Genomic DNA, 247,905 nt, shown 5'->3' with positions numbered 1-247,905 from the left:
GTTTTGTCAAGTATGTATTGGCATACAAAGATATAATAATATTGATATACATGATACTAGTAAAAGAGAAACATTAGGACGGAAGGCACTCTGGTGCCCTTATGCTTGCCCCATAGATAGATAGATAGATTTTGTTTTACTTATTTTTATTTATTTGTTTGTTTTGTCAAGTATGTATTGGTGGTATACAAAGATATAATAATGTTTATATACATGATACTAGTAAGAGAAACATTAGGACGGAAGGCACTCTGGGTGTCCTTATGCACACCCCAGATAGATAGATAGATAGATAGATAGATAGATAGATAGATAGATAGATAGATAGATAGATATTTTTTTTAATTTGTTTGTTTTGCCAAGTATGTATTGGTGGCATACAAAAATATAATACTATTTATATACAGTACATGATACTAGTAAAAGAGAAACATTAGGATGGAATGCACTCTGGTGCCCTTATGTACACCCCAGAGAGAGAGAGAGAGAGATAAAGGGCATGTTTGTTGTATAAGTTTAAATGCAGTTCTGTTCACTATGACACAAAAAAAGATGCCGAGACTTTAAAAACTACAGAAAAGAGGCTAAATTGTATGATGAACGGTTGAGAGAGCTAGGTATATCTAGATTCTAGCCTATCGAAGAGAAGATGGGTGGGGGACATGATAACTCTCTTTCAATACTTGAGGAGAAATTTTCTGGCAGTGAGAACTATTAATCAGTGTAATAATAGCTTGCCTCCTGGAAACCCCCATCACTGGAGGTTTTTAAAAATAAGACTAGACAACCATTTCACCGGAATGGTATCAACTAGTCTTCTCCCTTGAGCAAAGGCTGAACTAAAAAACCCTCCAGCCCTTTATTTCTGTTCTTAATTTTAAAAATGTGGTTTTGTTTGCAGAACAAAGGCATCACAAATTAGCTACCTGCAATTACATTTTATAGTGGTATGAGTTACATAGACTTATCCTGTGGGCTTAACAATTAAGTATGTTCTATAAACACAGTCCATTAAATTATGTAAAGGATGGTTAAGTTAGCCATTGGCTAGCATGAGGTATGAATACGATCATTGATTTTATAGAAACATAGAAGATTGACAGCAGAAAAAGACTTCATGGTCCATCTAGTCTGCCCCTCTACCATTTTCTGTATTTTATCTTAGGATGGATATATGTTTATCCCAGGCATGTTTAAATTCAGTTACTGTGGGTTTACCAACCATGTCTGCAGGAAGTTTGTTCCAAGCATCTACTACTCTTTCAGTAAAATAATATTTTCTCATGTTACTTCTAATATTTCCCCCAACTAACCTCAGATTGTGTCCCCTTGTTCTTGTGTTCACTTTCCTATTAAAAACACTTCTCTCCTGAACCTTATTTAACCCTTTAACAAATTTAAATGTTTCGATCATGTCCCCCCTTTCCCTTCTGTCCTCCAGACTATACAGATTGAGTTCATGAAGTCTTTCCTGATACGTTTTATGCTTAAGACCTTCCACCATTTTTGTAGTCCGTCTTTGGACCCGTTCAATTTTATCAATATCTTTTTGTAGATGAGGTCTCCAGAACATAAAAATGTTCAGCCATTTCTTATTTTACAAATTATCTACTTAGAGGTGTTTTAACAGACAATTATGCAAGGATGTGTGGCAACCCAGACTTAGGTACATGACCAGGAGTGACTTAAGTACACATCATGGTAGAGTTCATCTGTTCTCCAGTGAGTTCTTATAACATGCTAAATAATAAACCATATTTTCAAATGAATAAAGCTTGTTAAAGTTTCCAATAATCAAATGTAGAAAAACTCACTCTTTGGGGTCTTGAGATCTAGTAAATTACACCTATTATTTCAATTACAGCATTGGCTGATGGATGGGAAGAAAATATGATGATATTCATGTGTTGCTCAGTAGCCTTATTATTATGGCTATGAATCAGATTCCAGAGAACTTCTTAATTACTATGTTTGAATATTAGTAGCTCAGAGTCAGGTTGGTAGTTAGTTTGAGCAGTGAGCTTGGCAATTTGGTTGCAAATGTTTCGTCACCATCAGAGGAGACATCAGTGTGTTTTAAGTTGCTTGAATGAATGCACTGACGGTGAGGAAACATTTGCAACTAAATTGCCAAGCTTGGAGCTCAAACCAACAGCCTAATTTCATAATTAGTGGCTAAATTAATCTTGTTCTTGCCAGTTCTCTAACTGCTACAGCCCAAAATGGATAGCCATTATTATTTCTATTCAAACTTCTATGATCTGTCTTGATAATATTTTAATAATGTCTCACCACATCGCTTTTCTGTTAGAACTTTTCTATCTCAGCATTCTGGAGAATGAGAAGATGGGGGCAACCACATCCAGATGACCATGGATTGTTTTTTGAGGAAGTGGAGAAGCTACCCCAAAATGTTCAGATTGGTCTATAAGGGAGAAATGGAGCATTCTTGGAATGGAACTGATTAAGAATTTGCATATTCTTAATCACAGGAAACATTTGTTTCATAGATCTTTATTTTGGTTTTGTTTTATTTGTTTGTTTGTTTGTTTATTTATTTATTGGATTTGTATGCCGCCCCTCTCCGTATATTACACAATATAGTTAACACACAATAATGTGATTTGTTTACCATGTTATCATTATATTTGGACTCTGTTTTTGCAGTCAGTTATTCAGTAAACTACAGTTAAGTAAATAATTGCTTAGCATGAGTGTATGCACCTAGGAATGTGGCAACATTTCACTTACTTCTTGGCATAGTCTAGCTGGACTTTGAAATGAATTGTTATTGATTAATGTATCTCTCTCATTTTTGCTACTATCAAATTTATATTAAAGTTAAACATTACCCCTAAAGTTCAAGTAATATATTCTGTATTGTATTTTTAAAATAATTTATTTCCAGAAACTTAAATATTGCAACATAACCTATAACAAGTCTTGCTGAACCAGGGCAAAAGCATTTCAACTTGCTTCCAATAATATTACTTTTTTCAAATCCTGTGCATGTTTATTTGGAAGTAAGAATCACTTAATGTCATATATCTTATTTTTATGTGTAAACAAGAATAACTATCTGTAGCTTGTTCACCCTCCTGACTTGTTTAATGTAAATCCATTTTTTTAATTCCACTGCTGTTTCGGTAATAAGATTTTTTGTCATAATATTTCCACCACTGACTGAATATGTTTATGGAAATACTGGAAGAAAGTTCAAGTAATATATTCTGTATTGTATTTTTAAAATAATTTATTTCCAGAAACTTAAATATTGCAACATAACCTATAACAAGTCTTGCTGAACCAGGGCAAAAGCATTTCAACTTGCTTCCAATAATATTACTTTTTTCAAATCCTGTGCATGCTTATTTGGAAGTAAGAATCACTTAATGTCATATATCTTATGTGTAGACAAGAATAACTATGTAGCTTGTTCGGCCTCCTGACTTGTTTAATGTAAATCCTTTTTTTTAATTCCACTGCTGTTTCGGTAATAAGATTTTTTGTCATAATATTTCCACCATTGGCTGAATATGTTTATGGAAATACTACAAGAATCATAAAGGCAACTGGGATTTGGGCAGGTGTTGTTTGTTTGTTGTATTCTCAGTCTACCATCATAATTGCTGCATGCATTTGGCCCAAATCCATATCACTGAACTGTAGAGAAGCAAATCCCAGGTTGCCTTTCACATTATTACACCTTAGTAGCAGGGATGGGTTGCTACCAGTGCGATAGGCGACTGCACACCAGTAGTAGTTGCCAGATTGTGCAATTCCCTCCCCCCCCCCCCCCCATCTCTCCAGTGCCAATTTAAACAAATGGGTTTAACAATTGCTATGGAAAAGGCTGAAAAGTTATTTTCACTCACAGGTTACCTCAACATATGACTGTAAAGATAACTGGATTTTGGGTCCCAATTATTGTCATAAGTAAACGACTACCTGTAGTTAGGTTTCATTTTAATTCTTGGCAATAAATAAATAACTGGAAGTTCTAGAAATAAACTGGTATATCATACTCCTGGTTAATTTGTTTCCCAGTCCAATTACATTTTATATTTCCCACTTTGAAATTCCAGTCTCTATCACAAGCAACATAAACTTTTATATTCTGTCAATTTCAGATTAAACTTGATCATAATACTCATCAATCCCTCTTTCCTCTTTTGCATCAGTATTTGAAGTATTTGAAGCATAAGCTTCAATAATTGTCATATCAAAGGGTTTCTGAGAAGTCTGATATTAGTCACTGACTGTATGGTACCCAAATATTGAGTTTGCTATTTTTTTCTCAACTATGAAAGCAGTACCATTGCTTTTCTTTTCCAAGTAATACATAGAATGATCTTCTGACTGAAAGTATGTAATTTCAATTTATTTCAAATGACCAGAATATAATCTGTAATTTATTTCACCTTTCAGTGCTGAGGTTTCTCATGTCCGTGATTATAGTCCATGTTCCCACCACATAGAGCAGGGGTGTCAAACTCACATTGTTACAGCGACATCATGTAATGTATTGGCACTTTTTTCCTTTGTTAAACTGGGCATGGGTCCAGTGCATGACATATCTGGCCCTAACATAGAGTATAAAATAGACATATTTTAGGCACAAGAAGTCAGATTACTTGCTAATGTTAATCTGGCTACTATGGTTGCTTAAGCCAGTGTTTCCCAAACTTGGCAACTTGAAGATATTTGGACTTCAACTCCCAGAATTCCCCAGCCAGCGAATGCTGGCTGGGGGATTCTGGGAATTGAAGTCCATATATCTTCAAGTTGCCAAGGTTGGGAAACACTGGCTTAAGCAACTCAATAATTTTGCATATCATTTTAAATATTCAAGATTAAATATAGCTGCCAATTTGTATGTGTTGTGTGAACCCTGCTAGCCCACTGTGCAACCTAGTTTTGATTATTTCAGTAAAATATGATTCAACTGAGATAGATTAGCACGATCCACTATTTTTCAAGATAAAGATAGCATTATCACTTGAACTGATCAAACAAATTGCCTTGGGTCTTAAACACGATTAATTATCTGAGATGCTTAACTGTAAACCAGGATAAAAATGTTGATATATAATTTCTATGGAGATTCTCGGTAACCCAGGTCATAGTTGCTGTAAAGTCCCTGCACTTACATTGACGCCAAAACCCAAGCTGACTGCAAGCTGAGCCTACTTGGCTAAGACGTATGCAGCCAGCAAGTGGGAAAATGGGGCGTCGTGATTGGTTCCTGGCTTGACAGCTCGAATATAAAAGGAGCTGTCAACCAGCACGTTGCTGTTCTTTTTCTGCTGAAGTTGCCTGTGGTGCTGAAGTTTATGCAGATGATTTTGCAGAGTATGCACCACCACAGTGCCAGCTCACCCGGCTGCCAATGGCCTGGCTGAAATGGCAGTTAGGTCAGATAGAGGCTTTGGGCCGCCTGGGACAAGTCAGTTGGCACGATATGTGCAAATACTTCCTAGTGCAACATGCCACCTCGGGCCAGGCCACCAATTTAAGTCCTGTGGAATTACTAATGGGCTGCTGTCTCCGGACCCAACTGGATCATCTGCACCCCAACTATGATACTGGACAAACGCCCATTCCCAAATGATAGCACAAGGAATTTGCAGTAGGGGAGCTCAATTTTCACCCTTAACATAGGGTCAGGCCAACAATGGCTACCAGGCCACGTGACACATCTAACTGGGCCCTGCTATTATAGGGTTCAGCTCAATGACAGCTGGCTATAGTATAGTGCCAACATGTTAATCAATTGAGGTGACAAGTTCCCTGTAGCAAGTCATCTCTGCCGGACCAGGCCCAAGCATCCCTGGGAGTTTCCACCTGCTCCAAGCCCATTCTGGGCTATAACTGCAGCTTCCCTGCGATGAGGGCCCAAGGCCTTCCTTTCCTGATGACTCCACCATTCCAGTGCTGGCTAAGCCTCTGGACAATGCCTCAGTCAGGTTGCAGGGAGTTCCGGAGGACTCCATACCAACTCCTCCCTCTTCAGCTGCCAGTTCTGAACTGAAGCGGTCAGGGCAGAGGCGATGTTGACCTGCATACCTTGCCGACTATGCATGCGCCATCTGGGAAGTGAGGGGTATAAAATCCCGACTTATTATGTCAAAACCCAACCTGAGCCTGATTGGCTGTGTGCAGCTGGCAAGCGGGAAAATGGGACATCAGGATTGGTTCCCAGCTTGACAGCTCAACTATAAAAGGAGCTGTCAACCGGCACCGTTGTTTTCTTTTAGCTGAAGTTGCCTGTGGTGCTGAGGTTAAATAAACGTGTTGCTGGTTAGAAGAACCTTGTCTCGCCTCCATTCCTGTCAGCCCTGATTTCCCCTATGAAATAGTTGTCCCAAAGGTGCTCTCTTTCAAAAGGCAACAGGACTTTCCTGTTTTGCTAGAAGAGGTTTCACTTCTCAGCCAAGAAGCTTGTTCCCTTGTGACTGAATGATGGGAGAATAGATTCAGGTGACCCTGAGGGCAGAGATAAACCTCCAAGTTACCTCAACTGTTCTTAGAAAGGAGGCTGAGCGCAAGGAATACCAATCCTTCCATTCTCCACCATTCAATCAGAATGGAACAAGGTAGTTCACCAGTTCAAATCTCCCTAGGCTCAAGGTTGACTCAGCCTTCCATCCTTCTGCAGTGGGTAAAAGGAGGACCAGATTGTTGGCGGTGATATGCTGATTCTCAGTGCTTTTCAGCCTTTAGAGGGCTGTAAAGCACTGTGAAGCAGTATATAAGTCTAAGTGGGTTTTAGGTTTTTTTAGACTATTAATTTAAATTAATTGGATTTAGGATGTTATATACTTCTCAAAAAAATAAAGGGAACACACACATCCTAGATCTGAATGAAATATTCTCATTGAATATTTCATTTGCACAACTATTCCATTTGCACAATTGCACAACTACTCCATTTGCACAATTTCCTAACCTGGTACCTTGACCACTGGACCAAGCTGGCTCTCATTTTAACCTTCTTTTAACGAATATTCCTAACTCACAATAGACCATATGGTACCTACCACCTTATTATCAGTATTTGTATGTCTTAACATTTCTCTATCAATTTTTCCATCTTCATTAAACATTCTACCAAGATAGAAAAGAATAAATCTCTTTTTTTAACCACTTACAATGTCAGTGTTGCTCCCTAAGTGGACAGTTTAATTTATTTAAAGTTATATTGTTCTTTAAGTGTTCCCTTCATTTTTTGAGCAGTGTATATTGTTCCGTTACTTGTTGTAAGCCGCTCCAAGTCCGCAAAGAGGGGCATCATAAAATTCCAATTAATAAAATAAAATAAATAAAATATATAAGCGCTATGGCTATTGCTAAAACAAAAAAAAAGTCTTGCTGCCTTTTGAGAGAAAGCACCTTTGGCCGAATGTGGAATTCAAATGTCTCTTTTTATTTAGAAAAAGGCCGATTCGTCATGACTTTGCGCTTCTGATGTACCTTGATTACACAAGTTGTTGGCAATGCGGTGACATTTAAATTACTTAGCAACGCTGTTATTAAAATATTAGCAACATTTGATACCGGCGCAAAAGAACCACCTGAAGGAGGAAACGACACAGGGAAGAAAAAGCACAAAAAAAAGCTGCCCAGGCTGCCCCTTTATCACTCTCAATTTTAATCTGATGCTCTCCCGGACAACGAGCCAAGGTGAGCGCTGGGGAATAGAGCAAATCTGCAAAGTCATGCTGGCGCTGCAGGTCCCGGCAAGCAAAGGGCGGGAAGAGAGCGGGGAGGGAGGAGCCAACCGATAGGAATACTGTACCGGCTTTGCGTCACTTCTCTCGCGAGATTTGAACGGGTATAAAAATCAGGTAAGTCGCCCGTCTTCCTTCCTAGCTCGTACCGGTCGAGTCTTTAAAGAGGCAGCTCTCCGTTCGCTTTAGGTAAGAGGGTTGAGAGCCGGCGTGGCGACTGATTCGTTTTTTAAGCCGGGGCTGGATTTATGGCACAGCTCCTCCCCAAGCAGGTGGAGAGAGAGAGAGGGAAATCTATCTATCTATCATCTCTATCTCTCCCCCCTTCTATTCATCTCTCTCTATTTCCCTCCTTCTCTCTCCCTTTTTCTTTCTCTCACTCTTATCTCTTTCTCTCCCCATCTCTTTCTCCCTATCTCTCATCTATCTATCTATCTATCTATCTATCTATCTATCTATCTATCCATCCTCTCCTTCTCTTTTTCCTCTCCTCTCCCACCTCTCTCTCTTCTCTTTCTCCCTCCCTCTCTCTCCTCTCGCCCTTTGTTTCTCTCTCTCTGCCACCTTCTCTCTTTCTCTTCTCTTTCTCCGTCCCTATCTCTCTCTCCCCCTCTCTCTTTCTCTTCTCTTTCTCCCCCCCTCTCTCCCCTTCCCTCTCCTCTCGCCCTCTCTCTCCTCTCTCTTTCTCTTCTCTCTCCCTCCCTCTCTCTTTTTCCTTCCCTCTCTCTCTCTTCTCGCCCTTTGTTTCTTTCTCTCTCCCAACTTCTTTCTTTCTCTTCTCTTTCTCCGTCCCTCTCTCTCTCCTCTTTCTCCCTCTCTCTTTCTCCCTCCCTCTCTCTCCTCTCGCCCTTTGTTTCTCTCTCTCTCCCACCTCTCTTTCTCTTCTCTTTCTCCGTCCCCCCCTCTCTCTCCTTCCCTCTCCTCTCGCCCTCTCTCTCCTCTCTCTTTCTCTTCTCTCTCCCTCCCTCTCTTTCCTTCCCTCTCTCTCTCCTCTCGCCCTTTGTTTCTTTCTCTCTCCCAACTTCTTTCTTTCTCTTCTCTTTCTCCGTCCCTCTCTCTCTCCTCTTTCTCCCTCTCTCTTTCTCCCTCCCTCTCTCTCCTCTCGCCCTTTGTTTCTCTCTCTCTCCCACCTCTCTTTCTCCGTCCCTCTCTCTCCCCTCTCTCTTTCTCTTCTCTTTCTCCCTCCCTCCCCTCTCTCTCCTTCCCTCTCCTCTCGCCCTCTCTCTCCTCTCTCTCTTTTTCTTCTCTCTCCCTCCCTCTCTCTTTTTCCTTCCCTCTCTCTCTCCTCTCGCCCTTTGTTTCTTTCTCTCTCCCACCTTCTCCCTCTCTCTCCTCTCTTTGTCTTCTCTTCCTCCCTCTTTCTTTCTCCTTCCCTCTCTCTCTCCCACCTTCTCTCTTTCGCTTTCTCTCTCCCTCCCCCTCTCTCTTTCTCTATCGCAATGGGTTTAACTTCAGCTATTGAGTGAGTTGGAAGATTGTGCTGGCTTTCTCTTTTATCAGGTGCCTCCTGGCTTCACCTGGGCGGGGGCGGGAGAGAAATGCGGTTGAAACAACCGAAAGACGGTTACCTTGCATGACATGACATGGGGCATGGATTGCGCTGCCTTTTAAGATTATTCCATGAAGTTGCACCCCTCAAGCTTTTGCATTTTCTTGCAAAACGGCGCTGCGGTTGTAATCAGCTGAAGGCGACAAGAGGCTATTTAAACCAAGGAGTCCGTTAAAGGCGACTTTCCTTTGCAGAGAGGCGCTTTATTAAAGAGTTCCCTCGGGAATTGCTGGGCGTTTGGAACTACTGTTCGTGCCCTCACTGAAGATCCATAGCGGTGTGTTGTTTTCGATCTCGCCTCTTTCGCTCGGCGACATTTCAGCAATTCGGGAGGTTCAGCGCGTTGTGCAAGTTCGTCCGTGTTTGCCAGGTTAAGGGTAAAAAACGCGATTGTAAAGGCGGCGACCTTTGCAAAGGGTATTGGAGAGAAAAATGTCATTGAACTCCTTTGGAATTTGAGAGCGAAAATTCGCAACGGCCGTGGGGAGGGTGAAGGCCAGTTCATAAACTCACTTCCTCTTCCAGAGTTTCAATTTTCGGTAGTTACAAAATGGGAAATGAAATTGATTTCCCCTTTCTCCCCCAAGAGGAAACGCATCTAAACTTGGATTGTTTAAAGATTGCTTTAAAGATTTTTCTTTAAACTTGGTGGCTTTAATATTCGGGATTGTAATGGCTAGCTTGCACAAATGTACACTGATTTTTTTAAAAAAAAGATTAATTATACATTGGATTATGTCAAATTTATTTATTTATTATTTTTATTTATTTGGACTCCCAAAAGACTCTTGTTCTCTTGTATAGAACATTGAGACTTCTTATATATACTGCTCAAAAAAATAAAGTGAACACTGAAATAGATGCTAGATCTGAATGAATGAAATATTATCATTGAATACTTTGTTCTGTACAAAGTTGAATGTGCACAACAGCATGTGAAATTGATCAGTGTTGCTCCCTAAGTGGCCAGTTTAATTTCACAGAAGTTTGATTTACTTGGAGTTATATTGTGTTGTTTAAGTGTTCCTTTTATATTTTTGAGCAGTGTATATGTTACATAGATTTTCTTTCTGGGGGGTTGACAGGGTTCATTTTAGGTAAAGCTAATTTAGATTTAGTTGTGTTTTCTGTACTTGGTACAGATTATGACTTGAATATATAAATTGAATTGGTATTGGTATGGCAATCTTCAAATACTATTTCTCCATAATGCTTAGCTTTTATTGGGTTTCAAAATATGTGGTAAATATGCCAGGGTAGGGATTGCAAAATCTATGACTGTGTAAGATTAGCAGAAGGATGTACTGTATAAAGATTTTAGGAATTAAGCCAGCTAAAATATATAATTTCTTTGGTCATACTCTCATCCCAGTTGATGGTTGATAAATGTTGAAAACATGCTGTCCTATATTCAGGGAATCTGGGTATTGGTGATAAGTAAATTCTAACATGAATTGTTTTTAGTCTTAAGAACATTTTTTAAAGACATTAAATTTCAGCTTCTAAAATTTCTGAGGTTCTGAATAGCTTGGCCCACTGCATTATCAATGCTCTTTCAGGTGATATCTAGCAAAACATTTGCTAATAATTTCTCTCTCTCTTAAGCTTTAGTCACAATGTCCTCAGGAAATGCTTCCATTGGGAAACCAGCCCCAGACTTCAAAGCCACCGCAGTAATGCCAGATGGGCAATTCAAAGATATTAAACTTTCTGATTACAAAGGTAAGTCCAATTTATTTATTTATTTTATTTAATGCCGCCTTTCTCCTTAGACTCAGGGCAACTTACAACATGTTAACAATAGCACTTTTTAACAGAGCCAGCATATTGCCCCCATAATCTGGGTCCTCATTTTACCCACCTTGGAAGGCTGAGTCAACCTTGAGCCGGTAATGAGATTTGAACCACTGATCTACAGATCTACAGTCAGCTTCAGTGGCCTGCAGTACAGCACTCTACCTGCTGCGCCACCCCAGCTCTTGTTGGATTGGAGGAGATGTTGTTGTAGAACATTATGTACATAAATAGGGTTTTGGTCCAAAAACAGTATCTTTGCTTCTGAAATGTTCTGTTTCAAGGTTGCAAAAATACAATTTGAGCATCTCACAACTGGTTTGTACCAAAATGCATTATGCAAAATGCATTATTGTGTGGAACAATTTACATTATGAGAAATAAAACCATATATTTAGGATGTTAAAGTGGAAATTGGTGAGGTTTCCCCTTGAAGTCTAAATTAGCCAGATGAATATAGTAGGCAGTTTGCATATAAGTAACATGGAGGAAGTGGTGAATTTGTCTCACCAGTCAAATCATAATTGTAGCAATCTGTTGTTTTACATACATAAATCAGAGAGGGGGGGGGAGGAGAAAGAAAAAAGATATGGTTTACTTCATCTTGTCTACTATACTTGGTCTCAAGGCTGGATTTCAGGAGAGCATCTCTGAGAGCCAATATTCTACTGCCATTGGCAGGAAATGCAGAATCCCAAAAGCAAAACAAGCCAGTTCTCCTTTTACTTGACATTAATTGTGATTGGAAGGGCTGCTCAGTGTCAAAATGCTATGCTGATTACGACTCTGCCAAATGTTATTTGGCAGTGGCGAAACAAGAACTTGATGCTTCCAGGAATCTAATTGAAAGTGAAAGCCAACTAAATAAATCCAGATTAAGTTATCTGGCAACACTGTGGCCCTCAGCACATTAGGACAGAAATATGGCTTTAGAATTTAGTGGTTCTCAACCTTTCTAATGCCGCGACTCCTTAATACAGCCCCTCACATTGTGGTGACCCTCAACCATAAGTCTAGCGCCAATTCTCCCAATAGAGCTTTAAGCTAATTGGCAGGAAGGTCAGAGGGATTGGTCGGATTGTAAAAATATGTTCCAAGGTGCCAGAATAGAAGCTTTAGTTCCTAGCACCATGGAAAATTTGTCTTTTCCCATAGTCTTATGCAATGAAACAGTCATTTGACCCCCAAAGGGGTCCCACCCCTCAGGTTGAGTGAGAACCATTGCTTTAATTGTTTTTGAATGTTGAAATAACAGAATTGAAGTGTGTAGGGAGGCACTATATTAATAGCGCTTGCTTTGACTTAAGTAGTTGCTACAGCTGATAGCAGCTGAATTATTCTGGCAATTGATAAGTATGTAGCATAATTGGTTAGTGAAGGAATAATACACTACTTTATCTGGAGTTTGATATTTGAGTTGAAACTTGCATGCTTTTAAATATAGGCCCCTATTGTTTTATAGAGTTGTGTATGAAGTACCCACAAATATGGCTGATTAGCAGTAAGAACTTTTGATAATTATATAGCATTCTCAGTTGTAGGAGGTATCTTTTGTGCTGTTTAGCAATGTGTCAATCTGCAGAGATGCCATAAAATTGGTCTAATATTTGAATTTCGGAATACAGGATTTGGTACTAGGAATGTGCAAAAGCATCCCATGCATGCCTTTGGGTGATCTGTGGCTGACTTAAAATGCATGTTTAGGGAAGTTTTGGTCCAAATTATAACTGAAGTGAGGCTGTTTTTTTCTGATTAATACAATAATATAGTGCAGAAATTATTCAAGGTTAGTCAAAGTATAAAAACAGAACAAAGGACTTGAACAACCACTGAGTTTTGTTCTGGCTATGGCAAATCCAAAATGGTTTTGGCAGAACTTGTAGAATGCATTGGTTTGTTCTGGTTTCAAAACACTTTCAATTTTATGCACAGCCTTAGTAATTATATCTTGCTGTAACTCTACAAATGTGACTATGAAAAAACCGTTTCCATGCTATTGACTACTTTTTCCAACTTTTTCCTAGGGAAATATGTTGTATTATTCTTCTATCCACTTGATTTCACATTTGTCTGCCCCACTGAAATTATTTCATTCAGTGACCGTTCTGAGGAATTCAGGAAGATAAATTGTGAAGTGATTGGTGCTTCTGTTGATTCTCACTTTTGCCATCTAGCTTGGTAAGAATCTTTGGGCTTGGGGCTTTCATCCTGTGAAAGAGCTTTTTCTGATATTGGTAGAAACCTGCACATTTCTGTTTAAATCAAAACCTTTAGTGTGGTTTACACTTAATGAAAAGGTACAAGTGAAATGAACAACTGCCCTGAAGTGATTTCATCAGCAAGCTTTAACATTTCTGATATCATTTCATGTGAAATGACAATTCATATATAGAAAAGATGAAACCTAATTCCTGGTTAATAACTTGTAAAACTGGTAGGTGAAAAAGAAGCGAATCTCTGGATAACTGTCACAAACTTAGTTATGTGGTGTTTAAAGATTTTTAGAGTCTTAAAGCTTACACTAAATGGAGCCATTTTTTTTCTGTCACCTCAGCTCTAATAACGCCAAGGAACTGTTGAGTTTTTGTGGCAATTTATATTGCACAAGGGCAGTTGGATTGCACCACCAAAAAAGTTTCCACTGTATTCCTATAATGGGAACTGACATTTGGTAATCTGCAAAAGACTCAAACTAGGGAGGATAGTTTTGGATCTCTGCCACTTTGCAGTTGTTAAAGCTGCTAAAATACTTCACATTTGTGCTTCAGTTGTGATTGATCATTTTAAAAGTATTTATTTGAAAAACGATACCAAGTTTTGAATTATTTCTTGAACTTTCCTTAAAGGATCAACACTCCCAAAAAACAAGGTGGACTAGGCAGTATGCGCATTCCTCTGGTTTCTGACACAAAACGTCTAATTGCTAAGGATTATGGTGTACTAAAGGAGGATGAAGGCATTTCCTTCAGGTAATGTAACAATCTCCATTTAATTTATATTCTTCAAGCAGATAAGCGGATTTCCCCCTTCAGATATTTTTTTAAAAATTAAATTCACTCGCATTGAATTGTTGGTGTGTCAACAAAGATTTTGCTGATCATTGATAGTTCATGGCTTTAAGCTATCAATTTTTAAATGCAGTCATCATTAAGCCTGTTTTCAAGCCTACATTTACCTAGTTGCAATGAATCTGTACATTGTCATGTTCAGATAGGCCCTACTTAAAATAATTCTTGCTTTCCTTTGTAGGGAGAATTAGTTAAGTAAAGAATGTATGTAATGTTTGTAAAGAAGGAATGTAAACTAATTCCTTATAATATGTGGAAACTTTGCTCAGAGTTCTGTTTGTTTCAGCAGGGAAAAAAAAAAAATCAAAACTGGAAGAATGAGTTGGAGTTCTTCCTTAGGCATGAAAGCCAGCTAGGTGATTTGAGGCCAGTCATTGTTTTGGGATTATATGAAAAATGTGAGGCAAGAGTGTTAAATATGTACACATATGTATTGCTAAAGGCAGAGCAGAAATCTAATAAAACATGTTCTAATGTTTTTCATGGCTGGTTGAGTTGTAGTTACATTGCTGGGTTCAGTATAGCCTCTTTTTCAAATCCTTTATACAATGTGTGAAACTGAAATTTACTACTTTCCAACTCGGGAGATTGGTTCCCAATTTTGATTACTTTAAAGGGGAATTAGATACATTCTCAGAGGCTTCCCAGCAACCCCCCCAGCCCGGCTGTGACCTTTTAAAACAGCCGCGCGGCTTCCCAGCAGCCTCCCGAAGCCGAACGCCAAACCCGAACTTCCGCGTTCGGCGTTCGGAGGCTGCTGGAAAGCCCCCCAGCCCGGCTGTCACCTTTTAAAACAGCCGCGCGGCTTCCCAGCAGCCTCCGGACGCCAAACCCGGAAGTTCGGGTTTGGAGTTCGTAACACAAAAAAAGTTCGTAAGAAGAGGCAATTTTTTTCCGAACCCCGGGTTCGTATCTTGAGTTGTTCGTAAGACGAGGGGTTCATATCTTGAGGTACCACTGTATAGGATATTCGCGAAGTTCGAACCCATGAAAAGCGAGGGAACACTGTATATGTAAACTTGTCAAAGGCTTGATAAATCTTAGATGTAAAGTTGATACTTTTTGTCTTCTATTCAGTGGTTGTCCTGGCCAGTTTGAGGAAACAAAGAATGTCTATGATGCCTTTAGGATGTTTTATGGCCAAGCAGGGGCGGGATAGATGGGAAGTATCAACATTGGCTCAACCCTAATAAAACTGGGTGGCTGAGTTTTAGGGTCCCCCAGGTACATCTAATCACCATATCTAGTGATTTTTCCATCTTTCGGGACCTTTACACGTATATTACATGCCAGTTGTACCCTTTCCAAAATTGGGAGCAGTGCTCAAGGTCACTCATGCCATAGTTGCCTCCCAAGTGATATTCCAGTAGGCTTTAAATTGGGCTGCCCACGAAAAGCATTTTAAAACATGCACTTCAGAATACAGTAGCACAGAGTGAGTGTGTGTGTAAGTGAGTGCATTCGAATACACCTTGGTAACAGTGGTGCGTAACCTATGCTGCTCTCAGTAGACTTGCAGGTGCAATTTGGGGTGGATGGGGTAGTTATCACTTTTTAAAACCTACATGGCCTGCAGCCAAGTTACCTGGTGAAAGAATGTTGTCCGACAGGGATCCTAGAAACATGCTTTCTCTGTCATCGTGCCTGTCTCTATAGAAAAGCCTCACCCCAGCCCCAAGATACAGATGGTGCTGATTCTTTTGGCTTTTTAGGAAAGCTGTGAAAATTTGGCTTTTCCCCCGGGTGCATGCGGCCAGGATGTAAACAGTTCTGGCACAGGGTGTTTGATGGATGAATGTAAGTTTTAGATGATTCAATGTTTGCTATTTTAAATAGTGTTTGGATTATTATTTTTAAATTTGTTCTCTGCCTTCTAGGGTTGGGCTGCTATACAAGCTTGATGACTAATATTAGGCAAGGTTTATTGTCTAACCCAGTAACCTGGGGTAGGCAAAGTTGGCTCTTTTATGACTTGTGGACTTCAACTCCCAGAATTCCTGAGCCAATCATGCTAGCTTGGGAATTCTGGGAGCCAAAGTTCACATGTCATAGAAGAGCCAACCTTGCCTACCCCTGGTCTAGCCTATTGTTTATTATCTAATACTATTCAAGCTAAAGAATTTTGCAAGAAGCTAATGTTTCACATAGCATATGTAGGAAAGAGTGCCTTATATTTGATATTTGCTTTGACTTGCATTCTAAAAATAAATTCAGAGAAAGTTGAATTGGTGTTTGCACAACCTCTAACTTCTTTTGTTCCTTTTTTCTATTTTAGGGGCCTCTTTATCATTGATGATAAGGGAATCTTGCGCCAGATCACAATCAATGACCTGCCTGTTGGTCGTTCAGTTGATGAGACACTCAGGCTAGTTCAGGCTTTTCAGTTTACAGATAAAAACGGAGAAGGTGAGATTAGTTATACTTTTAAAAAATGTATTGGCCTCATAAACTGCCCCCCTCCAGTGGGCTCTAGCTCTAGCAGCATGCTAGAATTAGGAAAATTTTATACAAAACTTTATATTTGCCACATTATTATTATTATTATTATTATTATTATTATTATTATTATTATTATTATTTAGATTTGTATGCCGCCCCTCTCTGTAGACTCGGGGCGGCTTACAGCAATGATAAAAACAATATATAATAACAAATCTAATAGTTGGAATCTAAAATAACAATAATACATTTAAAAAGTCTAAAAAACAAGAAACCCCAATATATAAAAACATACATACAGTCATCATACACAAAAAACTACATAGGCAGGGGGAGATGTTTCAGTTCCCCCACACTTGACGGCAGACAGAGGTGGGTTTTAAGGAGCTTATGAAAGGCAAGGAGGGTGGGGGCAGTTCTAATCTCTGGAGGGAGCTGATTCCAGAGGGTCGGGGCCGCCACAGACAAGGCTCTTTCCCTGGGTCCTGGCAAACAACATTGTTTAATTGACGGGACCCGGAGGAGACCAACTCTGTGGGACCTTATATTGGTAAAGCAGGAAATGGGATGAATTGGTTGGCCAGAAGATGCACTGAGAGCCAGTTTGGTGTAGTGATTAGGATCAGGTTAGAAACTTTGACATTGAGTTCTAGTCCTGTCCTGCCTTAGGCATGAAGTCAGCTGGGTGAATGGAAAACTTTGCCAGGAAAACTCTGGTGAACTTGTCCAGGCAGTTCTTAAAAACTGGACATGATTGAACAGAAGGAAAAAAATGTAGTCTACATAGCAAAAAATATTTTTAGAGTTATGTAAATTCATAGATATAAATATTTTGAGAAATGTTAGCATTGTTTCCATACATTAAAAATAGATTGCAGCTGCCACCTGGATTGTATTTTCATGATTAAGATTAGTCTGATAAGGTTGGGTACATACATACATACATACATACATACATACATACATACATACATACATACAAATAATTGTCCTAAAAATGCGAGTTCCAAGTATAATTATAGATAAAGAAGTGAGACATCAGGATCTCTGGAACATTTAAAAAAATTATTTAAAACTATTAAGCTTTTGTCAGCCCCTACTGATTTCATCAGAATATAAAATCCCCATTGAAGAAATGCTTGCTTTTATGTAATGTCAATTCATCCTCAAAAGCATAACAGGCCCTCACCCTTTCTTCCCTCCTGTAATTAACTTTGTTGTTCCTGCCTTTGTCATGCTGACAGATGACAATGTGATTTCTGTTGCCTCCTTCCCCTTTGCGTATTGCCTTTCTCTCCCTGGGGGGGGGGGGTAAAGCAGTGCTATCAGGCCTTGCTTTGAAGGTACTTCTCCCTGCTTCCTCTCTCTGTTAGGCACACCCATTGCCTCCTCTAACATCCGTTTTGCCCATGATTTTGTGATAGGTCTGCATTGTTGTTGTTCTTCACACACCCCCACCGCACCTCTTTCATTCTGCTGCTCTTTTAGCGTGCTCTCTTGCACTTGGTTAGGGTTTATCACACCTCCATTGAGCCAATCTCTATGCCTAAAGAGGGGAATTTGCCCTCGGTCTCCATGCAGCCATAGTAATCAGTTCCCCTTAAGTCCTTCCTGGTGTCTTAATGCCTGGTATACTGGCGATATATCAATATACTGGCATACAAGTCCAATAAATAAATATGTCTATTGAGAGAGTTGTCATCAGAGAACCAGGCTTCTTTCAAGAGCCGGCCTCCTTTTGTTTCATCACAAACAATAACTTCAGTCAGAAACCCATGTTGCTGATTTTCAGCAGATGTGGTGAGAAAGGATTCTTGGAAGTCTCAAGAATGGATCTAGTATTGCACTCGTACCAGTTTATGAAAAGTGTAGTTTAGGAACGTAAGTGGTTATGACTTATTCAGTAACATAATTCAATCTAAATTCTATCATACTGAATCATGGGAAGCTATGATACTTAGAATACACAATTTAGTATTGCTAAAAATGTTCTAATTATTCTCGATTAGAACACATTTTTAGCTATACTAGATTGTATAGCGTAAGTATCATATGAAAGTTGCATTTTCTGGTCAGAATAACTCTTATTGGCCCAAATTACCCCATGCAACAGGGTTTTCCAAATCAATACAGTTCTAATACTGTAAATTGCAACTCTTCTTTTCCGCAAGATTTGGGGGTTTTGATCTAGTTATGAATGTGCAACTCATTTTTTTTAAAATATGAGCCAATAACTTAAAATGTATTTTTTTGTAGTGTGCCCAGCTGGATGGCAACCTGGAAGTGACACCATCAAGCCAGATGTCAAGCAGAGTAAAGAGTATTTCTCCAAACAGAAATAAGTGTAGTATTTTGTACAAAAAAAAGTATATTGTAACATATGACAGAGCAATCTTTGTCATTTCCTATTTAAAGAGTAGCCATGTTGTGAACAGATTGGTTTACTTCCTCATTTCATAAGTCTCTTATTTTGGATCGTGTGGATCTGAATACGTGGATTATTAGAGAATGACATATTTTGACTATCTAGCAGCCTATTAACCTTGGTCAAAGTAGACAATTTGCGCCTTGTACTCATGCACATAGCTGACCATTGTTAGCATATTCGTGACCGTCTCTGGTACCTGTGGAACAAATGGCTTTTCTTGTATTTTGTACTGTTATTAAACTTTTATGAAAAACTGGGGAAATGTATCAATTATTCTGGAAATAGAAACATACAAACAATTCTGATACAACATAGTCCTTGCTTATTAACTGCTGATTCAGCAACTTGGAACTTGCAATGGCATTGGAAACAGGGTTGCAAACAGTCCTTAAAATTGCTGGGGTTGCACCCTCCCAAATCACATGGTCGTAATACAAGAGCTTGGCAGTCAATTCACGTTTGCAATGACTGTAGCATCCTACCCTCTCAACTGCCTTTTGTGCCCTTTGCAGTTTGTGTCATACAAGCAAAGTCAATAGGAAAGCCTGCAGGAAGTTGCAAGTTGCTTGAGTTCCTCACCACAGCTGGTTATCAAGTGAGGAACTCAACCACCACAGTTGAGTTCCTCACTTGATAACCACATAGGTAAGACATGATCATGTGATGACACAATTATTTTGCTGCAAAGCAGCAAAGTTGCCAATCCCTCATTGCTACTAGTGAGGATTGCCTATATCAGTGATGGTGAACCTATGGCACGGGTGGCACGCGGAGCCATATCTGCTGGCACATGAACTGCTGCCGTAGCTCAGCTCCAATGTGCAAGTGCGTGTTGGCTGGCAGATTTTTGGCTCACACAGAGCCTCTGGGAGGGTGTTTTTGGATTCCAGAGAGCTGAGGGGGTATGGGAGAGGGCATTTTTACCCTTCCCCGGCTTCAGGGAAGCCTTTGGAGACTGAGAAGGGTGAAACATGAGCCTACTGGGCCTACCAGAAGTTGGGAAATGGACCATTTCCAACCTCCAGAAGGTGGGGAAAGCTGTTTTTGTCCTCCCCAGACACTGAATTATGGGTGTGGGTACTTGCACATGTGCGATAGCACATGCCCACGCTTTTTCAGCACCCAAGGAAAAAAAGGTTTGCCATCACTGGCCTATATGATTCTGATACCGGTTTTAAGATGCAATGCTCCTTCTTGCCAGTGGAGGGGGGAACAATACTTTATAAATACCCTATACGAATATCTGCTTACAGCCTGGACCTGTCCTTTCCTTTCTCATTCAGTCATCTATCAGCAGCTATTGTCACCTTAAAGCTAATGTCATTTCAAATATTATTTAATATGCACTATTTGATTAAATTTACATAATTTTCTCAGAGTTTTGTGTATACATGCAATACACTGAATTATTGTAGGTTGGATTATTACAGCGCATTACATATAAATGTGTCTGATTTGTGTCCTGTGTGTTGCAAGTATAACATTGGGCTTTAATCAATGTTGTATTAACTATTCTATCACTAGCAGTTTTCCCAACCATGTACTGTATTTTGTGCAATAATGATCTAGTGAGTAAGCATTGTATTTTAAAATTCTTTAAAAAAAGAAATATCCTAATACTATAATTTCAGTATCTTCAAGCCCAGGAATACAAAAATTATGTAGGATTATCCTGCCTTCAAAACTGCTTTGAACAGGCATGTAGAATAATACCAGAATTCTGCAAATACTGTAGTTTTTAAAATGACATTAAAGGCTATCTTGTACTTCAAAATAAAGATAACAAAGTACTGTATGGTGAGATTTTGATGTAATAGAACAAAGCAAACTTAACAAGGCTGGATTTATTTTGAGTGTTGAATAAAGTTTTATTTTGAATATTTATTCAAAGTAATTAAAGGAAATAGGGAAGAACAGGAAACTAAGCTATACGTAAAGGGAGAAATCACTGTTTTCTGACTCTTAAAGTTTCCCCTAGTTTCATAAATATAGTTGATAATTATATTTAAATAGCCAGGTCTCTTATATCCCACTAGTTTATCTCCAGAGCAATAGGGGAAAAAACCCAGTAAAATAAACCAAGAAAAATCTATGTTGTCACCGATTCACCATTCTAGGCCATAATATGGGTTGTATAGTTCTAATACTAGATAAACCCAGCTGTCTGTGACTCAGCTACTGTAAAACATGCCTTTTGGCAATGTGGGAACCCAGCCAAGTGAGCCTCATTAAAAACCATGATTAATACATAGTGATTTAGTGTGATGTTTGAAGCCTGTTATTCCTATCAGATTTTTTTTTTGAAACCTCTGCAGTTCATTGGATACATGACATGCGACTTGAATGACTATCAAGGCAATAGAAGTGCCTGCACCAGATCAGCCTTCTACAGTCTATTTCTTTCTAAATGCAGTGGACTGCAAAAATCCACAGTGGGTCTGACTGCCTTAAGCAGCAGCTATCTCCCTTGAGCTACTCCTCAATTCCTCTTTGTGTAGGAACAGAGTAATTTTGCTTACCTGGACTGCTTGACACAAAAGATGCTACTTGTTAATGTTCTGTCGGGCTCTCTGGTAGAATCCTCCCAAAAATTCACAGGTACAAATTTCAGACACACACACGTTTGTAAATTGAAAACAATGTTCGTTATAATGAAAATTCACTTAACCTAAGCCCTCTTTTGGTATAGCAAAGAGCACTCCTCTCCAAACAAACTGGTAATTTGTACAAGTCCCTTATCACTTCGGTGATACTTAGCTTGCAGCTGTGAGGCAATTCACAGTCCTTCTGTCACAAAGTGACACACACTTTGCTCTGGTTTAGTTTCAAAGCGGGGGAAAATCAGCACACAAAAGGTCAAAGTCAGTAAAGCAGTCACAACACAACGATCAGATAATCCTCCACATTGGCCAAACCCACAGGCTGCTCTTTATAGCAGCCTCACTAATTACCACAGCCCCACCCAACCATAGGTGGCCTCATTTTCTTTGATAATAATCTCTCAGTTGTTGTTGACTATGCATCGCTCTCCGCATGCGTGGCTGTATCATTAACTCTTGTTCTGAATCCAAGGAGGAACTAGATCATTGATCTCCTTCTGAGCTGTCTGCCACACTCTCCTCCTCCCTGTCACTCATGTCTTCTTGGTCAGAGGAGCCTTCATCAACAGATTCCACGGGGGGGGGGGGAACAGGCCTGCAGCATGTGGATGTCTCCCCCACATCCACAGTCCTTGGGGCAGGAGCTGGGCCAGAGCTAACCACAACACTTGTTAACATGAGTGGAGGTGGGACGATTTAATGCTTTGTCTAAGGCAGCTAAGTGCTTTGAAAAACTTAGCAAAAACTTACCTACTTACTCCAGCAGAATCCAAAGGACAGGTACAGAACTCTTAATAGGTGCAAGAGGGTGACTCATTGCTGAACTGTTAGAGATTAGGAAATTGGTTCCAACAAGGCAGCAGCCAATCCGGTCTTCTATCTCAATTGTTAGGGATACCAGTCCTCAGGCTAAGATATTCTGCTGATAAAAGTAGAAATTTCTCTAGGACAGGCTTAGCATCTCATATTTGTTCTGCAGAGAGGTGACTGACTACTACTGTCTGGTGAATTTCTAAGTTGTGAATGTAAGCACATCATGTTAGTACACGAACTATGGTTTACAACTCCTGTGGCTAAGACAAAATCATACATATTGAATTTCCTATTAGAAGAATCTGCATGCTTCTGAAAAAGGCAAGATTCTCAGACCACAGACACTTCTTAGCTGCTTGTTGATCTTGAACTTGGAAACCCTGCGAGTTAAACCACACTGAATAGTTCCAAGTTGAATTAACGAAGATAGAAGATTAAACACTGTTCAGAGATTTCTTCTCCTGAAATAATGTATAAGCCTTGTAAAGAAATAAAGGGCTTAAATGGTTTTTTCAAACACAAATTCTATGTGCATTTAACTTGCAAAAGAAAAGGCTAAGGGATGATGAAATCATGATTTACAAATATTTAAAAAGATGTCATATGCAGAAGGGGTGAATGTTCTTGTTGAAACAGAGCAGAACAAAGTCTTGGCATTTGGCTTAATTGCAGCTTCTGCTTATTCGTACTGTGCTTGTCTAGTTCTCATAATGAATTATTAGGGCATACTAATGCAATATCAGCTGGGTTTTCAGAGCTTGATGCTATTTTTGGTGAGAGGACAATTAGCCCAAGGCCTAAGAGAGGCCCAGAATCTGTAGCCTGAATTCTAGTTTGGAACTTTAATTATTACACCGCACTGTGTCCTTACAATACCTAGGAGCTCAAAATTAAAATGGAGATTCAAGTTGGACAGTAGGAATAATTTCTTCATGGTAAGATTTTTTAAAAATATATAACAATTACCGTAGCTTAGAATAGTGTTAGATTCCTCCTAACAGGCAATATTCAAATGGGGAGAGAACAACCATTATTATTTGTTAATCACTATATTAGGATTTGAGAGCCATTTACTTTTAGTGGTTATGGCAGCAGCTAGAAATGGGAGGCTGTGACTTGTAGTTTCATCTTGGTAATTGAAAGCATGCAGCCCTCCTTCAGTGGGTCAACCTTGGGGAAGGCATAGAGTGCCGTGATTGCCACATCAGAATGAAATGACAGAGAAAGTTTTCTCGATGAGACGACCTTGAATGCATCAATACCTCTCCTTTTAATTGTATATCACAGTTCTGACATGTGGTACAGAGTAACCAATTCGCGAACGCCACATACATTAAGCCATCCTCCAGCTACTATTCACTTTTGCACCTTATAAGGCAAGCTTCTCTTGTGGCTTCCCTTTAGGTAATAAACAAAAGCTACATTCCTTGCCTTTTCCCTGTTTTTTGTGTTAGCAAAGGAATGTCAGTAATGCATATCGTATATTTCCTTATATGGAAGTTTAGCTATAGGTTTTTCTTCATATTGCATACCAAGTCCATACATGGTCTGCAGCTTGCTTACTCAGCCTAGACTTTGCTGCCTTTCCATAGAGGAAGAATTAAAGTTTTATTCAGCACATAATTAGGCTTAAAACATCACTCTCCAGCAATATCTTATTCCTAAATTTCAGTGCTTATAAACCTATGATTACAACAGGTAATGAAGTCAACTGAACTGTGTTTAATGCTGCTACACAGCCAAAATAGTAAACAGCAGAATACTTTTCCAGCACATAAAGCAAAATCCAAACATTTGTCATGTTTAGACAGTTTGTGATCTTTGGAATTTCACTTATTCATGTTTAAATCAAATAAAAGTAGATACAAACTGAATTACTCTGGAATTCCTATCTGGATCCATCTCAGGAATCTGCTATATATCCAAGTCAGGTCCTTTAAGCTCAGCACTGTACATTAATAATTTTTTGTGTTGTGTTCTCAGCAGGAACCTGTTGCCAACATTGTCTTTTGATGCAATGGATTAGAACTTCCACATGAAAACCGTTGTATTATTAATTTGCTAGTGCCAAAGAGATAGTATTTGGTCAGGTATACAGAACCATTGGAAAAATTCTGATTTTTTTTTTCTTTTTTTCTATTCTGGGTTCTGGGTATGTTTTTCCTATGACAATAAATGAGGTTGAATGTGTATAATTTTAGAAGAGCTGTGCGTGCCTGTGTGTACATACACTTTATATAGTTGATAATGTATATTTTTGTGTGCCTGTATGTAATATGTATGTACATATATGGCATATATACATAGAAGTGAATAGTATATTTTGGATGCTCAGTAATAGTAAGGGAAATTGTATCTCTTTGAGGTGAGGAGCGGCCAGGCACCCTAACCCAAACCCTTGATGTGAGTGATGTCAAGTTGGCCACCTTTAAGCCAGTCACATGACCTTTAAGCCACCCCTGGTTACATGATCGTCAAGCCACTCCCGCCTGGTCACATGGCCAGCAAGCCACACTTTGGTGTGAAGAATGTGTGAATTCTTCAGACTACAAATGTAAACTTTGCAACTGTTTAGCTCGGGATCTTTATCTGGCAGAAGGAGTTGCATGTAGAATTCTTCTGTTTGACCTGGGAATATGCTTAGAGCAGATATTAGCATCAGGGATTGTCTAGATTCTCTGTGGATGGGATTCTCTGCAAAAATTGCAGTACTGTACAATGCTAACCTGTGATTCAGGTCTCCCATCTCCGTAAGGACAAACTCTTAGAATAGGTGCTTTCCCCTCTGACATTGCGGATAGTAAGATACGCAACTGAAGTGGTAGAAGACTCCCCCGCTCCCCTAATTTGGTATTTATAATTTAAACCAGATAAAAAGCTGGTTTAAAATTGAATTTGTTATGCCCCAATTGCGCTCTTAATGACATTCGTGGCCTTTAGCCAATTTCTAAGCCAATTTCTAAGCCTGCATAGACTCTGTCTATGTCATAAACTCTGCCTCTGAATGTACAGCAGTGTTAGGAGCCCTACTTGAAATAATTTTCTTCAGAAGCTATCTTGAACATTCTCAGGGGTTCCTCATAGTTGAGACCCTGCATTTAAATGCACTATATAGAAATGCTGTGAAAAAGTCTTGGCTTCAAAGTAGCTGGAATATTTGGGTTATTCTAGAGCAAAAGAGAGAGTGGACTGCTCCTGAGCTCCCCAGAGCACTCAAAGCAACCGGAGATATGTGAGTATGCTGTGACTTTCCTGAATAATGCAGCACAACTCTCAGGTATGTAAACAAGGGAAGTGTTCGATTACGTGTCCTTTGAAAGTCCAGTGACACTTTTTGAAGGCCTTGCAAAATGCATGTTTTAAGTATGTTTTCACATAGTTAATATGTGATAAGTGTTCTCTACATACATGTAGACTTTTAATGTAGTAATTAAAAAATACTGGCAACAAAATGAATCCTTTTTTAACTCCTTTACCAGCTGGCACTACATTTGAGAAATGCCAAATGATGGTACATCTCACTCTCAAAGGGATATATTTACAAAGTATATATACCGCTCAAAAAAAATAAAGAGAACACTCAAAGAACACATCCTAGATCTGAATGAATGAAATATTCTCATTGAATACTTTATTCTGTACAAAGTTGAATGTGCACAACAGCATGTGAAATTGACTGTCCATCCGTGTTGCTTCCTAAGTGGACAGTTTGATTTCACAGAAGTTTGATTTACTTGGAGTTATATTGTGTTGTTTAAGTGTTCCCTTTATTTTTTTGAGCAGAGTATAATCAAATCAGTAATTATCTATCTATTGCAGATGCTCTGCTGGTCCTCCCCCCCCCCCCCCCCAGTTAAGCTTGCCTGAGATCTACCAACAAATCTAAAAGAGTTGACATAGGTGACTGAGAACAAGTAGTCCTTGATTTATAACCATAACAGCTCCTGCCCATTATGGTTTCAAGTTGTGACAGTTATAAAGTTTTTGTGATCAGTTTTGCAGTGGTTGTTAACAAACCTATGGTTTGCTACGGCCCGGTTTTACCAAAAAACCGGAAGTAATCCTGGTTTTCCGCAAAAATATCATAAAATTGAAATTATATGGTGGTAGGAAGGTGCAAATGATGAATGCCCAAAATGTGGTTATGTGACCATGGAGGAAATGTCCTGGCCATTTTAACTTCGATACTGGATCATGTGTACGGCTCACAAAAAATCTCCAAGTAAATCAAACTTCTGTGAAATCAAATTGTCCACTTAGGAAGCAACACTGATTCAATCAATTTCACATGTTGAATCAATTTCACATGTTGTCAGCACATTTATTTTTGTATAGAATAAAGTGTTCAATGAGAATATTTCATTCATTCAGATCTAGGATGTGTTCTTTGAGTGTTTCCTTTATTTTTCTGAGCAGTGTATATTCCTGGGGAGACTCGTGATAAGCTAAGCTAAATAACTCGGTGTAAGTTGAGAGCTACCTATTTCTCAAGGAAATGGTAGAGTATTATTCCTTAACTGAACTCAAAGCAAACTCCCTGAGAAGCTGCCTGTTGAAATCTTCTCTCTTCTTCCATTGGGATGTTATTTCCTTCTAGCCAGACTAACAAGATTCCAATAAAGAAGTCTAGCTAGATGTTACTTATTGTATTACTTTAAACAGGCCCATTGAGCAGTATAGATAGTCCTCGACTTGTGACCACAATTGAGCACCAAAATTTATTTTGCTAAGAGATAAATTTGTTAAGTGAGTTTTGCCCCATTTTTACCACTTTTCTTGCCACGTTTGTTAAATCACTGCAGTTGTTAAGTTAGTAACCCAATTGTTAATTGAACCTGGCTTCCCCATTGACTTTGCTTGTCAGAAGGTTGCAAAAGGTGGATCGTATGACCTTGGGAACCACAGCGCCAGTCATAAATATGAATCAATTGCCAAGCATCTGAATTTTAATCACACGATCATGGGGATGCAGCAAAGGTCGTAAGTGTGAAAAATGGTCATAAGTTACTTTTTGGGTGAAACTTTCAACAGTCACTAAACAAACTCCGGTAAGTGGAGGACTACCTGCTCTGAAAGTTTATAGGGCACTGATAACTTTCATAATGGGGAAACCACTATCACATAACAACTGTGTTACTAACTTAACATTATCACAGAGCAACATCTGACTGAGACTATTGAAGCTCCAGTTGGGTATTTTTAAAAAAAATATTGCATCTCTTGTCCAATTTTAAACTTCAATCATCACATTTTCAGCTGGGATTTTGGATGCTTTGACCACAAACCAACTAATACGACTTTAGTAACCGAGTAGTTGATGCATGGAACTCACTACCAGACTCTGTAGCATCATCACCTAACCCCCAAAACTTTACCTTTAGCCTATCCACTGTTGATCTCTCCCAATTTCTAAGAGATCAGTAAGGGGCGTGCATAAGTGCACCAGAGTGCCTTCCGTCCCCTCCTAATGTTTCTCTTTTACTAGTATCATGTATATAAATATTATTATATCTTTGTATACCACCAAAACAAACAAATAAATAAAATAAATAAATCTTGAGGCAGTCAATCAGTCTAGCCAAACCCATAGGGTTTTGTGAAAATAAACCAGAGGGGGGAAACATTTATGTCAGCTTATTCTTAGGTCAGATATAGGTGTTTTTTTAAAAATGAAACAGCAATTTCTTCTGAGTGAACTGCTCAGAAGAAGTCAGTTAAAGGTTAAGCTTTTACAAATATTTTCTGATCATGTTAACCACAGTCAGATAAGTAAGGGTCTTTTGTGCAATTTGTTGGAAAGGCAAACAAGACATAAAGTGGGAAAGATCTAACGTGGAAGACTATCAGAAGATTTTGACAGGAACTCATGACATGGAATAATGTTTAAATTTGGTACCCGAAGCAAAAGTTGATTTTGTCATATTTATTTGTGCTCATGTTTTAAATAAAAGACTTTTCTTTAATTTATAATGCTTCTGATCCATAAAGATGGACAAAATGAAAATTTCAAATGCACAGATAGTTTATTTCCACCAGAATGCAGTATTATTTTTACTCAATACATGATGTATTCATTTTCATCACTTTTGCCAGTATGTTAATAAACTTTCTTCATCAGTTCATCTCACATATGTTCTGTCACTTATATGAGCTTCACTCCAAACCTTCTGACTACATAGAAGCAAATCATATTTCTGTAAACTCAGTTAATTACGTTTTATTCTCTTGATTCTGGCAAGAATCAAGGAACACCACCTAAATCACAATCCTCAAATCAGCCATCTAGGTCCATGGATATTAATTTGCCAATTTTATTTCCATTGCCCTCACTTAGTCTGTCACCCTTCCACAAACCCTAATTTTGATCCTCGACCCATCTTTCCATTTTAGCTACTTTCCTGAACAGTTTCAGGCTGCAGTGACTGCAATATTTAGGTTACACTGCATACTTCATTGAGTGCAGAAAAGTAGGAAATGTAAAGGTGGGGGATCAAAACTGATTTCCCAGCAGCAGAAGACTAAGTGCATACAGATGTAGACATTAGATCATCAATAGAAGAGGAAGAATATTTGTAGCTCAGAGTTGGACTGTGGTGTCCTTGATGTTCTCTCTGCTTTGAACTTTTCTTACAGATTTCATTACCAAATTGGGTAACATCACATGGGCTTCCAACTGCAGCCAGTGCTATCTAGGAACTTTATTAAATCAGATATCTATTAACTAATTAACCAATTAAACCACATGACCTGCAGGGGTCATAAATAAAATAGGGGCGGAGTCAACTGTCACCAACCTCATCTGAGCAACTCTCAGGCGAAAGCTCCTTGCGTGGGCGTAGGGGAGTGGCAAAATTACACCTGCCCCCTACCCCGTGCCACGCCCCCATGGCGTGTGGGATGGCTTGCCCCTGGTCTCTGGTAAGCCCCAGCCAGCGAGCCCCAGGAGCGACCCCCTCCCCCCATCCAAGCCGGTCAAGCCCTGTAATACGAGAAGGAGATCGCCCCTCACCTCACTAGAGGTGCCCCTAAAGGAGATCACACAGTTGCTGCGCAGTTCCAGTGTGCATGCACGCATCCGAGCGAGATTTTGCTTCTGCGCATGCACAGGAAGCAAACTCTCACGAGGAGACACATGTGAGCAAGATTTCGGCAATTTCTTTGCTTCCGCGCGCATGCCAGACACACGGAACTGTGCGTGCAGCTCAATTTTCGCTACCGGTGCAATGGCGTCAGTAGGAACCCCCTACTGGTGTGGCAGTGAGAAATACCAATCTGCACTTCCACAAAATAGTTTCTAAGAGACAATGTCTGAAACATCTAACTGTTCAACTTATGGGCTTGGCCCTTCCATTAAACCACTTGCGTTCAAGTTAATTATCAGTTACACAAGGCAAATATTAATTATAGATTAATATGATATTTGTCCCTCTGGAAATAATTTGGTATACTCTTACTGTGAGCAAACATGGAACCATTCCTTCCTGAGATGCGTAAATTTACACCTTTAGATTTTTTTTTTGCTTAATGATTTTCTAATGTAAGGTTTTGAGGTTCCTAACAGTTGAGAGTATTTCCATACTGTAGCCATTTAGTGAGATTCCCTTTTGTGGTGGTTAATGGAATGGTTGTGAGAATGGAGGGATGGTTGGGCTATGTTAATTCCCCCATGATGGGAATGGCTCTGGACTTGGTGTTTGAAGTTAGGCGCTTCTTGATTTTCCTTTTCAGGATGGCTTTTCAAAACATCCACTTTGTCTCCGGGAGCCTCAGTTGTCATCCCAGGAGTACTTGCTGTGTTATTCACCTGTGAAATAGCAATAAGGCTCTGATATATTATGAGATGGACTCAAGGTGAAACCAGATGGCACAGTTTAAGGGTGAAAGAAAATGACATACTGTAGAGAGAGAGAGAGCTATCGTGGGGTTACCTAGATTCGTGCACGTCCCTCCAACACTCCATGGCTTGCATTGGAGTTTCCGGTCGCAATTCAAAGTGTTGGTAATGATCTATAAAGCCCTACATGGCATCAGACCAGAATACCTCCGGAACTGTCTTGTGCCGCACGAATCCCAGCGGCCGATAAGGTCCCACAAAGTTGGCCTTCTCCAGGTCCCGTCGACTAAACAATGTTGTCTGGTGGGCCCCAGGGGAAGAGCCTTCCCTGTGGCGGCCCCGTTCCTCTGGAATCAACTCCCCCAGAGATCAGAACTGCCCCCACTCTCCTTGTCTATCGCAAATTGCTTTGTGTGTCCCTGATGCTAAAGTTATTCTTTCAGATCCTTCAGCTCAGTCCCTCCTATTATAGTTAAAGATACAATTCATAGTATCATAGAATCATAGAGTTGGAAGGGACCTCAAGGAGCATCGGGTCCAACCCCTTGCTCAATGCAGGATATATTAAACCATCCCAGAAAGATGACTGTCAAGTCTCTGTTTGAAGACCTCCAGTGAAGGCGAGCCCACCACCTCCTGTGGCAACTGTTCCACTGGTTTATCACCCTTACTGTTAGAAAGTTTTTTCTGATACCTAATCTAAATCTACTCCCTTGCAGTTTTATTCTATTGTTTCTAGTCCTTCCATGTGCTAATGAGAACAATGCTGATCCCTCTGCTCTGTGACAGCCCTTCAGATATTTGTAGACAGTTATCAAGTCTCCTCTCAGTCTTCTCCTTTGGAGACTAAACATCCCTAGATCCTTTAACCATTCCTCATAGGACATGGTTTCCAGACCATTCACCATCCTTGTAACTCGCCTTTGAACTTGCTCTAGTTTATCAATGTCCTTTTTAAATTGGGGCCCCCAGAACTGAACACAGTATTCCAAGTGTGGTCGTACCAAAGTACTGTAGAGAGGAATAATTACTTCACTTGAAAATGTTCTCATATACTGCAAAGAAAAACATGAAACACGCCTTCCCTTTTGCTGTATTTTTCCATTGCATAAAATGGAAAACTTGAAGAATTCTTAAGTATCAAAAAAAATAAGCTGAGCAAATAAGAAATGTCCTGCTTAAACGGGAGAGCGGCAGAAGGAGAGAAGACTTCAACTCTTACCTCTTGGCTGCTGTTCAGATAATACCAGGAACAATTGCCACAATAGTCTTTGTGGGATGTGTAGCGCACAGCTGCCTCAACATATGGTAAGTGCAGAAAACTATATGGCAGCTGGATGTGGAAAGTGAGCTTCCGGCACCTGCAGAGCCCAGAGGCCATGGAAGAAAAGGACAAGAGTCCCATTTCAGAACACTTGAGGCTCCATCCATCCATGAGCAGAATATAATTTGACCGAGCTGACATTTTTATCAATGAAAAGGTCAAGGAACACGCCTCTTGTCTTCTTCTCTCTACTATATATACATACCAGGGATGGAGAACCTTTTTTGGTTTGCATGTCAAAACGTGCGGGTATGCTAGTATGCGTGTACATGCCCACACCGCTTCCTTCAGTCTTTCACACATGTGTACCGCCCGCACAGGCCTTTCTGAAGCCTGGTAGGCAGTGATGGGTTCCGACCATGGTGGTCCAGGGTGCCGCACTGGTAGGAACATACTGATGCAATTTTTGGTGTTTTTTTCCTGGCGTCTCCACATTGGAAAAAGCCCTCTGGACCGCCCTCATCTTAATGTCTTTGTCTGAAGCACAGCTGAGAAGCTCCTTCTCAGTAGACGCCGCCCCCCCCCCCCCCCGCTGAAAATTGCATCAGTAGGTTCCAACTGGTGTAGCACTCTGGACTACACCGATAGGAACTCACCACTTCTGGTAGGTGAAAAAAAATGCCCAAATGGGAAAACCGGAAGTGCGTTTTTCTGAACTTCCGGTTTGTCCGTTGGGGGATTTTTTTTTGCCTCCGGGGCTTCAGGGAAGCTTCCTTGAACTGTCTGGAGGACGAAACAGCCTTTCCCAAGGCTGAAAATCAGCTGGCCATTGTGCGCATGCGTGCTGGAGCTGAAACATGGAAAAGTCTCCCATGCCCACCCATATGGTTCCGCGTTTCACCTGTGGCACACGTGCCATAGTTTGCCATCATGGCTCTATACATAGTTGTTTTGCTCTTAAGTTTTAGCCTAGGCCAGTGGTTCTCAACCTTTCTAATGCCATGACCCCTTAATGCCATGAGTTTGCGGAGAGGGGCGGCATATAAATCCAATAAACCTAATACTGTTCCTCATGTTGTGGTGACCCCCAACCATATATCTAGCGCCAATTCTCCCAACAGAGCTTTAAGCTGATTGGCAGGAAGGTCAGAGGGACACCCCCACTGTAAATGCCTGATTGGTCGGATTGTAAAAATATGTTCCAAGGCGCCAGAATAGAAGCTTTAGTTCCTAACACCATGAAAAATTTGTCTTTTCCCATGGTCTTAGGCGACCCCTGTGAAATGGTCATTCGACCCCCCAAAGGGGTCCCGACCCCCAGGTTGAGAACCACTGGCCTAGGCAGTTCCTTTTAGCCCCCACTGTAGAATTTGTATGGGATGACCAAGCTGAGCCTAAGGGAAGGGCCAAACCAGTAGTGAATTCTAAATCCCGTTGCTACCGGCACTGTATCCTCTAAGCTGCGCGCGTGCGCGCATACCCCAAAACAGAAAAAAAAAAAAACCAGCCCTCACCTGTTTTTATTAATAGTTATGTTTTTGGTTTTGCTGGTTGTTTTAGTTTTAATAGTAATGGATTTTGTTTTTTTTAATTATTAATTTCTTTTAATAAAAATGAGGGATTTTTTTCTTTTTATCTATCTATCTATCTATCTATCTTCCATCTATCTATCTATCTATCTATCTATCTATCTATCATCTATCTATCTATCTATCTATCTATCTATCTATCTATCTATCATCCATCTATCTAGCTAGCTATCATCTATCTATCTATCTATCTATCTATCTATCTATCTATCTATCTATCTTCCATCTATCTATCTATCTATCTATCTATCTATCATCTATCTATCTATCTATCTATCTATCTATCTATCTATCTATCATCCATCCATCCATCCATCCATCCATCTATCTATCTATCTATCTATGCCGCCCAGTCCCAAGTCCCAAGTCCCCAGGCCCAACACTATACTTTTCCGCCCACACCGAAAAAAAATTAGAGGGAACATTGGCTACCGGTTTGTACACTCGTGCGTGTGAGTGGACAGAGCCTCCTGCTGCTACTGGTTGGCAGAACTGGGCCAAACTGGGAGCTACCCACCACTGGGCCAAACGCATCACAGGTCTTGAATCTACATACCTGCAAGAAATCTAAGTCCAGCCCACCTTTTGAATGCCTTTTTATCTTACGCACATTTGCCTTGACTGCTAGTTGGTCAGATTCTTGTAAAGCACTTAAGTTTGCAAAGAATGTTTACATTCATTTGAACTGCCCGAATCTCCTGGGCTTGACAGAATCCAAGGGTGTTATAATCACGTTGGGCCTGCAAATCCACTTGAGTGGATTCTTCCCTGTGTCAAGTACCACCAACCTGTCATATATCAGAAAGTCATCCTTATTTCCCTGTAGAATTTGCCAGACATCAGGTTCCAAGATTTGTTGCTGGTAAACTGGAATGCCTTTGGGAGCATGTCGTTTGAGCTCCCAATACATCGCCCTGGAGGAAGGGGCCTTTTCATTCACAATCATGAAACTGACATTGGCTACGGCTACGCCATCGCCAGACAATTTCTCTCGCAAGCTGCCAAGGCTGTTTGTCAAAAGAGCAATAAATAACATTTAGGAAAGGACATGCCTAGTCACACACCCATCCCCCATCACTGATAATGGAAATTCAGATGTATTGGACAGCAATTCTCATCGTTTAGTTAGGAATAATGAGCATTGAAATCCAAGACCACTTGAGGCATTAGCTGCGGTGGTGCAGTGGATGGAATGCAGTACTGCAGCTACTTCTGCTGATCACCGGCTGCCAGCAGTTTGGCAGATCAAATCTCCCCAGGCTCAAGGTTGACTCAGCCTTCCATCCTTCCGAGGTGGGTAAAATGATGACCCAGATTGTTGGTGGCCACATGCTTATTCTATAAACCGCTTAGAGAGGGCTGTAAAGCACTGTGAAGCGGTACATAAGTCTAAATGCTATTGCTATTAGGAGGAAAAAAATCAGGAGATGTTTTTATAATTTGGGATAAAAATCTGTAGAGCAAGAGACACCACTTTATTTTATGTCTCATTAAATGGCCTGTTATTACAACTGAAAGATTTTAGAGATATCCAAATGCACATTATGCAGTACTGAAATGCATTAATTTAACTATATTTATTTATTTATTATTATTAATTAAATTTGTATGCTGCCCAACTCCCAAAGGACTATAGCCATTTTTCTTTGTATATCGCATATTATAGCCATGGGTTCATTTCATATCTCGCTAAACAGGAATTGATGGAGAACCGGTCTTTTCAATAGTTTAATGAATGCTGAGTTCATTTCAGTATTTTCTGCAGAAATCTCATTGCCCAACATGTGGTTTCTATTTAGGCCCCTGGTTCCCAACATGGGGCCCACGTCCTGCATGGGGGCAATTTCATTTTTAATGGGGGCAATTGGAACCTTGTTTAAACTTAGTTAATGGCCTTTTAGGCTTCCTCTGCGTGAGTAGTTCACTTTTTGAATTATATGTCATGGGGGGACGAAGGCCTCAGGATTTTAGAGATGCTTAGGTGGAGCATGGCCCAAAAAAGATTGGGAACCGCTGATTTAGGCACTTTATAGCTCTTGAAGCAAACAATCTGCTCTCTATGGGCAAGCAGTCACCTGGCTGCTTGCTTGAGACAGAACTGTCAGCTGGCCTTCAAAAGGACCACCACTGTCACCTGGCCCTCCATTCCAGCCATTGGTTCTATGCGATTTATCTTCCAGGGTGGCGCTGGTTGGCATATTCTGGTTTGGTTCTCAACCACAACCCCTTCGGCTACTGTAGCAGCAATCACGAGGCTCAGCAGCAAGGCTTTTGTGTTCGGGGGCAAGTAGCCCATCCCGACTACTTCCCTTTAGCCTACAAGAGAAGAAAGCAGACTTAAGGATATTTCCCAGAAAAATCACTTTCCATAGCCTACTTTGCATCACAGAAAATAAGCAATGTTGTCCCATGATGCAGTGGCATTGAGTCTTCAGTAATCTATTGAAGGTTGCAGCCTGGATGTTTGAGAGAAAGATTCCCACAGGCCTTCTATCTCATCTATAGCTTTTATCACTTCAGAGTTATCTCAAGTTAGCTGCTCTCTGCATTAAACCATTGAAACACTGAATGTTTTGCAAATCCCTAGTACATCTGTATCAACTCAGCATGATGTTCCCTTTTGGGCAGAAAAGGAAGAAGAAATAATATGCAAAAGAAATCAAAGACATGAGATAAAACAAAAGAAAATGAAATGTAGTTGTATCTAATTTATACCACGATATCTATTACACCTACTACGCCTAATGGAGAAAGGGAAAGAGACAGGGAGAGGAGTGCTAAAAGAATGGCATACAAAGGAGAGAAATGAACTCACACGGCCATACAAAAAAAGAGGTTTGAAAAAACATGGAGGAAAATTACATGGGTTGAGGGTAAAAGAAAATGGTGGTTGGATGTATCTGATAAGATCAACAAAAGCCTTCTCTGGAGCTTTTTTAAAGTAAAATTTTTATTGTGTTTTTTCATTTAACATGTTTCCATACTTTATGCATAACTGTGCTCATTTATTTTATTTATTTATTATTTATTTATTAGATTTGTATGCCGCCCCTCTCCGTAGACTCAGGGCGGCTAACAACAATAATGAACAGCATATAACAAATCTAATGTCAAAATAATTAAAAACCCTTATTTAAAAGCAAACATACACACAAACATACCATGCATAAATTGTATAGGCCTGGGGGGAAGGAATAGTTCAGTTCCCCCATCACCCCATGACGACAGAGGTGGGTTTTAAGGAGCTTACGAAAGGCAAGGAGTGTGGGGGCAATTCTGATCTCTGGAGGGAGCTGGTTCCAGAGGGTCAGGGTCACCACAGAGAAGGCTCTTCCCCTGGGTCCCGCCAGATGACATTGTTTAGTCAACGGGACCCAGAGAAGGCCAACTCTGTGGGACCTAACGGGTTGCTGAGATTAGTGTGGCAGAAGGCAGTCCCAGAGATATTCTGGTCCGATGCCACGAAGGGCTTTATATTTACCTATTACTTACATGCCTATTTTTTACATATCATTACATTCAAGTTTAAGAATATTTCATACATGATATTTACCTCTCTTTTCATTCAAATCCATATACAGTAGTGTATTCCCTATTTTTCAAGTATGCATTTTACTTCCTCTTATATTTTACCTCTGAAACTTTTTTCATTTGTTTCCATTAACATGCTGAAAAGCAAAATTTTGGCCTGCCAAAAAGCAGTGCTGCACTTCCCAATTTTTTATTATTTTCACTTGTATCCTTTCAATCAATAGCCGAGCTCCTGCGTTTGTCAGTTAAATTTATAAGTTACATTTCCATTGAGTGAAATGGCTGTTCAGAATTTCAGGGAATAACTCTAGGGCTCTAAGCAACAGACTTGGGTCCCACATGTTTAGCTTAATAGAAGTCCTGATTTCGTGAAATAAATAATAAATTAGGATATATCACAAATAATGGAAGTACCACCAAAGAGTGCAAATAAGAAACCCAATATTTATTTAGATGTTCTGTACCTAGAAAAGAGGCAATGTAGGAAGATAACGTTCTTTAGCTGAACCAGTTAATCCTCTTACTTTGGACAACTTAAACAATTTTCTTTGCCAATAGCCTTCTACTATCAGCCAGACATAATGTCTAGAGCATTATCTGCAGCTCTATTACAAATAGCAATGTTGACATACCCAGTAACCATTTACAGTGTTTTTCTTTTCCCACTTACCTGACACTATATAACCTGTCTGCAATACCCACCATTGGCCTAACATTCCTCATCCATTCAAACATGGTCTTTTCTCTCTTCCTGCGCTCAAGAAAACAGAAGGGCAGGATGCCATGCTCAGAAAATATGTAGGAAAAACCCTTCCTGCTGCAGGATTCAAAACCTGTTACACTCTTAACCATTGAGGGCACTTGATGGAAATCCCAAAGGTGCTTTACAAAAAGCAATTGGACTTTCTTAGGGAGTTTCCCCCCCCCCATTGAAAACGTTTTGCTTCTCATCCACGAAGCCAAAAACACTAAGAAAGCCCAGTTTCCTTTCGAAAAGTATCTTTGGGACAACCATAATTTGGATGATTGAGAATCTCTGTAAATGGTCTAACAGAAAGTGAAGGGGAATCAAAGTTTATTTTTATTTAATTTTGTCCAATACAGAATAATACACAATGAAGGTAGTAGAGGACACCTTCCAGGAAATGAAATTAGAGAAGGAATAGAAGAGAGAGTACAGTGTTCCCTCGATTTTCGCGGGGGATGCGTTCCGAGACCGCCCGCGAAAGTCGAATTTCCACGAAGTAGAGATGCGGAAGTAAATACACTATTTTTGGCTATGAACAGTATCACAAGCCTTCCCTTAACACTTTAAACCACTAAATTACAATTTCCCATTTCCTTAGCAACCATTTAGATTATTAAACACCATGTTTATTTATTAAAGTTTATTTTAAAAAAATATTTATTAAAGGTGGATGAAAGTTTGGTGATGACATATGACGTTATTGGGCGGGAAAAACCGCAGTATAGGGGAAAAAATGCGAAGTATTTTTTAATTAATATTTTTGAAAAACCGTGGTATAGACTTTTCGCGAAGTTTGAATGCACAAAAATCGTGGGAACACTGTATAGGATAAAATAAATCAATGAGAGAATAGGAGAAAGATAAAGGGATAGAAGAGAAGATACATGGGATATAGTAGAGACAATAGGACAGGGGTCGGAAGGCACTCTAGTGCACTTATGCAGTTGCGCTCTTCAGAAGTAAGTCAAGATGTTGACTAGGACATAGTTGTGCTTTTTTACTTCTTCATTTACATCCTCCTACCTACACCAATAGAAAATCCTTAATCATCTGCAGAAATTAAATTCCATATATAGAATTCCAAAGAAGGTCATACACTACCTTTTCCCTGATGAATCTTGCCGTTGTCCAGTTCTGTCCACTGAGAAACCTGGAGCTCTTCTGATGTTTGCTCTGATGGGTCTAATCTCCCAACTTTGCACTGACCCCTGGTGTAGGTTAATTTTCATCCCAGATCTCTCCACCCAGAAGGGGCTGGGATAAAGGAAATAGCTGGGGAAGAGCCAACTACAGGCGTGTCCCTGGAGATAGTCATAGGATTAGGCTTTGTACTTAACACTGCCTGCCTCCCAGCTGTACTTGTTTCTTTCCTATCAGGCTCATCACATACAAAAGTGAAAGAAACACTGTGCAGCACCAGGCAGTGTATGTGAGAAAATATAGCCTTGAAGGAGGGCAGCAACTACTTCCTAATATTTTCCAATATATGAAGAAAAATGTTAAGGCATGTTAACCAGTGTCCCTATGAAGCAAAGGAGGCACCTGTTATAAAAGTTTTAGAAAAGGCAGTTTGCCTAATGCAGTGCTTCTCAAATAGTGGGGTGGGGCCCCCTGGAGCGATGCCAGGGGAGGCGTGTGACCCCGGGGAACGTGGGGGGTTTTGCCGCAGGGAGTAGGGTTTTTTTGCACCGAACAATAGCACACAGCACAGAGGAGGAGATATGAAGAACTGATAACAAACCCTTAAGAGACACCATGGAAAAATATTTAACAGGGATGAAGAGAAAGGAGGAGAGAGACGGAGATAATGAGACAAATGTTAGTCTCCTAAAAGCTAAGACAAGGAAACGTGATGAAATCATTAAAATCTATTAAAGCTAGAGTCTCTGAAATTCTTTTTTCTTTTCTTTCTTTCTTTCTTTTTCTTTCTTTCTTTCTTTTTCTCTCTCTCTCTCTCTCTATCAAAACTTGTACAAGATAGCAGGTATTGGTATAAACATAAAAAAGCAAAGTAAGTACAGTACAGGTAAATTGGACAATAGGACAATAAGACAGGGACTCAAAAGATTTGTTTTGTTTTGGTAGAGCAAACTATGTGAACCCAGCACTATAGTCAATAATCAATACTTTATGGTTTAGTGCAGTGTGTGATTCCAGTCCAAAGATTGGTGCAGAGAATCATGCTGAACTGGCCTTAAAAGTTAGTTATTTTATTTTTCGGGTACTATTCAACTAAAGAACCATAATGTATAAATCAAATAAAGTGAATATTGCTTGTTGTTGGCATGCTCCACAACAAACTTGGCTATTAAATGCACAACACCATTTGCCTGCTCTATGTATAGATCTTTAATATACAGTACTTGCTTAAATCCCAAAGTATGTCATTCTAAATGATTTTAATATCATTGAAATAATTTATAGAGGAATATTATCATGTGAATAGAGCCATTGAAGAAGTGTGTGTTTTAGGGTCATCTTATTGGGGCTACTGGATACTAACTTCTGTAACCCATTCTGACTTCAGTCAGTTGAAGCTTTTGAATAAATAAAATCCCCACCACTAGTATTTGGGATTGGGAAATCCATCACTAAATGACACAGATTAAGGAGCAATATCACTGAACCATGTCAATTTATGATGACAGTTCTGGCAGTCCCAGTTTGTGATCATTAGGCAAATCCTGTGTAGTTGCCATTTGCAACTCCTGATAGCTTCCCCATTGACTCTGGTTGTTGAAAATTCAAATTTGGGAACAACTATAATCACTTTTCCCCAAGTGGGCTCGCTCAGTTCAGTGCACACTAGGGTCTCTCATCTGCAGACGAAATACCCATCGCCAGCATCCTATTATCTAGAAAGTGTTTGCTGTAAAAAGAGTCAAAAAAATCAAGAGTTGTTGTGGTTAGCTCTGGCCCAGCTCCTGCCCCAAGGAATGTGGAGGTGGATGTGGGGAAGACATCCACATGCCTGTTTTGCTCCCAGTAGAATCTGCCGACGAAGTCTCCTCTGACCAAGGAAGCGTGAGTGACAGGGAAGAGGGGAGTTTGGCAGACAGCCCAGGAGGAGATCAGTCATCTGTATCATCCCTGGATTCTGAATGAGAAATAATGAAACATCCACGCATGCGTAGAGTGATGAATAGGAGACAACAACTGAAGGATTATTACAAAAGAAAATGAGGCCACCTGTGGTTGGGTGGGGCTGCTGTAATTAGTGCTACAGATAAAAGTACAGCCTGGTGTTTTAGCCTCATGGCAGTTTATCTGATTCATTGTTTCGTCAAGATCGTAGTTTTTGCTGTTCAGGATTGTGTGTGTGGACTCTCAGGACTTTAGAATTGGACTCAATTTCCCAGTTATTGGGTGAGCAATTGGACTGCATTTAACCTGTGCCTTGTGTGTACCAGAAAATCCCTTTGACATTTAAAAAGGGAGCTGTTTCTGTTTTTCTGTTTATGAAAACTTTTGGGTTTTCCTTTTATCGTGTAGTGTGTGTCTTCCTGGACTAATTACCCTGTAATTACGGGCGGTGGAGACACGCCGGCAGAACAACAGTCAAAAGTAATAATGAGTGAAATGTATTAAGCAACAGCAGATCCAAAAGTGCCTTTAAAAATAAACGCTTAAAGGAGATTAGGGGGTCAGCATTATGTTACCACCAAGTCTCATAATCCAGAGATTTATGCAAGAAAGCAGGGACATCTGTTCTTAAGAGAACAACAGACTCATAGATTTATTTGTAAAATAATAGTGCTAATGTCCCAAAACACATTAAGTGATTTTTCTTATCACCGAAAATAAGTGATACCTATACTTTAAGATGCTTTAGGACTAGGATGTGAGGCCACAAAGAACATTTCTGACCTTTCCTTCATCTATGCATTTCAAAAATACAACCAGATATCTGATTTTTATTTTTTCCTGTTTCTGCCTTGTTCTACCAAGTTTACCAGTAAGTATATTCTGGTTTCTTCCCCAAACCTCCAAAACCTTTAACCTTAAAACTTTTAACCTGCCTACTGTTTGACCTCACCCCATTCCTAAGAGATCTATAAGAGGCGTGCATAAGCGCACTAACATGCAAACCTAATGTGCCGCCCCGAGTCCACGGGACGGGCAGCATAAAAGTCCAATAAATACATACATAAATAAATCCCTGTCCTAATGTTCCCATCAGTGGCGCAGCAGGTAGAGTGCAGTACTGCAGGCCACTGAAGCTGACTGTAGATGTCAGCACAGGAAATCTCATCACCGGCTCAAGGTTGACTCAGCCTTCCATCCTTCCGAGGTGGGTAAAATGAGGACCCAGATAAGGGGCGTACATAAGTGTACTGGTGTGCCTTTCGTCCCCTGTCCAATTGTCTTTCCTTTCTCTCACTTATAATATATATTTTATTTCTTTCATATATCCTCTCCTCTAAGTTCACTTTACCCTTATATATATTACTACATGTCTATTTTTCTTCCTATGTATTTGTGTATTGGACAAATGAATAAATTAATTAATTAATTAATTAATTGTGGGGGCAGTAGCCTGGCTCTGTTAAAAAGTGCTATTGCTAACATGTTGTAAGCCGCCCTGAGTCTAAGGAAAAGGGCGGCATAAAAATCAAATGAATGAATGAATGAATCTGTAGCAGGTTGCTACTGGTACGGTAAAGGATGGTAAACAGGTAGCGACCGCTGCATACACAGCTTTGGTTATCTTGCATGCGCGTCCCAGCATGTTTTTTTGCCTTTGCGCATGCTCATGAAGCAAAATTTTGCAAGGGGACGCATGCGTGTGTGAAATATTTTGCTTCCAGGCATGTGCGGAAGCAAAAAAAAAATCACCAAAATCTCACACACATGCGTCCCCCCACATGTTTGCTTCCTGCACATGCACATAAGCAAAAAAACGCTAGGACGCACCCACACCCAAAATTACCAAAGCTGTGTGCGTAGTGCACCAGTAGCAGCGGTGGTAGCAATCCACTCCTGGTTCCCCTGTACTCAAAATCATCTCGCGTGTACATATTTATTATTATAACCTTATATACGCTTGACAAAAGAATGAAATAAAATAAATTAAATAAATAAAAATTAAAAAATACTGTATGTATGTATTTATTTATTTATTTGATTTGTATGCCGCCCCTTTCTGAAGACTGGGGCGGCTCACAACAGTAATAAAAACAATATAGCAGTGGAACAAATCTAATATTAAAAAACATATAACCAAACAGCACATTCATACCAAACATAAAACAATGTATAAAAAAGCCTGGGGGAAAGGTGTCTCAACTCCCCCATGCCTGGCAGTAAAAGTGAGTCTTGAGTAGTTTACGAAAGATAGGGAGAGTGGGGGCAGTTCTAATCTCCAGGGCGGGGAGTTGGTTCCAGAGGGCCAGGGCCGCCACAGAGAAGGCTCTTCTCCTGGGGCCCGCCAAACGACATTGTTTAGTCAACAGGACCCGGAGAAGGCCAACTCTGTGGGACCTTATCGGTCGCTGGGATTCGTGTGGTAGCAGGCAGTTCCAGAGGTACTCTGGTCCAATGCCATGCAGGGCTTTAAAAGTCATGACCAACACTTTGAATTGTGACCGGAAACTGATCCGCAGCCAATGCAAGCCACTGAGTGTTGAAGAAACGTGGGCGAATCTTGTATTGTATTGCCCTTATTGGTGTGAGCCGCCCCGAGTCTTTGGAGAGGGGCGGCATACAAATCTAATAAGTAGTAGTAGTTATTATTATTATAATACTATTATTATTATATTATTATTATTAAATTATTAAATAAAATAAAAATAAAACAAGCCAGCCTCCTCCAAGAGAGAGTAGCTGCCTGCCTTGCCTCACACAGCGCCTCACGCTTTGTTTTCTAATTGAAATCTGAAAAGAAGCGGCGGATTAGGGGAGGAAGGCTTAGAGGGCAAGGCTCGAAGTAACCCCAGAGTACCGAATTCCTCTAAAACGTGGTGTAACTGCCTCGAGGCGCAATCTCATCCTCGAAGATCTTCCGCTTCCGTCCGTGCTGCGGGGTTGCTACAGGTCGGGTAAGTGGTGGAAAAGTTGACTGTTTTGCCGCGTTCGCCCCCCACCGCGGCCGTTATACTTTCAATTCCCGGCTGGCTGGAAGGAGAGAGAATTATAATGGCTGGACAAATCAGGCATTGGAAGCAGGTGAGAGAGGCGAGGGAGGGAGTGGATACAGGGAGTCTCTGCCGGGCGGGCAGCAGAGGGAATGAGCACGCGTTCAAGGGCGCCTGATGGGGAAGCGGCACGGAAAGAGGAAATTAAAAAAAAAGCATGAGGTGTTTTTTTTTTTTTTTTTAAAAGCAATTCTTGTTTCCCCCCCACGACTTAGAATGAGGAGTTGGAGGTGGAATGGTTTGAATAAAACAGGACTCTTAGATTTATTGCGGTGGGGGGGGGGCGAAAGGGGAGACCCCTCTCTCTTTTTTTGCAACTTGAGAAAACGTGTTTTTATTTTTAAGGGCAGGAGGTATTTTAAAAGGCAACGTGTTTTCATGTTATCTTTCACCTCTTCTACCGGTCTGTCTTCTAAGCCAGTGTTTCTCAACCTTGGCAACTTGAAGATATTTGGACTTCAACTCCCAGAATTCCCCAGCCAGCGAAGGCTGGCTAGTTGAATTCTGGGAGTTGAAGTCCAAATATCTTCACGTTGCCAAGGTTGGGAAACACTGTTCTAAGCAACCTGAAAGGCAACATGCTGGTCCAGAAAACTCATAGAATAGAATAGAATAGAATAGAATAGAATATTTTTAATAAAGTATTTTTATAATATAAAATATCCACACAGAACACAACATATAACAATGTGCTCAGTGTTTAAGTGCCCACAACCAGACAACATTCATACTCCTCCACCAAAATGGGGGCATATTTTGTATATACCATTTTAACTTGAGAGCAATATATCTAATTACATATTATAAAGTGATTCTAATTTATTCTTTATAGCTTGGTCTCGAATTCTACTGACCAGATATCCCCTCACCTTGTCCCATCATCCCATCAGTTCCTGCAGAGAATAAAATAGAATAGAATGGAATAGAATTCTTTATTTAATTCTTTATTTTCTTTGGCAACCTGTTGAAAGCAATTATTATTATTATTATTATTATTATTATTATTATTATTATTATTATTTAGATTTGTATGCCGCCCCTCTCCATAGACAATACTGTACTATGTTATCCATGGATATTTCAACCCCAACACAAACTGCTCCATTCAGCTGGGTAAACTAAACTGAGCATAATTTTAGCTCAGTGACTATTTTGTGGTTGTGTATAGCATATTCATTTTAGTCAGAGGTCCAAGTTTGCCACATATGTCATTATATTGGAAATGCCAAGATTTTGAATACGTAATTCCCAGATATTGAATTTTGTTCTTAACTTATTAAATGTTAGCTATTATTTAACCTAGTAAAAAAACTTGGGGTCCTCAAACTTTGCAACTTTAAGACTTGTGGGCTTCAACTCTTACAATTGTGGGAGTTGAATAGAATTCTTTATTGGCCAAGTGTGATTGGACACACAAGTAATTTGTCTTGTTGCATATGCTCTCAGTATCCATAAAAGAAAAAGATACATTTGTCAAGAATCATAAGGTACAACACTTAATGAGTGTCTCTTCTTTTTAAAGGGTCGGTTTGTATATATTTCTTACTTGTTTTCCTCAAACAGTCAAAGGAATGATAACTAAAGAAAGTAAACCAATGTCAAGTAACATTAACAATATTAATAAAAATCTTAAGGATACAAGCAACAAGTTAGTGTCATACAGTCATAAGTGGGAGGAAATGGATGATAGGAATGATGAGAAAAAACTAGTAGTAATAGAAGTACAGACTTAGTAAATAGTTTGACAGTGTTGAGGGAATTATTTGTTTAGCAGAGTGATGGCGTTCGGGAAAAAACTGTTCTTGGGTTTAGTTGTCTTGGTCTGCAGTGCTCTGTAGCGACGTTTTGAGGGTGGGAGTAAGATATTGATCCAGATTTTTTCTTTTTGTTTTGTAGATTTAATAGCCAAAAAGGATCTGTTGGAAATAACCAGCCACAAATTTCATAATGTCTGGTGTTCTGAAGCGGTTGTGTTACATTGGATTCCACGTTCTTCAGGGCCAACAGCTGGCCAATCACCTTGTGCAAAGATTTGGCTTTGAGCTGTTTGCTATACGAGAAGCAGAAAGGAAGAGGCAGCAGGCTTTCCGAAGAGGAGACGCCATTTTTGTTGTCAATGAAGAGCGGGAGCTGAGTGAGAAAAACTGTCCATCTTCAGATTTGCCTTCAGACTGCTCTAAGCACAAAAGGATCTTGTATGATGTGAACCTGCAGTACGGAGTCAGCACTGCTTCCAATATTTGCTTTGAGGTAGAGGATGTCCCTGGACTCTCCCGAAATCTACAAGAGAAAGGCTGCAACATCCTTATTCCTCCCACCATGGAAGCCGATGAAAATGGCTTCGTTACTTATTGTGTAGTGATGTCCATTGTGGGCAACGTCAGCCATACTTTTCTTGACCGATCCCACTATGGTGGCCCGTTCCTGCCCGGTTTCTGTGAAGTTTCCCCCAAGAAATTCCAGGAGAAAGAAACAGTACATTTTGACCACATCACCTATGCCTGTCTGCAAGGCAGCTCACAAGCCGTGCTGGGCTGGTACAAAACCTGTTTTGGTTTCCAGCGCTTCTTTATTCACCATCAAGATGATGCGGTGGAAGGCTTTCGAATTCAAGGGGAAAACATGGGCCTTCGTCTTACCGCCATGCGGTACGATGACGATCGACGGTCACCCTTTGTGCCCGACTGTAAATTTGTTCTGGCGGAGTCACTGCCAAGCCAAAAGATGGGCCAGGTGGACACTTTCTTACAGCAACACGAAGGAGCTGGTATCCAGCATGTGGCCCTTTATACCACAGACGTTGTAAGGACTGCGGCAGCCATGGCGAAGTCAGGAGTGAGTTTTTTCAAACCGCCCGTATCCTATTACGATGAGAAAAGCAAAGAGGAAGAGATGCAGCAAGTTGGGCAAGATCTTCAGCTCCTGAAAGACTACGGCATCCTTTTGGATGCAACAATAGGTGGCAAAGGGCAGGACAATAGCCCTAGCCTGCTTGAGGAGCGATACCTGATGCAGATCTTCACCAGACCTCTTTTTACAGAAGAGACCTTCTTCCTGGAACTCATTGAGCGCCACGGGGCTGCAGGTTTTGGTGAGGGAAATGTCCGGGCTCTTTGGAAATCTGTACAGGATTACATGGATCAGCAGCGAAGGCCCATTCTACTCGGGAACGAAGCCTGATGGAATGTCCTTTATCTTCTGCTCAGAGATGCATTGAGTTGTGAGATGGGCAGCAAATAAATTTGATAAATTATAGCTAAATAATATAGTGCTGCCTCAGATTTGCTACCATAGGATTAATGCCCATATTAGAATAAAGCATATGGACTGATTTGGCCCCTTCGGAGAGGGGCGGCATACAAATCCAAATAATAAATAAATAAATAAATAAATAAACTTGTATTTTGCATGGTCAACGCTGGTTTGGATTAAAGTGTGTCCAAGTGACCTGGAGACCATCTAATTAGGACCCATGCATATTTGATGGGAACTGAAACTTTACTGTAGCAACGTTGTGACAATAATATTGCACTTGAAAGCACATAGGTTTTTGCCTTGCTGGTTTAAGTACTGAATTGGTAATTGATCTTTCTTTAACGAAGTACAAAGGCCTTAAGGCAGGGGTAGGCAAAGTTGGCTCTTCTATGGCTTGTGGACCTCAACTCCCAGAATTCCTGACCCAATCATGCTAGCTCAGGAATTCTGGGAGTTGAAGTCCACATGTCATAGTAGAAGAGCCAACTTTGCCTACCTTTGGCCTAAGGGAATGGCTGTTATATTTTCCCTAGGAAGAGAGAAATGCTGTCTATATTAGAATAAAGTGACTGCTATCTACAGAACCCTCCTGAGTCTTTGGAACCATGGAATTCAAATCTGAAAAGGTGTAAGATTCCTGTTGCTTAATTACAGTAACTCTTAGTCAAGAAAGTTACTAACTTAGGTAAGAAAAAGTCCCAATGAAAACAACCAAGCTCTGAAGATACAAACTACTGGGGAAAAAATCAGTTCTCTCTGTTCTTACCAAATTTGTATCCCCCAAATTTGGTGTTAATGGACAAATAGAAGGCAAGAGTTATCTGTTAGCCATTCTCACATGAATCAGAACATCTTTTTAACTATCAGAACATGGAACCAAGGGAATCTTTATCATAGATCCAAGCATTTAGATACAGATGGAATGTAGCTATTGTGCTATTTACACTCCTAAAAAATGAAAAAAAACTGACTTAATCTTTATCTAATATGAAGAAGTGTGAATAAATGTTGTGATTCTCAAAATGTATTGCTAATAAATCTTAATATATTTCCAACATTGGCTCAATAGTTCTTTAGAAAGATTTACTAAGTTCATTTCTTCAAATGTTATTAGAAAGTATCCATAGTTTAATTAACTTAGTGGTTACTCCTATTAACAAAGTATTGGTAACATCCACTTACTGAATGCTACTGAAAGTGGTGGTGATGAAGTGATAACTGCTCTCTCTAGTATGTTTTGCTGCCTACAAATGTCTACCATACCTATTTCTTCTCCAAATATACAGTAGTTCTATTTGTTGGATGTTTTTGAATATATTGCCTTGGATAGCAGAGTCACGTTTCTCCTTGCTAGAAGAAGTGAAAAAAATCATCTTAAAAAAACAGACTGGATTATAACTCTGTACACTGTATTTTGATTTCAGAATTGGGGAAATTAATTCACTTTTCAACATCTCATTCTCATACATTTAATAAATTTTGGGAAAACAGTTAAAAATGGAAGCTAGTTAGTTTTTTAAAAAAAATAATCATTAAGGTTTTATTAGTGAAGCCACAGTTATAAAACAAGACATTTCAAGCATTAAAATAGTTGATAGGAAAATATCATGCAACACGAACTAGCGTGTAGGCAAACAATGATTATTCAGGTACGTGTTCCCAAAAGAAACTGGCTCTAAAAATTAATCCTTGTGCTGTTTTGCCACATTCTTTAAATGTTCCATATCCCAAAACTTCTGCTAGTTGGTAGCTTTTCTTTGGCCCAATTCGAATTGTGGTTGGGCATGCAATGTTAAGAGCAGTGCCTATTTAATAAGACATTTAGCAAATGAAAACATCACAGCATTATGCTTCAGTATCTCACACCATCCATGCTGGGTAGACGTTTGTCCCTAGAGGACCCTATTCACAAGCCCTTCCTCCCCCAAAAAAGATTGACCCAGATTTCACAATACTAGGAGCGCAAAGATGTACACGTCTCATGTTTTTTATATATTGTGCCTGAACTTGCCGTCAACTACTGAGACCAGTTCTAAGAAAGGAATGTAAAGAAAGCTGCTTTTTGGAAGAATTGCTCTGTTCTTCAGACTTTAATTGGCTGGTCCTGAGAGAGTCCCGTTTCTTCTTCTTCACAATCTGTACAATGATACACAGGTAGAGATTTAACAGGGAAGACCCTGTAAACAGTCCGCTATTTCATCCCCTCCTACCTATTTCTAGGCCACCTGTTTCTATGTTTGATTTCTAGGCCACCCTTCTCCGGAGATTCACAGCAGCTTACTACATAAAGATAAATACATAAAACAGTAGAAACGAAATATTAAGCTAGTTTAAAAACTAAATCCTTTAAACATGCTAAAATCAATTAACAAATCTAAAAACTCCTATTCATTAAAACCATTCAATCACATCCATCCCTATCTCTATCATAACATGGGCTGGGGCAGAGTGTCTATATGCAACAGCCCCAAGCCTGCCGACAAAGCATTCAGCATTTTTCAAAAGGCCGGGAGAGTGGAAGCAGTGTGAATCATTCTAAAGAGCCGGAGCAGAGATATAGGAATAGAAGAAAGGTATAGGAGATATAGAAGAGCAATAGGACAGGGGACGGAAGGCACTCTAGTGCACTTGTACTCGTCCCTTACTGACCATGTGATTAGTACCTTGGCCAACCACAAGTCAACTCACTGACCAATCCTGGGACTCACTTTAAAAATAGGCAAGAGAGTAAGAACAGGAAGTTAAACAAGGCATGAGCAAAAGCTGGTTGGTTCTATCAAAAGATAAACTCACTTGTGCATCATCGATTCCACAGCTCCATTTTTCAAAAACTCTGAAGACCTGAAAAAGAAGACAGAAATTAAATGTACTCAAATAAAGTCTAGGGCCATTTTAAATGTGGATAGTATGTGGCAATGTTCAGTCTATATACACTGCTCAAAAAAATAAAGGGAACACTTGAAGAACACAATATAACTCCAAGTAAATCAAACTTCTATGAAATCAAACTATCCACATAGGAGGAAGCAACACTGATTGACAATCAATTTCCCATGCTGTTGTGCACATTCAACAGAACAAAGTATTCAATGAGAATATTTCATTCATTCAGATCTAGGATGTGTTATTTGAGTGTTCCCTTTATTTTTTTGAGCAGTATATATAGTAAGATTGAAAAGGACAGGGGACTAAGAGCAAGTTCTGTTCTCAAGAACCCTGTACATCTGTTTCCATTTTAAAGATGCTCATATATTATAATTATGTATTACATTTGTATGCCGCCCCTCTCCGTAGACTCGGGGCGGCTCACAACAATAGTGGCAAAACAATATGTAATACAAATCTAATAATTTAAACTAAACCCCCATAATTTAAAAACATGCACACAACACACCATACATAAACAATATAGGCCTGGGGAAGTTATTTCAGTTTCCCCATTGTGCATGAATATATTGAGAAATCAGCTGAATGTTTACAATGGTTAGAAATCTTGACATACTCTACTGGAGAAAGTAGGGACATCTATGCGGCCCCAAGTTGTTACATTGACAGGCTTGAGTGTCTGCATAGAATTGGTGCTAATTCCACAGGGGGGGGGGGGGGGAGAGACAAGATGGCTTTTGTTTCTGTGTACCGAAATCTTCTATCAACATTCCTTGGAAGCACATTGTCTGAACAATGAAGCAAATGTTAAATGAAACAATTAACAATTTTTAAGACTGCATTCTGTCATAAATCTCACTGGATGTGTCCGGGCCAATCGGTATCTCAAGGGAGGAGGTTGAGATAGAAGAAAATGGACAACTGATTTTACGTAAGTTATAATCCAGTGTTTCCCAACCTTGGCAACTTGAAGATATCTGGACTTCAACTCCCAGAATTCCCCAGCCAGTGAATGCTGGCTGGGGAATTCTGGGAGTTGAAGTCCAGATATCTTTAAGTTGCCAAGGTTGGGAAACACTGTTGTAATTCAATTCAATTCAATTCAATTCAATTTATTACATTTGTATGCCGCCCCTCTCCGAAGACTCGGGGCGGCTGATAACAATAATAAAAACAATATTCCAGCGAAAATAAATCTAATATTAAAAAGCACATAAAACCCTATCATATTTTTAAAAAGCAAACAACATATACATACCCAAACATAAATATGAAAAAGCCTGGGGGAAAGGTGTCTCATCTCTCCCATGCCTGGCGGTATAGATGGGCCTTGAGTAATTTACGAAAGACAAGGAGTGTGGGGGCAGTTCTAATCTCCGGGGGGGAGTTGATTCCAGAGGGACGGGGCTGCCACAGAAAAAGCTCTTCCCCTGGGGCCCGCCAAACAACATTGTTTGGTCGACGGGACCTGAAGAAGGCCAACTCTGTGGGACCTTATCGGTCGCTGGGATTCGTGCGGTAGCAGGTGGTTCCGGAGTTACTCTGGTCCAATGCCATGCAGGGCTTTAAAGGTCATAACCAACACTTTGAATTGTGACCGGAAACTGATCGGCAGCCAATGCAGGCCATGGAGTGTTGCAGAAACGTGGGCGAATCTAGGAAGCCCCAAGATGGCTCTCGCGGCCGCGTTCTGCCCGATCTAAAGTTTCCGAACACTTTAATCCAGTGTTTTTCAACCGGTGTGCCGCGGCACACTGGTGTGCCGCGAGACATGATCAGGTGTGCCGCGACGCTCAGCTTCTGAGACCGGAAGCTGAGCTTTATTCTCCGCGCCCAGCTGGAGCTTCCCTGGCAGGGGCGGCAACAAATCTCCTTTGGGGTCCGGCGGGAGGGCACTGGCAGTGGGAACGGGAGGCTGCCAGCTGCAGCGGCCCCGGGCAATCGCCGGGGAATGGCGGCGGCAAGCAAGAACTCCAGGGCGGAGGCAACGGCAGCGCCCTGCCCAGCTGGAGCTTTCCTGGTGGGGGTGGCAACAATTGTCCTTTGCGGCCTGGCGGGAGGGCCCCAAATTTGTTCAATTTGTGCCAGCACACCCCAAAATGCCCCCGTGCACCCTTTTCCAGGGGTGCGCAGAGAGCCGCGGCCACCCGCCCGCCTGCCCGATTTCCCTCCGCGCGGCTGGGGACGCGGATCCACCGCCCTCACCAGTCCGATCTCCCTCCACCCGGCTGGGGAGGTGGATTCGCCGCCCCCGCCAGCCCGATTTCCCTCCGGTGGCTGGGGACGCGGATCCACCGCCCTCACCAGCCCGATCTCCGTCCACCCGGCTGGGGAGGTGGATTCGCCGCCCCCGCCAGCCCAATTTTCCTCCGCGCAGCTGGGGACACGGATCCACCGCTCTTGCCAGCCCAATCTCCCTCCACCCGGCTGGGGAGGTGGATTCGCCGCCCCCGCCAGCCCGATTTCCCTCCGGTGGCTGGGGACGCGGATCCACCGCCCTCACCAGCCCGATCTCCCTCCACCCGGCTGGGGAGGTGGATTCGCCGCCCCCGCCAGCCCAATTTTCCTCCGCGCGGCTGGGGACACGGATCCACCGCTCTTGCCAACCTGATCTCCCTCCACCCGGCTGGGGAGGTGGATTCGCCGCCCCCGCCAGCCCAATTTTCCTCCGCGCGGCTGGGGACACGGATCCACCGCTCTTGCCAACCTGATCTCCCTCCACCCGGCTGGGGAGGTGGATTCGCCACCCCCGCCAGCCCGATTTCCCTCCGCGCGGCTGAGGATGCAGATCTACCGCCCTCGCCAGCCTGATCTCCCTCCGTGGGGGGGGGGGGCGACGAACAGACGACCGGGGGATGTCCGTCCGTGTTAGGTGGTGCAGGGCAGGCACAGGCAACCCCAGGGGAGAACAAGGGAGGGAGAAAAAGGAAAGAGAGAGAAAGGGAGGGAGAGAAAATTGAATGAAGGAGGGAGAGAAAGAAAGAGTAAGAGGTAGAAAGGATAGAGAAAAAGGAAGAGAAAGGGGGAGAAAGGAAAGAGGGAGGAAGGGGGGAGAGAAAGAAGATATGAAGGAAGGAGAAAAAGAAAGAGAGATAGAAAGGAAAGAGGGAGAGAAAGGAATGAAAGAGAAAGGGGGAGAGAGAGAAAGAGAGATAGCAAGAGAGAGAGAGAGATAGCAAGAGAGAGAGAGATACAAGAGAGAGAGAGAGAGAGAGAAAGATAGCAAGAGAGAGAGAGCAAGGGGGGGAACGAGGGAGAAAGAAACACAGAGGGAGGGAAGGAGGGAGAGAGAAAGAGAGGAAGGAAGGGAGAAAGAAAGAAGGATGGAGAGAGAAAGGAAGGAAGGAAGAGAGAGAAAGAGGGAGGGAGAGAGAAATAGAGCGGAAGGGAGGAAGAGAGATTTTTTTGTCCAAACTTTTTTTACAACCCCCCCCCCCCCCTCAATGTTCCACAGGATTTTGAAAATATGAAAAATGTGCCGCGGCTCCAAAAAGGTTGGGAAACACTGCTTTAATCAGTCTCAGGTTGCTGCTGGTAAGAATATGAATGGCATACCGGTAGCGAAAGTTGAGCTGCGCATGCAGCTTCACTTCTGCTGTGGGTGCACGCATGCACAGGAAGCAAAATCTCACGAGGGGCTGAGCGCACATGCAAGATTTCAGTGGGCCTTTTTTTGCTTCCTCACATGCGCAGAAATCTTGCAAGTGCGCGCATATGCCTCCCCTTGCGACATTTTTCTTTTTCTACATGTGCAGAAGCAAAATCATGCTGGGATGCATGCGCGCCCACAGCAAAGGCAAAGCTGTATGCGCAGCGCACCGATAGTGGCCAAATTGGGAATCCCGCCCTGGTTGTAATGTATTCCTACAGGAAAAGCAAAATACAAATTTAACATATTTACCTACATACTGTTTCTTCACACATGAAGTTTGGAAACTTCAACTTGTCTAAAATGCAGCCGCGTGAGCAGTCTTGGGCCTTCCAAGAAATGCCCACATCTCACCATCACTCCGTGAACGGCATTGGCTACCAATTTGTTTCCGGGCATAATTCAAAGTGTTGGTTATGACCTATAAAGCCCTACATGGCATAGGACCAGATTATCTCCGAGACCGCCTTCTGCCGCACAAATTATTATTATTATTTATTAGATTTGTATGCCGCCCCTCTCCGTAGACTCGGGGCGGCTCACAGCAATAATAAAGACAATGTAAAACAAATCTAATAATTTAAAAAACACTAAAAACCCCATTATTAAGAGCAAACATACACACAAACATACCATGTATAAACTGTATAGGCCCGGGGGAGATGTCTCAATTCCCCCATGCCTGACGGCAGAGGTGGGTTTTAAGAAGTTTACGAAAGGCAAGGAGGGTGGGGGCAGTTTTAATCTCTGGGGGGAGCTGGTTACAGAGGGTCGGGGCCGCCACAGAGAAGGCACTTCCCCTGGGTCCCGCCAAACGACATTGTTTAGTCGACGGGACCTGGAGAAGGCCAACTCTGTGGGACCTAACCGGTCGCTGGGATTCGTGCGGCAGAAGACGGTCCCGGAGATATTCTGGTCCGATGCCATGAAGGGCTTTATAGGTCATAACCAACACTTTGAATTGTGACCAGAAACTGATCGGCAGCCAATCCCAGCGACAGGTGAGGTTCCACAGATTGTTGAATGATTGGTTTGATAGGTTTTCTTTTAATTGAATTTAATGGTTGTTTTAAATGTATTATTAATTGGATTCATATTATTGTTCTGTTTTTGTACAAGCTGTGAACCTCCCTGAGTCCTCGGAGAGGGGCGGCATACAAATCCAATTAAATAAATAAATAAATAAAATACAACTTTTTAGAGAAATGCAAAAAATCTACTATGAAAGTGTTTAAACCTCAGACTTTCAGTACCTTTTTCATAGCTGTGGAGATGGCTGAAATCTGAAATTCTGCTTTGGTCACCCATCGGCATGCTGGCAGTTCCACATTCCTATTCCAATTTTCCTCCCCATTGTCCACGTTCAAAAAATAGATCAAGTACGTTTGGCGGATGTGGGAGAAGATATGTAGAACCTAGGGAAGGAGTGGTGGATATGTGGATGGATCCTGCAACTCAATATTATGATGGGCAGAAGCAAGACACTGTATGGTAGAGATAGAAACTAAATAGAATACCCTATGAGACTAGACTAGACTTTCAATCCTGGGCCTAGAAATCCTAGAACTAAGACGCCTTAAACAAGATCTAAGTATTGCCCACAAGATCATACGCTGCAACGTCCTGCCTGTCGGCGACTACTTCAGCTTCAACCACAACAACACAAGAGCACACCACAGATTCAAGCTTAATATTAACCACTCCAAACTTGACTGTAAAAAAATATGATTTCAGTAACCAAGTTGTTGAAGAGTGGGACTCATTACCGGACTCCATAGTGTCATCCCCAAAACCACAACACTTTACCCTTAGATTATCTACGGTTGACCTCTCCAGATTCCTAAGAGGTCAGTAAGGGGCGAGTACAAGTGCACTAGAGTGCCTTCCGTCCCCTGCCCTATTGCTCTCCTATATCTCCTATACCTTTCTTCTATTCCTATATCTCTTCTTCTATTCTTTCATTGATATGTTCTATTACTATATCTTCTTTTCTATTATTTCTTAGATATATTTTACTATGAGTATCTCCTCTATAACCTTCATCATGTATTTTACTATGTGTATATAGATATATACCCACTAAAACCCTCATTGTGTATTGGATGAAATAAATAAATAAATAAAAATAAATAAATAAAATAAAATGCCCCAGGAACAGGAATCCTTGGAGTTTTCTTTTCTAACCTTTAGTCTTTCCTGCTTTGATACAAGGAGGTGCAGGGACTTGATATCTGGACATAGGAGCAAAGATGAAGAAAATATATTCTGCTGCATGGAACCATACTTTATAACAATTTGGAAAAGGCTAAAATTGAAATTAAGAACAACATTTTTGTAACCTTGCAAGTTTTAAAAGTCTTAGTGTTCTGCCGGGCTCTATGGTATGAGTCTCCCGAAAATTCAAGGGTACAAATTTCAGACACACACACACACACGCTTGAAAGTTCAAAAACAATGTTCTTTATCACAAAAATTCAAAAGAAACAAAGCACCCTTTTTGTATTGCAAAGAGCACTCGTCCCAAAACAACCTGGTAGTCTGTACAATTCCCTTAATCAGTCCTTAAGTACTTAGCTAGCAGCTGTGAAGGAAAGTCACAGCCCTCCTTCTTCCACAAAGTGAAACACACACACTTTGCTCTGCTTTGGTTTCAAAGTCGTGAAAAATCAACAAAGTCCGGAAACAGCAAGGCACCATCCTGAAGAACAACGATCAGATAATCTTCCACAATGGCCAAGCCAGCATGCTGCTATTTATATCAGCAGCTCTAATTGCTGGAGCCCCACCCAAACACAGGTGGCCTCTCTTATCTCCTGTAATATTTCTTCAATTGGTCTCTTCGATGCATAATTCTGTGCATGCGTGGGTCTAAAACTTCCTCATCCGAATCGACTGAAGATAATGGAGATTGGCTTCCTGGGCTGTGTGCCAAGCCCCCCTCTTCCAAGTCACCCCCACCTTCTTCGTCGTCCGAGGAAACTGCACTACCTGACTCTGTCGGCAATAAAACAGGCCTATGACATGTTGACGTTTCCCCTGCATCCACTTCCACATTCCTTGGGGCAGGAGGTGGGCCAGAGCCAACCACAACACTTAGTAAGACAATAAATGATACATTCTGCTGCCCGCATTTCTGGGGGAACTAATTTCATTGCTATGTAGCTATATCTGTTTGCAACCTTGGCTAATTTCAATATCCAACAACCCCGGATGTAGTAAATTCATCTTGGTTCCATACATCCTACTCTACAAAACTTTATTAAAATTGTAAATAGCAATAGAACTTCTAATGCTAATGCTACGCCAAAGTGAACTGGGCTGAAAATACAAGACACAGCAAAAACATGTGAGAAACCTCTTGGAAGACTGGCTAATGATGGTGGATTATAAAAGCATTCCCAATTCCTATCTGGGATCCAATTTACCTCTCCGACATATTGTAGTTGTCCCACTGCCAAGTCATTGCCAAGCGAGGCTTGGAGGTGATCGGCCAGGATCACTTTCTGTTGCTTTTCCTGCCCTGGATCAAGAAGAATGCTAGGAAACTCCCACAGTCCAGCTAGCAGACCTACGAGAAAATGTCCAATCAGTGCAATTTAATATTACATGTGTGAACTTGAACTTTCTGCTTCAAAAAATGAAAGCTATTGAAATGCTGCACGCTTCCAACTCGATTGTTATTTCTTAGTAAATAATAATAATAATAATAATAATAATAATAATGATAATAATGATGATAATAATAATAATAATAATAATAATTTATTAGACTTGTATGCCGCCCCTCTCTGAAGACTTGGAGCAATGTAGTTCTCTGTTAAAAGTAGTCTTTCCCTCCCTTAGATAAAGGGATTCAATAAATTTGGTTATTCAAACATTTTCTCAATGAGAGTCGAAAAACATGATATTAATCAAAAGATGTTGGGCCACCCCATTGGATAGTATCTGGAATGGACATACAAATAAATTGGCCCTTGGTTCAGACCTAAAGATGCTCACATATTTGTAGTTTCCTATTCAAAGTTACCAAGAGAAAATTGGTTTCTTTATCCTAAGAAAAGCCCCTAAAAACCTTCAGAGAAACAATCCTATCTGGTAATTTCCTTTTTTTAGATAGACACAATCAAGATCCAAATTTCTATAACTGCTACAGAACTAAAGCTGGAGATGTAGCCTTAGTTGACAAAGCTTAGCCTTCCTTAGTTTCTTCTTCAGCTGGTGGGTTACTTAGTCATTCATACATTCATTCATTCATTCACTCACTCCCAAATTTATATGCTGCTCTTCTCTTAATAGACTCAGGGTGGCTTACAGAATAAAATAGTACAATTTAAAATACTCCAGTAAAAAATAAAACAAGTAAAAATTTTAAAACCCCATATAAACAACAAACATTGGTACTTCTACTTAAGAACTTAATTCATTCCGTGACCAGGTTCTTAAGTAGAAAAGTTTGTAAGTAGAAGCAATTTTTCCCATAGGAATCAATGTAAAAGCAAATAATGTGCGCAAACCCATTAGGAAAGAAATAAAAGAAATCAAATTTGGGTGGGAGGAAGAGGAGGAGGAGAGTCGGTGCCGAAGGAAGAAGGTGAGGTAAAGGGAATCAAAAAAATCCAAAACTTTAAGGCTTAAAAAAAAAAAGAGGGACTCTGAGGTGGCGAGGAGGAGCACACGCCTTCCATATACCTGGCGCAAAGCTGCCTCCCATACACTGTGCCAGAGAGAGAAACCCAGGGGGAATGGCAGGAAACTGGCCGGGCCTTTATGCCGTTCTCAAATTTCTTGGGAAATTTTTCCAGGCTCGTGTTCTTAAGTAGAAAATGGTTCTTAAGAAGATGCAAAAAAATCTTGAACACCCGGTTCTTATCTAGAAAAGTTCGTAAATAGCGGCGTTCTTAGGTAGAGGCACCACTGTACAATCATCACACATTCATACTACTGGCCAGAGCAGGAACTTCCGCTCAATGGCCCCAGACTTGCTGACATAAGTGTGTTTTCAACGCCTTTTGAACGGTGAGGAGAGTGGGGTCAGTATGAATCTCTGGGGAGGAGTTGGTTCCAGAGGAGTGGAGCCGCAACAGAAAAGGATCTTCCCTGTGGTCCCGCCAGCCAACATTGCTTGGCCGATAAGTCCCAGAGAAAGCCTACTCTGTGCGACCTAATCGGTTGTTGGGACATGTGAGGCAGAAGACCTCACATGTCTCACCGTTCAAAAGGAGAAGACCTCACATGTCCCATAAATAATCTGGTCCTAAGCCATGTAGGGCTTGGCTTAGGACTCAGCTGGGTTACCTGAGCTGGTCCTCTTCACAAGAAAGAACTCTGGATCCCCATCACTGCCTCTCCTCTGCAGTACACATGTGGCTGTGTGTTCTATTCTGGGCTGCTTCTTGGTAGTCTTCCTTGGGAAATTAGTGACACCAAGGCTGGGTTCCCACGGTACTGAAGGAGGCAGGCAGAGGGAACAGCTCCCCAAGGCAGCAGCTGATAATGAGAAGGAAGCAGTAGGTGATCAGCCAAACTCTGAAATGCTGATGGTAGCAGGAGTAGCGCTTCATTATAATCTCTTTTCATGGACATCTAGGACAGGAAAGCTTGGCTTGGCAAGAAGAACCACAGTTCCTCTGACTCGGCCCATCCCATGGTGACAAAGTTTAACCAAACTCCCGCCCTCCCTTCCCGAGAAGGCCTAAATTAATAAACATAACAGAAGGCATTTAAAGTAGCAATATTAATATTAATTAATAAGTTTAATATTAAAAATATAGAGTTGAATTTAACAAGAATGTAATTTACATGTGTGGTATTTCTGCTTAGATCTGATTACAGTTAGGATTTTTTATATTTCTGTATTAGATAGACTTCTACGACAAGCGGAGCAATGGTAGCTCCTTAAATGTTTAGTGTTGTATGTCTTTGTTTGTCTTTTTAAAAATTCAATAAAAATAATTTTTTTTTAAAAAAAGTAGCAATATTAACAAGTGTAAAACGAGCATTACACAAAGAGGTTATTTTTTTATCCTTTTGACAATGACCTCCAGATCCCATGATTATGTTCAAAAATGAAAGCTGATTGTCCCCTGCAGCAAAGACAACCTTAGTTTAAAGATGAAAACTTTCCAAACAAGTCCAGCGATAGCGAACCTATGGCAAGGGTACCACAGGTGGCACGCAGAGCCATATCTACTGGCACGCAGGCTGTTGCCCTAGCTTAGCTCCAATGTGCATGTGTGTGCTGGCCAGCTGACTTTTGGCTCGCACAGAGGCTCTGGGAGGGTGTTATTGGCATCCAGGGAGTCTCCGGGGGGGATGCGGGACGGCGTTTTTATCCTTCCCTGGCGTCAGAGAATTTATTTATTTATTTATTTATTTATTGGATTTGTATGCCGCCCCACTCCGCAGACTTGGGGCGGCTAACAACAATGATAAAAACAACATGTAACAATCCAATTTAATAAAACAACTAAAAACCCTTATTATAAAAACCAAACATACACACAAACATACCATGCATAACTTGTAATGGCCTTGGGGAAGGGATATCTTAACTCTCCCATGCCTGGCGACAAAGGTGGGTCTTGAGTAATTTGCGAAAGACAAGGAGGGTGGGGACGTTCTAATCTCTGGGGGGAGTTAATTCCAGAGGGCCGGGGCCGCCACAGAGAAGGCTCTTCCCCTGGGGCCCGCCAAATGACATTGTTTGGTCGATGGGACCTGGAGAAGGCCAACTCTGTGGGACCTTATCGGCCGCTGGGATTCGTGCGGTAGAAGGTGGTTCCGGATGTATTCTGGCCCAATGCCATGTAGGGCTTTAAAGGTCATTACCAACACTTTGAATTGTGACCGGAAACCGATCGGCAGCCTTAGGAACCTGGGGAGGGAGAAATATGACCCTACTAGGCCCACCAGAAGTTGGGAAACAGGCCATTTCTGGCCTCCAGAGAGTCTCCGGGGATAGGGGGAGCTGTTTTCGCCCTTCCCTAGCATTGAATTATGAATGTGGGCATTCACACATGTGCGATAACCTATGTATGCTTTTTCGGCACCCAAGGAAAAAAAGGTTCAGCATCACTGCCCTATGACATGCCTATGACCACGGAGCCGTATCTGCCGGCATGTGAGCCACTGACCAACTCAGCTCCACTGCGCATGTGGGTGTGTCTCCTGATAGCCAAATGGTTTTTGGGTGACACGTGCATGCTATGTCCTCACTTCCTGGGGCCTGTGCCTTCCCCTATCTGTGGAGATTCCACCCCAGGGCTGTTTGGGCACAGAAGGCTTCACACCCCCCCAGCTCCATTTGGGGAAAGGAGGCTTCCCCCCTCCTAGCTCCATTTGGGGATGCGAGACCAAAACCAGGGGGGGATGGGACGGTGTCACGCGGGAATGCATGCAGGGGGCGGGACATGCAGGAGCAGCATTACATTATGGGTGTGGGTACTCGTGTACATGCAACACTGCGTGTGCGCACACTTTCGGCGCACGAGGGGGAAAAGGTTCGCCATCACTGGTAGTAGGCTGTTTGGAGGCACACCCCACATTCAAGCCACTTTTCCCCCACAGGGACATTGTGAAAGCCTTAATAATGAAAAGTAATGTGAAGACCAAAATACAATTTCTCTTGAGGGATTAAACGAGTTGATTTGGGAGCATGTTCACCATTCTGCCCTTCCTTCCTTCCCCTATACATCATCAGGACAACCTTATGTGGAAGAAGGTTAGTTGGGAATTAACCAGTGAAGAAGTTCGGAGAATCTTCCTCGCTTTTATCAAACTTTACTTCTCACTCTCAGTGTCAACAATCATCCTGGTAATAGGAATTCTTCATTAGCACTTACCACATTGCTCCATATCTAACACAGGGAGGCTTTGAGAAGCAGTTTTTCCTAACAGTCTCTTGGTGGAACTTAACTGATGCTTTTCCACCTGCAACGAATAAAGGTTTTTTGTACTGGGAAAAATGTTGGAAGAGTGTGAAGGAAACAATAGGGTGAGATGTGTTTGGAATGACACCAAGACCTGCCTATTTTAGGGTTCAATTAATCATGATTCCAAGTAAAGATTATGCCAAATGAAAAATTGGACTGCAAGGTTTGTTTGCCTTTCTTGTAAATTTTTTCGTAGTAAATAAATTTTAAAAACTCATGCACTCTCCAGAGGTGCAAATTTCAATTTTTAGAACTTTCAGGAGAAACATGGACGTCACAACTTCACAATCGATAGAAAAGCTGCTAGGGGTACAAGGAGCCATGGAAAGATAAATTCTCGGCATAACAAGACAAGATAGAAAGACCTGCAAATGGAATAGAGCAGTGTTTCCCAACCTTGGCTACTTGAAGATATTTGGACTTCAACTCCCAGAATTCCCCAGCCAGCGAACGCTGCCTGGGGAATTCTGGGAGTTGAAGTCCAGATATCTTCAAGTGGCCAAGGTTGGGAAACACTGGAATAGAGAACGAATGGAAGTATGAGATATCACCAAGAGAGTAAAAGAATTGATATGGAAATGATCTGGTCCAGTGCTGAAATCCAATTTTTAAAATTACAGGTTCTGTGGGTGTGGCCTGGTGGGCGTGGCTTAGTGGCCATGGCAGAGGAAGGATACTACAAAATCTTCATTCCCACCCCACTCCAGGGGAAGAATACTGCAAAAAAAATTGAATGTCACCCCTGCTGTAGTTTCTCTAAGCATCAAGATTCATATTATTATTATTTATTATTTATTGGATTTGTATGCCGCCCCTCTCCGCAGACTCGCGGCGGCTAACAACAATGATAAAAAACAATATGTAACAATCCAATTTAATAAGACAACCAAAAACCCTTATTATAAAAACCAAACATACACACAAACATATCATACATAACTTGTAATGACCTAGGGGAAGGAATATCCTAACTCCCCCATGCCTGGCGACAAAGGTGGGTCTTGAGTAATTTGCGAAAGACAAGGAGGGTGGGGGCCGTTCTAATCTCTGGGGGGAGTTGATTCCAGAGGGCCGGGGCCGCCACAGAGAAGGCTCTTCCCCTGGGGCCCGCCAAATGACATTGTTTGGTCGACGGGACCCGGAGAAGGCCAACTCTGTGGGACCTTATCGGCCACTGGGATTCGTGTGGTAGAAGGCGGTTCCGGATGTATTCTGGCCCAATGCCTTGTAGGGCTTTAAAGGTCATTACCAACATTTGAATTGTGACCAGAAACCGATCGGCAGCCAGTGCAGGCCGCGGAGTGTTGCAGAAACGTGGGCGAATCTAGGAAGCCCCATGATGGCCCTTGCGGCCGCATTCTGCACGATCTGAAGTTTCCAAACACTTTTCAAAGGTAGCCCCATGTAGAGAGCGTTGCAGTAATCGAACCTCGAGGTGATGAGGGCATGAGTGACTGTGAGCAATGACTCCCTGGCCAAATAGGGCCGCAACTGGTGCACCAGGCGAACCTGGGCAAACGCCCTCCTCGCCACAGACGAAAGATGATGTTACAATGTCAGCTGTGGATCGAGGAGGACGCCCAAGTTGCGGACCCTCTCTGAAGGGGGTCAATAGTTCTCCCCCCCAGGGTAATGGACGGACAGATGGAATTATCCTTATCTTATCTACTTGTCTTCTTGGAATCTTCATCTATTTCACATATCTATTTTAGTTTAAGATGCAAAGTCAGTGCACCCCACCCCACCCCACAAACAACAAAGCCTCCCTCATATCATTCTTGACAATCTGGGTGGAGCATTCAAACAAACAGGGTGTCCTTACTTGATGGAGAGCTCTGCAGTGCTGTTTCACTGGACATTCCATGCATAATGGGGTCTTGGGAGTACACACAGTTGCACCCAATTCCATCATTGCTTGATTAAAGTCACCTGGATGGCTCTGGTCAACCAGCGTATGGGCTAAAGACCTAAGAACAATAGCATTGTTATTCATTAATGCTATGTACCAATGATGGCTCCAACGTGCATGTGTGTGCCAGCCAGCTGATTTTTGGCTTGTGCATGTTGTGGTTAGCTCTGGCCCAGCTCCTGCCCCAAAGAATGTGCAGATGGATGTAGGAGAGACATCCACATGCCGCAGGCCTGTTTTGCTCCCGATGGAATCTGCCGATGAAGCCTCCTCTGACCAAGGCAGAATGAGTGACAGGGAAGAGGAGAGTTTGGCAGACAGCCCAGGAGGAGATAAATCATCTGTATCATCTTTGGATTCTGAACAAGAATTAATGACACATCCACGCATGCATAGAGTGATGCATAGGAGACAACAACTAAAGGATTATTACAAGAGAAAATGAGGCCAACTGTAGTTGGGTGGGGCTCCAGTAATTAGGGCTGCTGCTATAAATAGCATCGTGTGGGTTTGGCCGTTATGAAAGAGTATCTGATCGCAGTTCGTCAGGAATTCTGTGTTGCTGGTTTCTGGACTTTGTTGATTTTTCACGCCTTTGAAAACAAAGCAGAGCAACATGTGTGTGTGTGTGTGTGTGTGTGTGTGTGTGTGTCTCACTTCCTTGGAAGAAGGGGTGTGAAGTTTCTTCACAGCTGCTAGCTAAGTACTTAAGGACTGATTAAGGGAAATTGTACAGACTTCCCGGTTGTTTTGGGATGAGTGCTCTTTGCAATACAAAAAGAGTGCTTAGTTTATTTTGAATTTTGTGATAAAGAATATTGTTTTGAATTTTCAAACGTCTGTGTGTCTGAAATTTGTACCCTTGAATTTTCGGGAGGCTCCAACCAGAGAGCCCAGCAGAACAGTGCAGAGGCTCTGGAAGGGAGTTTTTGGCTTCCAGAGAGCTTCTGGGGGAATGGGGGAGGGCGTTTTTACTCTCCCCCAGCTCTACGGAAACCTTTGGAGCATGGAGAAGACAAAACAAGAGCCTACTGAGCTCACTAGAAATTGAGAAACAGGCCATTTCCGGCTTCCAGAAGGCCTCCAGGGGGTGGGGGAAATTGTTTTTGCCTCCCCATGTATTGAATTAGGGTTTTGGGCACTCGCGCATGTGCGATAGCATGCACACATACTGTTTCGGCACCCGAGGTAAAATAGGTTCGGCATCACTGCTATATACCATGGGGGTGTGTGTGTGTGTGTGTGTGAATTAAAGTTACAAAAAGACATGGTTCACTTGTTCAAAAGATCTCCCACTATTCCACAAATTGCATTGTGTACAATTTGGCATAATGTGAAACAACCCTGCACTCTAAGGAATGGCTGCGATAACAATTAAATCAACATTTTTTTTCATGAAGTAGGAACTGAATAAATGCGGAGTAACAAGTACCACATTAAAAACGATGCTTACTTTTCTCTTCAAGCTATACTGCATTTTGTTATGTATACACAAAAGTACACCAAAACCCTATTACAACCACCACCAATTTTTTTTTCCACGGAATATATGGCAACACCATTTTCACATCAACAACCATCACAGGATCCCTAAGGTTATGGGATCAAAATTCAGATGCTTGGCAACTGATTCATATTTATAAGTTTCAGCGTTCCAGGGTCATTTGATCACCTTTTGTTACTTTTATTACTTTTGACAGGGGCGGCATACAAATCCAATTAAGTAAGTAAGTAAGTAAGTAAGTAAGTAAGTAAGTAAGTAAGTAAGTAAGTAAGTAAGTAAGTAAGTAAGTAAGTAAGTAAGTAAATAAATAAATAAAGTCAAAAGGGAACCCAGATTCACTTAACAACTCTTGTGAACTGCCCCGAGTCTTGGGAGAAGGGCAGCATACTACTACTACTACTACTACTACTACTAATAATAATAATAATAATAATAATAATAACAACAATAATAACAACAACTGTGTTCTGACTTAACAATTGCAGTGATTGACTTAAAAATGGTGGCCAAAAAGAATAGAGGCAAAAGTCCCTTAACAACTATTTCGCTAAACAACAGAAATGTTGGACTCAGTTGTGGACAACCTGTCTTAACGTTACCCATTGTATGTAAAAACCTCTACAAATCCTTCCTCTGGTGTCAGACGTTAGTTTACTATTTTAGAGCACACTAGACCTAAACTATTAATATGATCTTATATAACTTCAATTTTTAAATTTTTTTAGTAACTCCAGGATGGATTATGGGAAAAACCTAATATCGGCTGTCCTCACCTTACAACCATCCATTTAACATTTAAAGCTACAAAAGCACTGAAAAAAGTGACTTACAACTGGTTGTACTTATGACCTTCCTAGCATCCCCAGTTGCAATGGCAATTTGGATAATAACTAGTATGCATTTACAACAGTTGCACCATCTTGTGGTCACCTGCCCACCATTTGTGACCTTTCCAGCCAGCTTCCAACAAGTAAAGTCAATGGGGGAAACCAGATTCATTTAGCGACTGTATTATTTGCTTAGCAATGATGACTTTTTTTTTTTAATTGGACCCTTAACAACTTAATGGCAGAAATTCTGATCCTAACTGCAGTTGTAAATTTGGGGTTACCTGTATGAATGTTAGTTGCTCAGCAAGTGTCTTGTTTATCTTTTCATCCCATTCTGTAAAAGTCTAACACGTTAACATGACATGACAGACAAAACTTATTACTAAGGTATTAATGTCCTAATATTAGATTACAATTAAGAACCCCACATATATATCTTGACTATAAAAATCTTGATTTATTATGCTGACTACTTCAGGTGTGCCCAAGGCAATGGCTATTGGGAAGGAAGTGCAAATAAGCACTTCTGTTAAATAAAGAAACAATTCATTATTTATCACACTGTTAAGTCACAGGAAAATCTGGCCAACAAATATTTGCACTGAACCCAAGTTTTAAAAGTTCTCTAGAAATGAATGAGAAATTACTTTTCCTCTATAGTGTAGAACCTGATGGCATAAACACAACATTTTAAGAATCTTTCATTTCATTATTTAAATAAGGATTTTGAGGCTTCATAGTTGTGGACAAATTTTTAAACCATGAAAATTATGTATCCTGAAAATTCAGCTATCAGTGCAAGCACTATTTTTAGGGAAGCTATCATCATTCTTTATAGTTTCTGTTCATTCCTCAGCACGTGGTTTAATCCAATCCTGTTCTGCCGGCATGTCTCAACCACCCGTAATTACAGGGTAATTAGTCCAGGAAGACACACACCACACGATAAAAGGAAAACCCAAAAGTTTTTATAAACAGAAAAACAGAAACAGCTCCCTTTTTAAATGTCAAAGGGATTTTCTGGTACACACAAGGCACAGGTTAAATGCAGTCCAATTGCTCACCCAATAACTGGGAAATTGAGTCCAATTCTAAAGTCCAGAAAGTCCACACACACAATCCTGAACAGCAAAAACCATGATCTTGACGAAACAATGAATCAGATAAACTGCCATGAGGCTAAAACACCAGACTGCACTTTTATCTGTAGCATTAATTACAGCAGCCCCACCCAACCACAGGTGGCCTCATTTTCTCTTGTAATAATCCTTCATTTGTTGTCTCCTATGCATCACTCTACGCATGCACGGATGTGTCATTAATTCTTGTTCAGAATCCAGGGATGATACAGATGACTGATCTCCTCCTGGGCTGTCCTCCAAACTCCTCCAAACTCCCCTCTTCCCTGTCACTCATGCTTCCTTGGTCAGAAGAGACTTCGTCGGCAGATTCTACTGGGAGCAAAGCAGGCCTGCGGCATGTGGATGTCTCCCCCACATCCACCTCCACATTCCTTGGGGCAGGAGCTGGGCCGGAGCTAACCACAACAAATCCTAAATGGTTTTTATGTGATTTATAACTTGCTTCTTCTACAGGAACTCAAGGCAGTAGTAATTGGGATTTCTCTTCATTTCATCCAGCAACAATCCGAGTGAACTACACTGGGCAGAGACCTCTTGACTTCAAAGGGACTTCTTACATGCAAAGCACTTTATTCTCTATTGTATGAATTATTGCTTTATAGATCTTAGCAGGATTGAAAGTATTTCCTTACCAGAGTGCGTCTACAGCAGCTGAATTGGCAGGATTCACACCAATGGCTCTTGTACGACACAAAACTCGAGTCACATTTCCATCCACCACTCCGGTCACCTGTTTATTTTGAAGAGAAACCTACCAGTTCATATACTTGTGTCCAGGAACAAATGAGAGAGAAAATAAGACGCTGAATGATAACAAAAGGCACCTTCAACCTGTTTGAATCAACTTCACCAATTTGAAGGGACTGAATTTTAGTTCATTGACTAAACAGCAGTTAAAATCCTACTTTCAAGAAATTATTTGATAGTCCTAAATAAATTAAACTTATTCAGCTTTGGGGCCTCTATTTAGAAAACGAGGGATAACAACAGTATTAAGCTTCCTTACAGAGCTGCTGTACAGGATTAAAATTAGAAAACAAATAGAAAACAATAGAGTATCAATAAAATTTGAGAGCATATGTCAAAGAAGTGCCTCTCCCTGATTTGATAAATTTGTTTGTTTGTTTGTTTGTTTGTTTGTTTGTTTATTTATATGCCGCCCCTCTCCGCAGACTGGGGGCGGCTAACAACTCTAATAAAACAGCATATAATAATAATCCAATACTAAAAACAGTCAAAAACCCATTATTATAAAAACCAAACATGCATACACATATACCATACATAAAATTGTAGATACCTAGGGGAAAGAGTATCTCAATTCCCCCATGCCTGGCGGCAGAGGAGGGTTTTAAGCAGTTTACGAAAGGTAAGGAGGGTGGGGGCAATTCTAATCTCTGGGGGGAGTTGGTTCCAGAGGGTCGGGGCCGCCACAGAGAAGGCTCTTCCCCTGGGTCCCGCCAAACGACATTGTTTAGTTGACAGGACCTGGAGAAGACCCACTCTGTGGGACCTAACTGGTCGCTGGGATTCGTGCAGCAGAAGGCGGTCCCTGAGATAATCTGGTCCGGTGCCATGAAGGGCTTTATAGGTCACAACCAACACTTTGAATTGTGACCGTAAACTAATCGGCAACCAATGCAGACTGCGGAGTGTTGGTGTAACATGGGCATATTTGGGAAAGCCCATGATTGCTCTCGCAGCTGCATTCTGCAAGATCTGAAGTTTCCGAACACTTTTCAAAGGTAGCCCCAGGTAGAGAACGTTACAGTAGTCGAGCCTCGAGGTGATGAGGGCATGAGTGACTGTGAGCAGTGACTCCCGGTCCAAATAGGGCAGCAACTGGTGCACCAGACGCACCAGTCTCTCAAGTCTCTCGCCCTTCCTTCAACACATATAGCATTCTTTCGTTCAACAATTCCCCATAATGAGGCAGAATGGCCTGAGATACATCTGGCTTTTTATGCTTGAGATAGATTTCAATGGGTCTTCTAAACATACTCAGTACCATACAGGCTGTCATCTTAGGTCATCTTAGAAATGTCTGTTCAAATCCTCCACCTCCGATAAAGGGAAGTAGGCTGTTTACAAGGGAGCGGGCCTTTTCAATTGGACCTCCAAGTTATGCAAACCCATCCCCGGGGAAACACATGTTTTGCAACTGATGTATTTTCAATACTAGGCTAAGGCTGTCTGTTCTTCCTTCCAGGCATTTTACAGTTCATGTAGACATCAGGAGCCAAACTAAAATCAAAATATTTATATTTATGTCTGTGTTTGAACATGCATGATAGACCTTTCCTGTTCTACCTAATATATTTTATTGTTCCATTATTTTAATTTTGTGATTGGTCAAAGGAATTTCAATTATTGAAGGTCACCAATATCATTAACTACTAATGTATCTCATCAAACGCATGTGAATAAAGCCATTCTTTCTAAAAAATAAAAGCAACAAGAATAGCCTCCATCTTACTGGTTCTTCTCCATCCTACTGGAAAATATTTCATCTTTTCACTGAATCCTTCCAGCAAGGGAAGATGCCTTTTTTTGGGTCTTAATATACTGCTCAAAAAAATAAAGGGAACACTTAAACAACACAATATAACTCCAAGTAAATCAAACTCCTGTGAAATTAAACTGCCTGCTTAGGAAGCAACACTGATTGACAATAAATTTCACATGTTATCAGCACATTCAACTTTGAACAGAACAAAGTATTCAATGAGAAAATTTCATTCATTCAGATCTAGGATGTGTTTTTTGAGTGTTCCCTTTATTTTGTTTTGAGCAGTGTACATAAACTGGATCCAAATAGAAGAAGCCTAAAGCTGCAAAGGGGCAATTAGATAGAAGATGTTTGAAGAATGGGAATGATCATTTATGCAAAACAGAGACTTAGATGCCCAATGCTATATTCGATATGCCTCCTAAAGCAAAGTTAAATACCCAGAATGATGGCATCATTACCTGGCCGAATGCTATGGATGCAATAGCTCCTGCAGTGTATTTCCCTACTCCCGGAAGCTGCTTCTCCAGTTCTTCTGCTGTCCTTGGCATATGACCTGCCAGTTGTGACATCACCTGTAAAAGACCGGTGAATAAAGCAATCAAATCAAAGGGAAATAAATATCATAAACAGAATGTCTACTATACTCTTAACAAAAAGGTGGTGCTGTATCCATAGTATTTTCAGCACAAGAATGTTTTTATTAAAAAACACATCTCTAAGAGGTTCAGACATACTGCTTAAGGCTAGTAATTCTTTAAGATGTTCCCAACCATGTAGACGTTATTGTAGGGTCTTGAAGACTTGACCTAAGAGCTGGGGTGGCGCAGCAGGTAGAGTGCTGTACTGCAGGCCACTGAAGCTGACTGTAGATCTGCAGGTCAGCAGTTCAAATCTCATCACCGGCTCAAGGTTGACTCATCCTTCCATCCTTCCGAGGTGGGTAAAATGAGGACCCGGATTGTGGGGGCAATATGCTGGCTCTGTTAAAAAGTGCTATTGCTAACATGTTGTAAGCCTCCCCGAGCCTAAGGAGAAGGGCGGCATAAAAATCGAATAAAATAAATAAATAAATAAATAAAATAAATGTGTTGGATGAATCCATTTATAATGAGTGGAATGTGAAAATGACCAATGTTTAGTCTTGTGTTTTTTAAATTTACGGTTAATTTATTGGCTAGCCAATTCTAGTGGAATCAAGAGTTGGGGGTTTTTTTCTTTGTTGTTGGCTTGTTCTTGGATTTAATCCTATATTAACCATCCAGTCTCAATTTGTGAAGGGACTATAAGCCAAAGAAATAGAACTATCTTCTTGCCAAAGCTAAGCACCAAATCCATTCACCCAGTAACTCATTTATAAACTCAAGTACCTTATGTGCACCTTCCTGGAGCCTTTTTCCTCGAGAATAGTAGCCAAGACCTGCCCATAGTTCATTCACTTCCTATTCTCAAACAGAAATGGGGGGGGGGCATATTAAGCCAAGAAGGATAAGTTCATACATATACATTTCCTTTTCCCTTTACAATTAATAAATGTGTGCATATCCATAAACATATTTAAAATCTTTTTACCTCCAATGAAGCTTCAGCTAAATCCTGCAGGGTTGGCCATTTCTACATCACAAAGAAAAACAGCTGTTTATTTGGTGGCTCTGCAAAGCAGAACAGTTGCACAAATTGTTCGGAACCCAGAATGCTGGTTAATGTAAATGAGAATTTGCAAACAAAGAAAGAAGCTCAGCATCACCTGCATCCAACGATTGTAGTAATTAATCACTGAAGCCACTTGGGTTTGCTGGAGCATGATCTCCGATACCCACACTGCAAGCACAAAGGGGAAACAGCAGCATCAGAGAGTGCTGATTAAAGACACACAGATCAAGGAAGCATGATAAAAGAGGTATGCCTCTTAACTACTATACTGGTATTAATAAAAATAATATATACTCAAATACATAGGTTACCCAAATCAACATATTTTATTTATTCATTCATTCATTTATTTGGATTTATATGCCGCCTCTCTCCAAAGATTCGGGGCGGCTTACAACACATAAAAAAGAACAATATAATATAATCGTTTAAATCCAATTAATTTAAAAACTAAATGTACTGGTCTATAAAACCCAATGTAATTTTTAAAAAAATCATACCCAAACAACAATTATACATAACATTAATTGGCCAGGGGGCTAGGGTCGAATCGCCCCAAGACTAGCAGCATAGATGAGTCTTAAGACTCTTGCGGACAGCGAGGAGGGTGGGGGCAGTACAAATCTCTGGGGGGAGCTGATTCCAGAGGGATGGTGCCCCCACAGAAAAGGCTCTCCCAATAGGCCCCGCCAAGCGACATTGTCTGGTTGATGGGACCTGGAGAAGGCCCATCAACTAGACAATGTGGTTTGGTGGGGTCTGGGGGGAGAGCCTTCTCTGTGGGGGCTCCGGCCCTCTGGAATCAGCTCCCCCCGGAGATTAGTACTGCCCTCACCCTCCTTGCCTTCCTGGAGAAGGCCAACTCTGTGGGACCTCGCCGGTCGCTGGGATTCATGCAGCAGAAGTTAGTCCCATAGGTAATCTGGCACAATGCCATGTAGGGCTTTATAGGTCATTACCAACACTTTAAATTGCATCTGGAAACCAGTTGGCAACCAATGCAGTCAAACGCCAATCAAATCACTGGTTTCTTGATGAGAACTGACCACATTTTTCAGCATTTAATATAGTTTGATGGAATAGATCAATTATTGCTCTCACCAGCATATGCTCGTTTGTCATCATCCATTTCGGTTGCAGCCTGCAATACAGGAACAGGAAGAATGAAAACCCAATTCAACAATGATCTCCTTGTTTTAAAGAAAACAAAATATTTCTGACCCACTCCTTATTTTTCCATACCAGTTTCCTCCATGGCAGATCTCGTTTACATTTATTGTACCAAGATAGCAGTCTCTTCTGGAAGTCTCTGATTTCACCTGCATCACTGAATGTGTGAAATAAAGGCTGGGAACTTGGCACTTCTGTAGTCAAGAAAAATTATCATTTTAAAGTTAGCTTTTCTTAGGGTTACGTTGAAGGAACAATCAATCTGGAATTGAATTTTTTGCAAGTTCACTCTCCCAATTTATTTGAATGTATAATCAAAAGATTAAGTTAGGAGTGATCACCCCAAGATGATAATTATTTAAAGATTTAAATTATATTTACTTTTATTTAATTCAATCAATTAACCAGAATAGAGCTGGAAGGGACCTTCAAGGTCTTCTGGTCAAACACTCTGTTCAAGCAAGAGACTCTATAACATTTCAGATAGGTCGCTGTCCAGTCTTTTCTTTAAAACCTCCAGTAATGAAGCACCCACAACTTCTGAAGGCAAGTTGTTCTACTGGTTAATTACCCTCACGATTAGGAGGTTTCTCCTTAATTCCAGATTGCTTTTCTCTTTGATTAGTTTCCATCCATTGTTCCTTGTCTTGCCTTCTTGGTACTTTGGAAACAAGTTGACTCCCTCTTCTTTGTGGAAACCCCTCAAATACTAGAATACTGCTATCATGTCATCCCTATACCTTATTTACTCCCAGACTAGCCATATTCAATTCCTACAACTGTTCTTCATACGTTTTTGTCTCCTGGCCCTTAATCATCTTAGTTGCTCTTCTCTGCACTTTTTCCAAAGCTTAAAACTGAATACAGTATTCCAGATGAGATGTGATCTTACTAAATCCTCAGTAAGAGGATTGCTAAATCCTTACTAAATGCTTAGTAAGACCCACCCCTGGAATACTGCATCCAGTTTTGGTCACCACATTACAAAAAAGAAGTTGAGACTTCATAAAAACACAGTACTACTCTTGTTATTCTGTTTCTTGAGCAAAATCTTTCTTTAGTTCCATTACCTTTGTAAAGTACAAGTCCTTTTTTCGCCTTTCTTGGATGATTTTTGGATTTTCCCAGATTGCTGCACTTTGACGTTTGGCGTTTGCTCATTGCCAAGCTAGGGAGACCATAAAGTATGTTATCATTAAATCAAACTCTTTCCAAATCTTAATGTAACAATTTGTGCAACACTCTGAATTGTACCAAATTTAGTATGTAAACCGATAATCACAAATTACAAATGTGGACAATCTGGAAAAAAAATGCTGTAAGGAGAAATCAAGGCTACAAATGGGAATCTTTTTTTATTCTTGAAACAGATTCATCTGATCACATAAGAGAGGTGAAAATTCCAAAGCTTCTGTAGTGACTCCACAGTGCAAATAAAGGTTTTTCTATATAGAATACAATGGAATTTATAAATAAACTCTGTATAAAAATAAATTACACCAGGCAATCTTCCCCTGTGGCAACCAAATCCCATTTTTCAAAGAGTGTGATTTCCCTTCAATAACCTAAATTAATGCAGACCATTCTACAGTGCCTCGAAAAATAAAGGGAACACTTAAAAAACAGAATATAACTTCAAGTAAATCAAACTTCTGTGAACTACCGTCCCTTCTCCTATTGTCTCTCCTATATCTCATATATCTTCCCTGCTATACCTATATCTTTTTCTGTTATTCTCTCATAGTTATATTTTACTCCTTTATTTTGCCCTCTATTCCCCCTTTAATACATTCTATCTGAGTACTGTATATCCTCTATAACCATCATTGTGTATTATTGTATATTGGACAAAACAAATAAATAAAATAAAATAAAATAAATCAAACTGTCCATTTAGGAAGCAACACTGATTGACAGTCAATTTCACATGCTGTTGTGCAAATGGAATAGTTGTGCAAATGAAATATTCAATGAGAATATTTCATTCATTCAGATCTAGGATGTGTTATTTGAGTGTTCCCTTTTTTTGTTTTTTTGAGCAATATAGTTTTCCATGCCTAACAAAGCCCTCAGCTCCTCTCACACCACGTGCCAACAACATCCCTGGAGGATTGTTTTGTTCTTGCACGCTCAAAAATGGAACAATTATTAGAAAACAGACGTCCTTTCAAAGGAGGCATACAACGTGTCTCCCCCCCCCCCCCCTCCTTTTCTTCTCATCTGTACGGCTCTTTGTAGCCCCAGAGCCGTCACGGAAATGCTACAGGGCTGACCGCGCGCACAAACGGAACAAACACCGAGCTACACAAACGGCAGATTGAAAAAAGGATGCACAACGTCCGCCAACCACAGCGCCACTGTAGGAAGCCTACGCTCTCCAATGGTTACTTTTTTTCTTTCATCGATAAATATCCCTCTTGGGACAGAAATGAAAATAAAGGACAATTTAAGGATTGTATCGTACTCACACGTTTCTTTCCCACAACTGGAGGCAATGCACTTTCTAACGCAATTCTTACTCCGGCGTGTACAAAGAGGGGTGTTTCTAATGAAGTGAGAGGACGCAAGCTGCCCTGCAATTGATCAATTATTTCAAGCAGCAAATAAAGCCGAGACTTAGTTTGTGTTCGTCCTGCAGGTTTTGCAGTTTGGAGGCGCGAAGTTTTAATTCGGCGGAAGCATCGGGGAGGAGCGGAGACTAACTTTTTCCCCACATGGTTTTTATAGATCAGACCGCCAAGTTTTTATTTACGTAGAACTGTGTTTCCCAACCTTGGCAACTTGAAGACATCTGGATTTCAACTCCCAGAATTCCCCAGCCAGTGTTTGCTGGCTGGGGAATTCTGGGAGTTGAAGTCCAAATATCTTCAAGTTGCCAAGGTTGGGAAACACTGACGCAGAAGTCACTTTTCTTCAGTGCTTGATTGAAAAGCCTGTTAGGAATTGAATTAATCCTTGTTAAACTAACCATGTTCATTTGATGAAAAACAACCAAATGTCAGCTGGCCAATTTATGCTTATATATAGTGTGATTGCCTGGCTTCATGTTATTTTTTAATTCACATATTTTATACTGATTTTTTTTAAAAAAAACACTAAGTTGTTGATAAGATTGCAATGGGAAATCTCTCCTCCCACTCTGCAATTTTTGTTAAAGACAAAATTTATGTATGTGTGTATGCATGTATGTATTTGTCAAACATGGATAGTAGTTTATTTTATTTATTTGTTTGTTTTGTCAAGTACATATTGGAGGTATGTAAAGTTATAATAACAGTGTTTCCCAACCTTGACAACTTGAAAATATCTGGACTTCAACTCCCAGAATTCCCCAGCCAGCAAATGCTGGCTGGGGAATTCTGGGAGTTGAAGTCCAGATATCTTCAAGTTGCCAAGGTTGGGAAACACTGATAATAATATTCATATACAGATGATACCAGTAGCAAGAAAAAAATTAAGAAGAAACATTAGATACAATAATATTCATATACAGGGTGCTAGTAAAAAAATATAAACATAAGAAAGTGTGTATAAACATAAGTAAAAAGTAACAATAAAAGAGGATAGTAGGACAGGGACGGTAGGAACAGTGATGCACTTATGCGCCCCCTTACAGATCTCTTTGAAACGGGGAGAGGTCGACTGTAGACAGTCTAAGATTAAAGCTTTGGGGATTTGGGCGAGAAATCAGAGTCAGATAGTGCATTCCAGGCATTAAAAAGTCTTGCCTGCTGCCAAGCCTGAATATGATGTTTAAAAAATAGTGTTAAAATGCATATTTGCATCTATTCTCGGTTGGGGGGGGGGATCTGCTTGCAAAGAGGGCTAGATGTAGCGTTTATCTTATGCCGCAAAATGAAATTTTCTGATGGCCTCGGAAGTTGGGTTTTACTTTAAAAAAAAATCTACAGAAAGCCCCACAATTGCTAAATATATTACCCCATCGCGTGCGAAAAAACCTTTTAAAAGCATCTGGTGTAGGAAAGCGGGAATATTCGTTTTTTTGCTAATTATATTAATTTGAATGGGACTCCTGTTTACATAATCTTATATACTGTAACTGCGCGAGCATCCAGCGGAAGGCACTTAAAATAGACAGCTACATATTATGCGCCATCAGCAGGGGAAGGACCCCTGAATTCACAATGCGCCGGAAGTTTAAGGTCTCAGCGGCAGGCGAGTTATACTAAGCTTTAAAGCGTAATAGAAAATTTGAAAACTTCTAGGGATTGATACAATTGAACGTGAGTTCCGGGGTTCTGTTTATCTTTATTTTTCTCTCCTATGTGGTTTTCCCCAGGCAGTTTAATACCCAGGAACACAGAGAAGATCGCTCTGCCGAACGCAGGCTGTTCCCGCTTAGATATTAAACCATTTCAATTTGATCCTTTTTGTTAGAACTACCATATCAATATTGCAGAAATCCGAACGACCGGCAGGTGGCAGCAAAGAAAGTTTCCTGTATCCACCTAAATCTCTGGATTCTTGCAACTCAGACATGTTAACTTTGCTTTTTTGAGCTGTGATGGAAGAGAATATGTAGATACAGAAAATGTATCAGTTCTTTAAATGAACTAGCTGGCAACTTTTTGCTTATTTTACTTTTTTCACTATGGTTTCCCCAAAACAAAGTTAATAACTGGATTATTAAAATAACATATGTTTTGTTCCCAACAGCTGTATTATAATGGATTCTTTGAGGGTACCTGTCATTGATGTCCAGGATGACAATTTCAAGGAGCTCTGGCCATCCATGCTTTTGGCTATCAAAACTTCTAACTTTATTGCTGTTGACACAGTGAGTAAAATTATTCTTTATTGGTTTTAACTTTGGAACAAGAGAAAAAGAAAATTGCAATCAGACTGCTGAGTGTAAAGTTAAAATTTATCCCTACATTTTATGTAGTTGCATCTTCTACTGAAGACTGAAAGTGTTATCTTTATCCATAGGAACTTAGTGGGCTTGGAACAAGGAAGAGTTTGCTGAATCAGTAAGTACTGTACTACCACTCTTTCTGCTGAAGTAGCATGGTCAAGGTGATACCTAGTTCTGAACGATCAATTTCTTAACATTGGGCCAAATATTTTATTCACAATACTAACCCGATATACTTCTGTCAGATTTTTAGGTAGAAGCATTTAGTAGCTATAGGATGGAATTAATGATTTGGTTAACCCTTCTAAAAATAGACTATGTTAGCTTTAGGCATCATTACATGGGTCTAATACTCTTGGAATTGGGGAGGATCTTTGTCTTGTTTAAAGTTAGGGGATGTATTCAGGTTAATGACACGATTCTGTCATTTGATCAGAAATCATACCGAGTATTGGTAGCTGCTTTATAATGATCAGATTATTGGTCCATCTAGCCTATGTAGACAATACTAATGATATTTTCAGGGATTTTCATGTACTCTGTAGATTAAATTATCTGTCTTTGCTTCTTATTCAGTTGCCTAATATTTCTCACAGGTGCATTGAAGAACGATATAAAGCGGTTTGCAATGCTGCTAAAACACGATCTGTTTTGTCTCTTGGAGTTGCTTGTTTTAAACACCTTCCTGACAAGGTATGATGCTCATTTTGTGTATAGCCCTCTGTTGATATTTCTGTGAGGACAAGATAATCCTGCCTCTGATGGAGAATAAATATTGGAAGCAAACCTTAGAAATTTAAATATGATGCTTCACATTACTAGCATCAGTTTATAAAACCTTTGAATTTTTGGGATACTATTGTATTCACATAAAAAAGAGTACCCAAATTTAAGACATTTATAAAAAAAAAATAGTAGACAGAAACATCTAACAAATATCTTATTCGGTGTTCAGCTGTCTCAGTTAAGATTGCTTACTGTAGCTGAAATCAGTGCTGGAGATTCTCTCTGTACAATAAATTTGTACATGTCATGTAAATGTATACGAATATATATTTGAGACAGATCATACTCCCAAATATAATAATAATTATGGTTCTCCATTTCATTGGGTTGACTTTTATTTTGCAGACAGAGAACACATATCTTTCCCAGATCTACAACTTGACCTTGCTGTGTATGGATGATTATATAATTGAACCACAGTCAGTGCAATTCTTGGTGCAACATGGCTTTGACTTCAACAACCAGTATTCTCATGGCATTCCCTACAATAGGGGGAATGATAAGGTACAAGGATTCCTTAATTTAAGGAATGTTGATGAAAGATTTTTGATGAAAAGATATCATGTGATAATGAGATGCATCTATACTTGCATCTATTATCTTCAGCTATTGCAAGGAAAGTTACCAATAGTGGCATTTTTCTTTGAGATTGGGGACCTTACTGATAAGGCATATTTAGAGGATGCAGTTGTGTGTTCATTGGGTTAGATGGTAACTAACAAATGGTAAGCATTGCTTATGCAATACTTCTAGATTATATTTTCTTTTGATAATAGGGCTAGAAGAGATCACTTATGGCATCCCATTTGTCTATCCAAATCTAAAGGACTGTCAGAAGAGGACTTTTCATAGTGGGATGCCTAAACAACATTGTTTCCATTTTATTTACTCACAGGGAAATGAAAATCGGAGTCAGACAATTCGTAATCTTTTCATGGAAATAATTCGAGCAAGAAAACCTATCATTCTTCACAATGGCCTAATTGATTTAGTTTTCCTCTACCAGTGCTTCTATGCCCACTTACCTGACAATCTGGGCACTTTCACCGCTGATCTTTCAGAAATGTTCCCAGCTGGCATCTATGACACGAAATATGCCTCAGAATTCGAGGCACGTTTTGTAGCTTCTTATCTAGAGTATGCCTATAAGAAATGGTATGTATCATTTAACAAATAAATGCTGTAAACATCCTGACAGGTGTTGCATTGCTCCTCTGCTTTTTTGGTTTTCGTATAAAAAGCTTCCAATATCCATATGACCCAGTAGTCTGAAGTTTGAAAAGATAATTATTCTTATACTGATTGATCGGTTTTCAAGCAGCTTTAAGATCATTCCATTTATGTATATGTTGGGGGCAGCATTGGGTTGCTCCCGGTTTGGCCCACTTCAGCGAACAGGTAGCAATGGGATTTAGAACCCGCTACTGGTTGGGGGCAAATATTTAAATTGAATTTAGTGCTTTTAACTGTTCTTTTTGTGAAAATATGGGAGGGATTTTTGGTTGACTAACTAGCCATTAATTATGATTACCACTGGCTTAATTACTCTTTTGAAATGAAATTTAAAACTTTTTTTTTTCACTCTCTGCTTTGATGACTCTAACTGATTCCGAATAACCCTAAAATATGGCAGGAATTGTATGTCTATCTGCTTTCTGTGTTCCCCATGTGTCCTAGACAACATGAGAGAAGGAGACAGGAATAATCTTGCTTAGCATGGTAAAATGAAATGGGAATAATAGGCACTTTCTCTTTTGGTTGACTAACTTAAAGACAAGGGTCATCAGGAAAAATGCCAGTAACAATTAGCTGGCTATAGCATTTGTAAAACTACCGGTAGACAAATAATGCAGTTTTGTACTTCTGTATTCTTCTGTACAACAGCCCTTCTGTATTTATTTTCACTTCAATGGCAATTCTGTATTTGTTTTGAGTTGATTCCTCACACACATGCAAATACTATACAGTACCTCTTTTTTTGTCCATTCTCTTAACTTTTTATATGATCGTGTAAAAGAAAAGCTGAAAAATTACCAATTATCCTCATACATTTGCTGCTCTTGAATTTCAGCAAACGAGAAAACTTCAGGTTGAAAGACTCCAAGAAACCATATCTCACCATAGAATTCTGCAGCTATCCTGCCAGCATGAATGCCTATGTTGAATACCGGTTTTGCTCTGTGGCTGATGTCAGCCAGGCTCAAACAGACACTGCTAACAAAATTGTCATCTGCCAGCCATTTTCGGTTAAGTATTATTTATTGGGTCTTTCATCTACATTTTAGGATCTTAAAAATTGTCTATAAAACCAAATTGGAAATAACTATAAGACTATGAGGACAAGCTATCTCAGATAAAAGAAGTCTATCTTGTTAGAATCAGGTGTTATTTTGACCATTAAAATGTTACAAGGAAGAGTTTTCTTTTAATTAATTGGGTTTTTAAAAAAAGAACAAAACTGGAATTTTTGCTTCATTCAGGAAAGAGCTACCTTGGGATCGAAGTGAGGATGTTTAGAATCAGGGATTATTATTATTTATTGGATTTATATGCCTCCCCTCTCCGAGGACTGAGGATTATGCACACTATTGCAGTCTAGGAAAAGTTGAGTGGATTTCAATCATTGCAAAATTGTCAGAATTTTTAAATTTTATCCTAATAGTTCTCCTTCTCCTTCACAGGCTTATGGCTGGTGCCCAAATGGGTTGAAATGTACACAATCTCACAATATTGAGCTAATAATTAATGAGGATGAGAATCAGAGAGAAGAGAAACGGAAGACAAGAAAACAGAAATGGAAACGGCGGAAGAACCTAGCAGAGTCGACAAAAGCAGCTGAACTGAGCAGCCCCATGAATGATGGAAAGTTGGCTTGGGATAAGGAAAAAGGTTCCCCTTCCAAACAGTCTTGCCCTAGTAAGGTGATCGATCCCATTGTAGATAGTGCTGATGCAGAAAGAGTGTCTGGTAATGGGGAGACTTCTATGGATGTGGAACAAGAACTAGTTCCCAACAGTGCAGCTTGTGTCAGTGTTGATGGGAATGCTGCCAGTTCCACAAACAATGAGAGTATCATTTCTTCACCATTCAAAGACTTCCAGCAGGAAAAGGCAATTGAAAGCGAAGGAGCAGAGCCAAAAGCTCAGTTACAGAGTGATTCTCCCGTGACCTCTTTGCCTGTCGCAGATAACATAGCACCATCTAATTGTTCACGAGGGAGTATTCACCGGGCTGGGTTTGATGCCTTCATGACAGGCTACATAATAGCATACATCCAGATGCTCAAGAATGATAAACAGAGCGACTCAAAGGATGGATCTTGGTTACCCCAGTGCTACAACAAATTGTACCTTAGTGGAAAGTCTGTGCCTCTTCAGATTGTGAAAAGTTTGTTTTCTAAATCTTCCAAAGCCCACAACCAAAAGATGAAATTGATATGGGACAGTAGTTAGAAGTAGATACCATACTACTGAGGGTCGCAGATAAAAGCTTTTACTATAAATTGTTTTCTTGAAGCCGCAATACTGAAAGCAGAGCTCCTCCTAGAGAGACATTAATAAGACATGACACAATGTGCAGCAGCCTGAATGGATTTATGGATTTATTTTTAAATGTTTGTAAAATTATGTATTAAATTTTGCCATTGGGGGTTAGAACCTTTACACTGTAGAAGCATTTTTCTCCCAAATGCTTAAGAACCCACTTTATTTTACAAGGCTGGTACATATTCAGAGAAGTGCTTTATACACCGCTCAAAAAATAAAGGGAAGACTTAAACACAATATAACTCCAAGTAAATCAAACCTCTGTGAAATCAAACTGTCCACTTAGGAAGCAACACTGATTGACAATCAATTTCACATGCTGTTGTGCACATTCAACTTTGTACAGAACCAAGTATTCAATGAGAATATTTCATTCATTGAGATCGAGGATTTTTTTGAGCAGTATATTTAATCAAGGGAACTGTGGAAAAGCTTTTTTACATGGGTTACCTTGCACCATCATCTTAAATGTTCATAAGGTCAGGTAGTTGGCTCTATTCCTTGCTGTCTTCAGCAGATGTGAAATCATTACAGCTCTCCATGCTGTCCAGATACCTGCTTTATTAGTCTGCAATTTATAGAATAGCACTTGTTTTTAAGCAAATGCTTAAAACCGCATTAGCTCTTTGCAGATAGGGCAGTTTGAAGAATCTGACCAGAATAGGTTAAAATGTATTACCCACCTTTTTAAATCCTTGTGAATCCTTGGGAACAGTTATTTCAGTTCTTGCTTAACTCATTCTTTATTAAATTTGAAGATTTAAGCCCCAAACTCTGTATCACAAATATTTTCATGTTTTACAAATGGTTTGTAAATTACCATTATAAGGAATCATTTGGCCTTAGACAAATGATGGTAAAATTTTGGCATACTTCTTCTGGGTTCAAGTGCGCATGTGTGAGCCAGAACCCAGAAAAGAGCAATTGGCCAGTGCACATGCACGCTACGAAACCCGAAAGAGCAGCTGGCTGACGCACACATGAGCACCGGCCAATTGCTCTCTTCTGGATTTTGGTGCTCCGGTGTTGTGTACTCATTTCGACACGGTGCCGAAAAGGTTAACCATCACTGCTTTAGACTAATACAGGAGACAAGCTTGTGTTTTACTAACAGTAGAGTGTGGACTAAATTATGCATTGAATTACTATCCACACTTATTTGAAAATTTGCACTGAAAGCTCCCCACCAACACTTATTTGAATCATATTCTTTACTGACAAGAATCAGAGTTTTCTTTTCAATATATCTGAGTTTGTCCAAAAGAATGCATACCTGAAATTTCTAATTAAACTTTCTGAAATTTTGTGGGACTTTTGTTTTGGACAATGAGAATGCAAATGTTGGGTACCAGATATAAATCCATCTATTTTTATAGCAGCCTAAACAGGAGATTGCAGCCGTCTAAATCCACCAGAGAGCTCTGAAGGCTTCAGAAATCTATCTCAAGTTGGCCTACTATAATATATGATTACTGATTTTCTTGTACTAATTTTTCATTAGCGAACGGCTGGTTGTCTCTCCTTTTTCTGGATATCACTCCTTCTAGATTGTCCTAAAATGTGATTTATATTGTACTGCTTGTTTTTAGTTATTTTAAATATTTAAAATGGGATGGCAAAAAGTTAAGAGAAGGAATTAAAGCCAAATTGTTTGATTTTTCCCCCTACAGTTCTATTGCAGTCTTATTTTCCTGATGCAAATTAAGCTACTAAACTATTGAGAAAAAACATTAATGCAGGATGGTTACAAATCAACATCTGGAAGACCATAGGCCCCCAGTCCAATTCTAGTATAATAGTTCAAAGGGATATCTATTATTCTCTGCCAATCATCAATATTTATTGAAATATAATATTAGTGTTTCCCCTGTTAAATGATATTTAGCTTTTTGCATCAAAATTTTTACAGACTGGAGACTTTTTATCTGTTAATTTATTGTTGCCAAGTCTTTTTGCAATACAGACCATCCAAGTTATGAATTCCAATTACACACAAGAAAACCGTAATGAGATCTCTTGGTAGCTAAAATGATTTTTTTATTAGTCTTATCTATTCCAGATACATTGCTTGGATAGCATTATTTGGTAACAACTTTAGTGGGGTCAACAATGTTTAACTTTTAAAAAATTGTTGCCTGGGCAAGCAATTAAGTAGCTAAAGCTTGTCATTAATACCAAGCTAGGGTAAAAAAAGCTCAAGCTAACTGGATAGCTCTAGCCAGATGTTATCAACATGTGGGAATGGATAGCAAATTGATAAAATTTGAAATCAACGTAAAGTGATGCAGTAATAACACACACACTTTATATAAATGTTAATACACATTTTATTCTAGGAAACACTTTAAAAGGAATTGAATAAAACGATAATTTTGTATTCATCTGCATTGCAAACATATTTGATATTTGAAGGATAACTGTTAAATGTGAAATCGAAAGATAAGAAAAAGCAACCAAAACAATCAAGAACTGTTTTTGGTATAAGGAAAATGAAAGCATTTAGATCTTTTCACTTTTTTGTTTCCGTTTAAGGAGGTATAGAAATGGGGTGGTAGGTTAAAAGTGGTGAGTAGGTTTTATTGTACACTGCCCAGAGTCCCTCTATGAAGGAGATGAGCAGTTAAGTGTGATAAATAACTAAAAGAAAAGGAAGAATTTTTTGTTCAGAATACAACCTTGAATTATTTAGTGAGAGTTGACTGGTAATTTTGTCCTTGACAAATGCAATTAACTTGAACATTTCAAAATGGATACATAGATTACTTGGAAAGTATAAATAACCAAATTAATAGAGCATTTGATCTGTATTGTAAAGGAGTTCACAAATGCAAATGCCTCAACAGAACTACTGTCCCATGTTTTGTTACTTGTTTATATGAAAGCATTTAACCTACCAACATGAAATTGGTTTCAGTTATTAGCTTTTTAATATAAGGTAACTGCAGCTTACACACTATGAAATGTGATGTGTCTTGTCTGGAAGCAATTAAATGTTCAAGATAATCTACCACCATCATGAATTGCTGGTGAATACACAATTGGAAATATGAAACAAGGGAAAGCACGATAAGGAATTCTTTCTGGAATGAGACAATTTCTTCTGGAAACAGAAAAAATATTTTTATAACAAAATACTGGAATGTTTGAATATTAAGTCAGAATGAATGTTTCCCATTTTATATTGCTCCTCTGCGTCATCAATTTTGTCTTCTCAATCACATATTTGATTTTCTTCTGACAGTAAACTGGGAATGGTTTGCAAAAACTGATAAAGAAAACTTGCAGATATTGTATTTTAAACTACATTTATCTTTGGTTATATTTTTCCGTTCCAGTGAAGCATACTGTTTATGTAATTCTGAGGGAAATCAGACATGAATCAACACATACAAATCAAGATTTGTTTTCCTTAAACATTCATAAATATTGGAAGTATTAGAAAAATGCTTTTTCAAAAATCCTTTTCCTGGCAGTGTTAAATTATACACATGCTATACATTTTTTCCTAAGCTTTAATGACAACATTTATCTATTTACAGACAGCAAATATTAAGACATAAAATTCCTTCATAAATATGAAAATAGATCTTATAAAGATCTATAAACTTTAAATCAAATATTTGGCTACCTCAAAGGTTACTTTTGCATAGAAATGTAGTGACATGCAGTATAAACAGCAGCATTAAGTGCAAAGAGGAATTATTCAAGTGTCTCGTTAAGATGGCAAAAAATACCAGTGTTCTTGGACAAGATGCAGCAACCAAGAATCCATCGTACACTTTTTTTCCCACTCAGGTATCAATTTGTTACATACATGTATTCACAGTCTTTCATCATGGCCACATGAATATCCTCTAATATTCTTACTAAATGTATTTAATGAATTAAAAATAGACTGAGGTTCTTAGAAGTGTTTTCAGGTGGCTTATCAAAAGCAACAGGCATCTTTGTTAGCAAATCAAACATGCTGAAAAGCAAAACCATCTAGTATTGTGTTTGTACAAATTATGCATTCATTTGGCCACATTCTGTATAGAGTACAGATGATGGCCCATAGCTGCTCTGCAACACTGGCTTTCCACAGGATGTGATAATAACAGTGTTTACATATTGTATAAGAGGACAGGTTACCTTTATGTTTAACCATCCAATAACTCTACTTATTGCTTTCTCAAGCTCCTACGAAGCCAACTTTAATCAAATTGCAGTCTAGAAAGACTTACATTTGCGTCAAGGACCTAGGTTATCATTAACACTTTATTAAGAAGGCAGAGCAACTGCAGTAGGAATCCATCATCCCACTTACAAGAGAAGGTACCACTTCTTAGTGTCTGTAAAAAACCAGGGACATACACAAGGGGGCAGGGGATGTGATCAGAACAAAAGTAATTTGTCACCTCTAGCCTTCACAAGCAGTAAAACTGAGAGACTAAATAGAGTGGAATCTGCACAGCAAGTTACAAACTACTGCGGGCAAAAAAATTGAATACTTTCTGGAAGTGAAATGGCCTCTGAGATACATTGCATGCTTGGTGCTTTCCAGAGCCGAGCATAAGTTACATTCATCAATTATTTTGGTGGAGGAAAATGCTACCAAATTCAAAATCGCACCACCTGTTTAAGTGGTTATATTTTTTAAACCGTTTAAATAAAGCAGCCTGATAATAACTACTGGGATTTTTTATCACTAATCCTGAAAGAGGAAACAACTAAACTGGAATGAGGTTAGCTACTGGAAGAAACTTGAGGCTGTCATGAAAGTCTATAAATAAACATAGCTTGCAAACCTGGTCTGCTCAATATTTGTGACTCTGCTTTTATTGCTTCATATTTTGTGAGGATTTGCCCTTTCTACAGTTTAATTATGAAGAATTGAATATGAGGAAATCTATGCTTACCAGAATTAATTTCAAGTGTAAGATTTAGGAGTGTAATCCTTTTTATATAATCTGTATTCATTCCTATTAGGTTATAAGCATGTAACGCTGCTCTGGGAGTGCAAAGAGACTTTAGTAAATGAGTTGCTATTTCTTCTGTAGCTTCACTTTAAAATTTGCTTGCCATTTGAGAAATTTCAAGCAACCTATCTACAGAATTTATATAAACTGCATACAGAGACAATGTTTCCGTGTGAGTGAAGCAGATAGACCAGTGTTTCCCAACCTTGGCAACTTGAAGATATTTGGACTTCAACTCCCAGAATTCCCCAGCCAGCATTCGCTGGCTGGGGAATTCTGGGAGTTGAAGTCCAAATATCTTCAAGTTGCCAAGGTTGGGAAACACTGAGATAGACTAATTGAAGCCACACATGCAAAGCTGGATTTTAAAAATACATTGAAGAGAGTTCTTCCCTGCCAAACATTTGATGGTGACACATTTGATGCTTCTATAATAAAGGGAATGAAGTTACTGAACAGATGAAAATATCCATGTCATTTTGTTTCATGAACAATTTATTCAGAAACGGAAGTCTACTGTTCCTTCAGTAAAATGGCTGATCCAGCAAATAAAAACTGGACAAGCAATTAATAACTTAACAAGGAATGCCTGAGGTAGGAATATGCTCCGTTTGCAACAGGACTGAAAATTCAGCCATATTCTTCCTGTTCATTTAGAGCAAGAGTGGAGGAAGTATCATGTGCAAAACATTCTATTTTGGAACATTTTGATCAGAGGTACGTTGCTGCCGGAACGCCTAATCACGTGCAGCTTTGCAGCTCTGAAATGTGGGTGCGGGATCGAGTGCAATTATGCTTCCTGCACCTGTGCAGGTAGCAAAATCGCACACGGGGATACCCGTGCAGGTGCATTTGGGCAAGGTTTTTTGCTTCCCCACATGCAGAGAAGCAAAAAATCTTGCCGAAATGTGCCCGCCCACACGCGTCCCTGTGTGTGATTTTGCTACCGGCAGAGGTGCAGGAAGCGTAACTGCGCTTGATCCCACTTTCGCATTCCGGAGCCACGGAACTGCGCATAATTAGGCGTTCCAGCAACAGCCCGCCTTTGATTTTGATCCAAAGTAGAATATTCTAGAAATGAACCAATCAAAAAATGATTTCTTCTAATCATGGACCAAGATATTTTTTTTTTACTATTGTAGAAATGGTTTGGTATGTTGAACTACTAATCCAGAGTAAGTAGGGGGGTTTTTGAAACTGAAATTCCCATGATAGAAAATCTTGTACAAGTTTTTGGGTAACCTGTAGTAATAATGGAGTCAAACTCATCAGCCCTTGTTAATTGCGAGAACATGTTTGTAAGATCTAAATCAACTGTCTCTAACTTTAAGCAACCTCGAAATGCATAAACTTCAATTCCCAGAATATTCCAACAGTGGACATTGTTCAGAATACTGGGATTTAAAATTCATACTTTGAAGGTTGGCCAGGATAAGTAAGACTGGTTTAGGACAATCTGCCCCTCAGGGTACCTGTTATTTTAAATATATTCCAAATAAATATTTATTGCTGCTTGGCATTTGTTCTGTCTGCTAATGAGACAGATTTTGAAGGTTCAGGAGACACTAAATTCTTAAAAACATTTAACAGAACCTAAACAGTATGAATAACACAAATGGAAACACAGAGAGATACCCATAATCCCACTATTTCTATAAACTGTGACCCTGCATAAATCAGGCATTCAACCGCAAACCTCCTTCCTATATTCGCTTCTTCCTGAGGTATGCTGAGAACTCCTTTCACACACCCTTGCGTGCATGCAATCTCTCATAATACATTTTAGAATTTTCAAACGGACTACACTGTTTTGAAGACATTTGACACAGGAAGTTAAAACCAGAGTAGTTAATAGGAGTGTATCATCATCGTCGCCATCCTCCAATGGTTGGCTTTTAAATGTCACATTTCGTCTGTCCACTTACTGATGCTGGTGTGTCTGAAGGCAGGAGAGAAACATTTGAAGGGTCTCTATCCACCACTTCAAGGAAAGTAGAGTCTCCACCTGGCTGCGAGGAAGGATTCGTACTCAGCAACCGTTTGGAAGCTTCCAATTTGGTGGAAGGCATATTCCTTTGAGTCTCATCTTCCACCTCCATTTCTTCAGAGGCAGAACAGCTCATGAACATTTCTGGAAATTGATTTTCTGGGTAGTTTGAATTGCGTACTAAGATATTAGCCCCTGAGCAAGAAGGGTCTTGCAGCACTTGTCCCTCAGGCTTTCCAAATTCTGCCTCTTCAGCTGGACATTTGACAGAATACCCATTTTTGTTTAGAGGCTCCAGTTCATCAGAACAATCCATTTCCTCCTCTTGCAGAAGTGGAGGATGCAGGTCCTGCCTATGTTGTTTAACCTGAAAAGGCGGTATCTCAGATACACCATACTTGCTACTGCACAGAAGCCGCTGGCGGACCTCAGCCCCTAGCTGGGTGGGATCACAGCTACTGACTGTGGAAGAGAGATCTCCAAATGTACTATAACCTTTATGAACAAATTCGGGAGAAACTGGAAGGGATCTGCTCCTCCTCCCGAGAAACAAACAAGAGTCTTGCCAATCATTGGCAGAGGTGTGCTTGAATGGCGGCTGGCTCGTCTTTTGATATCCTCTTGCTTCTGGGGAGTGCAGGTCAAATACAAGAGATATCACAGATTTGCTAGGCAAGTCGAAAAACTTTATTTTCCCCCCTTTCAAGTCTTCCCTGGAATTGAAAGGATTGACTTTTCGACTTGCCCCTTTGCTTGGTGTATAATATGGATCCTGAACATTTATCTTGCAGGAAGGTTTCCGAGAGAAGATGTCGGACTGACTGCGTGATAGCCAGATGTTGCGCCGTGGTCGGGGTGATTTAGGTGGAATTTTGTCGTCCAATGAGCTCAGCCTCTTGATACCTTGTCCCCTCTCTAGGAGTACTAAAAAATAAAATCAGATTTCAAATTTCATCATCAGTGACAAATCTGGACTCATACACACACACACAGGGGAAATAATCAATATAAATGTGATATTCTCATATCCTCCACAACCATACACCCTTAGGAGATTTACAAATTGTCATCATTAGAAATGATTTTTCAATCTATTTTGTATAAGCCATTCTTATAGACAGAGAATGCAATCTATCACATGTTGTTATATTTTGTCTTTATACTCTACGCGTCTTCTATCCCTCAAAGGCATAAAAAGAAATATATAATGTGACAACAAATATATTATTTTCCAATTATTTGTATACCCTAAAAGTCTTCCCAAGAGTGAAAGTTAAAGAGGACACTTCCCTTTTCATTAAAAGACAGTGTTAGTGAGGTTTTGCTGGAGCAGAAGACACCCCTATGCTGTGAAAAGGGCAGGCAAACAATAATACTTCCCTGTGGAAGTGGTTATATTCCACATCAGCCTTGAAACAGCACACTGTCCAATGTAGAAACTAGGATACACAGCACTTGAGCTTGGGGGAAAAATCTGTTAAATACATTTAAATAAGAAGTCACTAAACAAAGCAGCTGTAAATATTAAGGTCAGATGGACAGTGCTTAGCTACATTACAAAAAAAAACCCTTTTTCCTTTAAAATATTTGAATTTATGCTTAAATTTTCCTAATCAGAACAGATACGAAAGTGATACTTTAAAACCAGAATGGATAACCCATTCATTTCCTACAGGATCTAAGGATCGTGCCATCAAACTGGCAGCACTTTGACGGTATAGTTTTGGAACATTTTAATTTGGATAATTTAAGGATGGAAATAGTACCATTTTACCTCCTAGAAACCTGACACTTATTCCATTCTTCTCTCTGAAAGCCAAAATCAGGTTTTGTGAGACAGATAGTCCTCATTTAGCATATAGTAACCATTCACAGTTACAACAATGAAAATCTACGTTTATGATCAAACCCTTGTGTTTATGACTTTCACAGATCTGTTAAGTAAAGTAAAGTCAAAGTAAGATCATAAACATAGTGGCAGTTTCACTATGTGATCCCGTTGCTTAATGATGTAGTTGCCAATCCCAATTAGGGTTTCTAAATGTGGACTACCTGAATCGGGGAAATGAAAGGATGGGAATCAACAGATTGCTACTAATAGCACTCCAATGATCATTTTAATGTTTGTGTGTTTCATTTGTATTATGTTGTCATTGATAAAATTAAGTGTCTGGTATTGATTGAAAAATCCGTTGTATAAAATCCATTGTCATCATGGATTCCCTCCATGTTTAAGGGCTTTCTTTTTTTGGATTCCCGTTAAAAAATGTAAATACATCTTTTGGCCTGAAAACTATGCCAGGCTTTCCATGGTATATTGAAAACTGCATTCATAAATATGGACTTGCTTTAAATTTAATATAATATAATTTAATTTACAGTATTTGACTTATATGCCACCCAATCCCTTGGAACTCAGGGAGAAATTCTAAGGAAGGAGATGGATGCTTAAAATCTATTTTGCCCAATACGCAAAATTAAGGGCTATGTTTTGCTCCTTAAACTCCAAAAAGCCTTCCAATAAAGGATACCCCAAATCTTCTCTTGAGATCACATAAGACACATTTGTTGGCTACAGTTTATAAATCTTGTCCTTATGTCTGAAATGAGTGACAAATTCAAGATTTAAACTGGCTTATCTATGAATTCTATATTTAGCTAATTCAAATTTCCAATTTCAAAGAAAGTAATGTCTTAAATACAGTATCTATATTGCAGTCCTAGCAGTAAAACACCCTTTCCCCAAGAAACCTTGCATATGCCATAATTTAGAATTTTGTTTTAATCCTGCCATTCCTAAATTATAAGTAACTCAAGAAAGTGAACTATTTATTTATTCATTCATTCATTCATTCATTCATTAAATTTTTATGCCACCCTTCTCCTTAGACTCAGGGCACCTTACAACATGTTAGCAATAGCAATGCTCCTTTTTCCTCCTATTTTCTTCACAATAATAACTCTGTGAGGTGGATTGGGTTAAGAGAATGTGACTGACCCAAAGTCAACCAGCAGGCTTTTGGAGTGCCCAAATTTTAATTTTCATAAATTAATTCAACCTCCATTTTTTTTCTATTTTAAGATTTGCTATAACTCAAGATGATAATAAATATCCCACAAGATGTATATGGGATACAAAATAAGCCATGAAGACAGCACTTAAATTGGACTAAACTCCAACATATGTTTCCAAAAGACTCAGAAGACACAAAAAGCCTTGAATATTTTCTAAAATTATACATCATAAGAAATGACCAGAACATAAAAAAGCTACAGCTGAGTCATTCCGTGTCAAGTGGACCAATTTTAAAGATCATCCCCACCTTAACATCTCAGATTTTGATGAAATTTGGCATATCGTTTCTTTATAATATAAAACTATGATGTGCAAAATTTTAGTTCAAAAGACTAAAACTTGGGAGTTCTAAGAGACCTCAAATAAAGGGTTGCAAAATGCTGAGTCCGCAAAAACAACATTTTGGTCCAACTTCCAGAAGCTGTAAACGCGGCAGTTTCAGTAGTATACTGGAGATATTTGGAGAACCTGCACACCTTGTAAGGCTTTATAAACTGGCAAAACCCCATGTACCTAGTCCTCTTACTTTTTACATGGTTCAGGCTCAAACTTTGCAAAACAAACTTCAGAAATGAATTTACAGCAATTTTCAGGCCGCTGTAGTTTCAAAACTACTTGGCCTTTCAGGCTGATTTTTGGCAGGTGTACTAAGTACACAGTTGTAATGAGGACTTCCAATTTGCAGCACTTTCCTTCAAGTTGTTGAAGGACACAAGCCAGAAAGCTGATAGTAAAGGGTTTTGGAACCCACTACTGCTCTGTTTCAAGAGAGAATGTCAGTAAACCCTGAATCTATCTATTTAGAAATCTGATTTGGGCCATCTTCTCCAAATCTGCCAATCCTATACATTTGAGATTAGAAGTAATGTTGTACATTCTTGCCTTTCATCATGATGAGGTTTGTCAAGGAAAGAGCTAGAAAGTCAGATTTTCTATGGTTGCCTAGGTTTGGTTCACAATGCATCTCTTGGTTAACATTTAGAAGGGAGGTGAAAATAAAAGTATTTTGTCAAGCCTTTTAATACATTTATGGGAGTGGGTGCTATTTCTGCTGCTATTTTTATTTGTGTGCCATTGTATGCTTGTGTGTGCATGCATGCATGCACAGCACATAGTACAGCAACTGTTTTTGTGACCTTTTTGTCTTGTATTTATTTTTGTGATCCATCCAGAATCTTAGGATTGGGGTGCAGTACAAATTATTTAAGAAAATACAGAGACATATACAAAAACTGTTGAAATTAAGTGTCATTTAGAGCAGTGTTTCCCAACCTTGGCAACTTGAAGATATCTGGACATCAACTCCCAGAATTCCCCAGCTAGCGAATGCTGGCTGGGAAATTCTGGGAGTTAACGTCCAGATATCTTCAAGTTGCCAAGGTTGGGAAACACTGATTTAGAGGACCACACTGATGTAATTAGATTGCTCTATCCTTAATTTTTAGTTGCACAGAAACAATTGGGCAACTCAATTGGGTATACAACTTGTTCAGGTAGTCTAGACTAATGTTTGTGCATCTCACTCAAGGTAACAGGAACAACAACAACAAAATTAAATTCCAACCAATCACAGTGACTTAAGAAACTATGTGCCCAACAAATATGTCTTTGGACTAAATTTGATTCTTCAAATTGTATTTCCAATTAATTTACAAGTAAATTAACTCATATTAAACACACAATTATATTTAATTAGACTTTCAGAGAATATTGTAAATACAATGCTTCCTATTTATAAATAAAAACACATGTCATTATAAATAAAATATTTAATGACTGCTTGGCAAGCCGAGCGGTTTTATGACCATGTTGTTTGATCCTACCTTTAGGAATCAAGATGGGTTTTCGATCTGCAGCATCTAGATTTAGAAGCTTCCGTTCTCTTTCGTCTTCTTCTTTTTTCAAATTGCTCAGGATTTCCTCCAGTGTTTTGACAATATCAGTAAATGAAGGACGTAACTTTGGGTCCATCTATAAAGATAAGAAAAAATGATAAATTAAACACATAACCCAAAATCTATGCTTTCATCTTAGCAGTAGTCTTTAACTTATGACCGATTGCTTAGCAACCATTTGAAGCTATGACTGATCCCCCAAAAGCTATGAGTACTTACAATCTAATCCTTAATTTACAGCCATTGCAGCACCCCCAAAAGTCATTTGTCTTTATGAACAACTGCGGGGAATGCCCCCCTTTCCATTTAACTCTCCCATTCCACCCTTGGGCCTACTTTCTACCCAAAGGGGTCCTACACCCTTGCTTCAAACATTGTCGTTCTGTTTTAAAGAAAATTTACTAGATGTTTTATTTTCACAATACCTTGTCAAATATAATATTAGAAAGAGCTATAGTGACAGCTTTTCATATCGGCTCATTCTTTGTCAAGTGGACCAGGTGTCCACTTGACCGATTTTTGCAGCCTTATTTGAAAAGAAACTATCACAAAAAACAATCCTTACTTTATAGTCTTTCTCCATTGTCCAAATAACAAACGTTGTAAACTAATCTATACAATTTATGCATATTTGGCCTTCAAAACACTTCACAATTTCTGAGCTACAAAACCTCCCAATTCATTCAGCATTGCATTTTTTAATTTAACATAAACTGAGATGATTATTATTATTATTGAGGGTACTAACATTGCAGCAGTTGAAGGCTAACTGGAGGAAATTGGGGGGACAATCTCCCACCATGTGCTGAAAGGAATCATAATCCAGTCCGAAATTCTACATGAAAAAAAAGAGATAAATACTCTGTTAATATCTACAATAAAAGAAACGTGTATTAAAGAAAGCAGTGGGGAAATTACAAGGATTAAAAAGACAAAACCCAGAATCTTATTGGAGTTGGGTGGCAGATAAATCCAATTCAATAAATAAATTAAATTAAAAAAACACCAAAGAGAGAGAACTTAATTTTCCCCCAGAGCTCTGGGTCAGTACTTTAAAAAAATATATTTTTATTGATGTTATAATATAAAACACACGCACAACATATAACAAGTGCTCAGTGATTGTGCCACCACCAGACAAACATTCATACCCTACCAATCGGGGGTGTTTCTTGTATAAACCATTTTAACCCAAGAGCAAAATATCTATTTACATATTATAAAGTGCCTCCAATTTGTTTCTTGTAGCTTGGTCTCGGATTCTACTCGCCATGTATCATCTTACCTTGTCCCATCGTCCCATCAGTTGTCGCAAGTCAGTTTCATTAACCCAATTCATCCTTCTACAGAGAGGGGCGGCATATAAATCCAATAAATCTAATCTAATCTAATCTAATCTTTTGTCCATAATCTCAAATTGAATGTGGTGCACCATGTACTGGTACCAATTTTGCATTGTCCATTTTGTCGCATCCTTCCAACCCAAGACTATTACCGCCTGAGCGCTTTCTATCGCTGCCTGTTTTATTTCTCTAAATTCTCCCATGGGAGAATTTAGGGTCAGTACTTCTATGGATTCAACAAAGGTATGCTGATGTATCTGCCATTTTCTCCTCCTTCATTGGCCTAAAGATACTTTTCTGAATCCAACATAATATTGTTCCATTCCTTCTTATTATTCTGCTATTATTCTGATACACTGCTTATTATCAGCATTTCTGAGCCTTGCAACTTTAAGATATGCGGACCAACTCCCAGAATTCAAGCAAAGGAACAAGGCTGGTTGGGGAATTCTGGGAGTTGAAATCCAGGTATCATAGAATTGCTAAGAAACACAGAAACAAGGAGAAACAGCTGCCAGTTTTTGAACAGCCAGAATTTGACGCAGCTGCTAGGAAAATGGCAGCTGATTCGAAGAACATGTTTAAAGAACAGAATAGCCTGTCCTCCTTCCCTAACCCAATCTATATGTTAACCAGCAAAATTCCTAGGTTTTATTTAAGTAATACTACATTTTATGATTCTAAAACCTCCAGAAGTGTTTTAGTTTGCTGGTAAACCATTACATTATTTCTGTAGCATGCACTGATTATGCATCTTCAGCCTGTACATAGCTCAGATGCACCACTCTGAACTAGAGAGGAAGAGGAAGCGCAGAGAAATAACACAGAATACTGCTGTATTTATTCAGGACTCAGCTCTAAAACTGAAACTAGTAGAGAGAAAATAAATGTTTCCTTTTCTGTCTACGCAGAACACTCAGTTCTTTGAATGTGGGAAACAGCACCAATTTAACTTTTTAAAAATACATTTGGAGTTACAGTATAAGAGATTCTAAGAGATAATAGTTTCAACCCCATAGTCCAAGTCCTCCAATATAGTATTTATTTATTTACTTACTTACTTACTTACTTACTTACTTACTTACTTACTTACTTACTTATTTATTTATATTTGTATGCCGCCCCTCTCCGCAGACTCGGGGCGGCTCACAACAAGTGAAAAAGACAGTTTACGACAAATCTAAATTCCTACTAAAAAACATTTTAAAAACCCCATTTTCTAACACACATACATACACACATACCATTCATAAATTGTATATGCCCGGGGGAGATGTCTCAGTTCCCCCATGCCTGACAACACAGGTGGGTCTTAAGGAGCTTACGAAAGGCAAGGAGAGTAGGGGCAGTTCTAATCTCCGGGGGGAGTTGGTTCCAGAGGGCTGGGGCCGCCACAGAGAAGGCTCTTCCCCTGGGGCCCGCCAACCGACATTGTTTAGTTGACGGGACCCAGAGAAGGCCCACTCTGTGGGACCTAATTGGTCGCTGGGATTCGTGCGGCAGAAGGCGGTCTCGGAGATATTCTGGTCCAGTGCCATGGAGGGCTTTAAAGGTCATAACCAACACTTTGAATTGTGACCGGAAGTTGATCGGAAACCAATGCAGACTGTGGAGTGTTGGTGAAACATGGGCATACTTAGAACATAGAAAGATAGAAGATTGACGGCAGAAAAAGACCTCATGGTCCATCTAGTCTGCCCTTATACTATTTCCTGTATTTTATCTTAGGATGGATATATGTTTATCCCAGGCATGTTTAAATTCGGTTACTGTGGATTTACCAACCACGTCTACTAGAAGTTTGTTCCAGGCATCTACTATTCTTTCAGTAAAATAATGTTTTCTCACGTTGCTTCTGATCTTTCCCCCAACTAACCTCAGATTGAGCCCCCTTGTTCTTGTGTTCACTTTCCTATTAAAAACACTTCCAGAACCATTAAAGATGCTATAAAGAGAAATTTATAAATGTGTCTATACCAGTATTTCCCAACCTTGGCAACTTGGAGATATCTGGACTTCAATTCCCAGAATTCCAGATATCTCCAAGTTGCCAAGGTTGGGAAACACTGGTCTATACCAAGAAACCTATCTGCCAGGAAGTCTAGCATGCATTTACAGAAGAAAGCATACTACACAGTATCATGTACTTGGGCAATATCATATTAGAATGTAGACACAATTTGCACAGCCAGTTTGTGATGCAATAACGTAATAAACCACTTATGAAAATAATTTTGTAATAACTTCAGTGCTGACTACTTACAACATTGCTAGTTCCCTTAAAGATGATTCTTAAGAATCTCTCCACATTTCACCTACATAATATTTCACAGGAATGTGTCCCACATTAACAAATTTTGTCTCCTGGAAGCAACTCTCAAGAGAATTAAGTTTAAATTTACTTCATTGTCATTGCACCTTGCACAATGAAATTAAATGCCATCTTCAGTGTACATTATAACTATAAAAATTAAACACAAACACACATATTTTATGTTCTATACCAGTGATGGCAAACCTTTTTTTCCTCGGGTGCCAAAAAAGCATGGGCATGCACCATTGCGCTTGTGTGAATGCCCACACCCATAATTCAATGCCTTGGGAGGGCGAAAACAGCTTCCCCCGCCCCCTGGAGGCGTCTGGAGGCCAGAAACGGCCTGTTCCCCAATTTCTGGTGGGCCCAGCAGGCTCATATTTTGCCCTCGCCAGGCTCCAAAGGCTTCCCTGAAGCTGGGAGAAGACTAAATACACCCTTCCCCATCTCCCCGGAAGCTCTCCGGAAGCCAAAAACGCCCTCCCAGAGCCTCTGTGTGAGCCAAAAATCAGCTAACCAGCACACACATGTACTTTGGAGCTGAGGTAGGGCAACAGCTTGCGTGCCATAAGTTCACCATCACTGTTCTATACAATTAAACTGAAAACCCAATATTACATTAGTATTGCACTATATAGCAGAATTCAATATAGTTGCTGCCCTGGGATAGAAGGTGTTTTTCAGCCTATTGATCCTTGTTTTTATTATCCTGTACCGTCTGCCAAATGGTAAAAGTTCAAAAAAAAAAAAAGGTTCCCAGGATGAGATGGATTTTAAAGAATGTTTTGAACTTCCTTAAGGTAACTTGTTCAAACTGGGGAGAGGGCAACCAGTGATCCTCTGGGCAATGAGACTAACCCTTGGGAGTGCTGTCCTATCTGGCACTATGCAATTGGCAAACCATACACAGATGCAGTAAGTTATTTTAGATTTTAATTATTAGATTTGTTACCATGTATTGTTTTTATCACTGTTGTGAGCCGCCCCGAGTCTACGGAGAGGGGCGGCATACAAATCTAATAAATAATAATAATAATAATAATAATAATAATAATAATAATAATAATAATGTTAAAATACTCTCTATGGTGCAGCATTAAAAGGTCACCAGCAGTTTTTCATTCAGTTGTTGTTTCCTGAGAAGTCTCAGGTAGTATAATCTCTGCTGAGTCCTTTTGACCAGTGCTGCAATGTGAATGCCCCAGGTCAGGTCCTCTTTTATGATAACATCCAGAAATGTATAACTGGTCATTTGATCCACGTGATCTCCACTGATAAGCAAAGGCTGGGTGTCTGATCTATTCCTTCTATAGTCTACTATAAGCTCTTTGGTCTTATTGATATTAAGAATAGAATAGAATGCAATAGAATAGAATACAATAGAATAGAATTCTTTATTGGCCAAGTGTGATTGGACACACAAAGAATTTGTCTTGGTGCATATGCTCTCAGTGTACATAAAAGAAAACATAGATTTGTCAAGAATCATGCGGTACAACACTTAATGATTGTCAGAGAGGTCAAATAAGTTCAAACTGGTCAAATAAGACCAAGTTACTGTCTCCACACCACAAAAGCAACCAGTCCACCTCATCTCGTTAGGCAGACTCATTTCCCCCCCCCCCCCGGAGATGAGTTCCACCACTGCTGTATCATCTGCAAATTTAGTAATAGTATGACTAGTGTGAGTGTGAATGCAGTCATGCACATACGCAGTATAGAGTAAGGGACTCAACACGCAACCCTGTGCTGTACCAGTGTTAGGAATAAGGGCTGAAGAGAGATAATGACCTCATCTGACCCTCTGAGAGTGGCCAGGCAGGAAATCCATAATCCAAAAGCAGATTGAATAAGAAAGTCCAAGATCCATAAATTTAGACCAGTGGGTTCCAAACGTGTCCCAAAAGGAACTTTGTTAAAAAAATGGAACCTTGTTTAAACCAGTGTTTCCCAACCTTGACAACTTGAAGATATTTGGACTTCAACTCCCAGCATCCGCTGGTTGGGGAATTCTGGGAGTTGAAGTCCAAATATCTTCAAGTTGCCAAGGTTGGGAAACACTGGTTTAAACCAAGTTAATGGCCTTTTAGGCTTCCTCCACTTGAGTAGGAGTTCACTTTTTGAATAGTAAGAATTATATGTCATAAGGGGGAGGCATCAGGATTTTAGAGATGCTTAGGTTGGGCATGGCCAAAAAAGGTTGGGAACCACTGGTTTAGACACTAGTCTATGTGGAAGTATTGGGTTAAATGCAGAGCTAAAGTCTGCAAAAAGTATTCTCGCATAGTCCCATTCCCCCCACTGCTCCAAATGAGTCAGCGCAACGTGAAGGGTGATGGCTATAGCATCCTCTGTAGATCTATTTCTTCTCTATGCAGACTGGTGTTTATCAAATGTATGTGTAAGACCACATACAACAGAAATGCATACAATTTCTCAAAGCACTTCATGATGATAGGTGTGAGTGCCACTGGTCTGTAATCATTAAGTTAGTTAGTTAGTTAGTTTGTTTATTTATTTATTCATTCATTCATTCATTCATTCATTCATTCATTCATTTGTCCAATACACAATATATATGGAAGAGAATAGACATGAAGTAATATATATAAAGATAATATGTAAAAATAGAGAAGATATATGAAAGGAAGAAAATATATATGATATATGAGATAAAGGAAAGACAATTGGACAGGAGACGAAAGGCACACTGGTGCACTTATGCACGCCCCTTACTGACCTCTTAGGAACCTGGAGAGGTCAATCGTGGATAGTTTAAGGGAGAAATGTTGGGGGTTAAAGGTTGACACTACTGAGTCCGGTAATGAGTTCCATGCTTCGACAACTCGATTGTTAAAGTCATATTTTTTACAGTCAAGTTTGGAGCGGTTAATATTAAGTTTGAATCTGTTGCGTGCTCTTGTGTTGTTGCGGTTGAAGATGAAGTAGTCATTGACCGGTAGGACGTTGCAGCATATGATCTTGTGGGCAATACTTAAATCATGTTTTAGGTGTCGTAGTTCTAAGCTTTCTAGACCCAGTATTGTTAGTCTATTTTCGTAGTTTATTGATAGGGAACTTCTTTGGCAGCAGGACAATGGTGGAAGTCTTCAAACAAGATGGAATAGTGGGCTGGGATAAAGATCAATTGAAGATCCTGGTAAAGTCTCCAGCCAATTGATCAGCACAGTCTTTAAGCACTCGGCCAGAGACACTATCATGACCTTTGTAGGGTCTACAGCCTCCAGATTGTTCCTCACCTCCTGTTCCTCCACAATGTGGGGGGGGGGGAGGGCTAAAATGGGCTGATGGCTGTATTTTAGCTGTCTCTGATGTCTCCACTTCAAAGCGAGCAAATACATGATTTAGCCTCTCTGCTAACGAAGCATCCCTTTCAGCAGAAATGACATTGGTCAGTTGATGGTTGCTAATTTGTGCCACACCCGCCTCATGTTATTTACTATAAAAATTATCCTCAATCTTCTTTTTAAAACAGACCTTTTACGTCAGCTGCTATCTAATTCTTTTTAGTAGAACTGGAGTTTTCAAATACACAAATTCCCAACCATAAAATAAACCTTTTATGTCAACTGTCTCCCCGAACTTGAGTTTTTTTCACTTTAATATTTTTTAAGATTGCTAATGCGTGTATTTCTCAAACATAACCTAACTTCAAAACAATATGCTGTTTTTAAAAGAAGAGAAAAAACACTTCAAAATAGCATTGATGTAAAACAAATAAATGATGATGTAGTATAAATAAAATAGCCACCCTTTTATCATGATATGTTGAAAAGGCAAAAAGACGTGGATGAGATCTAATCAAAAGAAGGAAATGTCCTTTGACATGAGCGAAGCAGGCGTAGAAATCTCGTTGTATTATGACAGTTAATCTCTTGAAAATTGGCTGATTAATACAATATTCAATCCAATATTATGCAAGGATAATTACCAATATGTACTTTAAATGTGGAAGGGAGAGGAGAGAACAGCATTCTGTGCCAAGGTTGGCATATAAACGTTACAAAGAATTAATGTTTTACTGCAACTTTTATGGGCTGTAAAAGCAACTCTATGGAAATTAATGACCCATGAAACTCGTTTTTTTCCTTGACAGTCCTTATCAGTGAACTTTGCTCACCTCTGTTCGTGGGAGATAGTCTGGATCTGCCTGGATCCTTGCAATAACCTCACAAAGGATGATCCCATATGAGAACACATCTGCCTAAAAGAGAGAATATGATCCCAGATTTATTTTGCAGGTGTACTCTTTCCCTTCCCCTATGGCAGTGTTTCCCAACCTTGGCAACTTGAAGATATTTGGACTTCAACTCCCAGAATTCCCCAGCCAGCAAATGCTGTCTGGGGAATTCTGGGAGTTGAAGTCCAGATATCTTCAAGTTGCTAAGGTTGGGAAACACTGCCCTATGGTATAAGAAGATTCCTTTGTCCCTATCAAATGGGTACAAAAATGGGTGCCTAACAAATTGCAAAAGCTTAAATTATCTACTTGCAAAGTTTGATCAGGTTAGAAAAAGACTGCAGTACTGTTTCTTTATCATTAGAGGGAGGTATAATCCTTGAAAAATATTTATCAGCTTTTACTGATTTTTTTTTTAAAAAGCTACAGCTTATTGGGAGACAGAATATTGTTATTAACAAAATTATAAATTAAGGAAAAAGATAACATTGTCCCTTGATAATTTTGATTTACAGCTTTTAAAAATCACTATTTCACAAAAGATGGATAAGGACTTATAATATTATATATTATATCATATAATATTATATATTATATATATATTATATTATATTATATATTATATAATATACAGTGATACCTCGTCTTACAAAAGCCTCGTCATACAAACTTTTCGAGATACAAACCCGAGGTTTAAGATTTTTTTGCCTCTTCTTCCAAACTATTTTCACCTTACAAACCCGCCGCCGCCACTGGGATGCCCCGCCTCTGGACTTCCGTTGCCAGCGAAGCACCTGTTTTTGTCTGGAGGTGGGGTTTCGAGGACTTTGGTGTTTTTGCGATGCTATGATTTCACTGAGGTTCCCTTCACTGGGAAACCCACCTCCAGACTTCCGTTGCCAGCGAAGCGCTCATTTTTGCGATGCTGGGATTCCCCTGCTGGGATTCTACTGCAGCATTGCAAAAACACAGAAATCCAGAGGTGGGGTTTCCCATGGAGGGGAGCTTCAGGGGAATCCCAGCAGCGCAAAAACGGGCGCTTTGGCTGGCAAAAGGGGTGAATTTGGGGCTTGCACACATTAATCATTTTTCCATTGATCCCTATGGGAAACATTGTTTTGTCTTACAAACTTTTCACCTTAAGAACCTTGTCCCAGAACCAATTAAGTTCGTAAGACGAGGTATCACTGTATTATATAATATCAATGTTAGTTAAAATAAAATATAAAATTTTAGATTCTCAATATAAAAAGCAAACAATTGCCCCATAGGATATCAAGTATATCACAGACAACAGAATTTTTAGGAGGTAATCTAACTAGAAAGACTAATAGAAAATATAGCTTACATAAAAGAAAAGTGCTAGGTACAAATACAAGTTCTCCTGGCTTAAATATTCCAGGGCAACATTTTATGTTAACAGTATTTATTTCAAATATACCAACCTTTTCATTATATGGCTCATCTCGCAGTACTTCAGGAGCCATCCAGTAAGGAGAACCTACCACTGGCAACTTTTCACTTCAACAAATTTAGAAAGGTAATTGTTAGAAGTGCTTTTTCATAAATATTATACAACCCCTTTAGTTTCAGCATGTGAATGACTATCATTCCATTCCAAGCAAAGTTTAGAGGGCAATGTTGTTATTATTTCACATATTTCAAAATCCTGAAAGGTATTCTACTAGGAAGTATATTACAAAGCCTACTGAAAGAAGAAAATATTTATGTGCCACAGTGAAAAGTTTAAGCAAAGTTATACCTCTGTGTGCAAATCATTTGTACATTGCAATCCAATCTAAATGGAAATCTTAAAGCAGTGATGGTGAACCTATGGCATGTGTGTTGGAAGTGGCATGCAGAGCCATTCCTCCGGGCATGCCAGCCATCAGCTGTTGCTCTTCCGGGTTCCAGTGCGCTTTGAGAGAGCACCAGAAACCAGATGAGCAGTTTCCTGGCACACACTGAGCTTCCAGTTTCCGGCGTGCGCATGCGTGCTAGTCATGTGGTCTTCTGCTTTCTGGTGCATTGGCCAGCTGGACATTGCACACACAAGAGTGCCAGAAACCGGAAGATCAGCGCCCTGCCATGAATGTGCATGCTGGGAATCTGAGCTTCCGGTTTCTGGTGCATGCATGTGTGCTGGCCAGCTGATCTTTACACATGGTCCTCCATCGCGCGCACACTCCTGTTCCACCATTCAGTGCCAAAAAGATTCATCAAAACTGTCTTAAAGATTTTTTTAAAACTGTTAAAACTGCAGAATTTCTCTTAAATTTATTTAAGTGACCTGTCACATATCTGCTTGAGCAGGGGGTTGGACTTGATGACCTGCAAGTCCCTTTCAACTCTAATAATAAATAAAAATATATTGTTCATACAGATAGCAAATGATGACAGGTGAAACTCAAAAAATTAGAATATCGTGCAAAAGTACATTTATCTCAGTAATGCAACTAAAAAGTTGAAATGTAATATATGAGAGAGACTCATTACATGCAAGACAAGATAGTTCAAGCTGCTTATTTGTCATAATTGTGATGATTATGGGATACAGCTCAGGAAAATCCACTTTCTCAGATCCTTGTTTTGGTGATCACATGTAATATTCTAATTTTCTGAGATGGGGGATTTGGGATTTTCATGAGCTGTATCCCATCACAATTATGACAAATCACAGCTTGAACTATCTTGCCTTGCATGTAATGAGTCTCCCTCATATATACTGCTCAAAAAAAAAAAAGGGAACACTCAAATAACATATCCTAGATATGAATGAATGAAATATTCTCTTTGAATACTTTGTTCTGTACAAAGTTGAATGTGCACAACAGCATTTGAAATTGATTGTCAATCAGTGTTGCTCCCTAAGTGGATAGTTTGATTTCACAGAAGTTTGATTTACTTGGAGTTATATTGTGTTGTTTAAGTGTTCCCTTTAATTTTTTTGAGCAGTGTATTATGTTTGACCTTTTCAGTTGCATTACTGAAATAAATGAACTTTTACACAATATTCAAACTTTTCGAGTTTCACCTGTATATTCAAAAGCTAAAAAGTAATAAATTCAGTACATAATCAAAGTTTTTTAAGTAAAATGCTGAATCTTAGAAGGCAATGATCAGTGATTCACAATAATTTAGCTTAACATAATAATATTATTAAATTCTTAATTAGTGTTTACTCAGAAATAATGCTTACCTATAATCAGGAATTTTCTCTGCCAAGCCAAAATCACCCACTATAGCAGAATATCCATTCTCATCATTTTTAATTAAACAGTTCTGAATAAAAGCAATAAAACAATAATGAATATTAATTATATATAGTCAAGCTGTAATATTGCTGCAATAAAGAATTTTATTTTGATTTCACCACCTATGGGCATGTCAGTATCTGCCAATAAAATGTATTTTATTCAAATGCTAATAAAATGTATTCATTTCGTGTACTTGAGGTTGACTATTTGTCTACTGCAAAATGTACATAAATCCTAAAGGAATAACATTCATCATACTGCAATGTTAAAAACATGGTAAAAATCCACACTTGAAGCTACCTTTTTGTAGGCAGCTTCAACCACACCAAAACATGCGCAAACCTGGGTCTCTGCACGCGATTCTACTACCTGCGCAGGTGCAGTAGCAGAATTGCGCTGGACTCCGCTAGCACTCAGAGCCATGGGGGCGAGCACACCTCACCGTTTCCACCTTAGCAACCCACCTCTGCCAATACTGATTATGTAATTTATTGTATAAGTCGCTCGTGCATTTTATAAATATTGCTCCATTAGTTGGTTGCTTATATCATGGAAACTAGAGCCAATATACGTTTTTAAATGTTGTTTTTGTTTTTAGCACCCCAAAATTATGCAAGAACAGCTGTTTTAATACTTGCAACTTTTTACCTGTAGAACAGTCATTTGTTTCCCTCCCTCCATTACCATTTAAGACTATTTGTAGTACAGTATTTGATTTTTTTAATATTACAAAGGAATTCTTTAAAGTACTCTTTTATTAAATTTATTTATCAGTAAAGAACCATATTTAGAATTTGTGAACAAGATATTTATCATAACAGTATAGACATAGTGATTTTTTAAATTCTTGGTTAATTACAGAAGTTATAAGCAATTGTGGGTTTTTTGCTATGTACCTTAGTGAAGTTATTTTAATATACTGTATACAAGTACAGTGTTCCCTCGATTTTCGTGGGGATGGGTTTCGAGACTACCCGCGAAAGTCGAATTTCCGCGAAGTAGAGATGTGGAAGTAAATACACCATTTTTGGCTATGAACAGTATCACAAACTTTCCCTTAGCACTTTAAACCCCTAAATTGCAATTTCCCATTCCCTTAGCAACCATTTAGATTATTACTCACCCTGTTTATTTATTAAAGTTTATTAAAAAAATATTTATTAAAGGCAAACAAAAGTTTGGCAATGATATATATAACGTCATCGGGCGGGAAAAACCGTGGTATAGGGAAAAAACCCATGAAGTATTTTTTTAATTAATATTTTTGAAAAACTGTGGTATAGACTTTTCGCGAAGTTGGAACCCGCGAAAATCGAGGGAACACTGTATATTCATGCAATTTTATTATTGATTACAAGCTAACAATGAATGTTTGTCTGTATTGAAGTACTATAGCTTTAAGAGGTAGTGTTGCAAATTTCCATAAGAGGGAGCCAGAAAGCCTGATTCTCTCTCTCTGCTCTTTCTGTTCTTTCTGCTGATTCACTGAGACCGATGTAGTAAGCTCTGTGATAGTTAGATGTATTTGTAAGCTTGATAACTCAAGGGTCATTCTGCACACACTCCTTAACAGATTATGACAAGGCTGTGTTCTACAATGTACCAACCAGCAAAAAAATATGCTAAAGGAATTTCAGCACTAATTATATAGGATAAGAATATGGGAATATTGTGTGCCAGAGAAGAGGAACATAAAGCAATAAAAATATACAAAAATATATACAAAAATATACATATATTCTTCATGCACCTAAAGTTGTTGCTTCTTTAATATTTACATGAAGAGTCAATTCCTTGCTGCTAGATAGGGAGGAACAAGGGATTGCAAGACTAGCAGAAAAACAGTTACAGAATGGAATAGAACTTTGAAAATGAAAAATCAGATAATCAATCATAGCGACAGCTCAGTAGCAGCCAGCTGTATGAAGCAACCACAACATTCCCTAGTTTCATTTCCTTTGGAATTACTGATCCTGGAATCCAGGCACATTCTGTAAGTCAGCCCAACTGAGGTACCTTGGTTCAAATTGTTGCCCTATGATGCACCAATTCACCCAGATCATGAGGATAATTTTAGTAGTATATAGATATTCCAGATTCTCATTTACAGTTCTGGCATATTTGCGGTGACTAGCTTCATTTTAAAAAATAGGTACATTTTAAATATGCATATTTGAAGCAGTTTCAAATCACGCATCACTACTCATTTTTAATAAGGTATTAAGTTTTATTCATTCATTCATTCATTCATTCATTCATTCATTTATTTATTAGATTTGCGGCTCACAGCAATAATAAAGACAATGTAAAAACAAATCCAATAATTTAAAAAACACTAAAAACCCCATTATTAAAATCAAACATACACACAAACATACCATGTATTAACTGTATAGGCCCGGGAGAGATGTCTCAATTCTCCCATGCCTGACGGCAGAGGTGGGTTTTAAGAAGTTTACGAAAGGCAAGGAGGGTGGGGGCAGTTCTAATCTCCGGGGAGGAGCTGGTTCCAGAGGGTCGGGGCCGCCACAGAGAAAGCTCTTCCCCTGGGTCCCGCCAAACGACATTGTTTAGTCGATGGGACCTGGAGAAGGCCAACTCTGTGGGACCTAACCGGTCGCTGGGATTCATGTGGCAGAAGGTGGTCCCAGAGATAGTCTGGCCCGATGCCATGAAGGGCTTTATAGGTCTTTATATCAATGGATTAGCCTTAGAACATTATAGGAGCTAGAAAGCTATAAGAACATTGCACCAAATGAGTTAATTTTACATCTATTTTTCCTGGAAATATTATAATAATAATAATAATAATAATAATAATAAAAACAACAACAACAACAATAATAATAATAATAATAATAATAATAATTTATTAGATTTGTATGCCGCCCCTCTCCGAAGACTTAACTCTTAATTCTTAACTCGCAATTACAGTTTGTTTTCTTCTGATAGTAAGACAACACAGCTTTGGGAAGGGATAAAGAGAACAAAACAATTCCAAGGAATTTGCTGCCAGAAAATACAATCAGATAAAAGAACTTTACCTTGGAAGTCAAATCTCTGTGGAAAATTCCTTTATAATGAAGATAACTGAGTCCGAGAGCAATATCCAATGCCAGCTTTACTCGCACTGCCCAGGACAAGTGCTTATCACTATCTAACAACTGTTCTAGGTTACCACAGTTGATGTACTGTAAAGAAACAAAGCTATGGTTAAAAATGTAGATCAAGGCAAACAAATACTGGTGAGAAAAGATGGTACATTTCAACATGGAGTTGGATTTAGTGAAGAGCTCTTCCTTTTATGAGTAGACTAATACATTAATGTAACTGAACACAGGTACACTGTAACCAGTTCCTCTAGCCAAGCTTCTATATTATATTCTATATACCGGTAATACTGTATATTATTCTATATTATAAGGGTAAGATTAAGCATTGGAAGAAGAGACAATAATTTTGATTCTTATTCTGCCCAATTTCTTAAAGTGCTCATAAAAATCAGTAATGTAAGTTTAAGAATAGGCAAGTACAATATAAATTTATAATATATACCCTTATTTTTCATAATCATAGTTATTATTTACCAGCAGTGTGATAAGATTTAAACCTTTTTCCTCTTTTATATTTGTATAATTATTTATTTTTCTCTATTTTACTTATAAATGATTAAGAACTACAGTGATCCCTCGATTTTCGTGATCTCGATCTTCGCGAAACGCTATATCGCGATTTTTCAAAAAATATTAATTAAAAATATTTTCCCACCCGATGACGTCACTCTCTTCCTTTCTCATCTTTCTTTCTCTCTCTCTTTCTCTATCTTGCTTCTTCCTCTCTCACACTCTCTTCCTCCCTCTCTCATCTCTTTCTTTCCTTCTCTCTCTTTCTCTATCTCTCCCCCTCTTGCTCTCGAGCGGCGCGTGGGCGGCGGGGAAGACCCAGGGAAGGTTCCTTCGGCCGCCCAGCAGCTGATCTGCTCGGCAGCACCGCAGCAGCGAGGAGCCGAAGATCCGGGTTTCCCCTTTGCGTGGGCGGCGGGGAAACCCGGATCTTCGGCTCCTCGCTGCTGCGGCGCTGCTGAGCAGATCAGCTGCTGGGCGGCTGAAGGAACCTTCCCTGGGTCTTCCCCGCCGCCCACGCAAAGGGGAAACCCCGATCTTCGGCTCCTCGCTGCTGCGGCGCTGCCGAGCAGATCAGCTGCTGGGCGGCGGAAGGAACCTTCCCTGGGTCTTCCCAGGTGCGGAAGTAAAAACACCATCTGCGCATGCGCGGCCATGGGAAAAAAGGGTGCGCATGCGCAGATGGTGTTTTTACTTCCGCACCACTATATCGCGAAAAATCGATTATCGCGAGGGGTCTTGGAACGGAACCCTCGCGATAATCGAGGGATCACTGTATATAATTTTGTAAACTGGTGAAATTCTGCTACAAGCCACTTCAAATTTCAGGACTGAATAGTAATACTGTATTATCAAACGATAGATCACATTTGCTATGAAGAAAAAAAATCAATAATATGCAAAGAAATGAATATGAATTCTTCATACTCATATTTATACTGTATATGGCAGTATAATAACATATATATACTGTATATAACATCAACCAGTATCTTGGTATAATATGGTATAATAATGGAGGAGCTGTTAATTTCTAGCTAAAATATTCAAGAATCTAAAAAAGATGAAAACATTTTATTTACCGGTATATGAAGATTGACACATATCTTAGTACCTCAACATATTTTTGCCAGAAGTATTTTAAACTGTGTCACAAAGAATATGATGGCATACCATTTTTTAAACTAGGACTATAAACATATTTCTTTGGCATGTAATTCTTTTTATTAAGAAGATCATCTTAACAGCTTGTTTTGCCTCAGAAAAATATAGGTATTTATATTGTTCAGTGAGACTTGCATCACATACAACCAATGCAGCATGTTTTGAGGATCACTGTTGTCTGTCATGGAAATACAGTATTAAGTTATACAGTATTTGTAATATTAAGTAATCTTTCACCAGAAATTGATACTTTTTAAATCAATTAAACCCAACAAATTTTATTACACTAAGTAGCTAACAATTTCATACTTGCAAAGCAAATTTATGATTTGAGACTACTGGTGTAAGAACTATACTAACATGGGAAATAATTTCTGTTAATATTAACTAGACATAATATATGAGCAACTAAGGACAATAACTATAATTGCAGTTATTTTAATTACTGTACTTCTTAAATTCAAACAAAAACAGAGATGAAACTAGATCCTATTTCTCAGGGGACTTACTATCTGCCAAACTACCTAATTATAGGTTTATAAAATGTGCAACAGGTTTAAATTGAATGCTTGCAAACTGCTTCCTAATTCAAAACACAAGAGTTTGACAATAGTCAATGGGTTGAAACTTCTGTTGTTGAACACCAGTCAATGAATAGGGAAACAGTTAGCAAAACTATTTTATCACAGACTAGATTGGGAAAAGGCCTGACTCTTTTCTCTGCCTGGATTCTCTACACCAGGGGTCCTCCAACCTTGGCAACTTTAAGACATATGGACTTCAACTCCCAGAATTCCTCAGCCAGCAAGCTGGGAGTTGAAATCCACATGTCTTAAAGTTGTCAAGGTTGAAGACCCCTGCTCTACACAGCAGCAGGGAAAGATGCAGAATTTTTGTGGACTACTATCAGGTGCCCTGATCTTGAATGTGAAGGGTGGAATTCTAGACATAATAGGGTCTCCACTCCTGAGCTATCTCGTCCAGGGAAGCAATCGATACTTAGGTTTTCCGAACATGTTTTGATAAAATCATGCTTCACCATGCTTTGACTTCATTTCTGAAATTTGGACATTTTATGGATGTGGAAGAAGGTAATTAAAGTGATCAACGCCAAAAATGTATGTATCTAAATAACTTCTCAATGTTCCCTACAAAATTTATTACAGTTGTAGCATTTTTTCCCTTAAAACAAACAAACCTGTTTCATTTCTTTTTCCAAAATGCAGAAATGAGCTGAAAACATGGCAGCATATTCAAGAGCATCTTTTCAAATCTGAATACAGTACAAATATAATAAGCTACTAATGAATTGTATGATTTTATTTGTTGTCGATTCTTCTTTCCATTGGTGGGTTGGGCTGTACTGATTGGTATTCACTGTGGATGTTTTAATTATTATACTGTACACCAGTGATGGCAAACCTATGGCACGGGTGCCAGAGGTGACACGTGAAACCAGAGCTCTTCACTCCTTCACTCGAAACCGAATACCCTATGAAAATAGACTAACAATCCTGGGTCTAGAAAGCTTAGAACTACAACGCCTAAAACATGATTTAAGTATTGCCCACAAGATCATATGCTGTAACGTCCTACATGTCAATGACTACTTCAGTTTCAACCGCAACAACACAAGAGCACGCAACAGATTCAAACTTAATATTAACTGCTACAAATTTGACTGTAAAAAATATGACTTTAACAATCGATTTGTCAAAGTGGGGAACTCATTACCGGACTCAGTAGTGTCAACCCCTAACCCCCAATGTTTCTCCCTTAGACTATCCACAATTGACCTCTCCAGGTTCCTAAGAGGTCAGTAAGGGGTGTGCATAAGTGCACCAGTGTGCCTTTCGTCCAATTGTCTTTCCTTTATCTCATATATCATATATATTTTCTTCCTTTCATATATCTTCTCCTCTATTTTATATTTTTCTTTATATATATTACCTCATGTCTATTCTCTTCTATGTATTGTGTATTGGACAAAATAAATAAATATACAGTATCTGTTGGCACACGAGCCGTTGCCCTAGCTCAGCTCCAAAGTGCATGTGTGTACTGGCCAGTTGATTTTTGGCTCACAAAGGCTTTGGAAGGGCGTTTTTGGCTTCTAGAGAGCCTCCGGGGGAGATGGGGGAAGGCATTTTTACCATCCCCCGGCTCCAGGGAAGCCTTTGGAGCCTGGGGAGGGCGAAACACAAGCCTACTGGGTCCACCAGAAATTGGGAAACAGGTCATTTCCGGCCCCCAGATGGCCTCTTGGGGTGGGGGATGAGAATCTGTTTTTGCCCTTCCAGGTATTCAATTATGAGCGTGGGTATTCACGCATGCGCGATAGCATATGCCCACGCTCTTTTGGCACCGAGGGAAAAAAGGTTCACCATCACTGCTGTACACCATGTAAGTCACTTAGACTCAATTGATTGTGGCAGGGTACAAGTCTAGTCAATAAATCAATCAGAATGTTATAATTATTAAACAGCCAACCAAAGTATCTACAATCCGTATAATAAGAGAACTTTTCAGTTTACACAATCCATAAATGTAATCAGGTTCTTTGGAAAATTATAGCCACCTTTATGTGAACTTGACCCTTGCCTTTCCTTCCTTATAAAGACAGGAAGAACATGAAATGATTAATGAAAGCGGTGAACATCACTTTAGCATGCAGCTCGATTGTATGACACTTAAAAATGCATGAGAGTTTCACATTAATCAAAATGAGATTGGAAAAGCCTACCTATGCATCTGCAGGATAATAAAATATACTCAAATTAAAATCCAATATATTTGGAGGGCAAGAAGAAGAGTGATCTGACCAGAGATCCGATGGTTCCCATCCTGCAGGTGTTCAAGAATCTATTTAAAAATGTTATTTTCCCTGTCTCTGGGGAAGAGGAAAAATTGGGCTCCCCTCCCAATTTATGATGTTTCTAGAGTGTACAATTTTTCCTGAATTTTGTACATTATAAAAAACCTTTTAACTATAAACTGTTCAGGATTTTGGCAGCCTATAAATTGTTTAAATAAAGAGCCTCCAAGGCTCTGTTATAAAGTAGTACCTTGGCTCCAGATGTTTCTGAGTGCAATAGATTGTCCATTTTAATCTTACTTTATATGTGGTTATGGAACAGACTTCAGATGGCCCATTATAGGCCCTGACCTGGTGTTAGGGAATGCTACTCTATAGATTTTGCGGAAACTCTACAACTATACTATCAACCCTTACATACTTCTTGACATCTTATCTAAAATGGCACTAGAAGGTATGCTAAACCTTTTCAGAAAGACATTTTCAAATGATTTAACTATGAGATACCAATTTAATAATAATAATTAGTCTAGGGCAGTGATGGCGAACCTATGGCATGGGTGCCACAGGTGGCACGCGGAGCCATATTTGCTGGCACCCGAGCCGTTGCCCTAGCTCAGCTCCAATGTGCATGTGTGTGCTGGCCAGCTGATTTTTGGCATGCACAGAGGCTCTGGGAAGACATTTTTGGCTCCCAGAGAGCTTCCAGGGGATGGGGGAAGGCATTTTTACCCTCCCCCAGTTCCAGGGAAACCTTTGGAACTTGAGGAGGGTGAAACACAAGCCCATCGGGCCCACCAAAAGATGGGAAACAAGCCATTTCCGGCCTCCAGAGGGCCTTCGCGCGGATAGGAGAAGCAGTTTTCGCCCTCCTGAGACATTGAACTCTCACGATAGCCCAGGCGCATGCTCTTTTGGCACCCGAGGGAAAAAAAGGTTCACCATCACTGGTTTAGCGTATTCCTCGTTCAACATAAACATAACCTCTGAAAGAATGGTTGGGCAGTGCTGTGACTATTTTTTCATATGGTGCCTATTTTGGTTGTCTTGGAACATTTCATAACACAAAATATATATTGTGGTTTCCATAAACATATTCTCAGTGTTATGGAAAATAAAAACTTACAACAAGATGCAATTTCCTAACTACAGCAATTCCATTATTATGTCCAAACTAGGGGAAACTGAACTGCAGCTTGAACAATCATTGTTCATCTAAGCAGAATAACCTCTGCATCCCATTTGGAATATATTAGGGCAATGATGACGAACCTTTTTTGGTTTGCGTGGCAAAAGGGTGTGTGTGTGTGCTAGCATGTGTGTACGTGCCCACACCCCTTCCCTCCCCCCATGCATGCGCAACCCCCAGTGCTGTCCCCCTGCACATGAGCACAGGCCTTACTAAAGCCTGGTAGGTGAAAAAAAATGCTCAAACGGGCAAACCGGAAGCTTGGGAAAATACAATTCTGGTTTGCCCTTGTGCTGTTTTTGCACTCCAGAGGGTTCAGGGAAGCTTCCTGAAACTCTGGAGTGCAAAAAAAACGCACAACAGACAAACTAGAAGTTCAGAAAACGCACTTCCGGTTTGCCCATTGTGCTGTTTTTTGCACTCCGGGGCTTAAGGAAGCTTCCCTGAACCCTCTGGAGTGCAAAAAACAGCACAATGGCAAACCGGAAGTACTGTACATTTTTCTGAGCTTCCAGTTTGTCCATTGGGCGAAAAGTTTTTGCCTGTGGGGCTGAAATGACCTTTCCCAAGGCCGAAAATCAGTTGGGCAAAAGGCAAAGTCTCATGTGCCCTCCAATACGGCTCTGCGTGCCACCTGTGGCACACGCACCATAGGTTCGTCATCACGGTAGTAGGGACTCCTATATGATGCATTTGTAACTCACAACTATTTATTAACACAATTAAACTACAGTTCAGAGATAGCTGAATATTTGGCATGATTCAAAGACTTTGAATAATGCAATGATATCCAGTTTCATAATAATTGGCCACTTTGTTTCAAGACCTTTGTTCCTTGTAATAGTAACTTAATCTGATCTCAGAGCAATTAGCAGGTGAAAAAGGCAATTGCACAGAGAACATAATACATGACCGGCATGAAAAAAAAATTCATCCAGAGAAGCAAAGAATCACATTTATGTCTTCCACAAATACCATATCTGTGCAGCAAAATTTTGCATGCTGCACCTCTTTGCTATTATATGGTGGTCTTATATATATATTTTCCAATCTTTCTTGTATCCACAAAGTCTACAGTTTATTTTACCATTCATAATTCTCCCTAATCAAAACCTTTAACTGAAAGATAACATATTTATTGCCCGGATGTAAATATGGGGAAGAAATGGTGAATTGAGAATGGATTTGTTAAAAGTAGAGATGACAGCTATGGTGGGATTAAGAGCTAACAAGTAAACTGGCTCTTCAAAATTTGTCTCTGGACAAGAAAAAGACACAAACTGCTCCATTTTCTCTTCACATGGAGACGATAAGATACCATCCATCAGCTATGGAAGATGAGGGAATGCAATTTCTGCTCAAACTGAAATCACAGCTTTTATAGATGCAGAGTTGCATGCTTCCTTTTCTAATCCCTTCTGGAAATTATTTGTTCGTTGCTTTTCAGATATTAAGATCTTTCAGGATGACAATTTTTTATACCATCTGATGAGTTTCCTTCGATCCTTAGTGAAATAAATTTTAAATACAAGTTTAAAAAGCTATTTGAAAGGATTAAAGATTAAGATTGTTTAAAGAAAAAAAAGGGAGATAAAGTTGGTTTATTTTATCAAGATTAAAATAGATTTGTTATCTCTGATCATTCTTAGTGGACTTTTGGTGATCAGGATGGTATGACGAAGCTTTAAGGATCTGTTTATAGATAAAAGATGAAATACGGAGAACATACTTTTTATTGAATTTTAAGAGAAGATAATAATTTATTAAAGTTTATATTTGTTGTGATGAAAAGTGAAGTCATTTATTAAATATTTTTCTTAATTATATATTCATTTTTTCAATTTTTCTCTTGTCTATGCTTTTTTCTTTTTATTCTTTTAATTTTAGGGTGTATTAGCTTTTATCTTTTAATTGAAAACTTCAATAAAATTACTGCCAAAAAAAGCGCCAAAAATATATATTTCTGGGTCAATAGAAATGGTTACTAGGAATACTACTCAGCACCACCAAATATTTATCTTTTTCTTCCATAATATTTTGAGAGATCTATGTGTATCTGGATGCAATATTTTATTTATTTATTTGTTTGTTTCGTTTGTTTATTTGAATTTATATGTCGCCCACTCCCTGAGGACCAATGGAAAAATCTGGAATAAAGAAAGATCTCAAGATCATTCATATATCCTCCACACAGCTACATCTTGTGAGTAAACCATAGAAAAATATATTTTATGATTGGGTAGTGGAATAGTTGAAGGCTGAGTGATTCTATTGGCGCTTACACCTGTTTTGGAGTCAAAGTTCTACCAATTCTCATGTCTTAATTACTTTGAAATTACTTAAAACTACTTTTTAAAATATTAAGAACCTTTTAGATTTTTAGCATGTGCGATTTTTCCTTCAATTTTTTGCAAACAAAATTTTAAATATGATTTTAAAATATATAAACGTTTCAACTAAGGAGTTCAAAAGAGGAATTATTGAGCATTGTTTTGAAAAGTTCTGTATGGATGAATGACCCAGATGGATTTATTATCAATAGATTAGGTCAATATAAGAATTTTTCCCGTGGGAAAGCAGTTAAGTTTTACTATTGGCATATAAATAAGGTGGACATTTAAAAATTGATCACTAGAGGATGCCAGAAGTAAACAGAACAATGGATGCATGGAGAAAAGAGATTGGCTCAAAAATTAATTTTAAAGATTCTGCCACTGTTGATAAATTTATTGACAAAATAGATGACGGTATGGAAGAAAAAGAAATATACTGATAAAGAGACAAAGATATTGTACTGAACAAAACCCCCCATTGATTTAACATTGATATAAGAATGTCGATTATAAGGACATAAAACAAGATTATTTAACCCCCCAAAGCATGGAAACTTAAAGTATGTATGTATGTATGTATGTATGTATGTATGTATGTATGTATGTAATATAGAAGGAAAACATATGGGAGATAAAAGTACAAAAGATCCAAATTTAGGATATTTACTTATGGTATTTTGGATAGATATGCATAATTATATATGTTTTGATATTTTGGTATAGGTATTGATGTTTATGTAATGATGGTGAAACAATAAAAAGAAACTTTAAAAAAATAATAATATGGGTAGAATCATTCTATGAGCTGACTTACTCATAAGTACCAGTAATTAAACACAGTGAACATTCAAAGTTGCAGAATAGGGAGTATAAAGCTTTCAAAACAGTACTGTCTGAGGCTTGGAGACTTCTTCCTTTTAGAATAAGCTTTAAATGCTTACACAGAAGAAAATTAGATTGCAGTTGAAACACATACACATTTATTTATGCATATGTTTATTTTTAATTTCAGTATTTGAAGCCCTCTATTTATTAATACATATAGGTAGCTAAAATGACCAAATATGCCATATTATTTTAAATAAAAGTACACAAATTCAAACATAGGCAGATTAAAGATTATTATTCCTAGGGAAAAAAGTTACTGTATATTTTCGGTGTATAAGACACACCTTTTTACCTCAAAAAAGTGTGTCAAAAACTGGGTGCGTCTTATACATCAAATGTTGTATGGGGGGGAGTTGGATGGCTTTCAGCGGCGGTGGCAGCAGCCTTCCCGTAGTCCGACGGCAGCTTTTCACACAGTTTGGTAGCTGGCTGCCACCGCAGCTGCCAAAACATGAGAAAGCTGTGGAGAAAGAGCTGCCGCCACCACCATTCCTGCTCAAAGCCTGTGAGGAGTTGCTGCTGCCGCTGCCACTGCCAAACTGCATGAGAAGCCGCCAAGGCTGCAGCCGCCGCTGCTGGCCACTGAGAGAGACTGGCTTCTCTCAGCGGTCAGCAGCAGCAGTAGTGGCTTTCCCACATTCCGGCAGTGATGGACGATCTTCAAAGAGAGTGAGAAACAGCCACAAACTGGAATACAAGACAAGACAAAGCTTTCCCATTTCCACCAGCGGGGACTCTGGTTCTCCTTTCCCTACTGCAGCAGAAAGCGCCCTTTCCCACCCAGCAGAGCTTTCAGGGACTGCTGGGCTAAGAGTCGAAACTGGGCAGGTTTCCCCACTCATCAGCTGCCAGATTCTTGCTTGGAAAACCTCCCTCGCCAAGAGTTGCACCGAGCAGGATACCGGAGACCCAGGTCTCCAACCCGCCCCATTGATGTACCCAAAGGGACCCTCCTTACCCGCCATTTCCAAAATGGTGGTGGCCTCGGCGCCAAAGAAGTCAACGGACCCAGCCAAACTGAGTGAATTGAGCCGCGCGCCCCCACAATGGAAAGGACATGCTTGGGTGGGATAAGGAGGGAAGGGGAAAGGAATTGCCCTTCCTTTCGTTCTGCGCTGAGGATGAGGGGGGAAGGGGAAAGGAATTGCTCTTCCTTTTATTCTGAGCTGAGGATGAGGGGGGAAGGGGGAAGGAATTGCCCTTCCATTCGTTCTGCACTGAAGGGACTGGAGCGACGTCTGAACTTTTTTCCCCCCTTCCACATGATGCTGCTGGATGAAGCCTGAATCTGAGGAGCCGCCACCACCTCCGCTGCCTGAAGCAAGCTACCTGACAGGTTTGAAGACCAACTTCCAAATTTGAAAACCCCTGAATTAGGGGTGCAAGGGTCTTCTAATCTGTCAAGTTTAGGGTTTGTGGACTTCAACTCCCATTCCTGTGGTAGCATGATTGGTGGAGGAATTCTGGGAGTCTTAAAGCTGTCAAGTTTACAGACCCCTGAATTAGGGGTTAGGAGTGTAAAGGTCTTTAAACCTGGCAATGTTAATGCTTGTGGACTTCAACTCCCATTCCTAGGGTAGCATGACTGAAGTCTTGAAGCTGTCAAGTTTGAAGTTTATAAAAAGTGTACATGGTTTTAAAAAGTATACATGGTTGTAAAAAGTATTCTGCTACACTGGTATTTTATTAAACAATAAAATACTACACCACTTGGTTCAGAATACTTTTTTCCTTGTTTTCCTCCTCTAAAATCTAGGTGCGTCTTATACACTGAAAAAATACGGTACTGTTGTTCACCATATTACTGAAAGAAGATAAAATCTATCTTTTAAGCAATCCGGGGACAATCTGAATAGACTGTGACTCAGTTAAGAAGTATTAGCATCCCAACTGGCAACCAAAGACTCTTGTGATCTTGCAGGCTTTTCATATAATTATTCTCAACTTTCTGCTTATTTCATTACATATGATACTTAGTACTCATTACCAATTTATGATTCACAAATCCACTTAAATCCATTTTCTCAAACTGTGGCTTGAAGTAGATTAGTGAAAACTAGAAATTGAGGAAGAACTCCATATAAAGAGAGGAGGAGAAGAAATAGATTGTTGGGATGTTCTTCTGCATGTTATAATTTAATATTACATCTGAAATGACTCATAATGGAGGTGAAGCTACAAAACAGCTTGCTCCACAAAGGAACTCTGGCAAACTGCAACCCATTTGATCTGCAAATAATTTCAACACTACTGTACATATTTTGCCTCCTGCAATCCTCATCAACTGCTGTTTTAAACTTCCCTATTTTCTGTGACAATGCAGTTCATGAACAATACTTCCATCCAATCACTTCTCAGCCACAGCTGAATGCAAAAATACATCCAACTGCAGCCAATCAATGTGATCAAGCCCCATTCCCTTTCACAATGAAAGCAACCTTTGCTCACCATGTCATGTTTTATATGCATGACATTTATAGAGTTACCAATTCCTTCCCATAATAGGCATTTATCTATCTCTTTTCCTGTATCTATATGATTCCGTATTAACCATTGACACACAGACACACACACCCCGAGCCTGCAATAACAGGTATTGTGTAGAGGTGTTGTGGAGGCACTGGGCAGTCACGGGACTCTTTCAAGGGTCATTGTGAACCAATTAACAAGCTCACTAAAAAGCTAGAAAAGCTTCTCTGCTACTTTTGCCAAATCAGCTTTGTTGTTGGAGTGTATTTCACATAGCGGAGAGTTTTATGCTGGCAAAGCAACATTCCTGGATTTTTCTATGACGAGGGATGATCAAAACAGAGTAGGGAGACAGGGGATGCAGGAAGCATTCTATAAAATCAAGAAACTACATGGATGATCCCAAAATGTATCCATCTGGGTGCACCTTGCATTTTGACAGAGGCAAGGAACAAGAATGACAGGCCACTCACAGACCATAGCCGTTACATCCTGCAAAAAATGGGGACAGATAGTCCACATATTTAAGTTTATAGATATGGTAGAATTCATAGTACTTTGGCTCTAGTTATTTTAAATTTATTTATTTATTTATTAGATTTGTATGCCGCCCCTCTCCGCAGACTTGGGGCGGCTAACAACAGTAAAAAGACAATATGAACAAATCTAATATTAAAAGTAACGTAAAAAACCCCAATTTAAGAAACCAATCATACATACATACATACATACCATGCATAAATTTTATAAGCCTAGGGGGAAGGGAATATCTCAATTCCCCCATGCCTGACAACAGAGGTGGGTTTTAAGGAGCTTACGAAAGGCAAGGAGGGTGGGGGCAACTCTGATATCTGGGGGGAGTTGGTTCCAGAGGGTCGGGGCCGCCACAGAGAAGGCTTTTCCCCTGGGTCCCACCAAACGACATTGTTTAGTCGACGGGACCCGGAGAAGGCCAACCCTGTGGGACCTAACTGGTCGCTGGGATTCGTGCGGCAGAAGACGGTCCCGGAGATATTCTGGTCCGATGCCATAAATTTTCCTAAAGATTTTCATTAGAGGTGAAACAATCTTTGATGACTAATCTTTGATGCCACTCCCAGTCCTCAGAAAGAGGCAGCATACAAATCTAATAAATAATAATAACATCTTCACAGCCTTCTTTTTTTAACGCAGGAAACAGTGCAACCGTGGCTACTCCTCTTTGCAACAATTTATAGCATGAATTGCAGGCTGTTGCTTTTGTGTTGATTACTGACAGATTAATCTATAGCAGTGTTTCCCAACCTTGGCAACTTGAAGATATTTGGACTTCAACTCTCAGAATTCCCCAGCCAGCGAATTCCGGCCTGGGGAATTCTGGGAGTTGAAGTCCAAATATCTTCAAGTTGCCAAGGTTGGGAAACACTGATCTATAGGATGTATTGTATAGTTCAGACCACTTTGAAGCTCTTGCTAAATATGAAACCATCTCTAGAGGTTAGGTAGGATATGCCTTTTGCTACTTTGCGAAGCAATTAAATCGAACGTATTCAGTACATAATTTTAGTGAATGAAAAGGTATAAAATATAAGTGATTCAATAATTCCTCTAAATGCAGTAAAACAATTTATATTGGAAAATTAAATTAGCTCACGAAGCTATGCAGCAGATTCACTAAATGGACATAGCCTATATCTTCTTGAAGAAACCGTTTCAAACTTCGTGATATAGCACAGAGGTTCATTTCTAAAACAAATCTAAAACGTCCACTGAGTTAAACAAGCTCATGGATTCGTTTAAATTAGTTCCTGGGCTGGTCTATTGTGATTTGGACATGTTAAGAACAGTATTGGGCTGCTTCTGGTACGCCTGGATCGCTGATCCAGTAGCAGGAACAGCAATGCGTGTGCATTTGCATGTCCCCGCTGCGCCCCCGCAAGATTTTGCTTGCTTGCATGCGCGGAAGCAAAGACATCAGCGAAAATTGCCAAAATCTCACATGTGAGTGTCCTTGCACGAGATTTTGCTGATATTTGCCGATTTCTCTGCTTCTGTGCATGCGCGGAAGCAAAATATTGTGCGGTAGTGTGCATGCCTGCGCCGGCCTACAGGACCGATCCAGTAGGGAAATGTAAGTGTGGCCCCTTCACTGATTAAGAATATGAAACATATGAAAAGTACTATGGAGGATTTTTAAGGAAGAACCTTTTTTTTAACAAATGCCATTGAGGGTAATGTAGAAGCCAATACAATCCTAAGCTGCATCAACAGGGAAGTCTTAATACCACTCTACTACGCCCTGGTCAGACCACACCTGGAGTACTGTGTTCAGTTCTGGTCACCACACTTCAAAAAAGACATTGAAACTCTGGAAAAGGTGCAGAAAAGAGCAACCAAAATGATCAGGAGTCTAGAAACCAAGACTTACGAAGAGAGACTGCGGGAAATGGGCATGGATAGCCTAGAGAAAAGGAGGGCCAGAGCGGACATGATAGCAGTCTACAGGTATACGAGGGGTTGCCACAGAGAGGAGGGGATCACTTTATTCTCCAGGGCACCGGAGGGCCGAATGAGGAACAACGGCTGGAAGCTGACCAAGGAGAGATTCAACCTGGAAATAAGGAAGAACTTTCTGACGGTCAGAATGATCAACTAGTGGAACAACCTACCAGCGGACGTTGTGAACTCCAATACTCTGGACATTTTAAAGAGGAAATTGGACTGCCATTTGGCTAGGATGCTATAGGGTTCCTGCTTAGGCAGGGGGTTGGACTTGACCCGCATGGTCCCTTCCAACTCTAACAATAAAATAAATAAATAATGAAATATTCTAAAAAATATTAAAGAGGCAGAATATTTCCCCTAAAAGAGAAATAGAAATGGTAAGAGACGCAGAAACTCATACACAGCATATATTTTGATGGCAGCTTATCTACAAGACAAGCCTTTCAGCTTTAGGGTGATAGTTTAGCCCTCACTCAAGAACCAAACTAAGACACAATCATTAAGCCATAACAGGAATTGCCTAAAGCCCCTTTATTACATCACCCAGTAAGATTCAACCAAGCCTGGGACTCAAGACAATACATGCCCCATTGGAGTCTGACAACCAATCACAATACATTTCTTTTACAGGAACAGGAAACAAGTTCAAAGCCCAAGAGAGAGTCTGTCTGTCTGTCCCTTCCTCTCTTCCTCTCCCTCTCTCTCTCCTATGTGCTTGATTGGCCAGGACCTCAAACCATGTGGTCTTGTCCACCATTAAACCATCTTTTCAATCAGCCTCCATGTTTCCAGTGTCTTTCTTCCCACTTGGAATTGAACCCAGATGGACACTTCTTCCAACAATAATTTCCACTGAGAAAATAAGATCACTCCCTCTATTTCTTAATTGTTCATGTCTAAATCTATCTTCCATTTCCCACTCTGCCACAATTCCTCACCCTCATCCAAGAACCTCAGTGTCTGAGGAGAGGAAGATCTTTATCATTTAAAGCTCTGCGATACCTTCCCCAGGATTCAAGAGGATCAGAGCTTACTAGTTTATTATGAGAAAAAATGACAAACAGTTCAACGGTGCTTTTGTTTACTTTTTTTCTTAAATCAAGCACCCACATATACATTCAACAGATAAATCTTGAATAAGATTTCAATAACATTTCAATAATAAAATAGCTTCTATTTGTGCAGTAGAAGTGGTAAACTCTGTTCAATTTTTTCAAAAGGCCATGGCAGTTACCAAAAATAATTTCATGAAATATGCATTAAGATCTCAAGAGACTTCACCACTAAAGTATCTGAATCATTTGAAGACAGTACCCAAGCTAAAAATAATACTAACATTTTTTTAAAACTACAGCATGACTGCGTTTCAAACAAAAGTGCTTTCATACAACAATAAATAATTCAGGATTTTTTCCTGATCTAGTGCAAACTAAGCACTGTGTATCTTCCACCAAATCACTTGATCCTGAAGGGATGCCTATGCTAAAGACACAAGTCTATTCACAACACCCAACAATATCAAAGTAATTATCAGCAGTGCTCAAAATGTTTCTGTTAAATAGGACTTCCCATTGTCACATTATCTACTGCTTGAACATTCAATAAATACTTCGAGAAATCTTTGCCACTTTCTTGCACTACACAATTTCTGTATTCGTTGCAGTGGAATTACAAGGATTAGAATAAGTGTAATAAAATCATTTTGTGTGTGTGTGTGTGTCTACCTAACTGAAGAGACAAAAATCTTTTAAATTCTGTAATTCTTTTCCCTAATTATACTTCTGTGCTGTTTAAATAATAAAATCACAAGAAGAACTGGAAATGTTGAGGTGAGTCAGGCTAGAAAATAGCGAGCTCCGATGAGCTCCACGAAAATCCAATCTGATGAACCGCTTGTCAGGGGGGGTGTATCTTCAGACCGGAACTGTCCTGGAGGGACAGTGAAGAAGGAGAGGCGTCTTGGATGACTTGGTGGACCAGGCAAGCCCCTTAATCGGTCATAGACAGATCTTCGCTCTGCCAGCTGGACAGTGGCCATTTTGGGAATGACTGCTACAAAACTAGGGCAACCGTTCTAAGTTTATGTGCAGGAGCGGTGTTTGGACAAAGTGCTGAAAATGGGTGAGAAAGTGACCAACTCACAGATAAATGGAAATGTTTAATGTGGGATTTAAAAGAATTTCCCAAGCTGAAATAGCAGCTAATTGGCACTTGGAAACTGGACAGAGGAATGGGAAAAAAGCTGAAGCTAAATTATCAAAGCCCAAGAAGATTATTTGTATTTTGGTTATAATTTGGATTGGAGAAATATAAAATAAAATATGAATAAATTTTGGATAAAGATTTTTTTTCATTATTTTGTGGATTTAAAGTTTATTTTTGACAGCTTTGATAACAAACTGGTTTGAGTATATTGTGGGTTGGAGAGTGCACCTACTGGAGAAAATCTAATTTTGCAACAATTTGTGGACTATAAGAGAGAAAGGGCAGCTGTCTGACCTTGGCTTTAAGAAGATAATGTGGAAAGTCTGAGAACCTTTAAAGAGTGTTTGTTTTGCCTAAATTGCTTGGCTTTATTTTTCTACGGCTGTGGAAGACAATAAACTTTAGAACTGGACCAGATTGGATTATTATTAGAATTGGACATAATATAAATTTAAAATTAAAAGCGATTATATGGACTTTAAGTTTTAATTAAGTGTGATATAATATAAAAAGCTGTATGCAATATGGAAATTTGGATGTATGAAATGGTGTTTAAAAAGTGTGTGTGAAATTATAAAAGGTGATAGAAAATCGGAAATTTTGTTGGAATATACAGAATATGAAATAGGAGAAGAGTCAGAAATTTAGTTAGAATATACAGAGTAAAAAACAGGAGAGGAGTTGGTAAAAGATAACATACATGAGAAACGAAAATAACATTGAAGAAAAACAGATTTACAGTGGCAAGAAAAGAGTTGAGAGGGGAATATTCAATAATAATAATAATAATAATAATTATTATTATTATTATTATTATTATTATTATTATAAACATTTATTTACTAATTTTAAATTGTAATTAGATTGGTGGGCATTAGATTTGGTATTATGTACTGTGTTGTTTTTTATTATTGTTGTGAGCCGCCCCGAGTTTGCGGAGAGGGGCGGCATATAAATCCAATAAATCTAATCTAATCTAATCTAATTTATAATGCCCTTAATAAAGGGCATGACAGCAAGCCATATACAACTAACAAGGACAGACAGTAGGCAATACATACACCTGGCTAAAAACCAATTAATAAAACCACAAAACTTGTTAAAAGCATTCCCAACCTCTCCAATTAATTAATTAATTAAAGGGCAAAGTGAAACACAGTGGGAAGAGATCAAGAAAAATTGGGGGGAGAACCACACGAATGATAAATTCAGGAGAAAGATAAAGGACTCTGGAAAAAAGATAAAAATAAACATGAAGAAAAAGTCAAAAGGAGAAAAATAATAGAAGTGTAATTTTTAAGAGACCAAAGAGAGGAGAAGGCTAATGGAAAGGGGAAAAAATTGGGTTCTTATAAGCAGATTTAAGAAAATTATATTATTATTAATGGTGGATAGTCAATTAAGTTAAATGTTTATGGTAAAATAGTTTAGTAGTAATTCAGATATGTTAATGTATATTATTTATGGCAAAACAGATTAGCAGAAAAAATGGGATGGGAAATTTGAAATGTTTTTAATTAAGGACAGTTAATTAAATTAAAGGGTTTATGTGTAAGAGTTGAAGAAGACAATGTATATTGATTATGTGTAAGAGTTGAAGATGACAATGTATATTGATTATATACAGTAGATGGAATGTGAAAGGATAATTTCCCAACTTAAATTATATTAAATTAAATTAAATTAATTAAATTATGAGATGAAATTGAATTACACTGGGACAGAAAATATGAGAAATGTTTGTAGTAAATAGGACAGTTAATTGATGTTATTGTAAGGGATTAGGAATTTAGGATGATTAATAATATTATGTATGTACAGTATTAAGAAAATAAGTTCTCAAGATAAAGAAATATATAAGGAGAATATTATTGATTGAAATAGAAATTGAGAGATGAAATGGATTATGTATATAGATAGCTATGCAGGATTGATTCAGACAACACTTTGTTCATAAAATATGTAATGTTAGTTTGAAAAAAGAAAAAAAAACTTTTTATTTTTAAAAAAGTCTCATTTACTACACATCCCTCCCCAAAATGAAATTGACAGCATTCTCCCTCAATCCCAGGATCAGTTGCTGTAGTAGGGACAGAAAATGAGGGACATCAATTCATTTCTAACTAAGTTTTATTCTAACTAAGCTTTATTTTGGATTTCTATTCCTTAGGTGGTGTTTTTTAGTAAAGTACATTAACAGCTACAACTTTTAATTACTTCTGATAACTTTATCTTCTTCTAGACAAAATACCAAGCTTCTAATTACTGTGGTTTTCATATTTCTTGTATAATAATCAATATAAGAATTGAAGGTAAATTACAGAGAAAGTAGAATTTCAGATAAATTCTTCAGAAATAATCAAGGACAATAATTTTATCACAATGCAAGATTTTGTAGCAACTTTTTGGAGTTCATAAACAACTCCTGGTAGTACACATATCTCCCCTTCACACAATATTATTGCAATAATATTAAATTATATTGGATATATAATTGCTTCCTTTTTTCAAATAATATGAATAGGTTCTCTAGCACTAATTTGCACACAAAAATCTTTCCAGTGAATGAAATCCCACTCATTCTGTTTTCATAAGGAAAACAGTAAAATGGAAAAGGCAGAAATACTATGCCAAACAATTATTGCAGAAATAAAGGTGAGGAATTTGCTTGGATTGGGGAGAGAATGAGAAAATATGCATTCCATGATGAGATGGACCTTCCATGATTATTTTAATGTCTTCTTTCACAAACTTTCAAACATTTCAAAATCAATCCTGTATACATTTATTCAAAAGGCAGTCCTACATACAGAGATTGCATAAGAAAAAATAAGCTTTTAGTAATATATTCACTATGATGAAGTTAAACTACTGAAGTTTGCAGATGATACAACAGTGATCGGACTCATTCGAGACAATGATGAATCCGCATACAGATGGGAAGTTGAACAACTATCCTTGTGGTGTGACCAGAACAATCTAGAACTGAACACACTCAAAACCGTAGAAATGGTGGTAGACTTTAAGAGAAACGCTTCCACCCTTCCACCTCTCACAATACTAGACAACACAGTATCAATAGTAGAGACCTTCAAATTTCTAGATTCTATCATATCTCAAGACCTAAAATGGTCACCTAACATCAAAAACATCATCAAAAAAGCACAACAAAGAATGTTCTTTCTGCGCCAGCTCAGGAAGCTCAAACTGCCCAAGGAGCTGCTGATACAGTTCTACAGAGGAATCATTGAGTCTGTCATCTGCACCTCTGTAACTGTCTGGTTTGGTGCTGCAACCCAACAGGACCGACACAGACTTCAGAGGATAATCAGAACTGCAGGAAAAACAATTGCTGCCAACCTGCCTTCCATTGAGGACCTGTATACTGCACGAATCAAAAAGAGGGCGGGGAAAATATTTACTGACCCCTCACATCCTGGACACAAATTGTTTCAACTCCTACCCTCAAAACGTCGCTACAGAGCACTGCACACCAAGACAACTAGACACAAGAACAGTTTTTTTCCGAACGCCATCACTCTACTAAACAAATAATTCCCTCAACACTGTCAGACTTTCTACTAAATCTGTACTTTTATTCTACTAGTTTTTCTCATCATTCCTATCACCCATTTCCTCCCATGTTGACTGTATGACTGTAACTTGTTGCTTGTATCCTAAGATTTTTATTAATATTGCTTCTTCATTGCTTATTTGACCCCTATGACAATCATTATTTATTTATTTATTTATTTATTATTTGGATTTGTATGCCGCCCCTATCCGAAAACATTAAGTGTTGTATCACATGATTCTTGACAAATGTATATTTTATTTTATGTACACTGAGAGCATATGCACCAAGACAAATTCCTTGTGTGTCCAATCACACTTGGCCAATAAAAATTCTATTCTATTCTATTGAAAATCCCAGCAGGACGCAAGATTCTCAAAGAGTCCTATAAAATACCCATATATTTGTGAAATATAGCATATTTTGACAAGACGCTAATATTAGTAGAAGACAAAGATTGGCAAGGAAAGTGACTATGAGTCGAAGGAATCCTGAAGAAATTTTTTTAAAATTTCCCCTTAATTGGAGAATATAAACAAATACCGGCATCGAAATAAAAGTGTCAGGATCCCAAGAAGCAGTTGTGTTATGTCAGGAATGGAGAACAAACAATGGAAGTCACACAAAGCAAACCACCAGCTAAAAACCACACATTACAAAAAATATCAAACCCAAGAGTGGCCTCTGGGATATTTGGTACAACAAACTGGAGTGTGGTGGTATATTCATTTCTCAGTTTTGGTCTGCAGCATTAAAAAAAAGCCACACAAAAACATATTCTTCAGAAGAATTCGAATGGAAGTAAGTTTTGTAGGCTAAAGTTTCATTTTACAGATATAAAATGTGAAATTCCTATTACAGAAAATATTACATGTAAGACGTCTTTTACAAATTAATGAACAGATGGATGGAAAACGTACTAAAATAAGCATGCAAGAAAACCATGATCCCAAAAAATAAAATAGAAAATAGCTCCTACTTTTATACATTGCAACTGGAAACCAAAGCAAACATCAGTATGGAACCTTCTAGTTCCACAGTATATAAGCAACTGGAAGCAAACTGTATGAAAAAGCAAAGACTACACAGAAAAACATGAAACAAAGCTCAGAGATTTTGATAAAGTTAAACAACTCTTAATAAAATAAATACTCAAAACTCCCATAACATTTTGCTTTAGTTAGTAAAAATTACTGAGAATTTAAGTTAAAATGTCTCCGATTTACCAGGTTGCATATCAAACAAGATTTTCTATGTCTAGGGATACCATTTTTTATATATAGCAATCTTGCTAAAATGAAGCATCGAGTGTCTGGATGAAAGTTTACCCGGGAACTTCAAAAACATTATTTTAACATTGTTGACAAATGAAATAATGCAATCCATAATGGTGATTGAAAAATATTTGGTTAGCAAAATCTAACATTTCATTTTCATTCACTAAGTCCTAAATTATAATTGGCACTCACAAATATGTCAAAAGAGTAGTTTACAATTGATTAGTAAAGGGACTGCTTCTTAATCGAGGAGCTATTTTATTTTGTCCTTAGCAATATTCCAGAAACAATGAATTTGCTAAGAGAAAAGTGTATCTAAAGATATTTTCATTGTGCAAAAGAGTCGGGTAGCTGAGACAATGGAGAAGAACACCCAATCAAAAGAAGGCAATGCAGGACACCTCCTCTTAGATTATATTCCAGGAAGAGGTGGTTGGAAGTGGAGGTGGGTTTTGGAGGTGGAATAACTCAACCAAGTCCAGAGGCCAAACCTCGGAATATACTGTATACTCCTGTCGGGAAGACAGAATTTTATCATCTGGATAGGCCTAGTAGGAGTATTTCTAGAAGTCAACCCATTTTAAATAATTAAATATAAATCAACTTGTCCCTTGTTTCTATGTTAACAACTGCTTGTTTCAACTTGCTGTATATCTTGTTCCATATTCTATCCAGTACAGTATTGTTATTTTAGATATTTTAAAACTAGGAAGGAGGTTTAATGATGGCAGCGTAATAATAGATAATGGGGGAAGAGGAGACTACCACAAGGGTATGCAACAATAAGATGAGGTGCATATTAAATAAGAGAATAAAAATTATCCAATTAAGATTATGTGAAAATTCACAAATCCAAGTTCTTTTCTAAACATAAAGGTCCTTATTAAAAAGTCTCAAGGCATCTTCCTACTGTTTCAGCCCACAAGCCTAAATTAAGCATTTTACTCTTATTTTATTATGGGTTGCCAGACTTCTGACAGAACACAAATGTAAGGAATTAAGAATAGAAGAAGCCATTGATGTCTTTGCATAGCATCATACATAAAAATAAAACATCCATTAAAAGAATGGCTAAAAAAGAATTTTAAAAAAGGAAAACAGAATTTATATACTGTACACCATTTACATGTAGATACATTTAGATACAAAATACATTGCAACTGTATATTAATACTATTTACTGCAAGTAATAATATACAGTCATTTATAGAAATGCCATGTATCTATAGTATGAGATGCTAATATACCTCTTTATATTGTAAAAATTGTGTTGCCTTTAAGAGATATTTCAGTTCCATGTCATATGATATAATCGGAAATGATAAAAATGATTCAACCGATTTTCTGTTTTGATAAGAAATTTAAAAATGTGTTCGTGTCAGATTAAAGACAGCAGCTACAATCATTCTATAAAGCTTTATCTGCCTAATCACTGACTCACATGAATAGAAACATAGAAACATAGAAGACTGATGGCAGAAAAAGACCTCATGATCCATCTAGTCTGCCCTTATACTATTTTTGTATTTTATCTTAGGGTGGATATATCCCAGGCATGTTTAAATTCAGTTACTGTGGATTTACCAACCACGTCTGCTGGAAGTTTGTTCCAAGGATCTACTACTCTTTCAGCAAAATAATATTTTCTCATGTTGCTTTTGATCTTTCCTCCAACTAACTTCACATTGTGTCCCCTTGTTTTTGTGTTCACTTTTCTATTAAAAACACTTCCCTCCTGAACCTTATTTAACCCTTTAACATATTTAAATGTTTCGATCATGTAATAGCTATGGGTGAGACAGAGAACGCTGAAACCTACTGGGGAAGGCAGAGTCAGAAAAATAATTGCAGAGCTGTTGTGATGAATTTTCTATGCATCTGGGGGATAGACTTGTTCTGATCTACTCAGAAATGGACATTGTCTGAGCAAGTCCTAACACAATAATAAACACTTCTTCTTGAAAGGTTGTCAGTTTTTAACTTTCTCTTTCTGGGGAAGGCTACTGAGGAGGTGGTGGTGCTGCAGTTCCAGAAAAAAATTTAAGTAAGAAGCATTGCCTGCACCAATTTGATATGTGTCCAGAAATGAATTCATCATCAAGACTACACTGGTTTTCTTAGACGACTCTTGGTGAGACTGGGAAAGTCAACATAATGCTCTCCTGGTACTCTTTGTTTTCTTAGCAACTGTGGTTATCATAGATAACGGTATCATTTTAGACCATTTCCAAGGATTGGGCATACAAGAAAGTACTATTTTGCATCTACGGTACCTGTATCAGAACTGTACTAGTCAACTAAGTTTAGAACTAAGACGCCTTAAACAAGATCTAAGTATTGCCCACAAGATCATATGCTGCAACGTCCTGCCTGTCGGCAACTACTTCAGCTTCAACCACAACAACACAAGAGCACACAACAGATTTAAACTTAATATTAACCGCTCCAAACTTGACTGTAAAAAATATGACTTCAGTAACCGAGTTGTTGAAGCGTGGAACTCATTACCGGACTCCATAGTGTCATCCCCAAAACCCCATCACTTTACCCTTAGATTATCTACGGTTGACCTATCCAGATTCCTAAGAGGTCAGTAAGGGGCGAGTACAAGTGCACTAGAGTGCCTTCCGTCCCCTGTCCTATTGCTCTCCTATATCTCCTGTACCTTTCTTCTATTCCTATATCTCTTCTTCTGTTCTTTCATTGATATGTTCTATTACTATATCTTCTTTTCTATTATTTCTTAGATATATTTTACTATGAGTATCTCCTCTATAACCTTCATCATGTATTTTACTATATGTATATAGATATATATCCACTAAAACCCTCATTGTGTATTGGATGAAATAAATAAATAAATAAATAAAATAAGTACATTGTTTAGCATCACCATAAGAAATTTTGCAAAGTCGAGGGAAGGAGAGGTAAGCAGCTTACCTCAGTAAGGGCATGCAATTGTCCTTCATGTATACAGACACCCATAAACCTACAAAACAGAAGTAAAATCTTAAATCAGAAATAATGGATTTTGTTGGGGTACGTTATTTTTCAATCATTAATAGTATATACACAGTTTTTTAAAATGACAAATATTGGATGACACCAGTTTCAAAATATTACACAACTGTTCTATATTCAAATATACTGCCTTGCATGTAAGTTTAAGTACAAATAAGGAACTAGTGTACTTGAGAATAGAAAATAAAATCCAATTGTCCTCTACGTAAATATATGTAGAAAATATATGTAATGTGCTGTTCACATTTTCAAAAAGTCTTATGACAATTTTTCACATTTATCACCATTGCCTCATCCCTGTGGTCATGTGATCAAAATTAAGATGCTTCTCAGTTTAGTTTTATTTAGGATGGTGCCAGTGCCAGGAGTTTTGAGATCTCCTTTCACAACCTTCTGATAAGCAAAATCAATGGGGGAAGCCAGATTCATTTAACAACCGCGTTACTAATTTAACAAGTGCAGTGATTCTCTTAACAACTGTGCCAAGAAAGGTCATAAAATGGGAGAAAACTTAAGAAATGTTTCATTTATCAACAGAAATTTTGAACTCAATTGTGGTAGTAATTTGAAAACTACCAACTTACAAAATTGTTAATAAATTAGAACTGAATAAATTAGAACTGGAATAATAAGCGCATATAGAAGAGTTTACCACACCTCATTTTAAGCAGAGTAACAATTATTTGTTAAATAGTGATAAACAATTTTAAAGACTTGTAGTGAAAAGAATACACTCAATTTTACATGCAGTAATAATAAAACATCATAACAAAATTAGAAAAGATATGACCTATTAATTGTAAAATGTAATTAATGTAATTGAAAGTATCGGTTTCATACAGAATATGAGAATGTAATTATACAGAGAGGGGCGGCATACAAATCCAATAAATTATTATTATTATTATTATTATTATTATTATTATTAAATTATTAATTATTATATGGCATTTATAGGCCTTACTCAGTATTGGATTGCTAGCTGGTATGGGCCACACTGTGCACTGTTAACAAAACCAGCAATGCAGGCACAGCTCCAAGTGACTGGTGGGTGCGGTTGTTCCGGCGAGATTTTGCTTTTGCACATGTGCAGGAAGCAAGAGGGGATGCGTGCACATATGAATTTTCGGAAGCACGCACAGAAACAAAAAATCACCAAAATCTCATGCGTGTGCGCATCCCTTCACAATATTTTGCTTCCTGCACATGCGCAGAAGCAAAATCTCACCAGGAGGCCCCTACCCGCTCGCTGGTTACCCGGAACTGCAGGCACACCGCATAGGTAGCAGCAGTAAGTAGGACCTCCGTCTGGCCTTACTGCATATGAACACATCTTCTTAGTTGCTCACCAACCCTCCCTTCTCTATTTTTTTTTAAGGAAGAATTTAAGAAAAGGCTATTATCTATTTTCTAAAATCACCTTTTCTGGCTAGAAAGCAGCTGAACTTTGGCCTCCACAATACACCTTTGAGTGTCACGTGTACATCGAATATTATTCATAGTGAAAGGAATCCAGAGCTCAGGTGTTTCCTAACCCCTTTCCAAAACTTTAAAAAGAAAACATAAAAGAGGGATAAGGAGAACAAATAGTTCCTGCAGTGAGGAACAAGTGGGGAGAATGGAGAGGTCACAATGGGTGAAACGGAATCATGCAGCCCAGGAGCAGAATAAAGAATAAAGAATGGAATCTGAGGCATGATTGTGAATAAGAACCAACAATGAAATTGCTTTCTACTTTATGGTTTGGACCAGGATCCCTAACCCCTGGTCCATGGCCTGATACATACTAGGCTCCCTCCCGCTCCTAACGTTGCCACTTTTGCCAGTCCACAGCCCACAAAGATCTGGGACTTCTGGTTTAGACATTATCGCCACCATTCAGTTCTTGGGCAATCAATATGCTGCTTTTCTTTTAACATCAGACAAGTACCTAATGTATCAAACTTATATTTGACAAGTATCAAATGTTTATGTGGTATTTTGCCATTTTAGTAACTGCTATTCCTTATGTTACCTAGTCATTTTTGACACAGTCAAAGCCATTTTCAAAGAATTTTAAAACTGAATTTTGAAATGGAGGTCCAGATTAAGTAACATGAAACCTGAAAAATCAAATTGTTGATAAATGATGTAGTATGCAAATGAGTTTTTAGTATTTTATACGGCTTTGGGGAAAACAGCTTTGTATTATGTCATCTCAGATGACTTCAGATATACATCTACATGTAACATTTAGTTCAGGACAGTACCAAATTCTGGAACTTTTCATTGAATTCACTATTTTCCCAATTTAACTCCCGTAACCTCCCCATAGGCTTTTATGAATCAGGAAGGGGCAGAGTCTAAACTGCTGTTCACTTCTTCAGGATTCCCAAAATCAAACGCATCCTCAAATCATTTATTTATATATGGTATGCTTGTGTGTGTGTATGTTAGTATAGGGGGTTTTCTTAAATTTATAATATTTTAATTAATTGGATCATGTATTGGATTGTCTTTTCACTTGTTGTGAGCCGCCCCGAGTTTTCGGAGAGGGGCGGCATACAAATCCAAATAATAAATTAATTAATTAATTAATTAATTAATTAATCAAATTAGAGTCCCCACAAAAATAAGAAAATAAGAAAAAATAAGAAAATCAGTTTATATCTACGGGAGTGGGGGGGATGGAGTAACACTACTACTTCATCTTGTAATTAAAGTTAAACCTTAAACTGGAAATAAGGACTGGATTAGTGTAGCACATGGATTCTTTGATGAAAACCTATTTTCAAGTAGTTGTGCTTGTGCTATTATAAAGTGGTTAATATAATTATATTCTGGAATATTCCATTTTAAAGGAAATGTCATTAATTATGGAACGTAATGCTAAACCCCTCTTTTTTTGTTTTTCAACACTTACTTTCACAACCTCTTTGTAAAAATAGAAAATGCTGACTACCAGTAAATGTCAAAGTTACGACATTTTTATTTTTCTATGTCAGCTTTTCAGAAACAAAAATATTAGGATGCACTTGAAAAACAACTTTATTATAAAAATTAAGTTCCCCAAATTTCTTAAGTTTAATCTAAAAAGCATACATGTATTAGTTGCTAGGTACAACTTTCAACGGTTTTATAAAGTTAGGGAAACAATTGTGCAGCCAGAAATTATATTTAGAGATATTGATCCATAATTTCAAAATTACACATAAAACTTTAGTGAAAATTTATTTAAATTCTAAAGTCTCAGTGTAGTTAACAGAATCTACCAAATATCTAACTGTTAAAAAATTGCTTTCCAAACATAACACAATAATAGCTTTTTAACCTATAAAATTATAAATTATGTAAGATGGAAGTAATTATATGACCATTTATTTCTTATGAATACTTATTTCCTGTTTACTGAGATCTTAATCAAAGTACTACCTCAATTTAATTGCAACTTTTTAATCCTTTTGCTACTAGTCAGCTTTGGGGGGGGGGGGGGGGAGACTGGCTATCAAAGTGAAAAAGCAAGTTTTCATAAAGAATTGAAGAACTGTAGAAATCAAGTTATTAGCTCTTCCAAATATGATTTTCCCTACCTTGCATAATGACTGCAAATGAGACATGACATAAAGTTTCCTTAACCATCAATTCTCGATCATCACTGGAAAGCTCTAAATTTATTGGAAGAACACCTTATAGATTTTTTTAAAATAGTATTGCACACCTAGGGTTTATTCTGCAGTACTGATCTGGCACATAATGAAGAGAAGGCTTTTGAAATCTCTTGATATGTGAATTAACTTTAAAACTGAATCTTTCCTTATCCCTTCGCAGAAGTCTTTGAAGCAAAGCATTTTGCATGTCACCAGAAGCACATGCAAATATATGTGATGGACTAGGCCTGTATTGGAAGTGAACTCTAAAAATCTATTTGCTTTGTGTTGGAAAAGGGAAAAGCTGCTAATTCATAGAATATTAAAAAGTTTTAAGAGCAATAAATGCAGTAAAGGACCTCGGAAGCAGAAAAAAGCTAGCATTGACTGACTGCTATTCTTTGGATTCAGCTATCTTTAGAAAACAATGTTCTTCCAAACTCCAAACTTACGAACAGGTAAACAATACTATCCTGAAACAATTTGCAAATGGTAACAATAGTGTAAAACAGGAATGGTAGTTTTTAAAAGTCTTTTGGAATGATGATGTTCGTCCATCGTGTTCGAAGAGGACCTTGACATCTAATGGGTTTTGGGCTGTATGTGATGTATCCGCAGGTGGCTGGTAAGGCCTATAGGAGCACGAAATGTTCTGCCACATGTTAAGTAGACATGTGTGGGCACCATTGTCGCAGCATTTGCAGCTCTGGCTTTGTGGAGTGCTTGCTTCTCTTCTGCTATGAATGTTCTTCTGGCCTCCAATATCTGGTGGATCAGCATGCGCCATGTTGGTTGATCTTGTACCAAGGTTTCTTTCACAAGAGGTGGTGTCAATATCAAGGGACTTGAAGGAGGCTTTCAACATGTCTTTGTATTGCTCCTGTCCCCCAGGCGATCGCTTTCCTTTAGGCAGCTCACCATGGAGGAGCTATTTAGGGATGTGATGGTCTGGCATCCTCGCAACATAGCCTGCCCAGCATGTCTGGGCTTTCATCAGCAGGGTGGGGATTGATGGCGGGCCCGCTCTGGAGAGGACCTCCGTATCAAGCATCTTATCCTGCCATTGGATCTTCAGAATTCTACGGAGACAGATCATGTGGAAGTGATTCAATTGCCTAGCACATCTCCTGTATACAGTTCAAGTCTCACTGGCATGCAACAGGGTAGTTAGCACTACTGCTTGGTAGACTTTGCAGCAAGGCTTATTCCACGTCAGTTCCACACATTGGTCATTGGTCTGCCAAATACAGAGGTTGCCTTGATGATTCTGCAGTTGATCTCAATGTCAATTGTCACCGCACAGGAGAAGGTGCTGCCAAGGTATGTAAATTGGTCCACTACTTGTAGCTTTTGTCCCTTTACTGTGCGCTCTTGGTATTTGGCTTTCGGAGCTGGCTGATGCATCACTTCGGTCTTCTTTATGTTGATAAGAAGAAGCACACTGCTGCAAAAGTATCCACACTGGCTTGCATTATCTGCAAGGACTATCAGATCTCTATGTTAATATAAAGTTCTTTTGCAAAATCACCATCTGAAGGACAGTTTACAACATGATACGTCTGAATTTTACTTTCACAACTTTATTTTTAGTACCTACATTTAAAAAAAATGTTATTATGATTGATTCAGAAGTACATTATCTGATCCAGATTCTTTTCTGATCTATAACGTTCTTGTACAAAACTTGCTGAAAGAATTATAATATTTCTATTCCTTCCTAAATGCTAACATACAACAATACTCCCAAAATATGGATTGTTCTTTTGTAATAAACAAAAACAGATGAAATATAAAAAGGAACATGTGGAATGACTCATTTTTGCTTTGTTTAATTTTCTCAGAATGGGTTTAATTAGCAAGCAAATTGTTAGATTTATGTAACTAAAAAGCAGTTCTGGGCCAGTCACAATTCTCCAACTCACTTCAAAGGATTATTGTTGTGGGGGGAAATTGGAGGACTAAGAGGCATCACTTATGTTCACTGCCCTGCATTATTTTAAAAATAAAGGTAAAATAAAAAATAATCACGTATAAAACATTTTGAGTATTTCTTATTTTGAGGGACCTAAATACTTGAAGTTTTAGTAAGAACCACAATTTTTACAAAGACAAAGCCAAAAAAAAAGAGGAAGAAGAACTGCACAATTTAAGGCATTACAAATAGAAGAAGAGAACATGCCAGATCCTCAAAAAACAATTTTTTATTCTGAAGAATATCATCGTTTCAAATTATATTTCCTATGTACCCAGAATATTGCCTTTCCTCCACCTTCTTTTCTGTAGATGAAACATCCCCAATGCTTTCAAACGGTTTATCCATGACAATAATCAGGGATAATGTATACTTATCAACAACTATATCTTATCAACATTGATAAGGTTGTCATATTAAGTTATATGCAAAGTCTGATCATTGATCTATTTACTCAATACTATCTATTCTGACAATGATTTCCCAAGGCTACAACTTGTCAAAGAGCAGTTGCATGGGCAGTTCTTGGGGTCCCTAGGGTGATCCATGTTACACCACTGCCCTGTGAGTTTCACTGACTGCCAGTTTATTTACTGCTGCAATTAAAGGTGTTGGCTGTTACCTTTAAAGGCCTGCATGATGTGGACCCAGGTTACTTGAGGAATCATCTCATCTCAATAGTACTGGCCCATCCCACTGATACTGGCAGAGTGGGCATGCTGTAGGCCCTGTTAGTCAGGGAATTTTGGCTGCTGGATCCAGAAGAGCTTTTTCTGCTGTGGCTCCTGCCCTTTGGAACATCTTATCCCCTGGGGTGAGATTGAAGACAGAAGTACAGTCCCAGCTTGTACCTCTATCTTTCAAAACAAGAATGTAAATAGCTACAATCTGGATGTGACAAAGGAACAGCAAATAGTCTAGTAGCCAATATGGTTTTTTTAAAATGATTTTGCCATTTGAAAATTTTAGGAAAGTTTCTTAGTGATCTCATTAGGCAGAAGAGCAAGGCCAAAATATTAGGTCAAGAAAATAGGAATGAAAAGAGATGCATTTTCCCTCACAGAGGCATGATGTATCAAATTCTACTCTTATTTTTGCTAGAAGCAGTAAAGAATAGAATAGAATAGAATACAATACAATACAATACAATGCAATTTTATTGGCCAAGTGTGATTGGATACACAAGGAATTTGTCTTGGTGCATATGCTCTCAGCGTACATAAAAGAAAAAGATACAGAAAAGAAAGCCAAAGATAATCTATTTTGCCACTGAATTTAAACTGCAAGATTTGGAGAAAAATGCAGGCTGGTGGTTACATATGGCCTGCATGCAGACATTCTATTTTAAGACAATGTATTATATCCAAATATTTATTATCTCCATGATTCCAAGTCACATAAAAGAAGAAGGGATCCACCGTAGCACCTGTTTTTTTCTATTTTTATTATTTTAAAAGATTTAAAATAATAGGAATATGCATTCTAAAGCAAGGGAAGCATTAAAATGTAACTGTGCTATATAATAACTGATTAAACAGCTTTCTCAGATTATCTCTGTGTACACATCCACATATATCCTCTTCACTCCTATCCCAGGGGAAGTGCTGTCTCTACATTCATAGATGTATAGTTTTGAGTGCTTTTCACTAATATTTTCATAAATGCTTTTGATCCAGGAGGCAAGTGAACAGAAAGGAGACCCAGAAATATAGCACAGACGAATAGAAAGGATTAAGAATAATAGAAAGAGACAAGGAATTAAGAATATACATAAACCTGAGACAACATTGGCTTCTGAGCTTCCAAAGAGCACTGTTTGAATATTTAAAAAATGAAGGCTCCTATATGGTATTTAGTAAAATTAGAATTAATTTGTACCTAAATGGACTGATGCACTTGTAAGCAGACAATCACATACAGTACATGCAAACACACACACACACACACACACACACCTTTTTTACCTTAATATGTTTGGATGTGAAAGTCTATTCATGAGCTGAACTTCTTTCAACATGTTTGCACGATTGCTGCTTAGTGTATTCATCTTCAGGGCCATGATTTGATCCGATACTTTGTGCCGTACCTAAGCAAATCCAAAAAGAAAAAAGAGGAGCTCATTTTCCCAATGGTACAGAAGAAAAAAATATTGATTGAATGTAGCCTGTACAATGCTACTTTACTCAAACCATTCCTGACAAATCAATAAAAATTCCCACAACTTTAGAGGTTATGTAATTCCACTTTATTAGTTCTATGTACATTTGCTTAAACAATTAGTAAAATCTTAATCCATGAAAAAAGTGCATATATTTTCCTTTTTATGGCTTCATTGGTAAATTAGCATTTAGCATGGGCATGTTTACACATTAGTACCACTTCACAAGCTTAAAGTCTTTTGTGGTACTTCCACAACAGACAGCTACTGTTAAACATCATAATGCTAACAAAAATTAGTGTATTTTAATAATTTGACCTCTGGTTTGAATGCTAATAATAAACAGTGAAGCTTTCTGATTTGTCCAGTGTTTGCAGTTAAGTATATTTCCTTCTACTGCAGTTATTAACTGGAAAACCATTGGAAAAGTTTTATTTCTGGGTGGGTTGTACTTAATTTTAAAGAGCACCTTGGAAAAACTTGTTGAGCTGATGGCTTTTGTTTGAGGACAAAGTAGAGGCCACAACCAAGTTGATCTTTATCCAAAACTTTGGCTGACGTGAGAGATGTGATTTTTCCTGGAGTAGGGGGGCACTAAGGATAGTCACTCCCATCCTTCCGGCTGGATTAATGTAATTCACTCTATATTGCCGGCTTCTGCAGCCGGCAATACTGTACTTTCCTGAAGACCTCTGTAGCCAATAACAAAGCTCTGGATCAATCTGGAGCTTTGTATGAGCTGCAGAGGCCTTTCCTAAAGGCCTTTCCTGAAGGCCTCTCTAGCTGATAACAGATCTCTGGGTCAATCCGGAGCTCTGTTATCTGCTGCAGAGGCCTTTAGGAAAGCCTTGTGGGCTGCAGAAGAAGTGGGTCGAGGTGTGTGAGGCCTGGTTGCAACTGTCCAAAGCCGAATAAATTTCTGAAGACCTCTGACAGTGAAAAGGAGGCTCGAGATGATGAACATTTTTTGGTTTGGCTGCCAAAAGAATGTGCGTGGGCACAATAGTATGTGCAGGTGCCCACACCCATAATGCAATGCCCTTCCCCCAAGCGCACAACCTCCATGCACAGGCCTCACTGAAGCTTCTGGAAGGCCTATTGGGCTGCTTTTCGCTCTCCTCAGAGTTCAGGAAAGCCTCCTGAAACCTGTGGGGACAGTGAAAAATGGCCCAACGTGCCAATCAGGAGTTTGGAAATGAAACCGAAGTGGAGCTACCCTACTACTTACCTTCAAATTGTTGCAACCAGGCCTTGCACATCTCGGCCCAGTTCTTCTGCAGCCGGCAATACTGTACTTTCCTGAAGACCTCTGTAGCCAATAACAAAGCTCTGGATCAATCTGGAGCTTTGTATGAGCTGCAGAGGCCTTTCCTAAAGGCCTTTCCTGAAGGCCTCTCTAGCTGATAACAGATCTCTGGGTCAATCCGGAGCTCTGTTATCTGCTGCAGAGGCCTTTAGGAAAGCCTTGTGGGCTGCAGAAGAAGTGGGTCGAGGTGTGTGAGGCCTGGTTGCAACTGTCCAAAGCCGAATAAATTTCTGAAGACCTCTGACAGTGAAAAGGAGGCTCGAGATGAGCACACAAGTGAACTTCTGGTTGGCCTGTTGGGGCATTTTTGCTGTCCCTGGGGTTCAGGAGGCTTTCCTAAAGCCTGGGGAGAAGGAATACAGTATGGCCAAAAAGAAAGGCAAAAATCCGCTGGAGTTGACATAGAGCATCACCTCACTTGCCCTCAGATATGGCTCTAGTGGCACGCACGCCATAGGATCGCCATCACTGCTCTATATGATACTGTCCTTAAAAGGCCACCTTGAAACTTCCACTGGAACAAAATCCAGCTACACAGATGTCTTATAGGACAGAAAAGAAAGAATGTTTGCTGTGGATTCCAATATACTGTGGTGTCCAAGAAGTGGAGGCATAGAATCATGCATTCTGTAACTGCGTTTGCTCTGGAACGAACAGCAGCGTACCCATTAGAATATTCCAGAATCTTATCAAAACATGACTATTTTGGAAGGCCCTTAGTCATTTCCTATTGCCTAGTTTAGAATGATGAAACACTTACAAATAAATGTGGATGAAGGATATTACAGTATTACAATAGGTTGTGATATTATGATTGTATTATTTTATATGACTGTTTTTATCCTGCATATAATTGGATTAAGAACTATATGGGTTGACTGTGATAGGATGCAATAAAATTTCATAAATCAACTATTGATTTGTATGGTTATTCATAAATCATTTTGTATGAAACTTCTCTAATGATTCACAGAACTCAGGAGAAATACAATAAAAAAATACACCATAAACTATTACCCACTAAATACGTGCAAAAACTTAAACCTCTTTCGCACACTGACAAAACTGCATCAAACCACAAACGATGAAACAGGAAAAGTGTTAGTAGGTCTTTGCAAATCCCATGTTCCAAAAAAAGAACCTGTTGAAAAAGATGCCACAAATAACCTTCTAAAACTACTGAATACTTATAATCAGCATTTTACATAGAAACAGAAGATTGACGGCAGAAAAAGACCTCATGGTCCGTCTAGTCTGCCCTTATACTATATCCTGTATTTTATCTTAGGATGGATATATGTTTATCCCAGGCATGTTTAAATTCAGTTACTGTGGATTTACCAACCACGTCTGCTGGAAGTTTGTTCCAAGCATCTACTACTCTTTCAGTAAAATAATATTTTCTCACGTTGCTTCTGATTTTTCCCCCCAACTAACCTCAGATTATGCCCCCCTGTTCTTGTGTTCACTTTCCTATTAAAAACACTTCCCTCCTGAATTTTATTTAACCCTTTAACATATTTAAAGGTTTCGATCGTGTCCCCCCATTTTCCTTCTGTCCTCTAGTATAAAATTGTAATTATATAAAATTATATAAACTTTTAATTTATACTAGTCATAGTTTGGTCTGGGGAAAGCTTTCATCATCTTTGTCTATTATTTTTGCTATGATTTTGTACACTAAGAGTATTGGTACTATGAGATCTACTAAGCATAAACTATTTTTGGATATATCTCTCAAGTAACTGAAAATTTGCTAGACATCAACACCTAGGAATCCCAATGATATATGTACATTCTTGTACTGAAGTACAGGTCTATGGCTTTTTGCCTCCTCTACTTGGCCACACCTGTTTGGCCCCTAGGCTTTCGTCCCCCAAACATTCGGGCGCTGCCTTTTCTCCTTGGCCCAATTGCCAAATGGACTCAAAAGCCCATTCACCCTGGCCTTTTGGACACAGGGGACATTTTGCCACCAACCAATCAGAGGAGCAAGAATCCCACCCCCTTCTTCATTTCTTCCTTTCCATTCCCCTCCACTCTGCCTGCCCGTGTGTGTTTGGAAGAAGCCTTTTTAGGAGAAGGAACGGGAGGCGGTCACTTTCTCTCTCCCCCTGCATGTGTATACGCGGTGGCAGGATGGCGTGGGGATGATAGATGTTGCGCACGCAGGCTCTCTGTCTCACTGGCTGGGCTGGCTCGCTGGATGCTCTTTCCGAGACTTGTGAAGATTGCAACTGAAGAGTTGAGAGAGATATATTCAGGTGTGTAGGGTGCATTTTTGGGGTCAGGCAAAAACACAGGCAGATTAGAATAACCAGGCGCCCCGCATCCCGTCTGATTTGCCCCTCCTTCTCCATCTCTTTTAATAGTCTCTTGTTACTGCTCCTTTGCACAGAGACAGCAAGATTGATTCAAAGATCTCGGGAAGAGCAGCCAGTGAGCCAGTCCAGCTAGTGAGAGAGTGAGCCTATGCGCGCAACATTCACACACACACGCCGTCCTGCCACCCCCTCAAACACACCCACACACCATACACACAGGGGGGAAGACAGAGACTTCACCCTCCTCTTCCCATCCCAACACACACACACATACCACGCACATGGAAGGGGGGAGAGGGGGGGACCTTCTCCCATTCTTTCTCCTAAAAAGCCTTCTTCCAAATACACACGCGGAGGAAGAGTGGAAGGGAATGGAAAGGAAGGAATGAAGAAGGGGGTGAGATTCTTGCTCCTCTGATTAGCTGGGGACGAAATGTCCCCTGCGTCCAAAATGTCATGCTGTATATTGACAGCCCCTCAGAGACATTTAGTAATGAAACAATTAACTAGTGTGCCTTATTGGATCCTCCTCTTATGTCGCAATATCCTGCCAACCTCACTTCCTCCTTCTTCTCTCTTCTTCTTCCTAACCTCCATGATGTAAGATGTATATGTTCTCCTGTCCCTCGAAACAGTCTTTTATTTGTTTATTTCTGTTTTTAAAAGAAATATATCTTGTTTAAAATGATTGAGGCTTCTATCCATCGACCTCCACGGGGTTAAGGTCCTAACAGACTTTAATATTTTTTCCCCCCCTGACACAAAAGGCCCGGGTGAATGTGCTTTTGAGCCTGTTCAGCAAATGGACTAAGGAGAAAAGGCAGCACCCAAATGGTTGGGGGGCCAGAAGCTTGGGGACCAAACAGGCTCGACCAAGCAGAGGAAGCAAACAGTCCCATTCCACTACCTCATGCCTTCAGTTCATAAGTACGGTCAGAATAGACTAAGGACGTATGAGAGAATGCCTACTATGCTCCTCAAGCGATATTCTGGTCCGATGCCATGAAGGGCTTAATACTTAATACTTACTGAAGAAATAGTTCCAATTTAGAGTTATGCCATAAGAATATCTATTCTTCTCTAAAGACCTCAACGTATTTAATAAATATTATACATAATGGTGTGTACATACAGATAATCTTTATTTAATAACTACTAATTAAGCGACCATTCAAACTCATGACAGTGATGAACAAATGGTATTGAAGGTTGGTCGTCAAAATTCAGTTGTCACAGTGCCCCTATGATCACATGATTGCAATCCAGGTATCAACCTTCAAAAGGGACCAGCCCTGCCACTGCCATTTCTCAGCTGCCAGACATGGGTAGGAGTGGGGAGCTCTGGATAGCAACAACCCATCATCCTGTGGGAACCAAGATCATCGCAACAGGTGCTAGCCAGAGACTATGGGAAGTTGCCAAAGAGGAGCCAGAACACCTAATTGTACAATGTGTAACATTGACCCTGAGAGAGAGAATTATCTATTCTTTAATTACACAGAAACTGTGGGAAATACAGTACTTAGAGCTGGTTTCGCTTTCAAACATGCTGATATGATAATACTCAATAAAATGGTTCTTTGAGAAAACTGCAAGTCTCCGAGTGCTGAATTGGTTGGGGTATTTTTTTCAAACTAAATCAAACTGAGATATATTTATTTGTTAGTGAAGCATTAAACTTTGCCAGCAGATGCATATACAGTACTGCAATCAACAAAGAGACAAAAATACTGTAACTAGTTTTTAAAATAATCATGCACATTCTGTTTAACATATTGTTGCATGTCTGGTAATTATAACTGATGGTTTAGATCAGGGGTCCCCAAACCTTTTACACAGGGGGCCAGTTCACTGTCCCTCAGACTGTTGGAGTGCCGGACTATTAAAAAAACCTATGAACAAATCCCTATGCACACTGCACATACCTTATTTAAAGTAAAAAACAAAATGGGAACAAATACAATATTTAAAATAAAGAAGAAGTAATAAAGTAATAAAGAAATTAAGTAATTTATACTTCTTTATTAACAAGTACATTTAAACTTAAATCAACAAACTCCCTCCATTTCTCCTTCCTTCCTTCCCTCCCTCCCTCCTTCCTCTCCACTTCTCTCTTCCATCTCCCTTTTTTTCTTCTCTCTCATTTGTTTCATTTTCCTCTCCCTCGTTCTTTCCCTCCATCATTTTCTCATTTTTCTCTTTCTCTCTCTTTCCATCACTCTCTCTTTCTTTCTGTCCCCCCCTCTCTCTCTCTTGCTTTCTCTCTCTCTCTTGCTTTCTTTCTCTCTCTCTTTCTCTCACTCACTCATTTTCTATCTCTCACTCTTTGTATCTCTCACTTTTTCTCTCTCTCCCTCTCTCTCTATCTCTCCCTCTTTCTTTCTCTCTCTTTCTCTCTCTCCTCTTCCTTTCTCTCCCTCTTTCTCTCTCTCTCCCTTTCTCTCTCTCTCTCTCTCTCCACTTTCTCTCTCTTCCTTCCTTCCCTCCCTCCTTCCTCTCCACTTCTCTTTCCCTCCCTCTCTTTCCCTTCTCTTGTGGGTTTCATTTAAAATATTTTTACTCTACCAAAACACTCAAAAAGTGAGGTACCTTTGCTTCTACTTTCTTTCTTTCTGTCTGTCCACTTCTCTCTCTCTCTGCTTCTCCAGCGGGCACTGCCTCTGCACCCTCCCCTTGGCTCTGGCCCCACGGCAGCTGCCATTAGTGCAGCGACAGCTCCTCTCGGACCAGGCCCCACCAGCAGATGCTGCTTTCCGCGCAACTCCAGCCTTCTCCCGCCCCAGCCAGCACGGTCACCTCGCCGCTGACACAGGCGCGAGGACCGCCCTGTCCCTCTTCAGGGCCTCTTTGACATCCCTTCCCAGCAGAGGCGCTGCGTCTAGCTCCCCACCAGCTCCCGCCGCCGCCGCGCACCTCTGCTCACTCGAAGCCTGGCAGTGACGCTTGAGAACGGGCTCTGGGCTCTCGGCATCAGCGGCTGCCATGGCGCCGTTGTTGTTGTTGTTGCTGCCCAGGAAAGCAGCGCATTTGAAAAGCGTGCCGCTTTCCTGGGCAGCCAGCTTTGCTGGCCGGCGCAGGACAGCCGCAGCGACAACAACTGCACCATGGCGGCCACTGATTCCAAGAGCCCCGAGCTTGCTCTCAAGCATCAATGCCAGGCTTCTGGTGAGCAGAGCTGCGGAGCAGCGGCGGGAGCTGGCGGGGAGGCAGACGTGGTGCCTCTGCCGGGAAGTACTGTACTGTCAAAGAGGCCCTGAAGGAGGACAGGGCAGTCCCCGCTGCCTGTGTCAGCAGCGAGGTGTGTTCGCCTTGTGCCGCAGGGGGGGAGGTGGTGGAGGTCAGGGGTTTGCAAGCGGCCACCTCCCGCAGTTTTTGAATCGCCAATCGCCTTTTCCTGAATCTCCCGTCCACTCACCGTGGAGGAGGTGGGGAGGAGGGGCCAATTGCAGGCCCATTTTCCTCCCCAGCTCTTGCCTCTCCACCTCCTCCTTGCTCAGCAGCCAACCACGGTGAGTGGACAGTAGATTCAGGAGCTTATTAAAGCTATTGGTGAAATCTCGTGCGCTGCCAAGGGCCGGATAAATGGCCTCAGTGGGCCGCATCCATCCTGCGGGGACCACTGGTTTAGGTTTCACTGAAAATACTATTGAGATATTGGATTACAACAGAACCCAACTTCAATTAATAATCTATTCTAGACCAATACAACACAGAGAACTCTGAAAAAAGTATCTCCTTGTTTGCATGTTAGTTATACAGTAAGAGGAAGTACCGTATATACTTCCAGTTTTAAAAGCTGTAATTCATAGGAATTTGCACAAGTAGCAAGGAACTGTGGCTACACAATGTTTACATCAATAAACGTCATGTTCTAACTGCCAAAATGAAATTTCCTCTTTAGTACTCCTATGGTAATAAATTAAATTTGGTAAGAAGCACAAAGTATTTGTTTCCTAGAATTGTTTCTTGGAATCAACTGAATGTGAAAAAACTGAAATTTAAACAGGTCTACAATTAAACAATGATCAAATCTGAATTATTGTTGCATGAGATTTAAATTCATACAATTTTATAATAGTGGTTGGATTGGGGAGGGAGTACTTTTGTCAAAGTTACAATAAAGTAATAGTTTTCATAGTCATTGAAACCAACATAATATTCGGGAAATACAAACACATATACAAGTGTGTGTGTCTGTGTATAGAAAGAGAGAGGTTGAGACTGTAGCATGTGTATATGTATGTATGTATTTAAACTATAGACATTTATTAACTTTTATCTTACATTATAAAGAGTAGCCTTAAAAGAGCCAAGTTAAAAAACACTAATGCATACAATGAAACTCTTTGGATTTGGAAAATGTATTGTTTATCTTAGGTTTTCTATGTCATATGATTATTCTGCAGCTGCTACTTTATTTTTGCTATTTATTTGTTTCCTTTCTCATATCTTTATTTGCCACAGTCTTCTACTGTATTCTTCCTCTTCCCTTTTCATAGAAGATTAGGCTGTGGTTTATACTAAATATTAGAATATAAACAGATGAAATACAGTACTATGGGGTCTCATTTTTTACAGCGAGGTTGCTTCAAAATTATTTTTCCACCATTAGATATATCAGCAGGACAGACTACAGAAAGGTCACATAACTATGATAAAATATAATATGCTTTTAATAAAGGAAGATCGAACTATTATTCAAACAGTAATATTTTCTGAAAGACATTCATATTCTTAGCATAAGAATAATTAGAGGCCCAACTTAACTAACATTACTAGAATTAAATATAGATAAAGTCATAATAAAAATCATTTAGTTTTAATTCTAATCATCCTAAATATTTAAAACATAAACTCCAGGTATTTCTTTCTCTAGAGTCCTAATATGGCAAGCTTTAATGAATTGTAATGCTTTTTAACAACAGGATATTTATCAACTGTACTTTTTTTGCTTCTAACAGATCCTTCCTTGTAAGTTTCACCATTCAGAGGATAGTTCTGTGAATTATTCATAAAGAAACTAATTTTCCAGACTTTCCTATCTGGGATTTGGCCCCTTAGAAAATAAACACTACATGTTCTTAAGTATCTAAAATAGATTGCTAAAAGGGAAGACTACATTATCAGTTCATTATTGGAGAATATTCATCTATTTCTCATCACATCTTATTCAATGGGCTTGTTCACATGGTAACTCAAGCCACAGCATGTCACCCAAAGTAATTCCTCATAAATTACTGGATTTATAGCAGCGAGCCTTCGTTTTAAGTGGCAATCATTCTTGTCGTATATTTAATTCATCTGAACCCTGTCCCACATGTTACTCAAACCCAGATAGGAGAGTTAAGGAATTACCAACTCCTCTTTCCAGCTCTCAAACAAAGAATCAGAGAGCAGTAGCTATAATTGCAATTCTTCCTGCAATTATCTCCCTTGCTTTTAGTTTAACTGAAGAACAGTTAACATCCCACCATTCTGCACATGACATCCATACCATTTAGAATGGACAGGGACAGATTTAGGTATAAATTAAGCAAGCTACCCTGTTTCCCCGAAAATAAGATGTACCCCGAAAGTAAGGCATGTCAGAGGTTTTTGCAGAATTTGCTAATATAAGGTACCCCCCGAAAATAAGGCGTAGTCAAGTTTACATATGGTACGGTGGAAAAACATACGGTACCATTCAAAGCTGTTCATAGCGGTACCGTAATAATGTGGCGTCCCCTGCTGGCCCCTTCCATCGCTTCATACCGTCCAGTACAGCAGACACAGTCTGCTGCTGTCTCACCGCCATTACAGTCTCCACTACAGTGCGTAGACTCTAGTTCCTCTAATGGCCTGAAGCTGCAATAGCGGGAGTATATTGTTGTACCATATAAGTGCCGTTGTTTGTGTGTGTGGGTGCCGTGCTGACAGGTACCGTACCGTAATCAGTGTACACTTACTTTGGGGGTGTCAGCTTTTCTGCCTGTGAATTTGTCTTATTTGTGAAATATAAAGCACCCCCCGAAAATAAGATGTAGCACAAATTTTGGAGCAAAAATTAATATAAGACAGTGTCTTATTTTCGGGGAAACACGGTATATCTTAGGACCTTGGAGTCTGAAGGAATCTCTTAAAATGTCAAGTTTCCCCCCCATGTTTTACAGTTTTATTCTAATTTCATATCTGAAAGTCTCCTAAATTAAGCCATAACATGATCCTAATCAATTTAGTTTTGCATTCATACCTTCTGTACTGGGCTTTCTCCATGCCACCACAAATTTGTTACGCATCTTACTAACATAAGCTGTGTAACATATGTTGAATTCTACTCAGCCTTATTCTCTGTTAGTACTTGCCAAATATAGCTTCTCATAGCTTAGGGTCTCAACATGTGTAAATCCAGCCTGGGGATGGAGAAGGATTTTTTTAAAAAAACCAAGCCTGAAAAGTGTACCTAGTGACCACTGCAGTGCCTAGGATACCAGGAGAGGGACTGAGCTCTCCTGGGTAGGTCTCTTACTCTTATTTAATTCAAAACCTGGATAGGCATGTTGTATAAACACCCACCCACCATTTAGAAAATGAATAGTAAATGTGGCTTTATTTTCAAACTATCCTTAGATAAACAGAGTTTAATTGACTATGTCGGGGGAATGGTCCTACAATGGTTACCTTATTAAAAATAAACTTAAAAGTCAAAAATCAAAGGCAACTTATTTAACCTGGATTTACACTTTGAATTTTGACCACACAAAATGTTTGCGAAGACTAATGTAGCAATTAAAGTTAAATATTTAAACATTTAAAACCAGAGTATTGATTGTGTATCCCCATTTTTTTTAGTTTTCTGGTAAATTATGGGGGATGTATTAAGAAAATAACTGCAAATATAGGATACCACTGTCTATTACTTTGTTTTCTATAGTAAAGCTCTGCTTCATTGTAAGTCTGAACCTCATCAATAGTCACAATCCATGGCAAACCTTACAGTTGGGAGGAGCTGATAAGAAATTATTTTGATATTTTTTGGGGTGGAAATCTATCTTGAAGAAAGCCTATCTGAATGCTATATTAGATTCCTTCAAAATGTGTTTTAAAAACTCCTTTTATGGTTTTTAAAAATACAAACATACTGTATTTACATTTTAACATTTTAACTTGAGAACCATTACTGATCCACTGCAATTTGCATACCGAACAAATAGATCAACAGATGATGCTGTTAATATGGCTCCACACAACATCCTACAACAGTGATGGCAAACCCTTTTCTCCTTGGGTGCTGAAAGAATGTGGGCATACACTATCGCGAGTGCGCGAGTGCTCACACCCATAATTCTATGCCTGAGGAGGGTGAAAACAGCTTCTCCCGCCCTCTGGAGGCCCTCTGGAGGCCGAAAATGGACAGTTTCTCAACTTCTGGTGGGACCAATTGGCTTGTGTTTTGCCCTCCCCAGGCTCCAAAGGCTTCTCTGGAGCCGAAGAAAGGTTAAAAACATCCTCACCCATCCACCCAGAGGCTCTCTGGAAGTGAAAAACACCTTCCCAGAGCCTCTGTGTGAGCCAAAAATCAGCTGGCCGGCACACACATGCACGTTGGAGCTGAGCTAGGGCAACAGCCTGCGTGCCAGCAGATATTGCTCCACGTGCCATCTGTGGCACCCGTACCATAGGTTTGCCATCACTGTCCTACAACATCTTGAATCTCCAAAGACCTACACTAGGGTCCTCTTTGTAGACTGTAGTTCAGCATTCAACACCATCATACAGGACATTCTTCTAACTAAACTAAATCAGTTAGCGGCACCTGAACACACTTGCAAGTAGATCACAAGCTTCCTAACAGACAGGAAGCAGCAGGTGAAGCTAGGCAAAATCACATCAGAGACCTGTACAATTAGCACTGGGCCTCCCCAAGGCTGGGTACTCTCAACACTTCTCTTCTCTTTATATACCAATGACTGCAATTCAAATAATCCATCTGTTAAATTACTAAAGTTTGCAGATGATACAACAGTGATGGGTCTCATACAAGGCAACGATGAAACTGCATACCAAAGGGAGCCTTGTGGTGCAACCGGAACTGAACACACTTAAAACCGTAGAAATGGCGGTAGACATTAGGAGAAATCCTCCCATCCTACCAGCTCTTACAATACTAGACAACACAGTATCAACAGTAGAGACCTTCAAATTTCAAGGTTCTATCATATCTTAAGATCTAAAATGGTCACCTAACATCAAAAACATCATCAATGTTCTTTCTGCGCCAACTCAGGAAGCTCAAACTGCCCAAGGAGCTGCTGATACAGTTCTACAGAATTATTGAGTCTGTCATCTGCACCTCTATGACTGTCTGGTTTGGTTCTGTAACCCAACAGGACCGACACAGACTTCATAGGATAATCAGAACTGCAGAAAAAAAACAATTGCTGCCAACCTGCCTTCCATTGAGGACCTGTATACTGCACAAGTGAAAGAGGGCTGTGAAAATATTTACTGATCCTTCACATCCTGGACATATACTGTTTCAACTCCTACCCTCAAAACATCGCTATTCAAATGACTGGTTTTATTTGGAAAAAGGAAAGTTAAACAGATAAATAAAGTATACCGTATATGTTCAACAATAAATTATTCAACAAAGTTTTTATCTCATTTCATTTAAATTTCTGACACACAATTAATTTTTCATATTCAAAACTTTTCAAGGAGAGACTAGTGTAGGCTGCAAAAAACAAAAAAACTCACACGACAGCAAAATGTTTTCCACCATTAATGGTCATTTGTATTTCTGCAGTCAAATACAGTAACCCTATACAGTGATCCCTCGATTTTCGCGGCTTCAAACTTTGCAAAACGCTATACCACGGTTTTAAAAAAAATATTAATTAAAAAATACTCCACGGTTTTTTTGCTATACCACGGTTTTTCCCACCCGATGAGGTCATACATCATCACCAAGAGTCACTTCTCTGTCTCTTTCTCTTTCTTTCCTGTCATTCTCTGCTTCAATCATTTTCTCATTTCTCTTTTTTTCTCCCCTTTTTTCTATCATTTCTCTCTCTTTTCCTTCCACTCTTCTCTCTCTCTCTTTCTTCCTCTCTCTCACTCTCTTCCTTCCTTTCTCATCTTTCTTTCTTTCTCTCTTTCTCTATCTTGCTTCTTCCTCTCTCACACTCTCTTCCTCCCTCTCTCATCTCTTTCTTTCTTTCCTTCTCTCTCTTTCTCTATCTCTCCCCCTCTTGCTCTCGAGCGGCGAGCGAGCGGCTGGGCGAACGGCGGGTGGCCGGGCGAATGGCGGGCGAACAGCGGGCGAGCGGCCGGGCAGGCGAACGGGCGAGCGGCGAGCAAGTGGCCGGGCGAACGGTGGGTGGCCGGGCGAACAACGGGCAAACGGCGGGCAGGTGGGTGAGCAGCGAACGGGCAGGCGAACGGCGGGCGGGCGGGTGCTGGGGGGGCGGGGGCAGCCGACATTCAAAGCAATCTTTGTCGGCTTCCGCACTTTCGTCGCTCCCTGCCCTAATTTCAAGCCCGGCTCCTTGTGCTGCCTTGAAAAAGGGTGCGTGGGGGTGGTTTTTGGCTGTCCATAGCCAAAAATGGTGTTTTTACTTCCGCGCCGATATATCGCGGAAAATCGATTTTTGCGGGAGGTCTTGGAACGTAACCCCCGCAAAAATGGATGGATCACTGTAATACAGTATTCATTATATATTGCTCCAATTACTGTATTAAAGAGAAGATACGGAAATGTTATTACTCACCTTGAATACCTCAGAGAAGAAACCAGATCCTATTTTCTCACAAGAGAAGTCATCAAGTCTTGTAAGTCTTGAAAAGGCACTTATCAAGGCTTTATATGAAGAAGTCCAAACTCTGCCCATCTGCGACATGGTCCCATCACTTCCGCCACCTCCATCGAAGTCTTCAATGCGCTCCAAATGTGGTGGGAATCCTGCTATTGAATTTCGCTTACTTCGATCCATTTTGTAAAAACAATCCTTTAGAAGAGCATCTTTCACATCTTAAGTAGTCGATCTCTGTTTCTTTCCTCTGGACGAATACTAAAAATGAAAAATATATCAATGTATCATTTTCTTTTTCTAAACTTCTCTTTATTTTTTTTTAAAATAATGTGTGTAATTTACATGGGGCAAATTAAGATGAAAAGAAAAAAAAGATTATTCAAGACTTTTAATCAAATAATAAATGAGTCCAGGAGACCAAAGGAGGTGGCCACAAAAATTATTTTTTTCCATTTAGATAACAATTAGTAAACTGTTGTGGCTAGTGGAGATATGGAATAATTTCATTCACAACTAGCATTTGTACAATATGTTAAAGTCTTAAACTGTTGTGGCTAGTAGAGATATGGAATAATTTCATCCACAACTAGCATTTGTACAAAATGTTAAAGTCTTAAACTGTTGTGGCTAGTGGAGATATGGAATAATTTCATCCACAACTAGCATTTGTACAAAATGTTAAAGTCTTTGCTAAACATTTGTCCTCGATCCACAGCTGACATTAGAGAAACATCTTTCAGCTGTGGCGAGGGGGGCGTTTGCCCAGGTTCGCCTTGTGCACCAGTTGCGACCCTACTTGGACCGGGAGTCACTGCTCACAGTCACTCATGCCCTCATCACCTCGAGGCTCGACTACTGTAATGCTCTCTACATAGGGCTACCTTTGAAAAGTGTTCGGAAACTTCAGATCGTGCAGAATGCAGCTGCGAGAGCAATCATGGGCTTCCCTAAGTATGCCCATGTTACTCCAACACTCTGCAGTCTGCATTGGTTGCCGATCAGTTTCCGGTCACAATTCAAAGTGTTGGTTATGACCTATAAAGCCCTTCATGGCACCGGACCAGATTACCTCAGGGACCGCCTTCTGCTGCATGAATCCCAGAGACCAGTTAGGTCCCACAGAGTGGATCTTCTCCGGGTCCCGTCAACTAAGCAATGTCGCCTGGCGGGACCCAGGGGAAGAGCCTTCTCTGTGGCGGCCCCAGCCCTCTGGAACCAACTCCCCCCAGAGATTAGAACGGCCCCCACCCTCCTTGCCTTTTGTAAACAACTTAAAACCCACCTCTGCCACCAGGCATGGGGGAATTGAGATCCTCTTTCCCCCTAGGCCTTTACAATTCTATGCATGGTATGTATGTATGTATGTATGTTTGGTTTTTATATTAATTGATTTTTAATCATCAATACCAAATTACTATTGTACACTGTTTTATTGCCGCTGTTAGCCGCCCCGAGTCTCTGGAGAGGGGCGGCATACAAATCCAATCAATCAATCAATCAATCAATAAATAAATAAATAAATAAATAAATAAATAAGACTGTCAAGCAATTGACAAGAGTTAATTCAACAATTAAAAATAGTGATTGATTTTATTCCACAATATTTTAGATCAGCCTAATTTTCCATCTGAATTGTCCTGTCAATTGGCTATCAATTATCTATATTGCATAGTAGCTTAGTGGAAATTCATTATAAACAGTTTCAGAATACAAATACTTCATCTCAGTTACCAAAAAAATGCCAGAACATAGTAATTTGCCCAGGTATTCCCTCTTTAGAGGGAGTTCAGATATGTGCTTTCCCTCAGCCAAAATATTTTAAGTAAGAACCATTTTAGTGCACATACCCATATACTGTATACAGTAATTCATTTATTCTTGCAGTACTGCCAGAAATATGCAGGTTTTAATTACTATAATCAAAAACCATGTCAGAGGAGTGCAATTGCCAGTATTTCTGTATGGCTTTTCACTAACAAGGTAGTCATTTTTTCTGACATGTATGTTTCTTTAAAGAAACAAAATTCATCCATTCCCCTTACACCAGGGTTCAGGAACTTTAAACACTCAAATAGCCATTTGAACCCATTTCCCACCAAAAAGAAAACAGCAGGAGCCACAAAAACCTTTTGACATCTAAAATGAAAATAACCCTGCATGTATCGTTTTTACCTTTATGCTACGTTTTAAAAAACTATAGTGTGTTGCATTTATGACATCAACGACCTGCTACAGAGAAAACACGTTTTTATTGCTGCATGCAACAAAAATATGAACTCCGAAAAAAATGGGTCAAAAAGCTCAATAAATCACGTGCAGGCGGATGTAACACTGCCAGTTATGACGCATATTTTGAGCAACAGGGAGCCGCAGCAGAGGGATGAATGAGCCGCATGTGGCTCCAGAGCCACAGGTTGCAGACCCCTGCCTTACACTACCAGAACAGAGATGGCATTTGAATCATACAGTGTGTATCCATCACTAGTGAGGGTATTCCAGAGATGCTGGGACAACAATTCTCAGAATTGCTTATGCTGGCAGAGAACTATAGCCTCAACACAGATAGTCCTCAACTTACAACAGTTTGCTTAGTGACCGTTCAAAGTTACAACAGCACTGAAAAAAGTGACATGACCATTTTTCATATTTATTCCCATTGGTCATGTGATTTACATTTGGATGCTTGACAACTGTCCCACATTTATGAGGATTGCACTGTCCCAGGGTCATGTGATCACATTTTGCAACCTGACAAGCAAAGTCAATCAGATTCACTTAACAACCGATTTAACAACTGCAGTAATACATTTAGCAAACGTGGCAAGGAAAGTTGTAAACTGGAGCAAAACTCACAACAAGTTTCTTAGCAACGTAAATTTTGGCCTCAATTCTGGTTGCAAATTGAGGACTACCTATACATTTGAATTGAAGGGTTATCACTAAATTGAATTTACAGCAATATCTTGTTGATAGTGTTCAAAATTATCAGTAGTGTGTATTTGTATTGATTTAAAATTGTTTTCCTAATAGTTCTCACCATAAGAAACTGGATATGAATTGTTAGATGTGAAGTTATTTCCCCATTTTAATAACAATGTGTTGAATATGGGCCCTCATTTATCACAAAGTTGTTGGAAAGAAGAATTATCACTTCCTAAAGTCTCTTGAAGGAAAGGATAGCAAAATATAATAAGGAAAACAATTACTGCACACTGTTGTTTGATCAGCTTGTTCAAATATGACTTCATACTTATACGATGACAGTGCACTTAGAGGTGTTCAATTCAATGAAATTACCAAGTCATCAAAAGTATAAAGTTAATTAGCCCAAGAAATAGTTACAGAGATAGCCAGATCAAAGCACGATGAAATAATTTTGAAACAAAGTCTGTAGTCCGATTTAGATGACTGAAACATGAAAGTTCAGGTTACAAGTAAGGCAAGGCCAGAAAAACTAGAATTCAAAGCTAAGAACTGAAGAAATGACTATTTCAGCAACTACCAAACTTTAGCTTGTTTAAAGAACTCTACCCAGGTGTCAGATGTAAATAATTAGTGTCCTTCTCAAGGTCTCCTCTTGTTTTGCAACAAAATACATTGGGAGAGAAATCTCCAATTGATTCAGATGGAAATTTCTTCATTGCAGATGAATCCCAGACTCACCCCAAATTTCTTGTATAGTATAGCCAGACTCTAATATCTCAAGCACTATGAACTTCCTGGCTAGCATCAGTTTTGACATCAGACTTGAAGAAGAAAATGAATATGGTCTAAATAGAAAAAGAGAATGTAGGTATTCTCTAGATCAGCGGTCTCCAAACTTGGTCACTTTAAGACTTGTGGACTTCAACTCCCATAATTCCCCAGACAACAAAGCTTTTTATTTATTTATACAGCAAAGCTGGCCGGGGAATTCTGGGAGTTGAAGTCCACAAGTCTTAAAGTGACCACGTTTGGTGACCCCTGCTCTAGATTCTAGAATACTTTGTAGAAGATTCAGCACATGTGAACCTGATGCTGTATCATTGTACCACTTCACAGGAAATAAAAGTAAATGATTTTCTACACTTCATGAAATTCTTGACTATGGCTAAGTGATAAATCAAACCAATTTGATCTTCTCTGACACTTCTTTTAATTTAATTTTTCAAACTACTAGCTTGATCTTCATAAAAAATGTAGGACTTCCCTTATAAGAAAATAAGGTTTACACAGCAAAATGTTGCAACACTAGAAAACTAAATTTTAGCTTGGTAGAGTGATATAATACTTTCATTTTTACAACTAATTATAATATTCTAGAAAATCATAAAAGCATGAATTTAGTCAGTCATTTCTTAATTTTTAATTTTTATATTTATCCTTTTTCATTAAAAACATACAAATTTTCCAAAAGTTCCATCTGTAATTTATAAAATACCCTAAATGTAATATACTAAAAGTCTTAGCAATCTGTATACTTTTCCAGAAATACTCAGGGCCTTCTCCGGGTCCCGTCGACTAAACAATGTCGGCTGGCGGGACCCAGGGGAAGAGCCTTCTCTGTGGCGGCCCCAACCCTCTGGAACCAGCTCCCCCTGGAGATTAGGATTGCCCCCACCCTCCTTGCCTTTTGTAAACCCCTTAAAACCCACCTCTGCCGTCAGGCATGGGGGAACTGAGATATCTCCCCTTGCCTATGTAGTTTTATGTATGGTATGTTGTATGCATGGTTTTTAAACAATGGGGGTTTTAGACTTTTAATGTTAGATTTATTATTATAGACTTTTAATATTAGATTTGTCATTGTATACTGTTTTTATCACTGTTGTGAGCCGCCCTGAGTCTGCAGAGAGGGGCGGCATACAAATTTAATAAATAAATAAATAAATAAATAAATTTTATTTTATAAATTGGGAATTCTTAGCAGCGTCTATTAAAATATATTGCACTTTTTTTTTTGCACCTGTCAACACCATACACTCTTTTCAACATGGGAAAATGCAGTTTTAGTGCTAACTGGGGATTAGAACTCTGTGTCATGATGAAGCTGAAAAAAGCTTTTAGGTCAAGAATTGAAAAGAGCATCAGGTTGGGAAAATATTTTAGAGTACTGATCAATTACGTTTTAACTATGAAACTAGTCCAAATATTTGATCTTATTTTATCAACTTAAAGACAGCAATAGTTTATGAAGTTATTTATGAAAAGTAAATCAGACATGTCTGAAATCAGATGATCACAAATTCACATTTATCAGCCTATGTAGCCTTGTCTAAAAATAATGGCACCTGTTGTCTAACAATACTGAAAAGCATCCAACAGGCATGAAAGCTGCTTCCCTCCTGAAATAATGCTTGTATTCCTATGAAGAGAGATTTTTTTTTAATATACAAGAGATACTTCTACCAATTATATACACAAAAAGCACATTAGGCTGCCGTATTGGGAGAACATTATAGAAGCAGCAGACTACAGTAATTTAAAGGACCTCAAAATAGATGCACAAATAAATCCCTGTGCAACATAAAGGGGACAAAAGGAAACTACTTCCAATTAACATTCAGCTTTTCCATTCAGGACCTACTATCTTATCTATACTGAATAAAAACCCTAAGTTGAAGCCACAAATTTTAAAGACTCAGTGACACTTAATAGTTTATTTATTATTTATACATACTCAATTATTAAGTACTTTAATTAATTAAATTAATTATTAAACACTTTAAAGTATCCACTCTATAATTTCAAAACACCTACTGAAGCAAGCTCTATTTAATAACACACAATAAGATTTAGTGGTTCTTAAATGAGGAGGTAGCCAAGCAAAACATTTACTGTGTGCAACAGATACAGATAAGAGAGAGAAAGAGAGACAGGGAGGGAGAGAGGGAAAGTTAAAGAAGTTATTATTTTGCCTATCCTCAACAGCCTCCATCCAGGTGGGCAGATAACTCCCATCTTTGACTGGGAATCTCTTTTAAGGCACAAAGTAGGGGCCGATGACCAGTTACATAAAGTTCTGCTAACAGTGGTTCTCATCCTTCCTAATGCCGCGACCCCTTAATACAGGTCCTTATGTTGTGGTGACCCCCAGTCATAAGTCCAGTGCCAATTCTCCCAACAGAGCTTTAAGGTGATTAGCAGGAAGGTCAGAGGGACACCCCCACTATAAACGTCCAATTGTTCAGATTGTAAAAATACGTTCCGAGGCACCAGAAGAGAACACCATGGGAAATTTGTCTTTTCCCAGGGTCTTAGGCAACCCCTATGAAACAGGTCATTCGACCCCCAAAGCGGTCCCGATCCCCAAGTTGAGAACCACAGTCAGCTAAAGTACAGTACCTCTATATCCCTATACAGGGGTGGAAACTAAACAAGGAGAGAAGTAACTTAGAACTACTGTAAGGAGAAATTTCCAGACAGTCAGAACGGTTGATCAGTGGAACAACTTGCCTCCAGAAGTGGTGAATGCCCTGACACTGGAAGTTTTTAAGCAGATGTTGGATAACCATCTGTCTAAAGTAATGTAGGGTTTCCTGCCGAGTTGGACTAGAAGACCTCCAAAGTCCCTTCCAACTCTGTATTATTATTATTATTATTATTATTATTATTATTATTATTATTATTATTATTATACATGTTCTCTTCAGAACATTGACATAGCTATCTCTAGAAACTATAGGTCAGAGAGGTCTTCAAACTTGGCAACTTTTAAGACTTGTGGACTTCAACTCCCAGAATTCTCCAGCCAGCAGAGCTGGCTGGAGAATTCTGGGAGTTGAAGTCCACAAGTCTTAAAAGTTGCCAAGTTTGGGGACCGACCCCTGCTATAGGCAAATGCGTGTTGCCCTCCAGGAAGTCACCCGGATCCTCACGCCTCTGTGTAAACGTCGGCATGCAAAACTTACGGGAGGCGCGCGCGAGCACCTTACAGGCTCAGAGTCCACCCAGCCCCGTTTGCTTTTTCGCCTTTGGCTTGCACCCCTTGGGAAAGACCCCCACCCTCTCCCTCCGCCTCGACATATACCGGCGTACCGCCTTTACCTGCTTCGAAGAGGTAGAAGAGGGGCGGCGCGTCCCGCGCTCCAAGGGACAGCAGCTCATTATTCCCGGGCCTTCCAAGGAGGCGAGTGTGGAAGCGCGACTACGACCGGGGTCAACGCTCTAATAACGCTCCGCGGCCAATATACCCCAGGCGGGGTAATAATGGGACGCGGAAGGGAGCAACCGGTCGCTTTCCAGAAGAACCAGTTTTTACGCGAATCTGGGCCGCAGCAGCAAACGAGGGCTTTTGGTCCTCCCCCCGCTCCGTCCCCCGCCTAGCCCGCAGCACCGAGAAAAGGGAAAAAAACACGGGCGCGCGCCCAGCTGAGCCCCGCGTACATTACAAGCCCCAAAGTAAATCGCCAGAGCCTGGCGGGAGGCCACCACAGGGCGAAGAAAGGGGCGGGACCCGCCTGCGGATTTCCACCAATCGGCAACGCTCCTTGCTAGGATGGGCAGCGAGTGTAGCTAATCGGATGGTCAATTGACAAACACACACACACACGGCCGCTGTCCGCGCCTCCTCTTTGGTTAAAGGGGCGAGGGGAGGTTTTGAGTGGCAGGTCAAGGTTTTTTACTTTTTACTTCAGCGCAACGACAGTTCCGAGCGAAAGGGCGGGACGAAGAGAGAGAGCGAGAGCTGGTGTGGTCCCGATTGAAGGCGGGTGAGGAGCGCTGCGGAATGTCGAGCCAATGAGAATAAAGTTGGCCAGGGAAAGCGAGAGGTGAAAGAATTCTACGTTGTTTGCACAAGGAGGGAAGAAATTCAGCTGTCAACCCAGGCAGAGTTGTTTGCTGCAAAAGGCAGTAACTTCCTAAAATTTGCTTGCACGGAGTCTTTTGATATTGCAACAGGCTACAGTGTTGCACGCCAGCACGCACTAATAACAACTACTAATCGTTTTGGGGAAAGGATATAATTCATGAAAAGTCCCCTGTGTGTCCCATGAACAACAAGCAAGCAACATTACCACAGGACAGCTTCCTTTTTACTAAAACCCTAGTTACTGGGGAAATGTCCTTAACCATATGATTAACCTTCTGGCACTATTACACTGCTAACCAGAGCTTACAAAACATTTGTTAGTTAGACCAATTCTGGAATACAGCTCACCTGTCTGGAACCCGCATTAATATAATCGAGAGAGTCCAGAAATATTTCACCAGAAGAGTCCTTGGCTCCTGTGCTTGCAACAAAATACCTTATTCATGTTTTCCCAATAAAAATATAGTCTTTATTGAGAGTAAATGGGGAAGGAGTACATAAAATAAAAGGACTGTACAGGTACACATATAAATGTATAAGAACTTTTAAAATACTTTAGTAGATTATTACATATTTAGGAAAGATAAGAGGAGAGGAGGAGAAGAGAAGGAAAGAAAGAAGAGAAAAAGGAAAAACAGAAAAAGAAAAGCAAATTCGTATCTATAAATGTGTAAGAAGTTGTGCTCGTTATCAACCCATGTGTTGACTATATTGATCTACAGCTTCTAGATTTGTTACTATCAGTGTTCTTGATGGTTGTACAGTTTTCATATTTAATTTGGATTAGTTCTCCGTAGGTTATCGTTTTGAGTATTATTCCACCAGACTTGAAATATTTGGATTAGACCATTTACAACCAGGTCGCCTCTGATCAGATCTAAATGTAGTTCATAAAATCATATACCACAATGTCCTGACTGTTAATGACTACTTCACCTTCAACCACAGCAATACATGAGCATGTAATAGATTCAAACTAAACGTAAACTGCTCCAAACTCGACTGCAGAAAATATGACTTCAGCAATAGAGTGATCAATGCCTGGGATGCACTTCCTGACTGTGGTTTCTTCTCCAAACCCCCAAAACTTTAACTTTAGTTTAGACTATCTACAATCGACCTCTCCCTGTTTCAAGAGGTCTGTAAGGGGTGTCCTCTTTTATCATTCCTTTTTCTTATGTTACACAAACAACTACTATCTTATACATGTTAGGTAGGTAGGTAGGTAGGTAGGTAGATAGGTAGGTAGGTAGATAGATAGATAGATAGATAGATAGATAGATAGATAGATAGATAGATAGATAGATAGATAGATGATTTAGCTTCCTTGATGTCTTCAAACTATGAATGTCTTTCCATTGCTTTTACAGAGCAATTAGCCACGGTGCAAAAAGGATATTGAAACTCTAGAAAAAGTGCAGAGAAGAGCGACAAAGATTATTAGGGGACTGGAAGCTAAAACATATGAAGAACCGTTGCAGAAACTGGGCATGGTTAGTTTAATGAAAAGAAGGAATGGGACATGATAGCAGTTCCAATATCTCAGGGGTTGCCACAAAGAAGAAGGAGTCAACCTATTCTCCAAAGCATCTGAGGGTAGAACAAGAAGCAATGGGTGGAAACTAAACAAGGAGAGAAGAAACTTAGAACTAAGGAGAAATTTCCTGACAGTCAGAACAGTTAATCAGGGGAACAGCTTGCCTCCAGGACATTTTTAAGCAGATGTTGGATAACCATCTGTCTGAAGTAGTGTAGGGTTTCATGCCTAAGCAGGGGGTTGGACTAGAAGACCTCCAAGGTCCCTTCCAACTCTGTTGTTATTGCATTGGGGCATTTAAGGAGCAGGGTTCATTTAATCCAAGGAGCTACATGCCAAGGGAAGTTTTCTCATGAAAAGGTTTTTGTTATAGTGGTGTACATTAAGATTTCCATACTGAATCATATTTAAATAAAGGGTCTAATGCTTTGTCAAAATAACTAAATGTGTGTCACACCATCACAAGGCAAGCTCAGCCCTTATTATAAGTGTGTACAATATCACAGAATATGTGTAAAAAGGATGGAGTTTGGGCAACAGTGTCATAATACTTGTTTCACCATTTATATCCCCTTGACTACTGACAGGACCCTTCTATGTGAGATGAAGTCAGGAGACCTGTTGTAGGTGTGACTACAAACATGGTTTTGGCATGATGAAATGTGTGGGTGTATGCATTCCTCTGACTGTTGCAGCCTCTGCAGGAGCCATTGGTCTCCTGATAAATTACTCTCTCAGATTAATGCTTTATTTCCTGAATTGCTTTCATTTACATCACCATCCCATGTCTGCTTTTCAGAAAACATTTTATACAGCTTCTCATTGTGTTTGTGTGTGTGTTCAAAATAATCTTAAATAAAACTTTATTTTTAGTTGGTTTCTCCAGCCTTAAGAATGTTTATTTTATTTTATTTATTTATTCATTCATTTGTCCAATACACAATACATATGGAAGAGAATAGACATGAAGTACGGTAATATATGTAAAGATAATATGTAAAAATAGAGGAGAAGATATGTGAAAGGAAGAAAATATATATCATATATGAGATAAAGGAAAGACAATTGGACAGGGGACGAAGGGCACACTAGTGCTTATTTGTTTGTGAGAAAATTGACAATTTTGATAATAAATGAAAAGCTGGAGGGATGGGGGGACATTTTTTTTTTTTGCAGACTGAAAGAAAGAAAAATCCTTGAAAACCCTTGATTTAACCTGACAGGTAGCCCGCTTATTGCCCATAATGCAGTACAGTTACTTCTAAGAAAGTACCTCTTGGCATTGCACCAAGTCTAAATGTATAGCACTTTCATATTTCTGCCATTAGAACTAACCATTGGAAGAAATTGTGTGATTTTATTGATTGGAATATTGGCAGTTTCTCAGCACAAGCAAAATCCTTTCAGCTGTCAAATCTTATGTTCCGATGGCTCTTGGTGAAATCTGAGTCAGTTCTGTACAATCAGTTCTGTACAATCAGTTCTCTGTTCAACAACACACAATACTGGTTACTGTATAGAAAAACAAAATACCAGTATGATAGACATTGTCATGAAACGGAGTGACCTGAAAGAAAAGTTGTTTAAAAGAAGAGACCTGTGTGTGTTTCATGTAGCTGCAGGTTGAGGCTTTTCTTAAAAAGAAAACAGTGCCAAAATTTTGTCAATGTTGCTTAATTTTTTTTAGAAAAACGGGTTGGGAGAGCACTTTTCAATTAACTGCAGTCATTCATATAGGCCCTGAAAAACCAGATCCCATTTGGAAACAGGTAGAAAATTTTTCTGTTGATGAGTTATTTAAATACACAGACACCATGTTGTTTTTCTGGCTATCGTACAAAAGTGATTTACCATTGCCTTTTGGAACATATTTTTGATCTATACCCCCGGTATTCTCTAGTCTCCTACCAAAATGCTTGTTAAGTTTAATGAGGACCTGGATAGAGGGGGCAATATGCTGGCTCTGTTAAAAAAAGGGCTATCGCTAACATGTTGTAAGCCTCCCTAAGTCCAAGGAGAAGGGTGGCATTAATTTTTTTTTGAATAAATAAATAAATAAGTTTAAGCCTGATAAACTGAGCTCTTTCTGCTTTATAACTACAAAATCAATGAAACAGGATTATCTGATAAACTGATATGTGCAAATAAATATTGACTAGACAAAATAGCCGAATGGAAGAAGAAGAAAAGCCAGCACAAGGACATTTGGCCCAAAACGATAACAGATTTTGGAAATATGACATTTCCATTTTTATGGCTGTCTTGTATAATTTTCCAAGTAGATGTTTGGCACAAATGCTCTTGTTGAATGAATTTTCCCTATTTGGAATATAGAAAACAAATGGCACTGGAAGATCTAAAGTAATTGTTTATTCACAGAGTCAACTGGAAAGCACAGCTCTGCTGAATTCTCTAAGGCCGCCTTAACAGCCAAAGGCATTCTTTAAAATGTTTGTTGTGTAGGAAAATACTTGGCATAAATTGTATTGAGCAGTGGTTTCCCATCTTTTGATGATGTTCAGGGGAAATTAATATATTATAATTAAAGTGTAAAATTTGTCCAGGATAGCATATTGGGTGTGTGTCTGCAACTTTTGCCCAGGAAACAGAGCTATAGATTAACATTTATAGGCATAGGTCTCAGACTGTGATTCAATAAAAGTTAAAATGAGAGTGACATCTTGTGTTCAAACTAGTGAACAATTTCAAAGGTTTCAGATACAGTACGTAAAATGAAAATCCCTAACATTTTCTGTTACAGTTCTACTTCTTTAGAAATTAAAACAGAAAAAGTATTTTAAATGGAAATGGACAAAAGGCAAAAACAAAGCTGGTGAAAAATAATTAAAATATGAGACATTACTGAAATAAGGATTGACAATGTTAGGTCTGAAAAATCTTAGTCTTTCAAAGCAGTTGTTTTAGCTGGAGAATGCTGGCAGAGTATTTTTATTTATTTATTTATTTTGTCCAATACATAATATACATTGAAGAGAATATATATGTAGTAATATAAATAAAGAAAAGAATAGAAGAAAAGATATAAAAGTATAGGTGAACATATTTGAAAGGAAGAAAAGATAAATGAGATAAGGAGAGACAATTGGACAGGGGACGGAAGGCACACTGGTGCACTTATGCACGCCCCTTACTGACCTCTAAGGAACCTGGAGAGGTCAATCGTGAATAGTCTAAGGGAAAAATGTTGGGGGTTAGGGGTTGACACTACTGAGTCAGGTAATCAATTCCATGCTTCGACAACTCGGTTGCTGAAGTCATATTTTTTACAGTCAAGTTTGGAGCGGTTAATATTAAGTTTGAATCTGTTGCGTGCTCTTGTGTTGTTGCGATTAAAGCTGAAGTAGTCATTGACAGGTAGAACGTTGCAGTAATTCCTTTTTCAGAGTGATAGTATCCATCACTCAGATTGCTAACTCTATTTTCATGAGTTTAAAAGAAGCCTCTGTTTTTCAAAGAAACTCTGGGAGATAAAATGGCAGAAGAAGGCAGAAGAAATCCTAGAGTGTTAAAGGAAAAAGATGAAGATCAAGTCCAATTAAACATGGATACCGATATGAATCTTTTAAGGCTTACCTTCTGTTCTGCCGGCGTGTTTCAACCGCCCGTAATTACAGGGTAATTAGTCCAGGAAGACACACACCACACGATAAAAGGAAAACCCAAACGTTTTTATAAACAGAAAAACAGAAACAGCTCCCTTTTTAAATGTCAAAGGGATTTTCTGGTACAAACAAGACACAGGTTAAATGCAATCCAATTGCTCACCCAATATCTGGAAAATTGAGTCCAATTCTAAAGTCCAGAGAATCCCCACACAATCTTGAACAGCACAAAAACCAGGATCTTGACAAAACAATGAATCAGATAAACTGCCACAAGGCTAAACCAGCATGCTGTTCTTTTTATCTGTAGCACTAATTACAGCAGCCCCACCCAACCACAGGTGGCCTCATTTTCTCTTGTAATAATCCTTCAGTTGTTGTCTCCTATGCATCACTCTACACATGCGTGGATGTGTCATTAATTCTTGCTAAGAATCCAAGGATGATACAGATGATTGATCTCCTCCTGGGCTGTCTGCCAAACGTCCCTCTTCCCTGTCACTCACGCTTCCTTGGTCAGAGGAGGCTTTGTCGGCAGATTCCATCGGGAGCAAAACAGGCCTGCGGCATGAGGATGTTTCCCCCACATCCACCTGCACATTCCTTGGGGCAGGAGCTGGGCCAGAGCTAACCACAACACCTTCTAGTGGTAAGAACATCAAAATATAACTATTTTCCTGCTTTGATAGTATCCACAAATTGCCATCTGGGGATCTTGCCTAAGCCTATTTCTTCCCAACCAAGTCATTACAAACTGAATGGCTATATTTTTAAGGCCTGCCCCATATCTCTTTCCCATTAATGAATTAGGTTGGGCTTTCCCAAACAAAACTGGATGTAATTTGGAGTTTCTGTTAGAATGCTTGGCTCCTTCTTAAATAATAGGTGGTAGCCATTACTAAGCAAGTTCTTACATAAATCCATATTGTGCACCAGCTGAATTCATTCCTAGATGGGAGGTTCTGCTCATATTCACTCACACCTTGGTTACCTCCTGCCTGATTACTATGACAGATCTATGAGAAACTGCCCTTGTAGAGCACTCAGAAGCGAGCGGCATCTGCTTCGCAATGCAGCAGCACAAATTATGGACATACAGTAATATAAGCATATAACATCACTTCTTTTTCAGCTGCATTGGCTCCAAGTAAGTTTCTACAAGGCAAGATGCTGATTGTATTTAGAGACGACCCCTTCAGGTACAGGGCCAGGTTATTTGCAAATCAGCTTGTCTGCATTTATTTCTGCCCAATCAATAAAATCTGTCAGTATGGACATGCCCCTATATTAAAAATATGATTTTTATTTATTTTTTAAATGTATTTTATACAATGTTTATTATTTGTATAAAAAACCCAAGGTGGCAAACATGTCTAATATTCCTTTTCTCCACACCACTTTGTGATGTGGGTTGATGGGACCCAGGAAATATATCTTCTAATACTGTGTCTCCCTTGTAGAATTGCTTCCTGAATCCAAGATGGTTCTCACCCTGCTTATCTTATTTTTTTTCTCTCAGGAAATTATGTGAGCTCATTTTTAGAGAGTTGATTGTGTTGAGTTCCGATACTGAAGAGACAGAAGATTGATGGAGTGACTTCAACTCTTTATTAGGTTACAGGCAGTAATGGGCAGCCAAAATTTTTACTGCCACGCTGTGGGTGTGGCTTATTTTGTGGGTGTGGCTTTCCGGTCATGTGACTGGGTAGGAGTGGCTTGCCGGTCATGTGACCAGCTGGGAGTGGTTTGAACAATCATCATCGTTCAAGTGAACTGTTAAATCCTCGACTTACAACATCACCAGTGTCGCTCACTGAGGTGACAATTTCCTTTTGTTTCCCGTGCTCTCCTTCCAGGGTCACCCTCTGCCTCAGGCTGGGTAGCTAGGCAAATGGGAGAAAAGAGGGGGGAGGAAAAGGAGCCCCTGCAACTCCTGCCGGTGCTGGTCTCCCTGCCGCTTTCCAAGGAGGAGGATGGGAGGGGGGGATTTAAAAATATAAGAAAGCCGAGGGAGAGTTACAAGGTTATTATTGCCACATGACACCTTTTCATCTCAGCTGCAGGTGGAGTGAGGGCTTCACAAGGGGGAAAAGACCGCAGCCCTGACCACTTTGGCACGGCTCGGCTTGGCTCAGATCTCCTTTTTACCCCTGCTGCTGCTATGCGCTCCTTGCTTTTTTCCTCTTTCCTCTTTCCAGGAGGTGGCCGCGTGAGGCTGGAGGGGAGCCAGGCAGGAGAGAGGTAAGCTCATCCAAGGCCAGGAAGGAGGAAAGAGGAAAAAAGCAAGGAGTGCAGACACAGCAGCAGCAGCAGGGGGAAAAAGGAGAACTGAGCTGAGACCTGTAATCCAGGAAGTGTCGGTGGAACTGAGTTCCACCCCGTCCTGCCTGCTGCCTACCCTTGGTTACAGGGAGTAACTTCCAGCAGCAACATACAAAAGGCAAGGAGTTTAAATAGGGAGCCAATGCAGCAGGAAACCAATCAGAATGTTCATATTTCACTTCCCTGTTGGACTGGAGTGAAAAGTTCCCAACTTCTTCAGGACATAACAGATTTATATAGTGATTTATATAGTGAGATCAAATGCCTTGTTTGATAAACATTCAGTTCCATTATGTCGCTCCAAGTCACCCCCAAATAAAGGGATTAAAGGATTGTAAAAAGAAAGAAAAATTAAATGCCTCATTGGGTTTTGATTTTTGCTAGTAGTTTTGCTGTTTTCATTGGATTTTAACTGCTCAGAGTTGCATGCTTAGCAGGAAGGTTATACAAACTGAACAATTAAATAAGTAAGTAAGTAAGTAAATAAATACATAAATACATAAATACATAAATACAAATAAATACAAATAAATACAAATAAATAAATAAATAAATAAATAAAAAAACAGGATAGGAATGGTCCTCTCAGTTCAGCTTTCTTCACAACAATATCCAGTAATAAAATATTACTTCTAAATCTGGTTAAGATAGTCAATATACTTTAAAAGTGATTATGTGGGCAAAATATACTAGGTAAATAAAAAAGATTACATGGACAAAATATACGGTAAGTAAAATTTGGTTGGCTAAATTATTCAGTAGATTTATTCACACAACATTAAACTATGGCTTACTGCATTTGGCCAATTGACTGGCTTTGCATAACAAACTGCATAAAAACTAATCCCTCTATAACCTTCATCATGTATTTTACTATGTGTATATTGATATATACCCACTAAAACCCTCATTGTGTATTGGACTTTTATATCCTTTCTTTATATATAATAACTCATGTCTATCATCTTCAATATGTATTGTGCATTGGACAAAATAAATAAATAAATAAAAATAAATAAATAAAAATAAATAATTGGGTTTAATCTGGTCTGCATGACATAACTTGTCAACTACTTAGCCATGGTAAACCTTAGGCCAATATTTCCTTTAATTTATTTGCCACAAGTACAAGGCTGTTTTTTTTATATACACTGCCAATATAAGCACTGATATAGGATAAAGTTTTAGGTTCAAATATACGGTAGTTTGTGCTCATTTTAAGAGTACTGTAGTAATTCTCAGGATGCTATGAGGTGTTTTGGTACCCTGAAAAAAACACAATTTGCAGCATTTGTGTGTTGATGTCATGGCACATGATGATTTATCATGGCTCATATTGGCCTGTTTGTTTATTTATTTGTTTGTTTGTTTGTGTGTTTGTTTATTTATTAGAATTCTATGCTGCCCTTCTCTTGAGACTTACAAGGCATCTTACAACAGGATGAGGCGGCTTACAACAGGATAAATACAAAATATATAATTTTCCCACTGTATCTAATGGAATTTATGTGAAATTATGCACATGTGTAAGTTTCACTCAGAAGTACACTATTTACAAAGCATATTTCATAAAGGTAAAGGTTCCCTTTGTACATATGTGCTAGTCCAGTGATGGCGAACCTATGGTATGGGTAACAGGTGGCACACGGAGCCATATCTGCTGGCACATGAGCTGTTGCCCTAGCTCAACTCCAACATGCATGTGTATGCCAGCCAGCTGATTTTTGGCTCCGACAGAGGCTCTGGGAGGGCGTTTTTGGCTTCCAGAGAACCTCCAGAGGAGATGGGGGACACATTTCTACCCTCCCCCAGCTCCAGGGAAGCTTTGGAGCCTGGGGAGGGCAAAATATGAGCCTATTGGGCCCCCCCAGAAGTTGGGGAACAGGCCGTTTCTGGCCTCCAGAAGCCCCTGAGGGATGAAAGAAGCTGTTTTCACCTTCCCCAGGCACTGAATAATGGGTAACTCGCACATGTGCAATAGCGCACGGCCATGCTCTTTCGGCACCCAGGGGGAAAAAGGTTCGCCATCACCATGTTAGTCACTCCCGACTCTAGGGGACAGTGAAGAGCCAGCGCTGTCCAAAGACATCTGAAGGCACACGGAACGCTGTTACCTTCCCACCAAAGGTGGTCCCTATTTTTCTACTTGCATTTTTACTTGCTTTCAAACTGTTGGGTTGGCAGAAGTCGGGGCAAGTAACGGGAGCTCACTCCGTTACGTGGCGCTAGAGATTCAAACCGCAGGACTGCCAACTTTTCTCATTGACAAGCTCAGCGTTTTAGCCACTGAGCAACCCTGTTCCAACCGTGTTCCAACCGTTTATATTTAATAAAAGGCTTTAAAAATAAAATGTCGCATTATTTTAGTAATTGTTTGAAAATTAGAAATTTGCAATAAACTTTGCAACATTTATAGAATGTCAAAACTTTATCTGGCTTAATCAGAGAAGAAAATCTTTGACAGTATTTTTTCCTTCCTCTTATAATTAGATGCTACTTTTGACAATATTTGGCTTTTTTTCTCACACCATATATTTTCTCCAAGACACTCTTTGTGTTAATCTATGAGTTTATTCAATACCATTCTAAGTAATTATTCAGATACTTTTGCTATAATACACGTTTAATTTTCTAGTCAAACTGTCAACTTTTGAGGCAGGCAAGATATCACAATAATTATTGGAACTCTTTTTTATTGTTATAAGTTATATAGGCAGGAACTGGAAAAGCTGAAAGTATTTACTTATGCGCTATATTTTGCCAAAGAGGATCAAAGCAGAATTATCTTCAGTATCTTTCTTGGGACTAAAATGATTTTTTAATATACTAAAATAATCTTTTTTCAGTTTTACCTCTGGACTCCTGTATATTTGGCCACAAATAAAAATAAGCCAGGCCCTGATTTGCTTAACTAATTTAGTTGGTTTATTGAATAAACATTATAGGCTCCATTCAGACATACCAAATAATAAATTCTGATCTATAAACCACAATTGTTAGATTAGCAAAAGCAAGCATACCAAATGCATAAATAATGTGTGAACACACATTAGCTACCATTGTACATATTTCTGATTTATTTAAATACAATTTACCCAACTGCCTACCTTTACATATCGATATTATAGCTGCCATGCTATATTTGTTTTGCATTTAAGTGTCAGGATAATGCCCCAAATCTGGATTCATTTGAGCTTTTCTGCTTGATATCTTTCATAGACGGTCCGTGTAGCATTTTTGGAAATGTTTTACCATTTCTTTTTCCCCCCCAGGATTTTTCATGATTCACCAAATATCAAACAACCCTAGGATACTAGTGGTGGTCTCTGCCTTTCAAGTACTAATCAGATACCTTTAACTTTTCTTTCCAACATCAGCCAGGAGGTTGTGCTGCCACCTAGTTGGGTGAACCTGTTAGATGCTATTTTAATGAAGCATTATATTGGTTTTAGGCGTGTCAGCTTGGAAAAAGGTAAACATATAATCTGAGACTTTTTTCAGAACTGCGGACTGTACTTCCTGGTTCTCCTTCCTGCGTTCTTTCTCCAGTCAGAGCAGCCAGACTGTTCAGCCAGTACAGATAAATTTGAATAGAATAGAATAGAACAGAGCAGAAATCTTTATTGGCCAAATGTGATTGGACACACAAGGAATTTGTCATTGGTGCATATGCTCCCAATGTACATAAAAGAAAAATATTCATTTTTAAAGAATAATGAGGTACAAAACTTAATGATTGCCATAGGGTACATATAAGCAATCAGGAAACAACAACAACAACAACAACAATAATGATAATAATTTATTAGAATTTGTATGCCGCCCCTCTCCGAGGACTATTGTAATATTGTAAGACTATTGTAAATATTGTAAGAATACAAACAATATGCTACAGTCATACAGTCATAAGTAGGTGGAGATGGGTGATAGGAACAATGAGAGAAACTAATAGTAATAGTAGTGCAGAGTTAGTAAATAGTTTGAAAGTGGTGAGGGAATTATTTGTTTAGCAGAGTGATGGTATTTGGGGGGGAAACTGTTATTGTGTCCAGTTGTCTTTGTGTCCAGTGCTCTATAGCAACCTTTTGAGGGTAGGAGTTGAAACACTTTGTGTCCAGGATGCGAGGGGTCCGTAAATATTGTCAGGGTCCTCTTTTTGACTGGTGGAGTATACAGGTCCTCAAGTGAAGGCAGGAGAGGGGTATTGGCAATTGAGGTACCTCAACCAGCCTTTCAAACCCCCATCGCACAAATCCTTCGATCCTACCGGTTGGAATCTTACAATAATCCTAGAATAATCCCCCCTACAGTTCTGATTATCCTCTGAAGTATGTGTCGGCCTTGTTGGGTCGCAGAACCGAACCAGGCTGTTATAGAGGGTGCAGAGGACAGACCCAGTCACAATTCCTCCGAATAGACTCTCAAAGCTCATTCCGTAACTTATAGCGGAGACGACGGTCTGCTTTGACCACCCTCCCGCCCCGGCTCAGACGCGGGGCGGAGCTGTTCTTGCCAAAGCGCCGCCGGTTTGTTCCCACACTGTGTGTCAGTGGGACAGGGCGCGCTGCGCTACCTCAGAGGCAAAACGCTTTCGCCTCAGCTCCTCTTGTTGCTCTCCTAGAAAAAGAACTCTGGCCAATTGCGGAGAAAGCCTCGGAGTTTCAGGGTTTTTTGGGGGGGGGGGCACTCCCAGTCATTGATGTGTGGGGCGGGGGGGGCGGTTGTTTTCGCAGGGGGCCGCGAGAGTCTTGCAACGGAAGAACTCGGGCACTTTCCGTGAAGGGGAGCGAAAAAAGAGGCCGCAACACGCCCCGACTCGTCCCATCCTTGTGTTTGGGAACCACGTGGCAGTGACTCACTCTCCGGACCAGAGTTGTGCAGACGCCTGCCGGGGGCGCCGGTTCTCCCTTTTCCACCCCCTTCTCTTGCCCTGACCGGTCGCCGCTGGGGCCCTCCCACCATGGTGGGAATTCGTCGCTCCTTCGCGGCCGTTTGTTGCTTCCTGGCTGGAAGCCTCCTGTCTCTGCCAGGTACGTGCACCGCTCGCCCCATCCCTGCTGAGAAAGGTCGGGTCTCGGGGTGCAAGCAGGCGCGGTGGGAAGTGTCCCGGACTTTTGTGGGACCTCAGCAGCCATTGCAAAACCAGAAGTCCCTGGTAGACCTCCTCCTTGGCAGATTTTCCCCTAATAGATCTCCCCTTGATAGATCTCCCCCTGATAGATCTCCCCTTGATAGATCTCCCCTGGCAAACCTCCCCCTGGCAGATCTCTCCCTGATAGATCTCCTGGATAGACCTCCCCCTGGCAGATCTGCCCCTAATAGACCTCACCCCGGCAGATCTCCCCCTGATAGACTTTCCCCTGGCAGACACCACCCCCCCCCCGCGAGTTTGCCCTTCCTGTTTCAGTTGGACGCGCCAAATTTTCTGCTATCTAAGAAGGCCTCCCTCTCTTGGTTGCCTTAAGCCTTTCGGGCTAAATTTCCTGGAGGGGACCATTGGTCATCTAGAACAGTGTTTCCCAACCTTGACAACTGGAAGATATCTGGACTTCAACTCCCAGAATCCCAGAATTCTGGGAGTTGAAATCCAGATATCTTCAAGTTGCTAAGGTTGGGAAACACTGATCTAGAGGGTCAGGGTTGCCTTAGGTTCACAGCACGATGGGCTCTGGGGTGTCCTTCCCTAGGGATGGCATCCAGTTCTTCGCCCTGGAGCTAAAGCCTTGAGGTTATATGCAGGCCCCCACCACTCAAAAAGTTTTTTATTATTATTTTATATGCAGGCCCCCACCACTCAAAAAGTTTTTTATTATTATTTTTCTCCACAAATCCCATTTTTATAACAAAACACGTATGCCTTAAAATCTATCAATAAGACACATATGCATTTTTGATATTTCATAAATCGATATCTTATTTTGCACCTTTTTCAACTCCTATTCTTCAGTCTGACTCAACACTCCCCTCTCTTAACCTTCATCCCCGCTTCCTACTTTCTTACTCTTTCTCTCCTCTCGTTGGGCTTGTTGTTTACCAAATGAGTTGGTGTTAGAGCTGAGGCTGCCACGTCCACCACCAGGGCATTTGGGGACTCAAATAAGGCTCGATCAGAACAGTAGTTTGCAAAATACTCTCTGAAACGCATCCATAAAATGCTCTTCTGTTGGTATATTTTATCAGTAAGACTATCAGCCTTCAGAACAGTTTGCGTCAGATCTCCGGTTCAAAACCTGTCTCCTTCCCCCCCCCCCCCCCCACTCTGTTATATGTTTATCTACACTACTTAGCTCATAGCTAGCTTTGCCTTGCTCGCTAGATTTCTTTATTTCTGCTACATAGGAAGCCACAATTTTCTTTGGTGTATTTGCTGCAGAGTTAGAATATTTTCTTCAAAGCATTTCCTGATTGCAGATTTAAGATTTTTTTGGGGTGTGTGTGTGTTTCAGGGCATCTTATTAAGAGGATACAGGGAGGTGACACTTCTTCTGCCCAGATAGGTGTATTTGTACAATGCATCTAACTGGGTCAGTTATAATTGCAGCTGCTGTACTTGCCAGTTACATACCTAGTCTCTGAATTCACCAACTTTGATTTTGTGCATATGTATGTGTATTAGCATATTATGCAAACTCAAACTGTTTGATGGCTGATAAGTCTATGCTTAAGGAAAATCCAGTAAACAAGTTGTGTGAATTCAGGCATAAAGCATGCCTCTCCCAATCTCATGTCTTTCTCTTGGGGTCCAAAGTAACAATCACTGCAGAACTTGTTTAAATTCAAATTTCCTAGCACTGATCTGAAAAAACAAGAGGACCACTTGGGTGAAGACAAATGAATTGTTCCCTCTCTTATCTATTCATAATTCTATGGCTCTAGGCCAGTGGTGAAATCCAATTTTTTTTACTACAGGTTCTGTGGGCGTGGCTTAGTGGACAGGAGGGGAAGCAAAATCTCCATTCCCATCCCACTCCTGGGGGGAGGATATTACAAAATCTCCATTTTCAAAGCCGGAGAGAAAATCTGAATGAATACTTAATCTAAAATCCTGCATGTTCTAATCTGGAATGAAATAGGCACACCCAGGTTTTGTGTAGATATTGTTTTCTATTTGCCTAATAAAAAAAAATGGCATTCCCTAATGCTCTCATCTAAATAATAATCAAGCCCAGTCCTGCTTAGTTTCTAAGCCTAGGCAAAACTGACCTGGTGCCAACTACCATTTGTATTAATACGAGTTGCATATAATTCCACCTCTGTTGTCAGGCATTGGGGAATTGAGACTTTCCCTTCCCCCTAGGCTTATAAAATTTATGCATGGTATGTCAGTATGTATGATTGGTTTCTTAAATTGGGGTTTTTAAAATTAACTTAAATATTAGATTTGTTTACATTGTATTATTATTGTTGTTAGCCGCCCCGAGTCTATGGAGAGGGGCTGCATACAAATCTGATTAATAAATAAATAATAAATAAATTCGCTTTTTCTCTTTCAAATCAAAGTCTAGTTTATGTCTTTCAGAGCATTGCTAGTCTGTCTTAAGAAATCTATATCTCATGGTCCAAAAGTCTGAAAGTGGTGTCCATTCTTCCCCCCAAACATTTTTCATAGCAAAATGTTTAAGGAAATCCGAACAGTTCAAAACATAGTTAATTCTGTAAAACTGCAAGCATAGCTCAGGGGAAATATTATTTTTTCGGATTCAGGTAATTCTGGTGATACCCCTGGAATTTTATCCGTGGAAATGACAGTGGTGATAGTTTCGTCTTTTTTAGTACACAATCTTATCCAATTACTTCATTAAGCTTTCTCTGTTAGAGGAAGGAAAATACGGTAAAAAAAGAGTTCAGGCACAAAATAACTTACTCCCCAATTTGCTGTCCCTTTTCACATCAATTGTTTTGGATTTGGATTTATTTCTTCTCTATGTGTTGTAAGGATGCTGCCATATTTTGTTTTCCTGTTTTTTTTTCCTGTACTAGGAGATGGGAAGAATGGGTCATCGGCTTCATCCAACACAATTGCTCAGTTCACACTTCCTCACACTGAAGCCAGAAACTTCCAAGCCACATCCATCAGTAGAGATGACGTTATCACAAGCACCCCACAAGTCAGTGTCAACAGCACTGGTCAGACGGATTATCTGAGCACTATTACACCTGGCTATTCGAATACCACAGTAAGGACACAGACTCAGACTGCAAATGAAGCCTCTAATAGTAGCCCTGATCCTTCTTTGTTTCTTACTCCAACGGCAAATTTGCTGGAAACTAATACACTTGGCTTGGATGATGATAGAAGATACATCAATGCCACATCCTTGCTTACTTCCAGCACTAAGATCCCGGTTACAGAAATTTTGCAATCAAAGGAGACACAAGGTAAGTCTGGTCAGTTACAAATAATTTATTGTGGTAGGTGGCTTAAATAAATATGGCCAGAAGGACTCAACTAATTCTGCTTCACAGTCACAGCCTGTAAAAACATTATATTAGATTACAGTTAGATACTCTGTATTTTGAAAAAAAAATGGAAAAAAGAAAGAGAAAAGAGAATACCATCTGAGCTGAAAAAATTACACCTTAAGTTTGCAGAGTTATGGTCCTAGAGGTCCCTAAGGGGGTGTGCATTATGTGTTCATGGCTATGTTTTGCTTCTTTATATCCATTTATTTGTGCCTTTTTTTCATGTGTCCTGTTTCTTTGCACTTGTTGACGAATAAAATGAAATAAATAAATGAATACCCATCTTTCAGCCAATTCTGGATGGATCCAGAGGGCATATGAAATCATTATAAAAATTGTAATACACAACCAGTGAAAACATAAAACATTGAACCTTGTTCGTGTTTTTGTCAATTAGGGTGAAAATGGATTTAATACAAAGGTGGCTGAACTCAAAGTCATGAGAACCCTGCCTGCTTTCTTAGGTCCAGTAGACATGGTACCCCAGTTATATTCACAGAACCTGCTACAACACTGGAGTCTAACTGTGGACCTGATTTATTCACATACTTTTGATTAGATTTGATAACTACCATGTGTTGTGAGTGGTCCACGTCTGTCTCAGCTCGGGAGTACTGGCATTGCAGGCCAGTGTTCTTGCCATCTGAGTCTGTTCGTGAGAGTGAGGGAGAGTTAGGGACCGAGTAATCACCAGAGACTGCAGAACCCCCAGTTAGGGCATTGTCTGCATCAGAGAATGATGGGGACTTTGATGACTAACACCCCCTGTTAGATGCAAGAGTAAGGAGGATGAGATCCAGGCATGAATATCTCTCTAGAAGGGGTCCTTGATGTTGATTAGACCTATGGGAGATTTGGTCACTCCTTGGCAGTATATAAAGACACGCTACTGGGAAAGGGGTGTGACAAGAAATGTTCCCATCATGGAAGATGGTGCCTGGGATCTGAGATACATACTTCTTTTGCTCCCATGGACTTTGTTTCCGGCTTTTTGTATGAGCTGCTGCAGCCTGGACTGTGGATGTGGTTAAACTATCAGAGGCACTTCAGTAACAGAGATTTATGGCTCTAGCTGGGCGCAGCATCCCGGACTGTCTTATCTCTTGCTAATTTGATAACTGCAGTCAGCATGAAGTTCCTTGAGTTCAACATTTTATTGTACAAAATGTCTACTTTTTATCATTACTTATCTAATGTTTTATATGTATAAATTATCACCCTATAATTGTTTGACAGATAAATACATACATACATACATACATACATACATACATACATACATACATACATACATTGTTTTACCAATAGACCTTGCTTATTGAGACTTTAGAAACAGCATGTATGGGTCTTTATTTCTAATAATTGATCGGGCCAGACAGAGCATCATGATTTATGTTAGAACAGAAGAAACATTCACAAAAGGTCTGGCCAAAGTAGATTTTCTTTATTTCTGAAATAAGCATAGCCAGGATTCTCACCCATCCCCACTGTACTGACAGCTAAATGTTTCTCTGCAGGAACAACAGCTGCTTCGCAGCCAAAATCTTCTACATTCATTACCACAGGACCAGCAAAAAATACCACGCCAGTCATGGACCAGAAGGCTTTCACAGAAGAGAATACTGTGGCCTCCACATCATCTCCAAGGACTACTATTGGTGAACAAGTGATCACAGTAACTACCTCCAATATTTCTCAAGCAGTAACATTTGAGGTTGCCTCCTCTACTCTCTTACCTCACAAAATCCTACCAGCAGCGACAGAGCAACCAGCTAAACATGAACACAAGACAACTGTATTTGTTGTGGGAAACAATCAAGGTATATATTTAGCAATCTTGTTTCTTTTTTGGAACAACAGATTTAGAATGGTTTGTGAGAACCGAGAATCTTGGATAAAACCATGGAAGAACTATGTATGCGTTGTCTGGTTTTTAAAATGATAGGGTTTTAGTTATTTTTTTTTAATATTAGATTTGTGCCACTATAATATTGTTTTTATCATTGTTGTGAGCCGCCCCGAGTCTTCGGAGAGGGGCGGCATACAAATCTAATAAATTATTATTATTATTATTATTATTATTATTATTATTAATTATTATTATGTAGCACAGTGACAAAGCATATGCTCTGCAAAAAGAAATAAAAAGTCCTTTAGTCAGTTTCTGATATCTCCAAATTAAGCTAGGAATTACTTTTGCTTGAAAATAGTTTTGGGGAAAACTAAAGTATGTTGGGAGAGGCACTGCAAATTTGTATAAATGATATTAAATATAATGCTGGATTTGGGTTATGCAGCTGAACATATTCCTTTGATTGATTAAAAAATAGGTAGGTGGGTGAATGAAGCTTCATAGTTTTAAGAGATGAACTATATTTTATTGCCTTTTTCATGCTTTCAGGTCCTCCCAGTATACCGGTAGTCAGCCCAATAGGAAAGGATCCTCTGGTGATTGCTGTCGTCCTAATTTTTGTTGTGACAGTAGGGATCCTGACTCTCCTGGGTTTCTTGAGGTATCGACATCGTAGCAGTAGACTACGGTTTAGACGTCTCCAGGACTTGCCTATGGTGAGCATCTGCTGGGTTTTTACCCATTCTGTTATTTTTCTTCTAAATGGGAACAGGAATTCTAGAATGTTGAAGGGGGAGTGTTCTGTTGAGCTCTCTGGTAGAATTCTCCCGAAAATTCACAGATACAAATTTTAGACACACACACGTTTGAAAATTCAAAACAATATTCTTTATTCCGAAAATTCAAATAAACTAAGCACTCTTTTTGTATAGCAAAGAGTACTCATCTCCAAACAAACTGGTAATTTGTACAAGTCCCTTATCAGTTCTGAGATACTTAGCTTGCAGCTGTGAGGCAATTCACAGTCCTTCTTCTTTCACAAAGTGAAACACACTTTGCTCTGGTTTAGTTTCAAAGTGGGGGAAAATCAGCACACAAAGGTCGAAGTCAGCAAGGCAGGCACGGAACACAATGATCAGATAATCCTCCACAATGGCCAAACCCACAGGCTGCTATTTATAGCAACCTCACTAATTACCACAGCCCCACCCAACCACAGGTGGCCTCATTTTCTTTGATAATGATCTCTCAGTTGTTGCTGCCTATGCATCGCTCTCCGCATGCGTGGCTGTATCATTAACTCTTGTTCCAAATCCAAGGAGGAGCTAGATAATTGATCTCCTTCTGAGCTGTCTGCCACACTCTCCTCCTCCCTGTCACTCATGTCTTCTTGGTCAGAGGAGCCTTCATCATCAGATTCCACCTGGAGCAAAACAGGCCTGCGGCATGTGGATGTCTCTCCCACATCCACAGTCTTTGGGGCAAGAGCTGGGCCAGAGCTAACCACAACAGGGAGGAACAAAGGTCACAATCCAAATGTTCACATTGATAACCGATCCTTAGGAACATTCAGATATAATTAGTGAAAGGTTATGCACTGAGAGTAGCAAACATATTTAGTGAATATTATTACATCCATGGAGATAGAAAAGGAAAGGGATCGCTGTGCCTGTAGCTAGAGTCGATGTCAGGCTGAAAGCCATCATGTGGACTTAGAGGCTTTGGACTGCCACAGTAACACAGCATAAGGGAACTGGGAGGGGTAGAAGAGAAGTTAGAGCCACAACAAATTCCTTCACCCAGTGTTCAAGGTCATTTTTTGTTCTGTGTCAACTGTATGAAAGAGGAAGTAGTTGAATCCTTGCACCGGACTGGTCCACATGATTGCATTGAATTTAGTACTGGAATGACTGAAACGTAACCAACATGGCTCTGCTAATAAATTGAAACCTTTTGCTTGCGAACAGTGGAGTGGATTCTGATTTATTTCTCAGATGCTATTTGGGGCGTTGGCAGTCGAGTTCTTCCAGATCAATGGAATAGCCCAGTGATGGTGAACCTTTTTTCCTTGGGTGCACATGCGCATAATTCCCTGCCCTCTGCACATCCGCATGACCCCCTCTGCGTTGTCCCACCCCACACATGCGCACATGACCCTCTCCCCCCGCTACCCCCGTTTCTCAACTTCTGATGGGCATGATAGGCATGTTTTTTGCCCTTGCCAGGCTCTAGAGCAGTGGTTCCCAACCTTTTTTTTGGCCATGCCCCACCTAAGCATCTGTAAAACCTTGATGCCCCCCATGTGACAAATAATTCTAACTATCCAAAAAGTGAACTCCTACTCATGCGGAGGAAGCCTAAAAGGCCATTAACTTGGTTTAAACAAGGTTCCAATTGCCCCACCCCCCAAAAAAATCAATTGCCCCCCTCTGGGGCGTGTACCTCATGTTGGGAATCAGGGCTCTAGAGCAGTGTTTCCCAACCTTGGCAACTTGGAGATATCTGGACTTCAATTCCCAGAATTCCCCAGCCAGCGCTGGCTGGGGAATTCTGGGAATTGAAGTCCAGATATCTCCAAGTTGCCAAGGTTGGGAAACACTGCTCTAGAGGCTTTATTGGAGTATGGGGAGGGAGAAAACGCCATCCCCTGCCCCCCCCCAAATGTCCCCCCAGAGCCTCTGCATGAGCAAAAAAATCCACTGGCCAGCGTGAATAAACACGCTGGAGCTGAGCTAGGGCAACGGTTAGCGTACTGGCCGATATGGCTCCGTGTGCCACCTGTGGCACATCTGTGATAGGTTCGACATCAGGGGAATAGCTTTATTTGAATAGTCTAAAAGTTGGCATCTTGACAGCTATCTAAATCAGTTCCCCATTTCAAGCTTAATGAACTCATAATACTTTCTCATCAGGAAGCATGAGAATCTGATCTGGGAGATGGCTTCACTCCCACTATACCTTTATATTAGTTGTCTAGTCCAGGGGTAGGCAAAGTTGGCTCTTCTATGACATGTGGACTTAAACTCCCAGAATTCCTGAGCTAGCATGATTGGCTCAGGAATTCTGGGAGTTGAAATCTACATGTCATAGAAGAGCCAATTTTGCCTACCCCTGTCCTAGTCTGTCTGTTCCAAAGGGTAATTCTTTGAGATGGCAGAGGCTCAGATTCATTAAGGGATGGTTCAGAAGTCACTAAGAATATATATAGTATATAACTTAGATACAGTGATCTCTCGGTTAGCGCGGGGGTTACGTTCCAAGACCTCCCGCGCTAACCGATTTCCGCGTTATACTGGATGCGGAAGTAAAAACCACCATCTGCGCATGTGCGCCATTTTTTACATGGCCGCACATGCGCAGATGGTGGAGTTTGCGTGTGGGCGGCGGGGAAGACCAAGGGAAGATTCCTTCAGCCGCCCAACAGCTGATCTGCTCCGCAGCGCGGAAGCAGCGAGGAGCCGAAGATGGGGTAAAGGCAAAGGGGAAACCCCATCTTCGGCTCCTCGCTGCTGCCGCGCTGCGGAGCGGATCAGGTGTTGGGCGGCTGAAGGAACCTTCCCTTGGTCTTCCTGCCGCCCAGGCAAAGGGGAAACTCCAAGATCGCTTGCCGCTTGCCGCTTTGCAGCTTGGAGCCTTGCTTCGCCTCCTTCGCTGCAATAGGCAAGCGGCAAGCGGCAAGCGATCTTGAGAAAGAGAGAGAAAGGAGGGCGACTTGCCAGTCCACGCCTCCCTGGATGAACAGCCTCGCATGGCCCCAGCGCCGGGCTCCGCTGTTGCCTCCGCCCCCATTCGGCTCTGCAGCTGAGAGGCCTTCCCGGCAGAGCCCTCCCCAACAGCTCCCGCTGCCAGCGCAAAAAAGAAAAGAAAAAGAAATCCCCAAAAGAGGCAGGCACAAAGCGGGGGCACAAGGGGAGCTGCCCGGCAGAGGTTGCTTTTTTTCTTCTCGTGGGCAAGTGGAGGGGGGGAGAGAGAAGGGAGGAAGAGAGTGTGAGAGAGGAAGAAAGAGAGAGAGAAATGATAGAAAAAAGGGGAGAAAAAAGAGAAATGAGAAAATGATTGAAGCATAGTGACAGCAAAGAAAGAGAAAGAGACAGAGAAGTGACTCTTGGTGATGACGTATGACGTCATCGGGTGGGAAAAACCGTGGTATAGCAAAAAAACCGTGGAGTATTTTTTAATTAATATTTTTTGAAAAACCGCGTTGCAGCGTTTCGCACTAATCGAGACCGTGCTAATCGAGGGATCACTGTATTTCTCACTAATGTCTGGGTTAGCACAAAATTAAGGTTTTTCTCTTTCTTACAGGATGACATGATGGAAGACACACCTCTTTCCCTCTACAGCTACTAAACAATTGAAAGACTTAAAAAAACAAAACCTGTTAAACTCTACAATTTTGGAGCTGACATGCAAATAACTATAGTGTTGCAAGTCAAATGACTTATTTTTTAAAAACGCTTGACTTTCCCCCCCTTATTTTTGAGATTCAGCTTAACTAAGACCCTTTTCCTCAATTACATCTTCATTTTCTGTGATGGGATACATACAATGCAAGAGAAAAATAAATCAACCATCTTTTCAACTGCTGGCTTCATATCAAAGATAGGTTTGTTGGATTCTGAGAAAATACACTGTATGGGGTGCTTTTTTGTCACGAAAAGTAAAAAAAATGTGAAATATATGGAATATGATGTGTTTTTTGAGAATGGAAATGCAGCCAAACTGTGAGGGGGTGATCAGGTTGGCTCTTTTATTTTCTTTGAAGTACACCATGTTTCTATCAAGATTTAAAACATGTTCCAGAAGAAAATAGTGATCTCATCATTTTAATCAAGGCACTCTCTGAATTAAAAGTAAGAAAATTAGCCCAGCATTCATTTTCGTACAGGGCCACGCAAATGTCTCTGGCAAATTGAGACCAAGTTAGAAAGCAGTAATCTTCTACTCCAGTTAATGGCATTCATATTCACATTGCATAGTATGACTGTTGCTACTGAAGCTCCATTCCCTGCTCTGCTTTGTGGTGTTTTTGCAGGGAATAAGAGCAGCTGTAGTTTATACTGAATTCAGCATTTGATTTTAACATTAGTTTACTGAGAAAACTGCACTCCTTTATTTAATACTAAGGGATGGCACACAGGATGGTTTTTTAAAAAAAATCATTCTAAGTATTTTATCTAAGTACAGTGGTACCTCTATTTAAGAACTTAATTAAGTAGAATTAAATAGAAATGTTCTTAAGTACAGTAGTACCTCTAGACACGAGCTGCTCCACATGCGAGTATTCCAAGTTACGAGCTGCGACGCGAGCGAAATTTCTCTTTGATATCCGAGCTCAAATTCGGGATAAGAGCCGAGCTTCTGCTAGGTGGCACAAGAATCTCCTTGCTTCCGGTTATCTCGGCACGAAAAACAAAGTCTAAAGGCATTCGTTCAAGATGCGAGTTGATTAACTTACGAGCTCAGGTCTGGAATGAATTAAACTCGTATGTCGAGGTACCACTGTAGAAGCAGTTTTTCCCATAGGAATCAATGTAAAAGCAAATAATGTGTGCAAACCCATTAGAAAATAAATAAAAGCTCGGAATTTTGGTGGGAGGAAGAGGAAGAAGAGGAGGACAGTCGCTGCTAAAGGAAGAAGGTGAGATGAGTGCCCCCTTTTGTCTTTCTGTGCCCAGATGCTCTGGGAGACAACATTGCGCCGGGTGTATGGGAGGCAGTGCGAGGGAATCACCACGGCAAAGTAGTTTATTGCCTCTCCAAGCGACCAGAGAAAGGAAAATGCTCCGTTCGCTCTGGGCTGCCAAAGTCTCCTTAAGTACCACCGAAAGGCTCCTCTGGCAGCCCAGAACAGCCCAAGATGGCCGGGATTAAAGGGGGAATGGCAGGAAACTGGCCGGGCTTTTGTGCTGCTCTCAAATTTCCTGGGAAATTCTTCTGGGCTTGAGTTCTTAAATAGATAATGGTTCTTAAGTAGAGGCAAAAAAATCTTGAGCACCCGGTTCTTATCTAGAAAAGTTCTTAAGTAGAGGCATTCTTAAAAAGAGGTATCACTGTATATGTTTAATCCTGCCAGTATTGTTCACAATGCTTGGAACAATAAGATTGTGCAATAACTCTAGTAATTGGTGCAGGTGTTTGAAAGCTGTATGCAGCTTTCTTTACTACTGTTTACCAAGCTCAAACAGTCCTGGTTACTTGGAAGGCATGAACATCTGAAATTTGCCTGTTTCCACATGCAGCCTTTATCCCTTTCTCTTCCTCTTCACGTTCTTTTAACTGTTATACAATTCATATCATTCATCATATTCAAAAACTACTGTGTTTTCATGTACGAGTTGGGTTCATATACTAAAAATAAAGTTTAGTGTTGTTTATTTGGTTATACTAAACAAGATGGGTAAGCTCAGCAACTGAAGTTTTTAACCCAAGGTTTATGTCTTTGCATAGTGTGAAAACTTGTAGCTTAGTCAAGGTATCACGTTTAAAAAATGGTTACAGGATGATCTGTGGAGCTAGCAACTTACTCTGGGATTGGAGTAGCTCAAATAGGGAAGCCCAAGAGTAATACTTATTGAGGATGTCTGTACTAGAATCTCTAAGTATCAAGTGGACCTTTTACAGGATAAAACAACCTCAGCCAATTTTTAACTAGCCTGTAACACCATAGGCCTACTATTTCATTTCAAGATCACCTTTTCTTATTTTATTTATTAGATTTTTATCCCACCTCTATTATTTTACTAGTAGCTGTATAGTCATGCATTGCTACAAAATTGAACTCCTTAACATGGAGCAGAATGTCTAAACTCCCAGTCCGCAGGCCAGATGAGTCATGCGCTGGTCATGCCCACTGATAGTTGGAACAGAGTTCTTTTCAGGTGGGGAGAGGGAGTAGAATGTCTAGCTCCTTAATATTAACATAACGAGTTAATGATAATATAATAAATAAGTAATTATCTGATGGTCATTTCAAAAAATTCTCTTAGCAAGCACCTTGAAGCCAAGAGGAACATACATACCAAGTTTCAAGTTTGTAAGATTTACGATTCTGGAGATTTCATGATGATGCGTGAGTGGTATTTGGCTTTTATATAGAGAGATAAGTAACTCAAGGGAGTGAACACATCTAATACTCATTTCCTCCTATTTTCCCCACTAGAATTTGGCAGGAATTTATCAAATAATATAATATTCTTATGTTACAAATGTAATAATAGCAATTAGCTCCCAAATGTTGTTTTTTTTAAAATTAAGCTAAGGTTTTCTAAAAACCAATAGGTCTCTTCTGCAAACAAGACCAGTGATTTTATCTGAGGGGGGAGGGGTTGGTCCAGCATCATTGCTATGCTTTCTATTGTCTTCAGCACCAAAAATAAATAAAAAAGGCTTCAGTTGCAAAAAGGTTTCTCTGCCCTGCACTGGGCTAATTCTCAGGTCTTCAATGCTGATGGGCTTCAAATGTATCAAGGAATTGCTAGGCAAGTCTGCAGAGGATTTCCTATTTCATCTGTTAAGCTCAGCCGTCTCCTTTAGTGTTGCAGTTTCCCTGAGGCTAGGACAAAGTGGCACTCAAGATTTCACTTCACAAGAAGTAGACTCTTTAACAGTGTTAACAGGCAATGTGCCAAGTCCTTATAGAGCCCTTTGAAGGTGACAGAAAGCTTTGATAGCTTCTGTGGGTTAATTTTAATTAATTCCAGGCTCAAGCATAATTTTGTTCATTGGCAAGAAACCAGAAATCACTTTCGGTGGTTATCTTTGAAGCTATCTTTGTTTAAAGAGAAGTTATATTCAAGGGTGGGACACTAATCAAGATAAAAGGAACTCTATTATTGCAACCAATCTGTTTGCCATTGCATTATGCATTCCAGTATAGCGATCAGATCCAGGCTGCAAAAATAGATAGCCACTAGATGGCAACAGGATGATATACAATATAAACTTTTTTTGCTACAATTTAGTGATCATTCACATTTTAGCTATATAGTAACCCTACTCTGCATTACAGTATATATTTATGTACTTCCGATACAGTATCAGGACAGTATGACTTGCTTTCTGCAGAGCAGAAAATTCATGGCCTTAAAAAATTATTGAAGAAGTTTGCTTAAAGGTAAGTTATATTCAAGGATGAGGGAGAAAAACTAACGTAAGTAGATTCTTATTCTGAATCATTTACAGCACTGCAAATGTAATTAGACTTTGAATATATCAACTCCCAATCTCTCCATTCCAAACTGACCAGGTGTTGCTGCTAAGATCTTGGCTGACTACCTGGAGGCTGTAGATAGGAAGGAAATTACCAACTTAATCCTTCCAAGACTGAGTGTTGTAGGGTCCCCTGAACCTTCCCTTCGAGGACCTTCCATCCATACTCTTGTATGAGGCAGCACTTCATTTGCAGGTGTGCAACGGGGGAAGGGGCTTCACTCAGCTCAATCTAGTGCACAAGTTCTCTACATGGGGCTGCCTTTGAAGACTGTACGGAGACTGCAAATTGTGCAAAATGCAGCCACACGAACTATAGTGGGATTGTCAAGATCTGCCCACATTTCAACTTCACTCCACGAGCTGCACTGGTTGCCAATTGGTCTCTGGGCCCAATTCAAAGTGCTGGTTATGACCTACAAAGTCCTACAAGGCTTAGGACCAGATTATTTTCGGGACCGTCTTTTGTCTCGTATCCCAGTGGCCAGTTAGGTGCAAGAGTTGGCCTTTTCTAGGTCCTGTCGGCCAATGTCAGCTGGTGGTGCCTAGGGGAAGAGCCTTCTCTGTGGCGACCCCAGCCCTCTGGAACGAACTCCCTCTAGAGATACGTACTGCTCCATCCTTCCTGGTCTTTCATAAAGCTTTAAAAACCTACCTTTGCCGCCAGGCATGGGGGCCCTGAGTGATGAGACTGTCTCTGGCCGATACGAGATATTGGATTGGATGAATGTGTGTGAGTGTACATGGGGTCTTTTAAAATGTTTTAGTAAATTTTCATATTTTTTGTAGTTACTAGATTTCTTGTATATTGTTATATTTAATGTTGTACGCCATCCTGAGTCGCCTCCAGAAGGGCGGCATAGGAATCTAATTAAGAATTAAGTTGTGTCCTTTCAGATAGTCATTCATCTATCCCTGTGACAACTGAGGCTCAACTACTCCAATGCACTCCATTTATTTTATTTATTTTTTGAATTTATAGGCCGCCCTTCTCCTAGCAGACTCAGTGCAGCTTACAACAATAAAATAGTAACAAAGATTAAAATACAATCTACATGGAGCTGCTCTTGAAAACCACTCAGAAACATTGGGTGCAAAATGTAGTGGTGTGGACAATGATGAACGTGTTTTAGTATGTCATATGGCATCTCTATTCCACAGCTGCATTGGTTGCAATCTGCTTCTGACTGCAGTTCAAGGGGATTATTACCTGCAATGCTCTACATGGCTCAGGGCCAGTTTACTTCGGGAACCACCAACTTCCCATAGTTTCAGCCTGACCAGTATGTGCTAGTATATTTGGCACACTCTGGGTCTCTTTAATTAAATAGTGTGATTTACAATATTGGAACCTGGGAAGTGTGCCTACCCTGCCCTTTGGTATGCTATCTCTCAGAAATCTATGTGCTTCTCAACCTATCAATATTCTCTAAGGACTTCAAAGACTAGTTACAGTAGTCCCTCACCTATCGCGGGAGTTACGTTCCAGACCTGGCCGCGATAGGTGAAATCCGCGATGGGGAATTTATCCTCCTTCCCACCAGCTCTGGATGCCTGGAGGCAAGCAACAGCCGGCTAACCTTTCCCCCCCACTACTACTTACTCTGTTCTTTGCAGCAGTTCGGCCAAATGTTGTCTTTTTTGCCTTGCCCCGGCTGTAAAGTCCCTGGTGAGCTGCCCCGGCTGTTTCTTTTTTTCTCTCTCTCTCTTCCGCCCTCGAGCACTTCCTCTTCCGCCCTCGAGCCCAGTCTGGAAATCCCCGCCGCGTCGCGTTCCTTTCTTTTTTTCCCTTTCGGCACTGGCGAGGGGGATTGAACGAGGGGACGGGCCTCCGCCGGAGCTCAGTCCCCGCCCCACTCATCATTTGGGAGTCCCGCTGGAATTATTCTAGCGCTCGTTTGTGTGGTGAAATGATTCAAATGAAGCTGACTTCAAAACCCGCGATGAAGTGAAGCCGCGGCAGGTGAAGCGCGATACAGTGAGGGACTACTTTTTCTCTTCCTAATCCCTCCACATTGTCCAAAAACTAAACTTCAAAAAAGAATATATCAAAGTCCAGTTTATTGATGAATACATGCAAGGTTTATTGCATTGATACAATGAGCTACATTCATTGTGATAAATTGTTCCGTCCAGGTATCACTGAATTAAAGACTTAATGTATGCTTCCCCAAATCTGAAGCAAACAGGTCATGAATGCAAAGTGTGGGAGTAACCATTGCTTCTTCCCATCACTCTCTGAATTATTGGGACTCCACTGATTAAATCTCCTGTTATTTCTCCTCTCCCTTGCCTGCAACCCTTTTTCTCTTCTGAAATTACTTGTACCCTGAGATTGGAGTTGTTCTCATTCAAGGTTGTTTTTCAACATAAAGTATGTGAGAGATGCAGCTTTGATCAGGATGCTGATATGTCATGCCTACAGGAATTCCAGGGGTTCTGTTAATCAGAATAAGATTGAGGACTTCATGACAATTTTAGCAGGTCTTTACTCCTTCTAGGCCTTGGAAAAAGAAGATGCAACTGTAAGAGCTGCAATTCAAAATTAATTTAATCTTATCTTCGAAACTGCATGGTTCAGAAAAAGATAAACAGCTTTTGCATTAATTTACTGTAATTAGTTAATTTGTAACTATAAAGATGCCTATGGGACGGTCTATGATTAAGAAGTCAGGGGTTGCAATTCAGATAATAATGGTTTTCTCAAAAAGTTTATTTGTTCAAGATACTTTTCTACTTCCATGGAGTAAAATGAGAATCCCATATACTGAGAAAAAGAAGCTGAAACGTTGGAGAGGAAAACGTGTCTTATTTTTAAGTTGTTTCTTTAAATCAATAAGAATGCATCATTGTACAAATTAAATCCAGATTTTAACAAAAATGCAAAGACTACACATTTGAGAGGAGATGTAATATTAGAGACACCTAATATGCTATATTGTTATACTGTAGCTTTATTTTTCAAAAGTTATTCATGACCTTTATTAATAATTCCCACAACTGGAAATCTTTCACTTTGAAAGATGCAAGGATGCCTTGCACGTGTGTATGATTTTAACCATAAAGTTTTCAAGGAGAAAGTAACCCTTACTGCAATATCTATTCAAAACTGTAGTGACACAATGCAACCTGAGCAGAACCTCATCATAAATAAATCCACATGTACTTTGACATACTTCCTCATGGACTTAAATAATATAGGCTAAGTTTTAGCTTGGATAAAAACCTAACTATAGCATGACTCTTAGATTTTATTTTAACATTTGCCATTCACTGAAAATGACCCAAGGCATGATAATTAAGAAGCTACACTGATTTCTTCCCCACCTAATGCAAAATCAGTAACCTTGGCCACACTGTCCCTTATGACTCTAAAGACTAGAGTGTAACAGTTCAGTGGCAAATAAAATAAGATGGGCACACTCAGAATTATTCAATAATTCCAGCTGCTCCTAAACAGAACATGAGCCACACTGACCTGAAAATTTGTCTAATACCACAAAACTGTAACATGCATCCATATGCCGCAAAGTTTCTCTTAATCACTTGCTGGTGCACCGTGGCAAATTAATGGTTTCATACATAGATTCTCCTGTCCTTTAATAGATGCTTCCTTCTTTCCTGGATTACAGATACTGACCAAATTAACAGGTTTTGTAGCTTAAAATGAATTAATTTCCAGAATATTTTTCTTGCCTGTTGCAGACTATTTAAGTTTTGGAAAAAAAAGATATATATAATATTTGATGTACATTGGGGTTCATTAATACCATTGTTTCATTTCTAGAAAGACACACTGGAAGCTATTAATAAGATGCACTGTGTCCTGAAATGATTCCAGACCTACCCAGAAAATCCTGAAATACAAACATGACATAGGACATTGGCTAAGATCACTCCTCCTCCTCTCTTGTGCAATATCTGTACAAAAGCATCTTAGCATGTTGAAAACAACTCATGTTTTTTCCTCTCTTTAATTGTTTCCTCATTAAAAAGCATGAGGCAGCCCTTAAGTGATGCTTTAAAGGTCACTGAAGTTCAGCTCAGGCAAACTAATGGATAATTCACTGCTGGTTTCTGACCTCTCCAACCGATCATCAATTGCCTCTCCGGGAATATTCTCCAGTTTCAAACTTTTTAAAGAAACCTTGTCATCTGAAAGATACAGCAAGTGTAATTAGCATATTAACATGTAAATGTTAACATATTTTCAAAAGGACCCTTTATTTATTTGAATTTATTAGCCATTGAATTTATTAGCTGTCCAATTCTTATGGGCTCTGGGTGGTACAAACTTTTAGTTGGGTTTTTTTTCTCCAAGTGATGCAAGTGGGGTAATTGAAAAGAGCTTTAAAACAGCCTGTTAAATAATTAGTATATCTTTATAAAAACAGAGTCTTTTAGCTGACATCAAAGGCATACATACAGGGTGCGTTCCAAAAGGAATGCAATTTTTTTAAAAAAAGTAATTTATTGAATAGATTTGCACAAACACTTAAATTTTTTTCAAAGTACTGTCCTTGGGCCTCTACACATTTTTTCCAGCGACTCTGCCATGACCGGTACGCGCCCTGGAAGGCATCTTCGGAGACCTCTCGCAAGGTCTTTTTCATGGCTGATTGGATCTCTTCTATGGACGGAAAATGGGTTCCTTTCAGGGCTGCCTTAATCCGAGGGAACAAAAAGAAGACTGCTGGAACGATGTCAGGACTAGGGGGGAGGGCAGCGTTGGCACCTAGTGTTTGGCCAGGAACTCGCGGGCTCGTAGCGCGTTGTGGCAAGGCGCGTTGTCGTGATGGAGTTGCCAGGTACCGGAGATGTCTTTTCTCGTCCTGATGACCCTTTTTTGGAGTTTTTCCAGCACATCCACATAGTAGGAGCGTTAACTGTGTTCTTGAGGAACAAACTCCTTATAGACCACTCCTTTACTGTCGAAAAAGACAATGAGCATTGTTTTCACTTTTGATTTGCTCATGCTTGCCTTTTTGGCCTTGGGGGACTGGTCGGTGTGCCACTCAGAGCTTTGGCGTTTTGTTTCTAGGTCATATTCAAAAACCCAGGTTTCATCACCAGTGATGACGTTGTCCAAATAATCAGGTTCAATTTCTATATGTTGAAAAAGTTCACTTGAAATTTCCATTCCATTTTTTTCGTGACATGGTCGGTGTCAGAGGTTTACAATAACTGATGTCCTGCCACTTCCATAGCTTGGAAAGCACTGAGACTGGTTTCGTGGCAAAGCTTAGTGTCCCCCCCACCTACTCCAAGTGCTGCGGTCCCACTCTGACCAATAGGAGTGGCACAGGAAATTCATTTGCATTACTTTTGGAACGCACCCTGTATATGTCACAATGAGCTAGTGAAGCTATAAAGTATTGGAAGCTTCTTGCATGGAGGAGGGGTACCAGATGTACAGAAGCTGGAAACTGCCCACCTTCTTCTTCTTTTTTAAAAAGTAAATTAGCAGGATTAGAACAGAGCAAAATTTCCATAAATTTAGGAAAAACATTCTTTCAAACCCTTCTAATGAGAACATTGAACAGCTTAACGAAATGGTATTAATCTCTTGGATGAGAATGTTAATCCTTTTATTCTCCCAAAATACTGTTTCCCCTCCCCCAGTGTGATGAAATACACCTTGAACTTTCAAGAAGTGGAGACAAAGATACCTTTTTAGTATTGGCTCCCCCCCTCTCCTGCAGCAACATCATAGTTCAGTATTTCAAAATAAAGTGGTGCTTACCAGCAAGTTGTACACCTTCTGCTTCACTGAAAAGTTCATCCGAGCTGACATCTGTGAGACTGAAATCTGAGATGGAATCATCACTACTAAAGGAAAAAGATAATTCTTCTTCATGCGGTAACTCTTCATTCTTTTCTAGCAGACAAAACAATGAAAGAGATCAGGTATCCAGCAGCTACTCATAACCACAGGCTCTATTTTCCAAAGCAATATGTTATTTAGTGAAGAAATAAAAACGTATTAAAAAGACAATAGTGCACTTTGTCCCATCTCTGCCATTTGTATTGTCTGCAAATTGTAATTTGCAACTTGAAGTAATTAGGAAATGTTTTTATGTTATACAAAAATCAGTATTCAAAGAAAGGAAAGTTAGAAGTATGATATTTTTCAGATTATATTAAAGGACACTAAGTTAAAATGAGGGCCATTTTACATTAGTAATGGATTTATAGCTTGCTTTTCAATATAAAAGCAGATTAAAAGTTGGACTAATTGGAAGCAGTGTTCCCTCTAATTTTTTGGGGGGGTGGGCGGAAAAGTATAGTGTCTGAGCGGCAGTCCCTTCGGGACTGGGCGGCACAGAAATATTAAATAAACAAACAAATAAATAAACAAACAAACAAACAAACAAATAAAAAACCCACCCTGTTTTGCCTCAGAGAATTTCAAAATAAAATACCGTACTGTGTGTCTATAACAGTGAGCTCATAATAGGGCAACTCTATCAATATCAAAATGCCACTTAAATAGTTGAGCTAATTTCAAACTAGATTTTGATTTTCTTTCTCTCTTCCTTACTCCCATTCTTTTTCTTTCTCTTTTCCTTCCTCTCTTTTTTCTATCTGTTTCTCTCTCTTCCTCTCTTCCTCTCTATCTCCTTCCCTCTCACTCTTTCCCTCTCGGCTTCTGGGCAGGTTTGGAAAACTCTGAGTTGTTGATGATTTTTAAGTGAGCGATTGCTCACTGCTCAGCTTAGAGGGAACTATGATTGGAAGTATCTATTTATTACTACCCGTAAAAGAGGATCTGATGTAAGCAGATAATTCTAGAAAACAGAGTCAAAATTAAATTATTTTCTGCCTTTAATTCACTGGGGATATTAGAAATTGCACCATCCCTTGCCTGTCCGTCACTGAGCAAAAGTGAGAGATCTATTCTCTAGCAACCAGAAGGCTGTATTAATATGATACTATAACTATAGCCCTGTTTGGAACTTGTATGTCACTAGCAAAAGAAATTAAGTAGGGTGCTAACTATATTAAACGAAGGGCATATAGGATGCCTGTACCAAAAGATTTGCATTGATTGCCAGCTTTTTACCAGGCACAATTTAAGCAGGTAATATTGATTTTTGAGTCTTTAAATGGCTTTGGACCTCATTCTCCCATTACATTTTGGTCTGATTGTTAAGATCTAAAATTTAGCTTAATTTTTAAATAAAACAGGACCCTTGCAGAAAGGGCTTTTGCATATTAGTCTCTCCACTGCCAGAGGCATTCCTTCTGACACATTGAAGGAGACTTCCTCCTGCTTTATTTTCAGACTCTCACTTCCTCCCTTATTTAGAAAATCTGTATTGGCACATCTCTTACATAGGCTATTGAATCGTTTTATTTTCCAGATTAGAAACAATAACTATATAGCAAATAAATTAATAGCTAACTAGCAAGCATGTTGTATTGCTGACTGGTAAGAGTTCAGGTTACATTTAAGACAGATCCCAAGTATTAGTGTGTCTTGCTTATGTCAGACCATTTCCTTGATGATATAATGTTTTAGACAGGATCAAGTGCATCTCTTCTAACCAGGTACAACCCTCATGATAGGAGTACAGAGAAGAGCAATAAAGATGATTAGAGGATTGGAGGCTAAAACATTTAAAGAATGGTGGCAGGAACTGATGTTTAATGAAAAAAAGGACTAGGGATGATATGATAGCAGTGTGCCAATACAGTGATCCCCCGCTTGTTGCGAGGGTTCCGTTCCAGGACCCCCCGCAACGAGCGGGTTTTCGCGAAGTAGCGCTGCGGAAGTAAAAACACCATCTGCGCATGTGCAGATGGTGTTTTTACTCCCACAGCGCTAGCGAGGAGCCGAAGATTGGGGGCGGCGCGGCTGTTTGCCGCCGGCATGGAGTGCTTCCTAGCAGCCCCCCAAACCCGGGTTGGGGGTCCGGGGGGCGCTGGCTCTCGGCGCTTTCGAGCTGAGTCCGGGAGCGAATTCGCTCCCGGACTCAGCTCAAAAGCGCCGATAGCAAGCGGCAAGGAACGGCTTGTCCACGCCGTTCATTCTCGCCGCTTTCGAGCTGAGTCCGGGAGCGAATTCGCTCCCGGACTCAGCTCGAAAGCGCCGATAGCAAGCGGCAAGGAACGGCTTGTCCACGCCGTTCATTCTCGCCGCTTTCGAGGTGAGTCCGGGAGCGAATTCGCTCCCGGACTCAGCTCGAAAGCGCCGATAGCAAGCGGCAAGGAACGGCTTGTCCACGCCGTTCATTCTCGCCGCTTTCGAGCTGAGTCCGGGAGCGAATTCGCTCCCGGACTCAGCTCGAAAGCGCCGATAGCAAGCGGCAAGGAACGGCTTGTCCACGCCGTTCATTCTCGCCGCTTTCGAGGTGAGTCCGGGAGCGAATTCGCTCCCGGACTCAGCTCGAAAGCGCCGATAGCAAGCGGCAAGGAACGGCTTGTCCACGCCGTTCATTCTTGCCGCTTTCGAGCTCAGTCCGGGAGCGAATTCGCTCCCGGACTCAGCTCGAAAGCGCCGAGAACGAACGGCGTGGACAAGCCGTTCCTTGCCGCTTGCTATCGGCGCTTTTGAGCTGAGTCCGGGAGCGAATTCGCTCCCGGACTCAGCTCGAAAGCGCCGATAGCAAGCGGCAAGGAACGGCTTGTCCACGCCGTTCATTCTCGCCGCTTTCGAGCTGAGTCCGGGAGCGAATTCGCTCCCGGACTCAGCTCGAAAGCGCCGATAGCAAGCGGCAAGGAACGGCTTGTCCACGCCGTTCATTCTCGCCGCTTTCGAGCTGAGTCCGGGAGCGAATTCACTCCCGGACTCAGCTCGAAAGCGCCGATAGCAAGCGGCAAGGAACGGCTTGTCCACGCCGTTCATTCTTGCCGCTTTCGAGCTCAGTCCGGGAGCGAATTCGCTCCCGGACTCAGCTCGAAAGCGCCGAGAACGAACGGCGTGGACAAGCCGTTCCTTGCCGCTTGCTATCGGCGCTTTTGAGCTGAGTCCGGGAGTGAATTCGCTCCCGGACTCAGCTCGAAAGCGCCGATAGCAAGCGGCAAGGAACGGCTTGTCCACGCCGTTCATTCTCGCCGCTTTCGAGCTGAGTCCGGGAGCGAATTCACTCCCGGACTCAGCTCGAAAGCGCCGATAGCAAGCGGCAAGGAACGGCTTGTCCACGCCGTTCATTCTTGCCGCTTTCGAGCTCAGTCCGGGAGCGAATTCGCTCCCGGACTCAGCTCGAAAGCGCCGAGAACGAACGGCGTGGACAAGCCGTTCCTTGCCGCTTGCTATCGGCGCTTTTGAGCTGAGTCCGGGAGCGAATTCGCTCCCGGACTCAGCTCGAAAGCGCCGATAGCAAGCGGCAAGGAACGGCTTGTCCACGCCGTTCATTCTCGCCGCTTTCGAGCTGAGTCCGGGAGCGAATTCGCTCCCGGACTCAGCTCGAAAGCGCCGATAGCAAGCGGCAAGGAACGGCTTGTCCACGCCGTTCATTCTCGCCGCTTTCGAGGTGAGTCCGGGAGCGAATTCGCTCCCGGACTCAGCTCGAAAGCGCCGATAGCAAGCGGCAAGGAACGGCTTGTCCACGCCGTTCATTCTCGCCGCTTTCGAGCTGAGTCCGGGAGCGAATTCGCTCCCGGACTCAGCTCGAAAGCGCCGATAGCAAGCGGCAAGGAACGGCTTGTCCACGCCGTTCATTCTCGCCGCTTTCGAGGTGAGTCCGGGAGCGAATTCGCTCCCGGACTCAGCTCGAAAGCGCCGATAGCAAGCGGCAAGGAACGGCTTGTCCACGCCGTTCATTCTTGCCGCTTTCGAGCTCAGTCCGGGAGCGAATTCGCTCCCGGACTCAGCTCGAAAGCGCCGAGAACGAACGGCGTGGACAAGCCGTTCCTTGCCGCTTGCTATCGGCGCTTTTGAGCTGAGTCCGGGAGCGAATTCGCTCCCGGACTCAGCTCGAAAGCGCCGATAGCAAGCGGCAAGGAACGGCTTGTCCACGCCGTTCATTCTCGCCGCTTTCGAGCTGAGTCCGGGAGCGAATTCGCTCCCGGACTCAGCTCGAAAGCGCCGATAGCAAGCGGCAAGGAACGGCTTGTCCACGCCGTTCATTCTCGCCGCTTTCGAGCTGAGTCCGGGAGCGAATTCACTCCCGGACTCAGCTCGAAAGCGCCGATAGCAAGCGGCAAGGAACGGCTTGTCCACGCCGTTCATTCTTGCCGCTTTCGAGCTCAGTCCGGGAGCGAATTCGCTCCCGGACTCAGCTCGAAAGCGCCGAGAACGAACGGCGTGGACAAGCCGTTCCTTGCCGCTTGCTATCGGCGCTTTTGAGCTGAGTCCGGGAGTGAATTCGCTCCCGGACTCAGCTCGAAAGCGCCGATAGCAAGCGGCAAGGAACGGCTTGTCCACGCCGTTCATTCTCGCCGCTTTCGAGCTGAGTCCGGGAGCGAATTCACTCCCGGACTCAGCTCGAAAGCGCCGATAGCAAGCGGCAAGGAACGGCTTGTCCACGCCGTTCATTCTTGCCGCTTTCGAGCTCAGTCCGGGAGCGAATTCGCTCCCGGACTCAGCTCGAAAGCGCCGAGAACGAACGGCGTGGACAAGCCGTTCCTTGCCGCTTGCTATCGGCGCTTTTGAGCTGAGTCCGGGAGCGAATTCGCTCCCGGACTCAGCTCGAAAGCGCCGATAGCAAGCGGCAAGGAACGGCTTGTCCACGCCGTTCATTCTCGCCGCTTTCGAGCTGAGTCCGGGAGCGAATTCGCTCCCGGACTCAGCTCGAAAGCGCCGATAGCAAGCGGCAAGGAACGGCTTGTCCACGCCGTTCATTCTTGCCGCTTTCGAGCTCAGTCCGGGAGCGAATTCGCTCCCGGACTGAGCTCGAAAGCGCCGAGAACGAACGGCGTGGACAAGCCGTTCCTTGCCGCTTGCTATCGGCGCTTTTGAGCTGAGTCCGGGAGCGAATTCGCTCCCGGACTCAGCTCGAAAGCGCCGATAGCAAGCGGCAAGGAACGGCTTGTCCACGCCGTTCATTCTCGCCGCTTTCGAGCTGAGTCCGGGAGCGAATTCACTCCTGGACTCAGCTCGAAAGCGCCGATAGCAAGCGGCAAGGAACGGCTTGTCCACGCCGTTCAGTCTTGCCGCTTTCGAGCTCAGTCCGGGAGCGAATTCGCTCCCGGACTCAGCTCGAAAGCGCCGAGAACGAACGGCGTGGACAAGCCGTTCCTTGCCGCTTGCTATCGGCGCTTTTCAGCTGAGTCCGGGAGCGAATTCGCTCCCAGACTCAGCTCGAAAGCGCCGATAGCAAGCGGCAAGGAACGGCTTGTCCACGCCGTTCATTCTCGCCGCTTTCGAGCTGAGTCCGGGAGCGAATTCACTCCCGGACTCAGCTCGAAAGCGCCGATAGCAAGCGGCAAGGAACGGCTTGTCCACGCCGTTCATTCTCGCCGCTTTCGAGCTGAGTCCGGGAGCGAATTCGCTCCCGGACTCAGCTCGAAAGCGGCGAGAATGAACGACGTGGGCGGGCGAAGGGCGGGCGGCAGCAAGGAGTTTGCGTGGGCGGTGGGGAAACTCCTCGCTGACGCCAGCAAGAGGGGGAAGACTCAGGGAAGCCGCCCAGCAGCTGATCTCCCGGTTGCCATCTACGCATGCGTGCCCACGGGCACGCATGCGTAGATGGTATTTTGACTTCCGGGTTGAAAAATAGCGAAGTACCCTGTTCGCAATGGTTGGGGACGCAATAAACGGGGGATCACTGTATTTGAGTGCTTGCCACAAAAAAGGGGACGTCAACCTATTTTCCAAAGCACCTGAAGGCAGGACAAGAAAGATTGGAAGGAAACTAATCAAGGAGATAAGAAACCTAGAACTAAGGAGAAATTTCTTGACAGAAAAGTTAATAGGTGGAATGATTTGCCTCCAGAATGTGTGGATGTTCCAACACTGAATGTTTTAAGAAAATATCTGGCAACCATTTGTCTGAAACTGTATAGGGTTTCCTGCCTCAGAAGGGGATTGGACTTTCTCTCTTGCTTTCTTTCTCTCTTGCTTTCTTTCTCTTGCTTTCTTTCTCTTGTTCTCTTTCTCTCTATTGCTTTCTTTCTCTCTTGCTTGCTTTCTCTCTCTCTTGCTCTTTCTCTCTCTCTCTCTTGTTTTCTTTCTCTCTCTGAGCTTTGCGGCACACCTGACCATGTCTCACGGCACACTAGTGTGCCACAGCACACTGGTTGAAAAACACTGGACTCAACTCTTGTTATTATATTATTCTGTAATACTGTACAAATCAGCACTTACCCAAATGAGCGCTATCCTCCTTGGGTTGCATAGTATACTTGTCTTCTAAGCTGAGGCATTTCACTTGTTCTTTTAGATTAGACACTGTAGATCTGATGAAAAGAAATAAAATCCATAGTAGTACTGGTTCCAAAGGAACAAATATATGGAACCTGAGACAAACTTAAAATCAGGGCAGTTTTAAAGAATTCAGAGTTGCAGTATAAAAAAATAAAAGTATTTTATTTTGCTTTTGGTCAGAACCATAACCTATTTGACAGATGCTGATGTTAAAGACAAAAGGTTCAAAATTGTAAGACAGTACAGAACAAAGGCAATTTATTTTATCATTCAATTTTCTTTGGATGCATCAAATTCATGGAGTGGTCAGACACTTTTGTCGGTAAACTAAACATGTAAGACAACTAGACACATGAACAGTTTTTCGCCTGAACGCCATCACTCCACTAAACAAATAATTCCCTCAACACTGTCAGACTTTTTACTAAATCTGCACTTCTATTTCTACTAGTTTTTTCTTATCCTTCCTATCATCCTTTTCCTCCCACTTAGGACTGTATGACTGTAACTTGTTGCTTGTATCCTAAGATTTTTATTAATATTGTTTCTTCATTGCTTATTTGACCCCTATGACAATCATTAAGTGTTGTACCACATGATTCTTGACAAATGTATCTCTTTCTTTTATGTACGCTGAGAACATATGCACCAAGACAAATTCCTTGTGTGTCCATTCACACTTGGCCAAAAAAATTCTATTCTGTTCTATTCTATACAGATAACCTCCTGGTGAGCAATTGCCTGCTAGTCCCTAACTTGACATTTCCTCCCTTTACCACCACATTGTCTTCTGAATGACAGGAATAACTACCCAGAATTTAACCACCATGTCTTCTCTCAATCCTTCATGAAGCTGTACATGAACACATGTTCAGTGAAGCATACAAAGCACAATATAGAATGGCTTACTTGACAACACTGAGCTCCTGTTGGGTGTTCTGAGTTTCATTCCTTGTTTTGTCAAAATTCTGAACCTGAGCTTTATGAATATTTATTAATTCGTCTAACATCTGGAAAGGGCATAAAAGTGTAGTGGTAAACATAGGTTTTCATCTAGTTTTTTAAAAAGATGAACAATAAATAATTAAAAGTGTATTTTTTTCTTAAAGGTAGATAGTTCCCTAATATGTACAATTATGAAAAAAATATTAATATATAGAAAACTAATTGGCAAATTATATTCACACTCATGTAGCACAACATTATGACTAAATTCCAGCCTTGAAAGGAAGCTAAAAGGGCAGCTGCCATAATACTACATTATGCTTATGTAGCTGGAAAATACAATGTATTGATGGCTGCATATGCTCATTCCCAGCATAGTACTGTCTTGGTATCATCTGTTTTCCTATTATTCCATCCTATTTCTGAACACAGATGTTCCTGATGATGATAGCAGAAGAAAAAACAGACAACTAAACTAACAACAGTTTTGTGTAGCTACCCCCACCCCCAAATTGTAAAAAAACTATTTTTTTTGTTTGGGCAAATAAGTCATGAGTGGATGATTACCGTAATTTTCCATTTATTTCTTAGATTTAGTTAAGAACTACACTGTGATCCTCCAGTCACTTCCAACATTTTTTGTTGTCTAACATAGATAAGCTTTATACGACAAAGATTGAATTCACTTCTTATGTGGGGGTAAGAGCGTTAAATCACAAGTAGCAATAAGAGTATTTATAGTTGTACCTTACAGTACTGGTTTTGGATTCTCTTAATCTCATGAGTTGCAGAAACCTGATTGTATAGTTTCTCTTCATGGCAATCTAATGGATAAAATATACATATATTTAAAAGCTGTTCCTCTTCTTCAATAGGGCCACCAATAAGTGGTCCTTTGCCTGATGCAGAAGAGAGGTTATGGGAGAAGGAACTACAAGCATTACTTGCCAAGTTTATGTCTCAGCTGATCTATCTCCCTTTTGATGAACTTGTATTCTTGCCATAGGATTTTTTTACTGAAATAAAAAGAAAAGCAGGAGTATCAGCAACAAGATAATTCTCTAAACTAAGAAAAGGAACAGAATATTTAAATTATTAACAGAATTCAAAAAATAGCAAATAGGCTAGTGTTGGCATCAAGTGGCGAAAAGAGAGCGCATCTGCACGCTTTGCACAAACTTGTCAAAGCCGCAACCTGAAAATGAACATCTGGTTTCCGACACACACACTGCACCGGCCAGCTAGTCTTATGGTTCCTGGAATGTATGGGCGTGCAATGATCAGCTGGCTGGTGCACATGCTCACAGCAGAAATCCGAAGACCAGCTTTTCCAGTTTCGGCACTGCCGCATGCAGGAAGGCCAGCTGATTGCCATGCGTACCAGAAACCCAGAAGAGGAACTGGCAATGCCACCTGTGCCAGGTGACATGGCTCCATGTGCCACAAGTTCGTCATCATGGAAATAGGCTCTTTGCAATTCCAATGCACTGAGAGATAATATATTACAGCTGTTTTTCATGGGCTAGAAATATCTGGGATAGTTAAGTTCACTCATTCCTAATTATAACAAGCCATCTCAGCGACCGGTTAGGTCCCACAGAGTGGGCCTCCACCGGGTCCCGTCAACAAAACAATGGCGTTTGGCGAGGCCCAGGGGAAAAGCCTTCTCTGTGGTGGCCCCGGCACTCTGGAACCAACTCCCCCAGGAGATTAGAATTGCCCCCACCCTCCTTGCCTTTCGTAAGCTCCTTAAAACCCATCTCTGCCGTCAGGCATGGGGGAACAGAGATATTATTTCCCCCTAGGCCTTTACAATTCATGTATGGTATGTTTGTATGTATGGATGTTTGGTTTTACAATAAGGGTTTTTTAGTTGTTTTAGTATTGGATTTACATGCTATTTTTTGGTTACTATTGTTAGCCGCCCCGAGTCTACGGAGAGGGGCGGCATACAAATCCAATACATAAATAAATAAATAAATAATAAAATATTATCTATTACAAGCACTGTTAAAATCACTACTAGAAGAAAAATGTATTCCTTTTAATCTAACAGTTTCATGATATACTCATATAGGGATGCATGTATATCCCAGTAAGCATGTCTTCTGGATAATAGTAGAAAACTATAGCTGTTGTTCCCTACCAGATTATTCTGCCAAATTATTTATACTTGTTATTTCAAATGGCTGACCTCTCCAACATATCTTGCATAACACCAGGACAGGAAAACAGATCAGGAGTACAATCCCCATCTGACTGATGAAGCACATGTTGTCGAAGGCTGCAGAGCTCATTCTTCAACTCTTCCATCCTGCAGCCCAGCAATGATTCAAAGCTACCAGGTGAATTGTGCCGTAGGTGATTTATTTCACCTGCATAAATAGGATAGGAAAAATAAAATTAGCTCAAGCCACACGTTCTAACTTCTAGAACAGACAATGATATTTGGCTTTCATATCATTTATTATTAGTGTTAAGTACTCCACTGGAGATTGCTTTTTCCCCATTTCAATAACAAGTTGGGAAAAAAAATCTCCAAAATAGAAGAAATTTGTAGGAGAAACAAATAGGATAGAAAAATAAGGCAAAAAGAATTTCCATAGCTTAGAATTTAGGTACCATTCTCTATAGCGATTTTCACTATAGAATACATGATGCACTTTTACATATGTAGATTTCATTGTCACAAAGTAAGTATTTACAAAAAGAAAGTATCCGAGGCATTTAACAATACAAACAGAAGTTTATATACTTTCCCTTGCCAGTGAGGTGTTCATATTCAGTACATGATCAGAAAAAAATTAAGAAAGCACTTCCGGTTTCTCCTTTGATGAGCTACACGGCTGGCTCTGAATACTCCCATGTACCTGGGTCCTAAACCACCCCCCAACCCCTGGAAATGTGGAGACGTGAAGGAGGACACTAGGAAGGAAGTAGAGAGCCAGAGTTACCACTCTTGAACTGGAAAGACCCCAGCCAACAACGTGGTGCAGAGGCAGCAAACATGGCTGCCACAAAGCTAAAGGAAGACTAGAACAGCAAGACTGAGCAGGTGGGAAAAGTGAGTGATTTGTGATTTGGAATAGTTCTTTTAAAAGAAAAAAAGTGACCCCAAAAAATATGAAGGGGGGGGGGGAGAATATGGAAGGTAAATATTAGTGGCGGGACAAGCATACTAAAATCTTGAAGAAAATATTTTGACAACTAAGAGGAAAAAAAGTTTTGTTAGCAGTTTTAAAGAACATGTGGTTTTGGAAAGATACTTTGTTTTAAAGAAAAAATGTTTATTTATTTATTTTATTTATTAGATTTGTATGCCGCCCCTCTCAGGAGACTCAGGGCAGCATACAAATCTATGAACTGGAAGTTGCCTTTACCTAATTAAAACTAAATTGATTATTAAATACTTACCTAGATATTGGATTTAATGAAATTGAAAGTGCAGAATAACAAAGAGGAATAATACTGACGTGAAGTACAAACACCATCTTAAAGAAAGAAAAGAGGGTGCAGAGCTTGGAATTTTTTGTCAAGAATAAACAATATTCAGTGATGGCAAACCTTTTTTGGCTCAGGTGCTGAAAGAACATGCGTGCATGCTATCACGCATATGCGACTGCCCCCACCCATAATTCAATGCCCAAGGAGGGCAAAAACAGCTTCTCCTCTCTCCCCCCTCCCCAGAGGCCCTTTGGAGGCAGGATACGACCTGTTTCCCAACTTCTGGCAGGCCCAGTAGGCTCATGTTTCACCCTCCCCAGGCTCCAAAAGCTTCCCTGCAGCCAGGGTAAGGTAAAAACACCCTACCCATTCCCCTGGAGGCTCTCTGGAAGCCAAAAACGCCCTCCCAGAGCCTTTGTGCAAACCAAAAATTAACTGGTCAGCACACACATGCATGATGGAGCTGAGCTAGGGCAACGGTTTGCATATCAGCAGATATGGCTCCGTGTGCTACCTGTGGCACCCGTGCCATAGGTTCGCCATCACTGTTCTAGGTGATATTCCATGTAAGGTAAAAGAAACTTGTAAATGTGTAAAACAGTGATAATGCTGAGTCACAATGACTCAGGCTGCAATCTGATTGAACCAGAGCATTATAAGAAGGAAAGCACCTTTGCAGTGGGTGTGGTTTTGTTGGATTTGTGAGATAGTTGGTTGATGGTTTAGTTTGTGGTCTGATTGAAGCCTTAAGACTGAGCTGCATACTGGTGGTAAGATAGTTAAGCTAGAGCTAGTATAATAATTATTTTGCACACACACCCAACTCTCCACCGTGACAATTGTTCGCAATATTCGGCATGTTTTCGCTGAAAAAACTCAAACGGCTTATCAGTGTGATTGGAGTGTAATGTGTTTAAGTGACACCTTAATTTATTTGGCTTCTTGATGTCTGCTGCCAACATTTTTAGACATAGTAAACATGCTGGTCTTTCCTTGTCTCCCACCGTAGTCACAGTGAAGCCAAGAGCTACATACACTTCATCATATCTCCTCCTCTTAGCTTTCGGAAGACTTACATTTGTCTTATTATTTCCTTCGCTCACCGCCTTTCTTTTCATCCCTGTTAAATATTTTTCCATGGTGTCTCTTAAGGGTTTGTTATCTACACTTCAGATCTCCTGCTCTGTGCTGTGTGCTATTGTTCTGTGCAAAAAAAACCTGCTAAAAAAAAAGCACATTCCCCGGGGTCACGCACCCCCCCTGGCATCATTCTGTGCCCCCCAGGGGGGCCTGCCCACTATTTGAAAAGTACTGCAATAAGAAAGGGGAACAGCTTTAGAAAAAGAACTGCTAATCTTTCATACCTTCTAGATGATTGATACTCTGCTGCTGCTGTTCTTTCTCTTGTTTGAGCCGACATACTGCTTGGGTGAGTGACTCTATAATCTAAAGAGGCAGAGAAGAGAACAGAGCCATAGTATAAGTAAATATCTCCTAATTACATGTTCCAAACAGTTCCAGAATGAAAAAGGTTTGAAATATTGAATTGATTAGAATTCGGATACGGTATTTAATTTCCCTCCTCTGCATCTCCTTTTCACTTTGAATTTAATTCTTCCTTTCATGGATATCATTTGTGGGCTTTCCATCTATCCTTTTTTATAATCTCCCAACTTAATAAGCCATAATATTTTGGCCCAAGAGAACATTAAGCTATGATAACTGAACTTACACATAGTATACAAACAACGTGGGTGAAAATTTACTTGGCTTGAAGACTACATTGAGTTTGTGAGGCATATGAATGTCAACATATCCAAAGTAGGTAGTCCAAAACACAAAGAACCCAATTCCGGAAAAGATAAAACACTTTTATTGTGTAAATAGGTGCTTTAGTTTCTACAGAGCTTAAAACTTCCATCTGAATCCTAAACTTTCTTCATCCATTCTTAAAAATGGGTTGGAATTTTGGCTCTGTCAACTTTGGAGGATTTCTAGATGCCACAAAAGTTATGTTGGTGACTTGTAAAAGCCATAAATTTGGCTTCCTGTACAGAGCCCAGAATAAAAACTATGTTATAACTTAGCATAATGAATCAGAGTAGTAATACTAAACAATAGTTTGGAAACCAGAGGTATCCTTACAATTACTCAATTGTTTTAAAGCATTTAAAGTACTCCATGTTTTGGTGAAATTGTTTTAATTAATTTGAGATCACCAAAGTACAGGCAAAGTGTGTATACATCTACTTCTTTATGTCTGTCGCACAGAAAAGAACTATGCATCTATTCTGTATAAATTACCTGAGCTTGTGAATGTAGTTTCTGGTTGATAGTTGAAAGCTCCTCATTGGCCATTCTACAGCACGTGTGAATTCCACATGTGAAATGCAAGGGTGGTCGTCCAGTATGTGGCTGAGTTGGAACAGAACTCCCAGTATTTATTCTGCCCACTAACAAATCAGCTGCAGGGGTGAAAAATAATGAACTAGACTAATCTTGCAAACATGGTCATGGATGTATTATTGTTACTTTGTTTTAATTGCTGGAGATAAATTCTAGTTGAGTTCATGATATTTTTTTCCTTTCAGCTTTGTTTTAACTCCATAAACGAGCAACTGAATGTAAGATATAATACATAGAAGTCAGAATGTTTATATTTTCATCTAAATTTTATATTTCAGTCAGCTTCAGAATTCAAATTTAGACACAAAAATTGTTTTTTAGCCCTCATTCATTTCCCCCCTCAATATTCATGAATTGTCTTTGTAGGTAGGACTACAACTCAGTCACATGGTTTGTGCTTTAACCACTACACTAAAGTGACTCCCTAAAGTGAATTATAATTTTTAATTGATTATTTTTCACTGTGCTTTAACCACTACACTAAAGTGACTCCCTGAAGTTAATTATATTAATTTTTAATTGATTATTTTTCACTAACTCCTTTCTAACTACCGTAGCTTATTAGATTTCAGTTTTAGAAATGGGGTAAATGGCACTGTCACTGATTAGATTAAGTGAACATTAAGAATTGTCAGACTAAATAAAACCAAGTTCTGCCTGAAGGATAAAGAAGCTATAGCTTTCCAGATGGTGCTGTGCTTCAGTATTTTTCTTGCATGGCTATTTGGCTTCCAACACGCCAGCCTTATAATGCTGTTAAAGCAGGACACCTAAATCATAACCATCTTTTGTTTGCTCGAAAAATACACTCCCTTGAATCTGAAGAAAGCTATCATTAGAAGTCTAGCAAGAGGGTTTTCCCCCCTTGTTGAAAACTCTTGGCAATCAAGAAATTATAAAAATCTCTATTTTCTAAGAGATGTTCTGAAAATATACAGAACATGTCTATCACTTTTACCTTTGGAAGATATGCTGTCGGTGTTTAGATGTTGCTGCAAAAGAAAAGGAACAGAATGATTACAAAGTTATCACATATTTCAAAACATAATTTGGAAACAATTATAAAACAAATGCAACTTCAAATTGCTATCAAATCGGAATCTTTAATATTATAGTTTTGTAAAAACGTGTGAAAAAAACTGTACAAGATAGAATGTTTTCATTTATTATATCGCTTACTAGTAGGAAAATGCACAGTAGGACCAATCTGAATGAAATTAGTGTTTAATCTATTTGTTTTATTTATCCACATCAGTGAGAAAGTCAATGATCAGCATTATTATATAATCATTCTTTAATTTCATAATACTTCCAAAATCTTAAGATGCTTTATATTACAGTCAATGCAAATATTCAACATTGCTAATGCAAGACAAATAAACATTACAATAGCAGCCTTGGGTCCATTTTCCAGATTTGCATGGGTTTTTTTTTAGAATAACCTCTTTGCAAACATGGTAGTCTCTCTTTGTACCTTAGAGGCAAGTTGTTTCATAATTCTACAAATCTGCAGAGTATTTTTTTCCTGGACATTAGATGTTAAGATGATACAGAGTTTGTTGGTAAATCCCTAACTATATGAACATGTATAAGGGATGAAGATTTCTCTGAGATAACCTAGACCAGATAAACTACACTAATTTCCTAATATAAAGGTTGGTGTCTTGTCCAAAATGTTATCATGTTGCTCCACTGTTTGAACTGAGCATTGACACATGGTCCCTTTAGTCACCATTTAAATATTTATATATGACCTCAATGCAGATGGCAGCATGTAGCTGAACAAGCAAGATCAGTGCTACCAAGTACTTGGATGGGAAACTATCACAAAATAGTTTTGTGGCTATGGACTTTCTAGGCTACTGAAAAATCATCCTGGACGAAACAATTAAAAATAACTTAAGTACTGTTGTCAACAAGTTGTATATAAATGTCCATACAAAGTCACCAGGAGTCAAGCCCCAATTAAACAATTTATCCTTTCTCTTTTTGTCATTTATTATAACTTGTTTACGTGCCTGGTAGCTGCTATTTAACAATATTGAAAAGCTTGGTAGTCAAAAACTATAGTATTAAAGACAGTGGGGTATGGATTTTTTTTGGAAATTACCAATATCTTTTCATTTAACAGAATACATCTGTTAAGGTATTTTTGTATCTACATATGTGTATATGTTTAGCAGTCTCAAAATGGGTGAACAGTGCAGTCAGGCGGTAGGGAAAGCAAGTAGGATGCTTGGCTGCATAGCTAGAGGTATAACAAGCAGGAAGAGGGAGATTATGATCCCGCTATATAGAATGCTGGTGAGACCACATTTGGAATACTGTGTTCAGTTCTGGAGACCTCACCTACAAAAAGATATTGACAAAATTGAACGGGTCCAAAGACGGGCTACAAGAATGGTGGAAGGTCTTAAGCATAAAACGTATCAGGAAAGACTTAATGAACTCAATCTGTATAGTCTGGAGGACAGAAGGAAAAGGGGGGACATGATCGAAACATTTAAATATATTAAAGGGTTAAATAAGGTCCAGGAGGGAAGTGTTTTTAATAGGAAAGTGAACACAAGAACAAGGGGACACAATCTGAAGTTAGTTGGGGGAAAGATCAAAAGCAACATGAGAAAATATTATTTGACTGAAATAGTAGTAGATCCTTGGAACAAACTTCCAGCAGACGTGGTAGATAAATCCACAGTAACTGAATTTAAACATGCCTGGGATTAACACATATCCATCCTAAGATAAAATACAGAAAATAGTATAAGGGCAGACTAGATGGACCATGAGGTCTTTTTCTGCCGTCAGACTTCTATGTTTCTATATGTGCGCATAGAAACAGAATACTCCAGCATCAAATATTTTTCACCAACAGAGTAGAAAAGCAATATATTGCTGTGCAGCTTAACTTGCCTTCATTTTGGCCATTTTGCTGTCTGTTTCAACATATACAGAACTGTGGCGTGCGTCCCAATCCATGCTGTTGAGAAAAAAATGTCTTTTAGAAATCCATTAGTTATTTGTAACCATGTGGGAAAACCATATGGGAAAACCATTTGTAACCTTGGAAAAATCTTTGGCTAAAAATATATATATCTGCGAAATCAGTCAGAGAAAATATTTATTTTCTTCTGTTATTTTCACAAAAATATATTGCAGCACACACACAAAAAGTCATCATAAGATGCAGACTTGAAACTGCAGGTTATTCTATGTAAAATCCACTGTAAATTTTCTGCAGAGCAACTGAAGCATACCCAATACTGAAAATACAATTAAAGGAGTACAAACATATATTCTCCAGAATTCTATTTTTTCAAGGTCCCAAAACAGATAATGAATGGGAACTATGCAAAGTATTTTTAATAGGTGACAAGTATCTCTTTGATATTCAATGGATGAAAACAGGTTTAAAGTGTTATTAATATTGATATAAAAACCAAACCAAGTACTACTGTAACAAGAAAATGTTATTATGTTTGATGTACTTCAATAAAATGGACTGAAATACAATGACATTTTCATGTTGGAAAAGGGACTCACAAGCATTCTTTAAATCACAGAATTAGATCCAGATTTTAAATTACATGCTTCAAAACAATCTTTCTTATTGAAAGATAAAACCATCCAGGCGGGTTCCTTTTCAAAGAACAACTGGGTATTGCTATCCCTCTACTTACGAACTTTTCTAGATAAGAAATGGGTGTTCAAGTCCCCCCCCCCTTCTCAAGAACCCTTTTTCACTTACAAATCCGGGCCTCCGAAACTGTAACCAGAAAAGGCAGGGAGAAGTCTCCGTGAGGCCTCTCTAGGAATCTCCTGGGAGGAAACAGGGCCGGAAAAGGCAGGGAGAAGCCTCCGTGGGGCCTCTCTGGGGATCTCCTGGGAGGAAACAGGGCCTCCACCCTCCATGTGGTTTCCCCAATCATACACATTATTTGCTTTTACATTGATTCCTATGGAAAAAATTGCTTCTTCTTACAAACTTTTCTACTTAAGAATCTGGTCACAGAACGAATTACGGCAAGTTTGTAAAGATATTCTTATGACAGGGAAAACAGAACACAACTTTTTCAATAATACTACTGGTTGGCTGAGTTCACAGACCAACTTCTGGGATTGTCCCGTATTGGCCTCTTACCAGGGGGCTTGCATGCAGAGGTTTTATTCAAAGAGTATTTTCCTGATAAGGTGCAATCATAAAAGGAGAAACGTTTTGTTCACCACGTGTCAATTGGAAGTGAGGGAAGCCAGAGGCCACAAAAAGAAGAAATGGGAAAGTTTGCCAAAAAAATAAAACAAAACAAAATACTGCTGCTTGGTAATAAATCTCCCAATTCGGAAGTCCAAATCCACCTCTAGTCCTAGCATCTTGGAGCAGTTTTAGACTTATACTCACTCTCTTCATTTGTCAGACAAATTTCAAAATCAGTGTATTAATTTTTTTAAAATAAGTTTTCTCTATTTTTATTGGAATTGTCAAAAATAAAAATAATAGGCAGGGTAATATGTTCATTTTAATCAGGGCTATCCCACCCATCAGTGATACCTGGAGATTTTTCCATTTGTCTAAGTCTTTCTCTATTTCTTTCTTTATTTTTATACACCGTAGTTATCTTCAGCATTGGGTTGCTACTGGTACGGTAGGGGACAGCACACCCCTAGTGGCTGCCAGATTGCGCCATTGCGTGCAGCCACTGCAGTGCCAGTCCTATGGGTGCCGCCATCTTTTTGCTTCATTCTTTTCATATTTTTGCTTCGTGCACATGCGCAGAAGCAAAATCTTGCAAGGGGAGGCATGTGTGCGTGAGATTTTGGGTTTTTTTTTTCTTCTGCGCATGCGCAGAAGCAAAAAAATAATTCACCAAAATCTTTCTCTCACACACGTCCCCTCACAAGAGCTCAACATATTTTTGCTTTCTGCACAATGCAGAAGCAAAAACAAACTGGAACATGTGCGCATACCATGCATGTGCACACAGGAGTACTGAAGCTGCACACGCAGTGCACCAGTACCCGCGGTAATGGCAATCCACCCCTGGTTATCTTCCTTAATTGTTATACAACTTGCCTATAGTTGGATCCCCAAATATCTTACTTTCTCGACAATTTGCATGTTTAAGGATCCCCCTAGTTCTTTTTTTTTTTTTTCCTGTCATTTTCTCAACTAAAAGTTTTGTTTTATCTTTATTAATTTTTTAGTCCAGCTACTTTGCCATATCGTTCTATCTGTTGTAGTAATTTTGGGCCCAATGTCCACAAGATGCCAAGGTTGGAGACCCCTGGTCTAGAGAATCCTCTCACCTTGGGGGGGCAGGGGTGGATTCCTAGTACCGCTGCTACTGGTGCACTGAGTGCGCAGTTTCGGTTATCTTGCGTGCGCATGGCTGTTTTTGCTTCTGCGCATACGCAGGAAACAAAATCTCACAAGGGGACCTGCGTGCGTGCATGTGAGATTTTGGTGATTTTTTTTGCTTCCGCACATGCACATAAACAAAAAATCACTGAAATATCTCACGTGTGTCCCCTCATGCGACTTTACTTCCGACGCATGCGCAGAAGCAAAAATGGGCCGCGCACGCACACAAGCTAATTGAAGCTGCAGTGCAGCATTCGCTACCAGTGTGCCACCTTTACCATACCAGTAACAACCCACTACTACTATTATTATTATTATTATTATTGAGTACCATTTGTTGGGGGTCAGGGGAAAGGGAGGGTCTTGCCTTCTCTTTCTGCTCAAGATCCCCATGGACAATTGGTGGGCCACTGTGTGACACAGAATGCTGGACGATGGGCTTTGGCCTGATTCAGCATGGCTCCTCTTATGTTCTTTTGCTGTTGTTGTTATTTATTTATTTATTTGTTTGTATGCTGCCCTTCTTCAAAGACTCAGGCTCCCAGAATTAAAAAACAACAACACAGCAACAAATCTAATTAATTAAAAAATACTACTAATTAATTAAAAACTGCTACTGCTGGGGGGGGGGGATTGAAAGACCAGGCAGAGAGGACAAGTTGAGAGCACACAGGAAAGCAGCAGCCATCCTTTTGTCTACCCTTCCCGCCAACCGTGTTTGACTCCACCTGCTTTCTCCCCCTCTAAACCAATAGCGGCAGAGAAGAAGCGTGGAGCCCGCAGCCAATTGTACCAAATAAATTTATCTAAATGGATGACGAGCCGACACGGTTTCTCCCCCCCCCCACCCGCCCCAATTCCTTCCAAGCCGCCCGCCTTACCCACCGACCTTCCCTCAGAAACGACCCGGTTTAAGCTTCCTCAGGCCGAGTCAGTGTCCCAGGCCAGTATTCATCCGTTGAACCTCGCTCACCCTCGGCCGTTGCACGCAGCCAACGGACGAAGCTCGGCGGTCACCTGAGCGCTCCGGGGCGGCGGCTGCGACAGCCGGAACCGGCCTAGGGAGACCTTTGAGGCGACGACTCAAGCAGGAGACAACGGCGGCTGCGCTCCGCCGAAACCTCAAAGGCCGCTTCTGCTGCTTGCGCTCGCTTGAGGCCCGCCAGCACAACCGAAAAGAAGCCTTAAAAGTTCTTCGCTCGCGCCCTCCCTCAGCCTCCTCCAGCGCGTCCCTCCGTGGAACCATTAAGGAGAGCCCGAGGTTGGCCGATTGCGCCTTCCGCTACGCCGCGGAGACTTCTGGACGGGGGAGAATCCGGGCGTCCCGTTTGATGATTCCTCTGAGCGAGGTCGTCGCTGCTTAGCAGGGCCGCACGTCGGGAGATGATATCCCGTCTCTCGTCGTAGTCAGTGGCGGGACATTCGGAAGAAAGAAAAAAGGGGACAATTGCCCCCCGGCCGCTTTACGCCACGCCGGGCCATGTGGGCGAGAGCCTTTGGTGCGAGGCGAAAACTACATTTCCCATAAGGCCTGGCGGTCGAGCACCATGGAGCTACATGTGGTCCACCTGGAGAGAAAGATCCGAGACCTCTTGGACAATCTGGGATTTGAGATTTATCCGTTGAAGGTACCGCGGAGCATGTTAAATGGTTTAGAGCGCTCAGTTAAAGAGGGAGATCGAGATAGATATGCTGTATATTATTGCGCTGGATTGTCTAACTGTAGAAAGGCGTAAATTGTAGCGCGCAGCATATGTTAGTCGGAAAAGGTGCTTACCAGACTAGTAAGGGGCTTGCCTAAGTGCACCAGAGTGCCTTCCGACCCCTGTCCTATTGTCTCTCCTATATCCATATACTGTATCAGTGTTTCCCAATCTTGGCCACTTGAAGATATGTGGACTTCAACTCCCAGAATTCCCCAGTGGTTTACAATGTCAACACATTACCCCCAACAATCTGGGTCCTCATGAAATTAAATTACTTGAAATTAAAATTTAAAAATCTTCCGTTTCCCTTCTGGTATTGATGTTTTCCTTTGCATTACAAAATCATGATTTGCATTATAAAATGATTTAAATTCACATTTCCTAAATTTATAATAATAGTTTCCCATATTAAAAAAAAGTTTTTTAAAAAAGTTAAAAAAAAAATTATTACATATGCATCAGAAAGAACACTATTGGTCCTGTTAAACTTATATTGGCTAATTAGGTTGAGATATGATTACTGTTTTATTTGTTTCCCCCCTCCCCACTTTAATTCTGTATAACTAATTCTACCTTACAGGTAAATCTGATATGCAGACCAGCTTTCCATTTCTTTATTTCTACCCTTTCAATTTCTATTCTGGCCTTGAAAGATAATTGAAAATCTTTAAATTTTGGAAAACTGAATCTTAGGAAAAATATGCAGCTATTGTTCAGTTTCTGTATGGAATAAAGAGGTCTTCAATCTTTTGATTGTAGAAAAAATTAACTACTACTTTTTTTCTTCTTTTGGAGAAGGAAACTTAGCTTTTGCCCCCTTCTCTCCTTTAAAAAAAAAATATTTTTATTGATTTTCAAAAAAAGACAGACAAAAACATACAACATTAAACATTTAAGGAGCTACTATTGCTCCGCTTGTTGTAGAAGTCTAACTATTACAGAAATATAAAAGACCTAACTGTAGTCAGATCAAAGCAGAAATAGCACACATGTAAGTTACATTCTTATTGAATTCAACTCTACTTTTATAATATTGAACTTATTATTCAGATTTCTTTATATTTTAAAATATTCTATACTTAAACAGTGATTAGTAATACAGAGTTATTAGTAATACAGAGAAAAAGGAGGAAAATAAAAGAATATACACTTCTAAGTTAGTTATACTATATATTAATTCATTCTATCTTATAATTAACTATCAATACCATTTTTAAAATTCCACCAGTCATATACTTTATTCCATATTTTATAAAATTCTGTTTCAGTTTGATTATTTAAACGTTTAGTCATCATATCTAGTTCTGCACATTCTACAATTTTTTTAAATACTTCAGTATCTTTTGGTATTGTCTTTTCTTTCCATTTCTGTGCAAATACTATTCTTGCCGCAACCAATATATGTATTATTAAATAATAAATTTCTTTTTTATACTTTGTGTTTGAAATACCCAATTAAAAAAATTCTGGAGATTTTTTAATCTTCTCTTTTGCCCCCTTCTCTCCTGAAGGTAGGATGGTACAATGAGGTTCTTCCTCCAACTTTGCATCTGCGGTACTCTGACAATACTCTGGCATTTGTAGTACTCAGCATTCCTGCAATGTTTGACAAGGCATTCAAACCCTTCCTGAAGAAACAGCTGCTGAAGAAGATTCATGATCCAGTGGATCAATGCATTTCTTATCATCTCTCGCTGGTTAGGGAGGTAAGACTCGTACGTTTCTTCTCTTTTGTCTCTTCTTCATTTCAATTACAAAAACAAACCTATTTGATTATGGCAAGACTCAACCCAATGTCCTATTTCTAACAGTAGCTAGCCATTAACATCTATGCACACAACTACTTTTTGCATTTATTCAAAAGCAAACTCATGATTTTGGCATACAAATACAATTCTAGCATGGTTTGGCAATGCCTTTTCTGACCCAGACCATAATATCCTTCTCCAATAAGCAGGCTTATGGACTTCTGTTCTATTCTACTCCTACATGACAGCTGTTCCTGATCTCTAGTGCATGGCTTAGCATTATTTGTTAATCTGATCAATTGTAGCTTATTTATGAAACTCTGACCAAGAATAGCATAGTCTTGTATGTTCTGCAGTTTCAGCTTATATGTCTAAATGTTCATTTAGCCAATATTGCTAATATCAGTAGATGAACATATTTATGTGTTATATTCATATCTAAGCCAGCTCCTACTGGGAACTCTTCTGAGCACTATTATGACAATGTAGAGTAGGAAATCCAGGTTTTGGTCCATTTCTAACCACAGAATCTTGCTTGGTGATTTTGGGTCACTCACTTTTCTCAGCTCTACTTCGTATGATATTGCTATGAGAAAAGGGAGAGAGGGGAAGCATGATATACCACTTGGAACTGCTGGATGAATAGTGATATAAATCTAGTAAATAAATGCAATACTTCTCCTTACACATGAACATTTTCTTTAACGCAATATTATACTTAACTTGCCAATTCTGCTATACTTGTTAGTGTTAAGAGTTAATAAAGCAGAGCTTCCCTGATTTTTCCTCAGGAACACTTCTTTCTTGTAGTATAATAGTCTACTTTTACTACCATAATGCTTTCCACACATCTAGGTAAAATAGAATTAGGTTAGCAGACCCTTGGTCTCTTTTTAGAAACAAATCAGTACAGTATTTCTTTTTCTGCTTTTCAGTCTTTTACAGAAGGCCAGTTTTAGTGACAAATTGTTGTAAAAAGTGAGGTTTGAATTTTTAAAAACACTATGTATATGCCATTGAAATGCAGGTATTTATTTTAACTTGCTATTTAACTGTTTAATGGTGTTCCTATTAAGTATGGACATAATTTAAAAAAAAACATATTGTAGAGTGAGTTTGGGAAGTAAAATAGGTAGATGAATAGAATTAATCAACAAAAGACCTTGAAGCATTTTACAATATTTGTTCTGAAATGGAAAGTCTTATTAGCTAGTCTTTGCAATAGTCTTCTGCAATCTGGATGTCCTAACTGGAGATTAAGGGAATTTTAGCCCAATATATCTGGAAGCATCAGTTTGAAAGGCAGCGTAAGATTGTTGCTATGGGAATGAATAAGAGTAGAATACCATGTGGCAAAAGCAAACAATATATAGTTGGCATTGTATAGACCACAAAGCACAAGGCCCAGGAATCCTATAATCACAGATAGGCTAGAATGATAACAAAGAATCAGGCTTTTCTGTTCTCTTTGTAAGCTGGAGTTTTGCAGTCCAGATATGATTGCTCTGGTATATTCATGAAAATAACTGATATGGTAATTCCATTAGAGCAACTCGTTGGCGAATTCTGGGAGTTGAAGATGACAATTCGTAAAATTGCCAAAGATTTTAAAAAACAGGGTCACATCACTGCACTTTATGGAAGCACACAGCTACATTTTTATATCTAAAAACCTAAATAAAGGAGACTCAATATCTTTCATGGCTCTGATTGTATGTTAATTTGTAGAAATCATGTTAATTAATTGTATTCGGATTAGGAAACAGTTATTAACCAGAGATGATTTAATTCACCTTAGGCTAAAAATGAAGGACAATTTTTAAAAAATATTTGAAATTTTAATGAGGGGGAAAAAATAGTACAAAGGTGAATGTTATTTAACTGTACTTGCAAGCAGACACAAACAAACATCCTTCTTGAAAACAAAGTTGTTTTCAACATGTAACAACTTAAACAGACTTTTCCATATAAGAGAGAGGGGCATAGAAAATTATCTTTCTGGGCAAGTATATCACTTTCTTAGGAAATTGTTTGTGTACCAAATTGGTAAATCTGACATTTGTATTAGTTATTATCTTGGCACCAAGTTTACAATATTTTTTATTAATTTTGTTTAAGTCTTTAAAAAAATAATTAGATTTCTTCACATATACTGTCAGCATTTACAATGTTGTATGCCACGGCATAGAAGTCTAATTAATAAAATAAAGTAAATAAATAGGCTGATGCAATTGACAAGGAAGACTTCGTGGAGTTTGTAGATTTGGTTCTTAGCAGCTGTCTGGACTAACCCTAAGTTGAGGTGGGCAGCTAAATAAATAAACAACTCCATCATGATTGTGCATTTATGTCATGTGACTTGATTTCATCTTTTATGGCTTTTGTTCAAATTTTAAAATGGCTTGACAGGTGCGCAAACATAACAACCTTTTCCATTATACACACACCTGCTGAGTGGTTGCTTCTATGTACAAAGGCAATTATGGCTGTTAAGTTTCTGGCATAGAATAATTTTCCTTGCTTTTCTTTGGTTTGCTCCAATCTACCTGTTGTAACCACCCAGATGGACTTTGTGATAGAGTGATAGACTTTGCTTGGCTATAGTTAAATTAGTGCTATACAAAGGTGATTACCAATAAATTTGACTCTTCAGAGTAGTTTTTCTTGTTTCTCCACTTTCTAGTGTTTAGAATGTTAATTCAAATTGATATCACTCAACTGCCTCAATTTAATATGTATGCAAACAAAAAAATACTTTTTATAAGCCACTTATTGAAGGTCTTGCTTCTTTTGCACATGAGAAGACCTATGGATTTCTTAAAGGGATTGATGAAATAATGTTGATTAGAAACAGAAGACTGATGGCAGAAAAAGACCTCATGGTCCATCTAGTCTGCCCTTATACTATTTCCTGTATTTTATCTTAGGATGGATATATGTTTATCCCAGGCATGTTTAAATTCAGTTACTGTGGATTTACCAACCATGTCTGCTGGAAGTTTGTTCCAAGGATCTACTACTCTTTCAGTCAAATAATATTTTCTCATGTTGCTTTTGATCTTTCCCCCAACTAACTTCAGATTGTGTCCCCTTGTTCTTGTGTTCACTTTCCTATTAAAAACACTTCCCTCCTGAACCTTATTTAACCCTTTAACATATTTAAATGTTTTGATCATGTCCCCCCTTTTCCTTCTGTCCTCCAGACTATACAGATTGAGTTCATTAAGTCTTTCCTGATACGTTTTATGCTTAAGACCTTCCACCATTCTTGTAGCCCGTCTTTGGACCCGTTCAATTTTGTCAATATCTTTTTGTAGGTGAGGTCTCCAGAACTGAACACAGTATTCCAAATGTGGTCTCACCAGCGCTCGATATAGCAGGATCACAATCTCCATCTTCCTGCTAGTTATACCTCTAGCTATGCAGCCAAGCATCCTACTTGCTTTTCCTACCGCCCGACCACACTGCTCACCCATTTTGAGACTGTCAGAAATCACTACCCCTAAATCCTTCTCTTCTGAAGGTTTTGCTAACACAGAACTGCCAATACAATACTCAGATTGAGGATTCCTTTTCCCCAAGTGCATTATTTTACATTTGGAGACATTAAACTGCAGTTTCCATTGCTTTGACCATTTATCTAGTAAAGCTAAATCATTTACCATATTACAGACACCTCCAGGAATATCAACCCTATTGATTAAAATTAACGAGAGAATACAATGCAGGTTCACTTGTAATGGAAACTCTTCTTTCCAGAGTCTTGCTGACCAGAACATGGATATCATGTATGATTATGAGCTCCTGCCCAACCGGAAGCCCAAATTCCTGGCCCAAACAGCAGCACATGTGGCTGGGGCTGCATACCTCTATCAGAGAAAAGATGTACATCAAGATTCCTGGGGAGAAAAAGTAAGCAGATTGGGAACAGCAGGGAAGGTTTCTTCTTTGAGAATTGATGGATCATTTCTGATTTTATCAATTCAGGAGGATCAAGTATGTTTTATGGATTATGTACCTGATTTCCTCTTCCATTCCACTTTTATTATCAAGCTTGCATCTTACACTTTGTGTATACATACCCAATTCTGTGATGTAATGCAAGACTCTTTGTACTCTTCCCTTGGACAGATTATAACATTTGAGACTAATGTAATACAGTACAATTATTTTTCTTTAATACGTTTTATTAGGTTTTTCAAATACGTTGACAAGGATTGAGGAATAAAAAGAAAAAAATCCTCCAACATCCACTGTGCAATAGCAGAGGTTGCCTAGGATCTGATTATATTTTGAAGTTTCAAGACATTTTGCCCCCAAAATTTGAAATTTTATTCAGCACCTAATAACGTTCCATAAATTATTTTAAAAGTTGCTTTTAAAAAGTTGCTTTTTAGTGTTTTTTTAATAAAGTTGCGGAGTTCAAATTCTTTCCATTGATATATATCAATGGAAAGTATGGTATCCGAAAGAGCTGCACATATACTTGCACCACAATTTATGGAACGTTATTAGGTGCTGAGAAAAATTTCAAATTTTGGGGGCAAAATGTGTTGAAACTTCAAAATATAATCAGAACCTAGGCAACCTAATAAAATGTTGTATTAAAGAAAAATAATTGTGTTACATTAGTCTCAAATGTTATAATCTGTCCAAGGGAAGAGTTGGACTGGCTGGGGAATTCTGGGAGTTGAAGTCCAAATATCTTCAAGTTGCCAAGGTTAGGAAACACTGTTCTAGATTATTTCTATTTTTAAAAACAGATATTTAGTACCGTTCTCCACCTAACTATTTCATATGTTAAACAAATAGCAAATCTTAAGTTCCAAAATGTAAGTCCTGCTTTTCCTGTAGGGAAACAACACAGCAATGGAACAATTGTGATATTTGCCCTCAGGTTTTTTTGAGACAAAACCAGAATTAAGTAATAAAAATACATGTATCATTTAAAAATTATATATGAAATTTAATGTTTAAAAATATTCATGAACAAATACTTTAAGGATATAATAATGTATTCGCTTATCTGATACTATGTAACAATGAACTCAGGTTTATTTTTTACTAAATATTATATTCTGGTTTAGATATATATAATGGCAGATACTTGGAAAATAGTTGGGAGAATGGGCGTATCTCTGTCTCTGTCCTCATTTGACAAGTAGTTCCTGTTCTGCCCCCAGAGTAAATATGACCCTTTGATAAATTTGCCACACTCCTGCTGTAACAATTCATGCATATTCTTGCTTGGGAATAATTCCACTAAATTTAGTGGACATATTTTCAAGTTAATATTCATAGATTTCTAGTCGCACAATTTGACAATAAATTAGTAACCTACTTTGTATACTGCTGTCAAATAGGTGCCTAATTTGGTTTGTTTTTCTAAAGAGATATATGATTTCAAAAGCCTTCATGCAAATCCTGTTTCACTTTATGTAATAATGGGAGAAAAGGAATGTGTAAAACTCATTAAAATTAACTCACAACTAATTTTCAACTTTGTTTGAAACTGTTTCTTAAAGTAATTGAGAGGAAAGTTTCTATAGATGTGAGGGTTTGAAATATGATTGCAGTGGAAAACTCCAGATCAAATCCTGTTACTAAAGCTTCACAGTTACTTTTTGAAAAAAATAACATTGTAGTCATATATCTATTTGGTGTAGTTTATTTACTTTAGAAATAAGGTGTTGTGTGAATCCAGCTATTGTATTATATTTAACAATCCAAGGATTAACATGATGCATGTATCGGGTCAACATTTGTCTTTTTTCTGCATAGGATTTGAGCCATTGGTTATCTTTAAATTCATGTCTTAAACTTGTTTTCTTTCATTTCAGAAGATCTATGGCGTTTGCATTCACCCTTCTTATGGAGGTTGGTTTGCAATCCGGGCTCTTCTGCTTTTCCCAGATATCAAGGTACCCTTCTTGCTGCAGAAAAGTCCTATTGATTGTGTACCCACAGAAGAAAAAAGAATAGAACTACTAGAGAAATTCAATTTCCACTGGCGGGACTGGAGCTATCGAGATATTATTGAAGTAAAAGATAAATACTCAGAAGAACAGAAAACCTACTTTGCAACTCCTCCTGCTGAGCGATTGAAATTGCTGAAACTGGAGGAAGAATGGCAGAGAAGGATAATAGCCTAAGAAGCTATTTTCACTGTGCAAAAATATACAAAACACATTCTGCTGTGCCCGCTGCTATATAGGGACAGAATCGATGGATGAGTTGATAAATTCAAGATAGAAGGCAAGTGCACTTTGCATAGAGGTAGTGAGCACAGGAGGATTTGCTTTCAAATAAACACAGAATTGAATTACAATTTTAGTAACGCCTGTATATTCAGGCATAGAAATGTATAAGATTTATTTTATTAGTAATTGGGGGAAGGGGTCAGAATGATTATTTGGTAGCAGGGATAAAATTAGAAGCTAAGGAGAGAAATATTTATAAATTGCACTTTTTGCTATCCTGTGGGAGAAATTCTCCAGACAGCAAATGTCTTGAAGTGTATTGTCTAGTATTTCACAGTACTGTATAAAGTTATTTCTGGTACGATATCATTTTAGTAATTCCCAGCACATATTCTGAAGCTTTGTAATCATTTTCATTTTGCTTGCTTGGTTGGTTGATTCCCATGAAGCATTTGTGGGGGTTGTCTAACCCATGTGATGAAAGAGAACTTAAGCAGTCTTAAAGAAAGCACAATTAAAAGATGCCAAACGATATGACTCTTTTACTATATGTTAATTATGTAAAAATTGTGCAGCAATTATGCAGTTTAATGAGAAGACATATTTCTGAATGACATTGAACAGCAATTTAGATTCATATTTTTGAGAAATGCAATCCTGCAAAATTGTGCTGCTGAAAATGGATAATTTTGCTGCTAAATTTTGCATTATATTCTTGTGTTGCCTTTAGAGCACATCTTGTCCTCTCCTGACATAGCGTGTATATGAAAACCAGTGCATACAGGAGGAATTCTTACCAGTACTACATTATAAAAATGCTTCATGATCACTAAAGAGCCAAAGGAAAATTGACTCTATGGTACATGTGTACAGACAGACCTTCCTGTCTTGTCTCACTGCTATTATTACTTTATCCCCATGGTTTTAATGTGATTTTCAAACAGCTTTGATTTCTTTTCTTCCATTGCTCCCTGACCAAGGTTCTTCCCCTCTCTTTCTTTCAGTAAAACATACATTTTGTAATAGTTTACCATGTGGCCATGATTGGATTCATTCTTGTAAGATTTGAATATATTGTTTCATTTTCTTGTATGATTTGAAAGTGAAATGCAAATCTTAAAAATCAATTAAAACAGTTAATACAGATACTTCTCCCATCTAAACCAGGAAAAGGGTGCCTTCATTGCTGGCCTCACTACACATGCAAAAGAGCCCTGGTCACCTTCTTTTGTAGCCCCTCAAACACAGTCTGCCTTCAACGAAAACAAATGTGTGGTCATCAAAGTTGCCAGTTGCCTCCCTACTAAAATTTTTTTAAAAAGAATACATTACATTTTTTGTTAAAAGTGAATACTCCCGATGGGTGAGAAAAATGGAAGGATGCTGTAGAGCATAAGGAAATGATCCATAGCATGCATCCAGGAAAAGCTTCAAGGCTCTCAAAATAATAGCATGAGTGTCATTTTAATGCCATTGGGGAAAGGGTGATAATATTGGGCTTAATTTGTAGCAGATTGCATTGTGACACAATTATTGTGCCATTTGTGTTAAGCTATGATACATATGGCATCATTTGCCAGGCAATACAGATGCAGATATCACCTGTTCTATAGGTTAGTAGCGTGTAGGCTAATATAACAATCTTGACTGTATAGTTTTGCCTTAGCTTTTGGAAAGCTGAAATAACACTTCTGATGGGACTTTTAGAAATTAAGAATTATGCTTCTGTGATCAGCAGCGTTGTTTTTTAAAACTTGAAATTGTTTTTATTTGTATGATTTGACTTGTAAGCTAACTAAAGATGGATAATCTTAATGGTGCTGAAACACTGGAAATAATATAAATATACAGTATAGCTGTGAGATGTTATTTGGTATTTATTTTGAAAAGAATAAAGCTGCAAAGCAGACAGAATTTAGTCAAGTACAGTGATGCGATTTATTTTGTTCTTTAAAATGTGACTGAAGCTCATAGTGAAATCTGGGTAGTTTCTTTTCTTGATGTCAGTGCCAGTGCTTTGAGACAAGAAGAATCCCAAAATATGAAAGAGACTTGTACCCTCTAAATGAGCCAGAACAGAGGAAAACATTGTGTCAAATATTTTAGGGGACTTGGCAAGCAAAGTTGGAATTACAACTGTGAAAAATTTACCTACAGAATTATACAGAACCAAAATGTTTTATATTATGCCAGGACTTGGGAAAAGAACTCTATTGTTTCTGTCTGAATTTCTTAAAATAATTCACGTTACTAATCTACAGTACCAGGTAAGGTTTTATCTGAGCATTATTGTGACCTTCTTAAGGGAAGTGTGGAAGTTTTATGTTTATAACATATCCCAAAATTTATTTTATGTTTTGTTAGTTGAAGTGACTCATCCTGGTGATATCTAGATTAGACTACAATTTCCATGAATTCCAGCCAGTGCATTGTAATGTGTAAATTGGAATCTTTTGCAAGGAGTGAAAAACAATAAAAAAAATCTATACCCAAAATAAAAGAAAACATACATTTGTCAAGTATTGTTACAGTACAATAGAATAGAATAGAATTCTTTATTCCCCAAGTGTGATTTGACACACAAGGAACATTTGTCAAGAATCACGTGGTACAACATTAATAAAAATATTAGGATACAAGCAACAAGTTACAGCCATACAGTCCTAAGTGGGAGGAAAGGGATACAGTAATGCAGTTTTGTGCACTGCTGTGAAATTACGGTACCTTTCTCGCCTCTTTCTTTTATAAAGCAACGTCAAAAACGACCGGAGGCGGGAGAGTATTTAATTCACGACTACAAATTGAACAAGCACGCTGCCTGCCGTGCCATTCTTGGAGTGAGAAAATTCAAGGCCGAGAATGGCCAAAGCCTACAGGATAGAGATGACCCACTGCGATGTGAGGGAGAAAATAGAGTGCCACCCACCGGCCCTCAAAACCCAACACCGCGTGTGAGAAAATTCAAACTAATCCGAGGGCGCCTCTCAGCCAGGAGACAAGAGCGTTTCCGCCACGCCCGGCCAGGAATCCGCCTCCCGTCTCAAATTAATGACGCCTCCGCGGGCGCAGTCGGATCGTCGAGTCCCTTCGTCCGAGCCGAGGTGTTTCTGGGTAGCGCGAGAACTGCTTCTGTCGGTAGGTCACTATGCCGGTAGGGCCGGGATGGCTGAGGAGCTTCGTCAAGGCGACCCGGTAGGCTCAGCCCTTCGGCCGTCGCTGACGAAATGGCACCCCGAGACCGTCCGGTAGTGGCACCTCAGGCCGCCATGCGCAAGCGCGGGGCTCGCAAGCGCCTCAAATTTCGGGCCGAAGACGTCTGCTTGGAGCGGAGTGAGTAGCGAAGAGGAGGCCCGGGGCGTCGTGGGCGGCCATTGTCCTCTGAGCAGCTCCCCTCAAAACAGCCGCTTTCTTTTTTTCGCAGTGACCGTGGCCGACTACGCCAATTCGGATCCTGCCGTGGTGAAATCTGGACGCGTCAAGAAGGCCGTGGCCAACGCCGTGCAACAGGAAGGTGAGTTTTAGCCGAAAATGATCACGGTTTTTTAAAAAAACTTTAAAAGGCCTGGAGGGGGAGCTCTCGCCTCACAATCAGGAGGTTATGAGTTCGAATCTAGTGTAGAGGCAGGCTTCTGAGAACATTTGGAGCAGTAGACCAGTGTTTCCCAACCTTGGCAACTGGAAGATATTTGGACTTCAACTCCTAGAATTCCCCAGCGCAATTATGCGACTGCACCTGGGCAGGTATCAAAATCGCATACGGACATGCAGGTGCGCCCATGGCAGGATGACCTTCCAACACCTTTCTTTGTGCCTACTGACCCCCAAAAGAAGATCCTTCCTATTTTTCCAATTGTTTCTTCTCTGGTGGTTTAAATTATCAACATGGGTTTATTTTACACTCTTGATTCTAGGACCTCTGCTAATTCTTACATCTGAAATTCTTCCATTTATTTATGATTATAGTGAAATCACTCTGTGGTTTGGAAGCATCTTTTGTACCCACTGATGAAATACTCTCTGTGGCAGAGTCCTGTGACAGTGGTGATGAAATGGATTCTAAATATTTCACCACTGATGAATATTTCATGTCTGATAGAAAAAAGAAAAGTAAGAGACATAAAGGTGAGATCTATTGTTTTGTTACTTTAACATAATTTCACTTTAATAATAAAATACTTTTATATCTGAATAAAATCATGCTGCTTTCTTCTTGAAGCATGGCGAGTTACATTGCTTGTTTTTTATTTCAGAAAGCTTCGAGGATACGGTAGGCAAAGAATATCCAATTGACATATGGTTGATGTTGGCATCCTATATACGTCCAGAAGATACTGTGAGTTTTTCTCTAATTTGCAAAAGGGCCTGGACTGTTACTTGTACAGCTGTATTCTGGACAAGGCTTTATAGAAGGTATGACAGCTTGTAGAAACTTTTTTCTATATTTTTTTTTCTGTCGAATCACCCTTTTTTCTACATTGTAACTATATGTTAATAGTTGAGGGGCTTTTTATAGATTATTTGTGATAGACAGCCTTATGTGTGTATAGGAATTTGAGTATAAAAGATCAGCATTTCAATACTTAATGATGTACAGTAGAACCTCTGATCACAAATGCTTCTGACTATGGCCAAATTGGGTTCCGGCCAAAAAATTCACAATATTTTTTTTTTGGTGCCATTTTTAAAAAAAATATTTATTTATTTATTTTGTAATTTCCAAAATTAGGTTTGGGTCACAATCAAATTGGATTGTGACCAAAGTTATAGAATGAATTATTGTCGTGACCAGAGGTTCTACTGTATTTTGTTCTGAGATATAATTTTCCCAGACCTGTCCACTGATTTTTTTATATGCTTTTTTATTACAATGGTAAGAGAGAACATATGGTACATCAGAATATTAGAGCTGTGCCTCATTCAAATTTGATATAAAAAGGTATCTCATATCAGACTAGATGGACCATGAGGTCTTTTTCTGCTGTCAGTCTTCTATGTTTCCATAGCATGTGGGGGAACATTTGTCTGCAACTTCATGACCAAGGAACACTTTTCCTGGTATTGCACAGTAATTGCCACACAACCACAGAAAACTATGCAACTGTTTAAGGTTATTTGTTTGCAAAAAGTAATGTGTTTACATTCTGACACTCCAAAGTGTTTTTTTGTGTTTGAATCCAAAGCCCGCATAGCTGTATAAAATATGCATATATAATTGGGAATATGGATTACAAAATATACATATGGTATAGAAACAAAACTGCATTATTGTCAAAGAGAATTTGGGATTCATAGGAAGGTACTTGAGAGCTCGTAAATTATTAATTGCTACAGTTCTTTAGACTTGCAGAACTTCTGTTGCTACGAAATCAACTTCCATTATATAATTTAAGTAATTGCATGGATTTCCTTGAATCAGTTTAACAGATTAGATTGATGACTATTGCATGATAGAAAATGAATCATATGGTCCTTCTTTGCATATAATATAAATTTACAGAAATGGTTTCCATTAAAATGGGCAGTGCTATATTGATAAGAAAGGGCATTATGCAGGAAGTTTTCTGTTTTTATAATTTTTTCCTTCTCTAATCCTTCAGCAGGAAATTGAATTCAAGCTAGTCTTTCTTTTAGGTAAACACAATAATGCGTAACATCAGACTTTTAGCTGGCAACCCGTGATCTATTGGGTCATTATTTCAGAACTATTTCCTTATCAGATTCCTCAATGACTGAGCCTCAATTCAGAAAAATATTCAGAAATATACCTGCCTGTTGAAGTACATGGCACAGTCAAATATCAGTAGTTGACAAAGTTGACCAGAGGAAATGTGCTGCGATATTTTGTATTATGTCATAAAATATTTTTAAAATTTGCCATTTTCAATGGCAAATTTTAAGGATGGATTTCAATTTTAAGGAAATTGTGAGTTCTGGAGTCCAGACACATTCTGTTAGTCCATTTGAGGTACCTTGGTACACAAATTGTTTCACCTAACTACAAAGATTATGGGAATAAGAGTTTTAGCAGGATATAGATGGCCTAGAAATATTATTTAACCTATAGGAGAGTGCTTGAATGCAGCTCATAAAGAAAAAAAATGAAACATTTAATAAAAATAGATTAATGAGAATTAGAGAAGAGGCATTATGCTAGTTGGAACATTCAACCAGAATACCTTCCAACCTCTTTGCTATGACAGTTCAGAAGCTACATCTTTGCTTTTTGAAGGTCTGTAGTTTACAATGATGGATGATAAAGGTTAGAACTGCACTACATTACTGTTATTAGTTTGTTTTCGAGGAATTAAACATGGAAATGTTGGCAGGAGACCTTTACTCCCCCTTCAATGCAATTTCAGTGCTATAATAACTAACAGTATGATTTCATAAGCATCACAGAGGCAGTTAAAAGTGAGAATTTAAACAATTTGCTTACCAAATGCCTCTTGCTTCTATTCTTATCCTTTACTTTGAAAAAAATACCACCAAAGTTAGCTGTTATGCTTCCAAATTTCAATGGCATATTCTCAGAATGCATAGCATGTACTATTTCATCCCTATCTTTTTCTTACAATTTTAATTTTTCTTATTTAGGCATTACAATAGGAGTGCATTCCTCCCAATCCGTTTACAGCCAGAATCAATGGAAAAGATGTACTGCCTTCGTGCATGTGTAATTCGTTCGTTATACCATACGTACAGACCTTTTGTTTCCCGGATATCCAGAAATCCAACTATCCCAGAGGCTACTCCAACCAGTCTAAAAAATTCAAAAGTAAGTAATATTTTGAGAAGAAGAGTTACTCCACAGAGTATTAGCAGATTTCTTTCAAGTTAGTGAAAAGCATGCAAATGGGCCCACTTCCCAGTACATATTTTAGACAGATGTTGTCTTTACAAGGAATGGCTTTTTAGACCTCTACAAGCTTGTTAATAATGTTTTAGGTTTATTGGGCTTGGCTGTTTCTTCTACCAATGCAGAAATCAAAATGTTGAATCTTAAAATAAGTTTATTATTTTTGATTTGGTGTTTGAGATACATTTTTAAGCAATAAGATACCGGTAAATGATGTTTAACATCTGGATCAAGCAGTTTACCACTTATATTACAAAATAAAGTCAGCTCATTAAGGTGTGTTTAGTTGATATCCAATCCAGCACAAAAAATTGATTTTCATCGTAAATGCTTTGTATTCACATCACAACGGCTTTGGTGTCCACAGTTAGTATCATACTAACAATTTGTATATCCTTTTGTGGGTAAAATTGGCATTTAAAAAGGAAATTAAATGTAAAAAATCTGTATTGCAGTAACAGTTACAAATTTGGTTACATTCCAAAAACAATAAATGATTCAGTTGTTCCTTACAATTGTTGAAGTGCACATATGTGCGTGGCACTATCTTTGTACACTATATAGTCAAAGAGCCTGTATGCTTAGACTTTGTTTTTATTAATTTAGAATCTCTTCTCATTTGTGGAATTCACCACAAACGTTGAGCATGCAAAGTAGGAAGAGACTGATATTTTTCTTTTTGGTTACTGAATCCAGCTTTTTTCCTATTTAATTTCCCTTTCTCTTTCTCAGTGTAGCTTCTGTGGGACACTGGAGCTGTTGTGGTGTCAGCAAAAGTTGCCCTTAAAGACAGATCCACTGTTTGGAGCAGCATACCAGTTGGTACACATCTGAAGGGTAGGACAGCTGGCATGTGGATTATCTATGTCTTAGGAAATTCTTAAGCTACTTTCCTGCTTTTAACTAATATTCCAGGCTTCACAGACAAGAAGGCTAATTCCACTAGCTGCATCCCTCTGAATCTAATGCAGGTAGCCCTCTTTAGTGACTGCCTTATTTAGCAACTATTCACAGTTATGGCAGTAATAAAAAGGTAACTTTGTGACCAATCCTTGCATTTATAACTTCCTCATATATATAAAGCAAAGGAAAGCTGAAGTAAAATTATAAGCATAGTTGCAATTTCTCTTAGTGACCATGTTGCCTGTGCTCACTAAATAAGGGTTACTCACACGCACCTGTAATAATTTGCTTTATAAAGATGAGATGCTTACTCCTATAGTAAAAAAAAGTAATATTGCTGTATATATCTAGACTTTCTTTTGATAAAAGAAAGAATATTCTATCAGTTGTTACGTTAGCAAGATCTGCTTTTGTTTATTAATTTATTTAAACTTGTATACTGCTCAGTTCCCAATATCTCTGGCTCACAACAATCAACACAAATAAATTATAATAAAACCAATAAAAGGATAAACAATTAAACTTGGATTATATTGATATATTCATTCTTAAACAGCTTTTGTCATAAGGTGATATTTACTTTTCAAATCTTGTTAGTTGCGAAGTTGTGCCCAACCCATCACAACCCCATGGGCAATGTTCCTCCAGGCCTTTCTGTCCTCTACCATCTCCCGGAGTCCCTTTAAGCTCATGCCGCCTGCTTCAGTAACTCCATCCAGCCTCCTCATTCTTGACCATCCCGTTCTTTTGCCCTCAATCTTTCCCAACATTAGGCTCTTTTCCAGTGAGTCTTTCCTTCTCATTAGGTAGCCAAAATATTTCAGTTTCATATTCAGGATCTGGCCTTCTAAAGAGCAGTCTGGGTTGATCTCTAGGACTGACTCACAGGAGTCTTCTCCAGCACTATAGTTCAAAGGGCTCAATTCTTTGTCCCTCAGCCTTCCTTATGGTCTAACTTTCACAGCCATACATTGCAACTGGGAAAACCATAGCCTTCACTATATACACTTTTGTAGGTAGGGTGATGTCTCTGCTTTTTTAGTATGCTGTCTAGATTTTCCATAGCTTTCCTCCCCAGGAGCAAATGTCTTTTAATTTCTTGGCTGTAGTCCCCATCTGCAGTGATCTTGGAGCCCAGGAAAATAAAATCTCTCACTATCTCCCTTTCTTCCCCATCTATGTGCCATGAAATGAGAGGGCAAGGTGCCATGATCTTAGTTGTCTTAATTTTGAGTTTCAAGCCAGCTTTTGCATTTTCTTCCTTCACCCACATCAAAAGGCTCTTTAGTGCCTCTTCACTTTCTATCATTAGAGTGCCATTTCAGTGCCATTTCAAATCTAATGGATTTGAATTAATAAAGTTGTGAATTGGCATCTTGTATAATAGTTTTCTTATCCCTAAAAATCTGGAATGTCTGCGCTTTTCTGTAAGGCAATAGTTTTCATAGTGTCTTGATTTTTTTCTTGATCAAGCAAATAATGAGTGATTCTTAGAAATATTTTGAAATAATTATCTCTAGATTCAGTTGTGGAAAGCTTTCGCTTTATTTCTATGTATCTATTTATCTTCCAAAAAAGTAGCACACAGTTATAATACAATGATATCGTTTTTTGAAATTGATGCCAGTGTTATTTACTTTATCCTCAAAGCAATTTGTTAAAGTATAGAAACTCCAGACTGGATTGTTTAAATACATTTATGTTCAATAATCCAAGATCTTCATTCCAAAGAAGTTGGAAGCCTAATGCTTTATATCTGTATAACACTATATCCACAGACCACAACTCTTTCTCTTTTGCTCAACTAGTGCCTGCTCTTCTGGTCTAAAAGGATTAATCAGCAGTCTTCACTGTGGGAATTCAGTTTCAAATTCCAAAGGCAGGTATGAACGCTAAATATTTGTATTAATGTCAAAATTTCATATTTTAGAATACCTCACGCATTTGTAACTTCATGTTACATATAATAGAATGTATCTTGTTTGGCAAGATGCATGTCTGGATCAGTGTTTCCCAACCTTGGCAACTTGAAGATATTTGGACTTCTTCTGGGAGTTAAAGTCCAAATATCTTCAAGTTGCCAAGGTTGGGAAACACTGGTCTAGATTACTGTTCTGTCGAGATCTCTGGTAGAATCCTCCCGAAAATGCACAGATACAATTTCAGACATACATACGTTCTTTATACTGAAAATACAAATAAACGAAGCACTTTTTTGGATAGCAAAGAGCACTTGTCTCTAAACAAACTGGTAATTTGTACAAGTCCCTTATCAGTTCTGAGATACTTAGCTTGCAGCTGTGAGGCAATTCACAGTCCTTCTTCTTTCACAAAGTGAAACACACTTTGCTCTGGTTTAGTTTCAAAGCGGGGAAAAATCAGCACACAAAAGGTCAAAGTCAGTAAAGCAGTCACAAAACACAATGATCAGATAATCCTCCACAATGGCCAAACCCACAGGCTGCTATTTATAGCAGCCTCACTAATTACCACAGCCCCACCCAACCATAGGTGGCCTCATTTTCTTCGATAATAATCTCTCAGTTGTTGCTGCCTATGCATCGCTCTCCTCATGCGTGGCTGTATCATTAACTCTTGTTCAGAATCCAAGGAGGAGCTAGATAAGTGATATCCTTCTGAGCTGTCTGCCACACTCTCCTCCTCCCTGTCACTCATATCATCTTGGTCAGAGTAGCCTTCATAAGCAGATTCCACCGGGAGCAAAACAGGCCTGCAGCATGTGGATGTCTCCCCCACATCCACAGTCCTTGGGGCAGGAGCTGGGCCAGAGCTAACCACAACAGATTACAGTCAAAAAAATGAACTATTCATAATGGGGAATAGTGACGAATTTTGGGTATTTTGTAAAAATGCATTGCTGCCCAATCTGTTCATTTTCCTTGCTAGTGATTAAGCTAGTGCTGTTCTTACCAAGTTGGAACATTCTATTGAAATTGGGCTGCAAAATGTACATTTTCCCCCAGAACCTTCAAAAGAGACAAAACAGCATGATATAGCATGTAGTAAAGTTGATATAAACTGCATAAAATTTGTAATTGCGAGGGTGTGTTGTTAATATCAAACTTGAGTGAAATAGTCCCAATAGGTTTATTTCCTCTAAAGGTAACTCCTATAGATAGAAATTTTTGGGAGTTTACTTAAAATATATCAGTGCTGTTGCTTATTAATTCAATGTGCTGTTAATCTTACTGGCTACTATGTGTCATATTCGGACTACACTTAGTCATCTGAAATCATATCCATAGCAAAAGCAAGAGCCCATACTCAGACAAATGCAACAATCTTATTAGTTAGTTAGTTAGTTAGTTAGTTAGTTAGTTAGTTAGTTAGTTAGTTAGTTAGTTAGTTAGTTAGTATACCACCCCCTTCGAGGACTCTTATATAAGAAATCTTATAGCCAAGATTAAATGTCATGTTATTTTCTAAATATATATATGTATTAACATATATAAGTCAATCCCTCAAAGACAGGCCTACAAATTCTCCTGATCTTGTACCTAATTCTTCTCCAAGCATGTAATTTGAAAGTTTGTAGAAATGGAATCAGTTTTTGGTTAACGGAATGAAATATTTCTCTGGAGTTTCCCAAGCTCAAGAATAAATGTTTGAAACCACTTCAACCGCCTGTCCGGTATGCAGATGTCCACATGAACCCTGACCAAGACTGCTGTCTGTTGCAGATAACTACTATCGACTTTATATATATTCCTATAATAATGGGCATGACAGTTACATTGGTAAGTATTGTGATTTCTTTACTAATTTTCCAGTCTTTATATCAGGAATTTTGTTCACTTAATCTTGACCAAATAGTTTCTAAATTTGAAGTATTGTACTGGTAGTTTTTGGATTACAGCTCTAATTGGGATCAGAATTTCCATCGCTAAGCAAAGTGATTGATAAGAGAAACATCATATCAGTGTACTGTGTAGCAATAAGTCCCAATTGTGGTCATTAGGTGAAGACTTTAAACAAAGATCTCTCACTTCTGCCCTGTGCAAACTGCCTCCACTTTAACTGCTCTACCATCCAGTGCTCCACAGGCCCTGTCACACCCAGCTGACCTTCACTGTCTTCCTTCAACTACTGATGAGCACCCACTTTGGCCTATTTGAGGCAGCTTCTGGCAGTGCTAGAACTTCTTCTCAAAGGTTGCTTGCTCATTCTCACAATGCGTTGGAACGTTGATGAGGTGTTTTGAAACCTACCAGGAGGCTGACTGCAGAACCTAGCTTAAGGCAGCTCCACAGTAGTGTTGAGGCTGAAGTAGAGGCCCAGAGGCCTGTGGCAGCTGACTGAGACTGACAAAGACCCCAGCCCTCTCTTTCAGCCCTAATGCTGCTGCCCAAAGAGTGTTGCTGCATAGGGCAGCCAAAAGGATAGAGATGGGTGGGGAGACAGGCAGGTGGAGAGTTGAAGCGCTTTTGTGGTCATAAATGTGGCCAGACTGCCAAGTGCCTGAATTTTGATAACATGAGACATCACAGCATTTCTAAAAAAAACCCCTCCCAATAATTTCAGAGATTGTACATAAGTGCCATTTGCTCAACACTGCCATAACTTTGAACGGTTCCTGAAGAAATGGTCATTAAATAGGACTGCCTGTATTTTTGAAATAGAAAAGTCTTCAAGCAGGCACAGATAAGAAAAATACAACTTAGAAAATTGTATTGAATAGTCCAATAAGGAACGGCTACCACATGTGATTTTATTATAGACTACTGTATAATGTTTTAGGAAAAGCAAATACTGTATTGCTTGGAGGGACTTTCTCAAAGATACAGTTCATTTTTAAAATATCTACAGACAAAATCAGTTTTAAAACATCGAATAAAATGCCATTTGATTTTGGAGTTAAGGAATCCTGTGTGATCCAAGTTATTGAATAGCCTCTTTTTTTTCTTTTGCAGTTCACAATAAATGTGAGCACTGACATGCGGCACCACAGAGTGAAATTAGTATTCCATGATTCTCCTATATGGAGTGGCAAGAAACCCAGATTTGACCATGGGATGCAGGTGGTAATGGACCCTGTGCACAGTGTGCATCTGTTTGATTGGTGGCATCCAGAGTTTCCATCTTCACACATCTGAAGACTCCCAAGTTTACATCATAAATTATATTCTGTGCTATATCCATAAACAACACGATTTGATAAGCCAGTCCGTGTATATGTTTAATCACCTCTTGGGAAAAATAATTTGTGCTAGTAAGATTAGAAATAACTTCTGTAAAGCATTTTAATATATGAAAAATAATTCATCTGCAAATATTTTGGTGCTAATGAAATTTGTCCTTTTGGTCTTTGATAACAAAACACAGCAGAAATGTGTAACCAAAAGCCAACATGGGTTTCTGAAAAACAAACATGCCTGATAAATTTGACTGCATCATTTGACAAAGTGGATATAATTTACTTGGACTTCATTCAGCATTTGATAAAGTAGACCAGAACCTACTTCCTGAAAAGATAGAAAAATGTGGGTAAGACAGCACCACTACCAGATGGATTCAAAACTGGCTGATGAACTGCACTTATCTTATAGTTGTTAATGGAACTGCATCTACATGGAGGGAGGTTTGCAGTGGGACACCTGATCTTAGGCCCAGTACTCATAAACATCTTCATCAATGATTTGCCTGAGATGCGGAACTTTGCAGATGATACCAAGCTGGCAGGAATGGCGAACATTCCAGAAGATAGGCTTAATATACAGAAGGCTCTTGACAGACTTGAACATTGGGCCCTAGCTAACAAAATGATACTCAGTGTTGAAAAAAATAAGGTTCAACATTTAGGCAAGTAATGGTATATTGCTCAATATTAGTAACTGCAAGAGGGAACTTGGAGTCCTAGTGGACAATCACTTAAATATGAGCCAGCAGGCTGCTGCAGCTGCTAAAAAAGAGCCAACACAGTCCTAGTCTGCATTAATTGGAATAGAATCAAGATTACATGAAGTATTAACACCGCTTTATAATGCTTTGGTAAGATCACACTTGGAGTATAGCATCCAATTTTCATTGTCATGCTATAAAGATGATGATGATGGTGAAACTAAAAAGAGTACAGAGAAGAGCACCAAAGATTATTAGGCTAAAACGTGAACGGTTGCAGGAATTGATTTTGTTTAGTTTAATGAAAAGAAGGACCAGGAGTGACCTGGTAGCAGTGTTGCCATATTCAGGGGCTGCCACAAAGAAGTAGCCAACCTGTTTTCCAAAGCACCTGAAGGGAGAACAGGAAGCAATGGATTGAAACTAATCAAGGAGAGAACCTTGAACTAAGAAAATTCCTGACAGAACAACTAATCAGTGGGACGACTTGCCTCCAGAAGTTTTGAGTATTCTATACTAAAGGTTTGGAAGAAGACATAGGACAACCATCTGTCTGAAGTGGTATAGGTTCCCGCCTGAGCAGGTAGACTTCCAGGATTCTTTCCAATTCTTATCCTGTGCAAACTGGCCTATTTTAGAGTGTTCCAACTCTGGAAAGTTCATTTTCACCATAAATGGGCCTATATAAACATCAGGCAGTTAGGAGTTTTTGAAGTAGATTGTCTGGAACTGGAAGCCAAATTGATTGCTATGATAGTATGGATCTGACCATGCCCCAAATATTTGTATCAGCCTGTTCCATTTCAGTGTGAAGATTCTGGAAACTGTCCAATACGGGGCCAATCAGGACTAATCACCACCCCTCCTTTGTAGCTAGTAACATTGACAATTCACATAATAGAGACCGATTTCATTTCCACATGCAAAAGTATTTCAATGTACCACTCCTATTAAAGTGTTTCCAAGGACTGTCATAAATCATGTATTTATGTCAAAGAACTTTCAGATTGTTGACTTATTGATTATATCTTCACAGAATATAGGTAGCCCTTATTTAATAACTGCCTAGTTTAGAGACTGCAGTTACAATAGTAACTATTGACTAATCCATTCATAGGTCTGTAAAGCAAGGAAAAGCTGAAGTTTTAAGCACAATCATACAGTATTTCATTTACCAACTGCTTTGCTTAATGACCAAGTTATTAGTCCCAGTTGTAGTCACTTAAGTAAGGATTACTTGCATAGAAAAAACAATGGTGCTGATTCCCTTAAGTATGAATTTTACAGGTATGCTGGGGTAGGTTAGACATTTCATGTTTAAAATGGATGAATAAAGATTAATGTTTAATTATTTAGTATATTTTTATATTGTCTTTTTTTTACATATAACCAGGTAGCAAACACCTAATATTCCAGCCTCTTGTTTTCCCCACAACTCTGTTGGATACAAAATGGGCAGCAAGTAAATTTAATAAATAAATGAACTCTGTGAGGTGGGTTGGGCTGCGAGAGAAAGACTGGCCCAAAGTCATCCAAATAGTTTTCGTGCCTAAAGGTGGCATAGAACTCAGTTTCCTGATTTGAAATTTTTATGAAGGCTACCCCTTCATCCTAATATCAAAGTGGTTCTCATTGATATGTGATTAATTTGATATAGTGCAGAAATGAAGGTTTCCTTTAGAAACAAAGAAAGGCCTTGCTACGCTACAGCACTGAAGCTGCTTTGGTTGTGCTGATGGATGATCTCTGGTGGGCCTGAGATGGGGGATTTTCCTCTATCTTGGTGCTTCTTGACCTCTCAGCAGCTTTTGATACCATGGACCATGGTATCCTGAGCTGATTGGAGGGTTGGGAGTAAGAGGCACCATATTACGGTGGCTCTCCTACCTCTGGTTGGTCACATCATCATTATTATTATTTATTTTATTTATTTATTTACTATTTATTTATTATTTATTAGATTTGTATGCTGCCCCTCTCTGCAGACTCGTGTTGGTAGGGGGGCAGAGGTCGACTCCTAGGCTTCTCCTTTGTGGGGTGCCTCAGGGGTCGGTCCTCTCCCCTCTTATGTTTAACATCTACATGAAACTGCTGGGTGAGATTATCCCATGGCATTGGGTGAGTTTCCAACAGTATGCTGATGATAAGCAGCTGTACATTTCCACCTCATGTCAATTCAGCGAAGCAGTGGACGTGATGTGCCGGTGCCTGGAGGCAGTTAGGATTTGGATAGGAGTCAACAGACACAAGCTCAACCTCGACAAGACCGAGTGGCTGTAACTTTGCCTCCCAAAGACTGTTCCATCTGTCCATCCATAACTCGGGGAGGGATCTTAACCCCCTCAGAGAGGATTCACAACTTGGGGGTCCTCCTGGATCTGCAGCTGAAATTGGAACATCTCTCAGCTGTGGCCAGAAGGATCTTAGCGCAAGTTTGTCTTGTGCATCAGTTGTGGCCCTATTTGGATAGGGATTCTCATGCCCTTGTCACCTCATGACTCAACTACTGCAATTCGCTCTACATGGAGCTACCCTTGAAGAGCGTTCAGAGACTACAGTTGATCCAGAATGCAGCTGTGTGAGCCGTTGTGGGTCTACCGAAGTACATGCTGTGAGCTGCACTGGCTTCCTATTGGTGTCTGGATGCAATTTAAGTTGTTGGTTATCATCTATAAAGCCTTACATGGCCTAGGCCAGGTTATTTATGGGACTGTCTTCTGCCTCGCACTTCCCAGCGGCCGATCAGAACCCACAGGGTTGGCCTTCTCTGGGTCCCGTCGGCCAGGCAATGCTGACTAGGGAAGCCACGGGGGAAGGTCTTCTCTGACGGATCCAGCTCATTGGAATCGGCTTCTCCCAGAGATCTGCACCACCACCACCACCCTGGTTTTCCGAAAAGTTTTAAAAACATGGCTTTACCGGCAGAGCTGGAACCATTGAGCTATAGTATTCTGCTCCAACCTAGAACTGATGAATATTTTTAGGGGTGGAGTTTTATTGTGATTAGGGTTTTATTATAGGGGTTTATTATTATTGTTATCATGGTTTTATTATGTACGCCACCTAGAGTCCATTTTAGAGTTGTGCGGCTCATAAATCTATCTATCTATCTATCTATCTATCTATCTATCTATCTATCTATCTATCTATCTATCATCTGTTATGAAAGGAAGCAATTCAGTGACCAAGAATAGGTAGGGGGTAATTGGGTAAAGGATAGGCTGGTTATAGGAAGAAAGGAGGTAAGCAAATTAAGAATTGATGATCAAGTTAGCATAAAAGGAGATATGAATTAAACTACCATTCCTAAAAGCTTTTTCCATCTGTACACAGCTTCTTGCTGTACTACTTACCTTTGTACTCTAAAAAATGCTCAGATTGAATTGTCAGTTTTAATACAATATACTACATGTGTTAATTGGAGTGTAAAATGGCCTATAATATTTCAAGTAGAATCCAGTTAAATATTATTTTAAAACTTTTCTTATATTCAATATCTCTCTCTTAGTTTGACCACAAATTTGTCTAATTTCACCCATTAATGCTGGTGAACTTTCTACCTGTAGTTTTTTAGGGTGTTTTTTGTTTGTTTTATAATTAGTATATATTCGTGTCCTGAAATCTTTGTGTAAGAGTTGGAATTTTCAGCCAATTTTTTTCACATATAATTTTCTAGATTATATAGTACAGTACCACCAATGTATTTTTTTAGAGTCATACAGGTCATTCTGATTCATAGAATCTACTAAGACATATTTTACTTAATCATAAATTGATAAATAAAGCCCAATTCTGTGGGTTCATTTGAAACTGTAAGTTTTGGTCCACAAATCATAAAGAGTTCAAATTAAAATCAGTTAGTGAGAGGTCCTTGGTCCTCTCTGAGCTTGGTTGGTTCCCCAATCCCCCCAAAAAAATCTAGATATTTTTTTTTTTATCTAATCCCCTCATTTCAATCCTGACCTACAAATATTCTCCTTTACTGGTGTCAACAGTCAGTGTATCCACTATTCTTTAATCTTTGGGGTAATAAAAACAAATTGATTTTGTGTCTTAAGAGATCTAACTGATAAAAAAAAATACATCATTTAATAACATGGAAGTAGCAATGCAGAATTATATGACTAGAAGCAATGCTGTTGATTTACCCAACTGCATTAGCAGTATTTTATAGGAAAAGAGCTGATGTCACCATAATAGTTTACAGGGTCTTTATAATATTACATTGCAGAAACTTCAAGCGGCTTTATTTGGCTATCAAGCTAATTTTTTAATCAGCCATGTGACTGATGATCTAGATTTCTCTTTCATAAGCAAGTTCCACATTTAATGTTTATCACTTTGCCCTATTAACCGTTACCCGTGAATATTAGTTGCGTTCTCCACTTACATTCATTTATAGATCTTACACTGTGTTACCTTTAATATAGTAGCCAAGTGTAAAGAAAGACAATGTAGTCAGGCAATAGTATACAATAGACTTCCATTAAATGATTTTAATATTCACATTGAATAGAAGGTGCATCTTTCTCTAAATCTGCCCATAATCATGTTGAATATTTATCCCAAGTACATTTTAGTTTTTGGTTTTGGTGGCTTCAAATCAGTCTTGATTCCTGGTGATTTAATGAAGAAACCTATCCGGTTTTTCAGTAGTGGCTTGCTAGTATCATCTTACTAGGGTTGAGAAAGAGTGACTGGCCCAAAGTTACCCATCTGACCTTCTCCCTAAGGCAAGACTAGAACTCATGATTTCAAAGTTCCTAATCTACTTCCACTACCAAATTGGCTCTTCTATACCTAACTTTATAGGAATACTAGTATTGGATTGTATCTCTGCATGTTCATACTGTATTTTATATACACTGCTCAAAAAAAGAATAAAGGGCACACTTAAACAACACAATATAACTCCAAGTAAATCAAACTTCTGTGAAATCAAGCTGTCCACTTAGGAAGCAACATTGATTGACAATCAATTACACATGCTGCTGTGCACATTCAACTTTGTACAGAACAAAGTATGCAATGAGAATATTTCATTCATTCAGATCTAGGATGTGTTATTTGAGTGTTCCCTTTATTTTTTTTCAGCAGTACTGTATATTATTTCTTTATATTTTAAGTGAATGGGTTTTGCCATTCTTAAAATAATAAACTGGAGAGGGGAATAACATTTTTTATTCAATAAGGAACTACTATGGGTAGTTCTATAATTAGATGCAATTCAAGTAATTAAAATTAAACAATGCTAGCGTGTCTTTCTATTCTTTAGATTTATGTTCTTACCGCATAATCTCATCTGCAACTAGATAATAATTTACCAGTGATTTATAGATACTATAATAAATTGAGTGTTTATTTAAGCATGGTAGATGGAAGGGAAGATAACCAGGGAATTATCCTCTCATAACAGAAGACAAGGTTGGTGCTGTCTGCATTTGTAAAAAAGGTCTGGATTTTAGAATGAAGCCAAATTACTGGATTACAACACTGAAGAAAGTCTTCTATCCTCTTCTAGCCATAATTGGCATTCCATGTAAGTAGGGGAAACAACAGGAGTTGAAGGCTGCAAAATTTGAAGTGATGTGCAAGGTAATACCAATAGTGTACAAATTAATGCACAATCAATGTTAGAAGGGCAAGAGCCAGCAATGTATTGGGATATTTGATCTAGGGAAGAAAAGAGAACAGGAATAACTAAGTGACGGGAAGGAACAGAAAGCTCCTGTGAAAGAAGTTCATTGTTTTTGGATTCTCAACAGCTAGAATAGTTACCTATAAATTGCAATGTACTGTGATTCCAAATTGGAATTCAATTTGTGACTATTCACTGACTATTTTCAGTTTAATTATGTAAACTGCATTTTAAGTTTACATCAAATATGTCTGTAATGATAATGACTAGAATCAATAAAAGAAAATTTCCAGCTACTATACAGAACTTCTGCAATCACTGAGCACTTGAACATTCTGTTTTGATCTTTTTTTATTATAATTTGCGTGATCTTGCGTGATACTGGCAGAGAAGCCCATAGTTAATTATTTTTCTTGCCACACAATGCAAGCAGGTATCAAAAATTAGCTTTTTGTTAAGAATATTGTGTTTAAAAGAGGAAGAATTTTTGGCATTTTATTCTGCAAGATTTTGAGAACAGCACAGTAGTAGTTTAACTCATTTGCACTCATCTTTATTGTGACAAGGCTTTTGATAATTTAATGAGCTGATGCAATGGGAACATACCCAATGAATAAATAAGGAAATTTTAGTAGCACAGCTTCCATATGGGAGAGGAATATGGCATGCTGGACCCGAACTTAATAAGTGCATGGAGGGTGTCAACAACAAAAATAAATACTTTTGCATGTTATTTTATTTTTCAGCAAACATTATGACATTAGTGATCTTCAGTCAAAAAACCTGCCTTATTTCCACCTCCAGTCGCTACCTCCTCATGGCTATGTCATTGGCTGACACAGTGGTTCTTATTTTTGTGGTCGGCATTGAGATAATTGTGGAATGCTTTTGCACAAGTCCCTTCTGGTACAGAGATCCTTGGTGCACGTTGCGGGATGTGTTCAACTATGGTGCAGTTAACACTTCTGTCTGGCTGATCGTTTCTTTCACCATTGAGCGTTTCATTGCAATCAACAATATCAAGGTCAGGATGAAAATCTCTTCTCCCAGAAAAACAATTCATGTTATTGTTGTGATTCATGTTTGCTGTTATACTGTGGCCATCCCACACTACTGGTCTAACTATTCAGAAATGGAGAATGGTACGGGAGACGTCGTCTGCAAATATAACCCTGAACTCCCCAGTGCATATGTGAAAGGACTTGTCTGGTTCCAGACTTCTGTGGTCTACATTATCCCATACATCATTATCTTCACCTTGAACAGCCTCATCCTAAGGCAGATAATCCACAATAACAAAGTACACAGTGCCACTTGGGCAGTCTTGCCACACAATGCAACCCATTTTCGTAACTGGAAGAAATCAATCATTCTTTTGGTTACAGTTTCAATGACATTTGCCTGTCTCTGCACCACCAGGTTTGTGACTCAAATCATCATAAAAACCTCCTACTATAACATAGATAGGCAGGATTATTCAAAGACCATTAATATTGTAACAGATATTGGGACTATGCTGGAAATGACTAACACTGCTATCAATATGTATCTATACGCTTGTACCCAGTCTGCTTTCCGAAAGGAGCTTATCCAATACTTGCAGAGTATACTGTGTTACTGGCCAACAAAACGAAAGCATCCACTGAATGTTCTTCCAGTATTGAGCTAGATAGGCAGGAGTGGTATTGTTTGATTGAGCTGCAAATCACAGGTGTTTTATTTGCAGAAATGATGGACTATTCCCTTTTAATGACAATAAAGCTTCTGATTCTGCATTAAATTCCTTCTGCTATCATGCCACTCATCTTCTCAGTCAACTTCCAAATGACATAAATAATAAAAAAGAATGCACGACTGAACCCATCCATACAATCCTATACAATGCTGTTACCAATCTAGGACTTGACCAACTAGTAACAAACAATACTAGACTCCACAGCTGCTTTGACCTCAAATTCTGCAACAGGAAAACTGCAATTTATGGACTACAAATAAAATAACCCTTTTCCAACAGCAACCACAGTATGATAGACTTCAGCCTCAATCTACACCATTGCAAGAATTACCTTATTAATGGGACACCCAAGTACAACTTAAAAAAACATTAGAAACTCATAGATAATGGAAGTACAGTAATACAAGGATTAAAATGTAAAAAATCACCAGGTACAGATGGATTAACAGCAGAATACTATAAAGAACTGAAAGAGATATCAGTAACACATATGTATAGATTGTTTAATAACATTGAAGGGAGGTAGGATTCCAGAGTCATGGAAGGAAGCGGAAATTAAAACAATTTTAAAACCAAATAAGGACCCTAAAGAAGTTAGTTCATATAGACCAATCTCATTACTTAATCAAGATTACATCCCCCCCCCCCGACCTTTCAACTCTTGACTGGCAAAAACTATTAACTGGCTGTAAACATAGCCAGTGACCTCTATAACATCTTCTTGCTCAAAATCTAAAGAACTATCAGACTACATGTACCACTAATAACCACCATAACCAAGAAAAACTAACTACCCATATCAATAAAGAAGCTACAATCCAAAAAAAAATCCCTGTGGTGAAAAAACAAAGCAGGCTATGTAGCTAACTTCAAAGACTGCTACAAAAATATGTGCCACCTAATAAAGATGGAATACTCCAACTATCACAGCAAACGAGGAAACCTGCACACAAAATCCAACCTGTGCCTTCTGCAACTTTGTAAATAACAAACTCAAGGACTCAAGACCCCTCCCACCACTAAAAGGACCCAACAACAAAGAATGCTATGATGAAAAAGTCAAAGCTAACCTCTTCAACACATTCTTTGGCTCAATCTTTGTAAACAACAATGGCTCATGGTCAAAGCTCCCTAGACTTACCACAAAAACAACAATTTATAACACAAATAGATTTCACTGGAGACAATGTTGAAAAAGCATAATTTGCATCAAGCTTTGTAAGGCAAATTGAGACTTATGACCTCCCACAACCCACAGAATTTGAGAGGAGCAAATTATATGCTGGCAGACTGAATGCAGCCTGCAAATTGCTCTTTTTGTTTCCTAGAACTTAGAGCCACATTAAAGAACTAAATAACAATGTCCTGGCAGTGAAAACAAGAGCAGATTAAAAAAGATAAAATAAGACATGCTTGCTTCAGTAAAATTAAACATCTCTAACATATTTTATTAATCCTGAATAAACTTGTTATTAGAGGACAATATGTTTGTGTAAACAGTTCTGTATACATTTAATTTCCTGTGTCACAGTAATTTATTATCTGATTTCTGATGTCCATGAACAGGCATCTTAACAGAGGTTTCGCAACTTCTTTTCCCTTCTCGTATTTTTTCGTTAATGCTTCTGGTTTTTCTCTTTTCACAGCAAAGCTGCAATGCTAGAAAAATACAATAGATACAGAGTGATTTTTATTATTAGAATACTCCATTTTAAAACTCCCTGTGTTGTTTTTGTTTCAGCACAATGGAGGCATGGAGAAGAAAAAGGGACAGGGAGACAAACACAGAGAGGGAGAGAGGACAAGCCTGGAAGAGGAGCTTTTACAATAAGTATTAGTCAAAGATGATAGCTAACACATATGCATGCTAATTCCATAACTACACCTCCTGTAGCATAGGAAATATTCCCCATATTTTTAAAAAAGTTCTGCTACAATTCACTTCTAAACCATCAATATAGTTTCTTGGATCAAATTCAAATATTTCACTTTCCTGCAACAAAGCACTTGTAAAGATCAGGCTTGTAAAACAAAGAGATACTTAAAATTGTTGTCTTTTTCTCAATTAATTTTAGCAGGATTATGGCAAATACACCCAATATTTCAGAGCCCTGTTTTTGCCCCTTCTGTAGCTTTTTTGTATTGGTCCAACTTCCAGTATGCATTGGCTACAGCTTGTGGAGGCTGCTGGGAGTTGGTGGAGAGGGGAAGCCTCTGATTAAAGGAAGCTCTATAGCTGCGCAACCCCCATTCATTCCATCTGCTTCTTTGCTCGGCTTGTCTGATTTCGTTTGTTATCCAAAAAAAACAGAGCATCCCTGAGGCTGCAATATGAAGCTGCCTCCTACAGAGACTCACTGATAACTCCCACAGCTCTTGTGTTGCAGACTTAAGTGTTTTCGGAAGGCAGCTGAGCACCAGCACCACCCAAAGTTGAGCATGTAAGTGTCTCTTTTCTTTCTGAACTTGGTACATGTAGTGCAGTGATGGCGAATTTATGGCACAGGTGCCACAGGTGGCACGTGGAGCCATATCTGCTGGCACACAAGCTGTTGGCACATATGCATGTGTGTGCCGGCCAGCTGATATTTGGCTCTGAAAGGTTGTTTTTGGCTTCCAGAGAGCCTCTGGGTGGATGGGGAAGGGCGCTTTTACCCTCCCTTGGCTCCAGGGAAGCCTTTGGAGCCTGGGGAGGGCAAAACACGGGCTTAGCGGGCCCACCAGAAATTGGGAAACAGGCCATCTCCGGCTTCCAGAATACCTCCGGGGGGGTGGGGGAAGCTGTTTTTCACCCTCCCCAGGCATTGAGTTATGAGTGTGGGCACTCGTACATACATGATAGTATGCACACAAGCTCTTTCACCATCATTGGTGTAGTATAAGACGCAAGATGCAATTGCAGAACCAGAAATGATATGATGAGAGGAACTAATAACTTGGGACTCAAACTTTTACATGGAGGGCTATGTTGAGAATTAGTGTTTGTCAACCATGCCCCTTTAACCTGGGAGCACTCCAGGTATATTGAGAGTCTGGCAATCACTCCCAGCTAATATGGCCATTACTTCCAAAGGACACCAAGGTAAGAAAGGCTGGTCTATGGAGAAGGAGCCATATGGAAAAAAAGAAACTCCACCTTGAAAAGCTGACTTTCTGCCAAAGGCAGCAATGTATCATGTAACTTCAAGCCTGATTCCAAAGAAAAAAAATTAAGTCGGTATGAAAATGTTCAAGATCATGAGCTGAGTTTCTTCTTTACAGCTCTTTTCTCAGGTCACGATGATCCAAATTAATTATTGTGAATAATATCAGTATGAAGTACAACATTGCATTCATCACCTGCAAGTGTAGTTATAATTAAGTCACTTACATTCCTATTTATGCTGGCATATGGATAGCAGTATAATAAAATGATATTGATTACCTGTTTACATGTAACTATGTACGTTATAGCATTTAATGTGGAAAATACTTAATGTAGCCGGTATATACAAGGAGAAAGTTACTACCACAGAGTTTAAGGAATCTCTGGGTTCTCTTCACCTTGTATCTGCTTTTCCAATTACAGGGAGAGCTTAATGAATTAAGGCCCAAGGGAACAAAGACGCTGTCCCTGGATTTTGCCCCTAGTCTACAGTTTTCCTATTTCGGCAGTCATATGGTAGAACTGAGACACTGTGTAACTGCAAGCAACATAATAGCTGTTTCCATGCATCTTATAAAACCCACTTTCCAGAGCAGACAAAGAAGCAATGACATATGTGGAGGCTTGGAGTTTTGTAATAACTACCTTCTTGTGTATCAAGAGCTTGAATTTTATTCTTTATAACATTGTGTCACAGAAAAAAATGGGGCAATAGTCCTGGTCATATCAATTATCAGATGCTCTTGTTACCAGTAGTAGAGCACTCCTAATATCTTGAATGGTGATGATGATGAAGAAGAAAAAATACTTCTGAATATTTTATGTATTTCAAATATATTTGAAATACTGTATATGTTTATAATTCCCGCATTCATAAGCAAGCAACTTATTTTCAAGATTTGGGTTGTTCTTGGGATAGATCTGAATATAACCATGAGAAAAATAAGCTACATTATAGCAACAGCACTTAGATTTATATTTATTTATTATTTATTTATTAATCAGATTTCTATGCCGCCCTTCTCCTGGGACTCAGAGCGGCTCACAACATAGAATACAATACATGAAGAAATATTTAAATATTTAAATGTACTAAAAACTCACTACTAAAAACATAAAAATCTAATTTACATTAATTCTAAAAAACCCTACACATTTAAGAAACAGACATCCACATTCATCTTCATCATTCTTCATTCATGGGCCAGGGATATCAAAAGTTCTTAGTGTCCCCAAGCCTGTCGAAAGACATGTGTTTTCAGAGCTTTGTGAAAGAGTGGAAGGGTGGAGGCAGTACAAATCTCCCGGAGGGGGGGGGGAGTTGATTCCAGAGGGCTGGGGCCGCGACAGAGAAGGCTCTTTCCCTAGGCCCCACCAGACGACATTGCCTGGCATTGGGACCTGGAGAAGGCCAACTCTGCAGGACCTAATTGGTCGCTGGGATGCATAAGGTAGAAGACAGTCCCATAGGTAATCTGGTCCCATACCATGTAGAGCTTATATACTGCTTCACAGTGCTTTACAGTCCTCTCTAAGTGGTTTACAGAGTCAACATATTTTCTCCAACAATCTGGGTCCTCATTTTACCAACCTCGGAAGGATGGAAGGCTGAGTCAACCTTGAACCGGTGAGAATCGAACTGCCCAACTGCCGGCAACCAGAAGTACCCTGCAGTACTGCATTCTAACCACTGTGCTACCACAGCTCTTCTTATAATTTATATGCAAAATCTGTTAATATGTAAACAAATTTCTCAAATTGAATTTGAATATTAGTAACATCTATTAAGTCCTTATTAATGTTTTGAGCCAAACATCATAAGATAACTTACTTGTCTGGCAGTTATGGATGGAGGATAGGATGGAGTTATGCCCTGAAGCACTACAATGACTGTACAATGACTCTATTGTATTAATCCATACCTAGGTTGCTCAATATATAATCAAGCTAATGAGATTTTAGGTCAGAAAAAAATAGAACCAATATTATCACTAAGTAAGCTTAGTATTTTGTGCAAACTCCAGTATTAGATCATCTGATGAAATTATGTGTGTTATGCGAACAGAGGCATTTGGCTGTTAGCACCACAAGTCTAAGCCTATTCACAAGTATGGCATTGTGCATATTTGTTAAATAATCCAATGTGAGACTTTCAAGCCTTCTTCTGATGAAATGGGAAAAAACATACTTAAAGTACAGTATTTGAAAATCAGGCTAGTTTACAAAACATGATACATGGTAACTGAGTTGGTAAAACATCAATAATACTTTGGGGCTTTTCATTCTAGTATGATGCCTTTCCTGGAGCTACTTAATAATCTGCTTTCACTTAAATAGCCACTTTGAATTATCCTAGCAACTACAGTACATCATGTGAAAGTGGATAAAATGGCAAGAGGCTATAGCAGACCACCAACCACTGATATTTGGAAATTATACTTAATGACCATGTTTTGTGTGTGCTTTTTAATTATTTCATATGTATTTCGCTCTCTATTTTCTGTCTTGTTTCTAAATAACTCAGATGAATCACTCTAAAAACAGAATTTACTATAATATAAATTCAATTTATAGTATAACAGCTTAGCTCCTGGAGTTGTGAGTGTGCCATCACTAAGGTTTCCAATAAAGTGTTGGACAACTGTTTGTCTGGAATGATATATGGGCTTCTGCCATAGGCAGGGGGTTAGACCAGAAAACCTCCAAGGTCCCATCCAACCCTAAGATTCTATGATTCAATTTAAGTTACATTTAGTTGTGCCCTGTCTCTTCTATTTCTTGTAAATCTACTTTAAAAGTGTGCTATTCAAACTTCAGAGACATTTATTGAATTATAAAAGAACACATACGCTGATGTACACAGTGATATCACTTCAGAATATATTATATATATAAAATCCAACCAAGAATTACAATAGTAGTGTCAGGATATGTTTCTCGGAACAATCTTTCTTGACACATCAAAGAAGGCACATCAACTCTTACATTAATAGCTGCCATGTCAAACACAATATCTTGGAAATAAGAGATTTTCTTTAGCTTTCTTTTTATTATTGCAAAAATTACAAATGGGAGGGTGGAAATTATAACAGCAGTGTCACAATACAACTTCCCCCTCCCTTGTACATGTGTTGTGATATCACATGCATATACAAAAGGGGCAGAGTTCGTGGTATAACATGTTAACAATTCATCCAGTCTTCAAGGTACCTGTACAACAAAGGTAGGAATGTCAGTTAAGATTCATGATGTCAACTGAATTAAGAACTTTTTAGCTATACAACTTAATGTGCAATAAAATACAATATTAGTTACTTTGTATTCCAGTGTTAGTGCATCTACCAAACAAAACTTTCAAACCTACTTATAAAAACAGTTGTGGGGTCCTGGGGGCTTTCCATGTAACATCAGTTTTAGTGAACAGGATTTGCTCAC

General features: G+C 39.5%; 11 protein-coding genes across 16 annotated transcripts; 7 read left to right on the top strand and 4 right to left on the bottom strand.

Moving 5' to 3' along the window:
* The first annotated feature begins 7,840 nt into the window (after positions 1–7,840).
* Positions 7,841–19,270, top strand: PRDX1 (peroxiredoxin 1). Its single transcript, XM_070744999.1, has 6 exons — positions 7,841–7,919; positions 10,885–11,001; positions 13,098–13,251; positions 13,920–14,042; positions 16,417–16,547; positions 18,837–19,270. Exons 2-6 carry the CDS (start codon positions 10,896–10,898, stop codon positions 18,920–18,922), a joined length of 600 nt encoding a protein of 199 aa, XP_070601100.1. The 5' UTR covers positions 7,841–7,919; positions 10,885–10,895; the 3' UTR covers positions 18,923–19,270.
* A 9,155-nt stretch (positions 19,271–28,425) lies between these two features.
* On the bottom strand, positions 28,426–38,590 carry LOC139165636 (selenoprotein Pb-like). Its single transcript, XM_070748850.1, has 5 exons — positions 38,489–38,590; positions 35,184–35,424; positions 33,897–34,115; positions 31,478–31,616; positions 28,426–30,225 (listed from the first exon to the last, which is right to left on the bottom strand). The coding sequence occupies exons 2-5, from the start codon at positions 35,402–35,404 to the stop codon at positions 30,010–30,012; spliced, it is 795 nt and encodes a 264-aa protein (XP_070604951.1). The 5' UTR covers positions 35,405–35,424; positions 38,489–38,590; the 3' UTR covers positions 28,426–30,009.
* Positions 38,591–43,281: 4,691 nt separating this feature from the next.
* On the top strand, positions 43,282–47,831 carry HPDL (4-hydroxyphenylpyruvate dioxygenase like). Of its 2 annotated transcripts, none has more exons than XM_070748849.1 (2): positions 43,282–43,425; positions 45,418–47,831. In XM_070748849.1, exon 2 carries the CDS (start codon positions 45,469–45,471, stop codon positions 46,699–46,701), a length of 1,233 nt encoding a protein of 410 aa, XP_070604950.1. In that variant the 5' UTR covers positions 43,282–43,425; positions 45,418–45,468; the 3' UTR covers positions 46,702–47,831. The 2 variants fall into 2 exon arrangements, with proteins under 2 accessions (XP_070604950.1, XP_070604949.1); XM_070748848.1 differs by having other exon boundaries at positions 43,388–43,552.
* Positions 47,832–48,288: 457 nt separating this feature from the next.
* Positions 48,289–74,759, bottom strand: MUTYH (mutY DNA glycosylase). Its single transcript, XM_070748846.1, has 16 exons — positions 74,428–74,759; positions 73,030–73,127; positions 72,032–72,153; positions 71,891–71,930; positions 70,884–70,957; positions 70,709–70,750; positions 70,507–70,578; positions 69,598–69,711; positions 67,260–67,357; positions 63,065–63,209; positions 61,153–61,240; positions 58,607–58,798; positions 56,737–56,879; positions 54,565–54,726; positions 49,570–49,617; positions 48,289–48,912 (listed from the first exon to the last, which is right to left on the bottom strand). Exons 2-16 carry the CDS (start codon positions 73,118–73,120, stop codon positions 48,790–48,792), a joined length of 1,554 nt encoding a protein of 517 aa, XP_070604947.1. The 5' UTR covers positions 73,121–73,127; positions 74,428–74,759; the 3' UTR covers positions 48,289–48,789.
* A 1,312-nt stretch (positions 74,760–76,071) lies between these two features.
* Positions 76,072–81,403, top strand: TOE1 (target of EGR1, exonuclease). The gene is made up of 8 exons (XM_070744998.1): positions 76,072–76,203; positions 76,637–76,757; positions 76,910–76,950; positions 77,432–77,528; positions 77,967–78,125; positions 78,517–78,776; positions 79,693–79,867; positions 80,303–81,403. The coding sequence occupies exons 2-8, from the start codon at positions 76,647–76,649 to the stop codon at positions 81,071–81,073; spliced, it is 1,614 nt and encodes a 537-aa protein (XP_070601099.1). The 5' UTR covers positions 76,072–76,203; positions 76,637–76,646; the 3' UTR covers positions 81,074–81,403.
* A 5,843-nt stretch (positions 81,404–87,246) lies between these two features.
* Positions 87,247–159,834, bottom strand: TESK2 (testis associated actin remodelling kinase 2). Its single transcript, XM_070744997.1, has 11 exons — positions 159,443–159,834; positions 152,375–152,674; positions 138,802–138,923; positions 131,159–131,207; positions 107,242–107,388; positions 104,140–104,222; positions 102,386–102,461; positions 100,881–100,964; positions 93,831–93,917; positions 93,011–93,158; positions 87,247–89,035 (listed from the first exon to the last, which is right to left on the bottom strand). Exons 2-11 carry the CDS (start codon positions 152,594–152,596, stop codon positions 88,020–88,022), a joined length of 2,034 nt encoding a protein of 677 aa, XP_070601098.1. The 5' UTR covers positions 152,597–152,674; positions 159,443–159,834; the 3' UTR covers positions 87,247–88,019.
* A 12,394-nt stretch (positions 159,835–172,228) lies between these two features.
* Positions 172,229–182,686, top strand: LOC139165633 (uncharacterized). The gene is made up of 5 exons (XM_070748845.1): positions 172,229–172,720; positions 175,671–176,069; positions 177,671–177,973; positions 178,555–178,721; positions 182,311–182,686. The coding sequence occupies exons 1-5, from the start codon at positions 172,651–172,653 to the stop codon at positions 182,353–182,355; spliced, it is 984 nt and encodes a 327-aa protein (XP_070604946.1). The 5' UTR covers positions 172,229–172,650; the 3' UTR covers positions 182,356–182,686.
* Positions 182,687–188,275: 5,589 nt separating this feature from the next.
* On the bottom strand, positions 188,276–212,507 carry LOC139163816 (intermediate filament protein ifp-1-like). Of its 3 annotated transcripts, none has more exons than XM_070744993.1 (12): positions 211,698–212,507; positions 208,235–208,301; positions 206,280–206,313; positions 205,220–205,380; positions 204,280–204,361; positions 201,666–201,846; positions 200,420–200,487; positions 200,219–200,295; positions 199,436–199,536; positions 198,467–198,558; positions 191,960–192,094; positions 188,276–190,371 (listed from the first exon to the last, which is right to left on the bottom strand). In XM_070744993.1, exons 2-12 carry the CDS (start codon positions 208,298–208,300, stop codon positions 190,238–190,240), a joined length of 1,131 nt encoding a protein of 376 aa, XP_070601094.1. In that variant the 5' UTR covers position 208,301; positions 211,698–212,507; the 3' UTR covers positions 188,276–190,237. The 3 variants fall into 3 exon arrangements, with proteins under 3 accessions (XP_070601094.1, XP_070601093.1, XP_070601096.1); XM_070744992.1 differs by having other exon boundaries at positions 211,654–212,161; XM_070744995.1 differs by lacking the exon at positions 211,698–212,507 and adding an exon at positions 211,570–211,670.
* On the top strand, positions 211,301–222,260 carry MMACHC (metabolism of cobalamin associated C). Its single transcript, XM_070744996.1, has 4 exons — positions 211,301–212,308; positions 213,898–214,092; positions 217,894–218,046; positions 219,975–222,260. The coding sequence occupies exons 1-4, from the start codon at positions 212,228–212,230 to the stop codon at positions 220,284–220,286; spliced, it is 741 nt and encodes a 246-aa protein (XP_070601097.1). The 5' UTR covers positions 211,301–212,227; the 3' UTR covers positions 220,287–222,260.
* Positions 222,261–223,104: 844 nt separating this feature from the next.
* TMEM183A (transmembrane protein 183A) lies at positions 223,105–235,310 on the top strand. Of its 3 annotated transcripts, none has more exons than XR_011558527.1 (9): positions 223,169–223,664; positions 223,756–223,845; positions 224,298–224,456; positions 224,585–224,744; positions 226,929–227,109; positions 227,923–228,027; positions 229,902–229,976; positions 231,696–231,851; positions 233,025–235,310. XR_011558527.1 is itself a non-coding variant. In XM_070744991.1 (8 exons), the coding sequence occupies exons 1-8, from the start codon at positions 223,559–223,561 to the stop codon at positions 233,205–233,207; spliced, it is 1,110 nt and encodes a 369-aa protein (XP_070601092.1). In that variant the 5' UTR covers positions 223,105–223,558; the 3' UTR covers positions 233,208–235,310. The 3 variants fall into 3 exon arrangements, 1 of the variants encoding a protein (XP_070601092.1); XR_011558526.1 differs by having other exon boundaries at positions 223,467–223,664; positions 227,928–228,027; positions 233,025–233,516; XM_070744991.1 differs by lacking the exon at positions 227,923–228,027 and having other exon boundaries at positions 223,105–223,664.
* Positions 235,311–240,344: 5,034 nt separating this feature from the next.
* LOC139165310 (probable G-protein coupled receptor 139) lies at positions 240,345–241,259 on the top strand. Its single transcript, XM_070748508.1, has one exon. It carries the CDS (start codon positions 240,345–240,347, stop codon positions 241,257–241,259), a length of 915 nt encoding a protein of 304 aa, XP_070604609.1.
* The last annotated feature ends 6,646 nt before the right edge of the window (positions 241,260–247,905 follow it).

Source organism: Erythrolamprus reginae, chromosome 3, assembly GCF_031021105.1.
Source record: "Erythrolamprus reginae isolate rEryReg1 chromosome 3, rEryReg1.hap1, whole genome shotgun sequence".
Taxonomy (NCBI): domain Eukaryota; kingdom Metazoa; phylum Chordata; class Lepidosauria; order Squamata; family Dipsadidae; genus Erythrolamprus; species Erythrolamprus reginae.
The sequence above is the reverse complement of the archived record's forward strand: the minus strand, read 5'-3'. Positions and strand labels throughout refer to the sequence as shown.

What these genes read in the sequence shown, in the direction of transcription:
- PRDX1 (XM_070744999.1), top strand. Translation starts at nt 10,896, where the DNA reads ATGTCCTCAGGAAATGCTTCCATTGGGAAACCAGCCCCAGACTTCAAA. An exon ending in TAAACTTTCTGATTACAAAG is followed by an intron (nt 11,002 to 13,097) that starts GTAAGTCCAATT and finishes ACTTTTTCCTAG; the next exon opens with GGAAATATGTTGTATTATTC. An exon ending in TACAGATAAAAACGGAGAAG is followed by an intron (nt 16,548 to 18,836) that starts GTGAGATTAGTT and finishes ATTTTTTTGTAG; the next exon opens with TGTGCCCAGCTGGATGGCAA.
- HPDL (XM_070748849.1), top strand. Translation starts at nt 45,469, where the DNA reads ATGTCTGGTGTTCTGAAGCGGTTGTGTTACATTGGATTCCACGTTCTT.
- MUTYH (XM_070748846.1), bottom strand. Translation starts at nt 73,120, where the DNA reads ATGAGCAAACGCCAAACGTCAAAGTGCAGCAATCTGGGAAAATCCAAA. An exon ending in ACTGCAGAGCTCTCCATCAA is followed by an intron (nt 61,241 to 63,064) that starts GTAAGGACACCC and finishes TATTCGTTGCAG; the next exon opens with GTGGAAAAGCATCAGTTAAG. An exon ending in TCTCCACAGCTATGAAAAAG is followed by an intron (nt 49,618 to 54,564) that starts GTACTGAAAGTC and finishes CTTCTTTTTCAG; the next exon opens with GTCTTCAGAGTTTTTGAAAA.
- TOE1 (XM_070744998.1), top strand. Translation starts at nt 76,647, where the DNA reads ATGGATTCTTTGAGGGTACCTGTCATTGATGTCCAGGATGACAATTTC. An exon ending in ACTTTATTGCTGTTGACACA is followed by an intron (nt 76,758 to 76,909) that starts GTGAGTAAAATT and finishes CTTTATCCATAG; the next exon opens with GAACTTAGTGGGCTTGGAAC. An exon ending in GAGTATGCCTATAAGAAATG is followed by an intron (nt 78,777 to 79,692) that starts GTATGTATCATT and finishes CTTGAATTTCAG; the next exon opens with CAAACGAGAAAACTTCAGGT.
- TESK2 (XM_070744997.1), bottom strand. Translation starts at nt 152,596, where the DNA reads ATGGATCGAAGTAAGCGAAATTCAATAGCAGGATTCCCACCACATTTG. An exon ending in TCTTCTCTGAGGTATTCAAG is followed by an intron (nt 138,924 to 152,374) that starts GTGAGTAATAAC and finishes GGATTTGCTTAG; the next exon opens with GTACGGCACAAAGTATCGGA. An exon ending in ACCCATCTTGATTCCTAAAG is followed by an intron (nt 89,036 to 93,010) that starts GTAGGATCAAAC and finishes TTTATTTTTTAG; the next exon opens with TACTCCTAGAGAGGGGACAA.
- LOC139165633 (XM_070748845.1), top strand. Translation starts at nt 172,651, where the DNA reads ATGGTGGGAATTCGTCGCTCCTTCGCGGCCGTTTGTTGCTTCCTGGCT. An exon ending in AAGCCTCCTGTCTCTGCCAG is followed by an intron (nt 172,721 to 175,670) that starts GTACGTGCACCG and finishes TTCCTGTACTAG; the next exon opens with GAGATGGGAAGAATGGGTCA. An exon ending in GTCTCCAGGACTTGCCTATG is followed by an intron (nt 178,722 to 182,310) that starts GTGAGCATCTGC and finishes TCTTTCTTACAG; the next exon opens with GATGACATGATGGAAGACAC.
- LOC139163816 (XM_070744993.1), bottom strand. Translation starts at nt 208,300, where the DNA reads ATGGATTGGGACGCACGCCACAGTTCTGTATATGTTGAAACAGACAGC. An exon ending in CGACAGCATATCTTCCAAAG is followed by an intron (nt 205,381 to 206,279) that starts GTAAAAGTGATA and finishes TCACCCCTGCAG; the next exon opens with CTGATTTGTTAGTGGGCAGA. An exon ending in ATGCAAGATATGTTGGAGAG is followed by an intron (nt 200,488 to 201,665) that starts GTCAGCCATTTG and finishes TTTTTATTTCAG; the next exon opens with TAAAAAAATCCTATGGCAAG.
- MMACHC (XM_070744996.1), top strand. Translation starts at nt 212,228, where the DNA reads ATGGAGCTACATGTGGTCCACCTGGAGAGAAAGATCCGAGACCTCTTG. An exon ending in TTGAGATTTATCCGTTGAAG is followed by an intron (nt 212,309 to 213,897) that starts GTACCGCGGAGC and finishes TCTCTCCTGAAG; the next exon opens with GTAGGATGGTACAATGAGGT. An exon ending in AAGATTCCTGGGGAGAAAAA is followed by an intron (nt 218,047 to 219,974) that starts GTAAGCAGATTG and finishes CTTTCATTTCAG; the next exon opens with AAGATCTATGGCGTTTGCAT.
- TMEM183A (XM_070744991.1), top strand. Translation starts at nt 223,559, where the DNA reads ATGGCACCCCGAGACCGTCCGGTAGTGGCACCTCAGGCCGCCATGCGC. An exon ending in AGACGTCTGCTTGGAGCGGA is followed by an intron (nt 223,665 to 223,755) that starts GTGAGTAGCGAA and finishes TTTTTTTCGCAG; the next exon opens with TGACCGTGGCCGACTACGCC. An exon ending in TGGGCATGACAGTTACATTG is followed by an intron (nt 231,852 to 233,024) that starts GTAAGTATTGTG and finishes TTTCTTTTGCAG; the next exon opens with TTCACAATAAATGTGAGCAC.
- LOC139165310 (XM_070748508.1), top strand. Translation starts at nt 240,345, where the DNA reads ATGACATTAGTGATCTTCAGTCAAAAAACCTGCCTTATTTCCACCTCC.